We start from the raw sequence: 288,358 nt of genomic DNA on the forward strand, positions 1-288,358 counted from the left end.
TATCACACACACACACACACACACGTAGTACCCGTGCACTCGGCTCCTCAAAGGGTCGTGCAGGAGTGCTGGACCTTCGGCAATTCTGGCAAGACCCTGCTGACAAGCCCAGCACACCTTATTTAATTGTATCTGCAGGGAACACTGAATCATGTGACAACCCCACATGAGTCAATTCCATAAGTGCAGGGTCCTTTCATGATGGTTTCAGCCACAGCTGTAGTCCCTCTAAGGTCATGCAACCTTCTAAGATTATTGTGCAATCTTATGATACAACAATGATAAGATCAATGCAGATCTCAGTGTTGCCTTTCAGCTAGATCTCCTATTTTCCATGCATTTGGGGAAGTGATTTGGCATGCTCTAATATATTCTTTGGGGGTGACTTAAGTTGTGTTTTCCGCAAAGTTCCATTGCACGTAAGAGAACTTGCACATCATTCTCATGAAACTGAAGCTCCTTATGTTCTCAGTGTTCCTAAATGCTTAGATTTGGAGTACACATTGGCTAAAATGCTTCCCTTTCATGCTGATTTCCCTTTCATGGGTGACTCTAGGATGCTAGAGACAAGGACCCTCCTGCAGAAATAGTAATGGGTCTTTGACCCCCACCACCTACAACTGTGGACCATTCTACCAAGGCACTCCCACACCCCACATTCTGAATTAGCCTGCCACTGCTAACTAGACCTGGAAGAAAACCTGCAAATTACCACCATGAAGTCTCTTCCACTTTAGGATCTCTCATTTTCTCCTTAGTGTTAAAACTTACTCATCATCTTCCTTGAATATTAAATAACATCCAGGGAAGAGATACAGAGTGTAACGATGGAAACTGGAGTACTGAACGAGTCCCACTGTGAACACCACTCCCTCAGCAGTGAGCAAGACACTGGTTAATGGCTCTTCTCGTTATTGAAAACAGTCTTATAATAATAACGCTGGCACCTTGAGAGGAAGAGTGCCTGGCACAGAGAGAAATGGGGAATGATTTGCAAAGGCAAATCATCTTGGTGATGCGTGAAAGCTGAACAGCAATGCCTCAGAGAATAGCATCTGAACACAAGGTTGGTAAAGTTTTTTCTGCTCTTTGCGCCCACTGGTGTATTGTGCCAAATTGCAGAGTTGGCACTCGGCTGCTGACTTGAAACGATATATATTTTGCAGCCTAGCCTGTGTCAAAGCTGTCTGCGTTCCAAAGCTGTCTAACCACGCAAAAATTGAGTTAGCAAAACCAACAAGCCATATATAATGGGGCAATGAATACCTGCTGGCTTCTGTAATCAAGTCCCCTGTCCCAGGCTGCAAGGCGTCAGATTGGGCTGATATTTATGAAAGACAGAATAATTATGCTTCTTTCAATGGAAGCATGAAAACAAAAAAGATGTGGTATTTTAAATTACATAGAAACACCTCTCTGGTAAAGCATATGCCCTAACTCCTTTTTTAACTGTAACCCAGGCACTCTCATTTCCAGATGTTGAGACACTTAAGGCCATTAACAACTGCTCCAGATTTCACCTGATATAGCATAGTGATAAAAAAAATTCCAGCTTAGTTCTGGCCTCTCACTTATTTGGCAAGTGAAGAGTTCTCATAGGCAAAATAGCTTCCTCGCATAGCACTGAATGAGGAATTCCTGTACAAGTCACCATCAGGGAATTATGGTTCTCCGTTTCTGGAAATGTTGACACGGTGATGGTCCCACATTTGTGATCTGTGCTCTCCTTATGGAAGATACAGGCAGCGGTTTCACAATAAAAACCTGACATTGCAACATCATGCTCACTTTTCTCCCCCAACTCAATTCAGTCCACTCTTTATTACGGTCAAAGACCAGACGACAGGAATAATGATAATAAGACATGTAACTACTTCAGCACCAAAGGCGTAGAAGCAATGCAGAAGATCTTTCTCACTGGATTCTGGAGATCATAATGGAATAGAGGTCAATAACTATATGGGCAAGTTGTGGTAATGTTGAGGAAAGTAGGAGAGGATACAGTGGTGCCTCGCTAGACGAAAAGAATCCGTTCCGCGATTCTCTTCGTCTAGCGGTTTTTTCGTCTTGCGAAGCAAGCCCATTGACAGCTTAGCGGATTAGCGCTACAGCTGTCTAGCGGCTTCTAGCAATCAGCTGTTAAGCGGCTTATCAGTGGAACAGCTGATAAGCGGCTTAGCGGCTTAGGGCGAAAAAAGAGCAAAAAGGGCAAAAAAAGGCAAAAAGGGCGAAAAAAGCGGGAAAAACCCGCGGGGGGACGCAAGATTTTTTCGTCTTGCGAAGCAACCCCATAGGGAAATTCATTTTGCGAAGCGCCTCCAAAACGGAAAACCCTTTCGTCTAGCGGGTTTTCCGTTTTGCGAGGCGTTCGTCTTGCGGGGCACCACTGTATATTGATTAAATATTATCTCTCCTCGCTCACGCTAGTGAGCTTGTAGCAGAGCACATTCCCTTGTACATTGCTGGAAGCAAGTTGATGGATTCGTTAGAATCATTTAAGTTGAGCAATCCAGCCTGGCTCGTCTAGATTGGGTAGTTCCTGTAAATTTCCCTTTACAGTCATACCTCGGGCAAAAAAGCACCGAATCGCAACCTGCACGTGTGCAGATGCGCCGCTGCGGGTTGTGGATGTGCATCCCGCATGGATCACGTTCGCAACCCGAGTGTCCACTGTATTTCCCTCTTAAAAATAATAATAACATGACAGTTTTCTTTAAAAGTAATGGTAAAGTTTACTTACATTTAGTTTACAGTAGTATCCTGATGGCAGGCTTTATCTTGTGGTTACATTTACATTTGTAGAGAAAAGAAGTCTGAGCTAGGCCTCAGACTTTCTACCTTGTGGCCTCCATCCTCAGTAAGGATGAGCCATCTGCTGCTGGCTAAGAGCCAGAAGAGAGGAAAAGAGGCAAAGAGAGTCAAAGAGAAAGATGGCTGCATGACTATGACTAGCCCTTTTATAGGGTCTGCTAGGGTCACGCCCATCTACCTGGTCACATACAGGGGGAGGATGCTCTAGAGCAGGTATGACAGGAAGTCCTCCCTGTCTGGAGCAACATTCCCTTGTCTGTCCACTCTAGGAAACAGGAAATGTTGTATTTGACTGCTTTGGTGGGGATACATCCCACACAAGTTGTATTGTCAATGATTTAAGTAAGACAAAAACAACAGGGGTAGGAAGCCAACGTGGCCCTCCAAAGCTCTGCCTGGTCCTCATGACTCTCCCTAGGCCACACCCCAGGGTACTAAAGCTAACATTGTTATTCATTTCTCCACCCACATTTGCCTCTGACCGCACCCATGACTAGCATGTGGCCCCTAGAGTGTCCGAAAGGCAATGTCCCCTTCAGGTTGAATTTTGTCCCCCACTCCTGAGATACAAAGTGCCATTTCAGAGTCACAGGCCTTTTACATCTGCAATGTAAAGGCAAGTGGCAAGATCTAAGACCAGGGGTCAGCAAACTTTTTCAGCAGGGGGCCGGTCCACTGTCCCTCAGACCTTGTGGGGGGCCGAACTATATTGGGAGGGGGGGTGAACGAATTCCTATGCCCCACAAATAACCCAGAGACGCATTTTAAATAAAAGCACACATCCCCCAGGCCTTAGGTTGCCTACCCCTGATCTAAGACTAAACCCATAGTAGAATGGCTTTGGTCAGTCTCAGTTGCAATTCTGCCGAAATCTAATTTTTTAGAAGACAACTAGAATTACTCTAACAAATGAAAATAAATATGGCAAAGCCAGAAAGAAATCTCCTGTGCCTTTCGTAGATGGACTAAGGTTAGAACGGCAGAAATGCATTAAACTCCCTTTCCAACTGTTTCTTTTTTAAATTAGCAAAAGTAAATCAAGCCACACTGATACTTAAAAATTGTGCTTTAGTCAGCCCAGAGCATTTATATTGATTGCTTCATGCTGCCCCTACAGTCACATATTATTTGGAGGTTCACGTGGACTGGCAAAAATGTTTAAAATGAGGACCAAGGTTTTGTAGTGTGGCAAAGCGTGAATTCTCCGTATATGGAGCTCTGAACAAACCTTCCCTCCTGTGTCAAGAAGAGATTAGCAAATTCAGGGGGAGATAATCCTTTGGTGGTGAGAGCAGCCTGGTTCTGTGACACTGGAGTTTTCCAGAGGGAGAGAAATTCACCAAACTGTCAGTCAACTGGAGCGGCACGAGGCTTTGTTCCAGAAACCACAATTCCGCAGACTCAGGGATCAGGTAGCTGTTTCACGGTGCAGGCGCCAACTGACAGGTCTCGTAGACATGACCAAATATTCATGGGTTATTCTGAAGACAACGGCTGGCCTGCATTTCTTTTTTTTCTTTTTGTATTCCACTGAAAAGTAAGTCCATGTTAGCCATGGAACAGCGTCTCAGTACAGAAAGAGTGAATTTCTCAACAAAGGAGGGAGAGGGAAACATATCAAGAAGCCAGCTAAAGTGAGCCCCCATATTAGCTGGTCCAGTACAGAAATGCTGTCTATGTCATCACACACAAGATGCATATTTCTGCTTGCTTGGAGAGTTATTACAAGCTCAGGGTGGGGGGGTGGGGGAGGCAGAGAAAGAACATGTATGCCACTTATCTCAGCACTTGTTCACATTAAAAATACATCCGTTTAAAGGAGAAGCTAAACTACAAGTTATTTCAAGAGTTATTTGCTTGTTACGCACCCAGGAGCTTCAAGGAAGCCTTAATTAGATCTTGAGACTAAACACATCGATTTCAGTGGTACTTGCTTCCATTTGATGTTCAGGATGAAAAATGGCGTATTTATAGCTTCGCTGCCTCATTTAGATTCACATAAGTGAGCCAAAGCACAGGCTGTCAGGGAACGCACACACTGAAAATTCTGAAATATCTAAAGCCTTGTTGAATATTTGTAGTCAGTGGTATTCAAAACCTCCCAATGCCATCAACCACAGCTATTTCTTAAAATGCCCTGACCTATATTCCTCGCTTGCTAGCTTTAAGATTTTGCAGCTTTCTGATCCCCCACCTGCATTCTCAAATAGATAGCAGTTACCTCTAATTAGACCTAGAGGGAAATCTGATTTACCAGTCACAGGCACCTTTTCCCTTCATTTTTGGCACCATCCTAATTTAGGTTGTAACGAGACACTGGGAGGTTGAGAAAGAAACTCAACACAATTTCTAGATCCATGGGGAGCTCATTTCACTACCCAGGACTCTGCAGATACAATCCCGCTTCCCTTCCAAAAGGAAGCATGGAATTGGAAGGGACCGCAAAGACCCAACCCACTAGTATAGAATTGGTTAAGTGGCCAGCCAACCACTATTTAAAATACACATACACAACTTTGAAAATCTAAGTCCTTTCTGCTTAGAATAATGCTATTTATCTAACGCAGGTTGAATGTTTTCCCTCTTGCTATTACATTTTCTTGCTAATGGTTTTTATTTTGTTTTGTATTTTTTATTCTCCTTTTGTATTTTTCTGTCATGAACCACCCTGGTTCGGCTTCAGATGAAGGGCGGTATACAAATTTAATAAATAAAAACAATAATACAATGGCAGGTCCAGTGGTGGTGATTTTGCACTTGTGACAGATGTGGCATTAAAAGAGTCAGTCTAATCAAAATACACAAAACTTATATTTTTTTTTAATAAAGTATTAAACCAATATATCAGAAAATAACATTACAACATCAGTTCCAAAAACTGCACTTTGAAAATAAACACAATATGAGCTGCCTTCGTAGAGGATTGCTCAGCCCCTCGTTTCCTTGCTTAAAGTGCCCTTGTAGTCAAAAACCTGAAGCTATATCTGGAATCCCTTCCATAAAAGCAAAATGTTGGCAATTTTCCTCATCTGTTATACAAAGACTATTAGAATTCTTCACATCAGGCCTTTATATTTTTGGTCAAGCAAAATAAAATTTAGCAATGCTCATATAAAAAACCAGGAAGACCAAATGAAACCCAGTCCCTTTAAGAATGATGGTTACTCCTCAACCCCTATCCAAAGGAAGGCAACAGTCTTGTGCATTCCTACCTCTGGGAACAGCAGGACTCACTTCTGAGTACACATACATGGAAATGCATAGTATATGCAGACAGGAGGTGAGAATACCCTTCATCCTATTTTGCTTCATTAGGTACCAAACTCCTCCTTCTGCTCTTCAACATGCTTGCTGAAGTAGGTTCTGCAACAGTAACCTCTGTTAAGATTTTGTCAAGACATAGTCTTTTCTTCGGGCATTGACAGGACCATTTCCAATATCATATAAGCCACTTCACAGAGGACCATGTTCCTATGTTGGCTGCTTATGCCTGCATCCTAAATGGAGGTGGAGCCCTCCACAAATGAATCTGTTAATGTGTGAGGGAGTCCAATCACAATGCCCCAATACAAACCTACATCTGTTTTACTGTCAATGAATCCAGCTCCCTAGATGCAGGGAACTTCATGAACACAAGACACTGGGTTTCAGTAACTGAGCATATAATCATATCTTAGAACCTTACCCTAGAGTAATAGTCTTAGTGGCTGAATTGTTCAGTTCTATGGGCAAGCTTCAACTAGCAACCTTGGTCCCACAAACCATGGCTCACTAGTCTGAGAATGAGCCATCAACCTGCACACTCCCTTCCCTTCCCTTCATGCTTGGCTGATTTAAACCATAGTTTCCAGATACATCTGCACCAGGAAACTGTGATTTAATAACCATGACAAGCAGAGATTCAACCATCAATTCCGAGATCAGATGAAGAAGCCATGATCTTAAGCTACAAAGCCAGGACCATGAGGGGAGTGGAGATTCAAAGAGCAACCACATGGGCACAGGCTTTTCATTGGCTGATAAACCACAGTATAATGGTCTGAGATTGTTATGTCTGAACTGGGCCTATGCAGAGTGCCTCCCACTAAAAAAATGAACTCTTAAATTTTCTCTCTTTGCAGTTTTGGGTGTGACATATTAGAATTATTAGGTGTGATTAACTGCCACATTTCTTGCAACATTAATTCACACTACTAAGATTTTTGCTGAGATTGTGGTAGGATTGTCAAGGCACAAATGGCACTGAGGTTTAGAGCCTATTTATTTTTCTCAAGTCAAGAAACTAATGACTGCCTGTGGCCTTCTTACTCACACATGATCTCAATGCATATCCCCCCCCCCAAAAAAAACCTCTTACTACAGTGAAACAAAAGTGGGACAGGTTTTTTATCAAAGAACACACAAACTAAAAATAATGGCAAATACATTTGGTCCCTAATGCCCTGCTGTGTACCTCTTGAATTAAAAAAACAAAAAACAGAAGAGGTAGTGGCTAACAGGGCAGTCAGTGATTCAACAGCTGCCATTGACCCTTGTAAGCTAGGACTGCCCAACTTAAGAGCCCACACAAATAAAACACAGCAGGTAAAAAAAAATGTGAATAAATTGTATCTGTACATTAAACTTTTGACACATGCAATGGTGCAAAAATAATATCTATCTCTGGACGTACCTGGGTGGATGCAGACAACTTTTTTTAAAAAAATCATTAAAAACAGTTTCATTTGTCATCATGATGTAAAGGGTATCAAGCAGAGCCTGATAGTCAGAAGTGGATGTTGGAACCACCATATTATGGATACAAGTTCGGAAACTATGACAGCAACAGAGCAGATTGCTTTGTGGTTCCTATGCCAGTGGGCAGTTTCCGTAACAATTATGCACCGACTGTATGTTTCATTTGCCCTGAGGAGTGGAGAACTGAGCAGAGAACTGACCCTAAGAATATGTCACCACTGTCACAGAATGTCAATTCTGGATCTGCTTTAGAGCCGAGTAATAAGGCAAGGTCACAGCAAGATGGAGGTGGGGCTACCATTACCTGGGGATGAGAGATAAGGCTGGCGCGCTGGGGGAAATAAATAGCACAAGACATCCAGAAAGGGGACAGACCACTTTTTCATGAAGAAACATGGGTCAATAATACAGATACCTGGCAGAGAGACCTTCAGACAGTCCTTTTCCACTGGAATCCAAACACCCAATGAATACAGTAGTATCTCTGGTTGCGGACGGGGTCTGTTCCAGAGCTCTGGTTGGATCTCGAGGTTTCCATAACCAGAGGGACTGCTTATGCGCATGCGCGCGAGTAGCGGCAGACTGCTTCTGCGCATGCACACAGTGTGGTAGAGCGCTTCTGCACATGCACGTGTGACGAAACACTTCTGGGTTAGCCACTTTCACAACCCAAAGTTTGTGTTACTCAAGGGTAACGTAAGCCGAGGTGCTACTGTAGTAAAGTAATCGAGGATATATTTACCTTCTACATGTGAGGAAACAGCTTTCCCAATTACCTCAGAGCAACCATGTATTCACAGGAGTGAACAAAGTTTCCCTAACTGGTTCTCTCAGGAATAACAATAGCAGACATATGGAACAATTTCTAGGTAAAACACTTAGAATAAGTAATGTAACTGCTGCCCAGATCAAATTCCTCCTGTGCTAAACTACCCCCCAAAATGTGCAGCCCACTGCAAGGCTGTTCAGATTCCGACTGCTGTACATGAACACCTTTCGAGACATGTTGTTGTAGGGACACGGGTATGAAGGAAAGCAAGGGAAAACTGGTCCTGCTTGAAAAATAAATGACTTGATTTTTTCATTTGAAAAAGCTTAAGCCCATAAAAGCCAGAAGCAATAGGCATAATTTTCACAGGCAGAGGAGCTAAACGGTTCTTGATGCAAATGCTCTCATTTAACTGCTTTGTGTTTCAGGAAGATAATTTCCACGGCGCCTTTCTAAATTAGATGACTTCTAGTCTTCATCCATCTTAGAGAAAGCATTTGCCTGGAGAACTTCCATGCAGTTGACTAGAATCAGAGCTCCGGTTAATTCTCGCCACTGTTTGGTCACAGGATTCTTCATTTTGTCCAGTGCAGACTGCAGGTCTTGCAACATATCTCTGTAACTGTCTCCATAGTGAGCTCCCCAGGTATACAGGAAATCATACGCCGGTTTCCACATCATCTGAAGTTGAAAACATACCGGGGATCAATTATTATCATTTACATCTTGTTGCCTGACACTTAAAAATATATCATGGAGGCGCCCAACAAACCTCCCTGGGGAGAACATTCCACAAAAAGCAAAGTGGCTTCCTATATTTTTAAATACAGATTCATGGTAAAATACATAACCCTTTAAAATCCATAGGTAGGAACAATAACATTAAAGTCACAAGCTTAAAACAGTAATAACTTAGACATACCCCAGTTAACTATTCTCATTCTTACCCCATACTTATTATCATATTACTATAACTCTAAACATACAGTCAGCTCTAAACAAACATGTCCTCATATCATTAAGTAGGTAACTTTTTTTTTAAAAAAGTATCTCCACCCCCCCCCCAGCATGTTGAAAGGAATTAATGGATTCATTTTTACCAAAACAAAAAAAAATCCTTTTTTTTGTTTTGACTATGGCAGACCAACACGGCTACCTATCTGTAACTCATTTTTACCAGTCATTAAATCCCTAGTGAAATCGTCAGCCCCAAGACAATTCTTTCTTCCTCTTTTTATAAGGACCGTTTGGGTCTGAGGGGCATTTGGAAAGCAGTGGAATATCTGGAGATAACATTTATGGTTGGTTGGATTTTTGTTCTAAGTTGAGATCCCCTCCAAAAGATTCTGCTGATGAACCTAGTCCCCATTCTCCACTCTCTCGTTATCATTTTGCATTTACACATCACAAAATTAGTTTCTTCTTCTCTCTGGTAGCCTTTTGCCTCAGATTAGGAGCCTTATGGTTAGGAGGCCATTTTATCCTTGCTTCTGTCTTGAAAAACCTTTTGTGTGAACTTCATATATTATGAAGTTATTAAATTTGTGGTCTGTTTGTTTGTTTTTTAGGCTCCTCTTTTATAATTTAGGCTGCTTGCCATTATATTTTAAGTTGATTAATGTAAAGGCAGTGTTATAAATTCAGATATATAAACTAGGCACCATACGGCTCCTTAAACCAAGGTTACAATCACCAAAACAGAATTCCTAGTTGCCGTTTGGAGGCTGGACAGCTCACAAGTTGTATTTTGCAGTACAACATTCTGGGTCCTGAAATTTGTTCAGATCATGCAGATGAAATATGATTGATGGAATTGTACAGGTTGTGCTGTTAGTGTGTGAAAACAGTCAAGATCCAAGGAATCCCCAGGCATGCATCTCCAAGTGGTGGAGAAATCAGGCGCCTAAGCATCTTCACTTGGTCACAAGTTGCTGATAGCCAGGTGCAGAATATGTCTGGCACCAGACAAATTTTGAATGCTGTGTAAAGCATTTACCGTATTTTTCGCTCTATAAGACACACCAGACCACAAGACGCACCTAGTTTTTGGAGGAGGAAAACAAGAAAAAAAATATTCTGAATCCCAGAAGCCAGAACAGCAAGAGGGATCGCTGTGCAGTGAAAGCAGCAATCCCTCTTGCTGTTCTGGCTTCTGGGATAGCTGTGCAGCCTGCATTCGCTCCATAAGACGCACACACATTTCCCCTTACTTTTTAGGAGGGGAAAAATGAGTCTTATAGAGCAAAAAATACAGTATATTTGATCTGGTGTGGGGTTTTTTGCAGGTCTCGTTAACTGTTCTGCTTTTTTTTAAAAAAATGTAAGCTGTCTTGAACATTTTAATGGAAAAAGAGGGATAAAAATGCTTTAAATTAAACTGTACTCAATAATGAAATTAATGAAATGGAATCGATCATGAAATCCCCCTGAGTTGGACCTGGATCGCTGAGCAGCTAATTTTCTAAACTCCAAATATGGTCATTGATCAATGAATGTTAACATTTTACTCGAGCAGCTCAAATTCTAGTGCAGTTTCCCAAAGTAGGTCATCACTCCTTGTGGAAAATTTAAAAGAAGCTGAACTGGAAAGGAGAACGATAATAAGGTCCCAAGTTCAACCAGAAGTATCTCTAGATAAGATCTCATCAAGGAAGAACTTGGGAGGCAGAGTGACATTACTGGGCTAAAAAGATCAACATTCTGATTCATGCAAAAGAGTACTTTAAATTTCTCAACATGTATCTCACATAAAGTACAGGAACCAGCTGAGGGGGCCTGCAACTACTTTTTAGCAACACTAAAAACATATGGACATCACAAGCTCTGGCAACCCAGAAATTATCTTTGATAATAGGGAAGAACAATTTTAGGAATTAGCAGTTATTCATAATGAGTACTGGGTCACTGCGGCCTTGCATAGACAAAACTTTTAGGAATTCCTAGTGGAAATTAATTTTATTCCCATTTTTGTAGATGTCTACTGGAAGGTGCAACAGCAAAGTTTTTTAAAAAAAAACAGCACAGAAGATAACAAAAAGGCAAACAGAAAGCTGTATTATTCTTGGAGGGGGTCATTTATGTTTAAAAATTTCAAACATAAACACTGGCAAATCAGAACAGCAGAAAATAATGCATAATTATGGAAGTCATTTTTTAAAATTATGCTCCATCAGAAACTTCTGTCAGGACTGCCGCTAGGTCCCAGCTCACAGAGGACCAACGCCCAGTGGATATTATATACAAAAGTCTTTATTGAAGTTTAGTTTCCATTTCCAAGCTCTGGGCGCGCAGGCCCACGTCTTAACGCTAGACCGGCTAAGTCCCCTCTGACTCACTGCTCCACCCACACCAGTTTAAGATTCTAGCCTGGCTCCACCTCTTGCGCTGCTCTTTCCTGCGTTGGGTCCTTCTGCCCTCTGGGGTTCCCTCCTTCCTGGACTCCTCTGACGCGGAGCCTCCTGAGTCTTGCCCCTCCCTCCGGCGGGCTTTAGGACCTGGCTCCCTTCCCGGGCTCCCCGCTGTGCCGCGCTCCTGTACATTTGAACTTGGCGCGCGCGCCCAGCCGGTGACTTTCCTTCTGACCGTTTCCCCGCTTCCTGATGTGGGTGTTGCCAAACCTGACTCCTCTCCTCCCTCTGGTGGTGAGGACACTGGTCCCGACTCCTGGGACTCCCCCTCCCCACTGCGCTCTGGTGGAGACGCTGGCCCTGATCTCCAGCTGCTGTTCAGAGACTCCCCGCTGGCCCCTCCCTCTTGAGGTTTCTCCCTTGGAATCTCCCTTGCTCTGGCCACCGGCGCTCCCTTCTGTGAGTCCTCCGATTCGCTAGAGAGGCTTGTGGAATAACTCTGGCCACTGTCACTGCCTGCGCCCCCCTCGTACTCCTCCTCCTCACTCTCCATTTGCTCCCCCTCCTGTGTCTCTCCTTCTGAACCCCTGACATCCATCCCCCCCTCGAAGCCCCCCCTTCCCCCCTCCCCCTCTTCCGGTGCGGGTTCCGGGTGCTCCATTGTTGTAGGGGTGAGTCCAGGATACAGCTCGTCCCCTGAGGCTTGCAACCATCGAGATAAGTCCGGGAAGTCCCCCATGGGCTCGTCGACGACGACCTCCTCCGCTTCCATCTCCTGCGCGGTGTGCTCGAAATCTGCGCTCGACCCCAAATCACCCAAGAGCCCTCCTCCCCCTGTTGTTTGATGGGGGTCCACCTCCCAGGGCCCCTTCGGCATGTCTCTGCGCCAGCCCACCTCGGGTTGGTCCTCCCACCAATAAGATCCCCCCGTGCCAAAACCTGAAAGTGATCCCTCCGGAGAGCTGCCTCCCGGAGCCGAGTCCTCAGCTGACGAGAAACCCCGAAAAGTGCTGGCCGAGAGTGTGGGTGTGAACAAACAATCCTCGAAAAAGCCCGCCGGCATAGGCTTGTGCGGGAAAAGTGTGTGGAATTCTTCCTTGAGCAACTGCTCTTCCACTGCGTAATCCGGCACCCACCTGTTGGCGCTGGCCGGGGTGTCCTCCGTGGCGAGAAGATATTCAATCCCGTCCTCCCCCCACCTTGAGTCTAAAATCTCAGTGGCTTCATTAAGTGGCTCCCCTTTCGGCGACCCCCCTTTTTTGGGCGCTTCTCTGAGCGGGTCTGGCGCCTTCCCCGGTGCTTGAAACCTGTGGGGCTCTCTGTAGGGCGTGAGCACTGATCTATGAAAGACCGGGTGCATTCTGGAACCCTCCGGGAGTGTCAACCGGAAGGCCACTGGGTTGATCTGCGCCTCTACTTGGTAAGGCCCTAGCTGCTTGTGCCCTAGTTTCTTCTTGGCTAACGATCTGGCTGGAACTGCTTGTGCTGCCAACCAGACCCAGTCTCCCACCTGGATGTCCTCCCCAACCCTCCTGTGTCGATCTGCCTGCACTTTGTAAGCCTGTTTTGCCAACTCTAACTGCCTCCTGAGCTGCTCGTGGATCTCCTGCAACTCCGCTGCCACTTCCTCTGCTCCCTGTGGCTCCCCCTCCCGCACTGTGTCCAGACCCGGGAAGGTTCTGGGATGCCTCCCGTAGTTGGCAAAAAATGGGGTCACCCCCGTGGACCCGTGCTTCGTGTTGTTGTAGGCAAACTCGGCCAACGGTAGATAGTCCACCCAGGTCGATGGCTGCTGGTTCGCGTAGCATCTCAGGTACTGCTGCATGATGGCGTTGACCCTTTCCGCCTGCCCGTTAGTTTGCGGGTGTCTCGCCGACGCCAGGCTGACCTTGACGTTCAGGAATCCCATCAGCTTTTGCCAGAAGTTGGAGATGAACTGGCGCCCCCGGTCGGACAAAATAGACCGTGGTAGGCCGTGCACCTTGAACACGTGGTCTATGAACATCTTAGCGGTCTGCTCGGCCGTGGCCACCTTCGCGCACGGAATGAAGTGGGCCATCTTGGTGAACAGGTCCACTACCACGAGCACTGCCGTCTTGCCCCTTGAGCTGGGTAGATCTGTGACAAAGTCCAGGGCTACCCTCTCCCACGGTACGAACGGTGTCTGTAGCGGTTCCAACAGGCCCGCCGGCGGCTGGTGCACAGGCTTAGCCCTTTGGCAGGTGTCGCACCTATTGACATAGTCCGCGACATCCCCCCGCATCTTAGGCCACCAAAAGTCTCTGGCTACTAAGTCCACCGTCTTCTCCTTGCCGAAGTGCCCCGCGCTGGGCGCGTCGTGCAGCTGTTGCAGGACCTTCGCGCGGAGGCTGTCTCCTGGTACGTAGAGGACTCCCTTGCGTAGGAGCAGGCCGTCTCGCACTTGGAATTCGTCGCCCCTCGCCTTGCCACTGCACACCTCCTCCATCTTGGCTCGGGCGAACGAGTCTGTTCGCAGCGCGCGGCGCACCACGTCCAGGTCCACCGTGGCTGACGCGCATGCCCACGCCTGTGGTGTGAAAATGTGCTTGGCCGCCGCCGGTGCCTCTGCCTCCAGATACTGCGGTTTTCTGGACAGCGCGTCCGCCAAGACGTTGCTGTTTCCTGGGATGTACTCAATTCTGAAGTCGAAATCTGCAAAGAACTCCGCCCAGCGGATGTGTCGCTGGTTCAGGAACCTCGCCGTGCGCCAGTACTCCAAGTTCTTATGGTCTGTGCGGACCTGCACCGTGTGCTTGGCTCCGACGCGGAAGTGCCGCCACGCCTTGAAGGCTGCATGTATGGCCAGCAACTCCCTGTCCCAAATGGTGTAGTTCTGCTCCGCTTTGCTGAGTTTTCTGGAGTAGAAAGCGCACGGCCTCCAGTCCCCCTGGTGGTCTTGCTGCAACAGAACGGCTCCCACGGCCCTGTCTGAGGCGTCCGTCTCCACTCTCATGGGCCTGCTGGGATTTACGTGCAGTAGGTTCTCTTCGGAAGCGAAGAGCTGCTTGAGCTTCTGAAAGGACTGCTCTGCCTGCTCCGTCCAGATGAACCTCTTCTTCTTGGAACTGAGGGTGTCGGTGATGGCCGCTGTCTGCATGGCGAAACCCTTGATGAACTTGCGATAAAAGTTGGCAAAACCGACAAACCTCTGTACTTCCTTCCTATTGCGTGGGCTCTTCCAATCCAGTACTGCACGTACCTTGGCACCGCCCATAGCCAGTCCCTTGTCGGACAGTTTGTAGCCCAAGAAATCCACCTCCGTCTTGTCGAACTGGCACTTCTCCAGCTTGGCGTACAGCCTGTGCTCCCGCAGCCTCTGCAGAACTTCCCTAACATCTCTCTCGTGAGCCTCCGGCGATTCCGAGAAGATTAGGATGTCATCCAGGAAGCAGACGCACTTCTTGTAGAGGAGACCCGCCAAGACATGATGCATGAAGGCTTGAAAGCAGTGGGAACCATTTTTTAATCCAAAAGGCATAACTCTGTATTCATAAGTGCCCAGCGGCGTAAACATGGTTGTTTTCCACTCGTCGCCTTCCCGTACGCGAATGAGATTGTACGCTCCGCGCAGATCCAACTTGGTAAAGATGCGACCCTTCCTCACCGTCGCCAGCAGGTCATCGATCTTGGGCATAGGGAATGCTGAGGGCTTGGTCTTGAGGTTCAAGAAGCGGAAATCAACGACCAGCCTCTTTTGGGGCGTGTCCCGCTTCTTTACAAAGAACACGGGACTGCCTCCTGCCGCCTTGGACTCCCGGATGAATCCCCGCTTCAGGTTGTGATCTATGAACTCCCTGAGCTCTTGCAATTCATCCTCAGACATGGAGTACAGTTTCCCCGTCGGGAGCGTCGCCCCGGGCAGGAGGTCGATCTTGCAGTCGTAGGGTCTGTGGGGTGGCAGCTTATCCGCCTCTTTCTCGCAGAAGACCTCCAAAAACTCCTTGTATTTGTTAGGCACCGCTTGCAACATGCCCAAGTTCAGCTGTGGTCCATCCTCGTGCCCCTCATCTTCCAAGTCCGCCAGGATGCAGTGTTCTGCGCAGTAAGAGGAGCCGAAGGTCAGTTGCCGCTGGTACCAAGCTAATGCCGGGCTGTGCCTATCCAGCCAACTCATTCCCAACACTATGGGCGTGTCTGACAGGCGGGTGACGTTGAAGCTGATGACCTCACGGTGGTTTCCAATGCGCATCACCATTGGTGGCGTCTGCTGTAGCACTTGCCCTCCCAGTAGCTCCCTGCCGTCCACTGTGACGACTTTCAGAGGTACCGCCGCTGGCAGAAGGGCTATGCCATGTTGCTGGAGGAACTGCATGTCTATAAAATCTGCATTGCTCCCCGAGTCTACGGTGATGGGAATTTCCACCAGTAGCCCATTGGGGAGCTGAAGGGATGCGGTGAGCTGCACTACTGGTTTGGGTGGGAGGGGGTCGGTGGGCTGTAAGATCCCTGGGGATTGCTTCACTGACTTGTCTGGCTGGTCCCCAGAGACGCCATCTCCAGCCAGACAGTGGAGTTTTCCTGCTGCGACTCCCTCTGCTGAATTGCGTCTGTTACTGTCGCTGCGGCTGCAGTATGCTTGTGAAACCGCTGGGGACACTCTTTTGCCATATGCTGAGCACTGTCGCAGATGTAGCACTTCCTGGTTCCTCTAGGAGGCTTCATCTTGACTGCTCCCGGAGTTAGGGCTCCGACTGTGGAGTGAGCCTTAGCACCACCTATCTCCATCGGCTCCTCTCCCCCTCCCAGCGGAGGCATGGATCGAGCGCGCGCCGCCTCCTTGGGGAAGGGAGGCAGTCCTCTCGCTGGCGTGCGTCCCAAATGCCCTTCCTCCCTGTCCCAAGGGCGTCCTTCCAACCGAACCCCAATGGAGAGTGCCCGTTCCACCACTTCCTTGGTGGTTTGGGGTCTTCCCCCCCTTGCGATCTCATCTTTCACAGCTCCGCTCAACCCCTCCCAGAACAGGTCTCTGACGGCAGGCGATTCTTTCTCCCAGGCTAGTACATTCACCAATCCGAAAAAACGTGCATGATATTGCCTCACAGTGGCTTTACCTTGTCTTAGTCCGTGAATCTCCCTCCTAGCGATATCCACATCAATCTCAGATAAAAAACACGCATCCATCACTTTAATGAAGGCAGCCGCATTTTGGAGGGCTGGATCCTTGTCTCTCCATAGATTGCGCAGCCACGATTTTGCCTCCCCCCGCAAATGCGAAATAATAAATCCCACTTTCTCTCCCTCATTTTTAAAGTCTTTGTCAAGCAGCTGCAATGTATAAATCACATCTGCTCTGAAGTTAGGATACTCCTGCAGGTCCCCATTGAAGTGAGATACCAGGCTCCCTCCTCTGTTTCCCAGCCCAATCCCTTCTGGTCTGGTGGCGGGTAGCCTCTGTGTACTTAGCACTTCTAACCTGGTTCGCAGATCCTGGCAGGCAGCAGCTGCTTCCTGTTCTTTCTTTCTGGAAGCCGCAATTTCTGCAGTCAACTGCGTCACTGCGTTTTGCAAACTCGCTATCCTCTCTTCGGTAGTCATTTCCCTGTTTTTCGTGAGCTCGCGAAGCACCAATCTTCACCCCTCGCTGCTTTCCCGCACTCCACGAGGTTGCAAAATTGGTGAAAAATGAGAGGGGACTTACTGTCAGGACTGCCGCTAGGTCCCAGCTCACAGAGGACCAACGCCCAGTGGATATTATATACAAAAGTCTTTATTGAAGTTTAGTTTCCATTTCCAAGCTCTGGGCGCGCAGGCCCACGTCTTAACGCTAGACCGGCTAAGTCCCCTCTGACTCACTGCTCCACCCACACCAGTTTAAGATTCTAGCCTGGCTCCACCTCTTGCGCTGCTCTTTCCTGCGTTGGGTCCTTCTGCCCTCTGGGGTTCCCTCCTTCCTGGACTCCTCTGACGCGGAGCCTCCTGAGTCTTGCCCCTCCCTCCGGCGGGCTTTAGGACCTGGCTCCCTTCCCGGGCTCCCCGCTGTGCCGCGCTCCTGTACATTTGAACTTGGCGCGCGCGCCCAGCCGGTGACTTTCCTTCTGACCGTTTCCCCGCTTCCTGATGTGGGTGTTGCCAAACCTGACTCCTCTCCTCCCTCTGGTGGTGAGGACACTGGTCCCGACTCCTGGGACTCCCCCTCCCCACTGCGCTCTGGTGGAGACGCTGGCCCTGATCTCCAGCTGCTGTTCAGAGACTCCCCGCTGGCCCCTCCCTCTTGAGGTTTCTCCCTTGGAATCTCCCTTGCTCTGGCCACCGGCGCTCCCTTCTGTGAGTCCTCCGATTCGCTAGAGAGGCTTGTGGAATAACTCTGGCCACTGTCACTGCCTGCGCCCCCCTCGTACTCCTCCTCCTCACTCTCCATTTGCTCCCCCTCCTGTGTCTCTCCTTCTGAACCCCTGACACATACTACCTTTAAAGTAAATCTGAAAACCACAGATGGAGAACAAGTTTAGCACCAACAGTAAAGAAGCCAGAACGCCAGTCTCGCTGTCAAGCTCTCAAAATGCAGACAGATACTGTAAAAATAACCTTGAACCTGCAGCTTTGGGATCAAATGTTCTCAATTAAGCTTGATTTGCAAATTAAAGAGAGACAAAGGGGGCTTCCTAGATCTGCAAACTCAGCTTGGTCTGTGAAAGTCAAGAATTTGAGACAGGGTGGAGTGCACTTCATTCTTACCACTGTTTTACTTAACAGCAATTAGGAGATGCAGAATGGCAAGAAGTCGTGTAATAGGAGTGTCCGCTCATATAGATTGACTGAATAAGCAAGTACTATTTTTAAAGTCTCAGAATGCTTGTGAGCTAGTGATCACAGCTAGCGGTGTTTGGAAAACCTGAATGAAGAACCTGAATTTGTATTTTCTGCTTACTACATGAACGATGCTCAAGACCAGATTTGCTTGCAGGAGAGACCTGTCCAAAAGAAACTCCTGCTGTCCCAGTGCTGTCTGCTAAGCTTATGGGGCTTACCAGGGCAAGGGGGCGATTTGCCCAGCTATGCCTCAAACCTGGCCAGTGTTATGTACTGCTATGCAGCACAGTAGTAGCCAGCACTGTGCCCTCAGGTGGACTACAGGTCCCATCAGCACTAACCATGATACCTGCTAGCTGGGGATGATGGGAGTTGGAGTCCAACAGCAACAGGAGGGAACCAGGTTGGCTACTCCAGGTGTAACCGGCAAGCGTGAACTGTAAAGACATTGGGGTGTTGGAAGACATAGTTGTGGTAAACTCCCTCAGTAAAGATAGGGAACGTGACTGAGTTTGGGGTGCTTTAAAACAACCTGTTGAGGTCTGAGATTCTCTGTATGTGGTAGCAACTGCTAATATCCAGGAGCAAGGACTTTTAATAATGTGAAAGGAAAAACTGTGACCACTTCTCCCTCACCCAGAGGATCAAAGGAAGGATGAGCCATTTTGGAAACAAAACTGGAATTTAATTTAAACACACATGATGAGGGTTTAAGCTTGATGGTTAAGCTGATAAGCCAAAAACCTTTTACAGAAGTAATTAAGAACTTTATTTAAAATTGGACTTTAAACCAGTTTCTAATTAAACTGATTCCTCCCAGAATGGCTTTTTGTTCTCCTACCTAAACCAAGAAAACACTTTCAGGCCCATTTTAGAATTTTATTCTTCCCCTCGGGGAAATAATTGGGGCTGCCATGCCTAGCAAACCGCCCCAATGCCTAGCTAATCTCTAGCCATGACCAAGCCAAGTCCAAGTGGACCATTTAACTGTGCACTCCCTCCTGATTGGTGGACACTCCACCCAGCCCTGATTGGCTGCAGGAGAAGCCCCAGCTGGGTGGAATCATTATCTGCTGTGAAGCAGATTTATGTTGTGAACTGCCCTGAGAGCTACAGATGAAGGGGGGTGAGTATACAAATTTAATTAATTCATTAATAGTAATATAAAAATGAATTACGGTATCTAGTAACATAAAACAGCACTCTGTTCACTTGTGATTCCCTGAAACTGGTATTCAGGGCTATATGGCCTCCATCAGTGGAGCTAGAAGATAGTATTCATGGAGGATGAGACTCTTTTAAAGCACTGTGTGCTGGATTATCATACTATGTATGTTTTTAAATCAACGCACATTAAACTATTATTGTAATAATGTGCATTTTATTTATGGTAATTTTTTTGCAGTACTGCGGGCCGCTTTGGGTACATTTATGTGGGAAAGCAGCCTACAGGTGAAACTAATACAAAAATTAAAAACGTCAGAGTGAGTATCTCGTCTGCAAAGTGGGATCTGAGTAAGGAAAGAAGTGCTATTACAGAACCTGACCCTCCTTTGGGAAAGACCAAGCTATAAATAAACACAGGAAAAATGAAAACACTGTGCACAGAGTTATCAAATTCCTGCACGCTGCATGCTGACAGACAAAGAGGCAGCTATTTGGTTGTTGTGAATATTTCATTTAACTTCTAACTTGACAGCTTAATATCACCGTGGCAGCTGATATGAGATTTCTAAGGCTGCTCGTGATGAATGATTCCAAATAAAAACATAAGCATAAGAAAAAGAGAGAGGAGGATAGGACCGCTGCAAAATCAAGTACCTTCCCCCCCTTTTTGACAAACAGTACTTTATGCAAGATTTCACCAAGATTATCTTTGCCTATAGGATTTATTATTTTGTCTTATTTAAGTGCAAGTGCAAGTCACATATCAGAGAACTACATGAAAAATATGGTAACTCAAAGAATAGGCCAAGGTGGCTGACAATCAAAATTAAATACAAGCCAAAAGAAATAGATTCAAAAAACGAGGTGAATAATATTCTGACCTCTTCTCTATTATGGGAACTGGTGGGTTGTTGTGGGTATGCTGAGCAACATACAGACAAAAATTTGAAAGCCAAAGTATACTGAAATGCTCAAAGTTTTGCATTGCTTCCTGTTTGGATTATTCACTGCATTATACAGTGGTGCCTCAGGTTAAGAACTTTATTCGTTCTGGAGGTTCATTCTTAACCTGAAACTGTTCTTAACCTGAGGTACCACTTTAGCTAATGGGGCCTCCCGCTGCTGCAGCACCACCGCCACGTGATTTCTGTTCTCATCCTGAAGCAAAGTTCTTAACCTGAGGTACTATTTCTGGGTTAGCGGAGTCTGTAACCTGAAGCACCTGTAACCCGAAGTACCACTATACGTTCATGTGACTTGCTAGTTTAGCTGTCATTGTCCTCCAACAATATCTACACATTTTCATCCCAACATTTGATTGGGATACCAAGCCAAAATCATCTGCTGATAAAGGCCAATGTTAATGGAAATTTTTATATAGCTTCATTGACAGATGTGGAACAATCCAAAACATGCTTACTCAGAACTCAGCAGAGCTCAGCGTACCTTATCCTAAATAAAATATGCACAGGACTGCAGGCTTAGGTACTTTGCATTGAAGAATGAATCTTTACACTTACACCCTCAGGATGTATTTAAATTCTCTAGAGAAGCCATTTAAATGTTTAATTCAATATTTGGTCTCCATCAACTTGATGAGCCTTGTCTCTTTGGGTGGGCTTTGAGAAATGGCTTTGAGCAATTTTCTGTCATGCTATTATAACACAGACAAGAATTATTAGAGTTGAAAGTTTGGACACATAACAGTAAGACAGAGACAGAGACAGAGACAGAGAGAGACAGAGAGAATGATGTTTAGGACTGAAGAGAGACAGTTTCAAGAGTGTATAGACCAATTCTGTTTTCACCATGTTTGACAAGTATTATATCATTTAAGAAATAATAATAGTAACAATAATTTATTATTTATACCCTGCTCATCCAGATGGGTTTCCCCAACATAATATTATAATATTATTATAAAGTATTATAATATTAATATTAAAAGACGATAAAACATCAAACATTAGAAACTTCCCTGAGCAGGGCTGCCTTTAGATGTCTTCTAAAGGTTGTATGGTTACTTATCTCCTTGACATCGGATGGGAGGGCGTTCCACAGGGCTGGCGCCACTACTAAGAAGGCCTTCTGCCTGGTTCCCTGTAACTTCACTTCTCGCAGTGAGGGAACCACTAGAAGGCCCTCAGAGCTGGACCTCAGTGTCCGGGCTGGATGATGGGGGTGGAAACGCTCCTTCAGGTATACAGGACCGAGGCCATTTAGGGCTTTAAAGGTCAGCACCAACATTTTGAATTGTGCTCAGAAAACCTATGCAACCTGTTTGACTAGAAGCAATGGTGGGACAAAAGGAATGTGTACACATACATCCCATGGCAAGCAATGCCATTTTATTTCAGTTATAAAAATAATGGTCTGTATTCAGCCTAAAAAGCTCGGGTGGCAAAAGAGCACAGTGAAAGAAAGTGAGAGAAGTTTCACCTCTGGAGGGACATCTCCATTTGTGCCCCGGTGGGGAGTTTCATAAGCTTCGATTTGTTGCTTTGTGAGTCGTGCTAATTTTTCTGCCAGCTCTCTCCAGCCTTTCCCAAGCTTCACAGCAGACGTAAAAATGACTGTGTCTTGCGTGATGCGTGCAAGTAATCCTTGGCAATCCAGCTTCAGCAGGGCCTGCAACCACAAGTTTGATGATTATGTTCTCAAGCAACCATGAATAACAATTAATTATAGCCAGCTTGTGCAACTATTTGAAGCAATACGGAAACGAGCACTTAAACTTATGCTAAGTATTCCACTAGTGTTCCAGAAGTGGCTTTTTTACATGTGGAGAAAGATCACATAAAATGTGGAAATGATTAGGTAAGGAATCATTATGAAAACTGAATGAAATGCTATTTGAGTGCAGTCTTAAGTCCATTGATTTCAACAGGTCCTCCTTTACAGTATGTTTTTACTTAGTCACATACATATATTTATTTAAATATTTATAAGCCACACTCCTGTAGAAATTATAAGAAGGCAAGGTGTAAGATTAAAAACACAATACGCCAAAATAGCCAAAGCGAAAAGAACATATCATTAAAAATTAGTTGGTTAAAAAAAAAAAAAAGATTCTGAAGACCTGATTGAACAGTTTTTAAAAGACGTTTGAAAGAAAGCAGGGGTGACTCCTGTCAAACAAAGATCATGGGGCAAGGAGTTCCACAGAGCAGGGTCTGCAGAAGTCTTGGTCCCTGGTAAAGGCCTGTTAAATCTAAGGGGCGGGGGCACAAAATGTGCCCCATCTGAAGGCTTCAGTGATCAAAGCAGAGTATAAAAAATCTGGTGGTCTTCAAAGTACTTTTGGCTCCAGGTTGAGTAGGGCTTTATGAATCTTGCGTCTGGCAGCAAAACAATAGATACACTGGAATAATTGTTACCAATTTTACTAACCCCTGGTGAATCTGTATCAATTCTCTTTCCCTAGAACAATTAGCCTAGGAGCCAGATTTAAAAGGAAATCTGAACTAATTATGGTAGTTCTTCCAGATTTATCCCTATACTGCCAAAAATGGCATACTGTTCCCAGAAAGAAGAGTATGGTTTTATATAAATGTCAGTCTTAGGACCACATAATCAATAATAGAGTTTACTCATTATTCCTAATTACAGATATTTAGGACAGTCCTGCCTATAGTCATTAGCCAGGGGAAAGAGCGGCTGAAATTACTGAAAGTTCTATCCTGAGCAATTAATTTAGAACTAGGCTGCAGCAGGATAAAATCTGCTTAGGAAAAGAAATGTATATGGGTATTGTGGCCCATTTGTATAATCATTTTTTACAGAAGAAAAGCCAGGAACTGATGACTTCTTGCTCTCAGCTCTTTTTACTTGATCATCCTTTTAAAATGCTCAGGTTTATGTAAATGCAATCGCTTTGCTCTGCTGGCCCAAAACTGAACAAAACAAATGGCATTCCGTCTGAGACAAGAAAATATCTCTTCCGTTTTGCCCTTAAAATGTTGTTTTATTTACAATATTTATATAGAGTTTTACCTTGGAAGTCAAATGGAATCCGTTCGGGTAGTCTGTTTGACTTCCAAAATGTTTGAAAACCAAAGTGAGGCGTCTGATTGGCTGCAGGAAGCTCCTGCAGCCAATCAAAAGCCCCATCGGACGTTCGGCTTCCAACAATAGTTCACAAACCGGAACACTCACTTCCAGGTTTGCAGCATTCGGGACCCAAAATATTCGAGAACTAAGTTGTTCGAAAACCAAGGTATGACTGTAAAAGGTAAAGGTAAAGGTACCCCTGCCCGTACGGGCCAGTCTTGACAGACTCTGGGGTTGTGCGCCCATCTCACTTAAGAGGCCGGGGGCCAGCGCTGTCCGGAGACACTTCCGGGTCACGTGGCCAGCGTGACATCGCTGCTCTGGCGAGCCAGAGCCGCACACGGAAACGCCGTTTACCTTCCCGCTGGTAAGCGGTCCCTATTTATCTACTTGCACCCGGAGGTGCTTTCGAACTGCTAGGTTGGCAGGCGCTGGGACCGAGCAGCGGGAGCGCACCCCGCCGCAGGGATTCGAACCGCCGACCTTTCGATCAGCAAGTCCTAGGCGCTGAGGCTTTAACCCACAGCGCCACCTGCGTCCCATCGGTATGACTGTACTACCATTAAAAAGAAAATCACAGCAGCTTACAACTAACCAATTATGCAAGGTTTAAGTAGGAATCTCTGGTTCTCCAGAGGTTGTTGAAACTCCCATTTCCTCAGTTGGTTAAATCGTTGTGCTGATAACGCCAAGGTTGCAGGTTCGATCCCAGAATGGGACAGCTGCATATCCCACACCAAGATGGAAACTTGATCCTCTAATGTGGTTATTTCAGGAAGAAACACAGAAACACTGGATTCATAGAGGCTGCTCCACTTTAACATTGCTTTCCTCACAAGGAGGCCACCCAAAAAGTGTTTCTGCATAGGTTGAATGTGGACACTGCAAATACCGACCATAACAGATCATATGCTGGCCTGATCCTATGCAGCATATCCACACCATCTCCATCCTATGTACAGTGATACCTCGGGTTAAGTACTTAATTCGTTCCGGAGGTCCGTTCTTAACCTGAAACTGTTCTTAACCTAAAGCACCACTTTAGCTAATGGGGCCTCCTGCTGCCGCCACACCGCCAGATCACGATTTCTGTTCTCATCCTGAAGCAAAGTTCTTAACCTGAGGTACTATTTCTGGGTTAACGGAGTCTGTAACCTGAAGCGTCTGTAACCTGAAGTGTATGTAACCCGAGGTACCACTGCACAATCATATGCATCAATTATATTCTCGGGCCTTTAAGATGCTGCAGCTCTTTGGCAGAAAGCTGCCATTGTAAAAAAGAAAACAAAAAGGTACTTAAGTTTTACCGAGAACTACAGCTGTATAATGAGCCTGAAAATGTAGCCTCGGGGAAGAAGCTGGAAGCAAGAGACATAACTTTTACCTGCAAGTCCATGTTTAAAATTGCAGTTGCAGAGAACTAGTGAGAAGTCCTTAAGCGGTAGTATATATATCTTGACAATGACAAAACCCATGACTTCCAGTGCTTGCTATTTTTAAGCTAAAGGGCTTCTGTTATTTTGGGCAACTTGCTAATGAGCAACATGTCATCACAGATTTGAAAGGCTTATGTCCAAAACCAGCATTTCCCAACCTGGTGCCTTCTAGATGCTTTGGACCACAATGTCTATTATTATTATTATTATTATTATTATTATTATTATTATTATTATTACATCTCCTTTTTCCTTGACAGGGACTCTAGGTGGCTTACAGGTAAAATAAGAACAGCCAAAAACAAGGGGGTGGGACACAGAATAATGAAATACTGTAATCACTGACCATGCTGGAGCTATGCTTCTTTTCTGAACCATGTAACAATGGTTCAGCATTGACTGACAGTACAGTCCTGGGCCCCATTCAAGGTCATGTTGATAACTTACAGTGCTCTGAATGACTTGGGTCCCTGTAGGGGCACCTGTCCCATTATCCACCAGCATGTACTTTAAGATCTACCGGGAGGGCCCTCCTTGGGATCCCACCAGAGGATATATTGCAGTGATCTAAGGAAAGGGCCTTCTCAGTTGTGGCACCTCATCTGTGGAACTCCCTCCTGCTAAAGTTAGGTTTGGATCCCTATTTGTTGAATTGCAGTGTGAAGACTGCAGACCTGTGTGTCAGAGTGTTTCTGTCTGACTTGCTGTGGTTTTTTGTTTTCAAGGTTTTTTTAAGGGTGCGTGTTGACAGTGTTTTGTTTTGTTATGACTTCAATAGCGAGCCACCGTGAAAGGACCTTAGTGTGTGAAGCTCAAGATGGGGAGAGCGTATATTTAAATGAGGGCATGTCTCACTCATCCTCTCTCTGCTGAGGCCCAGCCCAATGTATCTTTAGCTAGCCTAGGACCTAAGGAAGGGGCATTCTGGGGGCGGGATCAGAGCTGGGTCCTAAGCCTATTTGCTTGGTCACATGATGTGGTAACCCAGTGTAGGTTGCGCTGTGGTCTAAACCACTGAGCCTCTTGGGCTTGCCCAAGTTCGAATCCCTGCAATGGAGTGAGTTCCCGTTGCTCTGTCCCAGCTCCTGCCAACGTAGCAATTCGAAAGCACGCCAGTGCAAGTAGATAAATAGGTACTGCTGCAGCGGGAAGGTAAACAATGTTTCCGTGTGCTCTGGTTTCTGTCACGGTGTTCCGTTGTGCCAGAAGTGGTTTAGTCATGCTGGCCACATGAACCAGAAAGCTGTCTGTGTACAAACACCGGCTCCCTTGGCCTGAAAGCGAGATGAGCACCACAACCCCATAAAGGTAAAGGTAAAGGTACCCCTGCCCGTACGGGCCAGTCTTGACAGACTCTGGGGTTGTGCGCCCATCTCACTTAAGAGGCCAGGGGCCAGCGCTGTCCGGAGACACTTCCGGGTCACGTGGCCAGCGTGACATCGCTGCTCTGGCGAGCCAGAGCCGCACACGGAAACACCGTTTACCTTCCCGCTAGTAAGCGGTCCCTATTTATCTACTTGCACCCGGAGGTGCTTTCGAACTGCTAGGTTGGCAGGCGCTGGGACCGAGCAGCGGGAGCGCACCCCGCCGCAGGGATTCGAACCGCCGACCTTTCGATCGGCAAGTCCTAGGCGCTGAGGCTTTAACCCACAGCGCCACCTGCGTCCCTTCCACAACCCCATAGTCACCTTTGACTGGACTTAACCATCCAGGGGTCCTTTACCTTTACCCTTAAGCTAGCAAAAAGGATGGGAAATCCTTTTCTAAAGGTTTCCTTTCCCTCTGTCAGGCTCAGCCAGCAGTAACCCTGCTCTTGAACAGAGTTTTCGATCTAGCTTGCTTTATGCCAGCTTCTTGCATATTATGTATACCAATTTAATAAGCAAACAAATAAACAAAAAAGGATTGCTCCCTTAGTCAACAGAGAAAGAATAGTCCCTCTAGCTATTACAATTTTCAAGTACAAGAAAGTACCATAAAGCCATTGCAACACTGCCAGGCAAACCTTTTAAGTACACTTCCTTGCAAACCAAAGTGCTACAGTAACGATTCTTGTTTCTCTACCAATAAATACATTATCTGAATGCAATTATCAGGCTGATACTGAAAATTTAAGGAGAAATCTTCATTATGGAGGAAGATTGCTTGCAGCTACAATTGCGCAATGAGAAAAGTCAGGGGAAACCCAGATGCAGTGGTACCTCGGGTTAAGTACTTAATTCATTCCGGAGGTCCGTTCTTAACCTGAAACTGTTCTTAACCACTTTAGCTAATGGGGCCTCCCACTGCCGCTGCGCCGCCAGAGCACGATTTCTGTTCTCATCCTGAAGCAAAGTTCTTAACCCGAGGTACTATTTCTGGGTTAGTGGAGTCTGTAACCTGAAGCGTATTTAACCTGAAGCGTCTGTAACCCGAGGTACCACTGTAAGGGGAGACACCTTCAAAACAACTTTCAGGGGGAACAGCACTCTGCATTCAGGCTTCCTCGTGCAGCTGGACTACCAGCTATGCTGGTTGGGGTGAAGAGGAGCTTGAGCCCAACAATATCTGGAGAGCACCAGGTTGGGAAATGCTGCTCTACATTGAGCAAAGTGCTGAGGTGCAGGAAGAACTTCAGTTCCAGCTAGAAAGCATTCGCAATGCCAGTGCTGCTGAGAGGTGAGATCGCAGTATGAAGGGCTCTGGCTCATTACAAAGGGGCAAGGTGTCTCACCCATCAGCTGATCATCAGGTCACACAGCTATCTTTAAGGTCACCCAAATAATTCCACCTAGGATTCTGAAGGGTTATGGCAGGAATTCTACCATAGGGATAAAGGAAGAGTTGTCTGGCATTTATGTTTTCCAGAGATGGTGGGTGGACTGCACCAGAGGTAGCCAACATCATGTTTTCCATTATTGCATTTATATCAAGGAGTTCAAGGTAGCATACATGGCTCCATGTTATTCTCACAACAACCCTGTGAGACAGGCTGAAAGTTGGTGATTGGTCCAAGGTCACCCAGTGAGCTTAATGGCTGAGTGGAGATTTGAACCCCTGTTTCCTAGATCCTATTCCAACACCCTAACTCAGGCATAGGCAAACTCGGCCCTCCAGTTGTTCTGGGACTACAACTCCCATCATCCCTAGCTAACAGGACTGGTGGTCAGGGATGATGGGAACTGTAGTCTCAAAACATCTGGAGGGCTGAGTTTGCCTATGCCTGCCCTAATTTCTACACCATGCTGGGTTCCCCAGTGTACTGGACTCAAACTCTCATCAGCCCCAGCCAGACAACATGGCCAATGGTCAGGGATGATGGGAGTTACAGTCTAACAACAACTGAAGTACACTCTGTTGGCTCCCACACTTCCAGGGTTTCATAAGGAACTAGGCAGGCTCTTATAAGTTGATAAAAAACTAGAGAGCCCAGTGATCAACAGTGTTTTTGCCCCACAGCTTCTATATAATTTCAACATTAAGTGAACATTTTCACAACCAGCTTTTTTCAGACATCTTGGTCAGGATCCAAAAAGCCTATAAAGGAGCATGTGAGAGAACTACGTACAGAGCCAAGAACGTTAACCGTTTCCACTGCAGCTGCAGCTCGCACAGCTAACAAAGCCATTTTTCCGACTAAAATAGCTTTGCTGAATCACCGTCTTGTCACCTGCCTACAGGCTTTGAGGTGGAGAAGGATAACCATAATCCCAACAAATTAGCTAAGACAATTATTGCTCATTTGGGCCTCACATAAACAAAGGCCACATCCCCACCATGCATTTAAAGCACTTTAAAGAGTCATGGCTTCCCCCAAAGAGTTATGGGAACTATCGTTTGTTAAGGGTGGTGAGAGTTGCTAGGAGACCCCCATTTTCCTCACAGAACTACAATTTCCAGAGTGATTTAACTGTCAATCCTCCCTCCCAGGGAACTCTGGGAAATGTACAGTAGCTCTGTGAGAATAGGGGGTCAAATGTTTGGTGTGAATGTGGCCTAACAAGCAGTACTTACAACAGACAGCTCGTACAGGAAACGCCTTGTATTTCTGTTATCGTGGCAGACTTCCTTGAGCTTCTTCACAACGTAAGCTACTTTTTCTGATTCTTTGTCAGCTTGTACATCACTGAAAGCATCCAAAGACATGTTCGAAAATCCAAGGGCATCAGCTAAAGCTTTCCAGTCGTTCATTTTCTCTGATACCGTGGATAAGATTGCTGCATAGATATAAGTCAGCTTTCTAAAAGGTAAAGCGATTTGCTCAAGAAGGCTTTTGGTTGTGATTGTGCTATCATCAATATCCATAACTTGGTCTTTGGCTATCACTTTGACATTTTTGCAGTGTACGAGGCCAACCTTTCGTCTAAGAACGCCCACGTACCATTCTTTTATTTTAGCCTGTCCAATGGCTTTCACCTTATCTTCGCCAAGAAGCGCTATTGTGTCGCCTTTAAAATATTCCAGCAAATAGTCAATTTTATTTTGACGCAACACTGTCTTCAAAGCTACACCATAGCTGGCAACGTGTAAAGCTTTGTCCTGAAAAACTGGATATTTAATTGTTGGCGTCGACAGCAGTGGGGCAGAGTTGACCGCCTTGCGTCTTTCTAATCGGTTTGGCTTGTTGAACACCCCAGTTAATGGCTTTGGAGCTGGCTCAGGGGTTGTGATGTAAAACTGACACACCACGTTGTTGCTTGGGACTTTCACCTGGACGCGGAAGACAAATAGATGTATTTTCCTTCTGTTGATTATAGAAAATGGGAAGTGTTGGTGAATCACTTCTCCGCCCCCTTTCAGTATCCCTTCTTTAATTTCTTTCCTCTGATCCTCTTCCTTCACTTCAAAATCAGGGTCACAAGAGGCCACAAAAACGTTGAGATCTTGTGGCTTCTCAAGTGCAAATGTATGCTTTCCCCAGAGCTGGAAAACCACCGGGGGCATGCTCTTTCCACCCTTTTTAATGTCACATACTGTAAGTTTCTCTGGAACATAGTTGTGGCCAAACAGGGCAAATACAACTGTGAAAGAAGGGTGGATATGTTTGGGTCCATAAATCCCAACCGAGAGCTTTCTGTGTATATACTCCCAAGCGCTTGCAGGTGAATTAACTGTATTGGTTTGGGCTACAGCCACAATGTACATCAAGTGACTTAGGTCCGTCAGCTTGACTTGGACAGTATCTTTATAGATGTAACAGTTGTTTATTCTTTCAAACGGACCCTCTTTGGTGAAACCACATAGACATACAATTTCAGTCATAACCTGACTGAAAGGGTCCTTCTTCACCTCGGCTGCAATTTTCATTTCGAGCAAAATGGCTTCTGTGGTATTAAGGTTACTTAATGTCAGTTCAATCAGTGGGCTCACAGTGGTGGAAAACTCATGGTTGAGCGATGGTGGGGAGTCAAGGATTGCCTGCAAGCCAACCTCTTGGAATTCTCCAAAGGCTACGTGGCCTTCAGGGAAATGAACCGCAATCTCCGAGTCGGGAAGCTGCACTGAGCCGCCTTCATGACTCACTTTGCAAGCTATATGGGTTTCTACAGATTGGGTTTGGGCCCATCCCGGACTCTGGTTTATTGCATTCAAATCCAGGCAAGATCGGGCCAGCTGCCTTTGATTCAACCACGCTGTCTTATAGGCTTCACGATCATTCTGAAGAGGTTCACTGTTTGGAGGCAGGATATGGTTGGACGGTGCTGTGCTAGGGAGTTCAAATGTCTTAGTCCCTACAATATCCAAAAGATCTGAAACACTCCGAGATTTTGCCGATCTCCTGGAAGATTTGCGAAGAAAAAGATAATCAAGATTCAATTCGTCTCCAGATGAAGCAGTAGAGTCTCTGTTATTTAGATCCCTAAAAAATAAATAGGGGTCTTCTTTTAAGATAGATATGCACTTGTCACTTTTTTCTCTGTTGTTTGACTGAGCTACGTCGTCTAAAAAAGGATTGGATGCTGACAGTACATTCCAAAAAGGATTGGTCTTAAACGCTCCAGGGACACGTTGCTTAAATTCTTCAGACCAATGGGACTTCAGCTCCAGTTCATTTTCTCTGTCATCTGTTAAAAAGAAGAAAATGAAGTTAAGTATAGCGACTTTATATTTATAGTCTTCTACCTAATATTCTGCATTTGTCAAGATACTTCAGTTTCCCTTACATTAACTAAAAATACCAGGTGCAATATGTTGTTTTTATTTTGATTATATATTTTTTGGTTTTATATTTTGATTTTGTTCTCTGAACCACCCTAAGACCTCCGGGTAGAGGACACTATATAAATTCAATAAATAAAATAAAATAAGCCATGTATTTATCAAGCAAATGTAGATTCCAATCAGAACTCTGCTTAAGAAGGTAGGATGCTAGCAACATACCTGTCCAATCATTTCTTGCAGGGCTGCTGTCATCCAAGTCAACCAGACATCCCTCTGACTTACTCCATGAAATCTCCTTTATATGACAGGATGCAGACATCTTCCTTCCTAACAGATTTAAGACAAGTTGCTTTACTAACCAATAAATGTTTTAGAACCACAAGGCATAAATCGTAATCAAAGTCCAGAAAGAAATGGCTTAGGAATTCCTCACATTAACTTCACAATGGGGAGGCATGGATAGTTGCCTGTTTGAGTTTAGGCTCACTTACCTGGGAGGAAGCCCCATTGAATTCAACTGCCAGATTTCCCACTTGCTGAATGTCTGCACAGGGTCTGTGCTTATAAAGTCCCATAGGTACGTGCAGGGCCATCTTTAGCATATGCAACGCCAGGGTGCAAAGATCCTCCAAGCACCCCCAAATATAGTTAATTTCATGTGCACGGCACCGTTGAGAATGACAAGCGCCATTGCTGGTGCGGCACATCTTTGGTAAATGAGCGCACAAAGTCAAAAGTCCTTTAGTGAAACAGTAGGTATATATTTCGGTAATACCTGGGAATATATGTATTTTGTTTTTCTAGCTTGATCAAAATTGTTTATTATTTCATAACAGGTTGATAGTTAAGAGCTTAGGCGGCTTCAGTGGCAGGTGCCGGGCGCCCCCTTCCCAAATTCGGCACCTGGGTGCCCCACACCCCTTGCACCCCTGAGTAAAGACGACCCTGGGTACGTGTTCTTGTTGCCACATAGAAAGAAGAAGGGACCTGATTTGCCAATTCAGTTTTAGCATCCCAAGTACCGTAAATATTTTGTGTAGAGCATAGGTAGGCAAACTATAGCCCGGGGGCCGGATCTGGCCCAACTGCAGGCAGTCTGGGAATCAGTGTGTTTTTACATGAGTAGAATGTGTCCTTTTATTTAAAATGCATCTCTGGGTTATTTGTGGGGCCTGCCTGGTGTTTTTACATGCGTAGAATGTGTACTTTTATTTAAAATGCATCTCTGGGTTATTTGTGGGGCATAGGGATTCGTTCATTTTTTTTTTTCAAAATATAGTCTGCCCCCCCCCCCCAAGGTCTGAGGGACAGTGGACCGGCCCCCTGCTGAAAAAGTTTGCTGACCCCTGAAAGAGAGTATAATGGCAGCCCAGTTATAATGATTCTCTTGGATATTGCCTGCTTGCAAAATTTACGGAAACAAACACACTATTCCCCCAAAAGAACTGATTTTTGATTTTTCAATACATCTTTGTCTGGAAATGTAAACACTAGACTAGGCAAATAATTCCAGCCTCTTAAGAGTGATACTCTTATAAAGGGGCACTCAAAGATTCCAAAACACTGAGATAGCCTTATCATTTAAGTTCTCCAGAACTTAACACAGAACTTCATATCCATGCCAGAAAAGGTGTGTATTTTATAACACAGCCAAGAAGGGTGGCACAAGGGCTTTTTGTTTAATCCGAATGCAGGTCAGTAAGCAGGGGGAGAAATGCACTCTTTGTTTTATCTGACAAATTTTGCAACATACACTGTACAATGTGATCTTTCTTAGGTTTGTGTTTAAAACATACAATCATAGATGAAACTAGTTCCACATACTGGCATTTCAGTATTTATTATTATTATTATTATTATTATTATTATTATTATTATTATTATTACTACTATTATTATTTCAGGGATTTATATATACTAACTGCCCTGCATAATATGTATACCAGGATAGTTTGCACTAAAACACAGCAAAACAATTAAAAATGCACTAAAAGTGCCCAAAAAACACTACCAGTATTTTAGATATATGTAAAAAGTGGTTTAAAAGCTAGGGAGCGTTTTTAAAAAAGTATTACAGATTAAACAATATGCAGCAGGAATATGCTTTTTGGGTTGCTACAGTTGAGAAGGGACTCTGCCTACCTGTATACAGTAACTGTGTTAGATACGTTGCCAACTACAGCATCCCAATATATTGAAACATGTCTTACGACTTGGAAACACCAGCTTCCATTTGAACTGGGAGTGTGCACCAACTACATTATTTACCTCAGGATTTGATTAAGTGCTTTGGAAAACAGATCAATTCACCTCACATCCATTTGAAGGTTGCCTGATTCAGCTCAGGTTCGAAACCCAGTTTGGCAGAACAAGACATTTCTGACCCCCCATTTACTATTATGGAGAAATAAAAAATGGCTACATTTCCCCCCTTTTTGATAGAATTTGATGAAAATGGCTGGAATTGTTTGTTTGTTTGTTTGTTTGTTATATTGCATAACACCTAAGAAATTCCAGAAGAACAGTGCAATGGCTTGTTGCGGTTGTTGCTGGGCTCCTTTAAAATGCAATTGCTGTCTTTTAGATAATACTGTAATCAATAACTCTCTTCTTTTTTGGCTGAATTGGACAAAACTTTCATAAACGGCAGCCCCCTCTGAGGGAAGGAACAAAGCCAAATTTCTGAAGGACACCAGCAGTAGTTTCTTCTGCAAGAACTGCCTTTGCCAGTTTTGGATTTATTTACTTATTTATTTTAACCCCTCTATTGTTTTGTGAAGCAATTTAGGTGAACATTGCATATATTAGAGAGACACCACTAGGTATCATGTATTACAGGTAGATTACCCTCAGGGTCCCTTCCAACTCCACAATTCTATGATTCTATGTAAGAAACCTGCAAAAATTCCGAAGTATTTAGATGCAGGGATTTTTTTGTGCTAGACATTTTAAAAGTTGACCGGGGTTGAGAATTAAAAGGGATTGGCTTCCTTCCCTGTGGTTTTATAGGTGATGGCTTTAGTATGAAAATGGCATATGTCATAGAGGTGCCTCTTAAGAAAATAACCTGCATAATTTCTGTAAAATAGAAAAAGAAGCAGGCAGTCACTGTGAATGTGGGAGGGGAGAAAAAGAGTTTGCAATTAGCAAACCCAACTCAGAGCAACTCAGACAGTGTACACATTACTGGCTTAAAACACAATCTGGCTTATAACACAAGATGGTTTTTCCCAATTTTTTCTGGGCCTTGGTTTTCCCTACTCAGCTGTTTACTTCTATAAAATGGCATTTGAAGGAAGTAATGTTGAGGGCAGGGACGTGGGTGGCACTGTGGGTAAAACCTCAGCGCCTAGGACTTGCCGATCACTTGGTCAGCGGTTTGAATCCCCGCAGTGGGGTGCACTCCCGTTGTTCGGTCCCAGCGCCTGCCAACCTAGCAGTTTGAAAGCACCCCCGGGTGCAAGTAGATAAATAGGGACTGCTTACCAGCGGGAAGGTAAACGGCGTTCCGTGTGCTGCGCTGGCTCGCCAGATGCAGCTTTGTCACGCTGGACAAGTGACCCGGAAGTGTCTGCGGACAGCGCTGGCTCCCGGCCTATAGAGTGAGATGAGCGCACAACCCTAGAGTCTGTGAAGACTGGCCCGCACGGGCAGTGGTACCTTTACCTTTTACCTTAATGTTGAAGGCAGGGGGAAAGAAAGTCAAGAGCTTGAAGGGGGGGTGCCCCCATATTTCTCTGTGGCACAACTGTTTTCTCCTCGTTTCTTTTAGTGTGAGAAAGCAGCCAGTTATTAGCAAGTCTCTTTACAGGAGACTGAGCTACATGCTCTATAAAAGTAATAAATGCCAATTTAAACTGCTTGTGGCAGACCCAAAAAAAGAGAGCTTTTTACACTATTTAAGCACTTGAGAGCATCCTTAGGGCATTTCTTGGGAAACTAGCTAGCATGACATTTAAAGAGTTTACCTCAGAAAGCTGGGCACACTGCTCAGCTTCTTTTCTGGTTCCTTGGTGAACTTTTAAAATACACAGCAATTTTAAATGCTCTATTTCAGTATCTGGGTTTTTAATATATATATCTTTGAATCACCTTTCTGTTTTACCCATGTGTTTCTAATATTATACTGCTTGACATCCAATAAACATATTGACCTAATAAACAAAACTCCTGAAAGGATTGACAGGGGGAAAATGGGCATCAATAGTTTCAGGGACGCATTACCCAAAGAGAGGATTTAAGCATTGAACTTTTCGGTTTGACGGGTACAACTGGGCTGACAAGCCTGCTAAAAAACACAAGGGAAAGAAAAACGTCTCTTAGTGAAATATATTTCACCTCTAATGAGTGAAGCCAGACTTTGCCACCACAGCAGCAAAATCCTCCAGTGCATTACAAAATACCATATTTTTTGCTCTATAAGACTCACTTTTTCCCTCCTCAAAAGTAAGGGGAAATGTGTGTGCATCTTATGGAACGAATGCAGGCTGCGCAGCTATCACAGAAGCCAGAACAGCAAGAGGGATTGCTGCTTTCACTGCGCAGCGATCCCTCTTGCTGTTCTGGCTTCTGAAATTCAGAATATTTTTTTTCTTGTTTTCCTCCTCCAAAAACTAGGTGCATCTTGTGGTCTGGTGCGTCTTATAGAACGAAAAATACGGTAATCTTTGTTTTCCCCAGCAACAGAAGACAATGCAACCTGAGGTATTGCTACAGATAGTTCTGACTAAGGTGTCCAGACCATGGGAGGCAGATACATGCACCTGTTTTTCAACACTAAATTTATCTGGTGATTGACTTTTCCATTCTTAGCTGTTCTGCTTTAGGAGCCTAGATAGCCGTTAGGCTTGTTCTAATTTCTCCAGGTAGCAAATTCCCTTCAAGTTCCTGTATCAGGATTTCTGATTTTGCCCAAAGCAGAAATGGATGGAGGTTGATTGGACAAGAGCAAGCAAGTATCGACCACAAAGTGCATAATACTACAGGATACCAAGAAACAAAACTCAGTCCACCCCAATAATTCCTGATGACATGGCAAGAGAAGCCAACATCACTTTTAAAAACCATAAGATCTACTAGAAATGTACAAGATTGAGTAGAACACTGCAAATGTTGCACTTGGTAGCTAATGATATTATTTTGTGTCTCTGCCAATATGTTCCTAATAAAGACATTAAGTAAGCATTTACAACTGACAAGTTAGCATTTATGCTGACAGATTCAAAGCTGGCACACTAAATGCAGCCTTAAAATATAGGAGCCTTGCAGCAAGGAGACAGCCCAGCCCTGACTTCCAAAGAGGCTCCTGGTCTAGACATATGGCCTGCTGAGGTGTCAAGTTGCATACAGGTGGAGGTGTGCCGTGTTAAAACCCTAAAAAACTGCAAACAAAATAAAATGAAGAAAGGTTCTACTCCAGTTTCACTCTCTACAATCTAGCACTGGATTTGCATGAATTTCTTTGTATGTGCTTTTCCCATCCTTGGGTCCCCCATACATTGTTGGAATACATCTGGGGACTGGAGGTTGGGAAAGGCTGATAATGCAATTCCACACCTCCAGTTCATCTGTCCTATCATCTCGGGATTTTTCTTCCTCATTCTGCTGCATGTGTTGAGGCCAGCTGACCTCCTCCCTACCCTCTATTTATTAACAGCTTAGAATAGCTCAGATGAAGGGAGGCGGGTGAAAGTAAGAGCTGGAGAAGAAGAGGATTTGGTCCTTACTCCTCATCTTCCTTCTTGTGTCCCCAAGTCAGAGATGTGAACCCTTGGCCCTTACAGATGTTGCTGGGACTCCAGCATCCATCATCCCTGACTGTTGGCCATGCTTGTGAAGGCTAATGAGAGTTGAGAGTCCAGCAACACCTGGAGGGTCATAGGTTCCCCATCCCTGCCCTAAGCAGATCCATAAATGTAGGCCACTTTTTTCCATTTGTGGAATTGGGGATGACTGGAGGGGGGGCATATGGTGAGTTCCTCCTCCACCATCTTCTAGGGAGGTCAACTATATCAGCTGGCAGGACTCCTTTCAATAAAAAATACGAACATTATGGTCTTTCCTGGGATGGAGATACAATGAAAAGCTATACCTATTTAAATTTCACCTGCCACAAACAAACATATCACAAAAAAGATATATGGCAACCCCACTTTCTGAATAGTCCCGCCTCACTCTCCACCCATCTTCTTGACTCTCTTCCTCCCCAGTGACATAGATCTTCTTGAAAATTTTCTGACCAGAAAATTTCCTAGGCCAAGTGAGCTAATTTGCATTGGAATTTTGTTTGATGCCATAGGGAGGGCTTGCTTATTTTACTTGCCTTTATTGAACAAAGCTAACAACTCTGAAACTGCCAAGCTTGCCTAACACTGTATTTGCAATCGGCACCCATTCGTTGTTAATGACGAACTTATGAAATAAAAAAGTACCCGTGGAAAAAGACAGCACTGGCAAAATTTTCGTGGAAAATTCTGTCCCATATCACTGTTCCTCCCCCAGCCACTTCAGGAAGTTCAGGCAACACAACCCACCGGTTCTTTCATTGCTTTTAAACCTTTATTGCTTTTCATTAGAACTGAAAATCATTGCCTCTTAAATATAAATTGAACAGGAGTGCTACAGCTCAGTAGCTTTAAAGCCAGTCGCTGACAATCCCACAGCCGCCTGCACTCTATCAAGGCTTTTTGTAGAGTAAATTTATCTTCACACAAAAATGGACAGTTGAGCGTGATTTGGATCTGCTTTTACAGTCTATTTCCCGTTAATGCTTCATATTTCAGAAATATATAGAATCTTTTGAAAAAGTCTGAGGATGCTGGTTGGTCACCCTGGGTGTTCTGAACTCACAGGAACCTAACAAGCCTTCCACTTTGAGCAAAAGGACACCAGCTCATATTTTGTCACAACAGTGAAAACTAAGAGAAACATTCCCTGGCTGAGAACCAAGCTTCCTTGCCGATAGCAATGTATATCATAAGTGCAAGTTCAGTACATGCCTGCACAATCAGTCATACAGAAAGAGTAAAACACAGTCTGCCATTAAATATGCTGTACCGTGCTGAAATTTGGAGGAATATGGTTGTGTAACGAAACTAAGACAGTGCCACTCAAGTCTGAGATGAGGAAAGACCTGACTGTACATATTAAACAATTTGAAATATGCATGCAGTGGGTGGGTTGCCTTAAGACAGCCATGGGGACCTTGTGGCTCTCCAAATGTTGAACTCCAGCTCCCATCAGCCCTGATGATTGGCCATGATGGCAGGGGCTGATGGGAGTTGGAGTCTGGCATCTGAGGGGATGAGGTACAGGATCCCCATCTCTGTCTCAATCTCTTAATGAAAGATAATATACACTCTTATTTTGAAAGGCCACTCAGTTACCTAGTCCAGGTTCCTTTCAGTAGGCAATATTTTTCTTAAGAAAAGGTACCGATAAATACTATTGGTAAATCTCACTTGTTGCCACACAGGGTACCTTCATGACAAACATTTGCAGTTTCATCACATGCATTAATTTCATCACATAAAAATCAAGGTATGAATTGGCAATTGTTTTCTTAGGGGTAAGGTCATGCATGACATGACCTTGGAACTGAAGAGAAACTATCAACAAGTTTCTCAGTAGTGAAGAATAACTTCATTAGATAATTAGAATATCAAGAGGCTTCCCACTAACTCCCAAAACTATGAAGAACTGCCACAGAGATTCAAATAATCCACCCCAGGGTTGTATTATTATTATTATTATTATTAATAATATTACTTTTTACCCTGCCTTTTTCCTGACAGGAGCACAAGGCAGCTTACAGATAAAAATAAGAACAGCTAGAAAAATAGGGGGAAACAATAATTAAAAAACAATCAAACATTGGTAGAATTAAGACACACACACTATACACACACACACACACACACAATAATATCTGTTAAAACCATACAAATACCTATGTGAAAGAGATGAATCACACATCTACTTTACCAAACAGATATCCTTTTTTTAACAAAACACCAAGACTAGAAATAATCAGTCTATCCATGCAGAGCTACACACACACACACACACACACACACATGCTGATCAAGTTTTCTCTGGAGCAAGCACTGTGCCAAGAGGGTTGTGTGACTTAACCCGAAGAAGGTATGTGTCAAAACCAAGACTGAAAAAACACCATTAATAAATCTAAGTTTGATAGGATTATGAGAAAACTCTAAAAAGCCTGAAATGTAACACAGAAGCCAATTAAAATTGCTATAACTAAAATGCAGAATAAAGCACTTAGGGAAGAAATAACTCAAATGCAAGACAGACACTGAACAGCTGGGAATTAACCAAAGCCTCTCTGAAAACTCAAGCACCGTAATGGGCAAATTAATGAGGGTGTCTATTGAGTGCAAAGCTCAGGCAGAGAAGCGATTAAAGGAGGGGATGGCTTTTAAATATGAAAGTTTTGCGTCTATTACGGTTTATGAATTGATAATATAATCCCATTTTGACGCATTAATGTATTTATTACAAGATAATATTTTACAAGTAACTGGCAGAAGGAAAGGGATTACAGGAAGCATAGAAAGCAGTAAGGTTTCTAAATTGCTAAGCAGAAAAACCTGCAACTATGAGTGAGGATAGGGCCATTTGTTTTGGAAGACAAAAACCTGTCAAGAAAGAACTATGCTAGCTTAACTGTATTTTTCCCCTCATCTCTTCCCTCACCAGCTTTTCTTACAGTGAATTAATAGCCTCTCCATCATTATAAAGAAGAGAAAGCTATGTTCAATAAGACGACTAACACAGCATCTAATTAGTATTTTGAGCAAACTGCTACAGGATACTGTCGAGTTAGCTTAACAAATGCAGCGGTGTCCATCCAATTTTAAATAGCTATGAGGTAAACTTCAAGGCCAGTCATCGTTTAGCCTCAGGGTAAATTGTGGTTCGACATAATTTTGTGCAGAAGCTGTAATGCAGTTTGTATATCACAGTGAGAAAGGCTGTGTACAGTTATCGTGACCAACTTGCTGCATCTGGTCCAGAGGCTTCCAAATTTAGCTAGATAATCCCAATCTGGTGCATCTGACAGCTGCTGAAGAAGATTGGGAGCCCAGACCCACCAGCAGTTCAAGCCACCAACATTTCGGTGACTGAAACAGTTGCAATGATGGATAACACATAAGACCATATGTATCCTACCACTGGCAGGATCTCAGCCAGTGGTTAACCCAAAGAAAGCTCCCAAAGGCAGTTTGCAGGACTGAGCCAGCCCAGAATTCTCTGAATGTACTGCCCTCCACCCCTGTCAGAGTGAACAGTAAAACAGCATAAGCAATGTTGAATTCCATTATATTCCAGTGGGTTGGTTCCAAAGTGGCCCAATCACAAGTGGAAAGCACTTCAGCTTGGGCAGAAAACAGAAGAGGCTGCCTTATGCCAACTGGTTCATCCAGCTCAGACTATACTAGCTGGCAGCAGCTCTCCGGGGTTTTAAACAAGGGACGTTCCCAGCCCTACCAGATGTCATGGATGTTCTGCATGCAAAGCAGATAGTCTACCATTGATCTATGGCCATCACCAAGGGGAAGCTCTCAGTTTCTGCTACCTCCTCCAGTGACATCCTTCTATACCCCACACTACTCTCATAGGTTTCCCAACACATAAATGTGGTTTTTCACAGGACACAAATGTTGGTTCAAAAAAAAAAAAAAAAAGAACCATCCCACAAATGGAACTCAACTCACATTGAATTGGATGTAAATAATTGTAAATAACTGGGGATGCGGGTGGCGCTGTGGGTAAAACCGCAGCGCCTAGGACTTGCTGATCGCATGGTCAGCGGTTCGAATCCCCGCGGCGGGGTGAGCTCCCGTCGTTCGGTCCCAGCTCCTGCCCACCTAGCAGTTTGAAAGCACAATTAAGTGCAAGTTGATAAATAGGTACCGCTTTCTAGCAGGAAGGTAAACGGCGTTCCGTGTGCTGCTCTGGTGCCGGTTCGCCGGAGCAGCTTCGTCACGCTGGCCAAGTGATCCGGAAGTGTCTGCGGACAGCGCTGGCTCCCGGCCTCTAGAGTGAGATGAGCGCACAACCCTAGAGTCTGTCAAGACTGGCCCGTATGGGCAGGGGTACCTTTACCTTTACCTTTAATTGTATCTCCAGTTTCAAGTGATTCATCATTTTAAAGCTTTGAGCCAAAAAGTACAACTGCAACAACCTACCGTAAACTCATACTTCAGATTCGGGCCCATCAATCAACCAGTTCAAATTCTCTCATTAGTCAAAAGTCTTACATTACATCAGTAAAACCTTTTAGCAAAGAATGCAACACACACTTTCTGTTCTTTATGCTATAATAGGCCATATATAATGCACTACTATGCCATTTGGATTGAGTCACATCCTGTAAAAGATATGGCTAGGATTAGGAATAAGATGTATAATTGAATGTTTCCTTTTGTGATGTGAGGCAAAGAATAGCAGACCTCAGAACTGTCATTTTACCCAGGACTGAGTAGTGTTGACTCCTCATAAAAGGAGTTATCGGGGCATTGTTTCGATCAGCTTTAAAGCTAACCCTTCCACAGAATCGATGTTTAACATGCCAGGGGGCTCTTAACCACAATCGTAGGTTATCACCCAATGTCTTAGGCTGGAAGCCAACAGGGACTACTTCATCTCTGAAACGGCTCCACAGTTTACATGGGCCAAGAGCCCTGTAAGGAGAAAAGATTCAAGCTGAGAAGCTAATGAACTAAAAAGCAAAAGTGCCCTGGGAGTGTATGAAACCTTGTAAATTGCTCTGGGTTTTAAAATTAGTTCTCCTATTGATACAAACATCAGTAATGGTTTTATAAAATGGGGAGTGATGCCCACAGCCAGGGGAGCCAACCTGAATAAAATATTGGGGTATTCCCCACCCCGCATTATTGATCACATGATCGATCACAGCATTGGGTAATCGATCACATGATGTCGTGCATGCACACTATTTGAATGGCAGTGCCCATCAGCTTTGGGTAGAGCGGTCGCCTCATATATTTTATGAGTGGGTGGGTGGGACGAAGGGACCTCGGCACCTAGGAGTCAGCTCCAATGCCCACAGGTGCTTTCTACATGGAAACAGCAGGATAAACTTGCCCCAAACTTAGGGGCGCGATGGCAGCGAAAGCTCCTTCTTAGTTTAAGGTGAAATGCGACTCGGATGCTGAGGCTGCCGATTTGTAAAAGAAAAGAAAAGAGATGGTAGCAAAGCGCGATCAGGAAGCGGATCCACTCCGCATGCAAATTTGTCCATATCCATGTTGTCTCCCCAACCCCATTCCGCCCATCTCCCCCTCACCTGAACTTTGAAACTTTAAGGTGAAACAAAACCCACGTACCTTTGGTCCTTTCTCCCTTCAAATCCGCAGCAGCTGCTTATCCTAAGGGCATTGCTTTGGAGACAAGCGTGTCCTAAAGCGCTCTTGGGGATCCCATGCTGGCTTGAATTTTAAAAAAAAAGAAAAGAAAAAGTGAACAGGTTAGGAATTCTAATTAGAAGACACACCTTCTGTTTGTGGGTTGGAGGCCGCAAGGCTTTCTGGGACTCTGAGTTCCGATGCCGCCTCGTAACTCCTACTGAAAGAAAAAATGAACTACATTACCCATAAGTCCATTCGACTCACCTGGGCCTCCACCTGAAACTGGGAAAGCTGGTCCGGCCACTGAAGTTTCACCTGAGGGCGGGAGAGAGAGTAAGAAAGAGGGGGAGTGCAGTCGGGCTCTGGATTTTGTTTTCTTCGGAGTTTGCTCGGCTTGGCCCTGCTGTGGCCGAATGGGAATTAAAGAGTAGAGAGGCAATAACAGAGCTGAGGAATGCTGGGGCGAATTCTTTGCTTTTTAGATTTCAAAGCTGTGAGAGCTTTAAAAATAGCCTCGAAACCTGAAAGACCGGGTTATGGATAGGAGAAACTCTGAGCTGTCGCCAGGCAGATAAGCTGGGGTGGCACGAATGTTTTAGTTGTTGGGTATAGAAGAAATAGGGAAATGCCACTAAAGGAAAACAAAAGAACAGGTGACGTCTTAAGAGGTGGTGCAGGAAAGGTTGGAGACATGACTGGTGCTGGTGGCTGCAAAATAAATAAATCAATCAGTCAATCAATCAATCAATCAATCAATCATTATTTCATTCATTCATTCTAATATTTATATCCCTCTTTTCCCCCAAGGTGCTCAACATAGTGCTCATGCTTTTCCGCCTATTTTATCTGCACAATAACCCTGTGAGATAGCTTCAGGCTGAAAGACTGTGACCAGCCCAAGGTCACACAGTATGGCTGAGTTGGGGATTTGAACTCTGAACTCCCAGGTCCTAGTCTGACCCCCTTAGCCACAACTTTGCACTACTCCATACTATCCCAGCTTTTGGAGACCAAAAACCAGGGCAGGTCTCTTCTGAGGCCTGCTCCTGGGTAATTCACGTGACTCATGCCTTGCTGTCGCTCCGAAAAGGGCCTTTTTCCTGGGCAAGAGTGCAGCATGAGAGTGTGGCATCCAAAATGGCAGGTATGCTACCCGCACAATGCACTTTTCATTAAGGTGTGAGTGCTATGTGTCTCCCATTCAGTTTTTATCCTGGCTGGGTTCTCAAAAGAAGATAAAAATCCTAATCTTGATTGGAGTAGCCTATCCTGATTTTAGACCTTTGTTTTTATTTGCACTGTGCCTTCTGTGATTACTTGACTTCTGCCCTAGTGGCAAAGTTTATTCTGTGTAGTAGATGCCCCCCCCAAAAAAAAATCCTGCTATCCCATTCACTCCCCCAGCTGCTATATATTAATGTTTTTAATAGGCTGCATCAGCAGAAATATAGTGTTCTGATCAAGGGAAGTACAGTGGTACCTTGGTTTATGAACTTAATCCGTTCCAGAAGTCTGTTCTTAAACCAAAGTGTTCTTAAACCAAGGCGTGCTTTCCCATAGCAGCGGGGGACTCAATTTACAAATGGAACACACTCAGCAGGAAGCGAAACATGTTCTGCTTCCAAGGCAAAGTTCACAAACCAAAACACCTACCTCCGGGTTTGCAGTGTTTTTAATCCAAGTTGTTCATAAACTAAGTTGTTCTTAAACCAGGATGCCACTGTAATAGTCCTGCTCCATTCTGCCTTGGTCAGACCACACCTGGAGTACTGGCTCCAGTTCTCGGCACCATAGTTTAAGAAGGTTATGGACATGTGCAGAGTGACCAAGTTGATCAAGGGTCTGGAAACCAAGCTTTATGAGCTTTATAAGGAGCTGGGCATGTTTGGCCTGGTAAAACAGAAACTGAGAGGAGATATGATAGCCATCTTCAAATACCTGAAGGGCTGTCACATGGAGCTTATTTCTCCTGCTCCAGAGTCTAGGACCCAAACCAATGAATTCAAGTTACAAGAAAGGAGATTCTGACTAAACATCAGGAAGTACTTTATAACAGTAAGAGCTTTATGGTAGTGGAACAGACTCCCACAAGAGGTGGTAGACTCTCCTTACTTGGAGGTTTTTAAGCAGAGGTTGGGTGGCCATCTGTCATGGATGCTTTAGCTGAGATTCCTTCATTGCAAGGAGTTGGACTAGATGACCCTTAGGATCCCTTCCAACTCTAAAATTCTATGATTCTATGGAATCCTTGGACCCATAATAACGTAACTAGTTTTTCTGGAGCTGTCCCTGCCTGGTTCTCTCTAGAGTCCAGGAGTGGACTTCAGCCTACCCAGTTGTTTCTATCTTGGGGTCTTGTCATTTGATAGTTCAATTGTATTTAGTTAACAGAAAGCAAATGTATAGAACTCTTACCTTCAATTCCCCACCCGCACCCCTTTATTTTAATCAATGTATATATATTGAATAGCAGCTCTCAGAAGACCTCAGTTTGCGTTAGCTCTTGGCCTGTGTGCTTAATACTGTACTAAATCATCAGGCGATCAGCCACAATTTGACACAAGGACTCTCTTGGAACTGTAGCACTTTGTTGATCAAACTGTAGCACTTCCCCAAAAGGTCAAATTTTAAAAGTGACAGAGAAATGCATTGGAAAGTGTGGGAAAGTGTGGGAAAGCTGCTTTCACACAATGTCATCTATCTAACCTCCCCATAAATAAATCGGAATGGATGGCAACATCCTCTAATCTCCCTGCAATCAAACCAGGATGAATGCTCAATATAAAGGGTGTCCGGAAGTGCCCTTTATTGTCACTGCAAAATGTGTTGGATGCCCCATGCCTTCTGAAGTTAGAATTCCTGCCCTGTGTTATCTGTACCTTTTATTATGGATTGTCATGTACTACTGTGCTTAAACTGTTTTTTGGTTTTTTTTAAATGAGCACAGGTGTGCTTGTGGGAAATGTGGCATTTAAATAAACTGACAGTGACTATTTTACCTTAGACATGATGCAGCAAGGACCAGCTTTCCAAATGCTGCTCATAAACGTGCTGGCAGTTTAAAGAGATGACAGCTAAAATGGTTTTTCCTAAAGTGCCAAGCTGACTACTGGCAGCTCCAGGCGCTGTATATGGACCAACTTATTGTATTACCTTTTAATTAACCCCTGGCATTGATTCATTGTGCTAAGGCTTTTCAATAATGGAAGCTTAAATTAGGATGCACATTTCAATAATTTCAGGCCTCTGATATTTCTGAAAGGAGAGCTATTGTACATGCAAAATGTTGGGAAATGGTTTTCCAAATCACCTTTAAAAAAAATTCTAGTTGATGAGATGTTTCCACAATGACCAAAAGCCTTGTCCCTAAGCATGAGGCATTCACATTTAGATGAGTCCATTATTAGCTGCTTTGAATGTTTGACGTAGTGGTGTTACTAAGAAGTAATTTTGCCTCCAGACAACCAGTTTATTGAGTGCTCATCCTGATTTGTTTGCAAAAAGCTTGCACAGAGGTTATATGCACAGAGGCACTGTTTGTTTAGCAATAATTATGATTTTTGTGTTTTGGTTTTAGGGAAGTGTGTGTTTTTGAGAATTCAGCCTGACATCATTGTGCAGAATTTGTGGAATTTGTTTTCTTCTTCTTCTTCTTCTTCTTCTTCTTCTTCTTCTTCTTCTTCTTCTTCTTCTTCTTCTCCTCCTCCTCCTCCTCCTCCTCCTCCTCCTCCTCCTCCTCTTCCTCCTCCTCTTCCTCCTCCTTCTTTTTCCCCTTCAAGTGGGTTTTGTTGCACAAGAGCTCTTTAATTGTACACATCTGAATTTCCTGGTGTGCAGCTGAATCCCTCCTGCAAAACAGTGACAGTCTTGAGGGGACCTTTTAATCAGAGTATCTGTGGACAGAGGAACCCACATGCCATACAGGGAAAGGAAAACAAGCTGCCTTCTGATTCACGTGGCAAGAATCATTCCACAGTTTCATTGGTTGGACAATCAGGCGAGTTTTGGCTACTGTGTCACTGTTATTGCACAGCTTGTGGTTAGGACTTAATAATTAGAAAGGAGCAGTCACCTTGACTAACAAGGTGAGGCCTGAACTGCAAACAAAACATAGCAGGGGTTTGCCCAGCACCTGAGAAGCACAGCCGCGATACACAGTACATATCTGAACATATGACGCTGTCAAATGCTGACCTGTGCTATCAGTCTGGCCCTGACTGGCAGCAACTAATTGAGGAAACAAGCAGAGCTCTTTCCCAGCCTTGCCACTGAAGAACTTTGAAAGTGCCAGGGACTGAACCTGACAAGTTATATGGATCCACAGTCACTTTGATGACTATGCAGAGCAGCTGCATAGTGCTGTTATTAACTCTTAAGGGCTTAATTGGCTTGGGGCTGAGTTACCCAAAGGACTAGGTAAAGGGACCCCTGACCATTAGGTCCAGTCGTGACTGACTCTGGGATTGCGGCGCTCATCTTGCTTTATTGGCCGAGGGAGCCGGCATACAGCTTCTGGGTCATGTGGCCAGCCTGACTAAGCAGAACCAGAGCAGCGCACGGAAACGCCGTTTACCTTCCCACCGGAGTGGTACCTATTTATCTACTTGTACTTTGATGTGCTTTCGAACTGCTAGGTTGGCAGGATACCCAAAGGACTACCTTCCCTCATATTTAATATTAATATTGTCATCATCGTCATTTATTTATTTATTGCCTCATAAACCACCATCTTAGGAAGATTAACCCATAAGATAATTAAAAATAAAAAGCACTTTTTTCTTTAGATCAAAATTAATATGTTGGCATTCAGCAACCAGTTTGGGGTCTTCTATGCCTATGTACAGAAGATTCTCCCTGGAGAAGATCACCTGGTGCCTACATTATGGAACTTTAGGCACAAACGGAAGACTTTTTTTATTCTCCCCAAACTGTTAAGCTTTAATTTGCAGCAGGTATATAGAATTGCAGAGTTGGAAAGGACCACAGGGGGCATCTAGTCCAACCCCCTACAATGCAGGAATCCTTTGCCCAATGTTGTGGGGCTCAAACCCACAACCCAGAGATTAAGAGTCTCATGCTGTACTGACTGAGCTATCCCAGCTCCTCAATAATACAGATTGGGTGCTTCTTAAATTCTTGAACCAATTTCTTTTCCCTTCACGTTGTTGTTGTTGTTGATTTTATGCTGCTTGGGTTTATGTGTTCAGGTGGTGGTAGTTGAGTTTTTGCACTCATTTGTATTGCACGAAAGCGCTTTGTGCTGTTTTTAAATGTTCGGTTTGTATACACTTTTCAGGTTCAAAGGCTCCATGCCTCTGAATAGCAGTCCCTGAGGAACAGCAGTAGGAGAGTGCTTTGGGGCTCATGTCCTTCTTGTGGCTTTCCTATTGGCTGGCCACTGTGTGCAAAAGGATGCTGAACTAGATAGCTGTTTGTTCCGATCCAGCCACTCTTGCCTTATGCACTAAATGGTATCCATAAGTACTAACTTGGTCAAACCTAATAAATTCTGTAGTTTCAAGGCAAGTCCACAAGTTGGAGCTGTTGTAGTGAGGAAGCTCTTCTTTGACAATCATTTATGTCTGACCATGTGTACACATTGCCATTTTAAAGTTCTTTTTCTCCATTCAGATTGAGGGTGGTTTTAGGGAGAGCTCATCAAAATGCAGTATTTCCTAAGAAACGACATGATAGATCCCTGTTAGATATGGATTGTGACTGATGTGTGTTCCAATCCAGTGGTGGAAGTGGACTGGATGCAGAGTGAACAGGAGTACGCGCACAGCCTGAGAATCTGATCTACTAACTTCAATGTGACGTACTTCGAAAAGTGTGGATTGGCAGCCTTTCTTCCCTATTAAATAAGGAGCGGTGACTTTGTAATGTAACGTGATTCTCTTGCAAAGGCTCCTGTGAGTGACAGTGAAAAGAATTTAGCTTGCAAGGCTGTCGTGTAAAATGATTCTTTATATAGTACTCCATTGTGCATTTGGAATCTAATCAAAGTGAAGTGACACCAGAATTAGTGCAGTGTGCAAAGTTTAAAGTATCTGATCTACATTCTTTGAAAGCAGCTATCGTATTATATATGTGAAACAGTTGTCTATTAATAGCCTAACTATGCCACAGACATGTATATGCGAGCATGCAAACTCAGAGCACTCATGCCAACAAGACTAGAAACAAAACAAGGCCATGGAGAAACGAAAGTCTCAGCATCCTCAGGCGAGCTCTGCGGTTTGCAGAAGTACCGGGGGGGGGGGCTAAAAATGAAGAAGATAGGCCCATCAAGCAGTCCATTTAAGATGGAGAGTACTTCTGGATTATCTGTTTATTGAGCATCCATGCCAATTTCTTTGCAGGGAGATTGGACAACGTTGCCGTTTAATAAGCATGCACTCTGGTTTGTTGGGGGAGGGAGATAGACGATGTAGCATCAAAGCAAGCATCATCCCACACTTTCCACAGCATCTTCTCGTCACTCACAAAAAGTCACATATTAGGAGGAAGGAGGCCCATTGTGCAAGAGCCCCAAATTGGCTTTTGGCACATGACATCAATTTGCCAATGTGTCCTTGAATCCCACCTGAAAATAGTGATGGTCTGAAAGTGCCCCTGAATATGGTCGGTGGTCATTGGGAGAGTGGGCTGTTGCTTATCCACTGGATCAGAAAACCTGTGAGATGTGGGGTGAACTGTCCTGCTTGAACCTCTCTGCACAGGGGAAAAGGGGAACAAATGAACAAAGGAGAACAGGCTCCGGTGCTCGGTAATGCAGAACTCTTCATTGTAGCTCAACACATTTCCAAATAAAAAAATACCCATCTTCAGGAGTTCTAAACAACAGACAACATTAATACAGCGGTTCTTAAAAATATAACTTACAAAAAGGAAATTGGAATGTACCGTAAAGGGTTAACATAAAAAAGTCCAAAAATTCTTTAAAACACATATCCCAAGATCAAATTATCATAGACACTTTTTACCTAATTAAAAGGTAAAGGTACCCCTGCCCGTACAGGCCAGTCTTGCCAGACTCTAGGGTTGTGCGCTCATCTCACTCTAGAGGCCGGGAGCCAGCGCTGTCCGCAGACACTTCCGGGTCACGTGGCCAGCGTGACGAAGCTGCTCCAGCAAACTGGCACCAGAGCAGCACACGGAACGCCGTTTACCTTCCCGCTAGAAAGCGGTCCCTATTTATCTACTTGCACCCGGAGGTGCTTTCGAACTGCTAGGTTGGCAGGTGCTGGGACTGAACGACGGGAGCGCAACCCGCCGCGGGGATTCGAACTGCCAACCATGCGATCGGCAAGTCCTAGGTGCTGAGGTTTTACCCACAGCGCCACCCGCGTCCCTACTTTTACCTAATTACGGCAAACTAAAAAAATCTTGGAGTATTGAAAGAGAAAGAGACAGAGAGAGAGCGCTTACTAGGGAATACCTTAGCCATAAAAGCTCTGAAGCCTCAATTGTTCTAAATAATACACCACTATTGATCCTAAATGTGAATGATTGAGCTTCTGACAGCTTATACTATACTATCATATCAAGGAGAAAGCCATGGCTGTATGTCTGACATCCTGAAGAGCAGTGCACCTGTTAGGAGGTGAAGATATACTGCAACATTTTGTTGGAGGTCCCACTTGTTGTACCCTTATTGCCAACCTCTCTGTAGTTTCCTAACTTGACACACCTTTTTTAAAGCTAAACTAAATGTACAGAGCTGCTTGATATTAAGATGATGTGATTCAAGAACTGAAGTAACTGCACATCTGTATGTAGGTCATGAAGTTAGTGGAGCAGAACTGATTTATATTAGGCAGTGGGCTGGCAACAAGCCCAGAGTGCATATTCAAAACTGTTACAAAATAATTGCTTTATCTGTGTGAAACAGGGTCTTATTAACTATGGAGAGAGATTCTCCCTCCCCTCCCCACACTCCTCTGATTGGAAAACATAAGCCACATTCAACTTCATAGTTCAGCTGAGGTGTGTACATTTGAGGTAGCTGTTGCACATGTGCAGGTGGTAGCTTCGTGAAGAGGAGTTGGAGGGGACAGTTGCAGGTGCGGGGAAACCAAACAGCTAATCCACATCGCATGCATCCCCACTGGTGTATACAGCAACATGCAAATGAAACTGGAATTCAGCAGGAAGAATTGATATCTGCGTTTTAAGCTGCTTACCCCTAGCCTCAGTCAAGAAGCTCAGGTCCAGATTCGCTGAACGCTATTGACTTTGGAAATGTTGCTAAGAGAGAAGCCACCTCTTAAAGTTTTCTCCGTGAATTAAAACTAGTTGCTGTGCACGTGTTTATTTTTTGGTGACATTAATCACATCTTCAAAACAAAGGTTGAGAAATAACTAATTGGATCCACTGCATTTTCTGTAAAAGGCATGAATAGTTTTAGGGAATCGTTTCAGGGAATTTAATACCAGACAGAGAAAAATTATCACTGGCATTTTAAAAAATGATTGCCAAAGAAGGAAGTGTAAACCCTGCAGAGGGTGGGGGGGGAGACGTATGGGAGAGGAAGATGTATTTGTTTTGACAGAAATCCTAGAGGCTAAATGGAACTGTGACGTCACTGAGTAGAAATCCATTTTTACACCAGGCTTGCTAGCATTACTTAAGATCCTTCAGGGTCTGACTGAAAATATAATTGTTGGATGTTTGAAATGAAATAAATCAGCCGTTCAATAAAGCAAAATTATAAAAAAAAATAGTCACAGTTCCAAAAAAGAGAGAGATTATGTTACTAAAATGCTTGTGTTACACTAGTTCCCTCCCCCATACAAAACTCATGTGTTTTGTTGTGAGAAAGTAAAAAAAAAGAAAGAATATTGGCCCCACTGTGCCTCCTAAAAGATTTCTGAATGGGATCCTTTTCTGGAAAGCTGTTTGCAGTTCAGAGACAGAAAGCTCCCTTGATGATGCCAATCTGTCCTTAGTGTTCTGGGGGTGGTGAAGTCAAAAATATGGCAGGAGCAGAACGTGGGAGGCTGGGTCCACCAAATCCACGGAAAGTGAACCCTAGGTAAGTGCAGGGATCCCTGGTCGGAGATTGTGGGTGTGCACAACAGTTGCACGACATGACAAAGCCCTTTAATCCACTTTTTACGTGCAAACCTCAAGTTTTGTAATGTGGTTGAATCTGTCCTGCAAAATACTGACAGTCTGGGGACAGTGCCTGTAGATAAAGATAGGGTGACCATTTAACAGTATCAACAGGGAAAAGGATGTTAGTCAAAACACAGAGAGACGAAAGATGGCATTGACTTACTGGTTCAGACTTCCAGGGGCTTCTCTTTGGGCAGAACATGGCAGTACAGAACTTCCCTCCACTCACATTTAATACTGGATGGTGGGATCCAGTAACCACATTGACAGTCTTTGCTCTGACAGAAGCCGAGAAGAGTTGTTCCGCATAGGTACTGCTAGTTAGATATGTCAGAACTTTCGCAGGACTAGCCTGCCAAAATCCAGGAAAAGTCTGCTCTTCCCAACTTTCCAGCACACACACACACACACACACACACACACACACACAGACACCCTTCATTAGATGCATGGAAGGTGATTTACATTGTACCAAGGGAGCCTGCAACTGTTCAGCTTCAACTCTCCCTGGAACATAATTGTGCCAGAATTATTTGTACCTTGAGCAATACACCTGCTTCATCTGCCACAGTTGCACGGGCCTTATGATAGATGTTTAACAGATGGTCAAAGCTGCAATTTAGAGGGAAATCAGTACCTAGCTTTGTGGAATGTACACACACACACACAAATTCTGGCATGGTTAATGCAAGGAGTAACTTCAGAAGACAATCTGGGTCCAAACATTAAGGCAATGGTCCTCTGGGGACTGCTGACTACGAATACCACTGAGGTTGGATCTATCATCACAGTCATAATAAATGCATTCTTCACATGTGGAATGGGTTGTTGTATAGTATAGTTAGGGATCAACCTGGGCTAATCCTTTTCAAAGTACAGCAGAGAGACTGAAGCTGATTTTTCAATTTGTGGGTGCCACTGGGAATATTAAAATGCTTGATTTAGGAAGGCAGTTTAGGAACGCTTGAGTCACCTGATCTCCTCTGTCACTGCATTTCTACAACCAGATTCTCTTGGAACACTTAGCTTTTTATATTCTTGCATGGTTTATTTTTCCTCACACGTTATCAGTCCATGTTTTGTGGTTTTCACAATTTTGGAGCAGTATGATGTTCTTGATCTCTCTTACTGGCCTAAATCCCACCACACACATACACACACACACACACACAATGAAATGCCTTCTCTGTTGCTGGCAAACTGTGGCTTCAATACAGTAATGACTTACCTGGGAGTAATCCTCATTGAAATCAGCAGAATTTACTTCTGAGTAGACATGTATATGGAACAACTGGATATGGAACAACTGATTGGTTCAAAATTGGGAAAGGAGTATGACAAGGCTGTATATTGTCTCCCTGCCTATTTAACTTATATGCAGAATTAATCATGTGAATGGCTGGACTGGATGAATCCCAAACCAGAATTAAGATTGCCAGAAGAAATATCAACAACCTCAGATATGTAGATGTCACAACCTTGATGGCAGAAAGTGAGGAGGATTTAAAGAACCTTTTAATGAAGGTGAAAGTGGAGAGCGCAAAATATGGTCTGAAGCTCAACATCAAAAAATTAAGATCATGGCCACTGGTCCCATCACCTCCTGGCAAATAGAAGGGGAAATGGAGGCAGTGAGAAATTTTACTTTCTCGGGTTCCATGATCACTGCAGATGGTGACAGCAGCCACGAAATTAAAAGACGCCTGCTTCTTGGGAGAAAAGCAATGACAAACCTAGACAGCATCTTAAAAAGCAGAGACATCGCCTTGCCGACAAAGGTCCATATTGTTAAAGCTATGGTTTTCCCAGTAGTAGGGAAGGCTGATCACCGAAGAATTGATGCTTTTGAATTATGGTGCTGGAGGAGACTCTTGAGAGTCCCATGGACTGCAAGAAGATCAAACCTATCCATTCTGAAGGAAATCAGCCCTGAGTGCTCACTGGAAGGACAGATCCTGAAGCTGAGGCTCCAATACTTTGGCCACCTCATGAGAAGAGAAGACTCCCTGGAAAAGACCCTGATATTGGGAAAGATGGAGGGCGCAAGGAGAAGGGGACGACAGAGGACGACATGGTTGGACAGTGTTCTCGAAGCTACCAACATGAGTTTGACCAAACTGCGGGAGGCAGTGGAAGACAGAAGTGCCTGGAGTGCTCTGGTCCATGGAGTCAGTTTGTTGAGGGTGTCATGCCCATGGTCCCTAAACAATGATCAGCACTTGTTATGAAATGCTCAAATCAGTGCATCGTCTCAGTAATCCAGGGATGGGGAGCCTGTGGCTATGCAGATTTTCTTGCACTACAACTTCCATAATCTTTGGCCATTAACCATGCTGGTTGAGGGCTTATGATAGCTGGAATCCAGCAACCTGTAGAGAGCCATAAATTCCCATTCCCTGCAGTGATCCTTTCAACAATCCTGCAATTAATCTAATTAACATTAATATACAGTGGTACCTCGGGTTAAGAACTTAATTCATTCTGGAGGTCCGTTCTTAGCCTGAAACTGTTCTTAACCTGAAGCACCACTTTAGCTAATGGGGCCTCCTGCTGCTGCCGTGCCGCCGGAGCACGATTTCTGTTCTCATCCTGAAGCAAAGTTCTTAACCCGAGGTACTATTTCTGGGTTAGCGGAGTCTTTAACCTGAAGCGTCTGTAACCCGAAGCATCTGTAACCCAAGGTACCACTGTATATATTATTAAGGCCAGTGCTTTTTTTCTTAAAAAAAATGTTTAGGGGGTACTCTCATTTTCCTACTCATATTTAAATGAGGCCAAACTTAGATTCACAAAATGTTTAGGGGTATGCGTACCCCTGCGTGCCCTCAGAAGAAAAGCACTGATTAAGGCAGACCAGCGTGAGTATCCCCATTTTATAGATGGGAGTTCATCCTCAAAGTTTGTGATTTCCTAAGGACTTCTTGTCAGATCATGGCTGAAGTGACATTTGAATCAGGGAATAGTTTCACAGTTCCTTTTTCTTTTTCTAAACCATTGCTCTATGCTATATTTTTTTAAAAAAAACCTCAGATATGGTGCAATTATATAGTACTGTCAAGAGCTGCTGCGTATCCACAAGGCTCTATTTCTGGAACCACTGGGTTTACTGAGTGCAGAACATGAAATCTAGAATGGAAAAGTCTGGGTTCAGCATTTTTGTTTTGAAGCGCTGCCTGACTGCGCTTAGAAACAAAAGTGCTGAACCCATACTTGACCTTAATTTTTAGTCGTTGGCTTACAACTTTGTGAAGGGAATTTCCACGTGCAAAACGTAGAGCACCCTGAGAACTCTTTATCGCCATCTAAAATTGACTGAAAAGTGAGCTTTTGTTGTTTTTACAAGCTGATGATAAAACCGTACGTCATCCTTTCCATTTGGCAGGTTAACAAGCACAGACATATTCCCCAGTTATATTTCAAGCTGACTAGTAAAGAAGTAAAATCACATCAAAATTAATAGATGGAAGATCTTATCCTCAGGGCTGAAGATGATGTAGAATTCATGCTCAGGATCATTGCGAATGATTTGCAGAAGTTATACACACAGTGTCCCAAATACACATTTGAATGCCAATTGCTGGGTAACACAAGAGGGAGAGCCAGTTTCCCTCAGGTTCTCCTTCTGGGCTTCCAAAGACATCTCATTGGTCACTTTGTGCAATGGGATGCCAGACTTGATAGGCATTTGATATGAGCCAGTGGGTTTTCTTATGTTGACATGTTTACAACCATATTCTCAAACCAGCACTTCCTCCTAATCTCTCTCTCTCTCTCTCTCTCTCTCTCTCTCTCTCTCTCTCTCTCTGTGTGTGTGTGTGTGTGTGTGTAAAAGGTAAACGACCCCCGAACAGTTAAGTCCAGTCAAAGGCGATTATGGGGTTGTGGTGCTCATCTCTTTCAGGCCGAGGGAGCTGGCGTTTGTCCACAGACAGCTTTCCAGGTCATGTGGGCATCATGACTGAACCGCTTCTGGTGCAACGGAACACCATGATGGAAACCAGAGCGCAAAGGAACACCATTTACCTTCCCACTGCAGCGGTACCTATTTATCTACTTGCACTGGTTTGCTTTCAAACTGCTAGGCTGGCAGGAGCTGGGACAGAGCAATGGGAGCTCACCCCGTCACATGGATTTGTGTGTTGTTGTATGTGTGTGTGTAGACAGATAGTAGATAGATAGATGATAGATAGGTAGATAGATAGACAGATATAATAGTTAAGGACAATGGCAGAAGTGTGAAATAGCAAATAATGAGTTGCTGATTCCCAAAAAACAACTATGCATTCTTCACTTGAAAAATCATTTCTGACATCTTAAAATTTATCTCTTTTTTTAAAAAAATAATGCCAAAGATACCCACTTAATAACAGATATAATTAGTTTCCATATTCCCTAACTCAAATAATAAACCCCTGAACAATAAAACTAATTCAGGAGGCTTTAAAATGTAACAAGATTCTCTTCATTTCTAGGGCTAGGTCTATTTATATACATATAAAGCAGCCAGCTAATTTATTGTGATGAAATACCGATATCTGAAAGAAGCCATAAATGGACAATATAGGTGTTGCACAGATAGTTTATGTGTACTTTTTTGATGTACATTTCTTGATGTGTTTAGAAACTAGAATAGGCATTTTTTGATGAGGTCCAGATGAGGACTGCCCAGTTGTTCAAGCTTTAAAGGCATCTTTGATCTCCATTTCCCTTACTTTCCACCTCAAATTAAAGTCAAATGCCTTGATTTAGAAATGGAGTTCAATGCACACAGCTAATCCAGATAGACACTGAAATCCCCACTAAATGTGGTGCTGTGTCTGATGCCAAGAGGGATCCATATCTAGGGTCACTACCAACACACAGGCAAAGCAGGTGTATTCTCTGCCATTAAGAATGAGAAAGGATTGCATAGGTCATGTAGGTCACTTCTCTTGAGGAAGCAAGCTCTACATTGAAATCATCCTTGCTTCTGCTTAGGTAATCTCTTTTCTCTAATTAAATTTGCAGCGGTATAAATTCCACAACTTCCCTAGACAACTTGTTCCATTGCCAGGCTTTTATTACAATTAACAAACTTGCGTCCAACCTGATGTTCATCCTCAATTTTGGCTACCACAAACTAAACTCATTTGCCACAGCTGAGTGAGTTCTTCTTTGAATAGTAACTTTGGCACACACCTTTCTGTCAACAGAAGTAGCAAATGAGTACATGGATTTCTGTGTGTGTGTGTGTGTGTGTGTGTGTGTGTGTGTGTGTGATGGATGTTATCTCCATTGAGATGAATGGGCAGTCACTCTCTGTGTACATCACAGTGCCCAGAACCTCTGGATCGTGGCTACAAATTCTGGTCAGCATTTCAAATGCTTGAAGTCTGGAAATAAATAAAATAAGTAAGTAAGTAAGTAAGTAGGGACGCAGGTGGCGCTGTGGGTAAAACCTCAGCGCCTAGGGCTTGCCGATCGAAAGGTCGGCGGTTCGAATCCCTGCGGCGGGGTGCGCTCCCGTCGTTCGGTCCCAGCGCCTGCCAACCTAGCAGTTCGAAAGCACCCCTGGGTGCAAGTAGATAAATAGGGACCGCTTACTAGCGGGAAGGTAAACGGCGTTTCCGTGTGCGGCTCTGGCTCTGGCTCTGGCTCTGGCTCTGGCCAGAGCAGCGATGTCACGCTGGCCACGTGACCCGGAAGTGTCTCCGGACAGCGCTGGCCCCCGGCCTCTTGAGTGAGATGGGCACACCAACCCCAGAGTCTGGCAAGACTGGCCCGTACGGGCAGGGGTACCTTTACCTTTTTACCTAAGTAAGTAAGTAAGTAAGTAAGTGCTTCATCTTATTTTCTCCAGACTGGACACATCCAGGCCAGGCTCTTTATGGCTAATCATGTTCCCACTGTTCTCAGTCCCCAAAGACTGTCTCCTTCCTTCTTTCCCATGGCTGAGATTCTCCCTCCTTCTTCTCTGCGTATTCAATAGCCTTTCTACTTCCCACCATCACAACCAAAGGCCTAGCTGAAAAGAAGCAATGTATACCTGACAACCTGCCCCCCTCAGATCTGGAGTTGCCCTAAGCCCTCTGGGCCAGCTAGCTTGGAGCCACCATTTTAACCTCCTGCAATGCCACCAAGTTATCATTGCTCCAGAACACTGTGGGAAATGCAATGGTGGCTTCATGCCTTATAGGCTAATTGTCTCGCTGCAGCTGGGGCAAAGTCAGCTTGGCAGGGCCTACCAATGTGAAGAATAGCCACAAGATGACACTCAAGGTTCCCCTCAAATCTGGAACCAGCCTTGAAGTGAGCTCCTCACCATTTTGGCACCACTGGCTCCTTATTTGTCTTGCCAAATAAGTGCCTTACACCAGGGCTGGAGAATTGGATCTGACCAGTAGGCTGGATCCTGATCCCCGCCAACTCGAGTGCACCATTTTGACAGGTGAAAGGGTCCATGATGTCAGGTGAAACATTTTTCACTGCTCATGCATTTTGAAAGTAAACTACACAGGCCAAGGAACTGGGCTTTGCAAGCACCAAATATCAGCTGTGACTGCTTGAAGGCCCAGGGCTTTGCAAATTCAGAAGATCAGTGATGCCTGCAAATCAAATTAGAATACTGTCCAGGCCCAATTAAGTTGTGGGCTAGAGAGACCCCACTGCTACCTTACCCAATAATCCCACTTGTTCAATGGTTTGGCCAGCTGTCCCCTAATCTGGGAATGGAGAACATGTGTCCCTCTAGATGTTGTTGGACTCAAACTCCCATCAGTCACAGTCAGCGTGGCTAATGGTCAGAGATGATGGGATTTGTAGTCCAACAAAATCTGGAGGGCCACAGGTTCTCCATCCAAACTGGTATGATTTAAGAACTATCAGATGCCATTGTTATGGTAGTCATTAGTCATTCTGATAGTCTTTAGTAGGCATCAATATAACCTTTAAAAATTACTGGCTTCACATCACCTCCTGCTGCCTTTATATGTTAATATATTACTGTAATGTTTCTCGAAATGATTCAGTATCATCGGCTGTAATTTTTCATGTCAGAAAAGTTCAAAGTATGCTAAATTGTGGTTAGACCTTTTGTGGTTTTATATTTCTAGGGGGCATCACTGGAATAGTAGTCCAGGATGTGCATTTATCTTTACTATTTACAGTGCTTTCCCATTCCTTACTGGTCCTCACGTCTCATACTATCACTGCAGTATTCTTACTCATTCACATGCCAAGCTAGTTTTTATGAACCACTTGAAAAAAGTTCAGTTGAAAAATGCATCACCCAAAAAGGACTTTAGAGAGGTAAATTATTCAGGCCATCTTTGAATCTCATAGCAATCAGTAACAAACTCTCCCAAGATTACTTCATTCCATGGATTACAGAAAACTCTATTTTTATGATTTTATGGATCTTTCAACAGGAATGGAAGACTAAATCAGTTCAGTTCACATTTTAAAGCAAACCTTCCTAACGCACTCTTTCCGAAACCATATGTGCAGTAGAAGCACAGCCATCCTTTGAAAGTCTCATACACTGCAGTTCTCCAAGGAAGTAATGGGTAGAAAAATGTGTATATACTGGAATAATGTGTGCCAAAATGCATTATATTTGGGGGAATTGCTCTGCAAAAATGAGTATACACGGCAAAATTGCATACAGATGTGTACATTAAAAGAAACTCATCCTAAAATGCTGGTGAATTTTCATGACGATTAAAAAAAATAACAAACAGATGTGAGAATATGGAACACTGAATTTAAGTTTGGGGGGGAAATAGAAATTTGGAGAACCTATAATTGACAGATTCACCCATCCCTACCTTTTAACTACCACTTCCAAATGGTGGATTAAAAACAAACAGGCTTGATAGTTGTGACCAAAAGGTAATCAAGCACCACCCTTGGAAATCCTGGTGGGGAGCAAAGAGACAGCCCACCCCAATGAACCATAACCCCTAGATTCCCAGCTTTCATTTTTAAGAAAGTTTCTAAGATTTGTGGAACCTGAGTGTTTGTGAGTAGGGGTGTGTGTGTGTGTGTGTGTGTGTGTGTGAGAGAGAGAGAGAGAGAGAGAGAGAGAGAGAGAGAGAGAGAGAGAGGCTCACCTGCTCTCCCCTTTCTGCATTTTACTCTCCCCCCCCCCCCACAGTGCCCTTCTGCCCTGGAAAAATTCCTGTGGATTCCCACCATACCACTCATGAGAAGGAATCGCTGCTGCATTATCACTGCTGCATCAACTCCTGTTAAATACAGAAGGATTACTACCTGTTGTGTAATAATAAATAACTATTCTTCCAATGTTGACAAAGCCATCAGCAAAAAATATAAAACTTGGGTTCTTAGCATGCCACCAATGGAACTTAAAAGATACCAGGCCTTATTCTTATAATAGATGTCCATAAACTATACTCTTTTATATCTTGGAGACAAGAATGATCTAAAAGGAGGCATTTATGGTTAGTTCCTCTTCAGTGTGAATAGTTGACGTATGCCATGTGCTCAAGTCATTGCTCTGGGGAGATTCTATCTGTCTATATTTTGCCTCTGCACCAGTTAGTCTCCATAGCAACCTGTTTGCTCCCATGGAGAAAGAAGATGGGGTTTTTTCCCACACACAAAAAACCCTTATATTTTGAAAACATAGCTCCTTCTGGATTTTTGTTTTTGTTTTTTTGAAGGGGGGTGACCAATCTTTGACTTTTCTTCTCCTTGACATTCATATATGGTGCTTCCATTTGTTTGCCCAGATCACTGTAGCAGCAGGGATAAAATCTGACATTATTTCATCCTCTGAATGAAAGGTTCATTTATTTACATTTCTCAACCTGTGGGTCCCCAGATGTTGTTGAACTACAATTCCCTTCACCCCTAGCTAGCAAGGCCAGAGCTCAGGGATGATGGGAGTTGTAGTCCAATAACATCTGGGGACCCTCAGGTTGAGAACCGCTGATTTACATGTGGAAGTAGAACCAGTGTGTGGTGAGGTGGTTAGAGTGACCTGGGAGACCTGTGTTCAAATCCCCACTTGGCAATGGAACTCACTGCTTCTCAGCCTAACCTTCTCATAGGGTTGTTGTGGGGAATTAATTGTGGAAGAGCGGCCATGTACACCATCCTCAGAGGAAAGGGCGGGATATAAATGGAATAAATTAATACAGTGGCCTGTTGCAAGCAGACTGATGTATCATGCATTCAGAGATGCCATTCTGAGGGCAGACAATGGATAGGGGTTTTTCCCTTCCTAATGCTACTTTTCATGAGGTTGAACCAGCCCATGCACTGTGGTCCCACTGAAAATTTTCCCCACCCACCCACTATGCATTTATAAGCAATGCCATTTCAGTGTTTCAGTATCATCCCGGCATGTTACATGAGGGTTAGTGATAGTCCCTGGTGATGTAATGCAACCTAGGAACAGGGCAGAAATTTGTTTTGTTTCCTATACTAAGGCAAACTTGCCTGATTTGAATTTTCCAAAATGGACCGAAACACAGCCATTCTTCAAAATTCGCACTTCTTTGAATTTTGCAATGTACTTCTCCAGCCAAGTAATGTGCACAAAAATGCATATACTAAGGTAAAATGTGCCTATAAAGGCAGATATTAGTGAAATTGATGTATGACTATGCAACATATATGGGGAAATTATTTTGCAAAAATGTGTATATTAGGCAGACTTGTGTGTGAAAATATTATGAGGAATTTGAACTAAAATGTGGGTGAATTTTCATGAGGACATTTTTTTTTATATAAAAAAAACTAAACTGATGTGGAGAACTGAATTTAAGATTGGAAATATGAAAAACCAAGATAATCCAAAATGAATATGTTTGCCCATCCCTAATCAAACCTTTGCCAGTAGATAAGCTCTTGGAACCAACATAGTCTCTATTTTTCATGGCTGAGGAAGGAAGGAATAATTCTCTACTCCCCATGCATCATGGTCCCAATGAAAATGACCCCTCACTCCTGTACACTTTTAATATTAAATTTTTAAAAATACAAAGGCTACACATTTAAACCATGACCTTTTGCTGCATCATTGTCCTCCAGGCACACTGGGGTTTGGGAGGGAGAGCTATGGTCCCTGATGATCTTTTAGAAGCTTTGTATATAAATGAGCCACTTCACTATTCACTGAACAATTCCCAGAACCTTAAAGTCGCTGGATCACAGTCATCCTTCCTGTGTTGTGCAATCTACCTTTTAACAGTCTTGTTTGTAAACTTGAAAGCACAATGTGGGCCTTTCTCAGAGGTTTTATAAAGCCTTATCAAAGCAGCTCGGATGACGACACCTCAGCACTTCACTTCCACTATTAATGTATTACTGCTTCAGAGCCCAAACACTCTTGTAATCGTCTAAGAAAAGACTGCATCTGCTTCATCTGGAGGTAATGAAGCTTTTGTTTTCTGCGCCAACTCTTCAAGTCCAACATCTGACATGTTGGAGTGGGGGGAGTTTTTACAGATGGGCTATCAGAATCTGCACTATTTCTGTGCTGAGTTGCCTCAACCCCCTTTCCCTTTTTGCATTCTCTAAGATCTTTAAACTGAATATTCTTGTGAACAGGAGGAATGCTGTCTGCAAATTCTTTCACAAGGAAGATACCCTCCACATTTCTGCTGGCTTGCAGATTCTTTGACAAGAGAGGCGCAGAAAGCAAGGACCCGCGTTACATAACTGCAAGATACACCCGTGCGTTTCCCAGAGCAGAGCAAATAAAAGAAAATGGATAAGATGAGTATCAGGGATTGAGCTGGCAGCTCGAGACAAAAGACTTCTGACGAGATGCTGTTTTGTCTCTGAAGCTCAGGCCGAGGATGATAATTCATATGCTAGGTACTAGATCATGAGGCAATGAGGAATGCTTTTAAAATCCGCTTGATACTAGAATACTGAACATGAGGTAAAGGGGCTGGGGGGATTATTTCCAGATGTAGGTGGCACAACTACAAGACAGTTCATAATGGAACTCATGGCAAGAAAGGAGAATGTTGGTAAAGGAGAGTGAAACAGGACACAAAGGGTTGTAGACCCACTGAAATGAATGGACCCAAGTCAGCCAGGCCCATTAATTTCAATGGGTTTACTCAGTGCTCTTTTAGTAGAACGGCAATGGTGCCCACCTAAGAGGTGCCACGGAGCTGAGTTCTGACCTGTCTTCAGTGTCCCACCAGCACTCCCCAGGCTCTGAGCCTTCCTCCTCTGATGCTTCCCTATGGGGTTCGCCAGCTAGTTCCTCTCGCCACTCCTTGCCACCCAGCCAGTCTCTGACAACAGGATGCTTCCTTGCTGTAGACAGTCTGCCTCCAACCCATGGACATCAACTGGAACAGTGTTTAGGGTAGAGCCCATATATGTTCATTTAAGCCATATCTGAGTCTCTGAGTGGTGTTATATTAATGCCCCAGATGCCCCTTTGCATGTTCATTTATGAAGACCTGAAAAGGGTGAAAGCTTGCCTACCAACATATTTTATGGGGGTTTTTGTGGGGGGATGTTAACACCCAAAAGGCACATGCAAAGGGTTAATTGCAAGAGCAGTAGAACTCTGTGATGTCATGCACCTGAAGCAGTTATGGCAGTTATTTCCATTGGTTCAGTTGGTAGTACAGTCTTAATAGTTGGAACAGCAGGTATGTTATATTGTGGTGCTGCCTGCCTCAGAGTTAGTTAGTCAGTAACAGTATAATCTATGTAAGATGCTTTTAGCAACTTAAGAAACACCAACCTGCATTATATATTTAACCTGCAACTGTAAGTACACTAATGAAAAGTTATTCATCATTCTAAAGGGTCAAATGCATATTTCCGCATATATCTGCAAATGGAAACTATGAAGCGTTCTGTATACACGTTTATATTCTCTGCTTATGGAGGTGGCAAGATATGTCATTGCTGATCACATAGTTGTAAGTTACATGATCTGAGAGAAATGAAGATATGGGCATGAAATGATTTAAAACAAAAACAAAAACATGTGGACTGATCTCTCCCCTAAGCCGGAGTGCTGTTGCGTAAAAAGTGCCTTCCTGGATCAGATGAAAGGCTCTTCCAGTCCTCCTGTTCTCTTACAGAGAAATTCCAGATCCCACCACCACCAAAAAATCTGGTGCTAGTTTTGTGCCGCAAACCATATTTTGCGCTGGCACCCAAAATGAGTAATTGTCACTCAAAACAGGGTCACAAGTAAGTGGCCCCAAACCCAACCTTGTGTGATTGGCTCCAAACCAGTACCAAAAATGGTGTGCCAGTTTGGTGCCATTTTGTGCCACAAGCCCCACTTTCTGTGCCATCCCCCAAACTGAGTAATTAACACTCAACCCGGGGGCCATAAGTGAGCACTTAAGTGGGAACTTAAGTGGGATACGTGGGCGCTTTAGTTAGCTAACGCTGGCTAAATGGGGACTTAAGTTGGCTAAGTAGGGACTTAAGCTAAGGGGACTTAGTCAACTTCAGCCACAGAAAGCAGGGTTTGAGGCACAAAATGACACCAAACCAGCATACCACTTTGGCACCTGTTTGGGGTCAATCGGACAAGGTTGGATTTTTGGCCATTTACTTGTGCCCCCAATTTGCTCGGTTTGGGGTGGTGGTGGCACAAAACATGGAGTTCACGGCACAAAACAGCACAAAACTAGCACTAAACTTGGGCATCAGTTTTTTGGGGGGGGCAGAATTTTGGGGTCACGTGTTAATGAAGCTCAACTAGATGCCTCTGGGAAGCCTGTAAGGACCTGAGCACAAGAGCGCTTTCCTAACTGGCATCCAGCCCCCTGCTACCTCCAACTGTGGAGCTAGAACATAGCCATTGTTGCTGGTAGCCACCAGCAGGCATAGCCTCTTTGATCTTCTCCTTTCCCTCTTTGAAGGCCATCCAAGTTTCAGGGGCGGAGCTTCATGCTCTGGCACCAGGGGCAGAGAGCAGGTGGGGGCATGGCTGGTGCGTGTCCTGGGGCCATGGCGCCCAGGGCGGGGGGTGCAGCCGCGATAGCAGCCGCGATGGCACCCCACTACGATCGTGGTACCGGGGGCAGTTCGCTCCCCCACCCCCTCTTCTTTGCCAGTGCCATGTTTATGGCCATGGCTGCATTTTTCCGTAACCACATTTCACAGTTTAAACTGTGGTCTGTGTGAAGTAGTATCTTGTACTTCCTGTCACTTCGTATTAGATGCTTTGGCTATTGGCTGTCACTCTGTTCCTCCCAGCCCACTGAGATTGGGGGAAGGCCAAGTTTTGACAAAGGAAGTGCTTTCATCAGTCTTCCATCCATTCTCTTAATTTCTGGAAAGTTGTTGGTGTTGTTTTCTTTTTTTCAAATGTTTATTTTATGAATTGGGATGTTGGAATGAGGGGAGGGAGGGGAGCCACAAGGAGACGGTGTTTTCTTTTTCTTTTTTTACATCATAGAAGGAAACCATTGTGAGCTCAGCCAATATAGTGGTACCTCTGGTTATGGACTTAATTCGTTCCGGAGGTCCGTTCTTAACCTGAATCCGTTCTTAACCTGAGGTACCGCTTTAGCTAATGGGGCCTCCCGCTGCCACTGCACGATTTCTTTTCTCATCCTGAGGTAAAGTTCTTAACCCAAGGTACTACTTCTGGGTTAGCGGAGTCTGTAGCCCGAAGTGTTTGTAACCTGAGGTACCACTGTAGTGGGAACAACAGCAAGTCCATGACAAGCCTGCTAATTGTTGCTACTGTTTCAGCCAATCAGAGGTTGCTACATAGTAGCTGGGCCATGTGGTTTCCAAAAGCCGTGTCTGGGGTTTGTCAGGGCTTTGCTTTCTACACTGCTTTATATAGCGACTGACAGGACAAGGCAACTTCAGCCCAGCAGAATATGTTTATGGATTGCACCTTCCTTCTTAACTATCTTGCTGTCTTGAGTATCTTTCGTGGATAACAAAGTAATCAATTTTACAAGTATATCATTAGTTGCTGGCTCTTTTGAATGCAGGTCCATTTTGAAAACATGAGCATTAAAGTGCATGTGGAAGTTAAAACGATAGCCCTTGGCTGCCACCTAAAGGTTTTAAGTGTCACTATGAAAGGATACCCTCCTGTTGAAAAATAGGTATCACATTTTGTTCAAGATGATTTCACCTCCTGTCTTTACAAGAAACATCCAGCCTCTTTACTGCAAGTGAGAGGTGGTCATACTAGGTACATATGCCTGAGCCTTCCCATCTGCAGATGTTCTGGCCTTGTAGCAACAGATTCAAAATTAGGATAATGAAAACACTCAGAGCTGGAGTGTTTCCATTGCCAATCATTCTTAATGGCCCAGTACTCTGTTCCCTTTGTTTGTTGCTGATGCCCCATCTTCTAAGATGACCTCCTGAACCCAGAAACCCCAGACCTCCTGGCCTGTGTTTTTGTCACTGCTAGATTCAGCGTTTGGCAGCTTTCCTTAATACTCTGAACACTGACTTATTCCTATCATTTATTAAATCTAAGGATGGGGGGTGGGATCTCCAACTTATAAACTCATAACACATTTAGGGGGATCTATCCCCCTCCAAACACTCATAACACCAGCAATCATGATTAGTAGCCTGATAACCTTTGCCCTTCATGAATTTGTCTGCTCTGCATATAAAGCATTCTTACATCTTGTCTAGTTTAACTATGTGCTGTGTGAAGAAATGCTTTTTCCTCTCCTGAATATCCCACCATTCAGCTTCAATGGATGACCCAATGTTCTAGTATTATGAAATGCTGGAGGGTCAAATCTTCCTATCCAATTTCTCCACCTGTGAATAATTTTATAAACCCCTATTATGTCTGCCATCACTCACCATTTTTTCCCAAGCTGAAAAGCCTCAGCCATTATAGTTTTTCCTCATAGAAGAGTTGCTCCAGCCCTTCTTCCACCTCTGAAATACCTTTTTTGAGATGTAGCGACTGAAACTGTAAACAGTATGCCAAATGTCGTAACCTTTGCACTTCTGTGGCTCAGTGGTAAAGCACGTTCTTTGTATGTTGGATTCCTGCATCTCCAGTTAGGGTTAGGGAAAGAATCCTTCCTGACAGCTGGTGTGCTGCTGCCAGTCAGTGCAGACAACACTGCTCTAGATTGATCAGTGTTCCAACTCAGTATACAGCAGCCTCCTATGTGTGGCAACAGAACAGATTAGTAGAAAGGTGTTACGGTATTGGCAGTTTTATTTCTGCTTCTCTTCCTAACGATACCCCAATGTGGAATTCATTGTTTTCACAACGGCTGCACAGTATTTTCAACAAGCTGTGCTTTGTGACCCCAAGATGCTCTTCCTGGATGATGATGAGGATTGCCCCAGTGGTGCATCACATTACCTTTGCTTACATTCAATTGCATTTTAATTTGCACTCCCCCAGTTGGGAATGATCCCTTTAAAGCATTTCACTATCTCTTTTTATTTTTACCACCCTAAAACATGCACAAATGCATATGCATTCACCACACACGATTGAGTACATGCTCCACATGCAATTTTCCCATACTGAAGCCATATCTGTCTAAGACATTTGTCTTAAAAGATTTCATTTTCCTCTTTTGTAGTGTGAGAGATTTCAAAGGACTGTTGATGCAGAGGAGTCAGCAAAGGATTCCTTATCTCTCTTCCACTACCCATCAGAACATTTTGTACTTTCCCTTGATCAAAATTGTTTCAGAATCATTTGTATTAAAAGCTGTGGACGTAAATTAGCTCAGCCAGACATCAACTACCAAGGGATGAAGGACGTTTCGATTTTTTCCACCCCCGTAAATACCGCACTGCCTTCCTGTTATCCCAATTTGGGAAAATGTCGCGTTTGACTCAGGGGTAGAATTCCCTGTGGACATACTTGGATGAAGCAAAAGTGGCCCCACTAAAAAGGATGAGTGATATTAAGAGCCATATAAAACACCACTATTTCCGCAACAACGGGAGCAATCCAGGCCACCAACTTCAGTTTTAGCTATATTCCGATGAGGGTCTTACCATGTCCTCCTATTAAAATTGCTCAGAAACCTGAAGAACTGGGTACACCTTGAGGCAATCTACCCAGGGATGCTGTCATGCTACCTGTAGATGAGTGCCACACCCCATGGTCACATTTGACTGGACTTAACTGTCCAGGGGTCCTTTACCTTTACCTTTTACATAATGAGAGCACCTTACAGGCACCAAGTATGCAATAATAATAATAATAATAATTTATTTATACCCCGCCCATCTGGCTGGGCTTCCCCAGCCACTTTGGGTGGCTTCCAGCCAAATATGAAAATACAGTAATACATCAAACATTAAGCTTCCCCAAACAGGGCTGCCTTCAGATGTCTTCTAAAAGTTTGGTAGTTGTTGTTCTCTTTGACATCTGGTGGGAGGGCGTTCCACAGGGTGAGCGCCACTACCGAGACTAACCTGATCTCATTTTTTGACAGAATTACAAGCCTGGTAGATGAAGGGAACGCAGTGGATGTAGCCTACCTTGATTTCAGCAAGGCATTTGACAAGGTGCCCCATGATATTCTTGTAAAGAAGCTGGTAAAATGCAGTCTTGACTATGCTACCACTCAGTGGATTTGTAACTGGCTGACTGACCGAACCCAAAGGGTGCTCATCAATGGTTCCTCTTCATCCTGGAGAAGAGTGACTAGTGGGGTGCCACAGGGTTCTGTCTTGGGCCCAGTCTTATTCAACATCTTTATCAACGACTTGGATGATGGACTCAAGGGCATCCTGATCAAATTTGCAGATGACACCAAACTGGGAGGGGGGGCTAACACCCCAGAGGACAGGATCACACTTCAAAACGACCTTGACAGATTAGAGAACTGGGCCAAAACAAACAAGATGAATTTTAACAGGGAGAAATGTAAAGTATTGCACTTAGGCAAAAAAAATGAGAGGCACAAATACAAGATGGGTGACACCTGGCTTGAGAGCAGTACATGTGAAAAGGATCTAGGAGCCTTGGTTGACCACAAACTTGACATGAGCCAACAGTGTGACACGGCAACTAAAAAAGCCAATGCAATTCTGGGCTGCATCAATAGGAGTATAGCATCTAGATCAAGGGAAGTAATAGTGCCACTGTATTCTGCTCTGGTCAGACCTCACCTGGAGTACTGTGTCCAGTTCTGGGCACCACAGTTCAAGAAGGACACTGACAAACTGGAACGTGTCCAAAGGAGGGCAATCAAAATGGTCAAAGGCCTGGAAACGATGCCTTATGAGGAACGGCTAAGGGAGCTGGGCATGTTTAGCCTGGAGAAGAAGAGGTTAAGGGGTGATATGATAGCCATGTTCAAATATATAAAAGGATGTCACATAGAGGAGGGAGAAAGGTTGTTTTCTGCTGCTCCAGAGAAGCGGACACGGAGCAATGGATCCAAACTACAAGAAAGAAGATTCCACCTAAACATTAGGAAGAACTTCCTGACAGTAAGAGCTGTTCGACAGTGGAATTTGCTGCCAAGGAGTGTGGTGGAGTCTCCTTCTTTGGAGGTCCTTAAGCAGAGGCTTGACAACCATATGTCAGGAGTGCTCTGATGGTGTTTCCTGCTTGGCAGGGGGTTGGACTCAATGGCCCTTGTGGTCTCTTCCGACTCTATGATTCTATGATTCTATGAGAAGGCCCTCTGCCTGGTTCCCTGTAATTTGGCTTCTCGCAGTGAGGGAACCGCCAGAAGGCCCTTGGAGGACTTCCGGGTTAGCGCCTCCGTCAATGGTGGAGCTCCTCCGATCGGGAGGAACCGGCTCCGTGAAAAACAGGGTCTGACCGCCACGGCGACAGCGGAGACCCTTAGAAATCACAGACGGGAGAAGTCTGTGAACCTGGGATTCGGCTGGCACCTTCAGCGCCCACTTACTCGCGGGGAGACCCGGTATCGGGAATCCGGAGCGATGTGGGGTGAGAGGCGCGGTGCTTTGAATCGACCGCTTATTTCACGGAGCGAAGCCGCATTGCCGCTGTCGGAGAGCGCTGACTTTTTTCATGTGGACAATTGGATTCTAAACAACAACCCGTGAGTAGAACGGGAAATTGAGCTTTTAAATAATTTAATTTGGCACCGAACGGGAAGGTCTAAACAGGAAGTCCACCTTCCCTTTCTGTAAATAGACTGAAGCAAAGTAGTTACTAACTAAGGTTTTGGAAAGTCTCGTGTAAAGGATTAAAACTCCACTGATTGAAACCATCAATTCTGACCAAGTGAACTTGCAGGAGAAGGCGGAAAATTAAAGATTGAAGCATCACGTCTCTGAACCTAGGAACAGTTTGCAAAAAGTCCATCGACGGTAAACAGGGCAAATTTGACAGCTAGCTTTAACTTGACAGCTAGCTTTAATTTGACAGTTGGCATTAATTTGACAGCTAGCTTTAAAAGAAAGACATTATTTCTATTGTCTGCTTCTGCACTTAAAAAAAAGAAAAAGGAACTGGGAACTGTTATTAATTTACTTTTGGAATTGTGTTGGAAAGGATTGATACAAATTGAGACTGCTTCCCTCTAGGGGGAGTTTTGGGACATTGTTACAAGTGTGCAGCTGCGAAATTACTCTGAAGGACTGTGAGAAACTAGTTTTGACATTGAATTTCTTAAGAATGTCGGTAAAGGAAGAAATAGCGTCTGCTTTGAATAGGACAATTTATCTGCTGGGAAAGCTGCATAAACATATAGATGTCATGGCTACTAATATTGATATCTTGGGAACAAAAGTGGGCATCAGCATTGAAGTCTACAAGAACCCGGCACAAGAATCTTTCTTAACTGAACATATTGATGAATTAGAGAAGGAGAAAGTTGCTGTTGTTGCTGTTGTAGAATATAAAGCAAAATATGGGGGAGCTTTAACCCTAAAGAGGCAAATGGAGGGTTACAACTTGAGGCCTTATATGACTGTAATTAGGAGAAGCCAGTTTTTGAAGATGGGTGCCTGGCCTGATCTGGAAAAGGAAAAGTGGAGAGATCCCTTTATGCAGGGATCAAATGACTTTTGGAATATGAATTTGAGCCAGGAGGAGATTGGAGCTTTGGGGGCCTTTGGACTTGGAAGAAATGTGAAACAAGGTTTGGAATACTTTATGGGCCCTAGCTTTATTTATGGAAACCTGGCAGACTTGTCAAGAAGGAATATAAGCATCGTTGGGTTGGAGCTCCCCCGAGATCTGCTTTTTAGCACCAAAGTTTATCAAGAAGATCGGCAGAAGGGAAATGAAGAAGAGTTAAGAGCCTCGGATATCAGATCTCCAGGTTGATGGACGCTGGGAGGTTGATGGAACTGAGGGCAGGGGCCGGGACCAGGGAGGGGAGACGGAGGAAAGAAATTGGGAATTTAAAGTGTATATAAGGAATTTTTTTTAATAAAAAAAAATTAATGAGAAATGGAAAAATCGTGGAATGAAATTTTTATGACCCTAGTTTTAATGAGAAATAAGATTAAATAAAGTAAAAATGGATGATTAATTGGTGAAAGAAGAGAATGTTAAACTACAGTATATTAAGATAAATTATTAGGATAAAAACAAGGATGAAGGATTTGCTGGAATAACTAACTGAATCAGAATACAAAGAGGGGAGGTGTGAGGAGGTCAAGGAAATAAGTTAAAGAAGGAAAGTTATGTAAAGGTTTGATTTGTTCTTTTCTTTCTTTTTTCCCCCTTGATTCTATGCATATTTGTTTTGCTTGTTTTTTGTCTGTTTTCCATTTTTTATCTTTTTTTTTGATGTGACTTGTTTTTATGTATTGCTTTCTTTTTTGGTTTAATTGGGTGTTTTTTTGTTGTGATTTATGTAACCTTTAAAATTTTAATAAAAATCTTTTAAAAAAAACAAAACAGAAGGCCCTTGGCACTGGACCTCAGTGTCTAGGTACAATGATGGGGGTGGAGACGCTCCTTCAGATATACTGGGCCGAGGCCATTTAGGGCTTTAAAGATCAGCACCAACACTTTGAATTGTGCTTGGAAACGTACTGGGAGCCAGTGTAGGTTTTTCAAGACCGGTGTTATGTGGTCTGTTATGTGTTATGTGGTTTTATATGGTAGGTGTTATGCAAACAACAATGGGATGAAAATAATGGCGTGGAAGTAGCAACAGTACCTTCCCATATCCAAACAAAGTAATGCCTGTGTGGTGCCACCCTTACTTCAATCCCTCCTCCAAATTCACCTTTTTGGCGACACCTATGACCAGTGCTTTTTTTCTAAAAAAAATTTAAAATGTTTGACTCGGGGAAAATCACCACTTTATAGTTCAAATTGGGGAAAATAAATACAGTAAATAGACAAAAACACAAAGATTCACAAAATGTTTAGGGGTATTCGTCCCCCTGCGTGTGCCCCCCCCCCCCCGAAAAAAGTACTGCCTATGACACAACACCCTTGAGTCTCAGGCCCTCCTGCAACTAAATCCCTAAGCCTGAAATGCATATAACTGAAAGAACCACATATTGCTTCCCTGCTTCCCCCTGCCTCCACTTCCCTCCTTTTCCTCTATTTTTCTTCTGTGCTGAATGTTATAGACAGTAAGCTCTTCCAGGCAGGGACTAGTCCATTGTGCTCCATAAAGTACTGTGCACAATGTTGATGCTATATCTAAATCATGCCATGAAATAACTAGATAACTGGAGAAGTGTCATTCTCTGCTCTCTCCCTCTTATCCTTCCCCTAGGTTTGTTCCTAGCTCCACTAATCCTAGGCTTTCTATTCCTTTCTGCTCCCGTATACTTTTTCCTCCACTGTCCCTTTTATTAAAAGTAGGTTATCTCTGCCCATGCTGCTTTCAATCTGATTGTAAAGCTCAGAGACAATTTAACAAGGCAGCGCTAATGCCCTCGAGCTTGCTGCCCTGCCAGAGGTCTCTTGGGAGCTGCACTGGCTGGTACAGCCATGTACCCTCGTGTAGACTGTGTGGGGCTGAGCAGGGGGGTTACTTAGGAAGGGACAGACACAGATCGCTCTCTTTTCCTTTTGTCTGGCTCAGAACAGTATTGGTAACTGCAGCAGCTCAAGCAACTATTGCACCTCAATAGGAAATCAAATGGAGAAGACTGGTAAGAGGAACGGAATTAAAGGAATGGAGGGTGTTAAGTTGTGGGTGAACATATCAGACAACACAGCGATTCTTCAAACAGCTCTTCTTTATTCAGAGGCCAGAACAGAACTGAGCTGAAGGGTTCAGTCAGCCTGCTTATATAGAGCTCCAGTACAACGTAACTGTAACAATTTTCTAAAACTATCCAATCACTGAACGTCACTTTCGATCCCTTATTTGCATAACTATCTACAGTATCCCCCTGCTGGCCCAGGGTGAGAACTTCAGTACATAACAGAGGGCAAATCTGAAAAGTATGGGTGGGGAAGAGATGTGGATGCAATTTAAATCTGATGTTAAACCTGTACAGTTGGTAGAGCATGAGACTCTTAATCGCAGGGTCATGGGCAAAAGATCCCTACATTGCAGGGAGTTGGGCTAGCAGTAGTAGTCCTTTCCAACTGTACAATACTATGCTTCTCTAATACGGTGTGTCAACATGAATCTGTCATAGGTATAAATATATCCATAAACTACACCACACATAAATCTAACAGGATGATATATAAGGTTTGCTGGTTATGTAATCCAGCCTCATATTAGGCAAGGGGGCTCAAGATATTGCTGTGGCCTGTTCCTTCTCCTACCCACCAGACTATTGCCAATAATAATATCATATGCAGCTGCTTCACATGTCAAACTCCAGAAGTGCAACTTACAAATGCCTGTTCTGAATTTTGAGTTGAAAAGGTGCTAAAACCACGAGGAGGAAATGCAGCACTTTTACTGTATGTAGAGATATCCTTTATAGTTCAAAGATCCACCTGCTGCCATGGCCCAGTGATGATAAACATGTGTGGGCAGAATAGTGTGCAATATGTAGAACAGAACTATTTTCAATGATGAACTATTCCAGATAGTAACATGGTGATAAATACAATCATTGCACCTTGCAATCGCAATGTAATCATGTTGATTACATTCTTACATAGTAAACCTGTGTAAAGTTTTTTTTTTGAAAATAAAATAAAATACTGGGGTTGGTGGGTCTTCAGTTTTGAGAATATTTGCCAGGAGTGTGCATTATGTTTGGATGAATCTCAGCTCCCAAGGAGAAGTTGAATACTGCATCTCAGAGGGATTTTCGGCTTATTGGAGGTGAAGCAGGATCTGTACAATGAAGCGAGTCCAAGCAGGGACCCCTGAAGCACTTTGTGGCACCTTGGCAATCCAAAGCAAGCTTCCGCTGAAGGCAGATTAAATGTCTTTAAATTTACCTTAATGCCAGGGTGGGATGATGGAAGAATAGAGAGCAAACATCAGAGTTGGAAAAAGCGGGTGGAGAGCTCTATTGAGAGTGATGGGATTCAAGTTAGCTGCAAATATCTTCTCCTAGTGGTTTCAATGGGATTTAAGCATGACTAACTTTCTTTGGATGCGGGCCAGAGTGTATTTTTAAAGGCAGGCCAGATGGCAGCTCTTCCACTTGAAATTAGAGAGAGAGGGAGGGGGTGTTCTCTCTGCGCATGTATGTGCAGAAAAAAAGAGCAGCTTTCTATCCTGAAACAAAAATTATGTGGTTTTTGTTTATTTTCTGGAGTTCTATCCCACCTTTCCAAAAGGCCCTCAGGCAGTTTACAATAAAAATAAGCAGCAGCAGCAATGGTATAGTTTGAAAGAGGTCACAGAAGGCCCTTGCTGCTAAAAGAAATAATAGAAATTATCTATGGTTATTGCAGGAGTCGGTAGCTTCTTTCAAGCTAGTTTTCCAAAGACATCATAGGTGTCCCCTGGTAAGGCACTCAGAGAGAAATGCATCTAGATTAAGATGTAATAAATAAGCCAGTAGTACATTATATTTATTAATTTTACTAACAATGGGGACTCAAGATAGCCTCTGGGACTTACTTAGGCCCCACCCTCACCAGTCCTGCCTGCACCCCCCTCCTACACGTTGGTTTGGCTGGAATCTTTCCATGAATTGTGATAATGTCTCTCGCTTGCCTGTATTGAGGGTGAAGAAATGGGGGCGGGGGGTGTGTTTGTTGAAACCGTTTGCTTTTGCAATGGTGGAATGTATGGTACTATACAAAAGCAAGAGCAGCATCCATTGCTCTGCTTGGCGCCTCTGGCCCCAATCAAAACCAGCATGTCCGTCCCCTCAAAAAGTGACTCATGAGCAGCCCCATCCCTGGTTTATCTTGTCAAAATAACTCACGTCTCCCTTCTCAATTCTGACTCAGCCTTTTCATTTTCATGTTTTGGCTGCTGGTTACTTTAATTGAATTGTTCAAAAGCTGTAATAAAAAAAATCTTCAGTTAAAACTATAAAAGGATTTTATAAAAATCAAATAGAAATAATGCATCCTTAACGCCCCCCCCCCCCGGGATGATGGATAAATTGTGGTGGAATTGGTACATTTTACAATTGGTCATGAAAGGAAACATTCAAATGCTGGTCAGTGGTTTTTTTTTAATTTTTATTGATTTATACAATTAAAAATTCCCATAATCTACATAATTTATAGAAAAGACAAAAACCCAAGAATTCAAAAAAAAAAGAGACAAAAACCCACACACCCATTCTTCCCCACCCCCCACATCCCTCAACCACATATGTATGTGGTTTTTTGGTAAATATAGTCCTCCTGCTTACACTGTTATATCTTAGCTTCATATTCTTTTATCTAAAAACATTCCCATTCTTATCGTTTTAAATCATCTCTTTAAAAGTACTTCTTATACTTAATTATATTCAAAACATTGTTCCTTATCTTTTACATTCATTTCGTGGTTGTAGCGAGTCTATTTCTATTTCTGCAGATACAACATATGTAATTCCCAGACTTTTTAAAAGTCTTTATTGTCTTTATCTCTTAATCTTCCTGTAAGTTTCACCATTTATGCGTATTCCATCATCTTGGTTTGCCAGTCCTCTTTGTTTGGTGTTTTGTCATCTTTCCATTTTGGGGCAAGCAGAGTCCTGGCCGTAAATGCTGGTCGGAGGTTTTTAATGAAATAAACCAAACAACTGGCCAAAATATACAAGTGAGCACTCAATTGCCATTGTTGTCTATTTTTGATAATTTTCAATTTTTTTGGTAGAATCATAGAATGGTAGAGTTGAAAGAGACCACAAGGGTCATCTAGTCCAACCCCATTTGCAATGCAGGATTTTTATCTTTTTTACCAATGTGGGTATCTTTTTTACCGACTGACATTGGCGGACAAAGGTGGGGGCGGGGGAAGCGGCCCACACCGGGTGCCATTCGGGGAAAGGGTGCTATTGCGGCTGCCCCCCCCTCCGGGACACACGGCATGCCCCCGGGATGTGTGCTGGCCACCCCCCCCACCTGTTCTCCATTCCAGGGGCTGCAACATGTAGCTCCGCCACTGCCGACTGAGATATCTTTTTAAAGAGTTAATACTTTTCTTTATCGTGGCAGCTAGATTAATAATCACCAGTTTCGAAAAGCAGTCACACTCCAACCTGCTGAGTCGGTGGTACAGTAGATGCTTGGGTTGCGAACGTGATCTGTGCGGGATGCACGTTCGCAACCTGCAGGGGCACGTCTGCGCACGCACGGGTTGCGATTTGGCGCTTCTGCGCATGCACAAAGCGTGATTTGGCACTTCTGCGCATGCACAAAGCGCGATTTGGCACTTCTGCGCATGCGTGGCCCCCGAAAGTAACCCGTTCCAGTACTTCCGGGTTTTGGCAGATCCATAACCCAAAAAAACACAACCTGAAGCATCTGTAACCCGAGGTATGACTATATAAGGAAATGTGGAAAATTGCTCTGATGGAAAATCTTACCTTTTCTTCTTCTTCTTAAAGAATAGCAAACTGGCACATGCAGCATCTTACTTGGATGTGTCGGGAGTCTTGGAAGCTTGACTACCTAACGTTCTCCTACAAAGGGACCTTGAGCTGGTTTGGAGGTCCTAGAAGGGGAGTGCAGCTATCGCATACCCTTGACCGAAGAACAGCACACTCCTTCAATCTGGGATTGCTGTCCACCAAGCACACAGCTTCGGAAGGGACGCAGGAGGAGCGGTGAGGGAGGGAGGGAGGGGACACTGGCCTAGCCAGCCAGATCAGTCTAATCGACCCTGGCGATCAACGGGGTGACACATGTCGCAGCCAGATCGCCCTCACATCTTACCTGTAAAGTAAAAGGCTCAAATAAATGGTCCAGAAACAGATGAATATTATGCCATATGGTATAAATTTATTGAGCACGTAACTAAATCGGAGGGCATTCTTCACACACCCACACCCCACACACAACTGGAAAATTATGGACTATATTTGACATAGATACAGAACCTGCTTGCCATTAATTTAAAAATACTTGTTTTTTTATTGTTATTGTTCTGTTTACTTTTATGTACCTTAAATGTGATCTAAAAACTTAATAATAAAAAGGTCTTTAAATATTATTAGTAGTAGTGGTACATGTATATACCACTTTTTATCATCCAAGGATCTCAAAGTTGGTGTACCTTTCCTCCCCATTTCATCCTCACAACCACCCTGTGAGGTAGGTTAGGCTAAGAAGGTCACCCAGTGAGATTCATGGCCGAGTGGGAATTCGAACCCTGCTCTCTCAGGTTCTAGTCCAACACTCTATTACACCACACTGGCCCTAATGGCCTACAGCTGCTAAGTTTTTGTTTGTTTCAGCTTCATGATTCTGCCCTTTCAAAATGTTGTGCGATTCAGTAAATCAAAATGGCATGTAGGGCGAATAGTCTAACATTGGGAGGGCACCAAGTTGGCCAAGGCTGGCCAAGCATCAGCCTTACATTTCGAGGTTATGCAAAATGTGGACAGTTTTGGGATTGGACGTGTTGCCGCCAGATTTCTGTCATCATGAAACTAAACAGAATAGCATTGTCCTTGAATAAAATGTGATGCCCTTAGTAAAGGGTGATGTCAGTGAATGATTAGTCAGATAACATACCTGAAAAGAAACAGGGAGGGGGGAGTTTCCTAACCTTGCCTTGGCTTGAAATGAAGGTACTTTCCACTTACTCAGCTGCAACAAGTAACCTTTGAGTCCTTCTATGTATTCACTGGTCACTGAAAGAACAGAAAAACTGAAACTCAGAAGAGCAGTTGGCTGGCAGCTCCGTGGGTTTTGTGCTTTCTTTCTTTTTTCATTCTTAATCTGAGACAGTCCAAATCAAACACTTACTGAAATATTAAAGAACGATATGCAGGAGGTGGATTACTCACCGAGGAGAATGCATCACCCATTGCTGAAAAGGCTTCCTTGGAGAAGAAAAAAAATAAATCACTAGAAGAACCATACTCTGGAAAATGAAAGAGAGAGCAAAGGGATAAGATTTATTATGCACTTGGAGTGGGTGGAAAAGAGTTCATGGCCATTTACCAACTTTTATGAAAAGGCTGCCTTCATGTGTAAGAGGGTAGGGAGGACCTGGCAACAGTGTACATAAGGATCTATCTTTCAGCTATTGTTCTTACATCATCTTGTGGCCATTTTATACATTGGAGCAGGGAACCTCAAATCCTGGACTCTTCCCAGGCCACCATCACCACCCCATTCCCAATCCGCAAGTGGTTTTGCCTGGCTAGATGGTGTCCTTGAACTCTGATATGTGGGTGGGTGGAGGACAGAGAGGGGCATGTAAATGGGTGCAGAACAATGGCATAGCATGGCTTGCCAGTGCCTGGGGCTACTTGGAGTGGAAACTGATGGAGTGTGCATGTGCATTCAACTCCCTAATGGTGTCTGCATCACCTAGAAGATCGTGACCATAGAGATAAGAAGAGTCGTTCTGTCGTCTGGAGAGGTCATGTCCTGGTTCAACAGAGTCTAGTAACAGAGGTACTCAGTTGTACTGAGGCAGCACCGGCTGTTGAAATTTTGTGCCCCCAAACAATTTTGCACCCGGGGCAATCTCCAGTGCCCCCCATGCTACACCACTGGTACAGAAACTGGCCTGCTGACAAAAGTAGCATTTGTATTCATTGCTCTGCCCACAATTTATTTTGGTGCCTCCCACCACTGGCACAGTGGTCCTGAAAGGTTTGCCCAGAAGGGAATGGGCTAAAAAAGCTTTCCCATCCCTGACATGTGCTAACCCCAGGTGCTAACACTGCCAGACAGGCTTCATGGAGTCTTATAAACCACCCGGAGTTTCGTTCAGCCTGTGGACCAAACGCTTCCACCAACAAGAACCGTACATGCACACAACCTCAGGAAATTCTTGCATACAATTCTCTGAAATCATGTGAGAAGGGCCACTGTTTGGAGGAACAGCATCTGTTCTCTTTTTTTAATATAATATTTTATTAAGTTTTTTAAAAATAACAACATCCAAAAAAAGAGAAAAAACACACAAAAAACACAAAAAATACACAGAAAAAGAAAACAAAAATCCCTCTTTTTAAATTCTTATCTTTGATTCACTTATTTTCCTGACTTCCTCACGCCTCCCTTTTTTGTATCCCAATTTGACAATTAATTCAGCAAATTCAAATCCTGCTACTTTACCCTTAAATATTTTACCTCCCAATTTTATAAACTCAAATTTCTCTTGTCACCAGAACCCCTTCATATTATTTCAATGTCATCAACATTCATACATTTTACAATGCTTCTGTAAATAAATTTTAAATTTCATCCAATCTTCTTCCACCAACTATTCTCCCTGATCTCGGATTCTGCCAGTCATTTCAGCCATTTCCATATAGTCGATTACTTGCGTCTGCCATTCTTCCAAAGTGGGTAGATCTTGTGTTTTCCAATGCTTTGCAATGAGTATTCTTGCTGCTGCTGTAGCATACATAAAGAAAGTTTTATGGCACCAATTGTCCGACTATGCCCAGGAGAAAAGCCTCTGGTTTCTTCACGAAAGTGTATTTAAATACCTTTTTCATTTCATTGTAAATCATCTCCCAGGCCTTAATCCTCGGGCACGTCCACCAAAGGTGAAAGAATGTACCTTCAATTTCTTTACATTTCCAACATTTATTATCGGGCAAATGATAGATTTTTGCAAGCTTGACTGGGGTCATGTACCACCTATATATCATTTTCATAATATTCTCTCTTAGGGCATTACATGCTGTAAATTTGATCCCGGTGGTCCACAACTGCTCCCAGTCAGCAAACATAATATTGTGTCCTATATCCTGTGCCCATTTAATCATAGCAGATTTTACCGTCTCTTCCTCAGTACTCCATTTCAACAGCAGGTTATACATTCTTGATAGTATCTTAGCACTGGGTTCTAACAATTCTGTTTCCAACTTTGATTTTTCCACCTGGAAACCGATTTTTTTGTCTTGATTGTAAACCTCTCTTATTTGAAAGTAATGTAACCAGTCTCGCAGGAACAGAATCTGTTCTCTGTGCAAAAGATGCTATGCTCAATCTTTGGCACCTCCGGTTTTTAAAAAGACCCTGACCTGAGAGCTGGTGCCAATCAATAATGGATTAGATTGATAAATAGTCTGAGGCAGCTTCATTTGTTAGACGATAGACAGCCTGTGAATGATGTAATATACTGGATAAGGGGGCATGACTTCTAAGCGAACTTGACCATCAACAGATGTGCTTTTGGAAATTACCTTGATCTAATCTTAATTTGTTTATCTACAAATTATAATACTTAACAACATGACTACAAGGACACTAGAAACAAGGACTGTAAATTGCTTCCAGATGATCTGCTTATTGAGCATTTGTTTGCACAAAGTTTGCAGGGAGGTTGTGCAACATCCACTGCTGTCAAACAACTGTCGTCCCAGTGCTTTTCATTGCCTTTCCCTATCACTCTACTCACTGCACAAAATCCCACTGGTGTGGGCTGAGAACAGGGGATTTTGCACAAGAATGCAAAATCCACTTTAATTACGCAACTGGAATTTACTAGTATACAACTGAATATCATCCACAAAATAGCAACAGTCCAGAAGTGGCCTATGTTGCATACCACAATCCCTGACTTAAAACGCATTATATAAGGGCCCCATTGAGCTCAGTGGGATTTACTTCAGCACCCTGTGTTTAGAATAAAGACTACAATCCGATACCTACCTGGCAATGAGCTTGGCTGGTGTATCCAATCTCACCTGCTTGATGGGGCAGAAAGCCAGATCTGCTTCCCCTTCTTTGACATCTGGAGTCCCAAGAAGAAGACCTCCCCCTCCATCCCTTGGTGCCTGTTTACCAGCCCACTACCTCCTCCTTCCTTTCTTCTTGCATTTGGTGCTGCCAAACCATGCCAGACAGAGTCAAGAGGTCCATGGCATCCCTGCATATATGACATCAGAGACAGGGGCAGGCAGCTGTAGTTTAAGAAAAAGACCTGGCAGACCAAACAAGGAGATCTGGTGGGTCACGTTTGGCATACATCCAGGTCAATCCAAGGAATCTCCATTGAAATGTCTTCTCAAGTAGCAGCAGTGGTGTGGCATGGAGGGGGGCACAAGGGTGGTTGCCCCAGGCACAAAATTATTAGGGGTGCAAAATTTCAAAAGCCAGTACTGCCTCGATACAGCTGTGTGCTTCCATTGCTGGGCTCTGTTGAAAGCGACTTCACCGTGCGACCAGGAAGTGTCCTCTACAGAAAACAGAATTACTTATCTTATCTCTACGGCTGCAATCTCGTAGGTGATCCAGACACTGTTAGGCAGTTGAATGTGTATGCGTTCTCTGTCCGTTTCTCACACTCACCCCCATCCACGCAGCCCCGGGTGCTGGTAAACCACGCTATGCTGTGGCGTAGCGTGGGTTGTCAGCACCCGGGGCAAGGCAAGTAATTTGCGCCCCCTAACCCGTGGATTTGCGCCCCCTAACCCTACCCCCCAGATGTTGCGCCCGGTGCGGCCGGCCCCCCTGCACCCCCCACGCTACGCCACTGACGCTATGTCACTGAGTAGCAGACTTGAGAAAGACCTTGAGATCTTTGGGAAGCAACTCTGGGCATGATTATCTGATTCTCTGGGAGGCAGCTTCAAAATTCATCTGGGAGGAACTGATAGCAAGGAGTTGTGGGTTCCTCACTCCCTGAACATTCAACTGTTTTCCATTCCATTCTCCCAGCAACAGGGAGCGAAGTCTCAAACAATTGCAATCGTAGCATGAACAATGGTACTGCTTGACGAATAGTCCACATTGTTTTAAAATAAGCCCAGACCTGGGCTTATAAAAATGCTATTAAGACTTTGAGTGATGTAAGAATATGGGCTAGCCTTCCCCTGAAGCAACATGAAACAATTGCTCCAAACAGATTCCTAACCAGAGTGCCATGTTCATACCTCTCATTTCTGCCTGCCCTAAAATAACACACAGAGTTTGAGTGTCACCTTCATTTTGAACATCCCAGGCTTGGGGGGGGGGGGGGGAAATCTCGCTGTCAAGTAAATTATAATAGAATTGCAGCCTCAGCTTCAGGGCCGGAATCCAGAGCAGCATACAGGCCAAACTGAAACCGAGCAGCGGGCAAAGGGAAGCAAATGAATACGGTGTGTTCAACTGAGGCCCCACCCCAAGGCTCAGCTTCAGAACCGGTTTGCGTCAAGACTCTTCCTTGGAATTGCAAATTATTAATATGAAGGATCAGCTCATATCATGGTGCAGAATGCAATCATTCAGGATTCTCCCACCACTCCCTGCTGCTTCCACAGTTCTGGGAAAGGGCTTTTGTGGTGGCGTTAAGAAGGCTCTGTGACTTGCTTGCTAAGAAGTCCCCGCCTGTTCCCACCAATTGGCAGCTTATCCTGTTTTCGGTGCAGCTTCAGCAGCGACACGACAGGCAGGAATTCAACAGGTGCAGCTTCGTCAACACTGCACTTGCATCGAGGGAACACGTCCTCAAGTTTCAGAGCCGGATAGAGCTGTGCTACGTGTTTTGCCATAGCACTCTCCACCAAATTTCTGCACAAGTCATTTAAGCAGCGGCAGAAGAAAAAGAAGGCAGCAACTCCCTTTGTTTATATTCCCCAAATCCTGCACAGAACCGTAACAGAAATCAGAGCTGCCCCCTTAAATCCCACTCCCCCCGCCGGTGCTTCCTGGCTCTCGTGGATCCTCGCACCGGACTTTGAGCGGCACCGGGATCCGGCTGACCTCGAAGGAAACGTGGGCTGCCTGTCAAGCCCCGGCGCGGGCGGGGAGGGGGCGGAGCTCGGTCTGAGCAGCCCCCCCCCCTCGTCCGCCCCCGCCCCCGAGCCCCCGCCCCTGGAGGCGCATTCCCGCCGGGAACAATGGAGCCGGCGATGCCGAGCGCGACAAAACAAAGCGCGGTGTGGGCGAAGGCTGCGCGCGCTCCGCCCCTCGCGTCCCGCCCACGCGACCCCCTTCGCCCGCCCTCGCTGGTCGGGAACCTGCCTGGCAGCATCCCGCGCCGCCGAGACTGACGCTTCGCCGCCAGGCAGAGCGGAACGCGGCTACCACAGGGGCTCGGCTGGCCTGTGCGCGGGAAGCCCCGGCGGCGGCGGCGGCGGCACGCTTTGCTCGGACGCCTCGGCCGCTTCGCCGCCCTTCAAGCCGCCTCGCCTTCCCTTCTTCCCTCTCGGCTGGGAACTGTTGCTTCTTGTCCCGCGTTGCCAAGGAGCCGGGCGCCAGGAGCGAGACAAAAGCCTTTTGTGAAGGAGCCGCGGCGGCGGCGGCGGCGGCGGCGGCGGCTCCCTGGGAGAGCCGGGCCGGGGGGCCGAGGCGGATGGAGAGGCTCTCCGGCAAAGCAGCGCGCCGCTTCTCCTGCCCTCGCCGGGCTGCACCGGGCTCGGCCGACGGGGGGGCGCCGCCGCGCTCGCCCTGACATGTGGCGGCGCTGCGCTTGCTGCTGCCGTCGTCGCTTCTCCTCGGCTCCTTACCTGCGCGGTGGTGGCGGCGGCGGCTGCTTCTCCCGCCGCCCCCTTCGTCCAAACCCCGCGGGCGAGAGCTTGGTCGGGCCCCGGGCGCGGGGTGAAGGGCCGCCCGCTTGGCGCGATGTGGACTCCGCTCCTGGGTTGTTCCCTGACGGCTGGGCTCGCCGCCCTGCAGAAACGCCCGCGAGGTGCTGGCCCGCTCCTCGGCTTCGCCTGCCTGCTCGCTGCCCTTGTGCCGGGCTGGGGCCAGAGCCGTAAGTTTGGGTCTTGGTCTATTCCCTTCCGGAACAGGCTCTCGCTCCATCTCCACGATGATGCACCTGACTCTCTGGTGGCTGCGATCCTGTTTCGCACTTACCTGGCACCTAAGCATCTGTAAGATCGAGGCACCTCAGCCCTGAGGAGTTCAGTGGCCAGGATGCAGCTATGGCAGGGTCCATTTCACTCGATGGAATCTGCTCCTAGAAAGCTATTTGACAGAAGTAAAAACAAAAATGTGGGGACGTAGGAAGTGACCTTTAGTGGCTGGGTTGGGGAGGTTCTCTGGTTTGGGTGTAATCTTTAGATTTCCACCCAACTCTGGGTTTTGGAGTTTCCGCAGCAGGTAATTTGTGAGCAGTGAGGGGGAATAACCATTTCATCCCTAATAGCGCTTATGAAAACTTCGGAGCCATGTTTAATATTGCCTCCAGACCATCTGCTTGCTGGTCAGGTGGCTGCAGCATTCTTCAGGTGTATCTGGCTCCACTGCCATAGGAACATAGGAAGCTGTCTTATACTGAGTCAGACCATTGATCCATCACTGTCTGTATTGTCTGCGCTGAATGGCAGTAGCTCTCCAGATTTTAGACAGGATTCTTTACCCAACTCTACATGGAGATGTCAGGGATAACACCTTTTGCATGCAAAGCATGTGCTGTAACACTGAGCTGTGCACTTTCCCTTACTTGAATGCAGTTTAATGTTCTTCATGTGTAACTATCCAAATACAGGTGCCAAATTAACATGCAAAATCAAATATGAGTGTATTATTGCCGGTGGTTGCCCTTGTGAATGGTCATTATGCTTATTTCACAACTTATTTTAATTGAGTTGTCCCATACCATATTTTTTACACTCCTTTGTCACTTGACTCCACTGTTTGCAACTTTTTCTCTTTCTCCACCCATGTATATATAAACCTAACTGAAGATAATCCTTCACACATCTAATGAAGTAAACTCAAAAGTCCACAAAAGCTTATGCTGTGATAAAATTGGTTAGTTTTTAAGGTGTCGCATGACTCTTTGTTGCTTTAACAGATTCTTCTGACACTCCAGAGAGAATAATTGGGCAAAAGGGTCAATGCAAGCACCTCTTTGCTCCTGTAATAAATAGCACATGCTGAGAAGTAATCTTTCAGTGGAGAGGTACAGTTATTCTCTTGTTCTGCAGAGTGAAGCCTAACAAAGCAGCTGTAAACAGGGCAAGTGTGCTAGATTTTTCCATTATATGCATTTAGCCCATTGCTGAGCCAAAATCTCTGAGAGATAAGGCGTGTGTATTCATTTTTTCTGCCCTTCCCTGAAATAATAATAAAAAATGATAATAACAATGGAGGAAGAGTTGCAATAAATGGCTGGGTGGAGTTCTGTAGAAACAATTGTTGCTGTTTAAGCTACATAAATAGAAAATATGTAGGTGGTATTTGTATTGGATTGGGGTTTTTTTTGTTAAGAAGAATGCATAAGCTTTCATGTTATACAGCATTTGGTTGTCAGGCAGGTCAGAGAGGCAAGTTAAATCTCAGCAATTCACAGACCAGGGTTGGTAATGCACACAAATATTTTAGACAGTGTGGCCTAATTACAAACAAATCCCTTAGTTCCTTTCCCTTCCTTAAGCACATCTTTAAAAACAATTTCTCTGACCTCCAGCCTACACATAAGCACAAGTAACCCCATGTGATATCTCTCTTGTGGCTTTCAAGAGCAAGGCTGGGAAACTCTGTAAATTGTGCTGGACACCTGCATGACCCAAGTTACGTTTGTTAGTAGCTCTGCTTGCTAGCGCCAAGATAATCCTGCACCGCTCCCTGAAATGTTGTTTCATAATGCATTAATATGATACAGTACGGGGTCTCTGGACACAAGGGGACTCAAGTTGAGCAGCCGTGACAATCACTAGGTTGTATTGGACAAGTCATTGTCTTTTAGCTAGGTCTATTTCTTCGAGCGAGAAAATAAGAGAAGAACTGAAATGCATTCTGCACATTAGAAAGCCTGCGGAAATAAAGAACTACAGATAACCCAAACACCCAATCTAGAGCTCTCATACGCCCCACCACCACAAGTCTGGGATATGCATAGGCTTTATTTATCATGTTGGTGGAGAATCCTGATTTGCGCTGGTACAGGAATGCATGTGTGGATCTGGCAAAGAGACACTCTTGAAACAGAGAAGCTATTGCAGTCAGGGGAGTTCTTGCAAATGTGATGAGTTGTTCACATTGTCTTACTGCTTAGTAAAATGTAATTATCCTTCTTAAATCTTTGCTTCTGGTTTGCATGAGTAATCAAGAAGGGATCCATTTAGAGACTTATGTTTAACATGCAGATACATTTAGTTCAGTGTTAGAAACTTAGGTGTGAAAGCTAGGAGCTAAATGACACCTTAAACCTAGGTTATGGGTGCAACAACTGAATGTCGAGACATGCTTTTTTATAACAAGAATATAAAGCTGAAAATGAATGAACTGCAGCTTAAATATTATGTTCATTTCCCCCATGGTCTAGTCCTTCCCCTGCCCACCCCCCTAATATTCTTAAGAGGGTCTCTTCTCCAGTCTTCAGAGAGTAGCTGGAAGTGGGGAGTAAGAAAAAGGTCCTCCTTTCCTTCCACTCTGCAGTTTTAATCTGAAATTTTAGGCAAGGTACTGCGCCCAGAGCTCAGAAACTTCTTGCACTAATGAAATTCCGTTGCAAAATGTGCTGAGAACAATGGAGGTTTTAAACACTGATTTAATTCTTGGCCTATGTGCTCTAACTTGCACCTCCCAAGTCTTGGGCAGGGCTGGTGGAGAGAAAGAGAGAGAGAACTCTGTTGGGTCAGTTTAAGCTTGAGATTACATATTATGGGTAAGAGACTTTAGATGTAAATTCCCTGGATTAGTGCAAAGATACCATCAAATATTTGGGTCTTCTGATCTGTCTGATGCTATCTGATCCTAATGACACTTGAAGCATGATGCCCCAGACAAGCTTAACTTCTGGGATCTGTATCCTCCAATCCCAATAATACAACTCCTTGGATATAATAGTTTAGAAATCTTACATAAGACCCTATGCAGGAGCTATTTTTTCAGTTAAGTATTATCCCAAATGCCATGATTATGGCAATGGAGAACAAGATGTGGATTATCATCAGCTTCCAGATGAGATTAGTTAATATACAGATGACAATACACAAGGTCTTCAATAAACAAAGAGTTTATTTCACAAAATTAAACCTTCACTGTTTTTATTACTAGAGGTGATAACTGATGGTAGTCAGTTCCTAATACAGTTCAGGCAAGCTCCCTTGCCTCTTAAGTCATAGCTAAAAGAATACCTATATTCCAGAGCTGTGTAACGGAAGTCAGATGTTTAAATAGTAAAATGGAGATTGAATGCTGATGTAATACGTTTTAAAGTTACTACTACAGTGGTACCTTGGGTTACATACACTTCAGGTTACAGACTCTGCTAACCCAGAAATAGTACCTCGGGTTAAGAACTTTGCTTCAGGATGAGAACAGAAATCATGCTCCGGTGGCGCAGCGGCAGCAGGAGGCCCCATTAGCTAAAGCGGTGCTTCAGGTTAAGAACAGTCTCAGGTTAAGAACGGACCTCCAGAACGAATTAAGTACTTAACCCGAGGTACCACTGTACTGCATTGTCACATCATGTGTGCTGTTTTAAATACACACTGAAAAGCTAAGTCAACTAATAGCATAAATTAAGCACACTTAAGGACTTCATGGTCTCCATGACAACTATGGAACTCTCCAATGGTCATCAGTCCAACACAGTGATCAGACCATACCCTTAAACTAAGCTTTTTCTTGAGGGATGTAGCAAAGGTGAATTGTGCACGAACAATTCACTCATTTATCATGGTCTGAACATTAGCTGGTGAAGTTTGGTTTGGTGGCACCAATTATCCTCTGTAAGAGTAGAGCACCGGTTATGCCCACGTGCATAAATTGATGGATTCCTGAATGCTCTGGGGGATTTTCCAGCAGAAAAAAGCTGATGATCCTGGCAAAGTCCTGGACATGCTATGGAATGGTGAGATATGATAGGTGGTTGACATGATTGCTCTTGCAGAGCTCAGAGGCTCATAGGTATTCTGGAGAGCATTGGGCAGGCTGTACAAAGACTGCAAGTGGCACAAATCTTACTCCAAAGTTGACCAAACACAAGTTAGTACACATCATGCCTACCATGTGGCAGTGTGGGTGGTGGAGAGAGCTCGTTTAGCAGCCTGCACTGAATCCTTTAGTGGTCAAGTGGAGTTGTTTTGGGTGGTCCAGAGGTTGCTGAATCTCATTTTAGGGGAAGAATCTCTGGAATCTTTAAGAACTAGATGACCCTTCCAATTCTACAGTTCTATGATTCTGTGACACACTGGTTGATTTTTTTTGAGGATGAAGTTGCTCAGCTCCAGAGTGACCGTTGCACAGCTGCTGTAGCTGTTCCAGTTGAAGTGTCACATGTTGTGGGATCAGTTTCGGTTGATTCAGCCTGATGATGTGGACAAGGTGCTTGTGGCCTTAAGTTCAACTGTGGGTCCTCTTCACTCATCTCTCTTGGCTTGTTATACCCAGAAGAGGAGGAGTAGACTGGTTGTGGAGGGAGGTGTTCCTGACATCTTGAAAGAGGCAGTAGTATAGCTACCCCAAAAGAAACTGGTCCTAGACCTAATGGTTTGGACAGCTGACCAGTTGCAGGAAGAAGACCCTATCAGCATATTACCACCATGCTCAGAGACTTGCACTGGCTGTTCATTTGCTGGCAGGCCAAAATCAATGCAATACTATTAGTATATGAAGCACTCTACAGCTTAGGACCCATTTATGGTACTTCTAAGATTGCCCTACCACATATTTGCCCATTTGACTGCTTCAATATATGGAACAGGTACGTTTACAAGTGTTGCATAATGTTTGTTACACAGTTGCAATGAATCAAGCCTCCAGCATGGCAGCATCTAGCTGTAACTTGATCACCTGAACGAGCAACATTTTAAAGAAAGTTTTGTGTTTCAAGAAGTCCGGCAGAGAGTCTACCTTTGTTTCCTCTCTGCTGCATCATATGTTGTTATACCCTCAGCTCTCGAGATAACTGGCCTGTATATTGTTCTCCAGTATATAGATAAAGGAAACACAATGATCTGCCTGCAGAACCTACTTCTTTTCACAGTATGATGATAGTAGGCCATTTGTCACAGTAAACAGAAAATGATGGTCCTTCAAGCTCATTAATTGTTATTTCTGTGCCAGTGTCCATAATGTTAATGAAAAGCTGTGAAAGAAAATAGGCAAAATGTATATATTTTAACCAATTATTTCAATTTTTGTTGTCCACTTATTTTAAGTGAAGGCAGAATGTGAGGTTTAATAAGAGCAAATACAACATTAAAAAAGCAGTATTAAAAGTTCCAAGTCCCAAAGTATCTTCAGAACGCTGATTTTTTAAAAAAGACAAGTTTTACTTCCCAGTGACAAAGGATCTCTTGTTCTGTGACTTTAACTAAAGGGTAATTGTAGCGTAGCTCAGCCAACAGAAACAAGTACCTGATGCTGGAATGAGAACATTGGACAATAAAACTTGCCAAAACCACTCCAACACAATAATTTGGCTTTATTCTTTAAAGGAAAAAAAGTAATGAAGAAGTTATCAAATGAAATGTTTAATAGAAAACGCAATTATGCCCACACTGCTTTAATCAGTGCTGTGATTCTAGTAACTGTTAAGAGATAGGGGTTTACATGTAACAATGATCAAGCTGAAGTCCAACAATTAGCTATTTCTGGCATATGACTTAATAATTATCTAATGTTGAGCTGCACTGGACACCGTTTGACAGCTTCAGCGATTCTATTCCTAGTAACTTTTTTGGTAGGTCTTTAGAGCAGAAGTAATCAGTGTAGTGCCTGCCAGATGTTTGATTATTACAGCTTCCAGCATCTTTGACCCTTGGTTCTGCTGCCTGAGGCTCAGGAAAGCGAGCACTGGGGCAGGTTCTCCTCCTCTGGCCAGTAGTTTGGACCACACTTTCTCTCCCCTTTACTGCAATGTTATTTGTGGGGATCAGGGATGCAGGCTCCCAGTAGCCGTAGGGCACCTGACTGATGGCAAAGGCCAGGGGGCACCTCTCTTCAGTTTTGTGGTCCCAGATGTAACTGGCAGTAACATTAGCATGTTGGGGGGGGTTGCAGGGCGGGGAGAAAGAAGCTCCTTCCATGATGGATGCAGCCAATTTAGTCTCTCCTTGCCATCACAGAGTTATTTATTTATTTACTTTACATATTTATAAACTCCTTCACACCTAGATGCTGTCAAAACAGTAAACACAGGAGGCAACTCCTAGGGGCTGAGTTCCCTTTGGCCCCCTCAATAAAATATTTGAGAGGGCCCAGCCCCCCCCCCAATAAAGTTAACGGGCATTGCTAGCCATATGGTGTGTGTGTGTGTGTGTGTGTGTGCCACATCATGTGATCAGTTATGTAGGCAGGGATTCACCTGCCACCCCCCCAATATTTTATTCAAGTTGGCACCCCTGGCAGTTAAGATACACTTTGATAAAATACAAAATTGTAAAACCATTTCTAAAAGCAATAAAACCCTTTCTACAATTAGGGTTAGTATTCCACAACTTGACTGGGCACAATTAAGGGGAAGCCTTCTTAAACAGGAACATCTCCAATAGCCACCTAAATATCATGACATTAGCTGACTAATTTCAGCTGATAATTGATTCCAGAGGGCTGCAGAAGCAACACTAAAAGCTCAGCTTCTAGTACAAACATCCATGCAGTATTTTAAGCAGTACCCCATCCCAGGATAACAACTGTCAGGCAGGGATTTATGAAGCAAGATGGTCCCTCAAGTAATTTTTAAGCAGTGCTGTTTTTCTAGAAAAAGAGGTGCTGGAACTCACAGTGAACACCTCCCTCATTCTCTTAGAATGATAATGGCACGCACCTGAGAGGTGCTATAACTGAGTTCTGGCTGGAAAAAAAAAGCCCTGGTTTCAAGTGGTAAAGCAAAATTCTGAACTAGGCCCAGAGCATATTGGCAGTGAATGCTGCATTCTCAGCAGAGGTATTGTATGGCGTCAGGATGCTCCCATCAGCCGCCTAGCTGCTGCATCCTGCGCCAGCTGGGTTAAGTTCAAGGGAAGTCCCACATAAGAGCATGTGGCAGTAATCCAGTCTTGAGGTTGCTCAAGACCACAGTGGTCAACTCGTCTCAGTCCAGGAACATCTGTAGCTGCCTCACCAACCTCACCAAAGCACTCTTTGCCACCAAGGCCATGTGTGACTTCAAGTGAGTCGGTAGGTACCCATTTCTTCGGAGGGAGTGCAATCCCATCCAGAACAAGTAACTGACCTCTCTCAAAGGCCTGAGTTTTTCCAAGGTTTAAACCCAGTTCATTGGCCCTGGGAAGAAAATGGTACAGCCTCCTAGTGGCCCTTTGTCAGCTGGCCAATGACAGAGGCCACACGTTGGACATGCAGTCCTTGATGAGAAGTCCTAATATTTTTCTTAGAGGGATGTTATCTGATTTGAACTGTTTTTGCTAAAATGTTTCCTGAAGAAGAATTGGAATGTTAGGAATGTCTATCCAGGTGAGTCCAAACAATGAAGCAGTGTAAAATCCTAAGTAAGCCTGTGAGCACAGTGAAATAGACTAGCACAGACACCAAAATAACTAAAATTTATAGGCTAGCAAACAGGCAAAGGGAGACAAAGGCAAAGGCTTAATTATGATAGCGGTGCTGTATCCCAGATGAGTTCATGCAGGTGTCCATTTTAAATTTAGGAAATGAGACATGCGTATGACTTCAAGGGACTCAACTCTAGCAACACATACTCATACCACACTCTTGGAAAGCAGACCTACAGTGATTGAAATCAACACTGGGAAGGAATTTCTACTCCAGGCGGCTGGCTGTCCTGTTTGTTTTTTTAACGCAACCGTGAATTTTATAAAATGCAGTTGTGAGTCACTTTGAGGGCTCCATTTGAATATAAACCTAGTGAACCTGCCAAATTTGGAACCAAAAACAAGAAAGCATTTGGCCACAATTCTGTTCATAAGGTTAAAAAAGGTTTCCTTGTTACAGGTATGAGTTGGATATATCTAAATCTGTAATGTTAGATTTCTTTTTTGGATTCTGTATGAAACACAACACTATATCTGGTAGGCAAATGCAAATCTGTAGTCATAATACATAGTCACCAACTTGGATGGCTTTAAGAATTAGCAAAATTCAAGGAGAATTGGGCTACCAATTACTATTAGCCCTATGGCTGTGTTCTAGCTTCACTGCTATCTTGGTAACATTTCCAGAGATTATCATGTGCATTAACCTGTATGATGAAACATTAACTTGTATCATTATGGCCGCAAAAGCTAATAGATGATTTATAGAATGGTGCTTCAGTTGCTTATGTGCATCCATAAATGTAAGCAACTTTCCCCCCTTACAAGTAGAAATGTGGATTTTTAAAACAATACTAGCGTTAGTTCATCTAACTGAAACAGAAACTTAAATTTCTGATTCTGAGAAAACTATCTTTGTTTTAGAATCTGAGTTAGGCAAATAATTAACACAGAAGTTAATGTTCAATTTTTGTTCAAAGTAACCAAGGAAACAAAAGCATACAGGTTCAGTTGAAGCTCTATGAAGCTCTATTACAGTTCACTTTTAAATCAGTCAGTCATAAGTGTGAACAAATTACTAGTGGTGAGTGAACGTAAAAATGGGATAGTTTGGGCACTGGGTTTTTGAATCCTGCTCCTTACATTTGTTTTAGATGGGTCAGTTTCAGAGCCACAGGGATTCCTCTTCCTCCAACTTCCTGGGAGAGGCTGTAGGCAGAACTTTTGGGAACTAGTATGGTAGTGGACCTAATGGTCAGGGGTCCCTTTACCTTTACCTTTTTATGGTAGGGCCTTGGGCATTGCATGTGTATATCTCAGTATTCAGAAACACCGGAAACTATGGGAAATGGAGTTCTTTCCTGGCTCTGCTCTGTTTGCACATGTGCACATAAGTACCTTGGGGCTCTTGTAAGACTTGCCAGGAACTCACAGAAAACCTTGCTTGCCGTTTGCCACATCTCAGTAAGCCTTAAATTTGAAATGAGAAAAGTACCAATTGACTAATGCAAATTTGACTCCTTTCTCCTCCCATGGGCTCGCACTAAGATTTGGTATCTGCTGGTAAATTGTACTCAATTATTTACTGAGCATTGGAGACAGGTGAATTTTAAGAGTTCTAATTATTTGAGTTGGGGCAGTAAAATGAGGGCTTAAAATGAAATATTTGATTTGAGCTTTCTGTGGCCTATAACCTAATTCTGTTCCAAATGCATTATGTTTGGTATTGTCCCAGAAATATTCTCTCTTTTATTCTAAAATACTTTAATTTCTTGCAATGTCAGGGTCATTAAGCCTTATTTAATGTAATTCTCTTAGAATGCATAATATGATATACAGTTGGGTATGGTATAACTAACTACACATGTTTTATTATGTATATATGTCAGTGTAATTTTTTTTGAGCCAAAATATGGCCTGTCTTGTTTTATAATACCTTTTTGGCATGTTTCAGTTATTTAACTAAAGCCAGTAGAAGCCTGCCTCTTGACTTTTGGCATCATAACGGTTCAGTTTTGTCTGGGCTGTGTTGGTAAAATGGTAAGAAAAGTCTCTTTCCTATACTAAGCCAACTCATAAAAATATTTCTAGCTTTAGTTTTAGGGGTTTGTTTTTCTTTTTCTTTTTCTTTAGAAAAGATATAACTAATTTAGTAATGCCTTGGTTCTAATTTATTTTTAAAAAATAGACTGGCAGCTACATGAGAAATATTTCATGAATGAATGCATGTCTGTAAATGTTACTTCTATAAGAAGTTATTGGAACAAATTATGAACCAAACAGATTCTGAACCCTGTTTTTAAAGAAATTATATAAGACCAGATCATTTGTTTTAAACCTTATGTATCAAAAAATGTTAGTAAGAAAAAAACAAGACAAATGGACTTCCTACAGGGGGTGACATACTGAGCCGCTATATTGGTGTCATTCCCCCCCACCCTTGTTATTGTTCTACTCTAGTGTGTGGTCATTTGCTAAAACTTGTTCTGTTGGTGGGTTAATGGAGTTGGGCAAAAACCACTTGTGGCAGCTTCATGCAGAGATTTCTAGAGTTCTTTTGTTCTATGTTGCTGTTGTTTAGTCATTTAGTTGTGTCCGACTCTTCGTGACCCCATGGACCAGAGCACGTCAGGCACTCCTGTCCTCCACCGCCTCCCACAGCTTGGTCAAACTCATGCTGGTAGCCTCGAGAACACTGTCCAACCATCTCGTCCTCTGTTGTCCCCTTCTCCTTGTGCCCTCAATCTTTCCCAACATCAGGGTCTTTTCCAGGGAGTCTTCTCTTCTCATGAGGTGGCCAAAGTATTGGAGCCTCAGCTTCAAGATCTGTCCTTCCAGTGAGTACTCAGGGCTGATTTCCTTAAGAATGGATCGGTTTGATCTTCTTGCAGTCCATGGGACTCTCAAGAGTCTCCTCCAGCACCATTGTTCTGTGTAGCCTACTGTAACATCAAGTCTTGCATGCATACAAAGGGGAGCCCAAGGCTTTATAGAGGAGGTGCCATGCTTTGCAAGCAAAAGGTAGCTACTTCAGGTTGAAGGACTCCTGAAGGTCATTGTAGACCAGATGTGGGGAACCCTTGCCCACCAGATGTTGCTGAACTACAATTCCCCCCATCCCTATCCCCTGGCCATGCTTGCTGGGGCTGACGGGAGTTGTAGTTCAGCAACATCTGGAGGGCCAAAGGTTCTCCACGTCTGTTGTGGACAATGATCAGGCAGATGGGTGTATGGCGAGACTTTGTATGAGGCAGCTACTTTACTTTACTTTACTTTACTTTACTTTTGCTACATCATCAGAACACATGGTTTTTGAGAAGCCACAGTTGTGTCTCCATGATGATATGGTGAAAACCTGTTGGGAACTGTTTTGCCTGCCCTGCTAGTTTTTTGTGTGTATGGAGGTGTGTGGTATTGTATGTTGTTGATTTCTACAAATACCGTCATACTCTGTGAAGCGAAAACCCAGCAAGAACTGTGCCATGTATGTGACTTGGCTGTTCACACAGTTTAGCTACCAGTGTATGGTTTCCCTCCCAGCATTTTTCTGTTTTTGTTTCTTGGTAGATGTTACCAAATCGGTGTTTTGGAATAATGTTCTTGCTCTGGCTTGACCCACATACCCTCCCTAATCAGTTTAAATGTACTGCAGTTTACCTTTTCGCTTAAAGCAAAATAAACTTTGGGCCTACTCTTGCATCTAATGTTACTACACACAGAAAGAAACACACACATGCCTTTTTTAAAAAAAAATACCGTGAAGATAAACAGTTGTAGTTATTGAGGATCTTGTTTCAGTGCAAGACCTGGCATAATAGATGGCTGTTCATCTTCTAGCTTTCAGTTCTCCCTCTCTAGCTTTATGGATGTGGAGACAGCAATGCTTTGTTGCTGCCATACTGAACACTCTCAAGAACTGACAGAACAAAGAGCAACAGATTGCATTTCAAGGGCGCCTTTCCAAAACTCTATCAAACAGTTGAAAATAGTGAATGGCATGCTACACTTAAAAATAAAATGTGACAAGAAATCAATCAGGAATAGAGTTATTTGAAATAATGGTACAGTGGTACCTCGGGTTACATACACTTCAGGTTACATACGCTTCAGGTTACAGACTCTGCCAACCCAGAAATAGTGCTTCAGGTTAAGAACTTTGCTTCAAGATGAGAACAGAAATCGGGCTCTGGCAGCACGGCGGCAGCAGGAGGCCCCATTAGCTATAGTGGTGCTTCAGGTTAAGAACAGTTTCAGGTTAAGAACGGAACGAATTAAGAACTTAACCTGAGGTACCGCTGTAGTCCACAGTTGCCAGCAGCCAATTACTGTAGATTATTAATCTGAGAGGGATTGTTCCATATCTCACTAGAAATCCATTTCGGGCAGATGCCACACAAACAAAGATTTAATTTCTGCTCCTGTTGTAGACTTGTATTAACCACCTAAAAACAATGAACTGAGTGCTTGGCTATAGTAGCGCTCAGCGAGGTGCAGGGGTGCCAATTTGAATAAAATATGTGGGGGGACAGGTAAGCCCCACCCCACATAATTGATCACATGACATGGCACACCCACCCACCCATTTGAATAGCAGTGTCCATCAACTTTGGAGGCGGCCCCCTCAAATATTTTATTGTGGGGGACAAAGGGACCTCAGCCCCTAGGAGTTGGCTCCTATGGTGAAGATGCCTCAAGTGGGGCACCCTTGCTCTCACAGCTTCCCAGCACAGAGAGTTGCTGGCATTTACCAAGAAGGAGAGGGAAAGGGGCAAGATGCAGGGCATGTGCACACTGGCTCCATCATCATGTGCTGTGCCACACTTCTATTGCTTCGCCTCGTACCCCTCTGTCTCAGTAAGTGCCAGTGACCCGCTATGTTGGGAAGCCAGTAGTGTCTCATCGGCTGCTACTGCAAGTTGTCTGCATGTGCTAGAATTAATAGGAATGACATCGTCGGGGTCAGGAGCAGATGTCAGGGGCAGGTCAGCAATCACTCACCCAGCATCAGTGAAATTAACTCTGTATTCAAAGGAACAAGACAGCTCAGGAGGTCAGGCCTACTGATCACAACAGCTCTTCCCAGCAGATCTTGCCCCAATGAGGCAGTTATGAGGACTGCCTTCCTACAGTTCCCTATGTCTCCTCCTCTCCCAGGTCCTTCTCAAGCAATCTGAGACTTTGCCGCCTTGCCTGTCTTTGCTCTGCCCTCTTCATACCTCTTCTGGCTCTGGGAGACCGAGGGGCGAGGGGAGCTGGTTGCAGCAGGAAGGGGAGACCCCTTGGATTCTTCATCTCTGCCTCCACCCTCCGCTTCTGCCTGATTCTGGATTGCTCTCTGCTTCAGCATGTTACCACTCACTAAACTCTCTTACCTCTTCAGCTTCTGATGCCTCCTCCTCCCAGTCTGCTCCCTCTGACCACTCATTGTTGGAACACCACCACTCCCTGGGCTCTGAGCCACCTTCCCTTGGGGGTTCCCCAGCTGCTGCCTCCCACCACTCCTTTGCATTCAGCCAGTCCATGACACTAATACTGGATCAGTTAGTAGTTGTGTTAGCCAATGGGGCCAGCAGCAGGGTTTTCTGGGCCTTGCAAAGTGTGCACTTCTCCCTGACCCCAATTCCTTAGCTCAAAAGGGCCTGCTGTGATTTACTGAAGAGCAGAATCCTGAACTCCTAGTAGCAGCCCACTTTGATTTTCCACAAAGTACCCAGAACCTCATGTTTTATGCTTTCAAATCACATTTTTAACTTTAGACATTGTGCTCTGCTCCCACACATGTTTGCAAATCGCTGAATGGCCTTGTGTATATATATATATATATCTTTTACAGCATACAACAGATGTGCCATCTCAAATGCAGTGACGTGTACCAACTGTCTTGCTGTGGGCCCAGAGTGTGCATGGTGTACTCAAGAGGTAAGCTCTCTTCTCCGTATTAGTCATCCTGGTACTTCTTTGTCTGCTTTAGCTGCTTCAATGCAAATGAAATAAGTCTTCAGCTTCTGTGCACATGAAAGGAGTCCCTAGTCAAAAGGGAAAATTCAACAATTGTTGGGGAAGTACAGTAGCTGTTAAAAACATGAACCTTCGTATTTTCATGAATAACAGGCCCATCGCATGAAAGCAGGAGAGGACCAAAATAAGAAGAGGGGGGAGCAGTTTATTCCTGTGTACATATTACTGTTTTTTACCTACGTCCATTAAGGCTATATTAATGATGATAATTACAATAATGATTATTATTATTATTAACCTGCACAAAGCAGTAGTAGGCCAGGTCAGAAGGGAGCTATTTCTGGGGTTGCCAGAGCACACCTTCAACCCTCTACCTTTTCCTCTTTTCTTTACCTCTTTGTTTTCATCCGTCCTTCCATTCATTCTTTGCTTGCTGCTAAGGGGAAACAAACACATTAAGAATGTGGGGTTCTTATTGGTTTAGCCCCCCCCCTCTAGCTGCTTGCTTGACCTCTGAGGGGGGGGAGCATGAAAAGAGGGTCTTTAAGAAGCAAAAACGAAGACTTTCCAGTTGATTTAATTATTCGTTTGTAAGAAAAATAATAGGGAGGCATAGAAAATTTAGGGGGCCATATATGATTTGCCATACACATGTTGGAGTCTCTATTGTGGAGAATGGTTTTGAAATACATTCAGCTTTAAAAGAAAAGGGTTGGTTGCAGAGTGACACTCTTGCATTGTTTTCTACGGCCTTCAACATGCACTTTCTAAGAGCTCCAGCATTCCTCCTCATAGAGACCATATGGATCAGCACAGCCAGTGTGGTGCCTTCCAAATCTTGTGAACTACTGCTACCATCAGCCATCGGCTGGGTTGTCTAAGACTGATGAGAGCTGTAGTCTGCAACATCTGGATAGCACAACATTTGGACAGCGTCCCATTGACAACCTCTGATGTGGATGCATATTCAACAGGTCACCTGAGTTGATAATTGCTTCTTAAAACTTGTTTAATATTAGTTGGACATTACCAAATGCTTTAAAGAATGATGATTTGTGCCTGAGCAGACCGTATTTTAGTCAGAGTGTGTGGGTCTTGGGCATACACTTCTTAGGCCCTTAGAAACCTGTAGCTGTTTCATATATTGGCAGAGGGGGGGTGGCAACAACATCCCTACTGACATTGGAATAATATTTTTGTGGCCATGGCTATCAAACATCTTCCACTGCTCCTTCATTATCGTTATTATTTTATTCAATCTATATCCCATCTTTCCAAAGGAGCCCAGGACAGCAAACACATCAATAATAACATATTTTTAAACAAACAAACAAACAAAGAACTGTGAATGTGCTTGCTGTTCAGCCTGTGTACAGGTTCAGTGAATGCCTTTCTGTGGTTCTCAGTTAGGTGGAGATACCTTGTGTATATTTATAGACTCTGGGGAGAAATTCAACTGAAATCATGGCAGTTGGGAATGGGGACAGTTCATTCATTCCCACTGTCACCATGTCCATTACAACATCTGCACAAGTTTGCGGGTTTTGTGTTCCTGCATTCTATAAAAACATACTTTTCCATAAACCTTAACAATTTAAATTTCTAAGAAACATGTTTTCTCTGTGTGTAAGAAAGACAAACTTTAGTAAGAGGGCAAACAAAGAAGGTGTTAGCATAGCACATTCTGTCATATATTAACAAAAGGCATATTCCTCTTTTATATTTACCTAGGGGAAACTTCATTATGGGGGATTGCTAGGCATTCCAGATATTGACATGTTTTTCCATGACTCTCTGAATATTATTATCATTATTTACAAACAGCATAAATCTCTGCTACATACACATAAATGTGTCACTTTAAAATTTGTTCTCAGCTAGTCTTAATTGGATTAATTTTTCCAGTATGGCAATAAGGCAGATTTGATTACACCAAGCCAATCTTTAGTCACTCCCACAAAATGTTTCCAGTTTTGAGTAGTAACCATTCAGGGTACTACTAAGAGAAATGGAACCAATTATTTATCTGTTCCATTTGCATGTGGTCCATCCCAGTCTTCTTTTGGTCTTCTTTTGGTCTGTGTAGGGTTAACATTGATGTGTTAGAATTGTGCCTTCTGTGGAACATACTCTTTAAGACTTTCTCTTGCCTTGTCCTGCCTCTCCATCCATTCCCTCCCTTTTGAATTTCCCCCTTTATGTCTTGCTCCCTTAATGTATTCCAGCAAATAAATCCGAAATGGTTTTTGGCAATAAAAGCAATTCAATTATGGAGCTTTATAGCAAAATGCATTTTCAGATGTCAGAAGTGTTTTCTGTTCAATAAAAAACACTTGTATTGAGCATGCAGTTCTTACTAGATTGTCTTAGGCCACAGGCTAAATGAAAGGCCAATTGTAATTGATGTCAGAGGGGCTGGTACATGCAAACATTTCTGAGATGGAAAAACCGCCATGAAGAAGAGAGAGAGAGAGAGAGAGAGAGAGAGAGAGAGAGAGAGAGAGAAGTCATAATGAGCTCACTTTTGCTTTTTTGTTATGTGAAAACTGCCAAAGCACCCTTCAGAAACCTTTATAGCAATTAGTCCTAACTTCTGTTTTAAATATTTTGTTATAAAAACAAGCGTCCCTTTTTTTGGTACAGCTAGGCATAATGCAAAATGTACCCGTGTTTCGTTTTGTCATTTGTTGGCACTCTTCCCTCCCTGCCGCGGTCCCAGTGGAAATGCCCCTCCTCTTCAACAGCTATTAACCCTGGAAGGACAGTCCACATGAGTGCTTATAGGTGCTTTGCTTTCGGTGCTAATCACCTGGTCCACAACAGGGTTTGGGGGAGCAGTGATGTCCACCAGGCATGTATCTGGCCAGTAAGATGGAGACTCCCACAGCTGGGAGTAGCCAGTGGGGTAGGGCAGTGGTGCTGCTCTGACCTCCTGAAACGGGCATCACTACACCTTAAAAGGAGGAGGAGGAAGAAGTTCAGAGTGATGCAAATATACTGGCAGGAGCACCAGATTGGTTCTTCTGGTGCACAGTTGCTGTGCCAACCGCCTCACCCCTCCTCCTTTCTGCTGAGCTGCTGCAACGCCCGTGCCAGGAAGTATTGCCTACCACTCCTACACACAGCATCCCACATGAGTCACTTGGCATCATGTCTAGTTTGGACCTGCTATAGCTCCTTTGGGCATACTGGCATGCCTCATTGTTCTTCATTAACTTTTTGGTTACCTGGCTATGCTTGATGATATCTCAGAATATAAACATTTCTCTGTCTCTCCACTCTATTTTTTTCCTCTCTCTCTCTCTATTTGCCTCTTCTCAAACAGGATTTCATGGCTGGAACAAAACAGAAGGAACGATGTGACATAGTTCTACACTTAATGAAAAGAGGCTGCAGAGCAGATTTCATAGAAAGTCCCAGCGCTGGTGTAACAATGCCCGCCAGTAATGCTAATGTACAGGTGGCACCAGGAGAAGTTTCAATCCAACTACGTCCAGGTTTGTTTCTTAAAAAGAAAGTGTTGTTTTTTTTAAAAAAAATGAATTGGACACAGTTAAGCAGGCAAGAGAGATAGGGCATTCACACAGAGCCTGGCGTTTGCTTTTTAAATGAGAAAAGATACCTAATTCTGGAGAACTGTTACAGATCCAGTTTTTAAAAGGACTGAAAGCAATCAGTTCATACTGATTTAAAAAATAACTCTTGGATATGCTAATCTTGTGAGCTTTCTATATTTTGTCTAAATTGGCTATGCAGCAGTTTTGGCTCCCGCGATTTTTATGGCCTTGGCATCTGTTTAAATAGCTAATGAGACGGCTTGTCACCATTATCCATTGTCTAATTTCCATTGTCTAACTCCCATTAAAATGTTCATCAAAATTGGATAATTATGAGTGAATAGGTCTGTATTCTGTTACCTCTCATCCCAGCCAAATCCTGTAAATGATACTTTGTATGCTTAGATTGCCTGGTCTTGTTATCTCAAATTGAACACAAGCATACCTATTACAGTTGTGGCTTTTTTGTTGTTTTAGATGAGCTCTTATTCTCCTCACCCTCACTTTTCTACTTACACACGCACACCCCTTGGCTGTGATGCCATTGTGGTTTCCACCACCCTTGTTTGTTCATGTCTTCTTGAAACCCAACTTGTTTAGTAGGGTTTTACCTTGAAACCTTGCTCTACAAGATGGTGCGGAGTAGGTTTGCATCTGTGCTTTGTTAAAAATTACAAGCTGTTTTCGAGTCACTCTGTTCACCTTTGATCTGTGATTAGGTTCCGATCTTCTCTCTGCAAAATGAAGCTCTGTCTTCCCCATTCGCTCCTATGAGGAATCTTAAAACAGCACCCTACCAGATCTGTGCAGGCTGCAGTCCATTTGGAGCCTATTCACATGAGAATATTTAGAACAGGGTGAAGACACAGAGACACTACCAGTATAATGTTAAGTCACTACATGAAGAATTTTTAAAGTGTGTTTTGCTACTCCTCCTTTAAAGAGGAAAGGTAGCTAAGGAACCCAATTCAACCACCACGAAGTTGCTTCCAGTAACACGATCTACGGCTGGTTGCTCCAGTCACATGAACCACATCCTCTATCCATTCAGATGGGGGTACATCTTCACCATTAGTAGCTCTTTGAATCCCTAACTATAAGATCTTTCATTACACTCTTCTGCCACTTGTACAGCAAGCCCCCTCTGGGCTTAGAGATCTTATATGGGCATGTGCCTGCATCACAGCAACTTAACTGGAAGTTAACACATCTGCCAATCACCTGCAACGATGTGACTGAGCCAGCTGCTAATCCTCAGAATTAGAGCAGGATGTATTTACTGAGCATATCCTGGTCTTATTCATGTTAGAGTTGTACAGGTATAAGCCTGGTCCACCACAAACAGTTGTTGTGGTATGTTAATACTGAATAGAGTAGAAGTCATTGTTTATTCATAATGCTGGTGTTCCAGACTCTTGGGGATTTAAAGGGATGGTTTAAATGAAAGGAAACAAAAACTTTATTCACGACAAAAGTATTTTGTGCTGTGGGAGTTGCCTGAAAGTTTGGAACCTCTGTGTGGACTTTGTTTATAATAACATAACTTTGAGCGTGGTGTTAGCGCTTTGAACTCCTATTCATTTGAGAACCAGTTAAGGGGAGGCTATGGCAATATTCGCTGCATATGTGCAAGCGTTTCTTAGTTGGCTATTTGCAGATAGTGCAGACATAGCATAATTGTATTGATTCAGACTTAGCTATTGCCTGACCTGAGAAGCTGCCCAAACCATTGTGAGAGCTGAGGAAGAACTTCAGGTTATTATTTATTCTGCCTCCAGTCTTTTATGCATATTTTGCTCTTCCCGGCCTCACCTCAGTTCATCACCCTGCACTGTATTTGTATGTTATCACCATGACATCGGATCTCCCTGGTGAAATGAGTGGCAGGCAAGATTTAGTTAAGAGTAGATCTGCTGGTGCAGGGGTTGAAAGTTTCCAGAGTGAGCTGTCATGATATGACTTCATAGATCAACTGATCTCTGATATCTTTCCTCTTACGTGCTCTTGAAAGCTAGCAAAATGTATAATACAGTGCTATCCACTTCCTTGATTGAAAACAGGAATCTTAATGAGGTCAGCTTCATGAGCACAACTGGGAGAGCTTTTTAGTGTTTCTTTGATGCAGATGTCCAGAGTTGTGGAAGATAAGTCAAGTTTATTCTGAACTGGTTTATGCTGAACTGTGTACTAGCACTTGCTCAACTTGATCAACTGTCCCCATAGATGTGCCATGGAGCAACAGTCCCTTCTCTGCCCTGCCCCACCCCACTTGTTAGTAGCAAGCAGGTGGTCCAAACTATAGCAAAGCTATGAGGCTTTGCTGTCCCCCTTTAAAGTTCACAGTGTTGAGAAAGCCACAGCTTCTATTTTTAATAGATATTTCATGCGGCACAGTTGTCACAAGCATGGAGAAAAAGTAGAGTAGTTGTGTCTTTGAGAGCAAAGTGTCACATTATGTTAGCAGAATGCCTAATGGCGTTGATACTGGTATTTATAGCAGGAGCTTTTTGTTCCAGAGGAAGGCTGTGCTTCCCTCTTGCATTCTCAGTGAAGGCCTCACTAGCAAAAACATAAGGAAACTGTGCCGCTGCTACTAGTTGTACCAGATTTTTGCAGTCCAAATCTCCCATCAAATGTTAATCATTTGAAGGGAGGACCATGGTACGTACTAGCAATGCAACATCATGGTACTTGCCCCATTCCAATGGCATGTAGCTAGCCTACCCGTGAGAGCTGTGTGTGGACATCTGCAAGAGGGAGCCTATGTACGTTGGCTTCTATGTGATCATGCATGGCTCCTGATTTTTGGAAGTCTATTCATATAGTCTTCTCATTTTTGTAGATGTCCATATTCAACACCTGGGCATTGGAGGTGGGGCAGGGGCAGCAGTGCAGCCCTACCACTCATATTTGTAAAGCCCCCTTCACATGAGTGATGTGTGAATGGGTCTTCACTTGATTCTGTATCCCTCCAGGTGGGCAAGCAAAACCACTCAAGCCAAGCTAGAGACATGTTGTTGGATTTCATCCACTGCCCTTCTGAAAGACAGCAGAGGCCAGATGATGAAAGGTTTTCAAACACCATTTCACATTTGCACCCCTCCAAGGAATTCCCCTAAGGAACTTGGTGTATGAAGTTAACCCCCCTCCCCACACACAATAACTATGTGCTGGAGGTTATGCCAAGAGATAGCCACTTAACCAAAGCCGCTTAATCCTTCAAGGATCTGCATATTCTATGTATCATTGCCATTTTCTTGTTAGCATTGGCAAATGTGGAGGGAAAACATGACCTTCCCTTCCATGGAATAGTGTTATGATCAAAGACAATAACAATTCTGCTCATGGAAATGATTTACGCTAAATCAGGCCGAAAGAGAATAGCTGGGACGAAAAGAGCAAGTTACTGGGAAATTTCGTTTGCTTTTCATTCTCTCCATTCAAGGGGGAGTATCCAGCAGCGACAACAAGCAAGGCTTCTGTCTTATTTTTTATTTATTTTTAATTACTAGAGAAGCTTAGTAATGCTGCTTATCTGCCAAGTTAAACAAGGTTTCAGCCTGAGACATTAGTTTGTTGTGTAATGATTTCTACAGGAAAGACACATAGATACTTCTGGACTGGGTATGGCACCCCCTTCCAGCTATACCTCCTACAACAAGGACAGCCCCCATTCTGGCATCCAGGGAGTCAGTCATCTTAGTGGCTGCCCTTGTTTGGGAAGTGGGTCTGAAGTCTTTGACTTTTCCAGAGTGCCATGCATGCTAACAAAGTTCATAAAAATGCGCCCCCTGGGATGCAGGATAAGTGTTCCGTTGCGGAAGAGAATGTGGGGGACTTTCTGGGATTGGCAGTTTGCTTGTCTCATTATGTGGCTACCCAAGTAAAGAGCTGCCACCAGAACCGTGGCTCCTGTCCAGCAGCTGGAGTCCTGAAAGCTGTGAACTGGAGAGTTGGGAAATGCTGATGAGCCTAAACTGGAACGGAACCTAAGTTGTAGCTCCGCTTCCTGAGCAAGGATATCCCATTTACAGAGAAAACAAATGGGTCCATTCAGAAATTGCCAGCCCTGCACTAATGGCTACAATTTGTATGCAAATCAATCCATGTTTTTGAGTCATAGTTTTCTATTACTTTGCATAATGCAAGACTGATTTCGCACCCTGAGAGAAGGGAGGTGGGTACCAAGGTGAATAAAGACCCGAACTTTGTTAATGTTTGCCCTTTGAAGGTTTATTAAATCATTTACTTGAAAACTTTTAATTGCAAACAGAAGCCTGTCCTGGAATACCTGGCAACTTGTCTTGTGTCTTGACAGATAACATTAGAAAAATATTGTGATTTCTTTGTTTAGTGAATCCAGTATAAACTAATGGTACCCCTATTTTATTAAGTACTGAAAACCTATTCATCTCCTAATTTGTTTCCGTCTCTGGCATTTCCATTGTTATACACACACCCCACACAATTTCTTTTATTTAATGAACCTCTGGCAAGTCATGCTCTTTATGCTTTACCCTCTTCCCATTCCTGCCTAATTTCTTTCTAGAGGAACATATCCTAGCATTGTGACTTTGTACTGTGGATCTAACCACATTTATCTTTTTTCTTTATTAAGATGTATTAAACACACATTTATTTATCCGATTTATATCAGGCCCTTCCTTTCAGAGGATCCTAGTATGGCAAACACATCAATGAAAAAACATTTTTTATTTAAAAAAACCAGTTTAAAACATTCTCTGAACCACTGATCTCAGAGGTGCCAGCAACTGCATTGTTCCGCCATCAGGTGTGCTCTGGTGACTCACCTAGACTGGTAAAGAAAGCATTATTTACAATGGTACCTCGGTTTTCGAACGTCCCCATTGACGAGCATTTCAGAACTCGAACGCCGTAAACCCAGAAGTAAATGCTTCCATTTTCACACATGCCTCAGAAGTCAAATGGCTTCCGCTAAGTTTTTCTCAATTTTCTCTATTAAATTTGCTGTCCTCCCTTTGCACCTCGATTTTCGAAAGTTTCAGAACTCAAACGGTCTTCCGGAACGGATTACATTCAAAAATTGAGATAGCACTGTATATGCGTTGGATGTGTGATATGACATTGTGCCCCACCAGATGGTGATGTGAAATCCTGTTTTTCTCTTACCTGTTTTCCCTGTTTAGATTTACGTTTTAAACTGAAACACATCTTTGATGTGTCTAGATCCAGTCTCAGTGTATACACAAAGAGAGTGAACTTGGACTACATACAGGGCATGCTTTGAAATAAACTGGTTAGGGAGAGAACACCTTCTCTGGAGATTTTAGAAGGACCCCTGTACCTCCTGAGGTGATGTGTAGCATCCTGCCAAGTAACAAGTGGAGCATAGCTTGAGGCTCTTAACTCATCATGTGCTCTGGTGCAATCCTCATCTTCAGAGCAGGAGCCTCAGAGTGGTGAATTCTGCTTCACAAGGCTTCTCATGTGTGCTATTTATTTATCACCAGAAGGAGGAGCACTTGACTCTTGCTGATGGGAAAAATCCAATTGCTAACATGCAAGGGACCAAAAGGAAACTAACTAACCTACTATCATTGATAGTACTTCAGAGAAATGAGGAGACAGACAGCGAAAGAGAGTTTCCATTGAAACAGAACAGGGCAAAGAAATCTTTGCAGCAAATCGAGCTAGTTTTCTATGAGGAAGCACCTTGGATCTCTTAATTCCTCACTTGTAGTGCGGAGCCAAAAACACCCGGCCTACTTATGTAGCCTCATCCACAGGCTGCAAACATAGAGAATTATTTGGGCGATTGGGTGGGAGTTGGAAAATCAGAATTCTGTGGACTGGGGCATCCTCAAATAAGGTGGCAGCTTTTCCCGCCTTGGTCTCTGCATTTTCTTCCTCCAATCCCTGGTTGCATTCATCGTGACACACACAAACACAGCAAAACAATCAAGGTTATCAATAACACATGGTGGCATACCGAGAGGCAAAAGCAGGCCCCTGTTCACCCAGAAGTTGAAAACTAAAACAGACCATGGGCAAGTGCAAGATAGGGAAGGAAGAGGCTGGGGAGGAACAAACATAGACCAGTGCATTTATAAACACTTATAATCTGGTTAATCAAAATATGGAAGATTGTAAATATGATTAAATTTCTAAATTTGATGAGAGCTACAGAAGGAAGACAACAACCACATTTTGTGTGTTTTTTAAGATTTTCTTGTTTTACAGAAGTAAGTGTAATGTCTCTTGTATATTGTAGAAAAAATGAGTTGTTTGTAATGTATTGGGACAACAAAGTAAACCCACATACATTATTATACATCATGTAATTTGACTCTCAAATGCTTTTTTCTTTCTTCCTGAGTGCATGAGAAATTATTAATTACTATTGCCAATGGGAAATCCTATGTTTCTAATATTTAATATTATTGATATGGTGTTTTGAAATATTGTTTCTTGCTTAAATAAAACTTTTTAAAATGTGTATATTAAGGGAAAGTGTGTGTTAGTGAAAGTAATGTACAGAAATGTATTATATTTGAGGAAATTGCTTGCAAAAACCTATAGCAGAAATTGCATACAAAAACTTGTCTATCAGCAGAGATTGACACTAAAACATGCTCATACACACGCATGCATGCACCTGGGAGAGTTAAGTAAATAAGCCAAAAGAAATGAGATTTAGAAATAAGATACGCTTGCAGATTTTTTTAATGCAACATTAATACTCAGAAATACTTATTACAGTTTTGTTTTTTTAACTATCAGGATCTGAAGCAAGTTTTATGTTGAAAGTCCAGCCACTGGAAAAGTACCCGGTCGACCTTTATTATTTGGTTGATGTGTCTGCATCTATGCACAAAAATATAGAAAAATTAAACTCTGTTGGATCTGATTTATCTCAAAAGATGGAAAATATTTCCCTTGATTTGCGACTTGGATATGGATCTTACGTAGATAAGACGGTGTCACCTTATATTAGCATTCACCCAGGAAGAATTCATAATCAATGCAGGTAAGTAATTTGTAAATCTAACTGGAAGCTCGCATGTGTCCTAAACTAAACCACCCTACAGTGTAACCCTAATCATGTTTACTTAGAAGTATGTCCTCCTGAATTCAATGGGACTTTCTCCCAGGTAAGTAGAATTAGGATTGCATCCTGAATTTAAATCTTTGGGAAGGGCAAGGTGTGAAACAAATGATCTAATATTTCTATTTCATTTTGGTTTATGTGCTGTAAATTGCTGCAGTGCCTGCATAATATTTTGTTACATAACTGTATTGATGTAACTGGTGTGCTGCTTCCTAATGCTTATTAGGGAAGGCTTATAGGGCAAGGGCACAAGGACCTTTAGGACAAGGTGGGGATATGCTATCTGTTTTTACTAAAGTTGCTCTGTGAACACTGACCCATGAGTCACATTAAGTTTTCTAGAATAAGTAGTATGCACTAAACAATCAAGATTCTACAAGCACATCTTGTGTACGTGACGTGAGTTTGCTTTCCTGTGTTGTTATAACTGGGAGCAGAGGGCACAGGAGCTTAATTTGTGTCATTTTCTATAAACTTATCCTAAAATGTATTACAACTTTTTGTTGCTGATGACTTGACTGGGGTTTGCTTGTGGGGCAGGGAGAAAGGAGATGAAGTAAGTTGCACCTGCTGGGGGAGGTTGCAGATGTTTTCCGTCTTCCCTGCTTCTCATGGCGTTCTTCACATTTGGCACACTTCCCTATGGGCTCGATCCAATGTTAGCCATCCTTGGAGAAAACTCATTGAAATTAATGGACTAATAATGACTATCTTCAGCTCCTTTAATTTAAGTGGATCTGTTCTGGGTTTAACTGAGTTGGAAATAACCAGACAGAGAGTCTTCTTGGTGGTAGTGCCCTCCCTGTAGAACGCCCTCCCATCAGATGTCAAGGAAATAAAGAACTACACAACTTTTAGATGACATCTGAAGGCAGCCCTGTATCTGGAAGTTTTTAATGTTTGACAAAGACTCTCTCTCTCTCTCTGTCTATATATACATACACACACACACATACACACACACACACACACACACACACACACACGACAAGCCACCCAGAGTGGCTGAGGAAACCCAGCAGGATGGGTGGGGAATAATAATAATAATAATAATGGCAAAAGGTTTTGGCAGATTAAGAAGGAAAAGCTTCATGTTGGCTATTTCTCTGTCTTGTTTATTTTTCTTCATGGTGGTGAAAGAGGAAAGGCTTTTTATTCTGGTCTTTCAACCTCCTCCCTTACTTTCCATACATTATATGGAATCATATAATGTCATACCACCTAGTTTAAGGATGGTGAAACCTGTGACCCTCCAGATATTGGGCTCAAGTCCCATCAGCTCCAGCCATCATGGCCAGTGGTCAGGAATGGTGAGGGCTGGAGACCCATAGCATCTGGAGGGCCACACATTTCCCACACCTGACATATTTCATCAGCACTTACTGCCTTTTTGTAATAACATGGATTTGTGTTTAGTGTGTCTATATTTATAGACAGCCAGAAATGATGTGCGAGCATTGTGTCGCTATAGCCAACTATTAACCTAGAACTAATTTCCAAGCAGAATTTTAATAGAATTTCACTTTTCATCTTTTTGCCAAACAGCGATTATGATCTCGATTGTATGCCTCCTCATGGCTATATCCATGTCTTATCATTGACTGACAAAATAGCAGAATTCAGAAGTGCAATTAGCAAGCAGAAAATCTCTGGGAATATTGACACACCTGAAGGAGGCTTTGATGCTATGCTTCAAGCAGCTGTGTGCCAGGTAAGAGGCAGTCAATAAGCCAGCAAAGGATCTGCTTTTTATCCTAGTGTTTGATAGTTGATCTAATCCCATGGTTCTCCAGTGCTGTCTGAATATTGTAGCTTTTCACAGAACCAAAGGCAGTTGTGGAGACCTACCATTGCTTGTGGTGCTCATGTTGACCTTTTCTCTACATGTGCATCATCGTCCCTGCTCAAAAGTGCTTTGGCAGATATTTTTAGGGCTTCAAGTTGTGGTTTGAAAAAGCCAGGCCAGTTCCCAGCAGGTACCGTATATGTGTGTTGATATGAGTGTCTTGGGTAGTTATTGCTGTTCTTGAAGAGTCACAGCCAAATCTAGAACAGTTGGGCAGCTATGCTTCCATTTGCTTAAAAACTACAAATGCTTTATTTCATTTTCAGTATTAAAGCGATTCTTAAAATAGTGAACCGGGGGTAGCCAAAGTGGTGCCCTCCAGATGTAGTCCGGAACTGCAGTTCCCATCAGCTGCAGCCAGCACGGCCATGGCAAGGCATGCTGGGAGTTGTAGTGCTATAACATCTCAAGGGCACAACATTGGCCACCCCTGCAGTAGATTAAAAAGTGGACCTTTGGATACCTGTTGTGTCTCAGGCACTTCAAATCAAATAGAGCCTACAAACCAGTACAGTACCTTTTAACTAATGCTTCTCTCTTCTTCATTTGCTTTCACCCCGTTAGCTTGGTTATTTTTTCCCCTTCCTTCCCTTAGAGCCATATTGGTTGGCGCAAAGAAGCCAAGCGCCTTCTTCTCATGATGACGGATCAGACCTCTCACCTGGCGCTTGACAGTAAATTAGCGGGGATAGTAATCCCTAACGATGGAAACTGCCATTTGAAAGATAATGTGTACGTCAAAGCGACCAGTATGGTAAGGTATATGTCGTATACAGCACTGGCTTTGAACAGGGGTTTCCCCAAGCGTTAGAAGGGTCTCTGTAATGAGATGCTCCTGCTGGAGAGGCATGAACTTCAGCTAGAACCAACTCACTCAAATGGTTTCAGCCTCCCAGTCAGTACAGTGTGAGTAGCGTTTTTTTCTTCATCATCCCACCTCTGATTGAGGTCTTTTCTTCCCTGATTACGTTATATGCTGTTCCAGATAGCCAGGAGTGGTAGAGGATGTCTCCTGCTCAAGGTATGCTGACACGTTTTGTCGCAAGAATTAAACACTATGTTCATTGTGAAGGCCTGGGATCACTTGGGGAAGATTGGAGTAAGCTAGGTAAACCGAGTCTAGAGAAAGTGGCAAGTTTATGCTAGGGATGAGCGACCTGAGCAACACAAACTAAAGGGTGCAGCTTCTTTTCTTGTGCATGCTGAAAGCTCCCATCTATTATAGCATCTGATCAGCCTGTGAGTAGAGTTGAATTTTGGTTAATCTTCATGGATGTCCAATAAGTGGTGTGAGATATGAACCCGTACTGAGACCAGGCTCACATGCAGGATGAAGGAAAGAGAAGAGTTGTGAACAGCAAAGTGAAGGGAAGTGTATGTGTGTGTTTTTCCACTTGGCACACCTGCAAATGCACAGTGCTGTGCCTCAACACAGAGAAGTGTAGCTCCTTTTGTTTGTTTGCCGCTCTGTACTTTTGAACCCAGTGCATTGGTGAAAAGGCGCTCACACGGCTACTGTCATGAGCTTCCCTTTTCTCTAAGGAAACACACTGCAAAGAGCAGAACCCTGTTAACTGCCCTGAATTAGTTTTAATGAAAAGGTATGCCTGTTCTAGCAGTTCAAAAGGACATCAAAGTGCAAGTAGATAAATAGGTACCACTCTGGCGGGAAGGTAAATGGCATTTCCGTGCGCTGCTCTGGTTCGCCAGAAGCAGCTTAGTCATGCTGGCCACATGACCCGGAAACTGTCTGCGGACAAATGGCGGCTCCCTCGGCCAGTAAAGCGAGATGAGCGCCGCAACCCTAGAGCCGGCCACAACTGGACCTAATGGTCAGGGGTCCCTTATGCCTGTTCTATTAATAACGGAATGTTGTCAAGTGCATGTATCACAGATATATACACTGCAGGGAGCTGATACTTGCCACTGATGAATTGCATGTGACTCGACCATAAGTCCATTCATCCAGACTGTGCTTGATTCATTTACTTGGTCATCTTTCAGCTTCTTTCTCTTTCTTCTTTCCCCTTTTATTTGGAAGTGGGGTGGTTTGCTCTGCAGATATGCTAAGACGGGAAATCGCATGTGGTGTTTCAGTCACTCGTGTTCATATGATGAGTCAGGACCCACAGCAGTCACCACCTGACTTTAAGTGTGTTGCAGCAGCCCTGCTAGCACTATTTTTTGTTTAGGGTATTTTTTTGGAAGAGTAGGAAACAGGGCAAGAATTAAAATGGATGCATAGTTTAAAAACACATTCAGGCTAAAGGTAGGTTCTGATAATCAAACTGCTGAAGGCTACTGACCTAGCTTGCATACATGCTGACAGTTTCATTTAGTTAAGAATATCAAGTAATAGCTGCTGTTGCCATTTGATGAATGTAATATATATACTTGTCCTAAGGCTTGTCTCACTACAAGCATTCAGGGATTTGTGGTAAAAGAGCAATCATGTATGTAAGGTTTCTTACTAATTTCACCCTCATAGCATTCCTTTAGATCATATTAAACTACAAATGCCACACTATGTATCTCCTTTTTTTGTTTTCAGGAGCATCCATCACTTGGCCAGCTTTCTGAAAAACTCATAGACAACAACATTAATGTAATTTTTGCAGTCCAAGGGAGCCAATTTCACTGGTATAAGGTATTTTTAAACACCAGAATTTCACAAGTTTTAAGATAATAATCACAGATGCCTTTTAACTGTAACACTGTTTTTCTGTAGGACCTTTTGCCTCTTCTGCCAGGAACTACTGCAAGACAGATAGAATCTCAAGCAGTGAATCTCAGTGACCTGGTGGTAGAAGCCTACAAGGTATATGCTTTGTGATGAATGCTTTTTTCATTGATGTTGGTTTGGGGGAAGCAGCTGTTAAAATAAATATTCTGTGAGCTCCAGGTACAGGTGTAATATAGCAAGATAGTCAAGGAGTGCCTGCATACCTATAAATATATATAACACTGTTCTCATATAATATTACATAGAACAGTAAAATATTATGGAGAAAACTATGAGATCTGTTAAAACCAATACCACAGTGTAAAATAATTATGGCCTAAGGTTAAACTTTTCTAGGATAAACACTCTCCTAATCTTTATTATAATTATAATCTTTGAGGAATAAGAAGGAATACATTGCTAGGAAATATTGATGATTATGATAATAATACAGAGACGCAAAGAACAAGCAGTCCATAAGAACACTGGAGGTCAATAGCAAAGCAGCCAATCACCAGAATTCAAAGCTAAAGGCCCGTAGGGAAGGGCCGTAGCTTGGTGGTGGAACATCTGCTTTGCATGCAGAAGGTTCTGGGTTCAGTACCTGGCATCCTCAGGTAGGGTCTTCTGCCTGTAGCCCAGGAGAGCTGCTGCTTAGGCAGTACTGAGCTAGATAGCCCAGTGGTTTGAGGCAGCTTCCTGTGTTCTAAACTCCCCTCTCCTCCTTCCTTTAGGTTAATAATAACTATCTAATCTACAAAATGTCGCAAAGTCCCATTCTACCAAATTTGCTGTGGTGAGGTCTGTGGTTGGTTCCAGGAGGATTCCTAAACAAAAACAACTGTCCACAGAGAGTAGAATGAAGCAAAAAGAAAAGAAACCAGAAAAAAGCGAGCCTCTGTCAAGCTTGGGTCAGAAGGAAATAAAAATCTTCCTTTACTAGCAGCACATAGCTTTACCCAAGAAAATCACTTAAGAGTGGAAACTAAAGGCAAACTGCCAAAAAAAGCCCATATACCTTCTCTTTACTTCTGAGGAAAATCAAGCTAGTGTACAGTTATCAAGAAAATATGCCACTAGTACAGGGTGAGAAAGATCGGGGGCGGGGAATAGCCAGTGTGGTGCCTTCAATATGTTGTTGGACTACAGCTTCCTTCAATCCCAGCCAGTATAGCTAATGGTCAGGGTAGATGGGAGATGTAGTCTAACGACATCTAGGGGTACCATGTTGATGACTTTCTGTACTAGAAATGTTCCCATGCACCAATTGGATATACAATATATCTTCACTGTTTCTCACTGAAATTAGTTGTAGCAATCAAATTGATTTATATCTGCTTTGTAACTAACCTTGCTTTCATGTTCCATTTTTAATTGGGGCAAATGGCAAGGAGATGCATTCTCGGAAGGAGATGTCATCTCTCCAAAGCCATAATTTAGATAATGAGAAGACCCAGCAAAAATGACACCAATTAGAGCTGCGTCTAAACATCCCAAATTAAAAATCTGCTTAAGGTCTCAGCATTTAAAATTCTACATCCCTACTTAAAAATAGGCAAATGGTATATAAAAGAGAGAGTGATGAACTAAAAAGAGAAACTTTATGTTGTGTTTGTGAAATTTCTTCCATTGCAGTTCACCTGAACTGAACTATTGTAATTAAAAAATATCAGCTGCCTATATTTGATTGATGATGTGTCCAAGATACCTCTGAATTTCTCTGTAGTTTCAATTTTTAATTGGGAGTTTACCAAACAGGTGTCATAAAAAAGTTATGAGCTCATGGCATTTCTACAGATTTTTTTTTTTTTTGGGGGGGGGGGGGGTAACACTTATCAGTTTAATTGGTCTTGCTCTGCTAAGGACACAATCAACAGAAATCCAGGCAACCTTGCATCTATGCCAAAACATGAGAACAGCTTCTTTTGCTCTCAGTTTCAAAACAGAAAACAGTTAATGGCTTCATCACAATTCAAAGTTCCAACATTTTAGCTTAAAAAAAACCCATATCTCACCTTTCCCCCAGTACATCTTTGGTTCCAACATCAGGATGGCACTTACATGATGCACATTTGCTTGTGATAAGATGGCACTGTGAGCTTGCCCAGAAAGGAATCTCATTTTCATTAAATCTGATGGGTTTTTATCTGTATTCTAATTTTTCATAGAATTGTAGAGTTGAAAGGGACTGTGAGGGTCATCTAGTCCAACCCTCTGCAATGCAGGAATCTTTTGCCCAACGTGGGGCTCGAACCCACAGCCCTGAGATTAAGAGTCTCATGCTCTACCAACTGAGCTATTAACATACTTAGTGTTCTGAGAGGCAGTGAGCACATTCAGAATATTCATTTGGTGCAGCCCTATACCAATTAAGATTGCGTGGAGGGATTGCTTATTTGATTTTGTGTGTGTGTACATGAATAGATACTCCGTAAGCTTCGAGGATAATCCCTGGATTTAGAAAAGTATCACATCATGCAGGGAGAGAGGCTTCAAACATTGTGTTTAAACCAAACCACTCCATGCCCCCAGCAAGTGTAGAGATGCTAGCAGCTACACACTGCCATGGCAGCCTTCTTGCCACAGCAAACAAGGGATTTGCTTGTCTCTTTCTCGTTTTGCTCTGTGATTAGCATTGCCAACAAAGAAGACAGCTTGCACAGAGTCTCGTGCTCATTCTAGCAAGGATAAGAAAGGTCGGTGCCACAAAAGCAAGGGGCATCATTCTCCATGATGGATGGATAGGGAGAGGGACATCTGGAAGTAGGTATTCCAGGTGCTAACAGCAGCAGTATTTTGAAAACCAGTGTCCACTCAGTAGACATAGAACGGAATAAAGATGTTATTGTGTGAACTTGCCCTATAGCGGTAGAACGGAATGCTGGATTTGTCACTGACATTGTAAGATTAGCTGGAAACCCCAACATTGCTGTCCTCCTCCTCCTCTTCAGGATTACAAGTTCCCCTGGCATGACTGTGTGATATATATAAATGGAGTCTTTATGCAGAAAACAATTTATTCCTTTATCCAGAGACAGACAGGCTCTTTTGTTCTAGTTAAATCCACTGAGTCAGGCATGCTGCCACTGTAGCACATACTGCCATGCAATGTGATGGAGCTCTCTTGTTTTTTTGGTTTCCCCACCCCCATCCCTGCAGAAGCTGCTCTCTGAAGTGAAAATTCAGGTGGAAAACCCCATCCAAGATATAAATGTCAAGGTCACTGCAATCTGCCCTGATGGAAGTAGAAAAACCGGCGCGGAGGGATGCAAAAACGTGAAATCCACAGCTGAAGTACGAGCATTCCTTTATTCACAAAGGAGGCAAAATATTTCATCAATGTTTTTATAATAGCTTTTTCAGTGGAAGAAAGATTTGGTATGGGTTTTAAAGTAAATATCTGTGGGTCGTAGTCTTAGGCCCTCCAGATTGTTTATGGAGTTTATTTCTTCGGAGCTTTGTTTTCCAGTTAAATCCATGGATAAACATTTCTGCTCCATGGTTAGCAGTAAGCAGCTGCTTTTTCAAATTTCCCCAGGCTTCCAGGAATGAGACATTGTGCCTGCTTGAAGGTTTTGATCCTAGAGCTAATCAATTAAAGTACCTTTTAAATAACTGGTGTGAAGGCATGCAGTTATTTTAAAGCTGTGCCCTGAGGTTTTTGCTTCATTTCCTAAACCATTCAGAGTTCCTGATAGATGGTCATCAGAGTCATCTTTATTATTCCAGCACACATTTTTGTCCATGGCTAATGCTCTAGGGGTGCTGTGAGTTGTACCCCTAGCTTCTTCATTTATATACTCCTCTGTGTATGTAAGGCTCTTCGGGTAAAACAGATAAGCATTTTCAGATTGTGAAGCTGACGTGTAAGCCACATTTCATATTTGCAGTGGATGAGTAGACTGGGGCATTAAAAGCATCACCAAAAGCAGTAGCTTGCCCACAGTTAAGAAGAGAAGAAGAGTTTGGATTTGATATCCCGCCTTTCACTCCCCTTCAGGAGTCTCAAAGCGGCTAACAACCTCCTTTCCCTTCCTCCCCCACAACAAACACTCTGTGAGGTGAGTGGGGCTGAGAGACTTCACAGAAGTGTGACTGGCCAGGTCACCCAGCAGCTGCATGTGGAGGAGCGGAGACACGAACCCGGTTCCCCAGATTATGTGACTGCCGCTCTTAACCACTACACCACACTGGCTCCCGCCATTTAAGGAGACCAACTGTGCAGTGTGTTTTTTTCCTTTAGCCCTTGCAGCTTCCATTCTCACAGAGGCAAGCCGCTTTTTCAACTGAGTACAGTGGTGCCTTGGGTTAAGAACTTAATTCGTTCCGGAGGTCCATTCTTAATCTGAAACAGTTCTTAACCTGAGGTACCACTTTAGCTAATGGGGCCTCTCGCTGCCACTGCACCGCTGGCGCATGATTTCTGTTCTCATCCTGAGGTAAAGTTCTTAACCCGAGGTACTATTTCTGGGTTAGCAGAGTCTGTAACCTGAAGCGTTTGTAACCCAAGGTACCACTGTAGTAGTTTGTGGCAGCTGCTACACAGAGAAACATTTAAAAAAAACACTGTACTAGTGGCCCGTAAAGTTCTGCTTGCATGCAAATTACTTTTTGTTGATGGCCTCAGAATGCAGCATGCCAATTCAGGGAGCACCGATGCAGGAAGATCACATATAACTGCTTGAGTGATTAAGTTTTTTCATTGCTGTGCTTGTTGCTATTAATGACGATCATTTATATGGGACCATCTATGACAGCATACACATTGCGTCCAAAGCTTTTGGGCAAATATCACATTGAAGGTAGTCCTAAGAGAGGAAAGAGATCCAGCTAGTGCTTGTTGGTTTTAAATTATGGTTAATTCTAATAGGCCACCCTGTCTCATTCAGGATGATATCCGAAAACAATTCAGAGAGAGGGAGGGAGAGAATGGTGACAGGTGTTCTTTCCCCCACCCCACTAAGAAGTCAATGTTTTAAAAAGAATATATGCTTATAAATAACTTGCATTTTTCAACAGCTTCTATAAAGCCCCAGTACGATTATAGGGCTGCTTTTCGACGATACAGTAAAAGAGTGCTTCTCATTTTTTATATTGCAGGTGCTCTTCAATATTTCCATTGCCATGAAAGGATGTGGTACAACCGAAGGAAGAAAATACATGACTCTCAAACCGCTTGGTTTCAATGAATCAACCAGAGTTAATATACACAAAATATGTGCTTGCCAGTGTGAGGGCAGCATAAAGCACAAAAGGATATGTGTTGATGAAACATCTCAGGATGCAGAGACTCCGAGCTCCAGCGACAAATTCTCTTCTGAGCAGTGCAAGATGCCCAAGGGTCACCTAGTCTGCAGTGGTCAAGGAGACTGTGTAGATGGGAAATGCATTTGCCACAAAACCAAACTTGGCACAATATATGGTAAATACTGTGAAAAAGATGACTTTTCCTGCCCTCATCACCTGGGAAACTTATGTGCTGGTAAGCTCCAGAATTTCACTATATTTTACCACTTCAGCTTTTAGTCTTTTTCAGCTAAACCCATTTTCCAGAGAGCCAGCTCCTTCAAACCTAGCAGGGCCTCTAACATGCACAGGATTTTGCTGTTAAGTAGATTTGTAGCTTGCTTTAACCCTAAGCCCAAACTAAGTCACACTATTGCTAGGTAACACCATGTACCTACAACAGAATCAATATCTATAGTTCCTCACAAAGTTACATCTGCAGAAACAAACAAATGTATGGCCTCAAGAAGCTTACAATATAAAATACACAAGGGGTGATGTGAGGGGAGGGGGGACCAGCAAGGAAAGGGAAAGAAGAGGTGGCAGAAGCGCAGCTGTGGGCAAGTTCAGATATACGTACTTAAAACTTTGTTGCTGGTGGGATTGAAGCGGATAAGTCAAAAACCACACCCGAAGAAGGAGAGATTTAAAGGAAAGGGTATTTGTTCATCCAGTCTGGAGAGAGCTCCACACATCAGGGACAGCGACAGTGAATGGATGGACTCATTTTAAGAATCCAGGAAAACTTTGGATTGGTTAAACGTATGATGAGTCTGGAATGAGCTGGCTAACTTGCTTCTCTGAGATGGTGCCAAATAGTCTTATGCTGCACAGTGCCCTTGACACAAGAGCTTTCTCTTTCTGCTGGGGAATCCCCCCCAAAAGAGCATGCACACCAGATTTATTTATTTACATACATTTGATGCAAATTACTGACACTAAGGCAACTCAGCTTCTTTTTGCTTCCATTTTCAGGAGAGCTTGCTAGTCGCCAAAATATTTAGCAGTGTGCAGAAAAGAAAAGAAAACAAGGTTGCTCACCGGTAGCTATTGTTCTTCGGCAATTTATTCACACGCAGTCCCATCCTTTGGGAATCCACTCCCAGGTTAAAATCTGGCAATGGGAATCTTAAGGAGGGAAATAATGTCGCCTCGGGTGTGCCCAAAACAACCAAAGGTTAGGATAGTTCCCTCCAACTTGAAGATATGCCTTTTGATGACTTTCCTGCCATGCGAACTCCCATTTGCATGTGGATTCCTTTCCAAGGGCAATAGTTTCAAGTAAGCAACCTCATTATTTTCCCCAATGGCTTTTGAGCCTCATTATTTTCCCCAATGGCTTGTGAAGTAGGTTAGTAAGTGAAGCTGGGAGTTGATAACTTGCCCTGGGCCACCTAGGGAACTTCATGGCTAAGTTTTTCTTCAGTTCTAGTCTACTGTCAGGTGTTCTTTGCATCAGCTATGCCCATCACATGAAGAGCGGCCATGCTTGCTGGCCCAACCATTGTGTCCTTGCTACACCACACACACACCCTCCATGCATTGTGCAGAAGTGTGGTGATCCTTCTCTACATGGTTGGTTCCCCTTGTGGTGTAGAACCCCACACAAATGTTAACCGCAATGCCTAAGAAATAGTTGGTTTTGTACTGCATACTTCAGGGGTGGAGAACCAGATGTTGCTGGATCTGAGAGCATCTAATGATAACTGCTGGCATATGTAGTTTAACAACTATCACTTCTTCGCAGTTTTGGTGCATTTATGGCACCAAAACTCTACTGAAAAGCAACCAATTTTTTTTAAAGAGCTCTCAGTTTTAACCCGCATACCTTTCTTAAGCAATTTTTAAAAAAATGGAACACATTAATTGTACACCTCATCTTCCCACCCTGATATTCTCAGGCAGATCAATTATCTGTTTTCCATCTCTTAAGCCTCTTGAGTAACGCTTAACCACAGTTTCACTAAGAAGCAAAATATGTTACCATCTTCTTTAAACCAATAATCACTTAAAGGTATAATAATTTTTCAGAAGCTGTGATCAGTAAGGCTCAGTGCAGGAAACCTTGAAGCCCCTCTCTAGTGAGTCATGTACCCAGGGCCTCACCCATTCCTTCTCTGCCCTTGTAGGCAACGGTGAATGCGAAGCAGGCAAATGCAAATGCTCTAGTGGCTGGGAGGGCGATCGTTGCCAGTGCTCATCATCCTTACGAAAGCACTGCATGAATTCAAATGGCCAGGTCTGCAGTGGAAGAGGAACTTGTGTGTGTGGAAGATGCAAATGCACCGATCCCAGCAGTTTGGGCCATTTGTGTGAATTCTGCCCTACTTGTAGAATAACTTGCAGTGACAAACGGTATGTTTCCTCAGATCAAATTATTATTTGTCCTTTTTTTTTTAATTACAGTCTGCTAAAGCAGGTACGGACAATATATACTGTACATTCCTACTGGCACTTCTTTTACTGCTGCGTTGTGGCGTCTTACCAATGGACTGGTGATTCCAAGGAATAAAAGCCACAGCATTGATCCATCTTCTACAAAGTGATGGTCTTACCATTTCCAGGATACTCGATAGGTTGATCACTTTGGGCTGACCCTCATGAGTTACTGACACACATTATGTCCCATACAAAAGGCCTTAATCGAGGCTTTTTAAGGGCTAAGGACTTCCCCTGTTGTTTGGCTTGCAATGGAAATTAAGGTTGCCCAAACTTTTTACTAATCAGTGCCATCTTGTGGAAGCTGAGTACATTAATTGCTCTTCATCCTGCCCACCCCTCACATCCCAACCTTCCAGTGAGGGTTAAGTTAATGTCATGGCCCCTCACGGAGTGTGTTTTGTGCTTCTTTGTTATTGCCTGAGAATCCTGAACCCTCTTGCTTTGGGCCAAAAGGCTTTGTACAATGTGCTAGGCCACACTCGCCGTGAAGTTGACAAGCTGACATCCCATTCTGTGACTCCCTGTTGACTCAGGCTATTCATGACTAGAAAGCAACACTCGAATGCTAGTGCTGACACAGGGAAGTGTGGCCTTTCTGTCTCTTCCTGCACCTCTCTTGAGCAACTGCAATTGTTCTTAAGCTGCAGATCCCAGAATTCCCCAGAGGCAAAGAATACGGTTGGAAAGGCAATTGTTGGGATACAAGTTGTTGTTGTTTCTCAGGGGAAAGTCTTGGTGGGCAGGATGTGGTCAATCAGCTTTAATTTACCAATCTCTGTCCTGCATTATCGGTCTGAGAAGTAGTGAAAGACTGGTTAAAATGGACCTTCTGGAACTTTTTCTCGTTCTGAAAAGCTCATTGCTAGCTGAGTTCTTAAGGATGCCGATAAGTATTATTTTAAATCCCAGTCATTCAACTACATGTACTGAAGGCTGGAATTTTATTATGTGGTTGAAATTCTGAGGTTTTCTTATATCTGGTTTTTGTGTGTGCACAAATCTGTATTATTTTTGCTTTAATAATAACTGATTTTCAAGATTGCTGTTTTTATTTGTTGTAAGCTGCTTTAGAAGGCTTTGCCTAGAACAGCAGCATGTAAGTCTTTTGAAAGAAAGACTAGTTAGATGGCAGCTTGTGTATCATTTTTGATACCTGGTCATCTTCTCTCTTAAGCAATCTTGAATGGGGGCATGCTGTACTGTCGCTGTTGCTAGTAAAAACATGAAACAAAATGCTGAGTTTATTGATCCCTGGTTTTACTTCATAGTCATGGGTAATCCAGAGAGAAAGATAGATATTCAATTGCGTTTTGGTTTACAGGAGTTGTGTGCCCTGTCGTCACTCCAACTCGTCTCAAATTGCGCTGGACCAGTGCAAAACCTCATGTGCTTACAGGTTGCATTATACTGAAAAATCTTCAGGTAAGTGAAAAACAAAATCATCAGTATCAGATTGCCTACAGTTGCCTTGGTGACATAGCGAAGAGACTGGCTTTTATGGATTGTAGCTCAAAAGAACACTACTGATATGGGGGTTGTTGTTGTTTTTACAATAGAAGGCATTCCTTATTCTAGCTAGTATTAATATTTTCACACAATAATTAAGGCAAATCTCTTTTCTCTTGAGAACGTAAAACCTAAATAACAGAAAATGTGGTTGGCTGGTGTTGGCTAAATGTCAAGGTCGGGCATTTCTAGGCCTTTGAGAAATTAATTCTGCTAATGACAAAACCAGACACAGTAATACAGGAAGGAATATTTCTATAAGCCTATTATTTCACACTCCGCTTCTCCATATACAGCTACTCTTATTCCACATTATGAGGCACGAACAGTTGAAGTAAAATGTGCAGTTGAGTCTAAGGTTTTTAATGCATATCCCACCCCTCCTATTATCTTGGGAACTGTAGTTGACCCCTCATTGAGTTACAATACCCTGCACCTGTACAAACTTGTTTCCTGGATTCTTGCGGGGGAGGGGGGCTAGGCTTGAAATCTATGGCATGTATGCAGCCTAGCTCTATAAACTTAAGAAACCCTCTCATTCCATATAAACTCCCCCAGAATTAAGATCATGTCCCTGATCTCTTAAAAGTACAGACACTACCAAAGGTGGGGCTCTGATCCCTAGAAAAACAGAGGCAGCTTGGTGGTGGCTCCATATAGCACTGCAGGCAGAGAAAACTGCACTGCATCCTCCAGCAAATTAACCAGGAGAGCTCTTTTAATCTGTCCAGAATTTCCTGACTCCCACTGGGGGGGAAGGACCTCTAGAACAGGGGTCAGCAAGGTTTACCTCGCCTGAAGGAAAGTGGACCGGCCCCCTGCTGAAAAAGTTTGCTGACCCCGCTCTAGAACCTTTGAAGACCTGCTGTGACCAACTGGCTACACATTTTGAAGATATAAACATTCAACTTCAGAGAGAGATAATGATGGTGGTTTTTAGTGGATGGTGGTTTTCAGCTGCGTTTTACCTTCAGTTATTTGTGCACTGCTTGGGGAATAAAATCTAGATAAATAAATCATAACTTGATGCATTTTGCTAACTGCAGCAATACTGAGATCAGTAGTGTAACTATAGATCTGCCTAACATGTACCGTATTTTTTGCCCTATAGGACACACTTTTTCCCCTCCAAAAATGAAGGGGAAATGTGTGTGCGTCTTATGGGGTGAATGCAGGCTTCAGGAAGCCATCCGCAAGCCTCATGCGCCCGGCGGGAGGTCCCACTGGGCGCGCAAGGTTTGCGGGCAGCGGTCTGCAGCCCGAAGCATGGGGTGCGCTGCGGAGCACGCCCCGTGCTTCGGGCAGATGTCCGCAAGCCTCGTGCGCCCGGCGGGAGGTCCCGCCGGGCTCGCTAGGCTTGCAGGCAGCAGCCTGTTCTGGGGGCTGGGGTCGGGGGAAGCTCAGGCTTCCCCCGCGCCAGCCCTGCGCCTGAGGGGGAAATAAACTTTTTTTTCTCTATTTCCCCCCCCCCAAAAAAAAATCTAGGTGCGTCCTATGGGGCGGTGCATCCTACGGGGCGAAAAATACGGTACATTCCTTGTTTTGGATAATGCTTTTTAAGAACAGGGTGCCTTTTTGTATATATCAGAATAAATATGTCATTTATTATATTATTCAACAAAAGTACAATTATAAATTACTTTATCGTATTAGGGTTGGGCTTTATCTTTTAGGTTTATTGCGTGGACCTTTTTGGGGGGACAGTGTGAATTTTACTACCTCTTCTTTTTGCAGAATGCACAGCCGATGATCCAAGCCACTTCAGAATCTTTTTCATAATTTTTATAGTTACATTTCTGATTGGGTTGCTTAACGTGCTTATAATCCGACAAATAATTCTTCAGTGGAGTAATAACAAAATTAAATCTTCATCTGATTATAGAATATCTGCGACTAAAAAGGTAACTGATGTCACTGATCCATAATGATTTTTTTTTAAAAAAAGGAATGCTAGTTGTGTGGAACTTTCTGACCATTTATATTCTCTTCTCCTTTAAGGATAAAATGTTCTTGCCCACTGTTTGTACAAAAACCGTAACCTACAGACGTGATAAGCCTGAAGAAATCAACATCAGCAAGTTACAAGTAAATGAAACTTTCAAATGTAACTCCTGAAGACAGGCTGCTTTCTTCAAAGCTTTGTTTTCTCAGTCAAGAAGTTTATTTGAAAGATACTTTGGGGGTTTGTGGTTTGAATACTGTAATGAGAAACTGACCTGAAAGCCTAGTTACACAACATGGCTAGATTTCAAACAGAGCTGCTCCATTTTGGAAAAAACAAATGTGCATTAACTACTGATTAACACGATTAAACCAATTAAAGCACAGATAAATTGGATCAGAGCCAATTCAGTCCCATTTAGGATCAACAGGATCAAATTGGCTTAAATTTGACTGTTCTGGCATAAGCAGGCTTCTTACCTGTTCACAACACCACTCTGCATTGTAGCACTTTAACATAACGTAACTTATTTAGTCTTTAGCATTGGCACGTAATGCTAATCTGAACTGGTGTTGCAAACGCACTGATCTCACTTTAGTTAAGAAAAGGTTTGGTCTGCATTTCCCAAACTATGTAAAGCAAAATGTAGCTGGCACAAATCAGTGACAGGTCAACCGTTGGCGCTTAACTCCTGTTCTGAGCACTGGGGAGATAGCAGATCAGAAAGGGGGAAAACGTGGGACAAAATACCCACAGAGAGAATTGCCTGCAAAACAAAACAGAAAAGACTGAAACAATTCCTTACCACCATCACTCTGGCCCCGATAACCGCAAGCCTTGATGTCCTACATTGCACTAATTTGGAGGAGAGAGGCTAAGTAGGCTTGCATCCAGCCTACTAAAAAGCAAAAACACTAACAGAGCAATCTAATCCCCCTACCCAGTCATTGTGGGTGGTACTTAGATGAGACACAGATATTTCTCCAGCCTGACTCCACTGGCCTCCACCATCAGGAGAGAGCTCCATCTTCAGCAAGATAGCTCTACCAGCAAGAAGTACCCTAATGCACCTTCCGAAATGGTTGGTGGAAACTGCTGGTGGCAGTAGCCAGTGGAAACTCCCAAAACACAGGAGATGCTGGAGGATCCTGTGCTGACCCCTAACTGCTGCCATGTAATGGTTGCAGGCCCTCTTCTCTGCACCAGCCTGGAAGGTAGCACAGCCAGCAAGTCTTTCCCGCTCCCACCTTTACCTTTCACCCTGGCTGGCACAAGTGGAATTGACTCTTAAGGCTACCATCCTACAGCATGCTTTGCCTAAGGCTAGCCCTGTTTCTATCCGTGGGTCATAGTCCCCATGCCAACATGGGCTCGAAATGCTGAGAGTCCTAGCGGGGGGCTGTGTTCCTTCTGGCATCTCAGTAAGGAGACTCAACTCGCATCCTGAGAACCACTGCTTTATGCGAAGGAACGAATATGGTGATCCTTCTTTGTTGCATTTCAGAGAACACTAGATAAAAGTATAAGTATGTTTGTATACAGAGCACACTTTATGAATCTCTTTTCTATACATACTAACTATTCTGACTTTGTTTGCTTCGAGTCTTTCTAAAATTGGATAGAATCGTTTTGTGTAGAAGACTGGAATAATCAAAGGGGTTAATCACTACTGGATTTTTTTAAGATATTTTTTTTAATGGCTCATTGTTACTTAGGAATAATTACTACATCAAGAAGACACGCTAAAGCATTTGACTCAATTTGACCAGGGTGTGTTTTTGTGTATGTGTATATACACACACGCACATGCTATATTTTCCATTATATATATAGAATGGAAAATATAGTGTTAGTGCAGGAAAGTGTGAGATGGTAAGCACATGAGAAGATGGCAGTAGAGAAATAGAGCAGGCTGGGTCAGTCACCACTCTAGCTCCTGCAGGTCTCTTGTCAACCAAAAATTAAAGCTGGTATATTTTAGTGTTTTAAAGCTCTGCCCCTGGTCCATGCATGCATGGAACTCCTTTCCTAATGCTATTGGAAGCTCTTTGCACCCAACCCTGTGGATTTTTGAATGAAAATTTATTTATTTTTGGAGATAGTGGAGTTGTGCTCGGCTGAGGCTACAACACTCAAAAACTGCACAATCATAGCACTTTTAGAATTAGAATGTATGCTGTTCTTTGGAAAATTTTGCAACTTCTCTTGCTGAAACAACCAAATCTCTTTATGTTTTTATTCAGTCTCCCCGATACTTTGCACACTCCTTAAAAAAGGTACGCAATTAGTGCAAATATACTTAAGTATGTCAAGAGGAACATCACACTATCCACGATTCCTGCATACAGATATGTCAGGTTTTCCTTCTGTTTGCCATGCCACAATCTGTTTCATACTTCAGTATCGCTATACAATTCGAACACATCTAATTTGCAGTGTATATTTTGCAGTGGTTTCTGATACTTTTTGCTTCCGTCAAGTTTTAATGTGTACTGTATTTTTTTGTTTTTTTTTTTTTTTGTAAAAGCAAACGTGGATGAGTCCAGTTTTTATAGATTCAGTGCTTAAAATGTGTAGGCTCTTTCTAGGAAAGAGTTCAGAGTAAAAATAATTTCCCATTGTTCAATATAAGATTAAACACTTTGAAATCACTGCCGTAACTTCTGTTGAAGCTTACTACATGTTTTTATTTAAAATGTATTTTTGTAGTGTTCATGACTAACTTTTTTTATTTCAGTTTTATTTATTTATGTGTCACTTTAGTACATTGTGAGATAGTTTATTTTTCTATGAGAGCTGCAATAACTATGACTTAGCATTAATTTAATGCAAAATTATTGTACTTGGTCTCTAACGTTAAAGAAATATTGTCTCTAATCCATGGTTGATATTCTGTTATTTTGCAATAATATTTAAACAAAAAACCTGTAAAAGTCTTTCCTCTTAATTTATTTTACTATGAAGTTTTGCCAAAGAGTTATTCAGCCCCATTGCTAGAATCCTACACATTATTCATGTGTAAGTCTTATGGGTATGAAGTTGAACAATATATGTCTCATGTTTTGCTCTCAGCTATCAAGTTCCAAATTCAAGGAACCACAAGATCAAAGATTCAAAATGGCTTAGTTGGAGAAACAATTGTGTGGAAATATGGTTGCCTCTTATTTTCAAAGCAATTTTGCTTTAAAACATTTTTCCAAACCCAAACTTGGTGTTAGGTGGTGGGTCAAATGGGGGTAACATGCAGTAGCTTCAGGTCTCTTGAAGTCCAACACAAGTGAGCACTAAATGGGAAAGAAAGAAATTGAGTTTCAGTCCAGTAGCTTTCTGTGAAAAGAAAGTGCTTCCCTATGTGCTTAACTCAAGATTCCGACTGCATTGTCAGCAGCAGATACTAAGATAGTTAATGGCAAAATGCACATCTAAAGAGCAATGTTTTGATCTGTCTTCTAAAGGCAAAGCTAAATCAGAATTATTCAAACTTGGGTCCCCAGATAGTGAAATGCACTCCTGTCATCTGCTGCACCTTAACCAAGGGGACAGGGTTAGTCCAACATCATCCTGGTTGAAGAAGACTGAATATGGCTAAGAGCTTCGCAGCCCAGTGGCCACCACTACGAAGGCCCTACTTCATGTTCCCACCCAGCCTGTTTCAGATGGTGCTGGTATACAAAGCAGGGACTTAGCTGAAGGTACATTCATATAGGAGGTGGTGCTCCTTTGGGTATCTTTTCCAGCTGCCAAATAATTCAGGATTTTACAGGTCAGAGCCAGCACTTTGGGCCTGGAAATGAGAGTCTGTGAACTTTGCACAACATTTATAGGATGTGGTTTAAATAATAAGCTGCTGCCCACACATATGCAAAAGTTTAGGTTTCTGGGTGACTTTCAAAAGCACTCAAATAGAGCATGTGACTGTTGCCTGATCTGGATGTATCTGTGGCAGGATCAGTTTGCTCCAGAAATTGACACTTCTAACTTCCAAGAGTAGACCTATCCACTGCCCCAGCCTGGACATTCAAGAGCCATAGTGGGTCTAAAAGCCCTCCCAAGTTTAAGTACTGGCTCAGGATCTCCCTGGAATCATAAGGGGGTATTAATATACTAATGACAACATGTCCTAAATTCCCGGGTGATATTTCCAAATTGTTTCATGTCGTTCCATACAACAGGGGTAAGGAACCTCTGGCCTGCGGGCCAGATTCAGCTCACCAGACCATCACCCCAGAGCATGCCCACCTGCCCCACATTTGATGCCATATGCGCTGTCAAGTGTGCGGCATGTCGAGAGGCAGCTGCACCTGGTGTGCGACGTGAGTTCCACATGGGGAACTGAGTCGCACTAGCAATACCTGCAAAAGGGCTTTTAACTCCCTGCCCATCACCTGAAGGCCAGCTGGTCAATATGGCGTCAGATAATTGACTGAAGGGTGGTCCCACTCATCTGCCAAAGTCCATGGGGGAAGGGGGAGATAAAGATCTGGCCCACCAGGCCTAAACATTTCCTCACCCCTGCTATACACAAGATGGAGCCCTGTGGAAACATACAAGCCAAAGGGCATGAATTGTGAACAGATATATCAATCATCTTTGAAAAGCGCTTCCAAAATGCATGTCTTTCACCCAATTAACCGGCCTCATCCTTCCCCCCCCCCCACTCCTGCTTTAATCAATCAGGAAGGGCAGGGGTCAAAGAAATCTGTAGTGGTATTCACCTCTCCAGTTCTGCCACCACAGCTCCTTCCTCACATCTGGTCGCCAGGCTTTCAGCATCTGGTGTTCTGGCCTCTCAGACTCAAAACACAGAGCCATTATCTCACAGCAACACTCCTCCCTCCTTATAAAAGCAAAGAGAGGGAGCAAAAGGTCAGAAAATACCCACTTGGTGTACGATAGAGAAATGACAGCTCTTGTTTACAATCAATACGCCATCCTCTCACAATAGGACCAAAGAACAAAAATGGAGACTAGAAACTGCAAATCTCCAAAAGGCCAGGTCAGGCAGCTGTCAAGTCGCAAGACACAATAGACATCCAGGAACAGACTCGGCAAGCCTCTCATTACCAGTTGCTAGAGAAGAGCAGTGGGGAGCTATTGCCCACGTGCCTTGTTTTTGGGCTTCCCAGAGTCATCTGATTGGCCACTGTTGAAAACAGGATACTGAACTGAATAGGTGTTTCATGTGATCCAGCAGGGCTCTTGCGGTCCTTTGCATTGTTCTCTTTAGCTGTCAAAGGACAACCCCAAAGGGTGCTTTCTCTTTTGCATTACCTCTTTGAGGTGAGCCTTGGTGGAAATATCTCCCTGGCTAAGCAGCCAGGCATCATAGCTCTCTCCTGGGTGCAACTTCCAAGCTGGACTTCATGAGTCTTGGTGCTCTATCTACTCAGCAAAGAGGCACCAAGGAAGTCCTAGATGACAACCATCTTCCTCCTCTGCCATTCTCCATGCTCTGCAGCTTCCATGGCACCACCTTTGTACTTGGATCTTGAGAGGCAGTTTTACTTATGCAGGCCTTCCCACCTAAACTTCAGCACACAAAAACTCATATTGGTTTCCATTGTCCACAAGAATGAAAACAAATCCGTAGGACTTTATCCTGCCGCTTTGGGGTTTTATTGCAAATGAAGAGTGGGATTGCAGTGGGAACAGCTAAATCTCTACAAAGCTTACCATTTCACTGTTACTATTCTTGTTCTTATTTTCTTTCATTTAGTGGTTCCAGTTGTTTGCTGAGCATAATCTCTGCATGTTCCCAAGAACTTCAGATATATTGAATTTGCAGCTTGACCCCTAGGACTATCAAGACAACAATGTTTTGTCTGAATATCTCTCTCTCTCTCTCTCTCTCTCTCTCTCTCTCTCTCTCTCCCTCTCTCTCTCTCTCTCTCTGTGTGTGTGTGTGTGTGTGTGTGTGTGTGAGAGAGAGAGAGAGAGAGAGAGAGAGAGAGAGAGAGAGAGAATCCATCCATTACCATTATTCTTTGAGAGATGCTATCTATGGCACCAAAATGGCACCATTCAAAAATAAGGAGGGAGGTAGAAAACCAAGAGGAGGAAATGGAGGTTTGAACATTGAACATCAAACCTCAGTGTTTCGTTGCAAGTCCCAGTTGGGATACCTTAGGTCTGAAAGGGATGTGGATTCCACAGATGCTTTGTGCTGCCTTATTTGTACATCTGGACACTGACTAATAATGGTGGTGATAATACTTTTCAAATACATACCATAAAGCAATACATATTATCTAAAAAAAAGAGGAGCCACTCGGTGGCGTAGGAAGGGACTGCGGTGGGTGCAGACTGCCCCAGGTGTCATCACTGAGGGAGGTGACCACGGGGCCTGGCCCGCAGCATGCCCGAGCCACATGTCTCTCCTGGGGAGTGACGTGATGGCTCAGACACCTGCAGGCTCCGCCTGAAATGGCAACGTGGTGCTTGCCGACTCCATGGAGGTTCTACACAGCCTGCTCTGCCCCGGCTTGCCCTGCACCATGGGCAGCTTGCCCCGCCCCAGGTGCAGGGCATTTGCACTGCCCCGGGTGCCCTAGCAGCTAGCTACGCCACTGGAGCCTCCCTAAGACAATTGTCTTAATTGTCTAGATTCTAAAGCTCCCCTAACTGCACCACTGCTTTAGAAATAATGAATGGCTGGGGAATGAGGTACTACAAGGCAGATGTCTTCCCTCTGCAGAGCTGGGGGTGTTCTTGGCAGACCACTTTCCATAGCATAGAGATGGCTAAGAAACTATCCTAGCCGCCAGATTAACAGGATCTAGAGTGCATAAGAGAGGTTCCTTGGTTTAGATAGTGGTGTCTCACCGTGGAGCTGCTACAAACGAAAGACCAAGATGGGACTTCAGAATTTGATCCAAAAACGGGAGTGTATTTATTTAGAGAAAGGCAAAAGACACATCAGTTGATGAACACTTTGTTACAAGGCTGGACAGAGAAGGAGAAATATAAAGGATAAGGCAGGAAAGGGGAGGACAAAAGACAGTGGGAGGCTTCTTACATAGCCTTACTTACTCAGCTGAAACAAATGAGGGGGGGGGGTAAAAACTTAGGCAATAGATTAAGCCCCCAAAGCAAGGAGGAGATCAGGCATTTCCAGGCCACAGCAGGGATTCCCTTAGCCAGGGACACAAAGCGAAGGTTTTTGGGGCATAAAGACAGGCAGACAGGCAGCAGCTAAACTTAGGAAACTAATTGGGAGCTCCGCACATCTTTGTTGCTCTTTTGGCTTGCAGCCAGCTAAGTTTCACTCAAAGTAGACCTCAAATTAATAAACCCAAATTAGCTATGCCCACTAATTTCAATGGGTTTACTCTGAGTAGGCCTAGTGTTGGATACTGTCCTTTGTCTGCTAAACATCCCATGGCTGGTGCATGGGGGTGGTAATAAACTGATAATGAACTACAGGGGTGCCAACTTGAATAAAATATTGGGGGGGGAGTAAGCCCCACCCCACATAATTGATTATATGACATGGTGCATGCACACCATTCGAATGGCAGTGCCCATCAACTGGGGATATTTTAAGGGGGACAAAGCTCCCTCAGCCCCTAGGAGTTGGCTCCTATGATGAGCTATTGCCAACCTCTCTTCTGTGTCTAATATGGTGAGAAATAATTTTTGTGCCCTGCTTCTCTCTTTTAATTAAAATGGGTCCTTCACTCCGAGTTGGATCTAAGTTGCTAAACTATCCCGTTTTCCTGTAGGTCGGTGTAGGAGTATTTGCTTATATTTTACACAGTTCTTTTTTTTTACTGCCATCTCTCTCGGGAATCTCATCATGGGATCTCTCCTCCTCCACTCTTGAACGAGTCCGTTTTTTTCATTCAAGTGCTGTTTATTCATCTGTAGCTGGATTATGTCCGTTCAGAATCTGATTTATTTCAGCCGGCCCTGAAATTCTGAATTGGCCCTTTGCCCTGGTTTCCACACTAAACCTTTGTCAGCGATACTCTCAGTTTCCATAGCTGCTTTGTCCTCTTCATTGCTCCCTGGGTACATTTATCCTTTCACTCGCTCCTGTGTTTTAAAGGCCAGCTAAAAGGGCCAAGAAACAGAACTATACTAGCATAGTATAGAATAGCATCCACACTGATTCATCAGATATCCCAGATTAGCCTGGAAAAAAATACTGGGGTTGTTTTGATTATGCATTACTGATATCTGGCTGGGCAGTAATATTAAGAAGAGTCTGGCATTCTCTTTCTACAATGGCCAACCAAATAACTCTAGAAGTCTAAAAGCAGGGCATAGGGACAATAGCCTTCCCTCTGTGTTGCTCCCCAGCAACTAGCAATCAGAAGCACATTGCCTCTCATAGTAGAGATAACATATAGCTGTGATTAGCAGATCTACACTAAGCACACAAGCACACACAAAATGAATTCAGAAATAAAACTCCAAATCATTTGCTCATAGGGTGTCTTCATGTTACCTCCTTAGAGTGCAGTGAAATTTGTTTTGGGGGGGGGGGTTTCAGGGTGCTTGACAGCTCTTCCGCCTCCTCCTCAAAACTGTTCCCATCAGCATGGATTCATTAGTGTCAGATTCATTTCTGTTTGTGTATATACATCAGTGGGCACTGACGAAGCGGCGATGTCTTTATCCTATGCAAAGTTGCTTGTGTCTTGGATAGTGACGAATTAGGAATGGTTCAGAAGCTCCAATCGGTGGGACTGAGAAACAATGTTTCCCAAGCAGTAGTATTTTACGACAAACAACAGAATACATATGCATTCTGGATAATGTCCATGTGAACACAGATCAAAAACCCAGTACTGGGAATGCAGTGAGTGGACTGCAAACAAGAGTGTGGATACAGTCTCACAGTGAAAACTAAACAGCAGAAATAAAATTGCAGCAATAATGACATCTAGTGGTGGGGAAATGTATACAAACCAAACACACACAAAATGAGCAGTTTGCATCTGCTGGCTCAAGTAGCACTGCTTATTTGATACATAAAGTAAGCTGGACTTTTAACCAACTGGAAGTTGGTTAAACCAGCCAAGTTCAAGTTGAACTAATTTAAGAATGCAAGAGGCTGCTTGAACTACTTCATTGGTGCTTCACTGGATCTGTACAAGAAAGAGCTTTGAAACTGCATGCACTTACATATTTTGTATATTTTGCCTGAAAGGCAGGCTAAAACAATCTTAAAACAAACCCTCTTCAATCCACAATATTATAGGCTCTATATAATTGTCCATATTTGTACATCAATATCTGTACATAAACAGCATATATACAGTTTGAAGAGATGGAAATGGGCTTGCTCTGCCTACACAGCGCTGGACCCAGGAAATCCGGTTGGCACCTCTAGGTGGGATCAAGAAAGGAAGAGAAAGGAAGAGACAACAGGAAGAGACTATTTCTGCTTGATCTTGCTGCTCCTCCATAATCGGCTCAGATGCTTCCGCATTTCATGAAGCTGGAGAGATAGATAAAACCCCACAGTCAGAGCCATCAAAGTCAGCTTCTTTCATGACTTCTCACCCCCCAGATCCACCAAGTAATTCAACTTCTTGCCCCTTTACTCTTAAGGCCCCACAAGGCCATCTTCAGGAAGGAGACCCTCCAGTGGAGATTGGGAGGAAATGTTCTCTGGTCCTTCTTCTTGCTTCCCATCCCAGGGTTCTGTGGACTTCTAATGCCAAGCTCCACTCACATGTTGAATACTCACATCGTAATGCAGGCCAAGACTGTAATAGGCTTCCAAGCAAATATAATTGGTGGCTTTGATGGCCTGGGACTTCTCTAGCCGGTCTGAAGACCTCATGTACTGTTGGAAGTGCTGAGGAAGGAAAAAGCAGCTCAGAATCATTGAACAGGCCAAAGAAATCTCCCAAGTCCATTATCGTGCTCTTTGAGAGCTGTGCCCCTGGGTTTGATTTTAAAGAACTCTACATGGACCTAGCAGTTCGAAAGCACATCAAAGTGCAATTAGATAAATAGATACCACTCCGGCAGGAAGGTAAACGGCGTTTCTGTGCGCTGCTCTGGTTCGTGAGAAGCAGCTTAGTCATGCTGGCCACATCACCTGGAAAAACTGTCTGCGAACAAACGTCGGATCCCTTGGCCAGTAAAGTGAGATGAGCGCCGCAACCCCAGAGTCCTTTGCGACTGGACTTAACTGCCAGGGGTCCTTTACCTTCACATGGACTTTGTTTTCCAGAAAATGCAGCAATTCTGCAGACATTCTGGGGAACAGTTAAACTGGCTCAAAACATACTGAGCATGCGGAATGCATTTTGAAAGAGGTCTAGTCAGTGCTTTCTTCTGGGGGTACACAGGGGTACACATACCCCTAAATATTTTGTGAATCTAAGTTTGACGTCATTGAGGGGCAGTATTTCAATATGAGTAGGAAAATGAGAGCACCCCAAACATTTTGTTAGAAAAAAGCACTGGGTCTAGTCATCCAGCCAGAGAGACACAGCCCCCATAGGGAACAATTTCACTAATGAAATACGCCCCCCCCCCAGTGGTAAGATCTCCCTGCCAGTCCAGGGACAGTCCCGGGTTTACATAAGCTGTCGCGGTTTCTGATTTGATCCTGGAATGTCCCACTTTCCCTTAGGATGTCCCTGTTTTCATTGGAGAAATGTTGGAGGGGAAGTCTCTTATTTTCATTGGAGAAATGTTGGAGGGTATGGAATAGGACGTCCCTATTTTCATTGGAGAAATGTTGGTGGGCAGGCAGTCTGTCCATCAGCACACCACACTTGAAAGGAATAGAGACTCAACATTCAACACTCACCTCCAAGATCTTCAGAAGGTGATGCATCGTGGGGGCCTCTGAAAGTAGCCCCTTGAGCATTGCACCCAGGGCTTCAGAGGCTCCTCTGCAAAGGGCCTGCAAGCAACAGAAAGCAAGCAATGTCATTGCTATATAGCAGATCTCCATCCCCCAGACAGAGCAGGCAGAAAAGGAGGCTATGCAGAGCCTTTTCGCTCAGACTGTCGAAGATAGTTCCTTCTTTGGGAAGGGGATCCATGCACAGAAGGTGCAAAGGTGGGCTTGGTGTCATAATACCTCCTCTTGCTTCATCTGAAATGCAGAAGTCTTTGCATTGCTCAAGATGAAATGTGCCTTAGTGGTTCAGCTCAGAGACAAGGGATTGGTGACCACAGACACAGCAGGTGTTTTTCAAGACTGTTGAAATTCAGTAAGAATTTACCTTGTCGCAAACCGCTTCACTTTCTGTGCTCTTTATAACGAGGCGGGACAGAGTGACTTGGAGCAGCTTCGCCTCTAGTTTCTCTGAGAGCGGAGGGCTGCTTCTGCTGTAAGGGGGGAGGAAAAACCAGGATTCTATTATGTGATGGAGGGAATATTCATCAGATTTGGCTGAAGTTGAGCTTGGCTCCATCATCCAGCCCAAAAGAAGGTATCCCTGAGAACCAGAGAGGAAGAGATATGCACATTTGGGTCACATGTCAGAGGAATTGGTACAATTTACACCAAAAAGGAAAAAGAAAACCTCAAGGTGTCTGTTGGTTTCTGTACCTGTTTATAACTATCATAAACCAGGTTGCAGTTCCCATGGCAGCAGGAGTCTGCCCACAGCCTCCCAGCCCAGCCAGACTTCCTTGCATCTGTGGTATTTGAGAATGCTCAGGTGGACTGGGAAGCTTCTAGGAGTTTTGTCTAGTCAGCAGCGAAGGCAGGACTTTATTTGAAATGGATAATAAAGTAAAAGAAAAAAAACATCTCTGCTATTATTTAAGTTAAGTAAGGTCAGTCATCGGTCCTTGTAAGTTCGGGGGGGGGAGATCCTTACCCACCCTTTAAAAAAAAAGTAGCAGAAAATCTCACCCCACATGCATGCAGGATGATGAATCTGCAAAAATGTGACCGATTTTTTTGCCACACTGTTTGCCCAAACCACTGATGCACCCATAATGTAGGAACCTATAGGAAAGTTGCTCTTGGAAAGAGGCTTTCTGGATCCAAACTCTGCCAAGGGGATGGAAACTTGCAAGCGTAGTTGCTCTAAAGGCAGAGGCTTCCCCGTTGATGATGAAAGAAAAAGAGAATATCATTTTCCTAGGCTGCAAGCAGATTTATAGCACAGTCTATTTGAAGCACATGTCTACTTAGAAACAGGGCAATTCCCCCAAGCCTGCCTGAGGCCAACTTCTCTAAAAGACCTGTGGAGGGTTGTTAGGAGAGTCAAACGCTCTTCCCAGAACCTCCTCAGAGCCAATAATCCTCAGCTCCTTGCTCACCCACTTGTTGATTTGCCAGGATTTGTGGCTAGTGGAGCACAATCTGCTTCTTTGTGGGGCATTTGCTCACTCCAGGCCTTTTCCTTTGCTTCTGACTGCTCTATGGCGTGGGGAAAAATATCTCCTGTTCCACCAGACTCCTACCACAACTTACCTCAGATTTGCAATTGCATTCATGCAGCTGGTAAAAATGAAAAAGGCAAGGGGATGGTCTTTGTATCGCTCCATCAGGCCCTTGAAGAGATGGAGGGGGGCAGAAGAAATAGAAATCAGCTGCACATAGTTCCTCTCAGCTCCCTAAAGTAGTTTACTCATAACTTCACCACCAACTGACTTTGAGCTGTTTTCTTGATATTGGACATGCAAGCAAGTTATCAAGCATGAAATGCAACTCCACAAAACCCATATCTGTACAGTATCAATGTGAAGGTTTCCATGTGCAGAAGAGGCCACATATCCCAGGCACCCACATGTTACACGTAGACCTCTCCACAGAGAGAGGTTCTAGACATGCAGGTCCTCCATTTCCATTGTTCTCTTCTCTGCCGTGCACTAGCCTTACCCACCACCAGAATATCTTGCAGAAAATCCACTGCTAAGATCTCTCCTATCCACCCTGTGGGTGATACCTTCTCAAAGTACTACCTCACTCACCACTATCTTCTTAGCAAGGTCCTCCTTTGCCATGATGGGCTTCCTTTCTGCTTCTATTGCCGCTAAGAAATTGATGGCCATGCCGATCCCCTGGAAGTTATAAAAGGCAAGAAGCCATTAAAGTGATGGGAAGAGATCTTTGACGGCTTGCCTGAAACAGCCCAGGTGCCTCCTCACGCTGGAGATGGAAGCCAACATAAATGGCACCCACCACGCCCATAAGCGCCTAGTAGGAAGCTCCAAATTCGTACGGGGAATGTGTTTCACTGTGTTGGCAGCCAGGTGGGGATGACTGTACCCTTTCGCCATGGTCTTCCCATACTTCCAGGGAAGGAATTGGTCCCCCTTCCACTGGAGTCTGCGGGGTGACTTTGCTGTTCTTTTTCAATAAGGATTGCAGTCGTTGAAGCCTAGAGCAAAATGAGGAAGTAGGTGAGAAATGAGACTCGCAGACTGTTACATGACTGCAGTGCCCCTGAGCCACGTCAAGGTTCAAGATGTGACATGAATTCCCACTTGTCACCGGTAGCTGTTTGCATCTTCTTGATCTTAAAATGGTTCAGATTGCCGGCAAGCTGGTATCTCAAACTGTCCTGGGAAGGGAGTGTTTTCCTCAAGCCCAGAGGCAGGGGCTAAAAGGGGACAGCTGCTGTGTTTACCATGGTCCTGACTGAGAAAGCCAATCTTAGCTAGGGAAGAAATAGCCCCCTACCCCCTGTGAGGGACTGGCATGAACCATCATAAACAATGAGACAAGCACAATGCAGAAGCTGTGGGAGAAAAGTCCTACTTACATGTTCGTTGATATGGTTCTTCCTTTTTTAGCAATATCAATAAATATGAGCAGGTAGCTGGCTAGCTTCCAGGAAGCAGGTCCAGCAATGCTCTGAGGCTTACCTGTCTGGTGAGTTAGCAAGGGGTGACGTCACAGTGGAGGTCATCTCACAATGGCCTTAGCAGCCTGATATTGGAAGCCTTGGGCTCGCTCATTCCTAAGTTGCAAACAGAGCTAGTGAAATTTTAATGAAGCAACCGTTGTGGGACATTTTGCAGTCAGACCTAACAATGTGCGTCTATGCTAGTTAGTAAATGAAGGGGTTAAGGACCACAGAGCTGTGAACTGCTAGAGAAGGCTTGGCTAGGTCATGCCGCCTCACCTTTGGGGAGGGAGGAAGTAAGCCTTGTTTCCTGTTCCTTTCTCTCCCTCTACACTTTGAACCATGTAACTGACCAGACGCATGATGCTGGCGGTTTGTGCCCAGACTCCATGCTTGAATATACTTTTTGTAGTTTGTGCTTTAAAAACGTTTTACCTGTTTCTGATGTGGCGTTGAATGATGCATCAGTAAGACCTCTGGTTACTGTAAATAAAGCATTTGAACTTACTTCAGTTTGTGGTCTATTCACTGTGAGAGGGGTAGAGGTGGTGGAGCACACTGTGAATGCTTAATACTGGAATATTTACAGATGTAACAACCGGTATTTCCCCACTTTGCAAGCATTGCATATATTTCAGCTTTAAACTCTGCTTGGGGGCTCTTTTGGCTACAGAGTGAGACAAGTCCATCGCTTTTTGAATTCAGGCAGTCAGCCATTTTTAATTTCATAGTTTCCCATGGGGGACATCAGGATTAATTGGCATTCCCCAGTTAAAGTGGTACCTCGGGTTACATACACTTCAGGTTACATATGCTTCAGGTTAGGTAAAGGTACCCTGACCATTAGGTCCAGTCGTGGCCGACTCTGGGGTTGTGGCACTCATCTCACTTTATTGGCCAAGGGAGCCGGCGTACAGCTTCCAGGTCATGTGGCCAGCATGACTAGGCCGCTTCTGGCAAACCAAAGCAGTGCACGGAAACGGCGTTTACCTTCCCTCCGGAGCGGTACCTATTTATCTACTTGCACTTTGACGTGCTTTCAAACTGCTAGGTTGGCAGGAGCTGGGACCGAGCAATGGGAGCTCACCCCATCACAGGGATTTGAACCGCCAACCTTCTGATCAGCAAGTCCTAGGCTCTGTTGTTTAACCCACTACAGACTCCGCCAACCCAGAAATATTACCTCGGGTTAAGAATTTTGCTTCAGGATGAGAACAGAAATCGTGCAGCGGCAGCGCAGCGGCAGCAGAAGGCCCCATTAGCTAAAGTGGTGCTTCAGGTTAAGAACAGTTTCAGGTTAAGAACAGACCTCCAGAACGAATTAAGTACTTAACCCGAGGTACCACTGTATTTCCGAACAGCTGTGCCATCTAGTGGCCATAGAGATTACTTCCAGCAAGCTCAAAGCAATGCATATGAGATTCAGTTGACCTTCACAATGCCCCTTTGAGATAAGTTTAGAAGTGGGGAAGGGCCACAGCTCAATGACAGAACTTCTGCTTGCAGGGGGAAACTCCAGGTTGAATCGCTGGCAACTCCAGGCAGGTCTGAGAATGTCTCTAGACTGAAACCTTGGAGAGCTGCAGCCAGTCCATATAAACAGTACTGAGGGAGATGGACCGATGGTTTGACTTGGTATATGATTCCAATGTTCCTATGAGGGATGATAACGTGCCCAGGGCCAGCCAGCAGGTTTCATGAATGAACCCTTTTCCTGTTGGATATTTTTTAAAAAATGCAGTGCAAAAGCATAATTTACCAATGAATATTCTGACCACTAATGTGACTGTTGAAAACTCATATTAGGGCAATATCTTTCTTAAACCAATCAAAAATCACAAAATAGCACGCAAGCTTTTGAGTTCTCTGGAATTCTCCATCAGTTTCATCATTTTATGTGGGGGAAGGGATTGATGCCATTCATCTGGCTGGCAGGCCTTTTGAAGCTAATGGTCTCCCCTGGTTTGTTTATTTATTGAATTGAACTTCAGATAATGGCAAAGGCAACAATATATGGAAACTGTGAAGAATGAGTTCATGAGACAAGTGTCTCACTTACTGAACAACTCAGAAACACCCTTCCTGACACCACATGAGAGTTTCTTGCAACTTTTCTGGGAAAATATTGGAAAAGGGAGAGGTGGAAATTTGAATTATTATTTTAAAGTATTGATAAACATGGTTGACAGGAAATGAGATTGGAAGGTGTTGACTTAGGTGTGAATTAAGGATTGTATAATAAATAATTATGGGTTGATATCCTAATACATAATCACAATGAAGAAATTTGGAGGAAATAAGAAATAAGGATTGAATGTTTCTTACTACGCTATTGGAGGTAATATGATGTTGGACTAGACAACTGTTGTGGACTATTATATATAAAAACTATAGAAGAATCTCCTTTGAACTTCTTGTATTGAAAGAAATCAATGAACTGGAGAGTCCTGGATTGATGACTGGAAAAATATCACCTTACAGAGGGAGGAACTGCCGGATGTTAATCTAGATGGAACATTTGAGTATTCTGAAGAATTATTGTATATGTTGAAAGTCTTTTTTACCTATTTCTTTCTGTTTTATCTTTCTTTCTCTCTTTATACCTTTATTACTATCTATATTATTCTCTGTATTATTGTATTTTGAAAAGTCTGAATAAAGCTATAAAAAAATAGAGAGAGAGTTACTTCCTGCGATGCCTGTAATGTGATGAACATTGTGGACAGACTGTCTAAACGATGCACTGAGACACAGATGATGTACTTTCTGAAATAATTCTGGCTTGGACTGGTTCTGGATTGTGCAAAAGGTTATGCTCTGCTCTTGTTTAATATTTTACAGTCACGGAGAGCTAAGACAAAAACGGAAGTGCAGAGCTGTTGAGTATTAACAGTCAACAGGATATGTTAGCTGGGCATTTTAACAAAATGTATTTTTTGAAACAGATTCACCCATTATAAAAATTAGGTATTGGTAGCTGGCATGGGTTTTCACTATTTTGATTCAGTGAGAAGAAAAAGGGAGGCACACTCCTATTCCACTCCTATCGGTACTAGTGGGATTTGTTATTTAATGTTTTCTTATTCAAAGACGTCCTGTGCTCCAGATTGGAAGGAGCATGAGGTCTAAAAAAAATCCAGTAAATAATTTTAAACCTTCTCAGGCATTATGGAATGATTACAATCATGAGTGTTCCATTCTGGGGGAGTGGCATGTTCAGCTCAGTCATGTGACCTGGTATCCCTGACATTGATGCTGAAATCCAGCATTGCCTGAGCTCTGTGAGTGCAGCTCGCAGGGAAACCAAAATGCTTTTTTACAAAGCTATGGAACTACCAACCTTACCGTATGCTTGTGAAAAGTGGACCACTTATAAACGCCATCTCCAACTCCTCAAAAGATTCCATCAACAGTGTCTCCGACAAATTATACACATCACTTGGGAAGACGGGCAAACTAACGTCAGTGTACTGGAAGAAGCAAATATCACCGTTGTTAAAGCAATAATTCTTCAACATCAACTTAGTTGGACTGGTCATGTTGTGCGGATGCCTGATGATCGTCTTCCAAAGCAACTACTCTATTCTGAACTTTAAAATGGAAAGCATAATGCTGGTGGTCAACAAAAGAGGTTTAAACTCTCTCTAAAGGAAAATCTTTTAAAAATGTAGTATAAGCACTGACAACTGGGAAACACTGGCCTGCGAGCGCTCCAGTTGGAGAACAGCCTTTACCACAGACTTTGAAGACGCTGAAACTCAGAATGCAAGGGAGAAACGTGCTAAGAGGAAGGCATGCTTGGCAAATCCTCACTGTGATCAACTCCTGCCCAGAAACCTATGTTCCCACTGTGGAAGGACGTGTGGATCCAGAATTGGCCTCCACAGTCACTTATGGACTCACTGTAAAAACTGTGTTTATGGAAGACAATCTTACTCGGCTACGAGTGATCGCCAAAGAAGAAGGAAAAGGGTGGTGTGAGTCAGACTCTATTGTAAAAGCTTGTTTCCCCTTGGCCAGGCTTAGACCTGGCTCAGGTGGCAGCAGCTACACCCCTGAACAAAGTTTGGAACAGGAATAATTTACACCAGCTTAATTTGAGCAGCTGTAAATTTCGCCAACATCCTACACTTAGGATTGCTCCAATGGGAACGAGCAGATATGTTAGATGTTACTTTGATGGTTCTAGCAAAGCAGCCCGTAGCCTTAAGTGATTCTGAAAGGAGAGAGCCATTTAGGAATCAGAGTTCAGCTTTTTCCCATTCCCCCACTGGCTGGGAGTGAGTGTGAAAGAAGAATATTCAGTCTTATCTTGGAGCTGGACTTGCAAACACAAAAGGGGCCTGGCTTTGCTCTCTGTGAGGATCCAGTCCTAGGGGATTAAGGAGCCTGCCTGGAAACCTGAGGGAGGAGACTGTTATCTATTGCAGGGTAAATGCTGTGAGGTCGTTCGTCTTATACTCAGCCTGTATATGTGTGTAAATAAAACCATACATCACAAAAAAGACAACACAACAGTTTTAAGTGAGCTTCATCCTAAATAAACTTAACCTGGGAGATGCTCTGGCACCCCTGAAATCTCTCACCAGAGCTTCAGGTGTGTACAGGGCCGGATTAGGTTTGATGAGGCCCTAAGTTACTGAAGGTAATGGGGGCATTTATATATCCAGCTGTCCTTTGTTAACAACAACAAAAAGTGTGCTGAATATATGCTATATGGTAATTTATGGACCAAATAGGTCCATACACAACACAAAACACTGTTGCTGTATGTGGGTTTTATTTTATTTGTTTTTATCTTATATTTTGGAAATGTACATCCAGTTGTTGGTTTTCTAATTTGGGGGGGGGGCAAGAGAGTGGGGCCCTAAGCTATAGCTTGTTTAGCTTATACGTAAATCTAGCACTGGGTGTGCATAACCACGTTTATTAAACAGACACAGAAATGTTACTGCTGCTACCATAAATCCAAGAGCTCAAGTTTCCGAAACATTACAAGCCTAGTGCAGGTTGGGATGTTACCATTTTATTCAGTGATAGTGAACCTGCTGGACATCAGCTCCCATCAGCCTTGCCAGCATGGCCACTGTTCCAGGGTGATGGGGGATGTAGTCTAGCAACATCTTGAGGGCCACAGGCTCCTCATCCATGGTCATAATTGCTTATGGCAAGGCAGCATTATGCTGTTGTTGTTTATATTTTGAAAAATATTGTGATTCCTTAGGATTATCCTGTTCTGTATTTCCAGGTACTGTGACCTTTGTTCTTCATCGGTGAATAAACCTGTGTTTTTTTAGGTAAGGCTGTGACTGTCCTGAGATGAAGTCACTTCCACCTTGTGACAGTGTCCATTCAACGTGGGAGAGATTCAGAATGAGGAAATCATCCACAGCGTAGCTGAGGTGATTCAAGGGCCGAGCTTGATGAAACATCAGGAAGCTATGCTCTTAAAGTTGAAGGAAGCAGAGGATGCAGTGCTGCCTAGTTAATCCTTTCCACCGTGGGCATCTTTCAGATTCACCACACAAACATTTGAAATTTGCACGTGAGTGGGTGGGAAGGAATATAGTTACTATACATTAAGCTACTTTCCTGAGCTTTGATGTACGGCGCTGCATTTATAAAACAGTTCCATGAGATCTGCAAGTTTGCTCTTCTATTCCTCCACTCTTTTCTCTAAAAAATAAAAGAAATATTCCCGCAAGGAAATTTATTATAGTGATAGGTGAATAACTTTGTTTGTGACAAGCCCTTGTAATTTTATCATACAAATGAATCAATATGCAAAACTGTGCTAAAACATAGCCCTGTTCACTGAATTCATCAATAGATATATCATTTGGATATAGAAATATAATCTAGTAACCAGCTAGTCTTCCATATGTCAATAGTGCTTTTTTCAGTTCTTTCCCATCAACATATATTTTATCTCTGTGCCTTTTATTGTATCATGTTGTCTGAAACTGAGCTAGATATAGCAGGAAATGTTATGTAACTCTATACAAGTTATTTCAGTTTTGTGACAGATCATTGTGGAGAATTACGTATGTAGGACTCTGCCGCTGACATTCCAAACCATGTGTGTGTGTGTGTGTGTGTGTGTGTGTATGGTGTGTGCGTGTTTCATGTCACCCCAATCTCTGAGCATTGTAAGATTCTAGGAGTACCATTTGGACAATGAGCCACAGCAGAGACTGTGGTATTGTAATGATATACCATTTATTTACACATATATGCAACCTGAGCCCTAGAGACAAGGAGTTCAGCGAATTCACATCTCCTGCTTCTCCCCATAGGTGCAGCAGTCTTGGATCCAAAACAGCAAAAAGCCATGTTCTCTGTGCCTATAACGGCCTGTCAGCCCACATGGTGCTTTGACCCCCACTTTCTCTGCAGCTTGCCAACTCCAAACTAAACTCCCTCCTCGCTTAAGGTAAAGGGACCCCTGACCATTAGGTCCAGTCGTGACCGACTCTGGGGTTGCGGCGCTCATCTTGCTCTATAGGCCAAGGGAGCCGGCGTTTGTCCGCAGACAGCTTCTGGGTCATGTGGCCAGCATGACTAAGCCACTTCTGGCAAACCAGAGCAGCGCACGGAAATGCTGTTTACCTTCCTGCCGGAGTGGTACCTATTTATCTACTTGCACTTTGACGTGCTTTTGAACTGCTAGGTTGGCAGGAGCCGAGACCGAGCAACGGGCGCTCACCCCTTCGCAGGGATTTGAACCACCAACTTTCATGATCAGCAAGTCCTAGGCTCTGTGCTTTAACCCACAGCGCCACCCGCGTCCCTTCCTCATCGCTTACATCAGGCCAAATGGAAACCCTAAACCTTTCACAAACCCTTTTTGTCTGCACCCACTAACACATGGCTGTAGGAGGGGCTCCACTCTCCTTCCTGTCTGTCATGGAGTGGTGTCATAGTGCTTTAAATGTATAGTGTGAATGTGGTCGGAGATGTCACAACCATAGGCTGTGGACTAAATCAAATGAACATAATGGTTACTACAACAAAGGGATTTCCTTGCAGAGGTTTTGAATCATCTAAAGAAACAGTAATGTGTGTTTAAAATGAATAAATAAAGAGAGTTGGCAGATTCCTCTTTTCTCCTTTCTTCTACCGTGATGCTTTAATAAAATGTAGATTTGCTAGTGGTAGAAATGCCCACTATTAAAGCAGTTCACTCTAACATGAAACATTGGGAAGTCTTGTTGGGCTCGTGGCATTTTCCCTCCTCTGTCCTTGCATAATATTATTTGGTTCAGACAAGGTCATGGCTAATTTGTAAGATGTTCAGTTATCCTAGGCTCTTTGCAACGACCTTGTTTGAGTTTATTTTTCTTCTGTTGTTGGAGTATATGTTACAATATGTCGTACACCTAAAATCTTTTTTAAACACCTGTGACCTTGGTAGCTGTAATATAGTTGCGCGAGGCTGGGTTTGCTGGGTTAGCCTTCAAAATCAATGAAACGTGTTTCTAATGAACTGTACAGGTAAGGGAGCAAAAAATGTCATTGTGGTTTTTTCTACATTAGAACAAATGTATTACTTATTAGTGCTGCACCCAAATGACTAAGATGATATAATTCCTGATGGGCACTTTCGGTTATTGATCACATGATCCGTGCTGATTGCTTTTATGAACACAGATAGCTTCCATAATTTCCTGTCAGGTTATTAATGCAATAATTTGACTCATTAGACTTTCCTTCCCATTATGCACCACCAGGGGAAATACTGAGGGAACATTTCCATCAGCTGTCGCAAACCCAGATGGCTGCTGGTGATTCCTAAGTTAAACATTACATATATGTGTGTGCAAGGTATCTTAACAATGTATCCATAGTTTATAAAATATTCTGGAAACTCAAATATGCATAATCTCTCTGCTTGTGGATTCCGTTCCCCCCAGTTAATTTATATGTACTGTCATTTTCCCATTAGATTTGCACAGAAATTGAGCTCACAAGACAGTGTCCTTGTCCTTAAAATGTAAACAGAAGGCTGCCTTATATGTGACACTTTTTATAAATGGAAAAATTATCTTTTTCTCATCTTGGCATCCTTGCATGCATTCAGACGCTGCTTCGCACAGTTATAAAGTCACAGAAAGCACCTCTGCTGATTTTTAACATGACCAGTACAACTCTCTTTTTCCATATGGAGAGAGCAATTCGCGAATAGAGAGTTAAGAAATTTTCATGACTGAAAGAGCCCCAAGATGCAGCCTAGAATCAGGTGTGTCAGGTTTCTCTCCTGCTTTACAAGTTTAGAATACAGGAGGTCACTGAAGAGAATGAACTTCCTTGCAGCAGTATAATCATCACACCCATTAAGATTTTTTACAGACATTTCTCACCCGCTGAGTGTTTCAAAGATAAAAAAAAATCTGATTTCAGGTAAATGTAGGGCTCCAAATCTCCCCTTGTGAATTGACAGTTTGAGTCAGGCTTTGCGCTGTTTAAAAACATCTTTAGTCTGCCATGAAACTGGTATGATGATGCCCCCAGATTCCAGTCACTCATCTTATTTTTGCTGTTTATTTTGACTGTCAGTGAATATGGTTGATGAGAGATTTCCAGGTACTGGAAGTATATCAGGGAATAATAGTCTTCCTTTCTAATTATTATTATTATTATTATTATTATTATTATTATTATTATTATTATTACCACACACACACATACACACACACACACATTTCAGGAAGGGAATGACTTCCAGTCTTATAGTTTTGTTAGTCTGCTTCAGTAAAAGCAAGAGAATCTTGGAAGCTAATCAATTTATTCTGGCATTACAGTCCACAAAAAGCATATGTCATGATACGTCCGCTAGTCTTTAAGGTATTTCAATATTCTTTACTGTTTCTGCCCCCCCCCCCCCACTGTAATAGACTTACAGTGTTGCCCCTCTCTACACTTTTACCTTTCTGATGTGGATAGAAAATAAAAATAATTAGAGGGGCATAATAGACTGAATAAGTTCATGCCACAATACACAAATCTTTATGTGGCCACTTAATGCTGTCCTCCCTTCAGAAAGGGTAATCTGTGGCTGATACATACATATCATTCTGAAGAGACACAATCCTTCCATGACCACCGTATTGCCTCAGAATTGGACATGTGTCTCAAGATTCAAACACTCTACGTATAACTGAGGTGACAGAAGCCATGTTCAGGTGCTTCTGCCCACACACATTGAAACAAGAGGTCCTGAATGGGGATATGCCCCTCATTCACGTTTCCCTGGGTTCACGCTCTGTGCGTAGCAATGTATGTGCCTAAAACTCCATGCATTTCCCTCCCACCCCTCTTGAGTGGAGGAACTTTGGGTGCCTATATCCGTACACATATAGAGTCCTTTTACACACTGTCAAAAGTTGAAGATGGGAGAATGTGTGGGCTGGGAGAGGAAGGGGAGCCAATGTAACGCTCCCTACCATGCATACGGAACTGTCTAGCCTTCCTAGTGTCTTTGTGAGGGAGGTGTGCCATGATGTGAACAGCATATGATGGCATTTGTATGAGAGAATAATAATGTTTTTCCCGTGCTAAGAATGTACCTCATGAGACAGAGACAACCACTTTTTTCCTTCAGGTGAGGGGGAACCAGATGCAGTCAAGCCAACCCCCACATAAAACTGAAGGCGATGTAGTCCCTGTATAAGGACTGCTACTATCTCACTTATGTGCATTTCAATTTGCCCTCAGTTATTCTCTTGTGGAAATTACAGAAGAACAAAACACTGCAGTTGGCCACACCAGTCGCCATTCTCAGACCACCACCCCTCAAAGAATCCTGTGCTTCTATCACCATAGCAATAAGCCACTTACAATCACTATGATATAAGCTATTTTGCCTTCATTGGATTTTGTACAATCCTAGTGGAGATTATGCGCTCCATGCACACTGGTGGTGTTCTATTATTATGATTACAGTATGCCCGGATCTTATGCGCGCTTAGCTCGTGTGATTTTGAGTATACATGGGCAAGGTGGGGGTGCTCTCTCAAGATTTTGCAGGAAGTCAGCCCAAAGGCATCCCTAACAATCCCAGGGTTGGCGCACTGAGTAGGCCTTGCCCAAGAAACAAGGCCAAGAACTTAAATGCTCTTTTTGTGCTGAGCAGGCCCAAGCAGGACGCAGGTGGCACTGTGGGTTAAACTACAGAGCCTAGGACTTGCTGATCAGAAGGTCGGCAGTTTGAATCCCCACGACGGGGTGAGCTCCCATTGCCCAATCCCTGCTCCTGCCAACCTAGGGTTCAAAAGCACGTCAAAGTGCAGGTAGATAAATAGGTACCGCTCCAATTGGAAGGTAAACAGCATTTTCGTGCACTGCTCTGCTTCACCAGAAGTGGCTTAGTCATGTTGGCCACATAACCCGAAAGCTGTACGCCAGCTCCCTTGGCCAACAAAGCAAGATGAGCGCCACAACTCCAGAGTCGGCCATGACTGGACCTAATGGTCAGGGGTCCCTTTACCTTTACCTTAGGCCCAAGCAGACCTGGCATGAAAATAACTTTTAAGCTCTTGTCTTGTTTCCAGGCAATGTCTTTTCAACAAACCAGCTCTGGGACAGGTAGCATTGTTCTCTCTCTCTCTTCCCCCCCACCAACTACTTTATAGAAGGCAGGCTAGCTAGCCACAGGGTGGTTCTAAGGTTAACACGATTTTTGCCATATATATTTTTTGCTATATGCATTACCCTTGGAGCCAAACCCCTGTGTAAGATGCAGCCCAGCTATGTTGTTGTCGTCATGATTATCTCTTGCAATTAGTATTGCATGATTGCATTTTAGTCACCTAAAATTATATTTAAAGTCTTCACTATGATGATAACCTTGATGTCTCAGAAGCCCTGGGCAAACATGATTGATAGACCCTGGTGGAAATACAAGATGGGCAATGTTTTTCATGTGTTTGCTGAGCTAGCTCTCTCCATTCTCTGTAGGTACAAGGTCTTTCCACTCCTCTCCTTTTATGGTAAGAAGTAAACTACACTGACCTAGGAAAAGTTGCAAATCATGCCCTGCCTTGAAGTGTAAACTTCAATGACCTCCTAAGAGCAGCCAGATTCTTTTATTTTGCTAGTTAAACCTTCCCTGCAGTGTATGTATTGTATACATTTCCTTGAAGACAATTAAGATTTTTTTCTTTTTCTGAGCAAAGGGGAATGATCATGTCCTGCAAGGACAATTCTGTACAAGAACAAAATCTAGCATGATGCAATCATGCTGAAACCAATTAGGGCTGGATATAGTCAGTGGCCAGATGAGAGCCCAGCCATAGCAAAACCTGAATTTTGTGAAATAAGAAGGGTGCAATATACATGCAACACAGAGAATAAGTATAAACACGAAAGAAGATAGGGTATGTTACTCAGCTCAATTTCTGGGGCAAATCTGCCTGCACGGTTAAAGTCATAATGCCACAAACTGTGGAGTGGAATGGAAGCAAACTTTGATCAAGGAAACCGTGGGTGATTGTTTAAGCCAGGTGTGGCCAACCTCGGCCCTCCAGCTGTTTTGGGACTACAACTCCCATCATCCCTAGCTAACAGGACCAGTGGTCAGGGATGATGGGAACTGTAGTCCCCAAACAGCTGGAGGGCCAAGTTTGGCCATGCCTGGCAAGCAGTTCTGAATATCTGCTTTAAGGGTTGGCATGCCTCAGTCTGTCTGGACCCCCTGCTAGAGCATGAGAACAGAAGGCTTGGCAAGGCTTTAGTCCAGCTGAAATCAAGTGCCAGGGTAAAGTTAAGAGGCTGGTTAGCAGCTCTGAGTGACCGTCATGAGACTAGTGCTATTCTTCTAGAAAAAGAAGTGCCAGAACTCACCATGAACACTTCCCTTCTTCTCTTAGAATGGCAATGGTGCCCATCTGAGAGGGGCCAGAACTGAATTCTGGTGAGTTCCGGCTGGAAAAAAAGCCCTGTTTGTACGGCTTAGGAATATGTCACTCCCAAAAAATCTTTAAATAAAAGTAAAATAAAATGTCTTTTGCAGGAGTATTGCCCTATTTGACATTTACCAACAAGAGAAGTGAGAAATGAGAAAAGGTGGGGAGTGAACAGGGATCAAAAGGAGATTGCACTCAGTGCCTCAATCCTTGTTCTTTCTTCTTTCTTGATTTTTAAAAAGCTCCAAGGTTGCTGGTTCGCTTTTTTGCTTTCTTTTGGAGAAAAGAAGTGTTTTCATGCATTAAACCTGTCCCTGTTTGTGGTCATTTCTCTTTGAATCAGCAGCTGAAATGGAAAAAATTTGAGCAGACTGAGCTTTTGTAGCTCAGTTCTCAGAGCTCTTTCTCAGTAGCTCAGAGCTCTTTTGTAGCTCAATTCTCCACACACACACACACACATATATACCATAAGCATAATAGCAGCAAATAGAAATCAACAGCATATTATACATAGGTGAATATGGCAGAAGGGAGAAATATAAGAAACAGTATCTATTTCTCCCTTCTGCCATATTCTTGTATATATGCTCCAGTTTCCTTAAATGTTTCGTAAATGACTGGCGGAGCTATTCTAGGCGCTATTTTGGAATGATGGTAGAAGCTATATTTGGTGGAATTCCCCTCTAGAAATGAGTATATAAAATATGATGGTGATAAAGTATAGGAGCACTTTCAGGATGTGAACTTGATGACAAGTTTACGGGAGCAGCAATAAAACAATAAACCAGCAAGCAGCCACATGAGAAAAATGCAGAGCATATGTGCTACTTTAGAAGGTTGGCTGTGAAGCCATAGGCCACTAAGTAAGGTTCCGTCAGCTGCTGCTGCCTTGAGGGGTTTTTTTTAATAAAAAGCAATAACCTGAGTTGTCAGTGCACAACCACATTGTTGATGGAATCAGACTAATGCAAGTGCATAACTGGGAAGCTGCCCTTGGCCCCAGTAATTGAGCTCCTGCTATGTTGGCATTAATACTTGTGGCTAGAAACTGGAGTGGCTGCTAACAACATACCTTGGCCCTTCTCATGCTGTGAACTTAAATATTAGCAAATGTCTCGGCTAATTGTTTCATTTTTCTAAAATAACAACACGGCTGTAATTGTTTGCAAAATGTTCGTGGAAATTTACAACTGAACTCCACTTTTCACTAACAAACATCACCCAGTTGCTGTCCACCAGACCCAAAGACCTTCAGTTGGGCAGGTTGTTGCATGCCACCCCAATCCCTGAGTGGTGTGAGATTCTAGGGGTCAAAACACTTATGCAGGGTTCATGTTTCTTTCGGAAATGAGGCAAGGCGGAAACTGTGGTGTCTTTAGGATATGTGGTTTATTGACACATATATACAACCTGAGCCCACAATGGAGGGGCTTCCAGCATTACACTCCAGGAAAGTCCTGTTTCTCCCATGGCTGGGTACAGTATTCCCTGAGGAGGAGTTCCATTAATTAATTCACTTTTCCACTTGTGAGTGCCTAATGCAAGATGGCATCAAGATCACCAAGACTGAAGAAATTGGCTGCGTGGTCAACCCATATGTACACCCTCTGGGGCTGGGAAGGTTGCCCCCATGCCCTGATCAGCTAAGTAAAACTTACACTCCTGTATCCAGTCGTGTGTGTGTGCGCGCGCGCACGCACGCACGCACGCATAAAATGGTCTTTCACATTGGTCTGATGGCCCCCAATTGGATGAGGATTGTGGATTTCAGCACCTATGTGTGTCTGTATGCCAATTACTGGTTTAGTGGAATCCATGACTCTGATGCTTAGTATAAGGGTGAGGCAAGCTAGTTTTGTTATTTTCTGTTCTGTAGTCAAATTCCTAAACATATCTTTCCGCTGTTAGCCTTTTTCCTGGGTTTGTATGCTTATGTTTATGTTTATAACCTCCTTGAGAAAGTATTGTGTTTATCCTGGCCTGGCATCTTAGAGTAATCTTGGTGCCTCTGAATCTGGTAGCTGGGTGCCACAGCCTGTGAAAGTTCTAGCTAGCTCCCTAAGTTCATTGACACTGAAATATCACGCCATGTTTGTTGATTTAAAAGATGCAGTACATTTGTTCTCTGGGCCAAAGTATACTGTAATAACACAATGGTTTTATAATATGGTACACAGTATTTAGAGTTCAAAATGTGCCTCAGGATTTCCTGTGTGTGAAATGTCAGGCTGCTAACTCCACCTCTGCAAGATTTTGCTTTTGTTTACTCTGAGGAGCAAACAGAACCCTTGCTAAGGAGCCATCCCAAAAAGGTAAAACTGGGGGGGGGGGTACCAGAAAGTCAGAACTATCAATAGTAAATACTGACAGGTGGGATGAATTGCGGGGGTGTTGGATAACTCTTTAAAAACTTTGTGTTATTGTTGCAGCACTTACTCTTTCATGTTTCAAAAGTAGATTTATTCATCTTCCAGTTTTAAAGATACACATTCCATATTCTGTCAAAGACTCCATGCCCTCCCTGTTTCTAGCGCAGGGGTTGTGGCCAAAATCTAAACTTTATATTCTACACAGAATATATACTTCAGACAGTGTGGTTTCTAACTTTCCCCATGTTGAACAGTAGATTTCCTGGTGAGATATTATAAGTTTCTTTTGAAACTCTTCTCTGGTTCAGCGCTGTGGGGTGGGAGGAGGAGTTGCTATTCAAGAAATATAAGCTGAAAGCACCCTCAGCTTACATCAGATCACGAACTATTTGCTAACTCAGATGTAACACACACAACCCCCCCCCAAAAAAAAAAAATAGTTGACCCTCTAAAACTTGCCTGACTGCATACTTCTAAACATTTCAAACTTTTGATTTCCCATTTAAAGAAGACTTTTCCTGATGCTTTCATTCTCTTTCTTTGGAGTGGAGGATCAGAAGGGGAGGGTTGGAGGGCCTTAGATGTTTTATTTGCTTGTTTGCTGCATTTATATTGAACTTTTCATCCAAGGAGCTCAAGGTTAGTGCTGCCATATTTTGAAGAACAGAAAAAGAGGACTCTATGACGGCCATTCAAAGCAAATAAATGCAATTTGTCTCAAATTTTACCCCTGCAAAAATAGAACGTGTCCTGGAAAAAGTGGACACATGGCCAGGGGCATCTTATCCATAGAGGCGAGTTGCGTAGGGTGGCAGGGCGCCAAGTTCTGGAGGGTGCCAGGGAAGAAACTGGACGTGGCTCCTCCCGGCATCAGCTCGCCACCCTCGCCCACCTTTGCCATGCCACGCCAAAGCAGCGCTGTGCCCAGAGCCTCCATCTGCCGTGGTCACCGTGGCGCGAAGCAGCCAGCTGAGCCGGGGGGGGTGCCGCGTCCAGCCTCCGCCTCTTCCCCACCGGAGGATCCGCTGCCCGCCTCCTCCAGTCCCGCCCTAAAAAAACCTGTGGGGAATAGGGGGGGTGCCGGAGGGAGCTTTGTCCCAGGGCGCCGGATATGCTTAAGACGGCCCTGCACATGGCAACCCTAGTTCTGCTCCTTCCCATTTTATCCTCACAGCATCCCTGTGAGGTAGATTAGGTTGTAGTGTCGTTACCAAAAATACAGAGGGCATATACTTAAGGCTGCTATGGAGTAGGAATTAGGATTGTCCCCTCTCTTGCTCCCCCAACCTCTCTGTGTTCATGAAATGGTGGTATGAAGCTCCTATGTTTGTAGGTTGTGGGTACAGAGGTTCTTTCCCTGCAATTAGGAGTCACTTGCAATTTCATTGCAAAACTCCTTCTTTAGAGGATTTTGAGCAGAGGTTGGACGGTCATCTGTCACAGATGATTTAATTTAGATTCCTGTACTGCAGAATTGATGCTTTTGAATTATGGTGCTGGAGGAGACTCTTGGGAGTCCCATGGACTGCAAGAAGATCAAACCTATCCATTCTTAAGGAAATCAGCCCTGAGTGCTCACTGGGAGGACTGATCGTGAAGCTGAGACTCCAATACTTTGGCCACCTCATGAGAAGAGAAGTTTCCCTGGAAAAGACCCTGATGTTGGGAAAGATGGAGGGCACAAGGAGAAGGGGACAGAGGACAAGATGGTTGGATAGTGTTCTTGAAGCTACCAGCATGAGTTTGACCAAACTGCGGGAGGCAGCGGAAGACAGGAGTGCCTGGAGTGCTCTGGTCCATCGGGTCACGAAGAGTCGGACACGACTAAACGACTAAACAACAACAACAACTGCAGACCCTAGATGACCCTGGATGTACCTTCTAACTCCACAATGTTATGATTCTATATAACTAGGCTCTGCTCTGACACTCACATATAGACATATATGGACCCATCAAATCTCATGAATAGGGCTCACTAAATATGGACTGGTTTTCCCTTCCTACTATTAACACTCTGGTTTACTGAGGGAAGGAATAGAATATGTGTCATATATACATAGCCCTTTCAGTGAACACGTATAGATGTAAGAATTCTAAGTGACTGCACATACAATCTGGATTAATTAATGCTGAGCTCAAAAGGATCATCTCATGAATGTGGATGAAGGAATAGGAAAGTTGAAACCATTTTTTAAATTATTATTATTATTGCTTTTTAAATAATAATAAAAATCAAGCTTCATCCTGTGCTTTTCATAATGTTCTTTTCCTTGGCATGGGGAAAGTGTTGCCATTTAATTTCTGTATATCAGGATGCTGTTCAAGGTGAGAAGCAGGAAACGAAGATGATTCTACCCATTTGTGAAAGCCCTGGATGTTTTGCCTTTGGTAAAATGGGAATGTCATGGTGACAGTGCAGTAAAACAGCATTATGTGGGGCTTTTGTGTGTTGGATGCTTTTATAACATCATCCAAAGAGAAGGCAGTTAGGGTTAACTGAACATTTATAGGAACTTGGCAAGACTGCTTTTGGAAGCCTACATTGTCCTGAAAGCTGCCTTAATCTTTTAAATTTATGATAGCCTGACTGTTTTAATTTTTTTCTTTCATCAGTTAAACTCTGCTGATGTCCATCAATTTTGGGTTTGACGCAGGTTCAAAGAATGTATGGCTATAGTTATACCTCTCACCTATTGTAGTAGAGAAGATGGAGAAACTCACGCTGAACCAAATGTGACTAATGCCAGGACAGAAGGCATTTGGTGTCGAAGACTTCCTATTTTAGTAAACAAACAAAACACTGTTACCATGCAGAAGTACTTTGCTTGTGTTGTTTGCTCTAGGAAAAAGGAAAGCGTTATACTCCTAAATTTCTAGTCAATCATGAGTTAGAAAGATCTATGAACAATTAATACAGTACAGTAGTACCTCAGGTTAAGAACTTAATTTGTTCTGGAGGTCCGTTCTTAACCTGAAACTGTTCTTAATCTGAGGTACTACTTTAGCTAATGGGGCCTCCTGCTGCTGCCATCGTGTGATTTCTGTTCTCATCCTGAAGCAAAGTTCTTAACCCGAGGTACTATTTCTGGGTTAGTGGAAGTTGCCTTGACCATGCAGGACCAAATAAGCAACACCGATCCCATTAGCCTTCCATGCTCTAGAAAAGCAGGTGGGGGTGTTGGCTGTCCCTTCCTGAAGGTGTGTGAGGTGCTTTCTGACAGCAGAACACTAGAGGACATGGGGCACCTTCACGCAGCCATATCCAATGGCGCAGCTCCGCCCACTTCAGGTCTGACAGGGAGTCTAACACAGCCAGCCAGATCTTGTGGACTCAGGAATATATGTAATACAAATCACCCGACTACAGAGAGAGGTTGGGTTCATTTTTTGTTTGACTGCTTACACATCACTCTGCTTCCAACATCGCTAAAATAATGGCTTCCATAAAAATTGTGTGTCCTTATTTATATGCACAGATTCAATTTTAGAAATATTGCTACAATTTAAATTGAAATACCATGCATCTGCCATAATGGCCTGCACCCCTGCTTCTAGGCGCTGTTGATGGGTAGTTTCAAAGACCCCCTAATCAGATCTTCAAACAGAGGGCTGTCCTCTGAAAGGAAGAATACATTGACACCTGAACCTCAGCCCTTAGCATTCTCTTGTTTCTGTGGTCAGAATTTTTAAATCAGTCCAATAATACGTATCATTTGACATTCTTTATAGGCCAAGTAACAAGCTACTCTTTAAAAAATAGAAATAGCTGTTGCTCTTGCATCTACTCTTTGGTACATACATATTGTATTGCCTGTTTCCATATTCAGATAACAGAGATCACAGAGACAATAAGTTTGTGACCTGCAAACCAGCATTCAGATCCAACTGAAGAAAGGCTGGCATTTCCTTACCTGTGTTTTTGTTAAACATTGTGCAATGAGACAGTGCCCTTGAGCCTTCTTGCTGGTGACTGTAGCAAGAGTCACTCTTTCTTGTCACTTCTGTCAGCTGGCAATCGGGACAGAGTTGTTTCTGATAAGGAAAGGGGAAGCAAGCTGCCTGCAGCTGCTGAGGCTCTGGCCAATGGCTAAGGTCATGCTGGCCTCAGCCTTGCTGTAGTGTTTTGCTTATTATTTATTTATTTATTTATTTATTTATTCAGTCATTCTTTTAATATTTTTACACCCCACCTTTCCTGCAATCTGGAGCTCAAGGCAGCTAAGAACTAATAAAACTGCACAAAATAAATCATCATTTAATTGAAATTGCAGTCACAGCAGCAACCATTTTTGTTTTAATATATTTTTCTTAAAGATTTCTTAGTTTACAAAAATACGTCTCTCTTTTTCCAAGTAGTGTTTTCTACAGATCAGTTTCATTTGTTGTGAGACATTAGTGTTACATACAGTGTTAGGTTAGGAAGAAAAGAGGGGGGAAGAGGGGGAGGGGGAATGGTGAGTGGAGTGGGGTGGGGTCGGGTGGCGGTGCCTCTGTTCTTCTACTTAGTGTATGTGTGGGGTTTTGTTTCAGCGTCACTTGTGTGGGTTCTCTTACTATTCACTTGTTGTATTTCCTTGGTGGTGAGAGAGGTTGGGGGGCGGCCTAGGGTGTGGGTGGTTGTTTTTTATTGGCTGTGGTGAACTTTGTTTTCGTGTGTGAGTGGGATGTGTGTGTGTGTTTTTGGATCAGGTTAGCTAGATTGATTCATATGCTGTTGAGGGATTCTTGTTGTTAAAGTTGGACTGTGTATGTGATAAAGTGGAACCATACTGGAGTGAAGGAGTCTTCTATTTGTCCCCGTGTCAGTTTCAGTTTATTGGTGAGTTTTTTCTAATAAGGCTGTTTCCCATACTATCATTGGTCCATGCGTCCTTCGGACAGGTCTCTCCAGTGTCTGGTTATGATGCTTCTGGCTGCAGAGAGAAGGTGTGTTATGAGCTCTTCATTATGTGAGCAGCCATTATTATCTTGGAAGATGTTTAGTAGGGCCAGTTCTGGGGTGACTTCTAGTACTTGCTTAGTTCTTTTGCATATTTCTTGTATGATTGATGTCCAGAAGAGTTGGATTTTGGGACATTCCCACCACATGTGGAGGTATGTACCTGTGGAGGTGCATCCTTTCCAGCATTTTGGTGAGGTTCCTGGGCATATAGCAGCAACAATTCAATGCCAAATAGTATCCGTAAAATCACACCTGGAAATGGTTTACACCCTTACACAAATGCCTGGCCAGTATAAATCTATACAATGTATACGACCTGGGGGGGGGAATACCTCCTCCCCTCCATCTCCCACGGCGCAGGCAAATATTGTCCCCAACAAACAGGTGAGATTTCAAAGTGTAGTATTTAATAAAGCCCACCTCAATTTAACTAGTGTAGTGCGATAAAAATACAACAAATACAGCAGAATAATTTGCTAATAGAGTAGGGAAATAAAAACACCAATATCGTATCTTACCCTCTTCTCCTCCCTCCCTCAGTGGCAGCAGTAATATCAAGTTAAAAACTGCAAGATATTGCAGCCAAACCACACCGTTTCCGCAACTGCTTACAGTCTAGTGTTCTTGCTGGAAACGAGAAGGTAAGCCCTCCCAGGGGCCCTGATAGCAGAAGTTGGATTGTGCTTCTCACTTCTGGATTTTTGTGTCCCGTCCCGTCCCCGTCCCCCCCGCGCCCCAAGTAATATCTGCACAAGAAGCAGCAAAGTAACTGATTTTGATATGGGAGACATTCCCTTCACAGCATGCCAAGTGTCTTCTCAAGCTAGAGCTAGACCCGAGGTAATTTTGCTCTGCTTTTTAAAGAAGCTGTTGGCTGTACCAAAGCCATCAAAGTACACTACAATTATGTATTTTATTTTATTTTTGGACGAAAACTCTAAAATGATGCAAATCATACCATGAGCTATGCAGAAAGAGGAAGTGAATGCTGTCATCCTCAAAGAAAAACGGTGATGGTCAGAGTTGGAAGAGCTAAGGTCAAGCTTCACTTACGTAGCAACAACCAAGGTTGCTTGGAATGGTGTTATGGGCGAGGGTGTGTTGTCATTTCCTCATCAGAGTAGCAGCCCAAAGAGCGCAGGGCTCTAAACTGCCTTTACAATTGAAAATAAGAATTCCCGGAATGGACCTTGCAAGGATGTATGCATTATGTCTATATTTGTGGTACATGTATGTTCTACGGCAGTGTAGTCTGGCTTTCAATTTTTGTTGGTGCTGTATATAAATCGGATCATCAGCTGTACTTAAGAACGACATTCCTGAGCTGTTTTCTACATTTAAGCTGGTTCTTGAGATATTTACAACCATATATGACAACTGATAGGGGCATTTTAAAGTTGCCTGAGTTACAAGGAAGCCACTTGCCTGGGAAAAGCTCCCATGCTGCCATCATAACATGTAAATCAGGGGTTATCCGCCTTTTTGGACCCTTGTGCATGACTCAAATTTTGAGAGAGCGCTGGAGAAACCCATCAGAAAATAGGTTGCCAAGGGTGCCAGTGAAAGCCCCTGATGTAAATTATCCAATTACAATGATCAGTGGGGCCTGATATCCCAGGTCCCAAATACCTAATTGGCACTCAGACAATTGATCCGATTGATCCCCATTCATGTGGTTTGGCCATTGAAATACTACACAAGCTAGGATGCCGCTGCTTGCAGAAGAGCAATTTCTAGTCAACAGAAGCCATGTTTAAAGGATCTTCCAGTACAGGTTCGGGACTTAACTACATAGAAAACTGTGTGGTTGTAGCTGTCCCACTCATCTGGAGGGCACCAGATTGGCGAAGCCTGTGATGGGTGGGATAAATCCGGACCGACGTTTGAGTGGAGCTGGACAAAAATAGAAAGTCTCTGGAGCGCCCAAGTTAATTATTGTTGACTTTACAGGCGGTCTCAAAATACCAGGAGGAGGGTCAGTTGCTCCTATATACTTCAAGTATTTTACATGGCATTTTCATTTTAAAAGTCGTCTCGGAGCTCGCCACTGAACTGAGCCCAACAGACCCAGACAGAGGCATATATCTGCTTCCGGACTGGTTTTCTTTTTTTTTCATCCTTTTTTCCTAGCTTTAGGGTTGCTAAGGGGAATTCTGCAGGTCACGCAACCTTCCTCGAGGCGAAAGAGGCGTGCCTCCTTTATAGCTGCAAAGGGGCGTTCACGCGGCGCAGCTCGCAGGCGAGGCTTGTTGGACGAAAGCCGCGCTGCATCCCCAGGCGAAGGCATTCCGGTCCGGAGCGCCTGGGCTTGCTGCGCGCCAGCGGCGTCTCAGGTCCCCATCGGGTCCCAGGTGAGTTGCTGCAGGATTGACATGTCGCGGGGGGGGGGTTGAGGGGAAGGATAGCCGTCACACTTGGAACGCTTCTCTTTTGCATCCGACGGCAGACTCCTTCCGCCGACCAGAAAGTTTTTGGACCGCAGTTTCTGCCTTTCAAACGCACCCACTGATCTTAGGAGTCTACTCTGAAGTAAGTCCCACTCAGTGGCACTTAACCCCCAGGGAAGTGCCTATAGGACTGGTGGAGCCTAGAGATTTCTGGCTGCTTGGCAAGTGCAAGCCTGCGCGTGTCTACTCTGAAGTAAGTTGCTGTGAGATCAGCAGGGCTTACTCGCGGGTAAGTGGTTTTACAGGGCTGCCGCCTTAAGAATGCTTCGTTTTTTAAGCCAGATTTTAGCAACGCGTTGTAAAGAATAAAGTAATGAGGCTTTACTAGTAAGAGAAACATCCTCACACGTCCAAGCGGACGATTTAAGTTAAGAATGTGCGTGGCGCCCCCTCTCTGCCTTTGGGACAGAAGCCCCACCTCATCAATGCACGCAGGATGGATTGACACATGTCTGCACAACCTGCTGCCTTTGGATTCTTTCAGCAGTGGTGGAAAAGCGAGGCAATGGCATTTGCCTCCAAACTATCTCTCCAACTTCACCTCCCCTTTCCCGAGGTCCTTACTTTGGGTCAGGGTAATCAAAGGGTAATCCCAGTTACCTGCCAGGGATACCCCCAACCCACCGTCCTTTAATATACAATAGCCCCATTATCCTGAGCGGAAACAGAATTTGGTTATCCATGAAATTCTACTCAATATTGATCCAGAGCAGAACTCCGACTTCTAGTTAGCAGAGTAAAAACTTAAAAACTTTGCAGGATTCCCAAAAAAATAGACCAGAGGCAATTGTATTTCATCCAGCAAAGCTTTACTGCTACCGAAGGCAAATGAACATAATGGTCACAAATCCAATATACGTTCCGGATTGGCACTGTCCATAAGAAATCCAGTTGCAGCAGACTTAACTTAAACTTACAATAACTTATAATAAGTTTAAACCTTAACACTAAGCTTATTCTTGTAGCCTCTAACAATCCAAAGTCACTTCCTGCCCTCTTTTAATCCATTTGAGTTTTGGAAAATCTCCGTTGTATTCTAGAACAGTAGCTTTATTAGTAAATAAACAGAAAAGTGTGTGTGTGTGTGTTGTGTCACCTTAAAAGATGAAACAATTTCATCTGGTAGAAATAGATTCAAGCCTAGTGTGTGCTGCGATAAATTTTAGTCTTTAAGGTGCCACATAGCACCTTTTCTGCCGCTGATACGTGTTCATCAAGGGAATATCCTTTCTGTATAAATTATACTATGAATAAATCCAAAGAATGAGTACTCTTGAAAATTTCTACTTGTTCAGATATATTACGCAGCAATAACAGGATTCTAAATGTCAAACTGAATCGGTGAATGGTAGAATGATTTTACACAATAGAGAACTGCAAACAGGAAAAGACAGAATTCCTTTTTTTTTTTTTAATAAAATTTTTATTAGGGGTTTTTACAAAATAAAGTACAAAGACAATAAACAACCTTACTTTTATCTCAACAGAGTTTCATAACTTCTTTGGACTTCCTCACATCTCCCGCTGCCATTTTCATCATCATAGATTTTTTCCATGCAATTTATCATCTAATTTGCAAATTTTATAACCACTTATTTAAATATAGTCCTCTGTAAATTAATTTCTCTTATTCTCACTTTACATCCCATTCCGATCCGATTTTGTGGTGGCCAATTATTTATGATCAAACATCCTACTTAGCTTTCCACCAAATCACAATATTTTTGTAAATAAGTCTTAAATTTCCTCCAATCTTCTTCAACCCTCTCTTCTCCCAGGTCTCGAATTCTGCCAGTCATCTCAGCCAGTTGCATATAGTCCATCAGCTGCATCTGCCATTCTTCCAGAGTGGGTAGATCTTGAGTTTTCCACTTCTTGGCGATAAGTATCCTTGCTGCTGCTGTTGCGTACAAAAAGAATGTTCGATCCTTCTTTGGCACCATCTGGCCGACAATGCCCAGGAGGAAGGCCTCTGGTTTCTTAAGGAAGGTATACTTAAATACCTTTTTCAGCTCATTATATATCATTTCCCAGAAGACCTTCACCCTGGGACAAGTCCACCAGAGGTGAAAGAATGTTCCTTCATTTTCCTTACATTTCCAACATTTATTGTCTGGCACATGGCATATTTTGGCAAGTTTAACTGGGGTCATGTACCACCTATATATCATTTTCATTACATTTTCCTTCAGAGCATTAGATGCCGTGAAGTTCATCCCCGTGGTCCACAACCTTTCCCAATCCTCAAACATAATATTATGCCCAATATCCTGTGCCCACTTTATCATGGCCGACTTAACCATTTCATCTTGTGTATTCCATTTCAACAGCAAGTTATACATTCTTGAGAGTACTTTAGTCTTAGGTTCTAACAATTCTGTTTCCAACTTCGATTTCTCCACCTGGAATCCTAACTTTTTATCCTTTTTAAAAATTTCTTGAATCTGAGCGTAATGTAACCAGTCTCGCACTTTGTCTTTCATTTTTTCCAAACTCTGCAATTTCCAATTATTGCCCTCTTTCTCTATTATTTCCCAATATTTCGGCCATTTGGCCTCCATATTGGGTCTTTTTCGGGCCTTAGCCTCCAGAGGTGATAGCCATCTTGGAGTTTTATTTTCCAATAGGTCTTTGTATTTTGTCCAGACATTGAACACTGCTTTCCTGACAATATGGTTCTTAAAGGCCTTATTGATCTTAACTTTGTCATACCATAAGTATGCATGCCAACCAAATGCATTGTTAAAACCTTCTAAATCTAACACATCAGTGTCCTCTAGAAGTAGCCAGTCTTTTAGCCAGCAGAAAGCTGCGGCTTCATAGTACAACCTTAAGTCTGGCAGGGCAAAGCCCCCTCTTTCTTTCGCATCAGTTAATATCTTAAACTTAATTCTGGGCTTTTTGCCCTGCCAGACAAATTTAGAAATATCTCTCTGCCACTTCCGGAAGCACTCCGTCTTGTCCACAATTTGCAATGTTTGAAACAAAAACAACATCTTGGGCAATACATTCATCTTAATAGCAGCAATTCGGCCTAGCAAAGAAAGCTTCAATTTTGACCAACTGTCCAAGTCTCTCTTAATTTCAGACCAACATTTTTCATAATTATCCTTAAATAGACTCAGATTTTTTGCTGTTATGTTTACCCCTAGGTACTTTACTTTTTTAACCACAGTTAGTTCTGTTTCTCTCTGAAACCGTTCTGACTCTGCATCTGTCAAGTTTTTTCCCAACACCTTAGTTTTCTGTTTATTTAGTTTAAAGCCCGCTACCCGACCAAAGTCCTGAATCAATTGTAACACTCTTTTTGTGCTAGATTCTGGCTCTTGCAATGTCAAAACAAGGTCATCTGCAAAAGCTTTAAGTTTATATTGTTTCGCTCCGATCTGAATCCCTTGCACCAACCGGTCCCCTCTAATCAAGTTCAAGAGCACCTCCAGGACAGAAATAAACAGCAAGGGGGAAATCGGGCAGCCTTGTCGTGTCCCTTTTTCAATCTTAAACTCTTCTGTAACCACATTGTTGACTATCAGTTTTGCCTTTTGTTCTGAGTAAATCGCGTCAATCCCATTTTCAAAACCCCGCCCCACTCCCATTTCTTTTAAATTCCCCTTCATAAATTTCCAAGAGATGTTATCGAAGGCCTTCTCCGCGTCTATAAAAATTAAAACTGCTTTAGTGTTAATATTTGTTTGCAAAAGTTCCAAAATGTCAATAATGTTCCTTGTATTAGCAAACAAATGTCTTCCTGGGAGAAAGCCTGCCTGGTCTTTATGAATTATCTCATTTAAAACTCTTTTGAGTCTTCCTGCCAAAACGTCAGCAAATATTTTGTAATCCACATTTAAAAGGGAAATGGGACGGTAGTTCTTAAGTTGTGTCTTTTCAGTTTCTGATTTTGGTATCAATGTGATGAAAGCTTCCTTCCACGATTCAGGCGCCTTCTTTCCCTCCATAATTTCATTGCTGACCTCCATCAGTGGTTGAATCAAATAGTCACTTAATGTCTTATAGTACTTGGAGGTCAAGCCATCTGGCCCTGGAGACTTGCCCAGCTTCATATTCTGAATGGCATGTTCTATCTCTAATCGTGTTATTTTACTATTCAGGAGTGATCTATTTTCTTGTGATAGTTTTTTAAGTCCATTTTTCTCCAAAAATTTTACAAATTTCTTCCTCATTTTGTGGCCCTTGAGTGTATAATTTCTTAAAATATTTCTGGAAACATTTTCTAATTTCCACCGGGTTCTGAATATATCTTCCTTCTATTTCCAAATTTGTTACTATGTTCAGCTTTTGTCTCTTCTTCAACTGCCAAGCCAGCAGTTTCCCACATTTATTAGCCGATTCAAATGTTTTTTGTTTCATTAATTTAATCTTCCATTCTATTTCCTGATTTATCAGTTTGGAATATTGTGCCTGATGAAGTTTAATTTCTCTCAAGATCGGCTGTGACTTCGGGTTTACTCTTAGTTTCTTCTCTAACTCTTTAATTTTCCCCAAAATCTTATCCTTTTTCTCATTTTGTAATCTTTTCTTTATGGCGTTCTGTTGTATCAAGAACCCTCTCATCACGGCTTTGCTTGCGTCCCAGATTGTTCTTTTTTCCACAGCAGTGTTCAAATTTATCTCAAAATAGTCCTTTATTGTTTTTTTGGCCTTCTTAATAATCTCCTGATCTCTAAACAAGTTGTCATTCATCTTCCATCTAAAGGAGCCGGTTGGTAATAATGTCATGTCCATTTTCAACGCGTTATGATCGGAGCAGGTCTTTGGGCAGATTTCCACTTTCTTCACCTTAGGAGCCAGACCTCTAGAAATCCATATTTGGTCAATTCTTGTCCAAGTCAGTTGGGCTTCAGAGAAAAATGTTCCTTCTTTCCCCAAGGGGTTCTTTGTCCTCCATATATCAATCCAGTCCATGTTGTCTGTCATTTCGAAAAAGGTCTTTGGTAGTCTGCCATCTTTAGTAACCTTTTGGCTTTGTGACCTATCCATGTTCGTTGAAACGATCCCATTCATATCTCCCATCATGATGATGTTATCATAGTCCAGATAATCCAGCATAATCTCATGCAACTTCTTGTAGAATTCTGATTTCCCTTCATTTGGAGCGTAGATTCCTAATATCAAAATTTTCTCTCCTTGGTGCTGTATTTCAATTGCCAAAATTCTTCCATGTTCATCTTTAAATAGGAATTTTGGTGAGAGGCTCTCCTTTGCATATATCACCACTCCTCTCTTCTTAACTGAATCCGAAGATATAAATTCTTGGCCTAGCCTTTTATTTACCAATATTTTTCTGTGGAGCCTAGTCACATGTGTTTCTTGTAAACAAGTAATGTCTAGTTGCTCCTTTTTTAATATGTGAAAGATTTTCTTCCTTTTTTCCGGGCTGTTACAGCCATTTATATTCCAGCTTAAAAGTTGCAGAGACATCCTGGATAGATCTGTTTAGTTTCCTTGGGATGGTGTTTTGTTCTGTGAGTCTTCAGGGTTCTGAAGTACCGGTACCTGTGGTGGTTCAGGCCCTGAGGGTAGTTCAAGTCCTTTATGAAGGTCCTCTCCGTAGGCAGTCAAAAACTTATCCCTGTCTTCCAAAGTTCTAATTTTAATCTTCTTCCCTCTAAAGGTAAAGGATAATCCTTGGGGAAAGTCCCACCTAAAGATGATTGAGTTGCTTCTCAGCAGTTTTACTAAGTCCAAATATTCAGATCTAAGGTCCAACAGCTGTTTAGGGATGTCCTTAAAAATCTCAATTCTTTTGTCCGAAATGTTCAGGGATCTTCCGTAGTGCAGGCCCAAAATCTTGTCCCTTTCCTCCCTTGATCTCAACGTAATCAAACAGTCTCTGGGCTTTTCTCTCTTTGTGAGTCTTCCAAGTCTGAAGGCTGACACAATTTTAAAGTCTTCCTCCTCTAGACCCCAGAACTTGGAGAATTCTTTGGTCAAAAACTCAGCTAGATTACCTTCTTCCACTTCTGGTATCGATCTTATCCTTAAGTTAGTCTCCCTGTTCCGAAGTTCCAACATAGAGAGGTAGGTCTGGTGTTCCCCAACCTGCTTGCTGAGCGGCCTTACTTCTTTTTCCAACTCTCCCACTCTTTGGCTGGTCTCTTCGGCCAGTTTCTGATTTTCACCTGCAGCCTCCTTCAGTTGTCCGATTGCTTGTGCATTCTGTGCAACTTGCCCAGATAATTTGTTTAAAGTTTCTGTGTTAAGGTCAATTTTCGCAGTTTGTTGGTCAACTTTCCTGTCCAAAGACTCCAATTTCTCAAGAATTCTCTCTAATACAGAACCAGATCCTCCTGAGGCCATCTCTTCTAGTTGTAATTCCTCGGTTTCTTCCTCCCCTGCCTGTGACAGGGAGGTAGCTTTTTCCTCCGAGGGCAGAGTAGGCACAGATGATCTGCGTGCTTGTGAGGCTGCAGTTAAGGTTGTCAGAGTTGTTTGTCTAGTTCTTAATCCCTTTCTTTTTGCGCCACTCATTCCAAAGTTATCTAGCAGTCAAGGTCAAGCTGAGTTGTTCCCATGGGAAAGCTACGGCCCAGGTGGTAGCAATCAAACAGAGGGCCGGGAAATAGAAAGTAAAACAATGTTTTTGTTATAAATCCTCAATCCTCTAGGGGGAGCATAAAATGTCCTAAGAAGAAGAGTCCATTCCACATACGAAATCTGAACCAATACTTAGGGATCTTCACAAAAGTAGTTTTAGCAGAGTTGGTTTTAGATTTGCCACAATATTTCAAGTTGTGCTTACTGGAGTTCCATAATGCAAGAACGTAACCATTCTGAACACCCTCAGACTGTCTCAAAGTTTAAATAGAATGTATCCAAATTTGCAGTCTGACAGTTCTACTGCTCAGGCAGTTCTGACACCTGGGCTTCTTGAATAAAATTGTAATCCACAAAGAAGAGAGTATATAAGTCCTGATAAAAGTCCAAAAATCAGTTGCTTACAGTCTTTAAAGGGATTAGAAGTAATTTCTGCGGGTGCTCAATCTGAGCTGTCAAAAGTTCTCTCTATGCCTCCACTCCTCCTGCTCTTTGCTTTAAAAGTCAATGGCTGCGGAAGACGGACTTCCTTTTCCTCGTCTCTCCGCTTTCAGCTTATTTTCAATATTTTTAGTCCCAAAATTTAGTAAAGTCCTCAGTTACTCACGGGTTGTTGCGTTTTAGAATCTTGTGTTGCAGGAAGAAAGGTCGGCGCTCACCGGCAACGGCAGCGCGGCTTCGCTCCGCTGAATGCGCATAGACCCACAGCGCCGCTGCCCCCTCTGCGATCCGGAGCCCCTTACGGGGTTCCCTCAACGTTTCGGGGGTTGCTCCTGGCGCCCGCCGGGTCCCGAGACCGCAGGCTTCCACTGCCTGCGGTTTTCCAGAATGGGTCTCCGCTTCGCCGTAGCGGACGACCCTTTTCCAGCGGAGCTTCCCTCTCCCGGTTAGGAAAGGGCAGCCATTACCGTTCGCGCCATTACCGTTCCTTTACAGTTAGTTAGTATATTTATATACTGCTTCAAACACTCAGCGGTGTTCCAAGCCTGTTTACAATAATAAAATACAAAAGACACTTTGAAACAAATCAAACAGTGCAAATACAAGATACTGTACTAAAAAAGATTCGGCCAAGAAAAAGCTATCTGAAAACATATTTTCATGTATATGAATCTGTTTATCTTGGATGCCTGCACTTACACAGATGCCTCTCAACTTCTTAACTTTTTCCAATAATGTGTTTAAAGCTTTTGCATTTGTTTGCAATTGCTTATTAAAGGGAGTATGCTAAGAACAATTGTTTCCTGCACAACACATTGACCCCCAACCCATCTCCCACTAGTCCCTATTGCCCATGGTCAAATTTCTGGCCCTTGAACAAATTGCTTATCCAAAGTGGTGGCCTCTCCAACTCTAGGCATTCTTGGATGACACTGATAAGTATCTTGCCTGGGTTTGGCAGTGAAGCTGCTTTGATGGCCCTGGTGGACTGCATTTACTTCAAGAAGGACAGGGGAAATGAAATCCCCGTCATTCTCCGGGAACTTTTGATACCGTGAACCCATGATACTGTGTACCAGATTTGAGGACAGGAATTTAATGCAAACTCACTTGTGATTCTCCTCCTATCTGTCAGATCAATTCCAGAAGGTGGTGCTAGATTGAGAACCTTTGCTTTAATCCATGTCACAGGACAGTGGGTGTAGCATGGGTTGCCAGCATCCAGGGCAAGGAAAGTATTGCTCCCCCTAACCTGTGGACTGTTAACACTGAGTCCCTCCCACCAGTCCAGTACTGAACCCCTTACCCTCCAGGCACATGTTTCATATCCCCAATAAGTGTGATTGGGGTCCCAGTCTTTGACATGGAAAGGTGTGCATGTGGCAACAATTAGGTGTTTGGGAATCAGGCTTTCGGTTGAGCGTAAACCAGGCCACACACGGATCTGCCCTTAATTCTGTGTGAACAAGCCCCCTGTCCCCCATCTTTCCTAGCCCTATTGAAACCACCATTTAGGCCACACTCAGGACAAACCCTCAGTTAGGAACCCTCTGCAAGAGAGCACATTGGCCAAGATTTTCCCTGTAAGAAAATTAAATTGAAATTTACTGGAGGGGGGAATGGAAAGTTCTGGGTCTCAGGTAGGTCGTAGTCCTAGCCAAGATGAGCATCAGATTAAGGCTTCCCTCCAAAAGGGGTTGTGGTTGTTGTTGTTGCAGGTGGTCTATTAGACTATTAATCAAATTCTATAGTACTGTATTGTTTACATGATGCTTAGTGATCCACAAATCACTTAGGTTGAAATAAAACAAGTGTCCTGATTTGCCTTTTACACCTAGACGTATAATTGCAGAAACTCGCTCTTTCTCAAAGAACTGAGTCCCAAATACTGTTCTTAAGATTGGGATATGTTCTGAGACTCTTACTTGGAAGTAAGTGCCACAGAAAGAGATCCAAGTGAAGCTGTTCAGGACATGATGCTGTGTAAATCTCTTGGGGTGTTCCGCTCCTTTTTTCATGGGCTGATTCTTCTTTTGTTTTTGGAATCATGAGGAAATTCCTCTTAGTTAGATTACCTCCTCCAGCCCCCTTCCTTCTTGGGGAAGGTCTGAAAATATTATCCCTCTTTGCTGTCAATTGGAGTATGTACAGATGTGAGACCTCAAGGCCCGCTACATAGTGGCTGCTCCGTCCTTGCCTCCTCGCTCTCTCTTCCCCTCCGAGGCCCTGACTTGTCTTCTTCCTTCTCTCCATTCTCACTTTGTTCTCTTCCCCTTTCTTTCTCTTTAAATAGATTTCAAGGCACTGCCTGCCCAGGAGCAGCTGTTGAGCTCTCCAGAGGGAAAGCAAGCACTCACTTTCCTGTCAATAGCCTCCAATTTGTTTTCAGGTCTGATTCTATGTGCTAGTTCAGAACTACAAAGGCAATCTTAAAGTCTTTAAAAACAAATAAACAACAAAATGAATTGGTGCTAATAAAGGCAACAGTGCAAACTTGTCTGTTCAGCACAAGTGGTACCTCAGGTTACAGACGCTTCAGGTTGCAAACTCTACTAACCCAGAAATAGTACCTCGGGTTAAGAACTTTGCTTCAGGATGAGAACAGAAATCGTGCGGTGGCGGCGGGAGGCCCCATTAGCTAAAGTGGTACATCAGGTTAAGAACAGTTTCAGGTTAAGAACAGACCTCCAGAACAAATTCAGTTCTTAACCCGAGGTACCTCTGTATGTGGAGAGCATATTGTTGTGTTTTTAATAGGCTTTTACGTTGTCTAACAGCTGTTGTCGAAATTGTGATTTAGTTATAGTATTATGAGTTGCGGGGGAAGTTGAGACCTTTTTAACCCCTGGAACCAGCAGGTGTTAAAATACCAGCCAGGCTTGCTTCCTGACCAGGTGATCGCCTGTGTGATGGTCCATTAAGAGAACACAGGATTAAGGGGCTAGGTGTGAGAAGGCAAATGATTGGGGGGCCCCTACTTAGACAAACAAAGGCAGAGTTTGAAGGAGAGTTTTGGGACTGTGATGTGAACCAGAGAAAAAGCAATAAGCTGGAGACAGAGTCGGAACAAAGTGTTTGATTTTTGTTGGAATCCAAGGCTGTGGCTATGGGAGGAACAAGACCTTTTTGGGATGCTAATGCTGCGAACCCCTCTACCGTAGGCTCAGGTTGTAGGTAAGAATAAATAAACCATATATCATAATGACACCACAGTCTCCACTGTGTCTGATTTCTAAAAGGAAACACGAACCCTGGGTAAGTGCCTGGAAGCCCTCCAATCCTACGCCACTCAGAGACTGGGGTGGTGTGCAATAATATGGTCTAACCAAAGAACCAGAATCAGAAGAATCTTTATTTGCATCAGCCACTAGCCATAGCAATGAAATAAAATACAATGTACTGAAGATAGAGGTAAAAACTTAACTATACAACATACATTCTGGAGGTTTAACATCCATAACCAAACAATAGATCTTATTCTAATTGCCCCTGCTAAAACGTTTGCATTTTTTGCTGTCACCTGTTTAACTTAATCTGCCAGAAGAAAGGACACAGTAGCAATGGTTGAGCCAGAGGTGTACGAAGGGGTGTGTGGTGGGCACGGTTCGCCCTGGGTGCCATCCCAGAGGGGGGTGACAAAAACCCTCCTGGGCGGATCGCTGCAATTGGCCCCTTGCCAGGAGGATTGCACCACCTCGCCGCGATCGGCCCCCTGCTGGGAGGATTGTGCTGTCTCACCACGATTGGACCCCCACCCCCAAGGATCGTGCTGCCATGCCGATCGCCCTGTGGGCAGATCGCCACACCGCTCCTGGTGCAGGAGCGACTAGCTCCGCCACTAGGTTGAGCAACCCGGCATGAACAGTAGCAGAGGGGTAATAACCTCACTCCTCGAATCTTTATAAAGAGTGCAAGCTAGAAGCACATGAGCCATTGATTCAATACTGCCATCTCCACAGGGACATAAGCGTTTTTCCAGCGAAAATTTTTGAAATCAGCCCTTGAGTACAGCTGAATTCAGTATATTTAATCTTGCATAAGTGAAAGCGCGTCTGTATTTTGGAATTGTTAAACTTTGCAAATAGGGTGCCAACATATCAAAATGGCTAGGTGGAAAATAATCATACAAAATTTCCTTATCGTGACCAAATTATTCTGTTTCTCAGTATCATATGGGTGCTGTCTAATTAAATTATTTGCTGTACTGAAGCCCAGTGTTAATAACAGTTGCGGTGTTGAACCAGAAAAATAAAGTTTTTGGTTGACAATTTTAGTCCAAGTGCTCTCATGACAATCCTGCGATATTAAGGGTAGTAGACTAGTGGGGTTTAAATTTAGCCGAAGCCAATAATTAAATGTCCTACACCAAATCTGTAATTCAACAGAGGGGAGGTTAGCCTCTAAGCACAATGAACACAGGATGGAACAGGAAAAAATTGCCTTAGGAATTTAGACTGAACAGCTTCTGTAGATCCAAGGTGAGCACCTGTCCAGATCTGAGCCCCATATAATAACTGTACTAGGGGTTTAGCTTTAAACACTTCAAGTGCTGATGGTATGTGATTGCCACCTTTTGTATGGAAAAAGCATGTCAGAATTTTGGCACTCTGAGACACCATTTCCTTTGCATATTGCTGATGTGCTCCCCAATTTGAATAAGCAGATATTTCCACAAATAAACCATGAAAATTACATCTCGGTGTTTAATAAGGATCAGAATCAATTATATTATACAATATTGATCCTGTCCAGAGGGTATTAATGATACAAATGTGTAAAAAGAATGAAATAAGGAAAAATGAAGGTGATCTAAATAAAAATTTTAAACGTCAGTTTTAAAAATGGGTATATTATATCACTGTGCTCTTTTTACACAGATTTGGGGTGAACACCATTTACCTCTCTACCGTAAACGGGACCATAGAACAAAACCATGAGAAGTTACACAGTGAATCAAGTGTCCAAAATTGGTAAGTTGTAATATATTTCGTTACTCCTTAATATTTGGATCCCTTTGTTTAGGAATGGTTATAAAAATAGGGCAAAGTGTTGTGAATTTGGATAGCCATGAAATTGCATTCAACAGCTATAACTACTTTGTTGTTTCCCCCTCCAAATATTTATTTCTGAGTCCCATTTTTTTAAAAAAATTAAGTGGCTAATAGTAATTGCAACAAATTTTGGTTTTTATTTACCCCTTGTGCCAGTTTTCACAATATTGTGGAAGTACATGTGTTTTAACTTTGCCATAATACTTGTGTAGATTTCCAATCTGCATCTAATAACTTAAAATGGACATTTCTGATGTGCTACTTTCCCACATACCCGGTGATCTGAGCTTCTTTTCATAATGTGACTCACATGTGACTTGTTGGGTGTGAGAATTTCCAAAGACTTGTTCCTGCAATGACCTTTCTTCCAAATAATAAAATACTTTTTGTTGAGAAAATAATGCATTTGTGGTTTGGGGGTGGAAGTCTACTGAAATCTTCTTGAGATATTATTGGTGAAGATCTGTGAACTCATTAGCAGATTGAAACATTATTTTTAAAATGTTTAGCGGGGAGGAAACCCATATGTTTTAAATCACCTTGTTGGCACATGGTGCGTACTGCAAGGGGAGCATTCCTTATTTCATTTATTTTACACATATTAGTAAGGTGTCTCTATAAAAATCTAACGTGTTTTCAGACTTGTTGGTAAATGGGAACATTTTCACTGTGCAACGATTAATCTTCATTAATGTACAACAGAAAGAATTGTCTGCGTTTTCAGGCACAATGCAGATTAATTATTGCATCAGTAATAGAAACAATTGCTTTGATTTTAAATTTAATACCTATACAGTGATACCTCGGGTTAAGTACTTAATTCGTTCCGGAGGTCCGTATTTAACCTGAAACTGTTCTTAACTTGAAGCACCACTTTATCTAATGGGGCCTCCTGCTGCCGCCGCACTGCCAGAGCCTGATTTCTGTTCTTATCCTGAAGCAAAGTTCTTAACCTGAAGCACTATTTCTGAGTTAGCGGAGTGTGTAACCTGAAGCGTATGTAACCCGAGGTGCCACTGTAGTATTTCTTTTACTCATTAAGCATTTCAGGGACTTGCTTCTAAAATTTGCAATCCTATTGCAAGTCCAATCTCTACATTCACTGAGAAGCAGGTCTCACTGATTTCTACGGGTCCTGCTTCCAAGTAAGTATATTTAGAATTTCAGCCTGAGTCAGTAGTATAAATAGGTTTATATAGCTTGTAGATGTGTTTAGGGTATGGGGCTGGCCCCTGTCAAATGTAAGCGTGTTCCTGGAGAATTCAGTGAATAAAGTTTCAAGCGAATTCTTTGGATTCCAACCCAACTATTTCTATGAAATCCAACTGACTTTTCCATCAACAGAACCGCCAGGCTATGACAACCCTTTCCCATCAACAGAACCTCCAGCCTATGACAACCCTTCTTTCCATTTGGATGAAGAACCTAGACCAAATGGTCATTTAAAGAAGAAGAAGAAAAAGTAGGTTTTCCCTTATGCACTTTGATGCCTTTCATTTCCCACAAATAACCTCAGCTGACTTGCTTTTCTGTTCAAAACGTTTCAGAAAGAAAGATGAGAAGCCAAAGAAGAAAGGGGAGGCAGTTGGCTTTTTCGAGCTGGTCAGTATGCTTCTTTGCCTTTGTCATTTTCTTTGGTTGGCTCAGATAACTCAGAGACATGTACCCCTTCCCCATTTCCTCCATAGCACAAACAACATAACCCACAGGAACCTGGTGGCCTCCAGATGTTGTTGGACTCCCTTCATCCTTGGCCATTGGTCATTCTGGCTGGGACTGATGGGACTCCTAACAATACCTGGAGGGCCAGGTATGAAAAGCTCTGTTTTAGGGGAAGAGTGATGAGGAAAGATATGAGCCCATGCCCTGCTCTTGATCCTACAATACAAAATATGAGGAAGACAACCAGCCATGTCTCTTTTTCTTCAAAATGAGATTTGGAATACCTAGTGCCGGCATCCCCAAACTCGGCCCTCCAGCTGTTTTGGGACTACAATTCCCATCATCCCTGACCACTGGTCCTTTTAGCTAGGGATGATGGGAGTTGTAGTCCCAAAACAGCTGGAGGGCCAAGTTTGGAGATGCCTGACCTAGTGTGAGGAACTAGTCAACTAAAAGTGAAAGGTGGGCTGTCGATCAACTCCCAGTTGCTCAGAGATGGAGAGATCCATGGGAACAAAGAGAGAGAGAAGTGTGTGTGAGAGAGAAGGTTAAAATGAAGACTGAAAACTCTCAGCTGGAGAGAGGCCTTTCTGACGTAAGGTCCAGACCCTCCCAAGTGTCCCTGTTTTCCACGGACAGTCCAGGATTTACAGAAGCCATCTTGGTTTCTGATTTGATCCTAGAATGTCCTGCTTTTCCTTAGGACATCCCTATTTTCATCAGAGAAATGTTGGAGGGTATGGAGTTATGTTTTCCCCCCGAGTCAAGTAGCTAAATAATTATATAACCTTTAGAAGACATCTGAAGGCAGCCCTTTATAGGGAAGTTTTTAAATGTTTTATGTTTTATTATGTTTTTGTATATGTTGGAAGCTGCCCAGATGGGGGAATAATAATAATAATAATACTACACTAGAATGTCCCTATTTTCATCAGAGAAATGTTGGAGGGTACAAATGTCTGTTCTGCATAAGTGGACGAAGAGCACCAGTAGGGTAGGAAGAACAAAAAGAAAGCCCAGCAGCTGACTATGTATGATGTGTGTATACATACATACGTGCATATACACAGAGACACACATATATACACACATTCTGCCATAATTTCACCTGATTCCTCCTGTTTTTTCTTTCTCAATTTAGTTTCATTTTGCAGATGGGCTAGATATTATTTTAATGATAGTGGGGTTAATCGCAGCTGCTGCAGCTGGAACTGGACAGCCACTTTTAATCATCGTCTTCGGTGAAATGACAAACAGCTTTGTGTCGACCGGTCACAATAATGATACAGGTAAAAATCACTAAGTTTGCCCCATCTGTGCTTTTTTAGGATTATTGTCTTTTTTATTATTATTAATATATTTTTAATTTGCTTTTCTGTTTTATCATATCATCAGCAATGCATTCTGTGTTACAGTCATACACAGGATAATGAGAAAGAAAAATAACATAAATAAACACACACACAGTGCTTTTTCTGGGGGGACGACGACACAGGGGCACACATACCCCTAAATGTTTTGTGAATCTAAGTTTGGCCTCATTGTGAGGCAATATTTCAGTATGAGCAGGAAAATGAGAGTACCCCTAGACATTGTTTTAGAAAAAAAGCAGTGTGTGTGAGAGAGAATATATGAATATTATGGGCTTCTTGAGTTTCTAGACACGGAGAGACTGAGAATATTGTTGGAGAACACAGAGCTTTAAAATGCTAGAGATCAGTATTCACCTCCCCCCCCCCCAATTTGCATTTATAATCTTGATGAACTGTAATCACGCAAAGGCTGCTCCAAGCACTCGGTATAAAATAAAACAAATGAACCTTTTCTGAAGTTGTTAAATCTTGACAGCATGAATGAGAAACTTGTAGCCCTCCTGATATTCTTGAACTACAAACCCCATCACCTCTGATCATGGATCACACTGGCTGGGGCTGATGGGAGTTGAAGTCCAAGAACTTCTGAAGGGCCAGAGATTCCCCATTGCTGCTTTACAGGAAGTTTAGCTTGGGAGAAGCAAATGGCTACTGTTTGGCAGCCATGGCAACTGGATCCGGCCTACAAATCGGGGTCTACTTGGGCATCAGTTTCAACAGTGTGGACAATGTGGCTTGAAAATGGATCTCATATGTTTGGGCAATTGTGTGTTTCACACTTAGATGTCTACATACTAAAATAATGCATTAGCAGAGATGTAAGGATACATAGGATGGGGGGGGGGAGGGATGAAAAAGCCACATGTGTCAAACAGGTTCCAAATAAAGGTAAAGTGACCCCTGAGCATTAAGTCCAGTCATGACCGACCCTGGGGTTGTGGCGCTAATCTCGCTTTATTGGCCGAGGGAGCCGGTGTACAGCTTCCGGGTCATGTGGCCAGGATGACTAAGCTGCTTCTGGCGAACCAGAGCAGCGCACGGAAATGCCATTTACCTTCCAGCCAGAGTGGTACCTATTTATCTACTTGCACTTTGACGTGCTTTCGGACTGCTAGGTTGGCAGGAGCAGAAATTGAACAATAGGAGCTCACCCCATCGCAGGGATTCGAACTGCCAACCTTCTGATCAGCAAGTCCTAGGCTTAGAGGTTTAACCCACAGTGCCACCCACGTCCCAGGTTCCAAATGCTACGTGCTTAAAAAAAAAACCCCTCAATTTAATTTTTCCTTTTTTTCATGAGCGACTTCCCCATGGAGGGGTTGTGGGTTTAGTATTATTTAGTGTCTGTGTGACAGTCATATGCTTCTGTTAAATGCAGTTACGTTAAGTTGGGAAACATTACATAAAACTAATGTGCCAAGCTTGGTCCCTCATGGACTGAATGCATGTTTTATTGACCCTATTTTTTAAAATGCCTAGGAAAGTTGCCTTCATCATGAAGAGATCAGAAACCGGATAGCTGCTTAACGCCTGCGACTCTTAATCTTTCTTTACTTGAGACTTTTCGTTGTTAAGTCAAGTAATACCGTATTTTTCGCTCCATAAGACACACTTTTTTTCTCCTAAAAAGTAAGGGGAAATGTCTGTGCATCTTATGGAGCGAATGCGTGGTCCCTGGAGCCAAATTGCCCAGGGGCAAAAAGCAGATTGTGCTTTTTTTTTCAGAAAGAGGGAAGGGGGTGTTGAAACAAAGCTGCTGAGCAGCTGATCGGCAAGCGATCGGGAGGGAGATAAGGGACTCTAGAGATAAAGGAGGCTGCCTGGGAGGGGAGAGGTAAAAGCCCATGGATCCTCAGAATTTTTGCATTGGGTCACCCCAAATTCACCATCAGATTACATGTCCATGGCTACAGCCAGCACCCAAAAAACACACGCATGCGCTGTTTTGTGGGACTGCAATGGTACAAAAATGTGGTTACAAAGCATGGATCCACATGGATCCTCAGGATTTTTGCATTGGGCTACCCCAAACTCACCGTCAAATCACATATCATGTCTGTGGCCACAGCATGAACCACAAAAATCATACATCCACTGTTTCAATCATAATATTTTTTTTCCCTTGTTTTCCTCCTCTAAAAACTAGGTGCGTCTTATGGTCGGGTGCGTCTTATGGGGCGAAAAATACGGGTGATTAACAGTGCCATGCAATGCCATATAAAAATGCCAAGACAGCATTGCCAGAAAATCTCGCAGCACCTCCTCTGATAATTATAACTACTGCCTTCTATTTTGCAGGAGCTGAACTAGCTAATATCTCAGGATGTCCACCTTCAGATATAGAAAACGAAATGGCCGTGTAAGGACCTATCCAATTATTATTATTTAACTGAGCTATGGCTGACTTTAAAAACATAAGAAGACTAAAGACCTGTTTAGCCCAATACCCTGTTTCCTTCACTGGCTCACCAGATGCTGGTTGGGAAGTCACATCCCTCTTCCCACAGTTGTTCCCCAGTGACAGCTATTCAGATGATGTTGAATTAAATTTGTATACCACCCTATACAGACATGGTGGTTCACAACATAAACTTAATTTCAGTGGGTCTGTTCCAAGGAATATGACCAGCATTGGATACAACCCAATTCTTCCCCTCCCCCCCCCCATTACCTTGAAAAATCATACTAAAACATTATAAGGAATTTTCTTCTGATAATGAGAGTGACATGAAGGATATATGGGTCTTTCTTCCAAAGAGTACTCTTCAAATGCTTGAACACAGGTACTCTGAAACTTGTGCCTCTGATTTATGAGGTACTGTAATGTATAGTCATGATGGCTAGTAGCCAGTTACAGATTTACCCTCCATGGACTTTCATCTTGCTTTCAAGCACTTTGTGTTCCTTTATTTAACAGAATTCATAAACAGCTTGTTTGTTTTATTTTATAAAAACCTTTAAAAAAATCTAGCTAAAAACTAGGTAGTTCTACATAAAATAAGTTAAAATGGGTATTTAAAAGCAGTCAGAAGATTATTAAAATCAACTGTTGCTAAAAAGAGATAATACACTGGAACCTTGGTTCTTGAACTTAATCTGTTACGGCAGGGGTGAGCAAACCTTTTCAGCAGGGGGCCAGTCCACTGTCCCTCAGACCTTGTGGGGGGCCGGTCTATATTTGGGGGGGGGATGAATGAATTCCTATGCCCCACAAATAACCCAGAGATGCATTTTAAATAAAAGGACACATTCTACTCATGTAAAAACACGCTGATTCCTGGACCATCCATGGGCCGGATTTAGAAGGTGATTGGGCCGGTTCTGGCCCCTGCACCTTACTTTGCCTACCCATGTGTTACAGGAATCCGAGTGACTCCTGAAACTGTTCGAAACCAAGGTGCGGCTTCTGATTGGCTGCCGGAGCTTCCTGCACTCAAACAGAAGCCACGTCGGACATTTGGCTTCCCAAAAACATCCAAGAACTGGAACGTTTACTTCTGAGTTTGCGGCATTTGGGAGCCGATTTGTTCATCAACTAAGCTGTGCAAGAACCAAGGTTCCACTGTACACATATAGTTTCCACCTGTCTGGGTAGGCTTGCCTAAGCAGAAATGTTTCAAGGAGGAACTGAAAAGAGTACAGTGAAGGCACCTGCTTAATGTCAGCAGGAAGGGAGTTACAAAATGTAGGTGCTGCCACACTAAAGGATCAGTTTCGTTTTGCACTTGCACTTCCTAACTGTGAGTGCAGCCTCAGTTACCCAATATAAGAGTTGTAGCACAGAAGACACTGTTCACCTTCTAAGCTTTGCGAGCTGCCTCTTCGGCTGAATGGTGGCATAGAAATAACATCCCCTAACCTAGTACCCTCCAGAGATTTTGGACTCTAAATCACATCGTATCTAACTATTAGCCAGGATGACCTGTGCTGTTGAGAATTCTTGTCCCAAACGCTTGGAGGACATGATGTGGGAAACGTTGGATTGCAATACCCCATTGACCTGTCGTTTCTTCAACAGACATGCTTACTACTTTGTTGGTATTGGATTTGGAGTGTTGCTCTGCAGCATGATTCAGGTGTGGACCTTTGTGACCAGTTCCGCAAGACAAACAGCAAGGATACGCGAGAAGTTCTTTTTTGCTGTACTTCACCAAGAGATGGCCTGGTTTGATACCAACCAGATTGGAACACTGAACACGAGATTAACAGAGTAAGATGTTTCTGTTTTATGTTATAATCTGGGGGGAAAGGGGGGGTCAGTGTCATGTAACAAAAACTGATTCCAGCTGTGGGCCAGGTGTAAATCCCTACATGGCTAGTTCCTAAATGTGTTTGCATATGCATTCCTCCTTCATAACCAAATGGATGGGAAGGTACATAGGCTGCCATACTGAGTTTGTATTTAATGGCAGTGATTTCAACACCATTCACAAAGGTGTTGAAGACTTAACTATTGAATAAAAACATCAACTGACATTCACATTTTTCATCCTTAATTGCAGTGATATTAACACCATTCACGAAGGACTTGGAGACAAGCTCAGCATAATAATGCAGAATTTAAGCACGTTTTTGACGGGCATTATCATAGGATTTGTGCACGGATGGAAGCTGACCCTGGTTATCTTGTCTGTTAGCCCGCTTCTCATTGTATCTGGGGGTGTGTGGTCATATGTAAGTTGCTGGAGCTGCTACAAACGAAAATTCTCCTTATCTGTGCAACAAAGGGGGGTGAAAAACCAAAGGAAAGAAGGATAAAATGAAAACCTGCATGGGGGGGGGGGAATGGCATGGTGTTCATGAACTAAAACACTCTTTAAAGACTGTGCCCCATTAATCTGGCATAACTTGGTGCCAAGAAACTGTTCCAGTCATGTTAAGAATTCTTATTAACCATTTGTAGGAAAGAGATAGTGTGGTTAGAAAGTTGGACATAGACCAGAGAGATTAGGCTTAAGTTGCTACGTGACCATAAACTTTACAGGGGAAGTTTGGGCAAACCATTTTCTCTCAGCCTGACCTATAGCAGGGTCCATGTATACCATTCAGGGGTCCTGAGAGGAAGGGGTGGGATAAGTACATAATAATGAATAATAAATCTACCCAACCCACATCTGAGCCTCCTGTAATTAGTGCTAATTGATAAGGCACATATGCCTTATAATTGGAGATTCCAATGACTATAATTATATAGCTGTGGAAAGGAACTGGACAAATACAGCCTCATTTCCCTGCATCCCCACACAAAGACGTAGCTGAATTCATTGTTTGAAAGAAAAGCAGCAACCTTTTTAACAAAAACATTTTTTTTAAATAAATTTTATTAATGTTTGAAACAAAATGTACAGAGGTTAATATCCAATACTGTTTAATCAAAGATAAAATAATCTAAAAACATAAACCAGGAGGGGGGAAGGGAAAGAAAGAAAAAAGAAAAGGGAAGGGAAAAGAGAACTTCTTATTCTTCGTCTGTCAGCCTTACGTAGAAAATTATTCAAAACATCCACTCCAAGATAGCACCCAACAATTCATCTTTCTATAAAAGCAATATTTTCTTCAATCCTCAAACCCAAATATCGTAAGTTCGTATTCTTTTTCACTCAAAAAGTCTATAAGGAGTTTCCAGTCTTTCAGCACAAACATTTTTAAAGTAGTATTTTAGGCATTTTGCTAAAACCCATATAATCAGCTTTATTATATAATCAAGAAAAGTCTCTCATGCAAGAGAACTGTCTGCACAAGTAACCCATTTTGTTGGTGCAAAACAGGTGAGGAACCTAAGACCTAGGGCCTAATGCAGCCCTCTGGGGCTTTATCTGGGCCTTGGGACTCTGCCCAGGCTCCTCGCCTCACCACTCTGCTCCTTGACCACCTCAAGTGTTTCTGCATGCCTGGAAAGTGCCCTTGAACTATACTTATGCATCTTGCTTGCTTGGGTGAAGAGAGTTTTGCAGGATCTGTTCCTCACTTTTGCCTCTGGCCTGCAGCCCATCACTGGCATGCAGCCCTGCCGATGGTTGCCTATAAGACAATGCAGTCCATGGGCTAAAACATGTTCCTTACTCTGGTGTAAACCAGGGGTCATTCAGAGCTAGAATTGAAATGCTGCCTATGAATAAAAGACCCGTCCCCGTTTCCTGTCACATAGATAGTTCTATGAGTTTATTGGGTTGTTCTGTGAAACAACTTCATTTTTTGTTTCATTTTTTACCTATTCCAGCTCCTGTCGGTGTTGACTACTAAAGAACTGTCAGCCTATGCTAAGGCAGGTGCTGTGGCAGAAGAAATATTGTCGGCCATCAGGACCGTTGTTGCTTTTAATGGGCAGGCGAAAGCTACAGCCAGGTAAGGCCGCTTCTAACAATAAGCGTAATTGGAAAGCTATTTAGAAGGTTCCTTCTCTGAAGAAGCTGAAACAGGCGTTCTTTGAGAGCATTAGAGATCAGCCTCTGAAAGCATCCCTCCAGATTAGTGTAGAACCCAACGTGTGTATTGTTGTGCATGTTCAGGTGGAGATCAAGCTATAATTCTGCCCATCCAACATGGCTGATGGAAACAGGTTTGTAAGCCAGTGTGAACTATGTTCTTCGAATGTCTGCCTTCAACCAAGGGGCATCACAGGATGAAACATGCCTGCTTTTCTCACGACATTTCTTGTTAAAACAGTGGGTTACACCTTCAGATATGAAAAATCCAGTGTGGTTCTAGCAGCCTCAGAAGATTTAAGCAGTATGGGATTTGTTTGTAGAGATAAATGGCAATGAGTACTTGTCTGTATGGAAGCAGAACTGAGTGGGAAATACCTTAAATAATCACATTTGGCGGTTTGTTTTCAGGTATGATGCAAACCTAGAGGACGCTAGGGTTGTTGGAATGAAAAAGAGCATCACCACCAATGTGTCTATGGGTGTCTCCCAGTTTTTCATATATGGATGCTATGCACTTGCCTTTTGGTATGGAACCAAGCTCACACTGGAGGAGGAAGAAAACTACAACATCGGGAAAGTATTAATTGTAAGTCAGTTGTCCTGCTGAATGCAGACTTTTAAAAAAATGATCTCTGAACCAGGGGCGAACGAAGGCATTGTGACACCCCGGGCGGGGCGTCGCTACGTAGGGCGCATGTGCGGCGTTGTTACGTAGGAAGCATGCGCCATACGCAGCAATGCTGCACATGCGCTGTACATAGCGGTTTGCCGGTGGCGGCACCGCTCCAGCGCCATACGGACGGTGCCGGGATCCCTCCGTCGTGATGCCGCACATGCGCTGTACATGGTCGTTTGCCGCCAGCACCGGGATCCTCTGCTCGCGGCTGCAGCCATGAACGGAGGATCCTCCACATGCACCCGCGGGGTGCCTTCTTGTCACCCCACCCAAGCCATGGAACCCAGGGTGCAGTGCCCCCCCCATTGTGACGCCACTGCTCTGAACTTATAAGTAGAGGCTGCGTTGGAGATTTGAGCCCAACCCACAGAAGCCTTGCTACCTGGTTCTGCACATATTATCTTGATCTGCAGATCAGTATATGCAGTAATGGACTTCATATCAAACCGGTGCTGTGTGGATACTGGAAGCAGTAATTTCCAACATTCATGGTTTGTTTAAGTGTATATGTATGTGCCATTGGGCAAGGACATTAGGGCAGAATCTTCTCTTGGCTTAGTTCATCATCATCATCATTTATTTATTCAACTTATACACTGTCCTATAATTGGAGGTCTCAGGGTGGTTCACAACAATACCACAACACAGAAAATCAAACCAAACGCAATAACGCAATAAACCCATTGCAACCTAAAGAGGGAATACCATTAAGCCCAGAATCTAACATTACCTAACTAAATCTCTCTGTGTATGAACCTTATCTACCATCACAATATGCATAATTTGACCTGTTTTCTTGTTGATGCACATAACATCCAGCAAGGCAATCTGTACACAAAATCCTACCCTGCACAGATTTCCTCCCTGAAGTGGCACCTCTTGATAAAATAATCGAGACAGAGGTGCCTCTATCAGAGCTAAGTCAATCAAGCGCTCCACCTGTTTGCAGAAATAACCATACTATGCACTCTTAGAATCACAGAATTGTAGAGTTGGAAGGGAACGCGAGGGTCATCTTGTCCAACCCCCTTGCAATGCAGGAATCCTTTTGTCCAGTGTGGGTTTTGAACCCATGGCCCTGAGTTCAAGTCACGTGCGCTACAGACTGAGCAATTTAACTGCTGTTTCCATTGGACACAATAACTCGACTACATAGGAGGTTTTTAATAGGTGAAAAAACTTGAGAGAGGGGAGAAATGTTTGTAAAAGTGATTCTGCTGTAAACAAAATTAAAAAGCCATGTTAACTTGGAGGTAGGTTGCATGTGTTCAGTGAGGTTTACTTCCAGGCATAGAATTGCAGTTGTAATTGTTGTGGTAGTGCATTAACTGATGGCAAATCCCTAGTTTTCAAATGCTAATTATTTCAACCATTTCCTCACTGTAGGTGTTCTTTTCTGTGATTGTTGGTGCATTTTCCATTGGACAAGCCTCCCCAAATTTGGAGAGTGTGGCCAATGCTCGAGGAGCAGCCTATGAAGTCTTTAGTATTATCAGGAAGGTATTTATTGGCTGGGATGTATGATATGACTGCTGTAATCGTCTAATTAACTAATTACCTTAGTATCACACAGGCTCTTAAAGAAGGTTATGAATTATCCTAAGCCATTTCTTGAATCAGCATTGCACATATGGGAAAAATTGGATTTAAAAACAAACAAACCCATTAGTATCCCTTTATATATAGTTATGGCTTTAAAACAGAAAAATGCAACCAGTTTGGGCGACATGTGGGATAACAAATTTAATGATGTGTTTACAGATGGATTGTGGGCAACTATAGCACTGAGAAATTCTCAGGACTCGAGAAACGCAGTGGTCAGCAAGGCTGCTCAGGTAGGATGGCATTGCTGGCTCACCTTCCCAATGCCAAGCATCACTGCTGATTTCTGAGAGAGAGGAGTGAGACACAGGGGAACTCAGCAGCAATATACGGTAACACTTCTGCTGCTGTGCTGAGCTCCTTGCCCCTTTCAGGAACTGGCAGCAACACTCAGCACCGGGAAGGAAAGTGAGCAACAGCATTCTACATTTGCCGCCGTCTTGCTGCTCACTGCAATTTGGATAGCCAAGCTACTGGTAGGGGCATTCCTGGAAGCACCTCAAATTGCATAGCTGTCAACTTTTCCCTTTTCTTGCGAGGAATCCTATTCAGAATAAGGGAATTTCCCTTAAAAAAGGGAAACGTTGACAGCTATGTCAAACTGGCATACACAATAAGGCGGTTCATTAAAAACTTTCTTTTACATTAGGGATTATATAGCTATATCTGAAATTTCATGCATATCAGTTAATATCTTGACCCTCCTCCACAAAAATAGCTGTTTACTTGGCCATTTTCCTATGTCGTGAAGGCTGAAATTTCAATTCATTGCAGCAGGGTCAAGATATTAACTGATATGCATGAAATTTCAGATATAGCTATATAATCCCCAGTGTAGTAAGATAAGAGCTTTGGAGCAGGCAGTTTTTTTAAAAAAAAGTTTTTTATGAACCGCCCTAATACACAATTCTCACAAAATACAGCTTTTATCTTCACAACAACTCTTTGGGGTAGGCCAGGCTGAGAGAAAATGACTGCCCCAAGGTCAGCCAGTGAGCTTTCATGGCCAAGTGAGGATTTGAACATGGGCCTCCCCAGACTTAATCCAGAACTCTAACCACTACACCATGCTAACAAGAAAGGAATCACCTCAACCTTGTGCTTTAGCCCACAAATGATTATTCCTCAGGTAAAAGGTAAAGGTAAAGGGACCCCTGACCATTAGGTCCAGTCGTGACCGACTCTGGGGTTGTGGCGCTCATCTCGCTTTATTGGCTGAGGGAGCTGGCGTACAGCTTCCGGGTCATGTGGCCAGCATGACTAAGCCGCTTCTGGTGAACCAGAGCAGCGCACGGAAACGCCGTTGACCTTCCCGCCGGAGCGGTACCTATTGATCTACTTGCACTTTGATGTGCTTTCGAACTGCTAGGTTGGCAGGAGCAGGCACCGAGCAATGGGAGCTCACCCCGTCGCAGGGATTCGAACCGCTGACCTTCTGATCGGCAAGTCCTAGGCTCTGTGGTTTAACCCACAGTGCCACCCGTGTCCCTTCATTCCTCATGAGCGCTCATATATTTATTTATGAGGTGTTAAAATAAAGTAGCTGCAGCAAACCGGCTTTTTCGCCACTTTATTTTTCATAAGTATATTATGCAAGTTGTGATCTTTGAACTTCATTGTGAATCCTGCTCCCCGCCATCTGAAATGGCAATTCTGGTTTCCAGAAATACAGCCCTTTTGAAAGAAAAGAGAGTCGTGCAGTACTTTAAAGAGTGAAATGGCCTGTTTGTTTATCATTAGACATAAAATGAAGAACATGCCTGTGTTATGCCACAGTTACAGAAATGTATCTTACTTCCAATTTCCTTTCCAGCCGCGCCCCATAGATAGCAGTTCCAGTGAGGGGTTCAAGCCAGACAAACTGCGAGGAGAGATTGAATTCAAAGACATCTGTTTCAGCTATCCCTCAAGGCCTGATACTCAAGTAAGCTTTTCTTTTTTCTTTTCCCGCCTCTTTTTGGTTGTTTCGGGTATTTAAGGAAATGTGCATTAAGATTTACTGCATGTTCAAATAAGTGCTGATAGGTTTTGTTAAAATATATCACCAGGATTGCTGTTGTTTAACAAAATAAAAAGATGAGCAACTAAATCAAGTGTTTGCATTCAGAACACAACGTGTGTTTTTCAGATACAGCAACCATGTCTCTGTTAACATGTTTCATTTTTAGGATGTTGTTCATCGATCAAATCACCCTGAAGGTCTCTGTGATCTCTGGGTTGTTGTTGTTTTATTTCATTGTGTTTTAAATGTTTAAATGTTTGTGAATAATTCTAGATTCTCAAAGGTCTGAGCTTAAAAATTGAGCCTGGGAAAACTATTGCTCTTGTCGGTTCCAGTGGCTGTGGGAAAAGCACTACAATTCAGCTATTGCAGAGATTCTACGATCCTGCTGAAGGAGAGGTATGTTTTGACGGGACTATAGCTGTTCAATTTTCAATGTCACAAGTTGCAGCTTGCTATATGAAAAAGCACTGAAATATTTGGTTGGAAGTCATTGCTGTAAGAGATTCATCTGTGCTTTTGCCACTGTGTTAAGTAATCCCATTTTAAATACTTTCACTAAATTTAAGAGCAATTCTTAGTCTGTGCTTCCTGCTTCTGGTCATTTAGTTTATATATTATTTCAACAGAATAAAAATGGTCTCAAATGATTCCCCCCCCCCATAAAAAAATAGTATTAACATTTTCATTTATAGATATTATACATGTATACATACATGACTATATTTTTGATATTATATTCTACACAGATAATACTTTTGTTAAAATTAATCTTATTCTCTGAATTATTTGATTATTTGGCCTTCCTTTACTTGACGTTCTTCTTTGCCCAAATCTGTTGTGCCCTTATCTGAAGCTGGTTCCTTCCCTCAATCCTTGACATTTACTCTTTCTGCTGTCTGATCTCCATCTTTAGTTTTGGGCCATGAATTTGGGTTATTTTCCACCTCTGAAAATGTCAACTTAAGATTCCATTCCATCTCATGTAGCTCTTCAATAGTTTTAACTGTCAGTCATTGTCCTTATTGAAAGTCTAAACAGAATGCCCCATCTCTATTTAATTTTTTTATTCCTTAATCGATATCTTAGAAATTTAAACTCCCTATGTTTAATAAGAACATTAGTATGGATATAGATAATATTTCAATATCATGGCCTTCGGTTGATAATTTTTCACCCACCTAGTTAAAATAGTTAATGGCCTCTTATTCTCATAAACTAATAAACTTGACCATAATGTAACTTGGAAATATTATCCATATTTGGCTAGCGCCCAGCCTGAATGCTACCTTTATATTATTGGATCAGAGCTGATCTAATTATATATATATATGTTGTGCCAAATGTTCATTTAAGAAAACTACCACGTTCCTTCTCTGCAGGCCTACCAGGACCCCTCTAAGTTTTGAATTTCTCCTGCATATTTCTTGCTGAAGTTATTCTAAATTGTCTCTGGCTTTATCTAATCCCACTTCCAACTCCCAATTTGTAGTTTTTGCTTTTCTTAGCAATGCCTTGTCCTCTTTTTGATTTTGTTGCCCTTTCTTACCTTCATGACCTACTGTAGTCTCAAGTCAATAATACAGTATGCTACTCTTATTGAAACTAATTGCCTAAATACAAAAAAATCATATTAAGAAGGTTCATAAGATTTGGCCAGGGCAAGTATGTATGTACATATGTGTCAACATTTTAGCTTGCTTTTCCCTTAATGAAATAGGCTGCATTCAAGCAATCATAATAAGATATGAACAAACATCATTTCCCCTCTTCACCCTCCCTTTGCAATTGAGTAAACAAACCGAGAAGTCATCTGTTATGCTCGAACCAGGAAACTGTGGTCAGTGGTTTCCAAACAAGTCTGGATCTGAAGCCAATTTTAAATCATAGTTTCATATCCAGACTTATTTAAAAGCAAATAACCACACTTTTGTGGTTCAGATATAATGGAAAACTATAGCTTACTGAAGTATATTTATCCTTCCATCATCTGTAAAGTTACAAGTTATCTAAGAAAGTTTATCTGAATGTAGCTATTAACTAGGCCCGTTTTAAAACCTGCTTTTGTGACCTCTTACAAATTGCTACATCTTTATCCCAGATAACCATAGATGGACACGATATCCGGACACTCAATCTCAAGTGGATGAGAGAAAACATTGGCATTGTAAGCCAGGAACCTGTATTGTTTGCTACTACAATAGCAGGCAACATCCGCTACGGCAGAGAGGATGTTACTGATGCTGACATTGAGCAAGCAGCAAAAGAAGCTAATGCTTATGACTTCATATCCAAACTTCCTGATGTGAGTACCTGAACTGTCACATTCTCTGTTACGATCTGGAGAACTTCGTTCCTACATGTGCAAGGATTTACACGTGTCAGCTTTTAAACTACAGTCGTATCTTGGATCTCAAACACCTTGACTCCCGAACAAATCGGCTCCCGAACAATCGAAACCTGGAAGTGAGTGTTCCTGCAGCCAATCGGAAGCCACGCCATTTTTGAACGGTTTTGGGAGTCAAACAGACTCCCGGGACACATTCTGTTTGAGAACCAAGGTACAACTGTACAGTGGTACCCCTGGTTGCGAACGGGATCCGTTCCGGAGCCCTGTTCGCAACCTGAACAGAATGTAACCCGCGTTTGCGCATGCATGGGTCACAATTCACCACTTCTGCGCATGCACATGACGTCATTTTGCGCATCTGCACATGCGCAAGCTGTGAAACCCGGAAGTAACTGTTTCTAGTACTTCCAGGTCACCGCGGCACGCAGCCTGAAAAGACATAACCTGAACCGAACATAACAAGAGGTATGACTGTATTGCTAATTGTTTTTCACTCCAGTAGATGGACAAAGAATTTTTCTTTTTTAAAACAACAACATAGCTGTACATCTGGCTGTGGGGGGCGGGGGCACTGGAGTGAGTGGAAATGCTCCTCTGCTCAGCTCTGAAGCTAAACTGGCCTCCTGTCACTGGTCCAAAACAGGGCATTTGGGGGAGTCAGTCCAGGAACCACTCTTACTGACATCGCATGATTGAGCCCAACCATTGGCAGTTTAATCTTTAGTCTTGCAGGCTATACTGCCCTGCAGTGTGGTTGGCTGGGGAATTTACGATGGCTGGCCGCTGGGAGGTGACTCCTCACTACTCTGGGAAGGGAGGGTAGCCCGCGAGAGGCCACAAGCACTGCCCACCTAGAGCCGGGTAAGCAGCTATTTTCTCACACACACACCCCCGCAGCCACAAACACCTTGAGCTGCAGATGGGGCAGTGCCCTGCTGCTCTGCAAAACCTCACCAGCAGAGCTTTTCCATGTAAAGAACAACCAAAGCTTCCAAAGTAATCTTTCTTCAATTTTAGGTGTGCTCATACGAGTCTGATCTCAGCAAGCTGAGATAAGGAAGAGCACCCTCTCCCACACTTCCTGTTCCCTTTCCAGATTCTGAGTCACTTCTCTTAGATTCATTACTCATGAAACAATGCATACTTATAATTAAAGTGTTTCTTTAATAATGACCACCATTTTCTCTCTTTTTCTTTGCTGGAACGACCTTTGGCTTACACAGATTCTATAGGCAAACTGTTAAATTACTGATTGCATGCATATTCATTATTATCACAGATATGCTTCAGAAAGCTTCTTAAATCAAATTCTTTGTTCCTATGTTTTCTGGATACCCAGTCCTCTTCAAATGTGTGGCTTAGATGAGTCATTGTCTAAGTGTGGTTAATCATTGAGATGGCTCCAGTCAAACAAACCTTTGCTTCCTTTTGATAACAGAAAACTTATTCTTAGCAAATGGCATATTCAATCTTACAGGACACACTGATGAATCCAAGGTGAATAGCTAACCAAATTATTTAGACTGCTCACACAAATGAAGAAACCCATTTTATTACTGGAGTGCCAACATAGCATTCTTTCGCCCCTTCTTTTCTCCATTGGGAAAGTTTCCAGGTATTGTTAGCTAAATCTGTCCCTGATATAAAGGTAAAGGGACCCCTGACCATTAGGTCCAGTCTCGGACAAATCTGGGGTTGCAGCGCTCATCTCGCTTTATTGGCCGAGGGAGCCAGCGTACAGCTTCTGGGTCATGTGGCCACCATGACTAAGCCGCTTCTGGCGAACCAGAGCAGCGCACGGAAATGCTGTTTACCTTCCTGCCAGAGCGATACCTATTTATCTACTTGCACTTCATGCTTTCGAACTGCTAGGTTGGCAGGAGCAGGGACCAAGCAATGGGAGCTTACCCCGTTGCGGGGATTCGAACCACCAACCTTCTGATAGGCTCAGTGGTTTAACCCACAGCACCACCCACGTCCCAGATATTTGCGTGTTGAGTTCCACAGTACCGCCCCCCAAATAATTACACACTTCACACATCAATTTTTGTTTAAGGTTTTTTGCATGTTTTGGCCACAACTTTATTCAAAATACAAAAAAAATGTGAGTGGTTGCTTAGGCATTGGTTATGACTATCTGTCCTGGCCCTCAAGGACAGAGCTGGCCCTTCCGGACTCCACCGGAAGCCAGCGTGGGAAACAAGTATTGGATGAGAAGTGAGGCTGGGAAACAGACCCTCGCTTCTCACCCTCATTTTCCGGTGGGGCTTGCACGGCCCAGGTCCGGCTCCACGGACAAGGACGAAAAGAATGGCAAGCCCCTGGATTCCTTTAACGGAATTCCCTTTCCGCATCATTTGGAGGGATAGGCACTTACCCCTCCAAGCACCAATTAACCAAAGCCTAACCACCAACCTTACAAGTTGTGACTATTTGCTACGCAGTAGGCAAAAACCAAATGGCACCAGCCAATCAGCCAGATGGCAAAATTCCTACCAGGCCCCCGCTCCAAGGCGAACGACCCCATGACAGGCATAGCAAGGTCAAGCGATCGAACTTAAATAAAAAACCCCCTTATTAAAGGGAGGGAGGGCGGGTGATCCGATGCAAACGGCCAAGAGGACGTCCCCAAGTCTGGCCCTTCTATTTATAGCTTCTGACTCCTCCTCCAAATTGGTAACAACTAAAATTCCCCAGCAACCCAATTAACCCTTAAGACCAGGGTTGCTGATCAATTTGCCTAGTCATGGCAGGGCGGCCTGTTCCTCAACCGCAACCCGTGCTCTCTGTTAGGGAGAACACGCTTTACAGATATATCTGTTATTAGCACCATCTGTGCTGCAAGTAATAAGTCTTTATGCTCATGAGCAGGGGTCAGCAAACTTTATCAGTAGGGGCCCAGTCCACTGTCCCTCAGACCTTGTGGGGGTCTGGACTATATTTTGAAGGGGGGGGAGAATGAATTCCTATGCCCCACAAATAACCCAGAGATGCATTCCAAATAAAAGGACACATTCTACTAATGTAAAAACACACTGATTCCCGGACCGTCCACGGGCCGGATTTAGAAGGCGATTGGGCTGGATCCGGCTCCCGGGCCTTAGTTTGCCTACCCATGCTCATGAGGTATGATACCCTGAAAACCGAAACGAAAGCTCCTTTGCTGAACATTACTGAATGTTTTGTGTTGGGCTGTAGAGTGTTACTTCTACGCTGCATCACCTTTTCTTGTTTGTAACTAAGAGTGGAAACTCTAATGTGATTCAGTCTGATTTCTGTGCTTTGAATTTCCCAGAAATTTGACACCATGGTTGGTGAAAGGGGAGCTCAGCTGAGTGGGGGACAGAAACAACGTATAGCAATTGCTCGTGCCCTAGCCAGGAACCCCAAGATCCTGTTGCTGGATGAAGCTACCTCTGCTCTGGATAATCAAAGTGAATCCATAGTGCAAGCAGCACTTGATAAGGTAAATAGTCTGTTATCATAGAATCGTAGAGTTGGAAGGGACCCTGAGGATCATCTAGTCCAACCCCCTGCAATGCAGAAATATTAAGCTGTCCCATAGGGGGATCAAACCTGCAACCTTGGTGCTATCAGCACCACAATTTAACCAACTGAGCTATAGTTTAAAAACTGAAGTTCCTTGAGGCATCTCCTATGCCAGTTAGAGTTTGGCCTTAAGAAAATGCCTTAACCCTTGAAAAATATTATTTAGACAGAGCTTCCAAACCTGAGATTCTTTTGCCAACCAGCTTTTACTTATATGTTTAGTGTTTTTATTATACTGTGTTTTTAGGTTGTATAGCACCTTGGATTCCCCACCCCCATATGGGTGATTTTAAAATATTTAAATAAAAACAAACAAAAATGCAAGATGCCAAAGCAGTGAGACTTGGTGTACTGTAGTGTTAACCATGTTAATTTAGCCAACACTTAGATGATAATGTGAAATCTGTAAAGGAAATGCTAAATCGGTTGAGGAAACAGCAATAATGATATGTCTAATCATGTGCTGAAAATACATTGAATGGAAATCAAATGTGAGAGATGAATTATAACTATAACAATCTAGTTAAATATAAGGTGATTAATAGAATTGTTGGATTTATGTTATTGGTAGTAAATAAATAATCTCTGGGACTCCTCCTTTTAGACATTCTGTGTGCAGATGTCAGATGAACAAAGTTTCTTGTGTATACCGTATTTTTCGCTCTATAAGATGCACCAGACCACAAGACGCACCTAGTTTTTGGAGGAGGAAAACAAGAAAAAAAATATTATGGATCTCAGAAGCCAGAACAGCAAGAGGGATCGCTGCACAGTGAAAGCAGCAATCCCTCTTGCTGTTCTGGCTTCTGGGATAGCTGCGCAGCCTGCATTCGCTCCATAACACACACACACATTTCCCCTTACTTTTTAGGAGGGAAAAAGTGAGTCTTATAGAGCAAAAAATACGGTATGTTTCTTGTGTTTGTGTATACAAAAATGTTTACCTTCTTCCGCCCTTTTTCCCCCCCCCTCAAGGCCAGAACTGGTCGAACCACCATTGTGATTGCTCACAGACTCTCCACCATCAGGACAGCTGACATTATTGCTGGCTTTGAGAAAGGTGTCGTTGTTGAACAAGGGACCCATGACGAGCTCATGGCACATAAGGGAGTCTACTATGCACTTGTAATGCAGCAGGTAATGAGCCATCATGGCCCAGTTTACATATCATGCTAAACCCATGGGTCAGCATAATGGGAACTCAGAGAAAGAGGTTGGACCAGGTGAAGCATGGAAGTACGCAGTTCTTTGTGGCAGGCAGGTGAGAGACTAGAGATCCTTTGCACAGAGTTAAGAGTGTTGGGAAAGATGGAAGGTTGCCAAAGAAGTGAAACCATTGCAATGGACCACTTTTGTAAGGTTTGTATCATGCTATTGCACCTACAATTTGGGTTTGCCTTTTCACCCAATTATATTCCCTGGGTTGAGTGAAGGTGCTTGAAACAGCTAAGCATTCACGCTTGGTGGGCACAACTGTGGTGGTTAAAAGCTAATTTGCACACAAATGGGGATACTCAAGAGAAACAACACATGTTTGTCTTTGCCAAATGTTGTTTGCTTCTCTAGTGTAACATAACAAAGAATTCATATATATCAGGGATGGCTAACCCATGACCTATGGGTCATATCAGGTCATGCAAGAGGTTTTTTGAAGAGAGGGCCCAGACCCTCCTCATTGTCTTTTTTTAAAATGGGAGTTACTTAATTTGTTGTTGTTGTTGTTTAGTCGTTTAGTCGTGTCCGACTCTTCGTGACCCCATGGACCAGAGAACGCCAGGCACCTCTGTCCTCCACTGCCTCCCGCAGTTTGGTCAAACTCATGCTGGTAACCTCGAAAACACTATCCAACCATCTCGTCCTCTGCCGTCCCCTTCTCCTTGTGCCCTCCATCTTTCCCAGCATCAGGGTCTTCTCCAGGGAGTCTTCTCTTCTCATGAGGTGGCCAAAGTACTGGAGCCTCAGCTTCACAATCTGTCCTTCCAGTGAGCACTCAGGGTTGATTTCCTTCAGTATGGAGAGGTTTGATCTTCTTGCAGTCCATGGGACTCTCAAGAGTCTCCTCCAGCACCATAATTCAAAAGCATCAATTCTTCGGCGATCAGCCTTCTTTATGGTCCAGCTCTCACTTCCATACATCACTACTGGGAAAACCATAGCTTTAACTATACAAACCTTTGTTGGCAAGGTGATGTCTCTACTTCTCAAGATGCTGTCTAGGCCTGTCATTGCCCTTCTCCCAAGAAGCAGGCGTCTTTTAATTTCGTGGCTGCTGTCACCATCTGCAGTGATCATTGAGCCCAAGAAAGTAAAATCTCTCACTACCTCCATTCCTTCCCCTTCTATTTGCCAGGAGGTGATGGGACCAGTGGCCATGATCTTCGTTTTTTTGATGTTGAGCTTCAGACCATATTTTGCGCTCTCCTCTTTCACCCTCATTAAAAGGTTCTTTAATTCCTCCTCACTTTCTGCCATCAAGGTTGTGTCATCTGCATATCTGAGGTTGTTGATATTTCTTCCGGCAATCTTAATTCCGGCTAGGGATTCATCCAGCCCAGCCTTTCGCATGATGAATTCTGCATATAAGTTAAATAAGCAGGGAGACAAAATACAGCCTTGTCGTACTCCTTTCCCAATTTTGAACCAATCAGTTGTTCCATATCCAGTTCTAACTGTAGCTTCTTGTCCCACATAGAGATTTCTCAGGAGACAGATGAGGTGATCTGGCACTCCCATTTCTTTAAGAACTTGCCATAGTTTGCCGTGGTCGACACAGTCAAAGGCTTTTGCATAGTCAATGAAGCAGAAGTAGATGTCTTTCTGGAACTCTCTAGCTTTCTCCATAATCCAGCGCATGTTTGCAATTTGGTCTCTGGTTCCTCTGCCTCTTCTAAATCCAGCTTGCACTTCTGGGAGTTCTCGGTCCACATACTGCTTGAGCCTTCCTTGTAGAATTTTAAGCATAACCTTACTGGCGTGTGAAATGAGTGCAATTGTGCGGTAGTTGGAGCATTCTTTGGCACTGCCCTTCTTTGGGATTGGGATGTAGACTGATCTTCTCCAATCTTCTGGCCACTGCTGAGTTTTCCAAACTTGTTGGCATATTGAGTGTAGCACCTTAACAGCATCATCTTTTAAAATTTTAAATAGTTCAGCTGGAATACCATCACTTCCACTGGCCTTGTTATTTGCAGTGCTTTCTAAGGCCCATTTGACTTCACTCTCCAGGATGTCTGGCTCAAGGTCAGCAACCACACTACCTGGGGTGTACGAGACATCCATATCTTTCTGGTATAATTCCTCTGTGTATTCTTGCCACCTCTTCTTGATGTCTTCTGCTTCTGTTAGGTCCTTTCCACTTTTGTCCTTTATTATGGAAATCTTTGTACGAAATGTTCCTTTCATATCTCCAATTTTCTTGAACAGATCTCTGGTTCTTCCCATTCTATTGCTTTCCTCTATTTCTTTGCATTGCTCGTTTAAGAAGGTCTTCTTGTCTCTCCTTGCTATTCTTTGGAAATCTGCATTCAATTTCCTGTATCTTTCACCATCTCCCTCGCATTTTGCTTGCCTTCTCTCCCCCGCTATTTGTAAGGCCTCATTGGACAGCCACTTTGCTTTCTTGCATTTCCTTTTCATTGGGATGGTTTTCGTTGCTGCCTCCTGTATAATGTTACGAGCCTCCATCCATAGTTCTTCAGGCATTCTGTCCACCAAATCTAAATCCTTAAACCTGTTCCTCACTTCCACTGTGTATTCATAAGGGATTTGACTTAGATTGTATCTTACCGGCCCAGTGGTTTTTCCTACTTTCTTCATTTTAAGCTTGAATTTTGCTATAAGAAGCTGATGATCTGAGCCACAGTCAGCTCCAGGTCTTGTTTTTGCTGACTGTATAGAGCTTCTCCATCTTTGGCTGCAGAGAATATAATCAATCTGATTTCGATGCTGCCCATCTGGTGATGTCCATGTGTAGAGTCGTCTCTTGTGTTGCTGGAAAAGCGTGTTTGTGATGACCAGCTTGTTCTCTTGACAGAACTCTATTAGCCTTTGCCCTGCTTCGTTTTGATCTCCAAGGCCAAACTTGCCAGTTGTTCCTTTTATCTCTTGACTCCCTACTTTAGCATTCCAATCCCCTATAATGAGAAGAACATCCTTCTTTGGTGTCACTTCTATAAGGTCTTGTAAGTCTTCATAGAATTGGTCAATTTCAGTTTCTTCAGCACAAGTAGTTGGTGCATAAACTTGGATTACTGTAATGTTAAAAGGTCTGCCTTGGATTCGTATCGAGATCATTCTATCATTTTTGAGATTGCATCCCAGTACAGCTTTCACCACTCTTTTGTTGACTATGAGGGCCACTCCATTTCTTTTACGGGTTTCTTGCCCACAGTAGTAGATATGATGGTCATCCGAACTGAATTCACCCATTCCCGTCCATTTTAGTTCACTGATGCCCAGGATGTCAATATTTATTCTTGCCATCTCACTTTTGACCACATCCAACTTACCCAGGTTCATGGTTCTTACATTCCAGGTTCCTATGCAATATTTTTCTTTACAGCATTGGACTTTCCTTTCGCTTCCAGGCATATCCGCAACTGAGCGTCCTTTCGGCTTTGGCCCAGCCGCTTCATCAGCTCTGGATCTACTTGTACTTGCCCTCCGCTCTTCCCCAGTAGCATGTTGGACGCCTTCCGACCTGAGGGGCTCATCTTCCAGCGTCATATCTTTTATATGCCTGTTGTCTTTGTCCATGGAGTTTTCTTGGCAGGGATACTGGAGTGGCTTGCCGGTTCCTCCTCCAGGTGGATCACGTTTGGTCAAAACTCTCCACTATGACCTGTTCATCTTGGGTGCCCTGCTCGGCATAGTTCATAGCTTCTCTGAGTTCTTCAAGCCCCTTCGCCACGGCAAGGCAGTGATCCATGAAGGGGTTACTTAATTAGTTTTAGTTAGTTAGTTATTTCCTGCCCTTCATACTTACAACCATAAAAAATAAGGTGGGTCCTGAAAACCTATGCCTCAAATGCTGAAAGCCACTGTAATGCCACAATACTAAAATGTTTCTTGTGGCACCCCAAATGTCCATTTTTCATAATAATAATAATAATAATAATAATAATAATAATAATAATCCTAACCCCCTTCTTTACTGATGATTCCCGTGAGTCCCCTGCTGTGATTCTGTGATGCTCAGAATACCCCACAAAAATTGTTGCTAAAAAAACCAACCCAATCATTTGGCCATGCCAACTTTGACATAGGGTCCCAGAAAGTTGACCATGCGTAAGTATAGCCCTCAGCCTTAAAAGGGTTATTTCTACCCATCTGCCCAGATAACACCCAAGCAAAGTTACAGACTGAACTGGTGCTTTCTTCTGTCTCTGTCTGTTTCTGAGAACTACTGTACTGGGTACTTTTATTTATTTTAATTTTAATTCCACTTTCATTGATAGAAATAGGCAAGTACTTTTCAGTTAGAGGTGCTCTACATGTTCAGGAAAAGCACGTAGTACAGGTTCCATAGGTTTCAGAGCAGATGTGTGAGAGCCTGTTTAAATACTCTTGTCAAAAACTCATTGCACGTTTAAAAAGGGGAAAAACCTTCATGTATCAAAAGAAAGACTATGCTAGAATCCTTTTATTGAATATCTCTTGGGCAACTAGTTTTGGAATGGAACCCAAAAATGACACCACCACCCAAAAAATTTGGAATTGCGCCACATGCTTTTCTGTGTACAGAGATTTAATCATTGTACATAGTAATTAAATACGTTTCTCATGATATTTTCCATGGGTAATGAATTTTCTTCGGAATGACTAATTCCTTTTTACCTTAGTGCTATGGTGGAGATGATCAAAGCGATGAAACAGTAGAAGAAACAGATTTTGAGACTGAGGAAGATGACGACGACTCTGAGGATGATTATCTAAATGACGTGGAAGCCAGTGTCTTGGAAAATCCTGTTGGTGGCACAGAAATAGCTAAGGGAGGAAGCTTCCGTAAACGCAGCCTCAGTAGGGCTTCTACGAAAAGATACTCTGACAGGAAAAAGAGGAAGAGGAGGAAGAAGAAGAAAGGGAAGAAGAAGAAAGTGGTTGGTGCTAAGATTAATTCTTAACATGCCTTGTGAGAATAGCATAAAATTTAGAACAGAACATTCCATTTTTGTTAAGATGGTAGTGCATTGTGTTTCTTATACATCATGCTAGACCTGACTACTGTTCAGTTTCAGCTTTCATGAACTCCATAATCCATATTCTTTTTATTGGTGCATGTATGTTGGCTGAGGTTTAAATACAAAGTCTCTATCTGTCAGAAGGCTGCAAGCAACTCCCACGGCCGGTTGCCAGGAACGTACAAAGACAGGGAAAAGTTTCTTAGCATCTGCTTTTTATTCAGTATTTACAGAGAGAGGCTTTGGAACCCAGCCTCTTGGATAATGGCGTTGTCCCAAGTAAATCTCCACACACACCCTTCTCCCCCACTTCCTCATTCGTCATCAGCATCACACTGCTTAGTGGCATCTGTCTTCAAGCTCTTTGCTTTTAAGCTCTGTCTTCAAGCTCTTTGCTACTTTTAAGGCTTGCCGGGTTCTGGGAGATGGTGGGTCTGGAATGCTTTCTAGTGATAACGTGTCAGCCAGCTCTGCCTGCTCCTTCTCTCCCATTATTTACCAACTTTCCCCCTCATCTTCCTCTGAGCTCTGACCTCCCTCGAACCCCTGTTGTAAATCTGACCTGGCTTCCTCTTCTCTGGAAGGGTCAGGCTGGGGAGTCGGTCTCCACCATTCCTCCTCTGCCCAGTCCCTGACACTATCACTCAGAGATAATCTTTCATTAACTCTCTTCAGGGGTCAGTTTGAATGTGTGAAGGAACAAGGAGGACCATGCAGGGGGTGTTCTTCCCCTAAATGATGGTGGGCCTGCTCCCTGGCTGATGCATAACCAGCATTGGTATGGTGGGGACTGTCTAACATGTAGGGTTTTCTGGCACATGAGTAGTCAACCTGGAAATGCCTTCACTACATTCAGTCCAAATGTATCTTATCTTTCCATGGCTGGACTCTGAACAAAGCAATTCTGCAAATTTGAAGCATAGGCCAGAGGTGGGGTCACGCAGTGCCAGCAGGAATTTATCCACCCACTTCCTGAAGGACTCTTATAACAGTGGAAAGTTTCCATTATTATTAAATAGGCAGTGAAAAATAAAGGCAGACCCACCCACCCCAACCAAAGCACAAGAGAGAGGTAAAGCAGATGAGGTGAACCACTGTTTAGATCCACTGGTGGGCAGACTTGACATTTTCCATTGTGGAAACAGACTTGCTTGTCAGGTGACGAATGCCCTGGGAGCGCTCTCTTGTTTTCTTCCCCTATCGCATTTGTCTTCATGCATGGGAAGAAAAAATGGGGGGGGGGGATTGCAGAAATGAGAGACAGTCCAGTGGTTTAGAAAAAGTTGTGCAGAACAAACAAACGAGAGAGTATTGACCAGGCATAGGCAAACTTGGCCCTCCAGATGTTTTGGGACTACAACTCCCCTCACCCCTAGCTAACAGGAACAGTGGTCAGGGATGATGGGAGTTGTAGTCCCAAAAAACATCTGGAGGGCCGAGTTTGCCTATGCCTGGTATTGACAGATGAACAAAATATTGTTTCACAGTAGGCAAAGTGGAAGAAGGGATGGAGTTAAGAGTAGGAAAGTGGAACTGGGAGCCAGTGAAAAACACAGTCCCGGTGTAGCATTCCTGGAAGCATCCATTTTGCAAAGCTGAGAATAGATTTTCCCAGCTGGGTCTTTACCATGAGTGCCCAATTGTTAAGGTTCTACTCTTGTTTTAAATGCATTTGTGTTTTTAACTGTTTTAAATAATCTTTTGAGTAAATCTCCTTAAGACGATGGTTTAAAAGGTAATTAATATATCCATTGTAATAGTAATAATAATATGCCGAAATATGGTCATGCTTCTGTCAGTATCTATCAATCCTGTGAAAAATAGCTTGTCTGAAAAACTTGCCTCATGACTTCATGTGATATTTTCTACAAACTTGTATGCTTGATTCTGTCTTCATGTAACCTGACATAAAGATACACCTATGTCCATATCTGCAGAAAAAGATATATTGGTTAAATTGCAGTTTTGTACAACTCTCTGGTGGTTTTGGTAATTGGACTTGACTGATAGACAAAGCAATTTGGAAGAGGTTTGATACACTCGTGATATTACTTCCTAACCACCAACTTCAAGGATGGCTGTAGCTGTGCTAGACTCATGTTCTCTATTTTTACTTTTTAATTTTTAAACATTGAGATCCCTTTTTTCTGAAGAATTAAGCGGCTTACATCAAAACATGAAAATGATGAGAAATCAAAATTAAATTAAAAGACTCTTTTAAAAATCATTCATCAGAAAGGTTCATGCGTTAAAGTTGCCATTCATTATGACTGATCCAGTTTGACTTTTCAGTGCCCTTTTGGATAGATTTTGACATGAGTTGGCCTTTTGTTCCATTTTTCCTCTTTGTTTTCTCCACATTTTTGAGCAGTTAAAACTTTGCTGACAATCAATGGGTGTGCATAGCTCAGTAAGTTTCCGTATTTAGTACATTCTGAGTTCATACTAATTTCCCAGCAATCTTCTGCTAGCATGGTTCATCGCCCAAGCAATTACATTACCCCCTTCGGTGTTCTCACCCGCTGGTGACAACTGGAATTTTGTCTCTTACAGGAAGAGAAGCTCCCTGAGGTGCCTTATTCTAGAATTCTAGCCCTGAATAAGCCCGAATTCTGCTCTATAGTGTTTGGAATCATTGCTGCTGCCATTGGAGGTGGTGTCACGCCTGCCTTTGCTGTTTTGTTCGGTAAAATAATTGGGGTAAGTTTAGAAGCTTATACTTCAGCCTCTGTAAAAACCTTTTGCTTCCACTTTCTATTCTCTTTAGGATGTTACCCTCTTCTCAGTTCAGTGAAAACAAAGAAATTCAGTGTGTCATTGGTTGGTTTTCCATAATGACATCTGCTCCAAGTGCCTTTATAATAAGGATACTTGCCAGCACCTTTTGCTCTCAACCAGTGCATACTTTTAAAAAACCACATTCTAGATAATTTAAAAGCCTGAAAGATTTAATGGCAATATGCATTAAATATTGGGCAACTGTGGAGGCAGCCTGTGGGGCTATGGAGCTGCCCTCCTGCCACTGGCCTCGCTACAGCTTACTCGTCTGGGAGCAGTAGAGAAGTTGGGGCTGCAAGAGTACTGGATAGGCTCTGCCCGTGCAGCCCAGTTTGACTCACATAAGCTACAGTGACTCTGGTGTCAGGTCAGGAGGGTAGCTTTCAGTCTTCCCCACTGCATGCCTTTTTATGGGCCAACTAGAAATTACCGTATTTTTCTGTGTATAAGACGAGATTTTTAGCTTTAAAAATTATGTTAAAAATTGGGGGTCGTGTTATACACAGATAGTGCAGAAGGGGGACGGGAGTGATTGGTTGCAGCCATGAGCAGGAGATTGTCAGCGGCTATTGGGCGGTTGATTGGTGGCCGCGGCAAGGGTTGTTGTCAATTGGCTGCCCCTGTGTCAATTGGGCGGGTGAGTGGCGGCTTTTGCTTTGCTTGCGATTTTAGCGTTGGTCAGTTGGGTGAGTGATTTTCGGCAAACCCCCCCCCAAAAAAAAACCTCAAGAGCTCTTGACAATCTCCCCCCATTTTCTTAATTTGGAGTCCCCACAAACAGGGGGCATGTTATACACGGAAAAATACAGTACATAAGTTGGCTTTCTGATTTGGACATATTTGGCCAGTTAAAAAAGATCTTGCCTGGCTTCCAGTTTGTTTCCAATCAGAATTCAAAATGCATATAACATTTTAAAGCCCTAGGTAGCTTTAAAGGGCAACTCCATCCATATTAATCTTTCCAGTATTCTAACACTGGGAGAGTCTCTTCTCTCAGGGTCTCTGGCTTTTGAAGTGGAGGACAGAGCCTCTTCAGTGATGGCTCTCTTCTCCCAGGCCTTTGGCTAACTAAACAAACTATGGTCTTTTAAACTGGCGGGCTGGGGGTATTGTTTTTGTTTGTTACCATGTTATGTATTATTGTTTTTTTATTATATTGTAAATCACCATGTGATCCTCGGGTGACGGGCAGTGTAGAAAATAAATAAATGATTTTCTAGTACTGGTGACTAACTCTGTGCTTTGTAACCCAGGCTTTCCAAGAAACAGACGAAGCCAAGAAAAGCCAAAAAACAGTGTTGTTTTCTCTTATGTTCCTTATGTTGGGAGTGATCAGCTTAATAACATATGTTGTCCAGGTAAGGACACTCCTAAGGCCTACTTAATAATAATAATAATAATATCAGAATGGAGCAGCAGATTGCTGAAATTTGTGAGACCATGATAATGTACCAATTCACTCAGAAAATTCAAGCAAAACAAGGAATCCCTGTCCCCACTCCCCAGCAAAAAATAAATAAATGGTGTTGAGGCACCATGGTTTTCACTTATTTAAGATATACAAGCCTTCAAGCTTCTGGGCACATTTCAATCAAATAATGATGCATGATTACTTTAAACTCTGGTTGTAATGGGATCCATGGCAGCTGCAGAACTGGGGTTGGGGTGCAAGATGATGAGAGTAGGATCCTACCACCTATTTCTATGAACTTCTGTGCCCCAGCGACCTAAAACTGATATTGCAAAGGCAACAGCTGGACTGGGTTGTAGCTTCATAAATGGAGGGAGGAGCTGCTGTCGCTTAGAAATACAACCACTGCAGTGCATTCAGTATGATAAGTACACCAAATGTAAAGAAAATGGGATGAGGTGTTGGGTAAAATAATATTTAGGACCGATAGTGCAGCAACCTATGTGTCTGGTAGCCAGTAGCACCAAGAAAGAAGATGATTGTTGCAGTTTCAGGAAGCTAGTTTGTACTCCTATCTGACTGCTTATTTTTGCGCATGTTTTGCCGCTCCTGTTCATGTCCCCTTCTTGTTACTGCATTTCTCAGACCAACATCTAGTCCCCCTCTGCCCCCTGGAACTTGGGACTAGAAAGGTGGACTAGTAACCTTCATGATCAGTACTCACAATTTGTGGGTGTTATGTTTATAGGACACTTTATCAGTGTCTTAATTAGAGGAGCAAGCTTGAAAAGGCAAAAGGGTGACTAGTTTTGCAAATTGGCCTTATTTCTATTCTAGAAGCACTAGAATGGAAATACAGTGTGTGTTGTAATGAAGACAGCCTGGTTCTTGTTCAACTAACAGAAAAAATGTTGGCCCTCAGCAACCTTTCCTCAACTTAGCTTAACAAATGGAAAAATACCAGAACATACTGTAGGATTTCTATTGAGCTCTGTATTAGTAAATAGCTTCAACTCTTCCAGCGCTTTAGTCTATAGCTCGTCAGTCTTAAAAATGTTATGGCATTGTACAGCTAAATAAAATCTAAATGCTTTATGTTTACATTTTTCAGGGATTCATGTTTGGGAGGTCTGGGGAAGCTCTGACTATGCGGTTGAGATCACTTTCATTCAAAGCATTGCTTCAACAGGTAACACCAACAGATACAGGAAAAGGTGGGCAATATTGTGGGTGGGTCTGGGATGTGGTCCATTGTCTTCAGGGGCAGTCTCCAGTCTCCATGCTGAAGGCCAAGTAGAAGCCTCAAGTCATTATACAAAAGATTGCGGGAACATAGGAAGTTGACATGCTGAGTCAGACCATCTAGCTCAGTGTTGTCTCCAATGATTGGCCACAACTCTTGCTTGGAGATGCCAAAGATTCAGCCCGAGGCAAAACTTGTGCTCTGTCACAGAGCTACAATCCCTCCCAACTTCTTAAGGGTTTCTTTAGAAAGAAAAAAACTATCATGTACGGTACTTCAAATGCTTCATAGGCTGCTTTGAGCCATGACAATATACATTTGCAAAGGCAAAAATTATCTGAACACTCTTTCATTTTCAGGAGATTGGATGGTTTGATGACCATAACAACGGCATCGGAGTTTTGCTAACCCGGCTTGCAACAGATGCTTCTCAAGTCAAAGGAGTATGTTTTCCATTTATTTAGGCGTCTTTAAAAAAATTGAATTGAAATTTAAATTGCAGTGGTTTCAAAAAGAAGCTTTTGTGGAAAGAGCATAATAAATCTATTTTTGTAACTGCATGGCATTTAATGTACCACACAGACAGTGGGTTGTATCAAGTACTGGTCATACTCAGAGTAGACAATCGGAAATTAATGGATATGACCAACTTGGGTTCATAAATTTCAGAGAGTCTGCTCTGAATGAAACTGAGCAGTGCACAACTCATTGTCTTTTATTTGTGGCTGCTATTGATGATTCAGCTTGCTATAAGCTTGACTTCTGTAAATGTAGCTTGTTGAATATAATGCACACCTCGGGGCCTTTGGTTGGTTAAGAGTGAGAGAGGTCAGTCTAGAGAGGATCTCCTGCAGTCACTTAAATGTTGTTTGACAGAGATGTCTCTGGATGATTTATTTCAGCACGGTGACATTGGGTTGCAGGTGTAATTGTGCCAGCTAGCCTACTAGACTTGTAGCATCTCATGCTGACATCATGTTGGCATAGAGACTCTTACTTTCATTGCAAGGTGCCTTTGCAAAAATCCTGATGAATCATTCTAACTAACAAAGAGGAATTTTGTGAGGACTACTGAACGGCTTTTCAAAACTTTTAGGAACATGACTTGGCAAGAGCAGGGCTGCTATATTGGTTGAAGCTAAAGAGAGATTAAGTATGTGCATTGTGCACATTCTTAGTTAAACTCCCAAGTATAATTGTGACTCACTTGCTATTTTAGGATGACAATGGCTAGCCGTATGCAGAGTTAGACCCACTAATGAACATGATTAACTTTGCAATTAATTCTTTAATGAGGTTAACTTCCAACGTGTTGTCTTTTGTTTGTGTTATTTCTAGGCTACTGGAAGTCGGCTGGCCTTATTAACCTCAACGATCTTTACACTCTTGACAGCTATTATTATTGCTTTTGTGCATGGCTGGCAATTAACATTGCTCATCCTGGCCTGTATTCCTTTCGTTATGATAGCCCATGTTATACGACTGAAATCAGTGACTGGCCATGCGTCAAAGGATCAAAAAGCCCTCGAGGAAGCTGGAAGAGTGAGTTCTATATAGTTAAAACATGTGGTTCTGATTAGATCTGTGGCAGTGAGAGAAGGGAAAATTTCCAACACGGCTCTTAACTTTTATTCATGTCCACTAATGCCTATCCCAGAAGCCCTTGGTTGGTTTGTCGATTGGCTTATTCAAAATATTTCTATATCATCAAGTTTTCAACACTGTAAAAGGATGAACACTGATTTAAAACACACTCCACTAAAGCCAACCATTAAAACAGTTGATGTGAATGCCCTAGAAATCTATATAGGGTTTGTTCAAACAGCTTAGTTCTCAAATGTTTTGGCTCCTGAATGCCACAAACCCATAAGTGACTGTTTCGGTTTGCAAACTATTTTTGGAAGCCGAACATCTGATGAGGCTTCCGCGGCTTCTGGTTGGTTGCAGGAGCTTTCTGCAACCAATCAGAAACTGCGCTTCAGTTTCTGAATGTTTTGGAAGTCGAACTGACTTCTGGAACAGTTTCCGTTCAACTTCCGAGGTGCGACTGTATATGGAACTGGAAGAAGTCCCCAGCTGTATTTGGGTGCCCTCAGGTGACAGACTGGCTGAGGCAGAATCGTGGCCGCTTTCCTGATATGACTGCTGGGATATCAATACTCACAGTGGGGACAGTGATTCCTCCACAAGGTGCTCAGCATGGTGCACTTTGGATGGTCTGGCAAGTACTTGACTGAAGGAGTAACCCTGCAGATAACCACTTCTAATATGTTACTTCAGGTTTCAAGGACACTGCCCCAAACCTTCCGGGTGCAAGTGCCTGACTTGTGACATTGTTTCAATGCCTGGATCCTTAGTTGCACCTAGTTCAATATTGTGTATGGCTATGAGGTTAAGCATCTAATGGAGAAAAAAAAAAATTCCAGTCCGGTAACTTCTGTTTCAGTGTATCTGAAGAAGTGTGCATGCACACGAAAGCTCATACCAAGAACTAACTTAGTTGGTCTTTAAGGTGCTACTGGAAGGAAATTTTTTTGTTTTGACTATGGCAGACCAACACGGCTACCTATCTGTAACTGCATCTAATGGAGAACACCTAACCTTTTGTGAAATCAGGATTTTCTAAAGCCTTGTACATTCCTTGTTTCCCAAATCAGATTTCAACAGAAGCTGTAGAAAATATAAGAACTGTGGTTTCATTAACAAGAGAAGACAGATTTTTTGAGAGATATATTTCAAGCGTAGAAGGTCCATACAGGTAAATTTGTATACAAGTCTGTCGTCGTCTTCTTTGAGTTCTTGACTTTTATTTCTTAATTACATTATTTCACAAATTAAAAATATTCTTGTGCATAATTATGTTAAATTCCTGGAAGTGTGATTGAAGCCACCTTGTACCATTTTCCCATACACAATTTAGATAGATAGATATCACCCCTTTAAGGTCCAAATATCTGGGGCTTGCGGTGGCTTTAAACAGCTAGTACCAAAATGTGCAGTTGAGTGATGTGTAAAGTCCAGTAGCTCCTGCAGAACTTTGAATATGTTGAGTTTTAGCATACAACTGCCAGACAGTCTTTTCAGCTAATAGTAGTGGTATGCCAAAACTTTGGTGCATGCAGAAACCACCATTCAAACAGTCTTATTTGTGTTCCCAGCAGTTCTGAGTTCATGTGATGATGTGTCTCCCATGATCCTCTTTTAGTATTGTAATGGAAAGGGAGGAATTTCTACTTCATTTACAGCTAATTTTGTGAACGGTCTTACTGATGACACCAGAGACCGGAGCATTAGCTTGATCCAAGCTGGTTTAGTATTAGTGGAGTAAAAGTCTTGGTTTTGATACCATGTCTCTCAGTGTGCAGCATGGCTTCATCTTGTTCTGTTGCCCTACTCAGCTCACCTACACAGATTGGATGGCATGCGTATCTTAATTATGAGAAAGTAAAAGTCAATAAAGAATTCACAAATCATATATTAAGAGGTGCATTATACAAAGTTTAGAACAAATATAGATTGCATCTGGAACCACAGACACCTTGGTGGATATCACCGCTGGAGGCATATGCTATCCAAAAATTGAATATGAGGACAAATTGGCTAACGTATAGACAATTATTGAAAGAGGAAGAAGGGAAACTCAGATTAAAATCATATGAAGAGATACGGCAATATGAAGTTGACAGATGGCAGTATATACAACTTAGAAGTATATTCAACTCGGATCAAAAGAAAGGATTTGCAAAAGAGGATTCGAAATTTAACGTCACAGAATAACAAGAAATTGTTATCACTTACACAGATTGGGCACAGTATGTAAGTGGTGAAGACCCTTGCTTGACCAATCTTGCCCGATAACAGTGACAAGCTATTGGGCTTATGGTATTTGGATTTGTGCTACTTGCTTGTTATGCCCAACATATATAGATGAGTCATGTCCCAAGATGGGCTGGGTGTTGAGAAAATGGGCAGTATGATTCCACTACCCCCATTTGTTGAGGATTCATTTCTTCAGTGTGGTTTTTTGGTTTTAAAAGCTTACTAGCATCTTAGTCAATGACTCTGACTTGCTTTTTAAAAATGCTTTGGGAGTAGAAGCTCTACTGTTCCTCTTATTTCATGATGAATTGTGACTCTTTAATTGGCTTTCTCGTTTATCAGGGACTCTCTGAAGAAGGCTCCCCTTCATGGAGTTACATATGGAATAGCCCAGTGTTTCAACTTTTTTATAAATGCTGCTGTCTTCAGATTTGGAGCATGGCTTATTGCCCATTGTTTAATGGACTTCGAGCAACTTTTTATGTGAGTGTGTCTTCTGTATTTTGTAAGAGCTCGAAATATAAACTGATTTTAAATACTAATGTGAAAATCTATAAACATAAATATATATAACTATCAAAAAGTTTCCTGACGCCTTCTGATCTGCAAGAGACTGTGACAGAGGAGGAGCAAGCAACAAAGTTCCATACTGCCCTCACTTGAAGTTTGGACAAAGGGTGGGAGTCCCACATTAAAGTTTCCCAAATGTTGAGTGTTATGTGTGAATAACTACAAGTCTGCAAATCAATCATTGGTGCAATCAGGTACATAAATTGTATACTCATTGAATAAAACACCTCTGATTTAACTTGAGCATTGTTATAATAGTCTTTTGCTTAGTTATACTTTTATAGATTCACATTGCAATTATGTGTGTGTTACTGCAGTCTCAAGTATATTTTCTTAACTTAAGTAGGCTTGGATAGTCCTACAAATAATTTATCATGAATTGAATTGCAGACAGTGGGTGCACTTTTAGGCTTCCTCTTATGTATATAGAGTATGTACACAATATGTACAGATACACTATTTTAGTGATAGGATAAGTGTGTTAGAGATGCACTGTACATAGTAATATCACAGGCCTGTTAAAAGGAGCTCATTGTATAAATCTCAGTTCTGCAAGATAAACAGTAGTTGCAGTTCAATCCAGAGATGTATGGCATCTGCTTTTCAATACAAAACATTTGCTTTTCTATGCTTCTATGTTTTGTGTTTTACAGAGTCTTCTCTTCTGTGATTTTTGCTGCTATGAATGTTGCTCAGTCCAGTTCTCTTGCACCAGATTTTGGCAAATCAAAGGTTTCTGCACAAAGAATTTTTCAGCTTTTGGATCGGAAGCCAGTGATTGATAGCTATAGTGAAGAAGGTGAAAAATTGGTAAGACGATACAGATAGTGCTTTCAGAATAGAATTGTTGTGGTTCTTTTATTAACAGGGCTCAGTGTAGCCTACTGGAATAAAAAAAAGAGAAATATAATGCTGTTTTATTTACTGGCGTCAGCTCAGTTTCTGTTTGCTTAAAATCGGCTTCAGAAATAAACTCCTTTATTTGAGATATGGCTTTATACATAACCCATAACATATATCTGTGTTCATTTCCCACCCACCCCGCAATGTAGGTGAAATTTGATGGCAACATTGAATTCAGAGACATCCATTTTGAATATCCAACTAGAGCAGAAGTTCAAGTTTTGCAGGGACTCAGTTTAAAGGTTAACAAGGGACAAACTCTGGCATTGGTGGGAAGCAGTGGTTGTGGCAAAAGCACCTCCATCCAGCTTCTGGAGAGATTCTACGACCCAGGAGCAGGACAAGTGGTGAGTAGGGATGGACAGATCTGGCTATTTCCATTCTGTGTCAGTTTTGTATGTGTTCAAAATAAGTCCATTCGATCCTGTCATTTGCCATTTCTTTTAAACACACAAAAATTGCTTTTAAATTGTACATATTTTATCTGATATGCAGATTTTTGTATTTACTTTCTCCTAAAAATTCATGTTTATATATGCTACATGTCTATATATTTTCCCCAACAAAAAATATAGACCATAAACTTGGTGCGTCCATTAAATTTTACGCAGGTTCAGCTGCCTATTGTTGTGCCTTTCAACTCTGCAGAAGCTCATTTCAAACTTTCTGTACTTCCATTTCTACCTACAGCTTGCAGATGGCGTGGACACCAAATCTCTACATATACAGTGGCTAAGATCCAGACTTGGTCTTGTGCAACAGGAGCCTATTCTCTTTGATTGCAGTATTACAGAGAACATCCAGTATGGCGACAACAGCCGAGTAGTCAGTCAGGAAGAAGTTGAAGAAGCAGCTAAAGCAGCTAATATCCACAACTTCATAGAAAATCTCCCAGAGGTAAATGAAGATGTCCTTACGTTTTCCAGCATTCTCTTTCTCCAGAGGAATAACTATCCTATTTTGCACAAATCCCAGTTGCATAGAAACCTACAACTAAATCCTTTGCAGGAGGGAAGGGGCATCTTTCCTGTCTAGGGTCCTTCTGAGGAGGCCATGTGCTAATGGTGGACAGGGCTAGAGCCAAAATTGGGTGGTGTATCCTTTTCTCTCTGTGTCACATCTCCCCGCACTCCGGTCATTCTCTCTCCCTGCCACATATCTGAAATTAGGCCAAGGGCTACAGGTAGCCCACCTTATCATATTGACTTATAAAGTATGGTCAGAGATTAATTTTTAAATGCATATTTAAGGCTGCATTCCCATGCACACTTATCCTTGAGTAAGTCCTGTTGCAAGCAGTGAGTCTTGCTTCTGTTGAAACATCTGCACAGGATCCAGATGCACAGCCTATTAGTTTTGATAGGATGCGGAAAGGAAAGGTCTAACTTGCTCTTCACAACACTCACAATATCTGTGATCTTTTCTTTTTTAAAAACAACAACAACCACCTACAGAAATATAATACTCGAGTAGGTGACAAAGGAGCACAGCTTTCAGGAGGACAGAAACAAAGAATAGCCATTGCCCGTGCCCTTGTCCGAAAACCAGCAGTACTTCTTCTGGATGAAGCCACGTCAGCTCTTGACACAGAAAGTGAAAAGGTTAGTCAACTTGCAGCCTTGCTTCCTGCACTGCAGCAGGGTAGGGATGAATCGAGGCTATCATTCTAAAGATTATTTTTTTCTTTGCCCATGCCTGCAGATTGTCCAGAAGGCCTTGGATGAAGCTAGAAAGGGTCGGACCTGCATCGTCATTGCTCATCGGTTGTCCACGATCCAGAATTCTGACATCATAGCAGTCATCCAGAATGGCAAAGTAGTGGAACAGGGAACTCACAGCCAGCTGCTGGCCATGGGTGGATTCTATCATGCACTTGTCAATGCACAAGTACCTCATTAGCCCAGGCTGCAAAGTCTGTGGATACCAAAAAAACAAAAACAAAAAACCCTCAAATTATGCCTAAGGCAACATTGTACTTGAGTCTGTCAAAGAACAGTCCCCTGTACCATATGACGAAACCACATTTGGAAATGAAGAAGTTGTGTAATATAAGGAAGAGGGGAGAATCTCCTGTTCCGAGAAGAGGGAAGTCAAGTCGTCCTTTGGCATGTTTATGCCCTTCAGCACCCCTGAAATAGTTCTTTGGGTCCCAATCAAGATGAAGGCTAACTGTGCCTTGTTTCTTATCGCCATCACCAGGTAATGCTCAGGAGCCTGTGAATGTGGGAGGCAGGCCTGCTGCGCATCTTCATGAGAAACGAAAGAGATTTATTTATATTTTACTTTGTTACAGAATGTTTTTGTATCATGGTGTTGATTTTACTTTTGTAATAGTAATAAAAAACAAAACAAAACTGGGAAACCCCAGTAAGAACTAATAGAATTTACTGGTAAGGTTGGAACCGGCTTGAAAGCTGTCAGACCCAATGTTATGCCCCAAGGCAAAAGATTTAACTTCCACAAGACGCTAGAAGCAGAGAAGTAGTTCTAATGTGGTGGAAGCAGCTAAAAGTGCCTGCAGAACGTTTCTTTGCTGATTAACCAAGTGAGCCCGTTCATTAATTTCAGGGAAATATATATTTTTAAAGCTATTTTCTGAACACTATATCCAGCATACAAGTTTTTCCTCACCCCATTTTATCTGCACAGCAATCATGAGAGAAAGAGCAGCTGGGCTCACAGTCGTCCACTGAGCTTCATAGCTGTGTGGGGTTTAAACCGAGGGCCTTCTCAAGCCTAGTTGGTTTCACCATGCTCACTTTTTCTGTAGGGTCAGTATCAGCACTGCATGAAGGAAACTTGAAAGTCAAATTTAGCAACACTGCAAAGTCTACATTTACTGCAGTTTACAGATCTTCACTATACAAATGACAGCTTGTTTATTTTCTCGAGAGCACTGCAATTAGAAATATATATTTTTTTTTCCAGTTTTATTGTCATCTTTGCCCCACATGTCATGGGGATAAAATACAACACAAAACAATTCCTGCCATTTTTAAAAATTATCTATTCAACTAGCCCAAATACAAATAGGGCATGTCCTCTTCTTTCTAACACATGGGATTTTAAACAGGCCAGGCAGTAAAAAAAGCTTTTTAAGTACAGTGGTACCTCGGGTTAAGTACTTAATTCGTTCCAGAGGTCCGTTCTTAACCTGAAACTGTTCTTAACCTGAAGCACCACTTTAGCTAATGGGACCTCCTGCTGCTGCCACGCCGCCGGAGCACAATTTCTGTTCTTAACCTGAAGCACTATTTCTGGGTTAGCGGAGTCTGTAACCTGAAGTGTATGTAACCGGAAGCGTATGTAACCCGAGGAACTAAGGTAAATGGCACTAAGGGAAGTGAAATGTTCTCTTTTCATCCGTGGTTGGCAGTCAACACTGGTTGCCACACTGGTTTCAACAAATGAAGATGCAAGGTAGGTAGATGAGGGAATGGTCTCTCTGCTTGTGTGTAGTTGCAAGTTGCTTCCCAATTTGTCCTGATGGGAGGAATTGTAACTGAATTTTTGCTTCTTCTTAAACTTGGCAAAGGCATAGAGAAATGTGTGTGGGTTGCCACTATTTATTTTTGCCTTCACTTTTTTCTGGAATCTAATATTACAAGAGTTAACATGGGAAACTTCCTTGCACCACATCAGACCATTGATCCACGTATCTCAGCATTGTACATACTGACTGGCAATGGCTCTTTTCCAGCCCTGCCTGGAAAACTTGGGGACTGAGCCTGGGACCTTTTGCCAGCAGAGAATGTCTTCTGCCACTGAGCTTTGGGTCTTGCTGATGAAGACTTCTGTCTTCTTCATAGTGTTTTCCTCTGATATCTAAGATGAATATCCAAATATCCCTCTCCAAATCTGGTTTCTACTTTACTCAAGCCTCAACTTTGGTTTTGATATCCAGTACAGTGGTATCTGGTTGCTGAACAGCTTGGGCCCTGAACAAATCGGCTCCCGAACACCGCAAACCCGGAAGCAAGTGTTCTAGTTTGCAAACATTTTTCGGAAGCCAAACATCTGACGTGGCTTCTGATTGAGTGCAGGAAGCTCCTGCAGCCAATCGGAAGCTGCGCCAAGGTTTTCGAACGGTTCCAGGAGTCAAACAGACTAAGTTCCACAACCAAGGTACCACTGTATTAACGTCTTATAATGTAGGAGAGTTTGCACTTGAAGCTTTGGTTTAGCTACACAAGCCATGTAGACTCACTTTACAATTTGCATGTTTTATACTTATTTCCATAGGTATTTTGTCATTTAGTGTCCTATGACTGAACAACAAATGTTCAGTTCATATTATAGCAAGTAAGTTGCAAACCTTGAAACAATCCAACATTTTATCAGCTACATCTGCACTTAGTTAAATAGGCATATTACTGAAAAGTATTAGTCTCCCCTAACAGAGAATTCCAAGGGAGGGCCAAACTCTGTGATAGCTCAATGTGCTGTCAGTGTGGGTACTTTGAACTTATTTTATGGGAGCAAGACAAAGCAAATAAAGAATTTTGGAAGGGACTATGTTGTGGCCAATGTCTGAAACTCCAGAGCTGTCCCACGCAGTTGGAATGTGGCTGCGTCCTCTGTTGCCATAGACAAAGGTGTGCAGTTTTTAATAGTCATGTAGTTGAAACAGTCTAAACTTCATTTTACATAGCCATTTATATATTTTAAGAGGATACCTTCAAAATGAGAGATCGGTTTAAGTGCCCATTTTCAAGCTATTCTTTCAAAATTCCATAGTTTTTTAAAAATCTGGTCAGAGATAATATACAGTATACATTGCTTATTGAGGGGGCAGGGATTCAGGGACCAGCAATGTTGACTTAAAACTCTAACATTTAGGTAGGCTATGTACCCCCCCCCCCCATTTTTGAGACAGCAAAGCATTTGTTAGGGTTGCCATATTTCAAGAAGTAAAAACCAGGGCCCCCAAAATGTCGTTGAGCTTTTTTTATGAAAGCCCCAAAGTTGTGGTTTGGGTTTTTTTACAAAAACACAAAAAAGCCACCCACTATTTTTTTTGATTGATTTGCCTTTTAAATCCTAGACATATGGCAGCCCTACCTCCTGAGCCCCATCTCAAATTAGCACTCTCTTTTGCTTTTCTTCCCATAGAGACAGCATCATCTTGAAAATGTACTAGCCTTCATACATAATGGTGGTTTGTGACTGACCTGTCAGTCACCTCAGCATCCACTGTTTGACCACTGCACTCCTGCCAAAAAACTGCGCAAGACCCCCTTGAGTGAAGACAAAATTTGGCACACACACACCCCAAAAAAACTCTTAGTTTTCACAATTTATTGTGGTACAGTTGCTTTTTTATGGATCTTCTTAGTAGGTATCCATATAAATATAGGTTTGTTGTTGCTATTTTGCTCCCGCTCAGTTTGGCACCTTGTGGGGAAAAACTGCCTGTACTGCCCTAATCCAGCTGCAGCACTACTTATAGTTTCTAGAGGGGTTGTTATAACAGACAAGGAAGATGGGTGGAGAAAAATAGCTTGGATTGTATGTGGTGTGGTGATCTTTCACTTCTGGCCCTGAGAAGACTTTGGTATGCATCCCCGGGCTAGAAACCATTACATTACAGATATGCAGCCGTTAGATTGTCACGATGACCCATCATTTTTGTGAACTTCTCCAGGGTTTTGAAGATTGAGAAATATGAGGAACTTTGTATGCTTCCAGCATACAAGACTCGAGTGTTGCTAAACATAAGGGGGGGGTTACTTCTGTAACCTGTTTTTAACCCTCTTGATCCAGATTCAGCCGCCTGCAGGGGATGCAGAAATGATCGACGAATTACCGTAGGTGCATTAGGCATGAACTGGCAGGTCTGGTTTGGCAGGTCATTTAGTGACTTTACAATATTTGAATTGAAAATAGAAGGAAGACTTATTCTTCAAACCCGAAGCCACTATCACCATTTTCATTAGTTACTAATGAGGGTGGGAGAAAGGTTAATTTGCTGGTGTAAGCTGGTCTCAGACTTGAACTTAGCAGCCGAAATGAATCATTCCATGTGCTGATTCGCAATGCTAATATTCATTGAAAAAATGAGCCTTGAAGAAAGATAGAGCAACATAAAAGAAAATCTAATATGGTGCTTAAAATATCATATGGATTAAGATATACATGTGATATTTTAAGTACCATATTACATTTTCTTTTATGTTGCTCTATCTTTCTTCAAGGCAGTGGAAAGACAACAGTCCTTCCACTAGGGTAGGAAATGGCAGGCCTAGGATTCTCAGGCTATTACTATGACTGCTTTGTCAATGCAATTATGATGCATAGAGCATTTGTGTGCAAAACAGTCATAGTAATAGCATGAGAATCCTAGGTTGCCATTTCCTACCCTAGTGGAAGGATTGGTGTCTTTCCACTGTCCTCCAGCCTACCTAGTTGGAAAAGAATTTTGAAATTCCATGGCATTTTTGAATAAAACTCATTGTTACCCGGAGTGAGTGTGTGAGATGAACAGCAGGTACATGTGGGGAGAGTGTTAAGATAGGAGGGTGTGAAAGGGTCTCTGCACATCTTTTTAAATTGATCACGGACTGGACCAGATTTCCCCCTCTTTTCCATCAATTTCATTATTTACGAAGGTAAACCCATGTAAGGTGTAGCTTTAGGAGAAAGCATAACTAGGACTCCTGGTGTCTGGTAGTTCTTTACTTAAGCCACTTTGGCACATTCCATCATATTCTTCCAAATAACCCAGTAACATTTTGATTCCACATTTGCTAAGGTGCCCCGTCCTTCTTTTTAGCGTCTTCTTAGGTATGATGTTTTCTTTAACCTTAGTGCTGCGTTCTTAGGATCACCCAAGAGGCCAGCGTCTTAGGTGTCATCACTGTGATTCAATAAAAACCCCAAGTGGCTTGCACAAAGTTGAACTTTTCTTTATCATCATCTGTTTCTGGTTTGTTGTGGTTGCTCTTATGTTTGCTGAAGTTAGTGGTTGCTTGGATGTAACAGGACCATGGGCATAGGCAAGGGGGGCAGCTGACCCCCACATCAAGTAAGTAGATAACAATACTTAACTGACCAGTTGAGTTGCATATAACTAGGTTCTGCCCCCCCCCCCAGCATAATTCCTGTCCCCCATTAAAATAGATCCTGGCTACGCCCATGAGCAGGGCCCAGATTAACGAGAGAAAAAGACAGGGAGGGAATGGCTTCACCCACCACCAACTCTGGCCACCTCTCTAGAATGTAGCCCCCCCCCAAAAAAAGTGCACCCACACCCCTCATGTAACTCTCAGTGTGCAAAGGAAGGTAATTAAGGGTTAGTTAGTGCTGGGAACATCCCGCACTATGGGTTATATTCCTCTAGTCTGTCTGCAACTGTAGAACATGAAAAGGGTCATATTGCTCCATTATCTTTTAGCTCCTGGCTAGGGCAAAAAGAGCTCCAGGTACAGATGTTAAATTGAACACGTTGCTTGCCTCATTTGTCCCCCAGTTCCATTCAACGCAAAACATGAGCTGCAAAAACATTTCCACTCTAGCTTCCCTCGCACAAAATGGCAAGAACAACCAGTCGGATTTCCATCTGACCAGGACAAATCATACCTGAATTAGAGAATGATATTTTAACCAAGGTTTGGACTTCAAAGGTGCAGGCAGATTATAAATAAATCTAGTATTTCCGTTGAACTAATTCAAAAATCTTTGAATTGCATCTGAAAGTAACTCCTATAATTGCCAGGTGAACTGAATGTGAATTAATTTCCTTTTGCAGTGGAACTTGGGGTGGTTTTTAAAATTCAGTTTCAATTCAGTTTTAAGTTTAATTCAATAATTTCTGTATATATGGGTTTCGTCACACTTAACTCTGATTCTGGCCATTGCATTTACCATTTTCATCTGTCCAAAAAGCTGTTTAAGCTTAAAGTTTGTAATTGTTGGAGGAAATAAAGCAATTGTTCACCTTACCCAATACATTTTTATTCTTCTTTTGCTCTTAGTATATTTTATACTTGTTCACCTTACCCAATACATTTTTATTCTTCTTTTGCTTTTAGTATATTTTATACAATTCTGAAGGCTGAAGAAAAAAATGCCAAGGAACATGTGAATGAATTTTAAATTGAACTAGGGTGAATGAGAACTAATTCCTTTTTTAAATGAACTTTCCAATCACAAAATAGATCCCCACAAAATCATGGACCCTCGGTTCAGTGATGCATATACTGAGCAGCATTTGCATACCTGACAATCAGATACTCCTCATTCTCAGTTTTGTCAGGCCAAATCTACTCTTAAGTAGCTGAGGTGACCACCTCAGGCAGCAGGTGGGAAGTAGTGCGGAGAGGTTGGTAGACTGCACCTTCTAAACTAGGCAGCTGTACTCAAGTACAGTGGAAGAGCTTCTTCTGTTGCCAGTGTTGAAGAAAGACTCAGTGGGGAATCCAGTCAGCTTTTGTTTAAAAAATAAAAGGTAAAGGACCCCTGGACGGTTAAGTCCAGTCAAAGCCGACTCTGGAGTTGCGTTGCTCATCTAGCTTTTAAGCCGAGGGAGCCGGCGTTTGTCCACATACAATTTTCTGGGTCATGTTGCCAGCATGACTAAACCACTTCTGGTGTAATGGGACACCAAGACGGAAATCAGAGCACACAGAAACACCATTTAGGTTTCCGCCAGAGCGGTACCTATTTATCTACTTGCACTGGCGTGCTTTCAAACTGCTAGGTTGGCAGAAGCTGGGACAGAGCTACGGGAGCTCACCCCTTCGGGGGGATTCAAACTGCCGACCTGATCGGCAAGCCCAAGAGGTTCTTTGCCTCAACCAGCAAAATGTCATGGGTCTACCCTGCCGTTTTCACCAAGTTAGAAACTTGCTCATGACAAAGGAAGCCCAAGATCATTTTCTCCCACCCCTACAGTCACCACTTTTAAAGCTGACAATGGCATACGTTTGTTTGGCACCAAGTCCCAATCTAGCTACACCACTTTCGGATTCTTCTTGAGGCTAAGTGTAGTGACCCAGTCAAAGGAACTCCACACATAGCAGTTATAGTGCATGTGGTTCCTGGTCTGACCAAGGGATTTGTAAAGAATTCTGCTTCCACAGTGGTACCTCTGGTTGCGAACGGGATCTGTTCCAGAGGCCCGTTCACAACCTGAAAAGAGGGCAACTGAAACACCATATCTGCACAGCTACATGGTGCGATTTAGTGCTTCTGCGCATGTGCGAGCAGCGAACCCTGGAAGTAACCCTTTCCGGTACTTCCAGGTCGCTGCGGGACACGACCTGAAAAGACGTAATCTGAAGCGTCCGTAACATGAGGTATGACTGTACTTACAAATCATATGCTTGCTGGATTGGGACAAAGGGCTGCATTTGTACAGGGGTGGAGGAAGGGGGTGCAGTAGGGGTGGTCTGCCCCGGGTGTCACCACTGAGGGGGGTCACAAAATGCCAGGTGGCACTCACCATGGGGCCTGCAGTGCACCCGAGCCACACGTCTCTCCAGGGAGTGATACGGTGGCTTGGGCACCCACAGGCTCCGCGCTGCCCCAAACAGTCCGCCCGCCGAGCGCAGAGCACGTGCACCCTCCCAGGTGCCCAATCGGCTTGCTCCGCCGCTGCATTTATATAAACAGCCATTCTGCGGTTTTACGTAGTACCCATGCACACTTAGGACTTAGCTACGTTAGTCAAAATACAGTGTTGTAAATGTGTTATAACACTGTGACACCAGATGGCGATGTAGAGCTGAAAGCGCATCTTAGTGATATTTTCAATTGTGAACTTTACAGTGGTTTTTTTGCAGATCATTTTCAGAGTGTTTTTAATAGCTGTGTAGATCTAGCCTTAGCCACAAGCCCAGATCCCATTTTATTTACTGTACATAGCAGAAAAGAAAATGCATAGCAGAAAAGAAAATTAAAAATGAATGGGCCACTTAGATGTTGAGCCATGTGTGATGACATCTGTGGTGTGATTTATTTTTAATACATAGTGAAAGAATTAAACTTGGAATACATGGAGTTCTCCATGAAGAATCACATTTAAACTTTCTTATAAATCTTGCTTCTCACATCTTTTGAGACCTGAAGGTTTTTTTCCCACGTGTCTCTGCCAATCCTTTACATTTCATTTTCCCCTGTATTTTTATTTTGTTTTAAACCACAATGTGCTTGCGGTGCCTTTCATTTTACATCCTTTTCCATCAAAACATATATTTATTGATTTCTCTCCACCCCCCAATTTATACCACTCCACTTGCTTTTCTAAGGAACTCAACACAAAACAGTTTAGAACTGCCAATCCATCTGCAAACTTAACTGGATTTCTGTGATAGATTTAAAACAAACCTGTGACAGATAAAAAAAAAAAAACCTGTTTGGTATGTGGAGAACAGACATGGTTACTGAAGCTGAAGCATTTTGCATTGAATAGTGACATCTAATGGCTCAAAAGAATACTTACCGAAAATCTTTAATCCTAGATGCTATTCTTGTCTGTTTTCCAAAGAGACATGCAAGTTTATTAATGCATGCATCTGGTTATCTAGTTATTTTTTTTAATAAATATTTATTAAAGTTTTTTGAATACAAATGCATAAATAATAAACAACATTACTTATATCATAACATAATTTCGTCACTTCTTTGGACTCCCTCACGTCTCCCGCTCCCACTTACATCGTTAAAAAAAATTTTCCAAGCAAATTACCATCTTGTTTACAATCTTATATCCGCTCATTTAAATAGAATCTAGCAGTTCTCCAAAAGATTTATATTTTCCTTAATCTCACTTATCGTCAAATTCAGATCTAATTCAGTGGTGGACAATTATTTGTGATCTAGCATCCTTCTTAACATTCAACCAAATTACAATATTTTTGTAAATAAATCTTAAATTTCTTCCAGTCCTCTTCAACCCTCTCTTCTCCCAGGTCTCGGATTCTGCCAGTCATCTCGGCCAGTTGCATATAGTCCATCTGGTTATCTAGTTATTAGTCATCGTCCCAGTCCCCACAACTGTTCTTACACACACCCCAAGTATAAAAACCCAGCCTGTGGATTTTGAATAAAACCAGATTCAAAAGAAAATACCATGGGCATAACCCCAGCCAAAATTAAGCATGTGCTTAAACCTCTTCCGTTGAAATTAGCAGGACTTAAAAATGCTTTCATTTGGGTGAATCTTGCCAAGAAAGGTGTTTCTTCATACTGTTTTTGGGCAGATTTAGACACAGACATGCACAGCATTTATTTTTATTTTAATCTAGATCAGAGGTCAGCAACCTAAGGCCCATGGGCCGGAAGTGACTCACGGAGGTCATTTGACTGGCACAGAGCTGCCCCCAAACTGAGCCACCCGCTGTCGCGCTGCACTAAACCAGTGCAGCGCAGCACAGGGACTTGCTCTGCAACACCAAAAATCATGTCTGCACACGCGCAGATGCCGAAAATCACGGGCACGCTCACATATGCGCAATCCGGCCCACAGAGGGATGGATCTCTGCAGGACCGATCCGGCCCAGGCAAGATAAACCTTGCCGACCCCTGATCTAGACACCTTGCACTCCGTCCCACTCCCCCTTTCTTCCAGCTCAGGGCAGCTCTGCCTGCCCCTCAGAGTTGGCACATTACGTGTGGCTGGGCCTCAGTGGCAGCAACCTCTCTTCATGCTCCTCACCCACTCTCCAGAAGCTTCTACAAGCTGCCCAAGGAGGCCAGCACCAGTGGCCATGGAGAGGTAATGGGCTGCTCCCTTGCCACCACAACTCGGGACAAGTGCCAGCTCCACCTCCTCTCCAAGTTCGGCAGTGGTGGCACTGGTGGGGGAGATAGGGACATTCTCGGATCAGATCAGAAGCTGGGGTGACTTTCATAATTGCAGGACTGTCCCTGGAAAATCGGGACACCTGAAGGGTATGACCTGGCGTTGGAAAGGTGAGAAACAGTTCACCTTCTGGGACTCAGCTGCTGTTGACTGTTGAGCCTCACAACCCAGCATCTGCAGAAACTATTACTTGAGTCCCTCAGCATGTGTAACAATTGAACTTTTGGTACTTGTAGTGGTCCGAGTGAACACACAAATCACAGGGTTGATATAAAATCCGACCTGAGACAAACATCACTGGAGGCCATGCTGCTACATTCTCCATCACCACGACCATATGAGGTTCAAATGCCTGGTTTTCACAGCATGTTGGCCAAACCACAAGCTCTTCAGTCAAAGCAGAATTCACACTACACGTTTTAAATTGGGAAAGGTAGGTAAATAATGTTTCCACTCCATAGAGTCGCAATACGTCTGTGTTTTTCACCTTACTACCGTTTTGGAACTCCTGTTCCACTGCTGTAAAGCAAGTTGTAGAATATGCTGTTGTAGTTACTGTCTCCCTGAAACAATGGTGGTCTGTCAAATCATGATTGGTAGGAAGATGTTTGGCTATAAATTCTATTCCATCTGGGGACTATTAATTCAGTGAACTCAGAAAATTAAAATTATCTGTAAAAAAAAAATTCATGTCTGCCACTCTCGTGTTTTATTTGTTTGAGGCGGTTGCTTAGCTGCTCTGGCCAATTTTAATTTCTCTTTGGGGCTGCCGTCTAACTCTCCAATTCTGGATTATGACAAAATGAAAATTCTCAATGCTATTTTTAAAAGACGGGATTGGAACTGAATCGTTAATTAAAATGTGTTTTGCTTACCATTTCCATTCAGATTTTATTATTGATTATGATCTTCCATGAAGTGGCTATGCTGCTTTAGGCTGAAATCCTGTACCCACCTGCTTGAGAGAAACCCCTAGTTAGCTCAATGGGACTTATTTCTTAGTGGACCATATAGGATTGCTCAGTGCTATTTTTCTAGAAAAAGAGGTGCCAGAACTCACCATGGAGCTCTCCCTTGTTCTCTTATAATGGCAATGGTGTCCACCTGATAAGTGCCGGCACTTAGTTATGGCGAGTTCCGGCTGAAAAAAAGCCCTGGGATTGCTGCTGATGGGTTAATTCAGAGCTGACAAAATGTTTGGGAAACTTGATTGATTAACTTACTACTGAATAAACTAGTTATTGCTTATTTATTTCTCTTGCCCTCCCTTCAGGTAGCCCAGAGTGGTATTTGTGGTTCTCTCCCTTCTCATTTTAGCCACCGAACAACCCTGTGAGGGAGGCTAGGCTGTTGTGGCAACTGGCCACTCAGTAAAAGCAGAGCAGGGATTTGAACGTGGGTCTGGTGGTACCATCAGAGTAGGACTTTAGGGAAGGAGGACAGGGCCTGTTCAACAGAATAAGCTGAAGGGTCCCCAAATGTATCCATTTACCACATTTTTGAGGTAAGAGAAATTATTGTTGTTGCTGTTATTTAAGGGATACAGGTGGTGCTGTGGTCTAAACCACTGAGCCTCTTGGGCTTGCCAGTTGGAAGGTCATAGGAATCCACTCAATGGTGATGAGCTCCCATTGCTCCGTCACAGCTTCTGCCAACCCAGCAGTTCCAAAGCACGCCAGTGCAAGTAGATAAATAGGTACCACTGCGGCAGGAAGGTAAATGGCGCTTCCGTGTGCTCTGGTTTCCATCACGATGTTCCGTTGCACCAGAAGCGGTTTAGTCATGCTGGCCACATGACCCGGAAAGCTGTCTGTTGACAAACACTGGCTCCGTCAGCCTGAAAGTGAGATGAGCGCTGCACCCCATAGTCGAATTTGACTGGGCTTAAGCATCCAGGGGTCCTTTACTTTTTTTACTTTACCTTGTTGTTATTTACTTATACCCCACCCACATGACTGGATTGGCCCAACCACTCTGGGCGGCTTCCCACAGAATATTTTTAAAACCCGCAACCAAGCATCAGATATTAAAAGCTTCCCAATACACGGATGTCTACAGAAGGTCGTATAATGGGTCATCTCTTCAACATCTGATGGGAGGGCATTCCACAGGGCGGGCGCCACTACTGAGAAGGCCCTGCCTGGTTCCCTGTAACCTCACTTCTCACAGTGAGGGAACTGCCAGAAGTTCCTTGGAACTGGACCTCAGTGTCCAGGCTGAATGATGGGGGGTGGAGATGCTCCTTTAGATATACAGGGCCAAAGCCATCTACACAATATCTCTGTAGGGGGAGTCATAAGACCATTAAGTCCAGAGTCCAAAATTACCTGGGTTTCCCCAGTCCTAAACTGTGTATACACCATACATTAAAACACTCCCCCAACTCACAAAGAATATTGGGAACTGAGAAATGTAGCTCTATAGGGGCTAAACTACAGTTTCTATTATTCTTTGTGGTGAGGGAGGGTTAAATGCTTGATATGTACCCAGCCCTAGTCTCTCACTCTAGCTAACATATCACCCTGGCTATGTATCCCTATTTCTTTTTATTTATTGCTGATTAAGAAAAAAAGCCCTGTCTGGCTGATTATAAGCTAGATCCCAGTTTCCACATTTAAAGCCCTAAATAGGACAGTCCAGAAAATCTGAAGAACCATCTTCTCTTGACTATATGAGCCTGCCCAGTCTCTGCAGCCTCCAAATGCTCTGTGTTCCCCTCATCACATATTACATTCATTCCTTTTTTACCAGTTCTCCTGGTTTTGCATTTGAGTTCTTGCTGCTGTTGCATGTTGTTCTTTTGTTGAGATGTGTTTCATTGTTGGATTTTATGCATATTCGATTTTCATATCTGTTAGCTGCTTTGATTTTTATATAGATATTGAGATATGAAGAGGGACAAGATAAAATTATTTTAAAATGAAATATATTATAGGGTAGGATACTGCTTTGACTTTATTGCCTTTTAAACCCTCCTCCTCATCCAGGTGCAACAGTGATCGGCATACTGAATTATCTAAAAAAGGAAAAGACTGTAAAAAATAAAGCCTAACTGGGCTCGGTATTCTTGGATGATTTATGCCACTGGCAGGAAATAGTAACCAGAAGGGGGAAAATAGGATTATATGTTAAAGCAGTCCATGGCAAAGGACAGGAAATTGATTCAAGCTGAGCTGGCATTTTTGCTGAAATGAGTTGTGTCTGTTGTTCTGGAAGCCGTGCAGCTTCCAACAACTGCTGTGTAAACCTTCAGAAAGCTATGTTTCTAAAATTTCAGATTAAGTCCCATTGCTTTCCATTGTTCTATTCTAATCTATGTGCTACACATTTAAAATAGGGTTATACCACTTTAAAAAGTCATGGCTCCCCACCCAAGAATTCTGAGAATTGTAGTTTCTTAAGGGGGCTTAGTGCTTTTAGGAGGCCCCTTGTCCCACCCCACCCCCAAGCTACAATTCCCAGAGTTCTCTGGGAAGAGGGATTGACTGTTAAACCACTGCTGAAGGCCTTCACTGTGAGAAATATAGCTGTGAGGAGAATAGCATACAGTGGTGCCTCGCAAGACGAAAATAATCCGTTCCGCGAGTCTCTTCGTCTAGCGGTTTTTTCGTCTTGCGAAGCATCCCTATTAGCGACTTTGCGGATTAGCGCTATTAGCGGCTTAGCGGCTATTAGCGGCTTAGCGGCTTAGCGGCTAAGTGGCTATTAGCAGCTTAGCGGCTTAGAAAAAGGGGGGGAGGAAAAAACTCGCAAGACTCGCAAGACGTTTTCATCTTGCGAAGCAAGCCCATAGGGAAATTCGTCTTGCGAAGCACCTCGAAAAACGGAAAACCCTTTCGTCTAGCGGGTTTTTTGTCTTGCGAGGCATTCGTCTTGCGGGGCACCACTGTACCTTCCAACATTTCTCCAGTGAAAATAGGGACGTCCCATTCCATAATGATAATTTTACTGTTTATACCCCACACATCTTCTGGGTTGCCCCAGCCACTCTGAGCAGCTTCTGATGTATATAAAAACATAACAAAACATTAAACATTTTTTTAAAAAACCTTTCCTATATATGATTGCCTTCAGACAGCTTGGGGGTCGGATAATTCCATACCCTCCAACATTTCTCCAGTGAAAATAGGGACATCCTAAGAAAAAGCGTGACATTCCAGGATCAAATCAGAAACCAGGATGGCTTCTCTAAATCAGGCACATCCCTGGAAAATAGGGAAACTTGGAGGGGGTCTACTCTCTCAGCACCAGTAACAAACTCCAGTTCCCTGGATTATTTTGAGGGAAGTTGTGATGATTTAAAGTTGTATGATAGTGCATTAAACGTCTGCTGCAGGTGACTGATTCTGGCTCTGACTGCTTGTAATTTGATGAAAAGGGGGTTGTATTTGGTTTTGGTTTTAACTAGATGCCTCGTCCGTATTTTCTTTCATTAACTGAAAATTCCAGCCCAGAAAAGCAACTTCCAAAAAAGTTGGAAGTTGACCCTCAGAGACGGCATGGGATGTGGTGCAGGGTGATGTCGCTACAGGGGAGAAGTGGGGGTAATCATGCCTCTCCCCACGCCATGTACAGAAGTGCCTTCCGCCTGTTGCTACTGACCCTTTGCATCAAACCCCAAAATAATACCTGCATGTGTTGTACTACATATTGACAATTTAAGGTGGGGGAACCTCTGTTCCCAGCAGCTACTTACAGTAGATTACAGTTACTTCACTACAAAATATTGGGTTGCATAATGTTTTTCAATTAGCAGGAAGGAAGCACTCTTTGTCAGGCATATATTCATATTTTATACCCGTCACTTCGACATTTTGAGTGGAGTAAATAATGTGAAGAGCTATTCCATGTCAAACGCACACAAGTCCCCATGGACTTGCCATTGATCTCCTAGCCTTGCCGTTCTGGTCTTCTTTTGCCAAAGCACCCCCAAAACCCAGATCCTCAGATGTTTTATAACTAGACTTCCCCGCAGTCCTTCTGGCTTTAATGGGGTTTGGTAGGCTGCCACTGCAGAGTTCATGATAAGAGCGTCGAAATCCTCAGAAGCACAAATTCCATTGCCTAATAAGTTCAATATATAGTGTGTGTCATTTCAAAAGCCCCCTTGGGAATACAGTTTTGCAAGACCATGTGTGCTACTTTAAACAGCCCTTTTGAATTGATATTTGTGTTGAGATTAAGCCATTGGGGTTGGACATATCAATGCCTAATACATATTGCAAAACAACACAAAACAAATTTCACGTCCTACCTAAAATAACAAAACTCTAACTTTTGCATACTGAGCAGCAAACATGTAAATGTTGACATCCTGCTAACAATTCATGGACATGGTAATAGCCCCAGCTATTCTTCTTGTTGATCGCTACTCGTAAGTCCTGATATGGCATAACACACACCCCCCCACTACCTGATTTTAATGTGATAATTGCAATGATCATGGGAATCATTTTCTAATTCTAACATTTGAGCTAGTTCATACTAGGGCTGGGTGATACATCGTCCCAAACCGGTTTGAAGTTCATATTGTGTTATCAGTTTCTTATTTTTTGACCCGGCGATATATTACCATTAGTTTCGTTTTTTCTTTATTCAAAGCAAAACCTGATACCCATCCAAAGTTTTCCATTTTTTCTAGAGCCTTTGCTATGCTTTCCTTTGGATTTTCCACCATTAAAACTAAATCATCCGCAAATGCCCTTATTTTATATATTTTCTCTCCTAGGGATATTCCATTTATTTCTTGATCCAATCTGATTTCTTGATTTAATATTTCCAAAACCAAAATGAATAGCAAAGGTGAAAGTGGGCACCCTTGCCTGGTGCCCTTCTGTATTTTAAAATAATCAGTTGTGTCGTTATTTATTATTATATTTGCTTCTTGTTGTTCATAAATTGCTTTTAACCCTCTTGTGATTTGGTCTCCCATGTCCATCTGGTCTAGTAATATTTTTAGAAATTTCCATGATACTTTGTCAAACGCCTTTTCCGCGTCCACAAAAACAAAGGCTACCTTCTTACTTGGTTTCATGTCTAAATACTCGATCATATCAATCACTGTTCTTATATTGTCACTCATTTTCCTGCCCGGCAAAAACCCTGCCTGCTCTTTATTTATACAATCCTGCAAAACTGTCTTTAATCTTGTTGCCAATATTTGTGCATAGATCTTGTAATCATTGTTTAGTAATGATATTGGTCTATAATTGGTTATAAACTCTTTATTTCGTCCTTGTTTTGGGATTACTACTATGTGCGCCTGTTTCCAGGTGGTGGGAATCTTCCCGTCTTCTAATATTCTGTTTAAGAGTGTCTTCATAGGTGATAATAATGGTTCCTCTAATTTTTTGTAGTGTATTGCGGTAAGACCATCTGGTCCTGGGGATTTTCCCAGTTTCATCTTAATTATCGCTTGATGAAGCTCTGTCATGGTTATTGGGGAGTTTAGCTCTTGGATCTTTTCTTTCTTAATTTTAGGTATATCATTTCCACATAAATACTCTTTTATTTCAACCTCTGTCTCGTTTCCTGCTTTATATAACTTATTATAATATTTTGTAAAACACTTTTTAATTTCCTCAGGGTTGTCTAAAGTTCTCCCCTCTTCCACTATTTTATCAATCAATTTTTCCTTTTGTCTTTTTTTCAGTTGCCAGGCTAGCATCTTTCCGGGTTTATTTGCAAATTCGAACGACCTTTGTTTCATCCATTTAATGTTATCCTCAATTTCACTATTTAATATTGCTGAAGCCTGAGTTTGTAATATTTTTAATTTTTGGTTTATTGATTCATTTTTTGGTTGTTTTGCTAATAATTTTTCGTTTATTCCTATTTCCTTCCTTATTTGTTCCAGTTTTTGCTCTCTGTTTCTTTTCCTTATTGTGCTTTGTTGTATGTAAAAGCCTCTTATGAAAGCTTTACTTGCATCCCATATTATCCTGAGGTCTGTATCCTGTTCTTTATTTAATTCAAAAAATTCTTTCAATAGTTCTTGCGCTTTTTTTACAATCTTTTCGTCATTTAATAATCTTTCATTAAGTCTCCATCTTTTATTAATTTTCTTGTATTCCTTTAATTCTAATGTGACTGGGTTATGATCTGTAATAATTTTGGTCTGTATTTCTGCTTTTTTAATTTTAGTTGTTAAATTGTTTGATACCCATATGCTGTCAATTCTGCCCGCTGATTTTTTAACTTCCGAAAAATGTGTATACTGTCTTTCTCCTGGATTTTTATATCTCCATGTATCAATCAAATTTAAGTTTTCTACCATCTGAAAGAAGGTGTCTGGGAGTCTGCCTTTTTTAGATTTTCTTTCTCTCTCTGTCCTGTCTAATTCTATTGATGTGACACCATTTAGGTCTCCCATCAAAATAATTTCCTCTTCTATAAATTCAGTAAATTAGCTTCTACTTTTCTGAAAAATTCTGTTTGGTTACCATTCGGTGCGTAAACTCCTACTATAATTAAATGCTCTTTACCTTTTGTTATTTTTACCCCTAGTATTCTACCCTCATCATCCTTAAAGATCTTTAAGGACCCGGCGATATATTATAACTCATGGTGTGTGTGTGTGTGCTATGCAAAAATCACAATGGGGGGGAACTGAAGCTAGCGAATGCTTCTCTCGATTCCTGCAGTTCCTGTTAACTCTGCCAGCTCAGTTCTTCTCTGCCTCCTGCAGTGTGCAGCAAATCACAAGAGCAGGTGCCGCCAAAAATCACCATGCGGGGGGGGGGGACCATGAAGCCAGCCAGTGCCTCTACATAGCTCCATCCTTCTTTCAGACGTCATGATAAATCGGTATATCACAATGTTTAGCTGGTGATATATCACGATATTGAAAACCAGATATCATCTGGCCCTCGTTCATACCTAGAACATCACTGCCAAATTTCCTACAAACATAATCTTTGGATTTCCCCGCCCTCACATTCATGTAAAGCAGAGATAATGACTTATACATAATAAAGCGTGGAGGCCAAGTGTAGAGCTGAGTGTGCTAGAGCTCCGGTGACCAGCTCCTTCATCTCCTCCTCCTGCCACAGAGGGGAAGGAGTGTTGAAGCAGCCTCCCGCCAGTTGTGGCACCACTGGTGTTGCCAGGGGGAGGTGGAGCAAGAGCCACCAGCCATTTAAGCTGCGCCACCACCATGTTCGGCTGTGCCCCCAGCTCCTCCCAACATTCTGACATCACACGCATGACATCACACATGCTACATTGTCATCGTCGTCCCCCCAAATTGCCCTCGCAAGCTGGCGCCTCTGTTTGTAATTGCCAGGATGCCTAGATCCAGAGCAGAGGGCAAGTAATCTATGGTCTTAACCCCTTCATGCATTAACTAGATCTAAGTATGCTGGTTATTTGAGGTTGATATATCCCACAGAAATGGGGTAGAGCTTTCAAAAGAGAAAAAGGGAGTGCCTTTTATAGATATCTCTTTTGCTTTAGGTAAACTGAAAGAATGGCGGGGACAATTTGAAACTTGCCTTTTGGCGGTTCCTCCAAAAGCTGCATATTTCAAACACTCGCCTCCTGCCTTCCTTCAAGGGTAGGGGAAGTTCCTCCTTACGTTTTATTTTTCTTAAAAGCTGGCACATTTAATTATTTTAAAATTTAAATTTGCATGCACACATTATGCAAATCAGAGCACTCAATTCTAGGTGTGAAGCCTGGGAATTTTAAACACAGAATTCTAGCTCAGGCGAAACTAAGTGCCAGTTAAGACCCCTCAAGATGACTTTAGTCAAACGCAACCAAATGGTTTAAACCAGAAAATATAAAACCAAAATGGAATCTCTGGGCAATATATAACCTGGCAGGGATCCTAGCTAAATATGAAATAGCAGCAAAAACAGCAAATTGTTGAGCAGCAGAATTGGATGGCAATCTGTGTTACATTGCTTTGACATAATTTTTCAGTAAATAACTGCTATGTTTTGAAAAGTCTCGGTCTGAACATTAATTGTGAGCAAACTGTGGTGTCGTTTGGCAGTCGCAGATGTGGTAGGAATACCAAGTCCCAGCTGCCGCAGGCTTTTACAATCCGCCGAAGAGAGCAATGAGTGCTGCTCTTTTACAATGAAGTGCAGTTTTGTGTCTGCTTAAGAAGACCTCTGTTGGCCAATAAATCTGAATAGAATAATGTAAAAAACCACCACCCTATAAAGAGCTTCTGGGAGATCATAGTCAAGTCACAAATATAGTAAGTTATAACCCCAGAAATTCTGACTGATATGCATCATAAAGACAAATTCCAGAAGGCTAGCAGTATTATAGCAGAATATTATGAACCACCTGTGGCAGCTAGAGCAGGGCTTGGCAAAATAGAGGTTTGGATCTCCTGCCAGATCTACCAGTGTTTTCTAGTAGATCAGCAAGGTTTTCTGACTCCCAATAGCAAACAACAAAGAGGCTTTTCACCAACTTAAATCAAGCTACTGAAATGAAGAACACTAAAAAAAATGGACTTTTGTGTGCTCAGTTCAGTTCTGCTACTGAAAATAAATTCCTTGGCTCAGGCATTTGTTCATAAGCACCTTGTTCTCTAATTCTAACACTGTGTGGGCAGGTAATCCCTCCCCTACCTGGCCTGGTCTCCTTGGCAACGTTTCCCCCAGGTGAGATTGGACAACTGACTGAGGTAGGCGGAGACCTCCAGGTATCCCACCTGAGGGAAGGCAAAGCCAAGTCTATGCTGTTGGAGCCGCTCCAGATCTAGGGGCTGCGCGCGTCCACGCAAAGGGCGCCCCCTGTTTTAGGCGGGAGCGGTCATTTTAACACTGTGGCTAGATCAGGGGTCTGCAACCCGCGGCTCCGGAGCCGCATGTGGCTCTTTTACACCTTTGCCGCGGCTCCGGGGCGGATACTAGCGAGGGGAGGAGGCGCATTGTGCGCCCTGACACTCCCCACTGTGACGGGCGCTGTACTGGCTGTGATGTCGCATGGGGGCGGTGCGTGCGTTAGTCACGCACTGTCCCGACGTCACCTTCCCACCCGCTGTCAGATCGCGGCTCTGGAGATATATTTGTTTTAAATGTCGCAATGGTTTTGCGGCTCCCAGTTTTTTTTCTTCTTCGGAAATGGGTCCAAGTGGCTCTTTTTGTCTTAAAGGTTGCAGACCCCTGGGCTAGATCTACAGAGCTATTGAAAATGCTATGAAAAGGCTCAGCAAAAAACCGTTGTAAAGCTCACAATTGAATATAATTGAGTTGTGATTTAAGCTCTACAGCGCCATCTGGTGCCACACTGTTATAACACATTTATAATGCTGTATTTTGACTAATGGAGCTGAGACCTGCATCTTTTGCACCTGGCTCTGGTTGGTAGATCAATGGGCTCTAGTAGAGACAGAAGTCTACCCACTTCACCCCTGAGTTTATAAGACCATAGGACACTTGCTGTGCAATGCCAAAGTTGCGCCACCATTAGCAGATCACTGACACAGTGAGACCATATGTCAACTCATAGAATATTCCACTCAAAAGTAAATCCCACTGAGTTCAATGGGATTTACTGCCAGGTGAGTGTAAATAGGATTACTGCCTTGAAGCCTGACTTACTGTGGCCTAAGATTTCCAGGAAAGCAGCCAGTAGGGTAGAGAAGTTCTTGGTTTAAGTAAGGCTAAACAGGATTTGTCTACCAAATGTATAATCCATTGTTTAAGGGCTATGCAGCATAATGGGAGCAGGTGGCACTGTGGTCTAAACCGCTGAGCCTCTGGGCTTGCCAATCAGAAGGTTGGCGGTTCGAATCCCCGCCACAGAATGAGCTCCTGTTGTTCTGTCCCAGCTCCTGCCAACCTAGCAGTTCAAAAGCACACCAGTACAAGTAGATAAATAGGTACCGCTGCAGCGGGAAGGTAGACAGTGTTTCTGTGTGCTCTGGTTTCCATCACGGTGTTCCATTGCACCAGAAGCGGTTTAGTCATGCTGGCCACATGACCCGGAATGCTGTCTGTGGACAAACACTGGCTCCCTTGGCCTGAAAGCAAAATGAGTGCCCAGAGTTCAGTCCTTTAACTGGACTTAACTGTCCAGGGGTCCTTTACCTTTTTTACTATGAAGCATAGTAGAATCAGGAGCCTGAATATGGAGCTGGAGTAGGAGCAGATCTCATTTCTAGGTCCGTCATACAGCATCAGCAGCCATTGGCATTACTGAACCAGGGCTGCAGGGAACATCCTGTGTGGTTCAGCACATTATATTTGCAGACATGGGTAGAAGGAGGGATCTAGCAGTCAGTGGCCTCTTGTACTTGATCCTAAGGCAGGGTGGAGAACCAGTGGGCCTTCCAGGTGCTGCTGGACTGCATCTCCCATCACCCTTGAGACTATTTGGCTAGGCTGGTTTATGCTGATGAGAGTTGGAAGTCCAACAACAGAAGGACACCAGTTCAGCAACCCTTTCGCACAGGGAAGGTTTGTAATTTTTGATGACCCCTCTGAAAAAAATGTTTTGTTTTGTTCCATTAAAAAAGGGAGGTGGGAATCTGCTATAACATCTCTGCAAGCCTAAAATATACAAGGAGAAAAATGTTGCTTTATACAGCCATCTTGTGGCTGAGAATGGAAAGCACACAGACTTTCAGAACGCCCTTTTCAAATCTTTTTGGTGAGCTTCCGTTAGCTTGGGATCTACAGGTAAATCTGCCGGTTAATTGGAAGCTGATAGAGAAATAGTTCGTTATATGCCCATAACAGCAACCTGAAAGTGTTATCTCCCCCTCTGCTCTAAATCATGCAATATTAGAATCCTTGGTTGGTTCTAAGACAGACGTTGTTTCAAAGTGGTATGTGCAGGTTATCCATGTAAGGTGCTTTCTCTGCTACAATGAGCAATTGGCTCCAGCCAATTTTGCGTCAGAAATTAACCACACCAGCTCATATTTTGCACTTGGCTCCAGTCAATGGACTTTAGAGTTCTAGTAAAAAGAAAGAAACACCAAAGTTATCCTCCACATACTTCAGGCAGTTACAACTCAGCAAACTGTTTTAGGCTTGGTACATTCACATATTTTTGCCATTGTACTTCCCCCTTTCCTTTCATATTTGCAGACTCCCCCACCCCTGCCCCCAAATTTTGGTTAAGTTACATATTGTTATTTCTCTCACACCTTTATGTGTTTTCCTTTACTATCTGTGTGCATGCAGAGAGTTACAAATCAAGTTCTGAGGCTTCTTGCTCAAGCGTCGTTCTTCACATCAAACAATTCAGTGACGCCGACACCTCAAAAAGTCAGCTGTTTTCCCCCCTCCCTTTGTAACCCATAACTGATTCTTAGTTGATCAGTAAAGAAAAGTCACTCTGATATATGTTGTTGTTGTTGTTGTTTAGTCGTTTAGTCGTGTCCGACTCTTCGTGACCCCATGGACCAGAGCACGCCAGGCACTCCTGTCTTCCACTGCCTCCCACAGTTTGGTCAAACTCATGTTGGTAGCTTCTAGAACACTGTCCAACCATCTCGTCCTCTGTCGTCCCCTTCTCCTTGTGCCCTCCATCTTTCCCAACATCAGGGTCTTTTCCAGGGAGTCTTCTCTTCTCATGAGGTGGCCAAAGTATTGGAGCCTCAGCTTCACGATCTGTCCTTCCAGTGAACACTCAGGGCTGATTTCCTTAAGAATGGATACGTTTGATCTTCTTGCAGTCCATGGGACTCTCAAGAGTCTCCTCCAGCACCATAATTCAAAAGCATCAATTCTTCAGCGATCAGCCTTCTTTATGGTCCAGCTCTCACTTCCATACATCACTACTGGGAAAACCATGGCTTTAACTATACGGACCTTTGTTGGTAAGGTGATGTCTCTGCTTTTTAAGACGCTGTCTAGGTTTTGCCATTGCCTTTCTCCCAAGGAGCAAGGGTCTTTTAATTTCGTGACTGCTGTCACCATCTGCAGTGATCATGGAGCCCAAGAAAGTAAAATCTCTCACTGCCTCCATTTCTTCCCCTTCTATTTGCCAGGAGGTGATGGGCCCAGTGGCCATGATCTTCGTTTTTTTGATGTTGAGCTTCAGACCATATTTTGTGCTCTCCTCTTTCACCCTCATTAAAAGGTTCTTCAATTCCTCCTCACTTTCTGCCATCAAGGTTGTGTCATCTGCATATCTGAGGTTGTTGATATTTCTTCCGGCAATCTTAATTCCGGCTTGGGATTCATCCAGCCCAGCCTTTCGCATGATGAATTCTGCATATAAGTTAAATAAGCAGGGACACAATATGCAGACTTGCCGTACTCCTTTCCCAATTTTGAACCAATCAGTTGTTCCATATCCAGTTCTAACTGTAGCTTCTTGTCCCACATAGAGATTTCTCATGAGACAGATGAGGTGATCAGGCACTCCCATTTCTTTAAGAACTTGCCATAGTTTGCTGTGGTCGATACAGTCAAAGGCTTTTGCATAGTCAATGAAGCAGAAGTAGATGTCTTTCTGGAACTCTCTAGCTTTCTCCATAACCCAGCGCATGTTAGCAATTTGGTCTCTGGTTCCTCTGCCCCTTCGAAATCCAGCTTGCACTTCTGGGAGTTCTCGGTCCACATATTGTTTAAGCCTGCCTTGTAGAATTTTAAGCATAACCTTGCTAGCGTGTGAAATGAGTGCAATTGTGCGGTAGTTGGAGCATTCTTTGGCACTGCCCTTCTTTGGGATTGGGATGTAGACTGATCTTTTCCAATCCTCTAGCCACTGCTGAGTTTTCCAAATTTGCTGGCATATTGAGTGTAGCACCTTAACAGCATCATCTTTTAAAATTTTAAATAGTTCAGCTGGAATACCATCACTTCCACTGGCCTTGTTATTTGCAGTGCTTTCTAAGGCCCATTTGACTTCACTCTTCAGGATGTCTGGCTCAAGGTCAGCAACCACACTACCTGGGGTATACGGGACATCCATATCTTTCTGGTATAATTCCTCTGTGTATTCTTGCCACCTCTTCTTGATGTCTTCTGCTTCTGTTAGGTCCTTACCACTTTTGTTCTTTATTATGGTAATCTTACTCTGATATATAGGGCCACCCAAAACTCTTACGTTGAGCAGCTTCTGTTCTGCAGAGGCTAATTGCTGACCTCTTTCCTTTTCAATTGCAAGGATGTTGAGCAAAATAAGATTTATAGAGGCAGCCACTGAAGGCATGGAATGAAAAGGCCCATAGCCCAAGATGTTAGAGTAATAAATCCGAGTATATTTTGTGTATTTTTTTTCAAAGCCCTCTTGCATTTGATAGGAATACACTGGGCCAGAATATTTTGGAAGTCTTTTATTACTACTTTAAATGCACGTCTCTTTAAATTCATCCCACCTGCATTCATTTGAACTCTTATTTGATGTGTCTGATGTAAGTAAAGACGTGCTGGTCCGCCCGTTATTAAAATCTGGACTTGGATTATTGAACAATAAAGAAGGTGTCTCAGCTATTAGCAAGGATCCAAAGGGACATGAAACCAGTTCCGTGAATACAATGAAAGTTTGGGCTTTCATTGGTGTTGTTAACAGCTGCGTAGAAAACTGCCTCTGAATTAATGAGACTTTCAAAAGCACTAAAGGATACGGTATGGAGATCAACCACCGAAAGGCAGGGATAACTTAGCACTAGTCCCTTGCATGACCCTCAGTAGCGTTTGGAATTCTAGCTGCAGTTGGGGCCATGTGCCTGCTAGATTGTACATCATGCTTTAAGGATGAGTTATCTCTCTTGTTCAATAAAGGCAGCATTCATGCAATATTATGACATCTGAAATGACCCGCTGGAAGTTATCTCCACAGGGTGTGCACTTCACAAAGTAACAGTTCAGCATTAAATTTGATTTGAGTTATTCGGCAATAGTTCAAAGCATATCTGAGAAGTTTGAAACATTATCAAGGAAACCAGTGTTTAAAGGAACAGTGGGAACTGCCATATCGAAGAGAGATTATGTATGTTTCAAAAAAAGCAAAGCCTAATGAGCTCAGATAGGATGCGGGCTACACAGACACATTATTTTAAGAAAACAAAGTTCTCATTCATACTCAGCATCCATGCCATAAATATTGGGTCTAGGCCTGCCCTTAAGTTAAAATGCATTGCATGCTTGGGCCTAAACCAGTGTATGGTAATGAAGAGAACATTGTGTGTCCTCCTTGCTAACCTGAGTTGAGAAGCATTGTGACTCTGCCTTTTTTGACTTCTGGAGAAACCAAAAAAGCACGTTAGAAACATCAAGAGGGAAAGGGTTGTGTGGTCGATGCCACGAGTCGGAAGATTGTAAAACTGGTGTCATGGTTACATTCAACTTTCTCATATTAAGATTTTATCATCAAACAAATGGTCAAGCAGCCATGAGTGTACTCTCTCATTTTGTGTTATGCCATGTCCCATGGCAGCCATTTTGAGAGGTAGGGGAAGGGTGGGAGAGGCATTTTACAGTTTATCAAGATACGAGCACCAGCAACTCTTTTATTTAATTTTACAAAGTCAGGGAAGCACTGGCTGCAGTGTTATAACTCAGAGCAGATCACAGCCCTGATACATTTGTGCAGGATTTTGGAAGGGGGAGGCCTCATTCCAACATTTCCTTAGTCACATGGTAGCTGTCAAAACATTGCTCCTGTGCGACTGGCTGGTTACTGTGTTAATGTTTCAAAGTGTGGCACAACTAGCATGGGACCTCTCTTCATGATCCAGATATGGTTACAGTCTGCCCTCCATAATTGTCTTACAGGTTTTCTGGGACAGCAATGCTGTGGCATTGTCAGAGCTAGCCAAAGACATTTTGGCACCTGAGCTAAATCACAAAATAGTGCCCCCCTCCCTGCCAGGAAAGGAAGGGGTGAGGGAAGATCTACAACAGGAACAAGTCAGAGAGATAAACATCTACATTGGGATCTGCAGCTCCTGCAGCCACCTGAGATGATTGCCTCACTTTGCCCCATGGGTGGACCGGTCCTGGGCATTCTATAAAACAGAATGGGAAGAGTCTGTGAGTTCACAGTGGAGCTGATGAGGCCTTGGGTCAACGCTACTCTGCTTTCCATTTATCTTGTAATACAATCTAAAGATGGAGGGTCATCTCATGTTAGTACAGTGGTACCTCAGGTTACATACGCTTCAGGTTACAGACTCCGCTAACCCAGAAATAGTGCTTCAATTTAAGAACTTTGCTTCAGGATGAGAACAGAAATCATGCTCCGGCAGTGCGGCAGCAGCAGGAGGCCCCATTAGCTAAAGTGGTGCTTCAGGTTAAGAACAGTTTCAGGTTAAGTACGGACCTCCGGAACGAATTAAGTTCTTAACCCGAGGTACCACAGTATTGTCCTTCTGCCAGTCTCTCTCTCTCTCTCTCTCTCTCTCTCTCTCTCTCTCTCTCATGCTTTCAGATTATCACCAGTCTTACTACTCAGTGCTTGAGACACTGTGTATTGTATCATACTCTCTGACTGGAAAAATATATTCATCCGCTCTTGCCTTGACATTTATTACTGCCTCACTCTTATTTGACACTGATGCAATGTGCTCTCAATGTACAGTGTCTGCATGCCCATGCAAGGACAGCTTCCCAAAAGCCATTGCTGTTCCTCTGAGAACACAGAGAAGGTGGCACTGAAAAAGAGTGCATGAGGATTTGCATCTGCCCAGTGGCGTAGCGTGGGTTGTCAGCACCCGGGGCAAGGCAAGTAATTTGCGCCCCCTAACCCAGGTAGGGGCAGAGAGCTGCGAGTGCGAGCGCCCCCCCAGATGTTGCGGCCAATGCAGCCGCCCCCCCTGCACCCCCACACTACGCCACTGCATCTGCCTGTTCCTCCACTGATGAAGGGGCGTCCACACAACATCCTCCCCACCCAAGTGTTGTTCTAGACCTTTCACCCTTTAAATGCAGGGTTTCTCAAGCCTTGGAAAGTTTGAAATGGCCAGATTTTTTTTAAAAAAAACCTCATTTAAAAGGGGGGAAATCTAGAGAAACATCAAGATGGAGAAGACATTGTCTGGACATCCCTACATTAATAGGGAGACAGGCAGGTTCAAATCCATATTTGTATGAACAAACCCTCAGAGTAGCAACCAAACTACCCCATAGTTTTCTCTGAGTAAGGTGGTAAAGTCAGGCATATGGTGATGGGTTGTCTCAATGAATAGCATGCCTCAAGCACTTGGGCATCCTCTGAAACCTTTAGAAGTTCCAGACTGTGGTGAACTGTGACTTGTGTGTGTATCCAGGATGTATTAAAGAATTCAGGTGAGCTGTTGCCAGACCAAGGTATCAAGTTTGTAGTGGCTTCATAACCTTAAAAAAAAGTCATATAAATCCATCACTGTGCCCCAGTTTTAAGATGAGTGAAAGGAAGGAATGCTCATTAAACAAGCCACCACTCTCTGTATACCCACAAAACCACTGGGACAAAGCCAAGCCTGCAAGTCGACTCCAGCTGAAACAGGAGGAGGAAAAATAAAACAAGACTGACTCTAGCCATATCTGCTACACCCATTCAACAGTTGCTGCATCCTCCTGCCCAAGGTGAAACAGCAGCCAGAAACCAGGACAGAAAGGAAGGACTGACCCTTCTTTAGCTATCATATACAAGGTGCTGTAGGGAAAACATAGACGAGGAGTGTGGGAAAGAGGCTTAAAGGCTGTGGCTCAATTGCACAATTCACGCTCTAACCTAGACCTGCTCTGCCAATGTCTGATAGCCATGTTTCTCTTCAAGCAGCCCTTTGGATGATAAAACAATCTATGGCCTTTTAAATGTGTTTGTGGAAGGGGAGTTACTGGCGACGTTGGGGGATTATTATTATGTATTTTGTGTTTTCGTTTTGTATTTTTATGTTGTAAGTAGCCCCATGATCTTCAAATGAAGGGTTATATATAAATTTAATTAATTAATAATAATAATAATGGGTGATTAATAATAATTAATCATAAAAGTGGGTGATAAGACTGGAATTTTGTCTGCAAACACTTCACTGCGAAATTGCATCAGGGAATGCCATTGATCTTCAAAGCGATGCAGCATTTGGACAAATTCCTGCTGCATCTAATCCAGTTCCTGCACAACATTTGTAAGTTACATAAACTTTGTTGCAACATTGGCCTTTATCAATTATTATTAATTAAATTTATATATAAGCTCTAGTTATATGAAGATCTGTGCAACTGATGATGTCTATTTCTATTCAGTGACAAGGAAGATTCTGCTTGTACAGTGGGAAACCCCAATTGCACAAATGATGCATTCTCCGATTCACAGTAAAGAACGAGCCAATCTCTTTTCACGCACCAAGCCCCACCCACAATATCTTTGGGCTGCTCAGCAGATCTTTGCACAACTGACACAAACATCTAATCATGGGTAGAGTTGCTAACATGAAACATTATCTGTCAAACATGCAGATCCAAAGAGTGGTCCATTCATCAGGGAACATTGGGGCAGAGATCTTTGCAAGTGCCCCTCTGCCCCATCTCTGAGCTATCACCTGTATTCAGGTGGACGCCTGATTACAGCTGAGTGAAGACCTTCTTCAAACTTCCTTGTTCGGTCCTGCTCCTCCTCCTAAGCCCAAATTTTGACCGTGACCTTCCATGCCCATGTATATTTTATGTCCCACTCTTCAGAAGACATGGCGCACTGAATAACTCCCAAAGCCAAGCTATTGTGAATGAAATTAGAACAAAGTCCACATCCAAAATGTGTGTGTGTTTCAGATATTTCCTAGTCGTAGAATCAGACCCACGGGACCTGCCTGAACAGAAGCATGGAGAAAAAAGGGCCTTTGTCCGAAGGCACAGCCTGATCCCAGACTGGTAGGCGGTGTCTGGGACCTGCCAGGGCCAATCACATCTTAGCTGGGTTCACTGGTTAATTCAGAAACAAGTGCTCGGCATTCGAAGCATATGTACCTCCCTGGACCAATATTTTTAATTGGGTGGGTGGGTGTGTCCCCTCAAGGGTCCCCGGTTTTCATTTCTGGTTTCCATTCTCCTCCTGATCTGCCTCTTTCATTTCAAAATTCTCCAGCAAGAACCAGGTAGATCCCTACTTATCTTTGTATTCTTTTCTGTACACACTCCTTTCCACAATGATCGTTGCTCCTCCATTTGTTCAATAGTGCCATGCAAGGAGCATAGTTGCAGTGAAATCAATGCATGTTTAGAAAAACACATTTTGCTCCGTTCTTGCTGTGATCTCTCCACTTCGTAAGTCCTTTGTGCAGCAGCTTTTTATTTTATTTTATGCTGGCTGTCATCCAAAAATAGAGTGAGTTTGAATGAAATGGCAAGCACTTTAGTTTCGCAGGAAAATGTAAGGTTCCTTTCGCGCAAGGGTTGTTACAAATGACTTTTAGTCCTGAATGTTCAATGTGTGAATGCCTCAGATGTGTGAAAGAAAGCAGAAGAAAGCTGATTTTAAACTGAGGGTCCATTTTCTAACCAATGAGATTTTAAATTCAAGCTATGGACCAGAAGCAGGAAACAGAAAAAAACAGTTTAAGTTTCCACTTGTTGAAGTAGCCTAATATGAGAATTATGTATTGCTCATGCCTAAGATTTACACCCATTTGATTCTGAATTGATTTTCGGATGTATTTTAATTAATTGACTTTGTGATTTTATGTACACTGTGCTATTTTTACTTGTTCTTAGCTACTCTGAGCCTGGCTTTGACCGGGGAGGGCAGGATATAAATAAAATTCATTGTTGTTGTTATTATTATTATTATTATTATTATTATTATTATATGTAAGCATTAGAAAAATTATATAAAGTGGATGAAGATGAATAAATCACAAATTCAAAGTGATGAAAATGTCCTCCATTACTTACCAGTGTTGCCATGTGTAATTTTCTAATCAAACATCAAAAAAATCACTTAAATTCTCACTAAAATTAACAGGAGAGCAATATGCATGGAAATAACTCCCACTTGACTTAAGTGGGGGCTTAAAACTACTGAATTTCAGTTGAATCAACCCAGAAAGCAGCAGTCCTTATGAAGCTGTGTGTGCTCAGGAGAAACAACTAGATGTGTGCAGCTGGGGAACTCCTTGATCTAATATAGCAGCTTGCACAATAGACCGGGCAATGTGCTTTCAGTTTAAAATTGCCTCTCCTGTTCAGTGATACAAGCAGCTGTGGGTGAAACTTCAAAAACACCTTGGGCTCTGCATCCTTTCTCCTGTGCTCCTGATACCTTTTTTTTTTCTAACTGGAATGCTGCAAATTTGCTGGCAGCCCTAAGGGGAAGAGTTGGCACCCCTTCCTTTGCTGCCGCCTGCTTGTGGGGAAAAGGGGCAGCACATCGATCCTCATGCCATTCCATCTGCCCAGTCAAAACTGCTTCCCCAGCTATTTGCCACATGACAGCAAGTAACATTTTTACAAATACTGCAATTATAAATTAATGCAGCCTTCAACACCCTATGCCCGTTCAGATGTTGTCAGACTAGGTAAAAGTAAAGGACCCCAGGATGGTTAAGTCCAGTCAAAGGCGACTATGGGATTGCGGCGCTCATCTTGTTTCAGGCCGAGGGAGCCGGTGTTTGTCCACAGACAGCTTTCCGGGTCATGTTGCCAGCAGGACTAAACCTCTTCTGGCACAACGGGACACTGTGACAGAAGCCAGAATGCATGGAAGTGCCATTTACCTTCCTGCCACAGCTGTACATAATAATAATAATAATAATAATAATAATAATAATAAAAAAAAAATTTTATTTATATCCCACCCTCCCCAGCCGAAGCCGGGCTCAGGGCGGCTAACAACAATAAAATAGCGTACAAAAGTACAGCACAAACAGCACTCTAAAATCATTCATTATAAAATTGATTCAAATCAAGCCACTGGCAACCATTGTGCCAGAGCTCCACAAAGATTGCCGAGAGAGGGAGTCAGGCTGTGCCCTGGCCAAAGGCCTGGTGGAACAGCTCTGTCTTGCAGGCCCTGCGGAAAGATGTCAAGTCCCGCAGGGCCCTAGTCTCTAGTGACAGAGCGTTCCACCAGATCGGGGCCACAGCCGAAAAAGCCCTGGCTCTAGTTGAGGCCAGCCTAACTTCTCTGTGGCCTGGGACCTTCAAGATGTTTTTATTTGAAGACCGTAAATTTCTCTGTGGGGCATACCAGGAGAGGCGGTCCCATAGGTACGAGGGTCCTAGGGCATATAGGGCTTTAAAGATTAAAACCAGCACCTTAAACCTGATCCTGTACTCCACCGGGAGCCAGTGCAGCTGGTGTAGCACCGGGTGAATGTGGTCTCGCAGCGAAGACCCCGTAAGGAGTCTCGCTACAGCATTCTGCACCCGCTGGAGTTTCTGGGTCAGTCTCAAGGGCAGCCCCACGCAGAGCGAGTTACAATAATCCAGTCTGGAGGTGACCGTCGCATGGATCACAGTGGCTAGGTCAGGGCGAGAGAGGTAAGGAGCCAACTGCTTAGCTTGGCGGAGATGAAAAAATGCTGCCTTTGTTATAGCTGCAATCTGCGCCTCCATGGAAAGGGAGGTGTCAAAGATTACACCCAAACTCTTAACGGACGGTGCTGGCACTAATTGCACCCCCGCAAGAGATGGGAGTTGCCCCCCCAATCCCATATCGTCCCGTCCCAGCCACAAGACCTCTGTCTTCGAAGGATTTAGGTTCAACCGGCTCCCACGTAACCATCCAGCCACAGCTTCCAAACATCTGGTCAGTGTGTCTGGGGCCGAGTCAGGATGGCCATCCATCAACAGATAGAGTTGGGTGTCATCAGCATACTGATGGCAACCCAGCCCAAAACTCCGGACAAGCTGGGCGAGGGGGCGCATAAAGATGTTGAAAAGCATCGGGGAGAGTATTGCACCCTGAGGTACTCCACACACCAAGGAGTGGCGCGATGACAATTCCCCCCCAAGTGCCACCCTCTGTCCCCGACCAGAGAGAAACGAGCGCAGCCATTGAAGGACTGTGCCCTGGATCCCCAGGTCGGCAAGGCGGTGGTCCAGGAGTTCGTGATCGACCATGTCGAAAGCTGCTGACAGATCTAGAAGAATCAGCAGCCCCGACCCGCCTCAATCCAGCTGTCTATGAAGTTCATCTGTTAGGGCAACCAGAGCCGTCTCGGTCCCATGACTTATCTACTTGCACTGGCATGCTTTCAAATTGCTAGGTTGGCAGGAGCTGGGACAAAGCAACGGGAACTCACTCTGTCACGGGGATTTGAACCACCGACCTTCTGATTGGCAAGCCCAAGAGGCTCAGTGGTTTAGACCACAGCACCACCCACATCCTCCCATTGGCTACTGATTTATTTATTGAATTTACATCCCACCTTTTTCTCCAAGCAGCTCAATGTGGTATATGTGTTTCTTATTGGATATTTTAATTCCTACAACCTCTCTGTGAGGTAGGTTAGGCTGAGATGCAGTGATGGGCTCAAGATCACCCAGTGAGCTTCATGGCCAAGTGGCGATTGAACCCTGGTCTCCCAGGTTCTAGTCTGACACTCTAAACCACTATACTACACTGAATGATGGGAGTTGTAACTCCAGTGGAGGGCACTGGATTGGAAAGGGCTAAATTAACAATTTAGGTTGTATTTATAGTTGTTATTTTATTTTTAAAAACCACACAAACCACAGGGCTCACTGGAAAAAGCATTTCTCTGAATAGTACTGTATAATCCAAGATACGCGAAAAAGAAAAGGGAAATCAAAGATGTGATGACATTAAATTATAAATAGAGTGTGTGATTATATCTTCAGTGGCATTTTCTCTCTCTACATCTTCAGGGACATGTACAGTACATGGACTGCAATATTTTCCAGACTACTTTTTCCTGAAACGTTTAATTCTTCAGTATCACATAGGCAAAGAGCCAAGAGTTTACAATTACATTTAAGCAAACTGGTTTAAATTATTTCTTCTTTCTAAAAACAAAAAACCTAAATACTATCACAGACTGAATAGGCACATCAGCTTTAACATATCAAAAACCCGCATTTTTCATATTAACCAACTTGGGTAGAAAGGCTTTGCAATGCATGGGGCTTAATGAGTGCACTTAAAAGGCAACCAGATCTTCAGCTGGCAGAAATCTGCGGTGCATTCAGGTGGATTTAAACACATTTCCTTAGCACCATTCAAACACCGAACAATCAGCTCAAGGGGAACAGGTAGCTAAGCATCCTTCTCAAGTTACGGATGGAAAATTAAGGCAGACAGGTTGTTGACATTAATCCATGGAGTATTCAAGCCCAAGTCTGTGCAGAGATTGGGCAACAGGAATCAGAAGAGGAACGGGGCTGGTGTGTTGCTGAGTTCACCCTGTAGCCCAGATGCAAGATAATCATAGCTTTGCCATTCCTAACAGATGCTTGCTGATCAAGTCTAATTTTAAAACCTAACATCCAGTGATGGGAGCTCCAGAGGCCTGCCTCGGAATCTGTTCTATGGCATGCCGATGTTTGTAGCCCATTTCATTACAACTATCTATTGTCCTGCATCGTGCAGTGATCAAGGTAGGAAGTGGAGATCTACCCTCTTTTCATGCAGCTTTTGAAAACTCAGTTTTGCCGCCAAAACAAATGCAACCAACTGCTAACACATAATCTGAAGCTGTAAAATGTAGCAGCCTTGCTGAAATTAAGAGGTTTGTATCTGTTCAGTGCCCTTGAAAGCCCTTGAGCTCCCTAGAGAGAAGGTGGTTTGTTTTTTGTTTTTTGTTTTTTGTATTTTAGTGCTGCACTTTCAAGTGTTCAAAGTAATTCACAAGTGTTGTTGTTATATTTTTATATCCTACCTTTTTCCCTAAAGGGACTCTAGGCGACTTACAGCTAAAATCGAGACAGCTAAAAACATATAAAAAACAATCATTCAAAAACAATGAAACCTTTGTCGAATTAAAATATATACATATAAAAGATCACATACAGATCTTTACAATAAACACGTCACAACACCAGCCCTTTCCCTAAAAGCAGTCAGTTCCCAAAAGCCTCTTGGAGCAAGAAAATATTCACCTGCAGCAGAAGGACAAGGTGGGAGCTAGTCTCTCGGCAGGGAGTCCCAAAGTCTAGGAGAAGCAGCCAAGAAGGTCCACTCTAGCGTTCCTACCAAGTTTGCCTGGGATGAGGGCAGGACCAAGAGAAGGGCCCCCTCTGAACCTCTCAGAGCCCAGGAAAGTTTGTATGAGGAAATACGGTCTTTCATGTTTTCACTCTTAGCAGAGGCAGGCAAAATTGAGACTAGGATGCATGAAAGATCTCTAGGTGGAGAAGAACCATAGCTCGGTTGCAGAGCGTTTGCCTTGCATGAAGGTTCAAGTCCTGGCATCTCCAGGAAAGGTTAGAAGACAACCTTGTCTGAAACCCTGGAAAGCAGCTACATGGTTTGTTGTTAACAATCTAGGTGAACCGATCATCTGACTCAGTATAAGGCAGCTTTCTCTGTTCATATGGTGAGGGAGCCTAAAAAGATCCTGTGCTGCAATTCCCAGGTGAACCAACCTGGACTCTATCATCATCATCTGCCCTTCTTTGTGTACCTCCTCCATGAGAGGTCCAGAGGATGGCAACACGAGAATGGGCCTTTTCTGTGGTGGCTCCCCATTTGGGGAATGCTCTCCCCAGGGAGGTTCCCCTGGTGCCTTCATTACATATCTTTAGACACCAGATGAAAATATTTCTCTTCAACCAGGTGTCCTTTTAAATGTGTTTGTGGGACGGGGTTATTGATTTGAATTTGTTTTGTTTAATTATTCTGTATTTTGTATTCTCATTTTGCATTCTTCTGTTCTGTTCTGATCCTGCCCTCTTAATTATCTACAACAGCGAAAGTGCCTCTTCCACACAACTAAATGCAGCAGGCCTGTCCTTTGTGCTTTTCTTTGCTATTGCATCATCTGGCCGCCCTAACTCTGATCCTTAGCATCTTTTCTCTGAAGTAGGTCTACTGCTTCCAGTCAAGTTTGCATAACTTTATAAGACTATATTTTGGGAGGTGTCACTCCTGGATGGTGGTAGTGTGAGACAGAAAGTGAATGAGAACTTATTGAAGCCAGTGAGATGTGCCTTTTTTAATACCCAAGGCTGCAATCCTAACTCCACTTACCTGGGAGTAAGCTGCTTTGGGTCCAATAGGGCATACTTCTGAGTAGCTAAGGTTCAGACTGCACAGTAAAATCTAGCCCCCTTTAATCTAGCCCCACTACTCTACCTACAGGTATCTGCATACTAGCAGACAACTGTTTGCCACCTTTATCCAGTCCTTTGCTTTCAGACCATCAGAGCAAGGAGGTCATGATGCCTCATCCATAACACCTTTAATCGTCTTGATTAAACTCATCCCTGGAAGTTGTGAAGCAAGAATGAAGTGTCCCCTGAGCAGCTACAGAGTGCTTTTCCCTCCCTGCTGGGCAATGGTGGTGACAAGAAGTGCCGGCTTTTATCATTTCAAAAGGAGAGCACCCATTTCTTCTGTGTCCCAGCTTCGCTTGCTACAAACCTGAGATGATTTTGCACAGGAAACAATAGTTGCAGTGAATGATCAGTGCAGTGTCATTCAAAGGGCACCCCAGAAATGGACACTTTGCTTCATCTCCCAGTTACTCTGGGAGTACAGTGCTGAACAGGATCACCCTCTGACCTCTGCCATGGCTAGGGGACCAAGGACCACTGAATGGGGGGGGGGGTGAAATGCAAACAGCAGATCCAGCCAGCCTCATCCATCAACCCCAGATGCTGCTGTTCCAGTCCTTGCCCTCCTCCTTCCGGTCCATTCCTTTTTTCTTTTCTATTGTGCAGCAACAATTTGTTTTCAACAAATAAAAAATCTGTACACTGCTTTAAAATTATACGTGCTTTTTATTAATTGTAATATTCATATAATAATGATGTTGTTTGTTTACATCCCACCTTTTCTCTAAGTTGGCAACCTGTGCATAGTTCTTCCTCGTCCCATTTTATCCTCACGACAACCCTTTGAGGTAGGTTAGGGTGAAAGGCAGCGTCTGGCCCAAGTTCACCCAGTGAGCTTCATGATTATGATGTCTACTCAGAAGTAAATGTTCTTGGGCCCAATGAGAGTTTCTCCCAGCAAGTAAGTGCATGTAAAGCTTGCAGCCTTAGACTGCATATAACCCCCTCCATATTGTATAATCTGATCACTGTTATGAACAGCAAGACAGGGTGTTTCAAATCAGCAACATCTTTTTCTCAATCAGCTTTCATTTACTTTGCTTTACACCTAGCCGGTGGGAGAGTTCTGATGAACTCCGAAGCTTGCACACTAAATAATTCGGACTTTGGAATACTTACAGGAAAGTACTTCCAAAAGCTCTGATGAACAAACCAATATCTGAAAGACAAAGTGGATGATGCTGAAAACAGCATCTGGATTCTGCAACCTGAATTTTTGCAGGTTAAAAGAAGACACAGAGCAAGATAAGTCAGTAGAGGCTTTGATTGCAGAATGGCTGGCTTCTACATTTGATCTGGAGGCATCCTCGGGGGGGGGGGGGCACCTGGAGAAAAGTTCATAGAGTCAAGTTTTACTTGAGAGCAACACCTGGCACACCACAGGTAGAACTGTAAAATGTATGAACTATTAAGAACAAGGAGCTCATGCTAAAACAAAACAGAATTAAAGCTGCAATCACATTTAGGCATCTGACATGCTGTACAGTGGTACCTTGGGTTACATACGCTTTAGGTTACAGACTTCGCTAACCCAGAAATATTACCTTGGGTTAAGAACTTTGCTTCAGGGTGAGAACAGAAATCGCGTGGCAGCAGCAGGAGGCCCCATTAGCTAAACTGGTGCTTCAGGTTAAGAACAGTTTCAGTAACAGACGTCCAGAACGAATTAAGTTCTTAACCCGAGGTACCACTGTATACTAAAACATGTTTCCTGCCACCAAAGAATTCTGGGAACTATAGTTTAAGGTGCTGAGAATTATAGCTCTATGAAGGGTAAACTACGATTCTCAGGATTTGGGGGGGGCTGTGTATAAGGTGTATGCAGCCGTTCTCTAATATCTGTACTTAGAAACACTTCAAGTATGACAAGACCTGAACAACTGCCTTGCAAGAAGCAGGAATACAACAGGGGATACCCCTTTTACAGTGACTTGTTCCTCCTGTCCGCAAGAGATATGAATGAGAAAGGAGCACTTAGAATTCTCAAGGGGTGTGTAAGTCAAGCAGCCTACATGAGAGGCATCAGATGGCTGTGACACAGAAAGAAAATATTGTACATCTAGAGGGAACCAAGTACAAATGAAAAAGAACCGGTGAATCAGGGCAAAAGGAGAACATGCCGCCTTTGGGTTCAGACCTAAAGGACCCTGTGAACAGTTAGGTTTTGGTACCCAAATATGGGAGAGGATCAAAGACCTGTGTATTATTTCTCAGGCTGGGTGAGAGTTGTGGAATTCATGTTCCCACTCCTAAAGTATGACAAATGGTTCATGTCCCAACTTAGGGAATTTAGGGGAGCGATATTTATTTGCTCAATGTTCTAAGCCACACCTTCACCCACATATGGATTCTGGGGCCATAAAAAATAAAAACTTTATTAAAAGCAAGCAATGAAAACCCAAACAAGCCAGAAACTATTCAACCGCATAAAACAATGCAGTGTGTTTTTTCAGTCTGAGCAAATGAAAACATATTCAGAAAACTTCTGCACCAGGGATATTTTGTTCTTGTTTAAGTGATTGGGGATCTTCAGAGGGATGCACACTCACTCCTGGTATTTAACAGGTGAGCACATAAAAATACTAGAATCATTGTGCTTCAATTAAGCTGCCATCCTATATTCACTTACCTGGGAGTAAGCTTCATTGAACTCATTGGGATTTACTTTTGAAATGTTAAAAAAAAGAGGCTACTAAATTTTTTTTAATGCCAAAAGCTTTAACCACTGCACAAAACTATAGAGAAACTACATGGGTATTAGAGCAGCAGCCAGTATTGTTATGTTCCTTCTAGATAGAGACACATGTTTTTAAAAATGGTGGAATGTTCTTTAAAGCCTCTTTGCTTTGCAACATTATGTTTCACCAGAATATCTCTGAAAGCAGAGGTATAGCCATAGTATTTGGTAATAATACAATACTTGCGTGTGCATTGTAGGCTAATGATGACAACAGGAGGTGCATCATTGTAAAAGGAAAATTATATAATGACCGGGTGGTGCCCACCCACAATTAAATCATAATTATATTACAAGCTGGTGGTGATCTCTCTACGCCCCTAGTTAAAAGTAGGCTAAATGCTTTGAAACAAGTCTTTATACAATCGGGAAGGACAGGCCAATCATAAAGGGTTATACTGCAATCCTATTACATGGGATTAAGCCCCATGAAACTTAATAGGACTTACTTCTGAGTAGACATGTGTAGAATTTCACTGAAAGCCACTCAGATGGAATATCCATATTCATACACTAAACAAATTATTTATAATCTAAGACCAGAGGTATGGCGGAGCTAAAACTCACGATTGAAGACCATGCATATTATTTGAGCATAGATAAATCTCACTCTTGGTGTGATTTTATCCTAACCACACAGAGCTTGAGGCACAGTCCACAAGGTGGATGCTGGCATCTGCACATGATCCGTTGATGCTCTGGTGAGGTGCAAGCTTGCAACTGAGCAACCACTGAGGCAAACCAACAGATGGAGGCTGAATACCCTCCCGATGTTTAGCAGAGAGTTGAGGAAAACACTGATGGAAGACAGGATACTCTTTTAAAGAGAACATGTCACATCCATCAGCAACAGTTATATGTGATCCCTTCAAAACTGTTATCAGAGGTCACTTGATTGTCCTTGCCTCAGATGTGAAAAGAAAGAGAGGCACAATGGCAAGTCCTTGCATTGCAATTTCTAAACTGGAACAGGTGTAGAAAATGTTACCAACTCCAAATTACTAGAATATCAGTAGAAACCAAGGAAACAAAGAAAAGGGGGGGACCTATATTTTACACGAAACAATCCTATAGAAAAAGATACATATGTATTTTTAAAAAAAACAACCCAAAGAAATCCAAGCAACAGCATCATCATGGGCCCACAATTAAGAATACAAATGACATAGCAACTGCTTTTGCAAAATATACAAGACTTTCTATCAATCAAATTTCCCTAAAGAGGTAGATGCCTCTGCTGTGCTGCAGAGATGTGGAATGCCCAAAATAGAGGCAGTACGTAAACAGGTGCCAGAACAACAGAGCAAGTCCAGAGAGCTAAAAAGTGAACAATGGAAATGCTCCTGGAACAGACTGCCTTCCTGCTGAGTTCTGTAACATTTTAGTGGCAAGTTTCTAGCTCCTCCTGTGCTGGATGTCTTCAGTGGTGTGCCTTCAATCGGGCAAACACCAGATTTTCATGTGAAATAATTTTAATGCTGCTACTCAAAAGCAATGCAAGGAATTCTCTCCACCACAAGTATTCTGACCTATATCCTTCAATAACCAAGAGGAAATATTTGTTTTTACATCTATCCTAGCAGGTAAAATTTAATATTTTGCTGGAACCTAAATTAAAATTGATTCTGATGAGGTGACACTTCAGTTTTTTCAAAAAGGCTCTTCCTGAGTTTTCCATAAATTACAAGAGTCCTGCTGTTTCTCCAGTTTCTTGCCACTGACAGTTTGGAATGCCCCTTTTTGAAACAACTGTTTAAAAGTATTAACTTTGAATCTAATTTATGTAGAATGGTAAATGTCTTGCATTCTACAGCACAATATTGTGCGGCAATAAATGGTGCTATGCCAGCCTGCTTCCCACTAACTAGGCAAGAGTGGCATAAAATACGATTATACACAGATGACCTCCTTCTTTTGACAATTCTTCCAGACTTTGGTTCCTTTGGCTCCATCTCAGTATTTAAAAATAAACTGACAAATCAGAGGTTCTCATGATGTTATCTCTCTCAAGGAATTGTGGGGTATGTCTTTCCCTTTAAATACATCACCACCTCAGTGAAATATTTTGGAATAAATATAATTACTCAATTGTCACAGTTATATCAAACCACCTTTGTAACACTCTTGAAAAATGCACTGAATGATTTGGCATGGTTCCCAGTTTGGGTGGATAGCATGACTTAATATGAGGGTTGTATCATTATTTCCTATATTTATTTAAAACAGTCTCCATATATATTCCAGAAAAACCACTGGAGAAACGGCCAAATTATTTTCCAAAGTAGGGGTTCCTTACCCATGATATGTTTCACTCAGGTGGTCTGCGACCCCTCCATCACATTACAATATTCATATTGATTTTCAGTGGTGTTTTAATTGCTTCTTTTATTTCTTAACATGCTGTATTGTACTCAAATTTGCATTCCACATAATGTTTGAAAAGTACTTTAGTAACATTACAGTTGCTAAAAAACATGAAGTGATCCACCAAGACCCTCTAGTGGTGGGTGGCAGGGTGGGGGGAATTTGAGATCCACTGTTCTAAATATTATCTAGAGTGGGGGAAGGCTTTGGGTACAAGCTCAAACATTATATAGAAAAACAAAATTATTAGGGGAACAGCAATGCCAAATCTTCTTTACAATGTTATTTCCTCCTGCTGGTTACAAATGATAAAATGGACTCAAACTGAGCAACACACACACCGCTTATTATATGGAAGCTATTTTATGGACTGCAAAGCATACCTGTTGCTCCTAATAAACACGATGGTAGCTACTATGCTTAAGGTACGGCATGCCAAAGTATAGCATCTCTTTCTAGGTACACCAATCGCCACTAGCCTAGTTTGTACCGCACAAATTTCAGCATAATTTTTCTTTCAACCAATTTTCACCCTGGATTCTAATGGATCTTAAATGCTTTATAAACCTATAACCTAATCAGAATTTGATACCTTATGACAGGCTACAACCATCATCACCAAAGACCCCCTCAGCCACGGCTAAAATATTTGCAAACAGAAAAGTTCCATGAAGAAATAATGATTTGTTATGCCCCCAAATTACAAGACCACTAACCTTATTTGAATGCTTGTTTCAAGAAGCTAACTCATTGGATTGAGGGCTGGTTTCACAGATATGTGTCAGGTTGCAGTTCAGGAACAATAAAACAATTTGCAAGTTCAAACTGTGGAGTGGAGTGGAGTGGAGTGGGGTGTGGAACACTAGCTATAAACTGCAAAAGAAGATTGGAGGATACTATTGTCCAGGGGCGTAGCGTGGGTTGTCAGCACCCGGGGCAAGGCAAGTAATTTGTGCCCCCTAACCCGTGGATTGCGCCCCCTAACCCTAACCCCCAGATGTTGCGCCCGGTGCGGCCGGCACCCCCGGCACCCCCCACGCTACGCCACTGCTATTGTCCAGCAATACCTTAGGGTTATATTAATGATGAAGATATAAAACATAACAAATTATTAATTAATTTATTAACTACTGCCTGGTTAGCAATAGAACAAAAATGGAAATCTGTCTATACACCTACAAGAGGGAACTGGGCTTTTTAGAGAGAGAGAAATGTTTTTTTAACAATGGACAAATTAATGCAATTAATTAATTCAGAAGGCTAAACAGAAATCTCATCATTTTAGGGGAAAGTACATTTAAGCTTTAATGCAATTATTATTATAGTATGTACATTTTGCACTGCATTTCCTCCATTCAGAATCTCCCTGCTTACTTTCTCCCCACCCCCACCCCACCCCGCTGCCCCCATCATACACCTGGCAATCTAGTATAACACCTCAAGCATCTGATGAACCGGACTCTAGCCCTCAAAAGCTTTTGCCAAAATAAATTTGTTGGTCTTTTAACAGGCTGCTGCTGCCGTCGCCCACAGCTGCTTCACTTCCTTCGCGAGGTGGCGCTGTTTCCCTGCGCCAAGGAAAGAGAGGCTGTGCGTTGAATTTGGGGCGATCTGTTGCTCTGTCTGGCCGTGGACTCAATTTGGCAGTTCGGAAAGACGAGGAGAACGAAGGATGCATCGGCCAGAACAACAACCCCCTCGGTCTCGTTCCTTGCAATGCATCGGCCCGCACAGCGAAGCTGGAGGCGATTGCTTGCCCGTCAGCCTGCCTGCCTTTCTCCTTTGCGCAGTCACAGGCAAGAAGCTTTTGCAGCTCCCGAAACAAGGGCCATCCTTATAGATTCGGCCTGGGGTTCTCATTATAATGACCCATCGGAGGTCTTGCGCCCAGCAAAAGAAAGTATTCAGCTGCGTTTGCAAGAATTCTCTTGAGTGGATCGGTAGCCCACGTTAGTGCAGTTGTCCAGCTATAATGGCCTCTTAAGGATTCAGCCAAAAATAAACGCTTCCTTGGCCTCTCTCAAAGGGACAGCCGTCCTACACAGATGCATGGAACTGACTCTGGGCATCGACATCCGAAGAGGGTGCTTCTATAAGCATCCCACTGTCTTGGATATAGCCAAGATTTAGGGGGGGGGGCAGGAAAGCCACCTGTCATCATCCTCTGTTTGGCTGTCTAGCAGAATCCGGGTGAAATGTCTCAACAGCAGTTGTTTTAAATTACTTTCTCTTGACCCCAAATGCTGAGGGGAAAAATCTGTTAAAATCTTTCTACAATTTCTACTTTTAGTCAAGTGTGTTTTATATATTTACTTGATTTAGGGAGGCAGCTGCCCCCCTTCCCCCCTGGCTACGCCCATGCCCACTGGATCAGGGCCTCCCGAGCCATCAAGCCGCGCCAGGGCAGCGGGGGTAGCAGCTAGGCGACCTCACGTCATTCCTTTGAGAGGAAGAAAGATAACAATTGGAGTCAAAGTTGGCAGAACAGGAGGCATTACACCTTTAGGGGGCTGCCAGGAAGACCCCTGCGAAACCCTCCATCCGGATCAGTACCTCTTAGATGTTTGGATAATTAAGTGATGTGTAGATTTTAAAACAAATAAAGTAACAAACAAGGTCGAGAAGGGCGCTGTTTGGTTTCTAATTCGGAACGTATTTTGCTTCCCAAACGTTTGTGCTCAGAGGTCTCAAGCCTCGCTGAGTTTAATGCGGACTTAACTTCTAGTTAAGTGTGTTGAGGGTCTCAGACCCGTTTGAAACCAAAGCAGTCTAGTTTTAAAAGTAATTCGCGGCCCCAAGAGAAGCAGCACTATTTCTTTCCACCAACCCAGATGGCTTTAGAAGAGGCTTGGACAAATTCTTGGAGGGCTAGCGTAGGCTTCTGGCCGCGATACACAATCATTGGTGCTACCTGGGGTTCCCATGTCACCTCCAAACTGAAAACGTGGCCACGACCTTCCCTGCATCTATCACAAATTTAAACGAAGCTGGGGAGCAACTGAACAGCGTTAAACCAAAGGACGGATTTAAGGCTGCAACCCTAACTCCGTTTACCAGGGAGTAAGCCCCGTCGGATCAATAGGACTTACTTCTAAGTAGACATGGTTAGGGCTGCTGGCTAACAGCGCAATCCTATGCACGTTTGCCTGGCGGTAAGTTTCATTGGCCCCCATACATATACATATACAGGATTGCACCGGAAACGCTAGATTGTGGCATAAGCTTTTGTGGACTAGGTCTGTCTAGTGTATGACCCGCTTCCTTTTAATAGGAAGGAGGCAATCCTCAAAGTGCAACTTGACTGCGGAGTAAATCCCATTTAACTCAGCCGGCACGAGAGGATCTCCCCTGGAAATGCCCCCGGGCACTCCTGGAACTTGCGCATCGGAGGACATAAACCCGGGATAGGAAGAGGAGAGCGCAAGGGCAAGCACAAGCAACCGGGAAGCAAATCCCCAAGAAATCAAGCAAACTACGTAGGCGAGCAACCCATCCAGAAGTCAAGGGCAGCGCTCCTTTCTATTAGGATGACGCAAGGACAGAGCCGAGATCGCCAGACGAATTCACACGGCGCAAACAGTTTAGGATGGCAGCCTCAGTCCCGAAACTTATCCTTCTCCCAATAATATCAGAAGGACCAACTAAACCTGCTGCCTGTCGTAAGATTATTACATCTGTATCCACTATTTCCCCCCAAAGATCTTTTCCTGCGCCCGCCCCAGTCTTATTCCAGCAACAACACCCCTGCGCTGTAGGTAAGTGAGACTAAGAGAAAGAGAGACGCCCACGATGAATGACGGAGCAGAGATTTGTATCCTGGTCCTTGTCCGACCTTTCCCGCTATTACACAACGCCACACCAGCTCTAAAACGCGGTTGAGAATTTAAAAGCCCCTAATCTGCAAGGAGTCCTGGGCCCCACCGGCCCAGGGGGCAGAGGGACCAGCGAGCCTTTTCCTTTGGAAAGGGGAAGGGAAGCGGCTGAGGCTGGCTGCAATGTTGTTTTGGAAACCCAGGACGCTGGCTGCCTCTAGGAGAGGTTTTGTCCCCGGGGGTGTCGGGTCTTTTACGCAACCTGGGAATCTCGAATTGCTCCCGGCGCGTCTCCTTGCCCTTTCCAAGAAAAGCAATTGGAACAAGCCAGTGGGCGATCAGTAGGGTCCCCACTACCCCGCTACCGAGTCCCCCTACCTTCTAGCCAAGAGGCTGGAGGGTTTAAGTGACTCAACTTTGGGAGCAATTGGAGATCATGAAATGAAAGAGGTGGTCGATCCTTTACTGCCTGGAGTGGGGCAGAGATGGGGAGGAAGGGGGGAGATCCACATTTAGCCAGGCTTACCTCCCTTTTTTTTGTATTGCGAGTCAAAGGGACCGGAAAAGCGGGCATGTCTATTCACGCAGGAATGATGTTATTCGCCCTTCCACATTTCAGGAGTTGTGCTCGGCTTTAAAGTGATTCACACCCTCATTCTATCCTCATTTACTTGGAATGAAGGCCAGAGAGACCTGCTTCCAAGGCTGAAATCCTAACATGCTGTCTTGCGCCGTAGCGCACTCTGGTGTTCAGGATCAGGTTAGGTTAGAAGGCTTATGAAGAGAGCAGTTCAGCCCCACTCAAGGCCGTGGGGCCAAATAGCCGGCTTCCCTACCTGGGCCTGGCCTGGTGGGGTCTAGTGGTTAGGCGGGTTGAAGTTACAAAGTCGCTTTGCAAATGCGGTATCTCCACGCAAAACCGCACAGGCTGTAACTGACACAGCCCGCTGGTGCCCACTGCGCGTTTTCCCCTCTGCATGGTCCCCTCACCCACTCACCCCAAGGAAACCCGGTTCTGTTCCTCAGTCTTTCACAAAAAATATCCCAAGCGGAGACAGGAGAGATCCTAAGTTACTGGGGGGGAAAGTGGGAGTAGCTGCCCTCTCTCCCCCGTGCGCACCAACTTCAGCAGCAGCAAGGCATGCAGGACAACTTTGGAGAGCAGGGAACCTTTCAGTGGGTCAAAGAGCAAACGAGAAGTGCCGTAATCATTTGAAGGCACTTGGGGGACGGGTTGATGGAGACTCGATTGACCTCGGGGTCAGGCTGGCCTCTGCGTTAGGAGAGGGGCGGGTTGGGGTGGCTGGGTGTGAGGCTGAGAAAGATACACCACCACACCAACCTGGATGCTTCCTACTTTGGAGCAAACCTAACCTTCCTAGTTTCGACAGAGAGAGAGAGAGAGAGAGAGAGAGAGAGAGAGAGAGAGAGAGAGAGAGAGAGAGAGAGAGATTACTCCAGTGCCTCTTAAAAGGTAAAGGTAAAGGATCCCTGACAGTTAAGTCCAGCCTCTTACTGCTTGCTTACTCGGGAGCTAGAAATGACCGCAGAGATCCTGAACAGCCCCGACTGAAAACACTAGCGCATCTTAAGAAGCGAGGAGAAGGTGGCTGCCACCTGCTCCAACTGCAAACCTTACCGCGCTACCGTTTGTGGTTTTCGTAACTTTATCCTTTTAGAAGGAAAACTGTGACCCGATGGAGAGACAAGCATGACAACAGGGAAGGCGCGTTAAACCGATACAAGGCTCCTCTGTTAGCTAGAGGGGAAAGGTTTTGGAGGAATGGGAGGGGAAAAAACCAATCAAAACAAAACCCTTGCTCTGCAGGCCACCTAACATTGCTTCCAAATTTTGGTGTGGAAACCTGAATGAGAACACGATTAAGAATAGCAATCCTCTTCCCCAAGGATTGGCAGCGGAGGGTGCGCAATAGTTTTACAGCTCTCGGCCTCACACGGCCCCAGATAGTCTTGCAATTGCCTGTTTCTTGCAGCCTCAAACCCAAACTTTCTGTTTTCGCCTATCCAGTTTGGAAGGGAGGCAACACCCATCAAGATCCCTTGCCAAAAAAATAACGCGCTCAGGATTTCCGGGTGGCAGTGGCGGAGGGAAACAAAACAGACTCACGCATGGGCGTAGCTGCGGGGAGCCAGGGAGGGGCAGCTGCCCCCCAAAATTAAAAATTATATATACTTAAGTAACTAAGGCTCTGCCCCCCCCCCAACAAAAATCCTGGCTACGTCCATGGACTCACGTAACAAGCACCACGGTTCCTCCAAGTGTAACCTCGTAGGGCTTCTCACCTCGTTTTTCTATTGCTCTCTTTATTGCTCCGGAAACTAGCCCTAATCCTAAACACATTCATTTAGAACTAAGTCGGCACACACTTGTTGGAATTGGCACTGGAATTAATGTGCTGACTTTTGAATAAATGTCCTTGGGATCGGGTTGTTCGTTCCAAGGAGATACTTGTCTCTTTTTCTTAGAGTGGCGAAGATCGGGATGCTAGGACCGCTCTCATGACAGCCTTAGACAATAGCCAAGAGAGCTAGATCAACAGTTAGCGAGTGCTCCTTCTGGACTTAAAGCTTCATGCTGATCAAGCACAAGGGCTCTTTGGGAAAAGGAAGCCTCCCATTGTCAGAGCAGTTAATTGTTCACTTGCAGCTCTGGGAAGAATTTCCTTCCCAACGCTCCGATCCTAAGCTTCTTTACACGGAAAGTGGGTTCTGCTGCACTCGGATCTAGATGCCAGTCAGCAAAGCCCAGGGTCGGAGTATTTAACGATATAGTATCACTTCCTTTGCACAAATTGCAGAACTTTGCATTAAAAAAAAAGACAGACAGAAAGACACTCTTCACTCTACCCTTGCTTTCGTTTTCCATTAAAAGGAAACACAAGACGTGCCTGTATGTGTATACACATATAAACACAGAGCTAGCCACTTACGTAAATGCCTTCACAATATTTTCCAAATCGTGCCCCCCCATCAGATCTGGTGATGAGCAACAGAGGTTAATACAATCTGGATGTATTTCACAAATGAGTACATTCTTAAAGTATAATTTGAATACCAAAGTGCTCATTCATCAGCAGTTATTATTCACAGCAATTGTTATATTTTCCCTCCTTGACACAACATCCGCAAGATTTCCGACACCCCTGACTAAACAGTCCTACTTAGAAGTAAACTCGGTTGCTGTCAATAGGACTTCTTTCCCTGATGTCTACTTTCAATGAGGTCTCTATGGAAATGTTAACCAACCAAGTTAGAGAGTATATATGCTTTCAAGGGGGATATCAGTCAGAAGAGGGAATTCGAAGATGAATTTGAAGATGCCATCTTTTTATCTTTAGAAAGAAATTAACTAACCTAACAACAATTATTTTATCTGGTGTTTATTAATTCCATTTAAAATCTTACAGATAAAAATCAATTACATTTCATGCATTTAAAATGCAAATTTAAAGTGTTCCAGCGAAAGGCTTTTTTCCATTTCAATGTGAAATATCAAAACTTATTTCAACATTACAATGAGACTATTTGTTTGCAGGGTTTGCAAACTTCAAAGTAGCATCAGGAGTGTTTTAGTAACATTCACCATTATTATTTTCAGGAAATACACATAGGCCATCATTAGTCAGTTTCACTTGGACAGTTTATTTAATACATGGGTCTGGGTGCGCCCACTGTTTTGAAATATAGGAGAACTCTCACTTAAACTATACCTGAACTGCCAGCAAATGCAAATAAGTACATGCTCCATTAAATTAAATGTCATTCAACATTTATCAAATATTGTTTGCTTAATTACAGTCTTACGCCTATCTAAATTAATATTCAAGCAAAAACTATATCCTGAAGTGCAATTTGCTGCACACTTCAAGGGACAAGTTAAAAATGCAGTTAATTAGGACTGCAACAATAATGCTTTAATATTTTCTTGTGACCAAAAAGAGGAGGGGGGAAGAAGGGGGGAAGCTCAAGTGTACTTTAATATATTTTCAAATATTTACTGGAAGTAATATACAAGAAAAATACTATACAAAATCGTCTCCTGGACAACTGCATCTCACACCGATACACTGGTGGAGTTATATTTGTTAGCTATTTTACAACGATTCCGTTGTACAAACCATTAGGTTTAGAATTATTTTACAAATATTTGTCCCTATGACCCCCCTCTTTTTTGGCATTCAAACTACAGGCTCGCTGAAAAGCAAGGGTACTTTTTAAATTATTTAAATCAGAAAAATAATGCTACAAATAATAATTTTAATCCTAGGTGCATCTAGAGCACTGCATGAATATAGATGCTGAAACTCTGAAATCAGAGGGCTATCATGCTGGTACAATTTTTTAAACATGGGAGAAACTTTTAAGAAAATGAAGTTACTGAAAATTAGGCTATATCTCTATCTTTTAAGAGAAAAATCATCAGAAGAGATCTGAAGTCAAACACATTTCGAATTATGGGCACTATCCAGCCACAATTAAGCAATTTAAAGTCATTTGATTTCAATAGGATAGAATCCATCTTGAGTTTAGCCACTGAAACCAACTGGACATTAAATTTGTCTGGATTATACTCAAGGTTTCCAAGAACAAATGTAAATGTTTGTGTCCAAAAGTGTTGGATTTGCCAGAGTAATTACACTTTCTCCAAGAAGCATTTTTTAAAAAGAAAAAAAGACGAAGCATGATTTAGGCTGTGATCAATTAAGGCAGAGAACTTAGATTTATAGCCCAATCCATAATTCACTTAAATTAGTGGGGTTTACACTGATACAGTCCAATTGAAGGAAATGAATGCAGCCCAACCCTATGCATGTTTTCTTCAGAAGTAAGATCCACTGTGCTCAATGGATATTACTCCCATAAACATGCATAGGATTGTAGCTTAAGGCAACTTAATTCAGTTTTACTTACTTCTGTGTAAACATATATGGGGTTGAGCTGTAAAGTTGAAATCCTAAGGAAACCAAGAAGATCCTTGGACATAACCTCTTATTGAAGTCACTTATTTCAGAGCAATTGTTTTAGAATTGGATGCCATCGAAATCTTTTGAAATTCAGGAATTTTCCTTTGGCTGTAAATCTCACGGGCTTCAGAGGGGATATCACTCAAAACACTCCTTTACTTGGGAGAAAGTTTAATTGACTCCCATTGAATGTAACGCCCCACCCCCACCCCCCAACCTCAGGTAGGGATCACAGACTAAAATGCCTTGGACTAGCCTCCGAAGCAGTTTACTTGGAAATGTTGTAAAATAAGTAACCACTTCATTCCAATTCGGAATACTCTGGCGTAAGTGATTTGCGAATGGGGCTGGTTAGTGATCACACCTACATGCACACTCACATATCCACAAACACACACACAAATGCTTCAGGCTTCACCCTTTTACTCCAGAGTAATCCCACCAACTTCAACGGGCAGCATTCTAGCGGGCTGGCGACTGCAGTTCAATGCAAAGTTGAAGAGAAGTTTAGGAGTGGACCGAAATAATAAGGTTTTTTTTAAAATTTAAAAAAAGCTTCCCACGATATATATATATTTAATTCAAAGTGCTTTCAGCGGGAGATCTTGGCTGCTTTTTGTTTTGTTTCCTGATAAGAGACTCTAATTCTCAATCAATAGGTTGTTGGCTCTGCAGTTTGTCCAGATCGGGATCCCACGCCCTCCCTCCGTCCCGCAGGTTGGAGACTTCCCCCCCTGCCAAAAAATAAACCATCTTCCCCTTGGAGCGTGGAAGTCAGTGGGGAGGGGGGGCTGCCTCTCTGGAGCAGCTGCTTGGGAGACCCCCAAAGATCCCGCGAGAAAGTTCCTCCTCCTCCTCCTCTCGCCCGTGCGCGGCTCAGGCGGCGTAGCTGCGAGGGCGGCCGGGGGCCGGAGCTTGGGGGCAAGGCAGCCCAGTGAGGGGTCCGTGCGGGGGATCAATGCGCGGCGCTACTTACATGTCCAGAGAGATTTCCCCCGTGTTTTTTGTGTTTTGTTTTTAACCCCCTGACCAGAGTCGCTGAGACAGGCGCGAGGTTTCCCCTCAGGCGGCTGGGCGGGAAAACAAAAAGGCGGGAGGAGAAAGAAGGAAAACCACACACACACGAAAAGGAGTCCCCTCGGGACCTTGCCTCGGAGCCTGCCGCTTTCACTCCAGGCCGTTCCGGTGGCCGGGCTCGGAGGCCTGCAGCAGCTCCGGGGAGTGGCAGGGCGGGCTGCCGGGGGCGCTGTGCTCGCTGTCGGTGTCGCTGCCTTTCTTGCCGCCTCCCGAGCCGCCGCCTCCGCCGCCGCCTCCTCCCGCGCCGCCTCCGCTGTGGGTCTTGACGTGCTTGCTGAGGTGGTCGCTGCGCATGAAGCGCTTGTTGCAGACCGGGCAGGCGAAGCGCTTCTCGCCCGTGTGCGTGCGCAGGTGGCGCTGCAGCTCGTCCGAGCGCGTGAAGCGCTTGCCGCAGAAGAGCCAGTTGCACACGAAGGGCCTCTCGCCCGTGTGCCAGCGCAGGTGCGCCTTGAGGTGCGACGTCTTGCCGTACACCTTGCCGCAGCCGGGGATGTGGCAGCTGTGCAGGCCTTTCCTCCTCAGGCTGGCGCCGGCGGGGCCTAGCCGCTCGGCCTCCTGGCAGTTGGGGCAGTCGCAAGTGGCGCGGCCCGAGTAGCGGCGCGCCGAGGAGCGCGGGGAGCCGCCTAGCGGCGCGGAGGGGCCCGCGCCCAGCATGGAGCCTCCCGCGCCCGCCGTCAGGGGCGACGGCGACGGCTCCGGGTACGAGCCCGGCAGCACGGGCTTAAATCCGTCCATGAGGTGCTGCCCGGCGGGGCTCAGGAGGTGCGTCGAGGCCGCGCCGCTGCTGAAGGCCGAGTGGCCCGCCAGGCCCGAGTAATCCGAGTTGTAGGCGCCCAGAGGGGAGTGCAGGGAGCCGGCGGGGAGCCCCGCGGCGGCCGGGTGGACCCCGTTGGGGTTCTGCACGTCGAGCCAGCCGGCGCCCACGTCCCACCAGCTGGAGGCGCCCGCGTCGCCCGGGTGCGAAGGCTTGAACCACGACTCGTACGGGTGCGCCATGCCCACGCGCGGGTAGATGCCCTGCAGGCCGTCCACCGACGTGTGCACCTTGGAGATGAAGACCGGCTGGTGCGCGTCCTGCGCCCCTCCGCCGCCGCCGCCGCTGCCTCCCCCTCCGCCGCCGCCGCCCCCCGACGGCCCGGGCGCCTGGAAGACGGAGTAGTCGTTGGCGAAGGGCGAGCCGGCTGCCGCCGCGGCGCCGCTGGACGTGAGCGAGAAGGCGCTGGATCCCGGCGACCCGCCGCAGCTGAACGAGTCCGAGACGAGCGCGGCTGCCGCCGCCGCTGCTGCGGCCGCCGCCGCCGCGTGAGCCGAAGAGCCGTTTCGGGCCGAGGCGGAGACGCCGACGCCGGCCAGGCTGGAGCCCACGACGTTGCAGCTGCCCGACGACGAGCGTTTCCACGGGTGGAAGCCTTTGGCGAAGGGCGACGCGCTGTCCGACAGCGCCGACGGCGAGGGGCTGGGGCTGCCGATCTTGTTGCAGGTGGCGGCGAGCATGGCCAGCGGAGTGGAGCCCAGGCGCGGTTCTTCCTGCAGCGAGAAGGGAGAGAGGCCCGCAGGGAAGCGCGCGTCAGAATCGCCCGGGGAAGAGACCTCACGGCCAGGGTAGCCCCCCGCGCTGCTCGGCTTGCCCGCCGATGGGGAGACGGGGGCGGCCAGGAGCCAGCCGCGCTCGAGGAGCTGCTGCCGGACGCCTCCTCGAGGCTCCCCGGAGGACATTTAAGCTCCCGTCTCCCCGCTCAAAAACCCCCGGAGAGGCTTGCTTTGAAAGAAAGCCGACGGCTTCTGGGCATGAAGCTGAAAACGCATCCCCGAGCCGAGCCGAGGAGCAGGAAGGGAGGCTAAAGCCCCGTCCAGATACATCACGGGCTCCTACTGGCGACGGGGAGATGCTTGGCCAACCCCGGAGCCCAATCCAGAGTTGCTCGGTTTCCAAAGAGTCTACTCCAGGATTTAGCCAAAACGATCCAGATTCAGATCTCTTTCCCCACCCAGCTGTCTGTAAACTTTTTAACGGGGGTTCTTTTTCCCACGGCAGTTTCCTCCCCCCAAACTCCAACAAAAAACAACAACCCAAGAACCACCCGCCGCCACCTTTCCTGTTCACCCACAGCTAGGAATTAGATTGAGAGGAAAAGGTTTCACATACCTGCAGGAAATGACGGGCTCAGTGAAATGTTAAAGGAGGGGAAAAACAACAACAACAGGCTGTCGCAATTTTTTTTAAAAAAAAGGAAGGGGAAAAAACCTCGCAGGGAAAGAGGAGACCGAGCGAGGCAGCTGCTTTTTCCCTCGGAGCAGATAATAGAGGGAGGGAGAGGGAGAGAGGCCAGTTCTCCGGGGATACAGGAATAGCTCAGCCCAAGCTCTGGACGTGGTTCCTACTAATGCCCTTAAAACCTTTGCCTGCACGCTGACAAAAAAAACAAAAAAAAAGTGACTGCCCTCTTTCTTCCTCCCCCTCCCCTTTTTCCGCTTTCTTTTCTTTCGAACTCACTTGGACTTAGAGAGAGAAAGGCAAAAGAGGGGGGGAAATAAAAGCCTCAATAGGAGAGACTGATAGCCCCCGGTCAAGAGAGGGGCTACTTTAACCCTTCTCCAATCGCCAATAAAAAGGACCCAATTAAAACAGCAAAGGGGGGGGGGGAGAAAATCCTCAGACTCACCCCTAGAAGTGAAGTTGCCATCCCACAAAGTGCCCTCCTCTCAGAGGATCTTTTTTATATTGATAAATCAGAGGCAGTGTTTTTTTTTAAGAGGTGTGCAATACAATGATCAGTTCCGCCCATTCCACCACAATTGTAGCTCCCTCGCCGGCTTTGAAGTGCCGCTGAGCCCGCGCCAGCCAATCCGCGCCGCCGACAGCCGCTCCGAGACGTGGCCGCGTGAGGTCATCATCGGCCCCGCCAAGCGCCTTCCGCCGCCGCCGCCGCCGCTGCAACGAGGCGAGGAGCTCCTTTCCGGGAAGAAAGGCGCGCAGGCAGCCGCAGAGAAACAGAGAGAGAAGCTGCCGGCGGCAAGGATGCAGGCGAACGCCAGGGAGGGCGGCGAATGCACAGGCGCGCCTCTCCTCGCCCTCTTCCCGCTTCAGGTTTTCCTTCCAAAGTGCAACTCTCCACGCACCAGTCTCCCTCTTCTTTAAGCGTCGCTCAGTTCATTGCTTGGGGGAGAGCATATTAAACCCCCTCCCCAGGGGTTTCTCTCCCCCCCCATCACCACCACCACTTTAGGAAGGCATACATAAATCTGACAGCGCGCGCGCGCTCTAGGAGTTGTGGCTTTAAATTAAAGTGGATTGCTTTAGACTTCCACCAGCAGCCCGCTCCCTTGCCATTCTCCGGATAAGTCATTTGGGTGGTTCGGAAAACCCCGCATTGGATGGAGGGAGGAACATTCCTTTCCATCCACCCACCGCCGCCCAGCACCTTTTGGTTATGTAAAGGAAGAGTGTTGTGTAAAACTGCAAAGAGCTGCAGATGTGGTTGAGAAGCCTGCGATAGGATTGCCCCTCTCCAAAGGGCGGATTAAATCTATTTCAACCCCATACTCTTGCGCCTTCTTTTTTTATATTATTTTTCTTTATTTGCTTTGAGCGCGAGCGTTCCTCTTCTCTCTTTTGTTGCAAATTTGGGGTGGGGCGGGGAAACCCTCTGGTCTGCTGCTGGAGCGGTTGGCGAAGCGCCTCAGGTGTTGCGCGCAATCGTGTTGCGCGCGGGGTTGTTGTTTTGCCTTCGGTACAACCATTATTAATTTAGGCAGAAGGGAAAGCACCAGCCGAGTTAAAACGTGCATTGGCGCTTCGCCCTGTCCCAATATTGATTTCAAGGTAGGAGAGGTTAATGCCAATATTAGTAAAGAGAACCGGGTTGTTTTGACTTGAGGATGTGTTTGCCTTGGACGTCCCCGCGTCCTTAGATCAGCTTTGTAGCCGAGATCCCTAACATTGGTGTAAGACTAATGTGGCAAATTCTCTTTTTTCCTCCCCAAAGGCTGGGTGGGGGTGACGGACACCCCTTTCTAACGCCCTATGCTTATTGACTGTACATCATATCTATTGATTAAGGGGTAACGCGCATTATCATACTTCGAAGTAAGGAGTGAAGTAAATTAATGAACTGCTTTCTTTCTCTGAAGGCTGATGGTTACCATAAATGTCGTGTTTCTCTCCGCGAGCTGCTCTGAATGATTTTAGCCTGTTGAGAAGGCGTGACAGGCCAGCCCAGGAGGAGGAAGGGGTGGGGGAAGGAGGGAACTCCGTTTAACAAATAAAAAAGAATTAACTTCATTGCTTTGGTCTCCTTCTGTAATGATATTCATTTTAAAGACCTAATGCACACTTGTTTAAATTTCGGATTTAAACTGAATCAATCCTATCCTTGACCCCCCCCTCACCACAAAAGGGGGGCGAGTGCATGTGAAAGAAAAAGCGTTTTACGGGAGAGCCCCTCACGTATGAATGAATGGCGATTAGCTTTATCTGTTGCCTTTATCCACTGTGCACCAGAAGTGTAACTATTAAGACATATTGGCAGATTCCACCCCCTCCTGAACAAGCAGGCAATACCTTTCCCTCGAAAAAGCAGAGGGTTAGAAGCGCTTGGCGTAAAACGACGGTTTTGCGTTGCCTCTCCACAGCTTTGGAAACGACAACAAAATTAATTACAGAGCAGAAACTCGTTAGGGGAAGAGGACCAGTGAAAAACTCCTTTTCTTCCTTCTCTGATTTTCTTTATGTCTTGGGGATATTTATTCTGACGGAAATGGTTATTTATTTCCAGATGGCTTTAAACATGTTGCTTAGGTAGATGTCTTTTCTTATTTTACTTTTTTATTTACTTACTTTCTGATTTACGGTCGGAAAACTATGAGGCGGCATATGCCCAGGTTGGCAAGGATTTGCAAAGGGTGTCGGTGGAACTATTCCAAACATACGGTCGGGAGCTAGAATTTGGGGGGGGGGAGCAAAACTCCACCGTATCCTGGTTCTTTTTGACACCTCCCAAAAAAGTTAGAGAAGGCAAGCACTCCTGAACTTGGGGGGGGGGGTCGATTTTTATACACTTTTGACCCTCACCCGGTTAACATCTGGCCTTCCCCCTCGTATGTAAATCGCTTGCTAGCTCCCGGAGCTTGAGGTTTTTATATCGGCCAGCTCACACCTTAGACGGTTGCAGTTCTTATATGAAGAAAGCGTTCAGGTGTCTGGAAGGGCCGGCAACTGGGGAGGCTATTCCCTCCGCCCTTTCCCCCGCGTGCACCCACAGAAATTAATAAAAACTCGCCACCCACCCACCCCGTGATGCGCAGGGTTTAGAGAGATGCGGTGCGTTTTTTCTTGCAAACCTGTAGCATCCACCACTCTGGGTTAAAGTGACGACCTATTAGCATTCTGTATGCATCTGCAGCATAAATTTCATTTGAATTTCAAATTTAATAAACCAGGAGGTTTTTAATCATCCCTGGTTTTATTTGTTTGATATTAACATGCTTATTGACCGGGTCTGTTGACCAGTTTGATCATTACAGGACAGCAAAAAGTTAATTAAAACGACCACAGCTCCTTAATCATATCATCTGTCTCATCCGTGTCGCTCCCTTTATTACAGTCTATGATGGATAGTCTCCCAGATTAATTTCTCTGTTTCTTCGATTTGGACAACAGCTTTGGGGACCTAATTTACATCCTGGGAACAACTTGCAGAAGTCTGTCCTCGCCCTCAGCCTCCTAGCGCGGCTCGGAGAGCCATTAGGAATCCCACCGCTTGAGACGGAACTGGATCGGGGGTGGGGGCGGTTTAGCCGAAGCCCTCCCCAAAACAAAAGCTCTCTTCCTAGCGGGGCCCTGGCGATCAGGAGATAAATAAAGCAAGAGATACGGCGAGGGAGGTGGGGTGATGTTGTGCGTGTGTGATTCGATTTGATCAAATGTAAAGTGGGTGAAACCTGGTCACTTGGCCGAATCGATTCTTGTCAGCGGCCCATCCGCAAAAACCGACGAGTGTTTTTTTTTCCCAAGTGCCACGATCCTTGAGTGACCCTTGCTTTTACGCAGAGGCGTAAACAGCGCAGAGGCGCCAGGATCTCTCGGCAGTGGATCCCCACAGCATGTTTACCTGGGAGCAAGGCCCGCTAAGCTTAGCACGCGCACCTTAAAGCCAAGGAACCCGTGCTTTCAAGCTGGTTTGTGGAGTTCACACTTGGTCTTTTAATGCGTGAACGGAAAGGGGAAACAGACAACTTTTAAGTAAGAAGGTTGGGAGGGGCGGGGAGAAGATGTCAAAAGTGTGCCAGCTCCTGAGACAGAAGGCACTCAGGTTTGCCAATACGATCGTTGCACGGCTGTTGGCGAGGAAAACCTGCTGTTGTTTTAAGGAGTCCCATTGAGTGAAATGCTCTTTCCCCACCCTTACACACACTCACCTCAGCGGCAGTTCCTGTTGGTGTTAAGTACGTACTGTGAACGGGGAAACGTATATTAGAGTCTCCGGGGTTTATGGTCCAAGTTTGTCCATCTGATGAGAAAATATGGATATTTTTTATTGTTTAAAATTGCAGGTTCAGCCTTCTCTCTCTCTCTCTCTCTCTCACACACACACACACACACACACACACCATACTGGGTGTTTGTTGTTGTTGTAACCTGGAAGAAGGCATTTTGTTTTTTTAAAAAACGGGATTGAGTAACGAGCCAGTAAAATGGGAAGTACCAACAAACACCCCAACAGCTAAGAGAATAGTCATTTTGTCACTTTGTCGCGATAAGGCAACGATGCAAGGTGAGTGTGTGTGTGTGTGTGTGTGTGGACACCCAAACTGGTGACCGGTCGTGTTATTACTTTTGCCATTCATCACTTAAAAAAAAAATATCTCGAAAAGCAAGCACATCGATTTCACTTGGCTCACTTGCTTACAGTTTCTCCCATTGAATCGATGGGACCCACAGCAACGACAAACGGTGCTTAACTTTGGCTAGATGGAAAAGCTCTTGCTTAATTGTCATCTCCAACTTTCCATTTTCTGCGGACTTTGTTCAGTACCCAGTTAGCTAAAGCGCTTTTGCCTAATTGCACATCATATCGTGGTCTAAATGCAGCCCAACTCGTGGGTATAGGGGTACAAGCTGAACCCCCCCATGACATAAACCCACACCATATTGATTTTTAAAAGAGGTGCGCTCATTTCCTGCGCGCACAGCAGGGGTCTTCTCCCTGTCCAAAAATGCTGCACATTTTCGCACCCTTCCTTAGGCTTTCCTTTTCAATATCTCGGGATCACGTCGTCTTCCCCGGTTTAATTTCAGCTGGGTTGGCTGTTGTTCGACCTCTTGGACGAACACAAGGGAGGAATGTTGGTGGGCGGGGCGGGGGACAAGAGGGTCACTAACAGAGGAGGTGATGGCCTTTAAAAAACACTGATTGCACTTCTTTAAAAGAAGAAGAAAGAAGTAGGCACTTTTGCGCCTTTGAAGCAAGTGCGAGGATTGGTTCACTTTTCTTAGGGACAAAGTGTGACTGCCCAGGGACCCTCACACTTTGCCACACCCCACGCTCTGAAATGGTGCCGACCTGACTGTAGAAGAGAATCCACGTGAAACACGAGGGGGAGAGAGGTCCACGCTGCTGCGTACACACGTGTGTGTCCTTGGGGCTTATGCGCGCTGAGCGGAGGGGAGAAGGGGAGGCAACGGGCTGCCTCCTTCCTGATCAAACCAGAAGCGTCCTCAAAAACCCCCTCCCTGCCCCTGTTTACGCAGCTTCCTTCCTCAGACATCCCCCCCACACACACACCACTTTCACCCTCTTATATCTCACTTTCTTACGGCACGGTTAAAACCTACTAAATCCGTCTCCTGCGCGTTATTGATTTTCTTTTGCTGTCTTTCTCTCGCGCGCTGGAGAAGAGACGAGGAGGAGGTCAGCTCTCCAGATTACACGGCATCTCCTGCAGACGGATTATCCCGCATCGCCTTGGCGAGACCCGCTGACAGTTTGCAATCGCGCTTCCCCCCGAAGATAAATGTGACTTGAGAATTGCGCTTAATTGCAAATAATCTGGGAGGGCTGGGGGTGGTAGGTGGCTGCGGCGGCGGCGGGGGTGCCGCTGTTGTTTGGAAACACCCATGTGTTGGAAAGAGAAGGAACACTTTCACCACTGAGGGGCAGCTCCCTATAAAAAAAAACACACGGGCTGGGTGGGTGTTTGGGTGCGCGTGGAGATGTACCTGCGGCGTGACCTGGCCACTGCAGTGCGACCTCGTCCTCGCCCCTAGCGCGAATGTGGTCTGATTACGCACGGGGGGGGGGGGGATGCATTAAAAGACAGGTCGCCACCGCCAGCAGCAGGAGTCACGCTCTGTAAGATTACATAAAAGCAGGAACATGAAACATTTCCGGGGATGGGGAAGGAGAGAGAACAGGCTCCTCTATCCTGAGATGTGACAACCTGCCCATAAATCCCGGTGATCAAGTGCCAGGAGTCTCAAATAGAGACGCTCCCGCATCACGCCAGCCAGGATCCTCGGGTCTTTGCAAGCTCCTTTCTCATCCCGAGAATCCCAAGGTCGAGCTTATTGTTTTACCGTCTTCCCCGTAATATAACGGCAACCCCGTTTGCCTCTGGGGCTCCAGGTTGCCCCCTCGCCCAGCTGAAGCAATTTGGCAAGGAGTGTGCGTTTGCGGTTGGGAGAGAGAGAGAGAGGGAGAGAGTGGCCATCAGGTTATTCTCTTAGCCTGACCTGGCTTTAAGAGGGAGATGAGCAGCGCTGAACAGATGTCCCCATTTGAGCCATTCTTTTCCCACATGCTTAGTGGAGATTGCCATCGTTTAGGAAGCTCGCTTCAAACCTGGCCCATTATGGGCAAGTTATTCTGGACCACTGAGCACGAACAAAATGGGCTTCAGATCGCGTGCTTTAGAATAATTCCAGGCCAGGAAAAGCCAAACCAAAAAAACGCAGGCACAAAACCCCCTCCATTTAAAAGTGTGTGTGTGTGTGTGTGTGTGTGTGAGAGAGAGAGAGAGAGAGAGAGAGAGAGAGAGGCATCAGGAAAAACTTATTCAAAGGATCATCCCACCCCCTGCACATACTGCCGCCGCCGCCACCACCATCACCACCATGCCGACCCCCCCCCCCCCGATTTCAAATCTCCTCCCTTTACAAATATGGTATAATTTACAGAGCAATTTAATAATCCGAGGGGCACTGCAAAAAAAACACAAGAAAAAAGGGAGCCCTTTTGCGTTGTAAAAACCTCTTCTAATTACCTGCCAGAGCAATTAGCTGACTATCACGAAGAAATTAGATCGCTCAATGTAGCATAAATAATGTGAATAATTTCGTAAGGCGAATGGAAAGCGAGACCTGGCGTTTCTTTATAAGGAAATAACACGTCGTCCTCAACCAGCCCTCCATGAGCACGTATTAATGTCTAGGCATGTATGGCAAAGAAACCGGACGTGACCCCCCCCCTCCAGCACAGCAACTCTGGCTCCGATTCAGCGCTCGCTCGCTCTCCATTTACTGGGGGGGGGGGGGCAGAGAGAGAGAGAGAGAGAGAGAGAGAAGGGGAGAGTGAGAGAGGCAAGTCGGCTTCCAGGCGTTTAGATTCAGAGGCTTCCAGATCACAGTAATTAACACAGAGCGACTTCAATAGGAAAACCTGTTTTCCAGATGATTTTTACAATGCGGCTTTATGTCTCGTTTGGCAGTTTTCGAGAGCTGGAGTAGGTTCCTGGCCGCTTTGCTCGCCTCTCATCTGTTGAGCGGTTTGTGTGTGTATGTGTGTGTTTAAATGCCCAGACCCAAATTTAAGAGATGCATAGATATTGTGGCGGAATTTTTCTTTCCCTCTCTTACTGAAGAGAAACACTTGGGGGAGTTTATTTCTCCGACTGGGTGCCATTTATGGTGATGGTGCGTCCCAGGACAATTCTGTTAGCTGCGTTCCTCTTTGGTTCTGGGATTGTCTTTATCCCATTGGAGGGGGTGTGGTATGCGGGGAGTTCCTCTCCCTTTCTCTGCTAGGAGGGACTCTCCCCCACTTTTGCCACAGGGCAAAAGAAGAAGAACGCCAAGGACAAAACAACCACCAAAAACTAGACAAGCTTCCAGCATCACATCTACACTCACTCCCCCCCCCCAACACACACCCCTCCGATTCGCTTGTATTGCCCCCAAAGCCGTCGATAATCTACACAGAAACCTCAAGAGCACTTTTGCAGAAAATAATTGACTTTATTTAAAGGCAGAGAGGGTGGACGCTGCAGTGCGTTTGCTCCTTCCTCTTGAACGTATGAATACCCAAATCTAGTGGTGTAAGGAGGTGGTCTGGGAATTTAGCTGTTCAACGAGAAAATCCCGAAATCTCTCCTTGGCTTAACAAGGAGACTGCAAAATAGGTGTAGGCACGATTTGAAGTTGGCGGGCTTTCTTTGTCCATTTTATTCGCGCAATTGGACTCTCGCACAGCCGAGCCATGCAAATGAATGGGTCACACTTGCAGATCGGATCCTTTGGTTGGACAAAGGCATTAAACACCCTGTGGTGGGTGTCCTATATTTGGAATCACCTGGAAGAAACAGGGGGAAACACAGTTATTTTTAATGCAGTAGGTTGGCTGTTAAGGTTTAACCGATTAATGGCTTTGGAGAAAACAAAACAATTAAAGATACAGTATCTTAGCAGAGAGGGTATCTCGAAGCCATTGATTTAATAAAGATAACAATTACTCTCTAATGCGAACGAATAATTCATTAGATCCTTCCCACCCAGCCTCTTTTCAAAGGCTTCGCCTGAAGGAAGAGAAGCCCATGGTTGATTTCCAAAAGGCCGTCAGAATATCCTTTTAGCCGGATACAATTCAGGTTCAACAGCAATTCAACATCCACGTTTTTCAGCCTGTGACAAAAACCGTCCATCCATTCACTCCAGATTGCAATCCTAAATAAAACAACAAAAAATGCACTTTCTCGTGAGTAAGTCTAATTGAACTCAGCGGGGCATAATTAGAATCGGGTTGCACTCAAGGTAGGTAGAGGGAAAGAGATATCTCTTTATTTATTTGCAACATTTCCTTTTTGTGGGAACGCGCAGGCTGCTGAGCTACACTAAGGTCAGGCAAAAGCAATTCTGTGTAACTGCAAAGCTTCCATAGGCTTCTGTGCCAACAGAGGCTGAGCCAAAAAAGTGCGCGGGCGAGAGAGAAGGCTTAGCTACAAATTGCTCAACTGTGCATCTAAACTGCTGCTGTTCCATGATTTCTATAATGCCGCAGCCCTTATCCAGCTCTCTCGGCCTGGCACAAGCCCTGTCCAAAAGGAGCAAATGCTTAACGATCCCGACTTATCAGTTCATTAGAAACGGCTTGGTAAATCCAGGAAATAAAATTGCCGCGGTCATTTTAGGCCAAATTCGGCAGACCCTTAATGGAGCGGAACTGGAATTGAATGGGACTGGAGCGCAAGGGGCGTTTTGCTCTGTTAAAGACCACAGCATGCCTTCTACTGAGATTCGGGGATTAAACGTCTATTTACCAATGAGATCACGTCGAATCTTTTCAGCTCCGTCGGAGCTAATCCGAAATCGCTCCGTTGGCGTCAACGGGAGTCGCTCCGGAGTTGCTCCGGAGTCGTGTTCCAAGTTCTGTATTGTGTTGATCCTTAGGTACGTGTATAGTCCTACAAAGCTTGCCCGCATTCGGGTGTTTGTTGATCCTTTCCCTAGTCTCGGTTACCCTTAAGGGTGTGAAAGCTTTGCAGTGACACAGAACTCTTTTCACCTGCTTCTCTCAGCTGCTAAGCCTGCAACGTTCCTGCATTCATAGAAGTGCAAATAACAGCACTTTCGACCCCAACTCCTACAACAATGTTAATACTGAGATTCCTGGATGGCAAACAATGGGATTCAACCAGGAGCCTACTGACTTCTCCTGCACTTCGGGAGCCTGGAATCCTACCTCATCGCTTTACTTAAAGTGAGAATCGGGCAAAAAAAAAAAAGGCGCGACTGCCTCAGATCTCTCACGCCTGCAATACTTTGCACACTTACTCAGGAGTAAGTTCCACGGAACTTAGTGGGGTTTAATTCTGAGTCACCCTATGTGAGCAGAGATTTCAAAACAAGCTAATTTGTCCTCCACCACGTGCGCCACTTTCAGTTTATCAAAACAGGATTGTCTTAGATTCAAGTATGCTATTAGACTCATGAACTTAGGGCAACAGCACAGTCCTAAACAGGTATACTCGGAAGCAAGTTTCACTTGGTTCAAGGAGACTTCTTCCTTTATGGCAGCCCAAGGCACTCAATGGATCGGACCCCCCTCTGGGTTTATAACGCGCTATAGGCTCACTTACAATAGCTGCGCAAGCTCTCCAAGTTATATGCAATCGTTGCCTGGCGAATAATTCTTTGAGGCCCTCGAGCTTGTATATGACTACTATAAGTCCATAGACGTCCTCGAAATCCTGAGCTTTCCTCATCTTTCCAAGAATTTCCACTCCATTCAGGAAAAAAAGCCCCCCTCCGCGGAATTTATTTATTGCCTACATCAAAGCGCTTTCTCTCTCTCTCTCCCTCTCCCCATGTGTGTGTGACTCTGCTCCCCCCCCCTTTGATCTCGTTTCTCATCTCCAGCAGGATCGCATTTTCACTTTATTTCGTTTTCAAATTGAGTTGTCTCTTAAACATGCGCACCTGTACAGATAAATGTTATTGGGGGAAGCCAGTTTGCAGTCTTCAGCGCCATTTGGGCGGACCAGGGGTGGGGAGAGCCCGCGCCTTCAAAGGAGGGGGACCCCAAACTTATTTTGACTGCCATTTTGAGCCTCAGGGGCAAAGACAAAGCAAGAGCGAAGGATTCCCTGCCCCGACCGCCCCGTTGGGGCTGCCCCGTCCTCGGAAATGTTCTGGGTGGACCGGGGCCCCCTAATCCCTCGCCCTTGTCTGTCATCGAGCCCCCTGGCCCATTCCTCGGTCAGTCCTGCGCCTCGATTGGCACCCCTAACCCCGGAGCAGGGGGTGGGGGAGAATCCGTCTTTGCAGAGAGCGAGGATTTCCACAGCAAGATTCCAGCCTATTATCTCGTTTAAAAGTTCACTGGCTCTTTTCATTGGGAGCGTTCATTCACGTCAAAGTCGGCAGCCCACACAGAGCAGGCGAAGGAGGAGAGAGGGGACCACCAATCTAATCTCCCTGCCCGTCAGCTCCCGAAAGGTGCTAAGTGGCTCTGAGGACTGTCAGGGCTCTTTGTAGCCAAGAGCTGCAAAATAAACTATACAGGGCGATCGCTTTCACTGGGCCAAACAGCCCTTGCGCCGGAGCACGCCGGCTTCTTGCTTACGCAGAGGTGTTCGTCGCACTAGACTGCGTTTTCCATCTCGCGAAGAGGGGACGCAGAGACCCTTAAAAAGGGGGGGAAGCGTTTACTTCCAGTGTCATCAGAGTCCAACCCCAGCTATTTTAGAAGGGATGGGACATGATTTGGCTAAAACTGAAGGAAGTCAGGGGCGAGGTTTGTGGATCTCAATCCTTATCCTCCCCCCACCCCCCAAAAAATTAAGCAGTTTCCTGCTGAAGAGAAACCCGCTCTCTCCATGACTCATAAATAGTGCCTAGCACCGCCGTGTTAAAGAGGAGTGGGGGAAATTAAGAGCCATTGACCACAGTCTGAGTGAACCGAAGGATTATTCTGCGCGTTGCTTCTCCTTTACGATTTGCCATTTATAACCCTCATTGTTTAAAGGAATGCTTGATGGTTCAGCAGAAGTTAGAACAGATCTCCCCAACACAGAGAGACCAGCTGCCAGCTCCCAAAGAAAGTGATGGGCAGGCAGACAAAACAAAGTTCTTCACCCAAGAGCGCACAATAAATTTAAGGAACTCGCGGCCACACGAGGGGGTGGGGTGGGCCGGGCCCAGGCATGCATAGGTGGTTTCCTTGAAGAGATTAGAGAGCATTCACGGAGGACAGGTTTGCCAGGGCTACTAGCCAAGAGGGCGAGGCAGAATGTCCATGTTCAGATGCAGTGTATATCTGGAAATCACAAAAGCACTTGGTGCCTTCCTTTCCTGCTTGTGGCGGCCTTCCTGGAGGTAGCCTAGTTGACTACCATAGTACATACAAGACAGGGAGCCCTTTTGCGGTTGATAAGAACGCAAGGAAAATCTGCTGGATCAGACCAACGGCCTGGATCTAGCCCACAGCGTCCTGTTCTCGCGGTGGCCAAACAGGGGCAAGTGCGAAACCAGCAAGTAGGATTCAAGCTCTAGAGCCCTCTTCCCTCCTCTGGCTTCCAGCAACTCCTGTTCAGAAGGGTGGGCGGCTGCCTCCCAGATCTATCAAGCATCTTATGTTTTTAGGTTTGCTCGCTTTTAAGAGACAGGAGAGGGAGAGAACAACCTTCCTTCTTTGCTCCGAGTATGTTTAGTGCTTCATCACATCTTTCAGTTAGCTTTCTTTGTGTTCAGAATCTACGAATGAAGTTTAAGCTTCAGGGTCCTTAATCCCAGAGGGGCCACAGAAGCAACTTTAACTGCTTAAAAATGTTGGATCTAATTTTTTTGTTGTTGTTGTTGTATATATTTCAACCATCCCAAAGTTTGGGAGTCAGTAGCACAGATATGATGATCTGTAATGGAACCACCCCTTTGAAGAAGGAAACAGTGGTTACCCAGACCCCGTTGGTACTTGGTGAAGCGCCCCCCCCCCACCTTTCAAGCTCGAGGACCTCCCAAAATGTAGATCCGCCACTGGGTGGAGGTGACATTCCCCGAGAGGGCAGTGGTTTGCTGCCCTGTAAACCCCTGATTGGTGAGTGAGAGTTCCTGCTTTACAGCAGAGATGGAGAACTTGCGGCCTCGAGATATTATCGCCTGGGTTACAAGCCCCATCATGTCTGACCGCTGGCTGTGCTGGCTGGGGCTGATGGGAGCTGGAGTCCAGCAACTTCTAGAGGACCACAGCTTCAGTGCATGGATAGCTCAGCTGGTTAGAGCATGGGGCTGATAACGCCAAGGTTGCAGGTTCGATCCTGTAAGGCAGGGGTGGCCAACTCCCAAGACACTGCGATCTACTTCACAGAGTTATAAACTGGCAGCGATCTACCCCCTTTTTGGGGGTTCAGGTCAAAGTTGTTGAGCTTTTCTTAGGGGAGCCAAAGTTGTTGAGCTTCTTTGGGGGAGCCAGTGATCTACCAGTGATCTACCACAGACGTCCAGTGAGCTACCGGTAGACCACGATCTACCTGTTGGACGTGCCTGCTGTAAGGGGCAGCTGCGTATTGTAGGGGGCTGGACTACATGATCCTCAAGGTCCCTCCCAACTCCACAACCCTATGATGCTCCCACCGCTGGTTGTGATCTAAAACCGGAAGCCACCTCCACTCAGAACCTCAAGACACGTCTTGCTTGGAAATGCCGCTGTGGAGTAACGTGCCGTAATTCATCCGGTCTTTTTCCGCTACAATGCCTACCAATCCAAGCCAGCCAGCTCAAGCTGTTTGAGGATGGTGATCTCGCTCGGGCACAAACCTTCCGGGCTCTCTTTTTACATCTGCATTTTTAGGAGCAAACACCATCGCCACCACAGGCGGTCTGGGGCACCCGGCACAATTTGCCGGCTAATTTTTATTGCCGGGCTGGTTACTGATTTACCCCCTCGGGCAGATCTCGGCTCCTCGCGGGAGCCTTAAAGAGCGGATAATCTTGCAAATACAGCTCAGAACAGCAGGAAACGTCAATGCCCATTCAGCGAAGTCAGGGGAGGGCCGGGTGTGGTCAGCCTTGGAGGTATCAAATGCTGCGACGCCGAAACTCAGGGCGACAAAGCGCTGACAGCAATAAGGCAATTTAGAGTGTGCTTTTGTGTTTGTGTGTGAACCGTTGAGTAAGTTCACGTTGACAGCTATTATAGATGCGAAGAGAAGCGCATCTGTAATGCTGACCTGAAGGCTTTTTGCTCTGATGCCAGATTCGCAGCACTCTGCAGATGCTCCATGGCTCTCTTTATTGCTGCGTCACGTGTTCCTGGGGGGGCCTAGCTGGGGAGCAGTACCTAGGCAGTCCCATCACCCAATGAAACAAAAAAATTACTAGGAATTGAGCCTGGAGGCAGCCGGAACGGAACCTCTACGTTTAACCCGAATTCCCAGGGAAAGAGACTGTTAAATCACACTGAGATGGTGGTAGCTCTATGGGACTTTCTAACAACTCCCAGCACCACAGTTCCTAGTATGATTGTCTAAAGTAGTATGAAGTTGCTTTAAATATCCAGTGCAGATGTGGCCCTATTCACAATCAGGGTTGCAGAAGGGTCTGCACTTTCATTGCGTTTTATGGGTGAAGTGCTAAATTCTAGTGGATTTTTAGGACTTAAAAGTGTATAACTCTGTACAGTATATCAACTAATCCTAATGAGCTACGGAATAAGTTTGGCGCCTTAGAGACAGAAGTTCCAGGTGGCCACTGAACCACACTTCCCCACCTCCTCCCTACTTGGCCGGATGATACAGATGACATACTGTATACTCTGTAGTCTGCTCAGAAGGAAGTCCCACTGAGTTCAAAGGGGCTTACTCCCAGGAAGCCCAATTGCTATGGGTGTGCTCTGCTCCGAGCTCAACCTTGCTGCTGAAAAAGCGGCATACAAATATGAAAACCAGATGCCCCGGTGGTGGGCAGGGTAGACAGTGTGTTGCAAATCATCTGGATGAATTAACTCGAGGTAGAAGGATGCGCTCTTGTGCATAGAGGGACAGGACTGCAGGCAGCTGGACCAAATCCTGCGGGGGCATCCCTGCTTGTTAACCCTTCCATCGCATCTGCGTAGCTGCAACAGGCCCACGAACCAAACGCGCGGCGCACTTCTGGCATGGTGCTCCTTTTGGATATCGAGCTTCCGTCCTCTGAGCCCAGCTCTAGATCATAAACTAACAAGTCAGACTGGGTGGCTCTTAAGTGTTCCTTTGCTCCCACCCCGGGCTACGGGGACTTGTGGACCAGGCTGCCACTTTCTTCCTCCCCATCGCTCGGCATTGCCTTCCTCCCATCACACCCAGATCTCCTCCACCGCTCTCTGCCCTCCACATTCCCTCGCACGTCGATCTGCGCGCCGGCAGAGCCACCCCCCCTCCCGACGCCCGCCCCTTTCGCACGCGCCCCTTTCCTTCTCCGCACCCAGCCCCGGGCAGCCTCGCCCCCCGGAAGCGCTTCCCCGTCAATCACATTGGCGCCGGAGTCCCCGCAGTGACAGCCTGGGAGGGCCCGACACGAAAAGGCCAAGGCGGGCCCCGCCCCGCACCCCGCCCCGTCTCCGCCCCGCTGGGCCCACTTCTCCTCCCACGCCCGCCCCACTCCGCCCTCTCGACGCGGGTAGAGCCCTTGGGCCGGGCGAGGGAGGGCCGCGAAGGGTGGGGAGGGGAGTGGGGAGTGTCAGCCCCAGTTGAAACACGCGCGCGCGCAGGCGACGCCAATCTTCGCCACGGGTTTCATAGACGGCGCTTCTCGGGACCGGGCAGCCCGCGATCAATAAATCCCGAGCTTGCAAGAAGATCGAGGCTGTTGTGTATGCAAGGAGAGCGGATCTCCTCCGTTTCCCTTCTCCTCCTCTTTCTCCCCCGGCCAAATTCAGCGCAGGGAAACTCTCCGGCGTTTGGCACGCTGTCCGTCGGCGCCGCCGTCGGGGAAGACTTTTGCTCCCTTGGAGCGCATTGGCAAAGGGGAGGGGACGGTCCCGCCTGCGCGATCACGCCGCGCGCGACACCCTTTGTGCGCCGGGGTGTTGAGCAGCCCGGGACACACACACACACCCACTGTAGAGGCTCTCAGGACAGGTCTGCTAAGGTTCACTCCTTCCGTCCTCTTGCCTATGCAGAGAGATTTGTTGCATATGGCGCGAGTTGTCTCTGGAAAGCTGGAGTAGTTTACCTGAGCGCGACATACGGTTATCTTGCTTTCCTGCAAGTTTGGACGCGCCCTCGAGTTTTAAGGGCAGGCCGGGCAGAAGGTTTTCCAAACGACCACTAAATTAAGCCGGGGTGCATTGAATCAGACCATTGGTGGGTCTAGCTGGGTAGCGTCCGCTCTGACATGGACTCTCCAAGATCTCAGACGGGGTGTTGTCTTTTCTCAGTCCTGTTAACTTAACTTTCTCTAAAAAGATGCCTGGGCCTGGACCTCGGATCTTCCGCATCCAACGAGCCTGTATTGGGACACGGAGTTTTGGGCACTATGTCTGAACGTGTTGTTTCTCTACCGTTGAGAAAACCACGGTCACCGGAGAGCTTATTGGCTTCTGGGATTTCGTAGGCGGGCCTGACCCCTGGAACCTTTTTAAAATGATTTTAAAAGAAAGAAATTAGCCACTGTCGCCCGGAGATGCCAAGCCATTCATATGGAAATCAGTTCCGTTGACGTTAGCGGGCCTTGCCTGCACTGGGTGCTTGCAAGTAAAGATGGTTTGAACCCGCTTTTGGAGTAATCTCAAGACTGAAAGAGCAGGATCTAAATGCGTTTAGGAGCCCAACATAGGGCCTCAGTTCAGGCAGTAGGCCTGCAGCCTTGTATGGTCAAACAAACAAACAAAGCAAAACCCAGCTGGGAAACAAACACAACGTGGTGTTTGCGCGTTTTTCAAATTCCCCGCTGGGATTCAGAAACAGGATTAAGAGCCGCAGCACAATCCGGATGTGACAAAGAGATAGATTTATGGTGATGCAAATCTCCCCCTCCACATCACAGTCGATCTTCTTCCTTTTATTTATAAAAGCTGCCTGAAAGAATTCCGTAGGGAATTCTGCCAGATACAACAGGCGGAGTCCAAAATCTTTTCTCTGATTAGTCTGCTGATTCTGCAAGGAACGGGGCGCCCCTCGCCTAAATCAGCGAGTGAACCTTGCTGTATTGTTTTCTGGGGCCTGCAACACCAATCGCACTTTCCTGGGAGCAAATTCCATCGAATTTGTTTCTGAGTAAGCATGCACAGGGACGAACAATTTGCAGTTGTCCCCCACCCCCCAGCAGTAAGGTGAGGTGCAGTAAGAAAAAGTGGTTTTATTTTAATCCACAATCCGTACACTTCTTAAACCAATGAAGAGATGTGAGGTAGCTTTTGGGGCATAGTGGTTAGAGTAGGACCCTCCAGAGGTAAGTTCAAATCTACATTCACTCATGAAGTTCCTGAAACTGTCATTATCTCTCATCCTAATCTGCTTCCCAGGGTAGGCTGAGGAGAGACTTCTGTATCTTGTCCTGACCTCACTGGGAAGAACGATAAAAAAATGTTAATAAAGAAAAGCAATTTACTTTGCATTGTGATTTATACTGTGCAAAATCCCCTTGGATGGAAAATCAATGCTGCCCACTGACTATCCCATGCTTTCAAAGGGACTAGTTTCCTCAAACAGGCAACTTCAAATGAGGCATTTTCAAGTGATGGATTCTGGATCTGTATTAAACAAAGACAACTCTCCTCTGCCACTGTCGGCTTCCTCTACTTGTTTACAATCATGTGTATAATGCCCCAAAGTTGGCAGCAGTTTTCTTTTTCAGGCTCAAGGCAAAAATGGATGTGAGGTGGGGTGCAGTAAGAAAAAGTGGTTTTGTTTTATGCTTTAAAACACAGGGTGTTAATTATTATTTTTTTTAATCACCCTCTACAAAGACAAACCCTTCGTCTGTTTACTAGAGTGCAAGTCTAATTGGGCTTACTTGGAAGGATAAATGTACATAGGATTGCGGCCCTGCAGAAAAACCCCTAAGCATTTTTACTTAGGAGTAAGTCCCACTGAAGCTGTATACTTCCCCCATCACTCTATATCCTATGCATTCCCACTGCTGGCTTTGGAAATGGTGCAGAGATGTGAGGCACAATCCAGTCTTTTATTAAAACTGCATTTTGCTGTATCCACCCCCCCAACCAACCAACTTCACAACCTGGCTGCATTTAAGATGGTAATATGTACACAGCCTCAGTCTCTAAATTATAGAGTGTGTGCTGTGTCACTTGAGCAAACCTTCACATTCTTGTCCCCCAGCCTTCTGAAGAAAAAAGGTCTATGCTTCATCTTTAACAGTCCCTATGAACTTTTGTCATTTTTTTTTTGCTTAAAAAAAACACAAAGGAAAGAAAGAAAAGTTTGCCATGCCCAAGTTCCTTCTGACTGCAGGAAATGCCTAGAGTGAAACAAATTCTTAAATATGGGAGGCTATTGGCAGCCTTTTAGGTGTGAAATTGCTTTGGCTTTATGGGCCTCACTCAAGGTCCACTGCAGCCAAAGAAAAGGCTCCTCTTGACTTCAAAGGCCTCTTTCCTAATCCATCCAGCCCAACTAAAGAAGCAATTTGGAAACACTTACTGCAGACGGCCTCAGCAGCAATCAGTGGGACTTCTTGGGAGCAAGCAGCTTTGTGAATGCTATCTCTATTTTGCAGTAGTTACAGATGCTATATGCCTTTACTATTAGTATTTTTTTAAAAAAAACACCAACAAGTTTGCCATAAATTTCAGAATCTCCTATCGCTCTCCCTTCAAAGTGATGAAACAGTGGTTATTCCTTCTGCATTGTCTTACCATTGTGTAATGACTGGGCTTCTACAACACAGAGAAGGCATTCCCAAAGTTGCTTCCTTGTAAGTAGACTCCTTGATTGCAGCGTGTTTTCATATCGCTTCTTATTTGGGCCAGAAGTTTTGGCAAAACAACTTAGCATTTAGTAATAGTTCTCGCTGTCCCAGTCAAAGAACACTGGCTTAAGGAAAGCAAGTATCCATCGTAAACCTAATTTGTGGGTTACTATTGGTGGCAACCACTGAATTAAAAAAAGATCAGTATCTATCTGGTTGCAAAGGCACAAACCAGTTATGGCAGATTATTTGATTTAATAAAGAAAGATCCAATGATTTTAATGTGACTTGCTTTGGAATATACACAGGAATCAGCCCTATAAGCAGTGACTTGGGCTAACATAACTTTAGCTCTCAAAAACAGAAGCTGAGATAGTAAATGTGACTTCAGACTTTAGGCAGAGATTGTTGGAATGATGTTGAACATGATGTGTGTTCTACATACACACTCTCCAAGTATCTGGGAGAAGCTTAGCTAAAAAGCCTTATACCAATTCTCCATATGTAAGGTTTATTTATTTTTTTGTAGGGAGGAGCAGAGGATCATGAAAATGGAAATGTCATGGCGGCAGAAAGGATGTGAGGTCTTTGTGCTGACCGCCTCCATCGCAAGGATCCTGCCAGGACCATTTTGTGCAGGTGTATTTTGATGCATTGAACAGAATGAAAGTTTATGAGTTATGATGTGTACAAATTCAACAGGGCTTTGTTTGTTTTGTTACTATTTTGTCAATGTTTTATAGATATGAATGCTGTTGTACTTTGTGAATCCTATAATATGATTTTTGGTGTAACTGTGATGTTTAGCTTATTTTTTAGTTTTTTTGTTAATAGTGTTACATAGATGGTAATTGTTATTTGGGATTTGGGATTGTTTTACTGACGATTTATGCTGTATTCGTGATGTTCCATTATGTTATTTTTATCTTTTGCTTGTAAGCTGCTTAGGGGTTTATTTGAACAAAAAGCAGCAAAGAAATAGAATCAATCAGTCAGTCAGTCAGTCAGTCAATCAATCAATCAATCAATCATGGGAGTGTTCAGTGGCAATCTGAAGTGGTTCAGTCCAGACACAGGTCTACCCCTTCATCTGCTGCTTGTGAGCACCAGACCATGTAAGCCAAATTCTTCTTACTATCCTCCCTCCTACTACAATGCATTTCCCATCATATTGCCTACAACAATACTAGAGGTACCTATGACTACACCAGTGTGAGTATCTCCATAGTGGTTAGAACGACTTCAGAGCAACCTGTGATGAGTGTATCCATCTCCACTTGGCCCCTTCTGACCAACTTCCGTACTGTGTTTCCATCCTGTTCTCCCAGCGGGTTGTTTAGCAGTTTTTCACAGGTGTGGGAACTTTGAGCAACTTTACTTGTCAGATCTGTTCTAGTCACTTCAACAGGAAAAGCAAACCTGCATATTCATTCCATTGAGCATGCATAATGGTGCCCTGCATTGAAATACTGTATACAGGACTGCTTATGTTCACTGCAGTGCTGGGGAACTGTGGAATGGGGCATATGCCTACACACCTAGATTATTGTCTAGATAATACAGCCACATTTAACTAATAATAATAATAATAATAATATTTATACCTCGCCCATCTGGGTCGATTGCCCCAGTCACTCTGGGTGGCTTCTGACATAATAAACATCAAACATTAAAAGCTTCACTGTACAGGGCTGTCTTCTAAAAGTTGTGTAGTTCTTTTTCTCCTTGACATCTGATGGGAGGGCATTCCGCAGGGCAGGTGCCACTGCCGAGAAGGCCCTCTGCCTAGTTCCCTGAACTTCACTTCTCGCAGTGAGAGAAACCACCAGAAGGCCCTCGGAGCTGGACCTCAGTGTCCAGGCTGAATGATGGAGGTGGAGATGTTCCTTCAGGTATACAGGACCGAGGCCGTTTAGGGCTTTTAAGGTCAGCAGCATAATGATAATAGTTTGACAAAATATGCTTGCAAAGTATGAACAAGATCTACGAGAAGCTGTCTTTATGGCCATGATCCTGCATGTGCTATTATGAAAGCCTGTTCTCAGATCAGTGGGTTTGCTTCCTCACAGTATTTTTAGAATGTAGTCAGGGTTTGCCATTGCAGTGTCCACAGGCACAAATGTGCTTGCAGAATCCTTTCCTGGTCCTCTCCTGCACTGACATAAACATTTGTTTGTTGCCAATAGACTAGCTTGTGGTGTGTGCTTGACAGCGGTGCTTATAGCCATGTCTTTGGTTTGTACAAGTGCTCCAAAGTATTGGTGACATCTAATTTAGATGTCCTATCTTCCTTTCCTGAAGTCGTTGTGTCTGATTTTAATGCTGGCCTAGTTTTCATTGGCTTTTGGTTCACTTGACTCCTGCACTGGGGTAACATGCCCTTGGACTGGGTTAACAGTATTTTATATATTGAAGCAGCAATTTCACTATAATGTTACTATTTAGTTATGCCCACAGTCGAGCTGTAAGTCTAACATTGTTTCCTTAAGCCAGGAGGTTATGTAGATTGGTGGTGATTGCTAATTAGCTAGTTTGCATATCTATAAAACAGCTTGATATGCCCACATCTAGAAATCTAATTTGTGCAGCGGTAGATACTGAAAATAGTTTTTGAAACGTTGATGATACAAGTCCGCTTGTGGGCAAATGGTGTGTGATTACTCTGTAGCCATACAGCCATTCATCAGATGACATCATGTAACTAAAGGAGGACAACATTTAGACATATACAGGGCGGGAAGAAATCCACAAAAGTCCACTTACCCAGAAGTAGCACCATTGATTTCAGCGTGGTTTCTTGTGAGTAAGCAATTTCCTGATGACAGGCACATTTGCCGACTTCCTAATACTGCTTAGTGCTTTGCAACGGTTAAAGAAGCAGCTGGCTTTTTATACAAGTAAATTGGGTTCTGAGGCTGTCAATCTTCTTTGCATGACAGAGAGGAGTTTCTGCCTGCTTTCAGAGGGTGGCTCTACATCTGTCACTCCATTCAGTAATGTGGCCCAATATCAGGGAGACTACAGCTGTCTGCTCCTTTCAGTGGATTCTGGGAAAGAGAAACAGTGCTTTTTTCTGGGGGGGGGGGGACGCAGGGGTACGCATACCCCTAAACATTTTGTGAATCTAGGTTTGGCTTCATTGAGGGGCAGTATTTCAATATAAGTAGGAAAATGAGAGTATCCCTAAACATTTAATTTAATTTTTATTTTTTAGAGAAAATGCACTGCAGAGAAGTATCTGAGACCATGACATTTTTTTTGGTCCACCAAACACGACACAAGCCACTACGAACCTTTGCATGCAAATGGTATTGTTTTGCTTTTTTGCTTGAATGGTAGTATTTTGCAGTTTCAAGGAATTCCAGAATGGTGTTTCTCCTCTGTCTCTAATTATCTTTGTCTGGATTCCCTTGCACTTATAAAACGAAATTAATCAAACTTAACATTACAGGCCAATAAATTCTAAACAAATTACAGGTTTGCATGCAGGGCAACAAAGCATGATACATTTATTCTTAGAGATATGAAATGCCGTCCATAACCCCAAATGCTAGAAGGAGAAAAGATGGTCATTAGTCTGCATTTCAAATAAAGTGTTAAAAAAAACAAAACATATTACTGCACACAGGAGCAGACGATGGGTTGCAATTCTTTCCACTCTTGCTTAGAAGGAAGCAGTCTGGAAATAAAGTTGTTTGATTCCCAAGTAAGCATGTGTAAATCATCTACGGTATGTCTTATTCATAAAAGGACTAGTTTATGCAGTCAACAAAATCAAGTACAGTAAGGCTTTTTCTGAACTGCTCCACTTCAGGCTGAGGTTTGGAGCCACATATGTGAATACCCCACCAAAATCCCTGGAGAGAAAAAAGTACCCATGTACTTGGAAGGGACTTGGAAGGGATCCCAACCCCCTGCAATGCAGAAATCTCAGCTAGATCATACGGGACAGATGACCATCCAACCTCTGCTTAAAACCCTCCAAGGAAGGAGAATCCACTTTGGAGCCTGTCCCACTGATGGACAGCTCTTACTGTCAGAAAGTTATTTCTGATGTTTCGTCAGAACCTCCTTTCTTGGTTTCCAGACCCTTGAACATCTTGATTGTCCTCATCTGGGCACATTCCAGCTTGTCAATATACTTCTTCAATTGTGGTGCCTAGAACTAGACACAGTACTTCAGGGATGGCCCACTGACTACTAGTTTATGAACCCAGGACACACTCCACCCCAATATTGCCCATATGATTTTTAAAATGCCTTCAGTTTGGGTCACTTGAAAAGGAGGCTACCTGAGATCTCATGGGCAGAAGTAGCCTAAATAATTCATTGGGGGTGATGGCACCAGGATGCGACATTTTGCAATCCAATCAATGCAATCCAAAATTAGTTGTAATGTTGTGGCCCTCAGGAGAGGAGCCCATTGCTCATTTTAGCTGAAGAGTGAATGCCACCACCTGTCTCCACCAAAGCAACCCTATTATCTTGACCACAGGACTCATACCAGGTGTAGGAAATGGAGATAACACATCCATAATCCAATCCATGTTGGGATTTCCTTTGAGGAAATGAAGCCTACAATTTACAGTTGTACCTTGGTTTTCAAACAGCTTAGTTCTCGAACATTTTGGCTCCTGAACGTTGCAAACCCGGAAGTGACTGTTCCGGTTTGAGAACGTTCTTTGGAACCTGAATGTCTGACGGGGCTTCTGCAGCTTCCAATTGGCTGAAGGAGCTTCCTGCAGCCAACCAGAAGCCACGCTTTGGTTTCTGAACATTTTGGAAGTCAAACGGACTTCCGGAACGGATTCCATTTGACTTCCAAGGTACGACTGTATACAATTTTACAGAAATGACATGACCTCTCTCCCAAATGTTGCAAATGACCTTACCTCAGGGTAGGTCGGTCATGAAGGATAAAAGCAGGAATGCACAGGAAATGTGGAACCACAGGGTTCCCTCATTGCGAGAAGTGAGGTTACAGGGAACCAGACAGAGGGCCTTCTCGGTAGTGGCGCCCACCCTGTAGAACACCCTCCCTTCAGATGTGAAGGAAATAAGCAGCTATCCTATCTTTAAAAGACATCTGAAGGCAGCCCTGTTCAGGGAAGTTTTTAATATTTAATGCTGTATTGTTTTTAACATTTGATTGGGAGCCGCCCAGAGTGGCTGGGGAAACTCAGCCAGATGGGCGGGGTATAAATAAATTATTATTATTATTATTATTAAGAACATCCTTGAGTGACATTTGACAAGTACTGCTTTCAGCCTAACAACAAGGTGGTTGTGGGGATTAAATTAGGAGGGGGGGAGCCCTATACACCACTTACAGCTCCTTGGAGAAAAAAGTGGGATATAAATGCAAGAAGGACCAGTCATCCAATGGACAGCAGCTACCGCTGGTTCGTAAAGGTAAAGGTAAAGGGGGACCCCTGACCATTAGGTCCAGTCGTGGCTGACTCTGGGGTTGCGGCGCTCATCTAGCTTTATTGGCCAAGGGAGCCGGCGTACAGCTTCCGGGTCATGTGGCCAGCATGACTAAGCTGCTTCTGGCGAACCAGAGCAGCGCACGGAAATGCCGTTTACCTTCCCGCCACCTATTTATCTACTTGCACTTTGACGTGCTTTCAAACTGCTAGGTTGGCAGGAGCTGGGACCGAGCAACGGAAGCTCATCCCGTCACGGGGTTTCGAATCGCTAACCTTCTGATCGGCAAGTCCTAGGCTCTGTGGTTTAAACCAAAGCGCCACCCACGTCCCACCGCTGGTTGGTATTATCTGCTAAATAGACATTATACACCACTACTTTTCTAGCAGTAGTGAAGAGCTCGTTGGGTCCTTTGTTGAACTAAGGTCCGCCTGCTAAACTTGGGCCACTTGAGATTGCCTCTCTCTAGACTCAGCACCCATCATTTACTCACTTTTACAAGTGGCTGTAAAAGCGACATCACTTGTCAATACAGAACCAAGCATTTCCCGTGATGAATCTCTACTTTGCTTTACTAGTTTTTCAGCAATAATTGGGGTGGGGGGAATCAATACCTTTTAACCTACTTTACCATAGTACAGTCATGAAATAAATGAACAACTTTACAATAGTAGATTTAACAAACAAACAAATAGATGTGGCTAAGAGCTCATTTCGTTTCTTTTTGATGTAAATGATAATTCAAGCTTCTCCTCAGCAAGAAGCAGAAGATCCCCTTTCAGATCTATTCTAAAAAAAACCTTCTAAAACCTTTGACTTGGGTGAAATTGCCTGACATTAACCTCAAACCTCGATCTAAGCAAAAGGGTATGGGCTGCATCCCAGATTATCCTGTTTGGGGAACACACTTCAAATGTTGCTCACCTCAGCAGTTATGGAAGCATGAAATTCCGCTCTGGCCAGAAGCCCTGTACAAAACAAGCCTCATCCGCCATTGTTAATTAGTATGTCCGCATTTGTGAGTCTTCTTCCCTGGGGTGAAAACCATCCCAAGAGCTTTAAACAATTAATTAGCGTGAAGCATTTAAGCTCCTCCGCTAACCTGTGTCACTAGACCTGAAGCAACTGCAATAATCACCTCGTGAATATTTCAGGACTGGGTTTGTTAAACAGGCTGAGTGGGAGATGGGGACTATAATAACACCTTTCTTTGAGTTTGATCTGTTTTTCATTAGGCAATCCTATATGCACTTACTTGGGAGGAAACCCCATTTAACTTAGTGGGACATACACCTGAGAAGACATAGCACTGCATTGTTACACACTTGTAATCTGATTCATTTCAATTAGAGTCAAGTGGATTGAGTGATTTGCAGACTGTGTCCCCCCCTTGCCCCAAAGGTTTATGGAAGACTTGAAGCATCTTCCTTGATCTGGAATCTGAATGGCTCTCCAAAGCAACAGCTCCTATAATTGATATATTCAATATGGTGGAATGTTGTTTTTTCTCCATTGCAGTGAAGTGGCAGCTACCCCATCAAATCTCCCTGGATGAGATGGGCAGAACTTTCATGAATGGCTCATTTGTTGGTTGGCTTGGATTCTTGGGCTAGGATCTGGACCCGTTGAAGATGCCAAGAGCTCAGCTGCTGACAGGGAGCTGCGTGAGGGAAGGGGAAAGAGAGGGAGGGAGACAGCATAGGACTGATTAGGGAAAGACAAGATAGCCCTGGAAAAAAGGCACAGGCTCCAAAGCAGGAAGGGACTTTCTACTGCAGCCACAGCGAATGTCCTGGCTCCCAGAACTTTGCTTCTCAGCTTGTGGAAACCCATAAACTTTATTCAAGTACTCAGCACACAATCCCTGCATTAGTTAAAAGTATAGGTGACCACTGTTATGGGGTATCTTTCATTATAGATCATCACATTTATTTGTTTTTTAATAACTAATACATCTCAGATTTTGAATAAAACTGCTGTACTGGATTATTACACATGTCAAAGTCACTGGTGTGGCAAAAATATTCCCATGCTTTATAGTTTTCAAGTTACAGGGAAGGTGAAAATTAGGGAAATGGTGTGTGTGTGTATGTATGTATGTATGTATGTATATATATGTGTGTGTGTGTATTGCATCATATAATTATTTGAGTCATCCGTTTCAAATTGGATCTACTAGATCTAATTTTTTTAAGCAATGTGGAGTAAAGTTGCTTCTGGGGCCCCTCTAGGATTAGGAGCCCTGGAATTTAAGCTTCATTAGTTTTCATGGTAGAGACATGGGTGGCACTGTGGGTTAAACCCCCGAGCCTAGGACTTGCCGATCAGAAGGTCGGCGGTTCAAATCCCTGCAACGGGGTGAGCTCCCATTGCTCGGTCCCTGCTCCTGCCAACCTAGCAGTTCGAAAGCACAGCAAAGTGCAAGTAGATAAATAGGTACCGCTCCGGCGGGAAGGTAAACGGCGTTTCCGTGCGCTGCTCTGGTTCGCCAGAAGCGGCTTAGTCATGCTGGCCACCT

The 288,358-nt window shown here is 43.7% G+C and overlaps 5 protein-coding genes and 5 long non-coding RNA genes across 21 annotated transcripts; 4 read left to right on the plus strand and 6 right to left on the minus strand.

Annotated features, from left to right (window-relative positions):
* Nucleotides 1–7,514: 7,514 nt before the first annotated feature.
* MACC1 (MET transcriptional regulator MACC1) lies at nucleotides 7,515–42,774 on the minus strand. Its single transcript, XM_083705269.1, has 5 exons — nucleotides 42,602–42,774; nucleotides 31,449–31,556; nucleotides 29,082–31,132; nucleotides 22,042–22,230; nucleotides 7,515–8,998 (listed from the first exon to the last, which is right to left on the minus strand). The coding sequence occupies exons 2-5, from the start codon at nucleotides 31,546–31,548 to the stop codon at nucleotides 8,786–8,788; spliced, it is 2,553 nt and encodes an 850-aa protein (XP_083561395.1). The 5' UTR covers nucleotides 31,549–31,556; nucleotides 42,602–42,774; the 3' UTR covers nucleotides 7,515–8,785.
* Nucleotides 42,775–63,236: 20,462 nt separating this feature from the next.
* Nucleotides 63,237–76,945, plus strand: LOC310828247. Its single transcript, XR_014556778.1, has 2 exons — nucleotides 63,237–63,488; nucleotides 76,578–76,945. It is a non-coding gene; the product is annotated as an uncharacterized lncRNA (long non-coding RNA).
* A 2-nt stretch (nucleotides 76,946–76,947) lies between these two features.
* On the minus strand, nucleotides 76,948–81,122 carry LOC310828238. 3 transcript variants are annotated; one of them, XR_014556766.1, is made up of 3 exons: nucleotides 80,815–81,122; nucleotides 77,941–78,017; nucleotides 76,948–77,825 (listed from the first exon to the last, which is right to left on the minus strand). It is a non-coding gene; the product is annotated as an uncharacterized lncRNA (long non-coding RNA). The 3 variants fall into 3 exon arrangements; XR_014556765.1 differs by lacking the exon at nucleotides 77,941–78,017; XR_014556767.1 differs by having other exon boundaries at nucleotides 76,948–78,017.
* Nucleotides 81,123–82,961: 1,839 nt separating this feature from the next.
* ITGB8 (integrin subunit beta 8) lies at nucleotides 82,962–126,781 on the plus strand. Its single transcript, XM_083705277.1, has 14 exons — nucleotides 82,962–83,842; nucleotides 97,333–97,418; nucleotides 100,783–100,954; nucleotides 107,777–108,023; nucleotides 109,650–109,815; nucleotides 110,546–110,704; nucleotides 112,502–112,597; nucleotides 112,679–112,768; nucleotides 115,832–115,966; nucleotides 117,773–118,154; nucleotides 120,088–120,313; nucleotides 121,722–121,822; nucleotides 123,641–123,807; nucleotides 123,905–126,781. Exons 1-14 carry the CDS (start codon nucleotides 83,710–83,712, stop codon nucleotides 124,019–124,021), a joined length of 2,277 nt encoding a protein of 758 aa, XP_083561403.1. The 5' UTR covers nucleotides 82,962–83,709; the 3' UTR covers nucleotides 124,022–126,781.
* On the minus strand, nucleotides 97,390–107,196 carry LOC310828246. Its single transcript, XR_014556777.1, has 3 exons — nucleotides 102,236–107,196; nucleotides 100,685–100,792; nucleotides 97,390–97,525 (listed from the first exon to the last, which is right to left on the minus strand). It is a non-coding gene; the product is annotated as an uncharacterized lncRNA (long non-coding RNA).
* Nucleotides 125,620–130,057, minus strand: LOC310828253. Of its 2 annotated transcripts, XR_014556784.1 has the most exons (3): nucleotides 129,522–130,057; nucleotides 128,564–128,685; nucleotides 125,620–127,132 (listed from the first exon to the last, which is right to left on the minus strand). It is a non-coding gene; the product is annotated as an uncharacterized lncRNA (long non-coding RNA). The 2 variants fall into 2 exon arrangements; XR_014556785.1 differs by lacking the exon at nucleotides 129,522–130,057 and having other exon boundaries at nucleotides 128,564–129,280.
* Nucleotides 130,058–133,050: 2,993 nt separating this feature from the next.
* On the minus strand, nucleotides 133,051–137,651 carry LOC310828219 (uncharacterized protein). 2 transcript variants are annotated; one of them, XM_083705420.1, is made up of 8 exons: nucleotides 137,543–137,651; nucleotides 137,047–137,158; nucleotides 136,749–136,838; nucleotides 136,249–136,328; nucleotides 135,044–135,149; nucleotides 134,623–134,718; nucleotides 133,546–133,656; nucleotides 133,051–133,293 (listed from the first exon to the last, which is right to left on the minus strand). In XM_083705420.1, coding segments are annotated over exons 1-8 (660 nt in total). In that variant the 5' UTR covers nucleotides 137,545–137,651; the 3' UTR covers nucleotides 133,051–133,230. The 2 variants fall into 2 exon arrangements, with proteins under 2 accessions (XP_083561546.1, XP_083561547.1); XM_083705421.1 differs by having other exon boundaries at nucleotides 136,960–137,158; nucleotides 137,543–137,568.
* Nucleotides 137,652–137,794: 143 nt separating this feature from the next.
* LOC310828258 lies at nucleotides 137,795–143,740 on the plus strand. Its single transcript, XR_014556790.1, has 4 exons — nucleotides 137,795–137,922; nucleotides 139,133–139,228; nucleotides 139,618–139,766; nucleotides 142,875–143,740. It is a non-coding gene; the product is annotated as an uncharacterized lncRNA (long non-coding RNA).
* An 8,016-nt stretch (nucleotides 143,741–151,756) lies between these two features.
* Nucleotides 151,757–210,249, plus strand: ABCB5 (ATP binding cassette subfamily B member 5). Of its 6 annotated transcripts, none has more exons than XM_083705223.1 (29): nucleotides 151,757–151,841; nucleotides 171,164–171,256; nucleotides 172,682–172,799; nucleotides 172,885–172,939; nucleotides 174,141–174,288; nucleotides 176,671–176,731; nucleotides 178,391–178,582; nucleotides 178,875–179,046; nucleotides 180,593–180,717; nucleotides 181,209–181,386; nucleotides 182,863–182,976; nucleotides 184,892–185,002; nucleotides 185,354–185,479; nucleotides 187,182–187,385; nucleotides 190,726–190,896; nucleotides 191,955–192,116; nucleotides 196,820–197,077; nucleotides 199,712–199,858; nucleotides 201,190–201,294; nucleotides 202,459–202,536; nucleotides 202,950–203,033; nucleotides 203,929–204,132; nucleotides 205,248–205,348; nucleotides 206,752–206,892; nucleotides 207,633–207,789; nucleotides 208,032–208,229; nucleotides 208,573–208,779; nucleotides 209,337–209,483; nucleotides 209,584–210,249. In XM_083705223.1, exons 2-29 carry the CDS (start codon nucleotides 171,220–171,222, stop codon nucleotides 209,779–209,781), a joined length of 3,999 nt encoding a protein of 1,332 aa, XP_083561349.1. In that variant the 5' UTR covers nucleotides 151,757–151,841; nucleotides 171,164–171,219; the 3' UTR covers nucleotides 209,782–210,249. The 6 variants fall into 6 exon arrangements, with proteins under 6 accessions (XP_083561349.1, XP_083561352.1, XP_083561351.1 ...); XM_083705226.1 differs by having other exon boundaries at nucleotides 172,718–172,799; XM_083705225.1 differs by lacking the exon at nucleotides 151,757–151,841 and adding an exon at nucleotides 159,034–159,194 and having other exon boundaries at nucleotides 172,718–172,799.
* A 46,873-nt stretch (nucleotides 210,250–257,122) lies between these two features.
* On the minus strand, nucleotides 257,123–264,178 carry SP8 (Sp8 transcription factor). Of its 3 annotated transcripts, none has more exons than XM_083706201.1 (2): nucleotides 262,463–264,178; nucleotides 257,123–261,326 (listed from the first exon to the last, which is right to left on the minus strand). In XM_083706201.1, the coding sequence occupies exons 1-2, from the start codon at nucleotides 262,481–262,483 to the stop codon at nucleotides 259,890–259,892; spliced, it is 1,458 nt and encodes a 485-aa protein (XP_083562327.1). In that variant the 5' UTR covers nucleotides 262,484–264,178; the 3' UTR covers nucleotides 257,123–259,889. The 3 variants fall into 3 exon arrangements, with proteins under 3 accessions (XP_083562327.1, XP_083562328.1, XP_083562326.1); XM_083706202.1 differs by having other exon boundaries at nucleotides 261,946–264,178; XM_083706200.1 differs by having other exon boundaries at nucleotides 257,123–264,178.
* Nucleotides 264,179–288,358: the final 24,180 nt, after the last annotated feature.

Source organism: Podarcis gaigeae (assembly GCF_964106915.1).
Source record: "Podarcis gaigeae genome assembly, chromosome: 12".
Classification (NCBI taxonomy): Eukaryota; Metazoa; Chordata; class Lepidosauria; order Squamata; family Lacertidae; genus Podarcis; species Podarcis gaigeae.

Bases quoted from the DNA above. Each gene is read 5' to 3' on its own strand.
- MACC1 (XM_083705269.1), bottom strand. From the start codon at position 31,548: ATGTCTGCATCCTGTCATATAAAGGAGATTTCATGGAGTAAGTCAGAG. The intron at 22,231-29,081 runs GTAAGTACTGCT...TTGTGGTTGCAG, and splicing joins TCCTGTACGAGCTGTCTGTT to GCCCTGCTGAAGCTGGATTG. The intron at 8,999-22,041 runs GTGAAACTTCTC...TTTCAACTTCAG, and splicing joins ATGGAGATGTCCCTCCAGAG to ATGATGTGGAAACCGGCGTA.
- ABCB5 (XM_083705223.1), top strand. From the start codon at position 171,220: ATGAGAAGTTACACAGTGAATCAAGTGTCCAAAATTG. The intron at 208,230-208,572 runs GTGAGTAGGGAT...TTCTACCTACAG, and splicing joins ACCCAGGAGCAGGACAAGTG to CTTGCAGATGGCGTGGACAC. The intron at 209,484-209,583 runs GTTAGTCAACTT...CCATGCCTGCAG, and splicing joins TTGACACAGAAAGTGAAAAG to ATTGTCCAGAAGGCCTTGGA.
- ITGB8 (XM_083705277.1), top strand. From the start codon at position 83,710: ATGTGGACTCCGCTCCTGGGTTGTTCCCTGACGGCTGGGCTCGCCGCC. The intron at 83,843-97,332 runs GTAAGTTTGGGT...TATCTTTTACAG, and splicing joins GCCGGGCTGGGGCCAGAGCC to CATACAACAGATGTGCCATC. The intron at 123,808-123,904 runs GTAACTGATGTC...TTCTCCTTTAAG, and splicing joins GAATATCTGCGACTAAAAAG to GATAAAATGTTCTTGCCCAC.
- LOC310828219 (XM_083705420.1), bottom strand. The intron at 136,329-136,748 runs GTGAGTGAGGTA...CATCTCTTCAAG, and splicing joins ACCTTGCTAAGAAGATAGTG to GGCCTGATGGAGCGATACAA. The intron at 134,719-135,043 runs GTAAATTCTTAC...TGTTGCTTGCAG, and splicing joins GTGAAGCGGTTTGCGACAAG to GCCCTTTGCAGAGGAGCCTC.
- SP8 (XM_083706200.1), bottom strand. From the start codon at position 261,515: ATGTCCTCCGGGGAGCCTCGAGGAGGCGTCCGGCAGCAGCTCCTCGAG.